This window comes from Tachypleus tridentatus, chromosome 13 (genome assembly GCF_004210375.1).
Source record: "Tachypleus tridentatus isolate NWPU-2018 chromosome 13, ASM421037v1, whole genome shotgun sequence".
In the NCBI taxonomy this organism is placed as follows: Eukaryota; Metazoa; Arthropoda; class Merostomata; order Xiphosura; family Limulidae; genus Tachypleus; species Tachypleus tridentatus.
This window is the reverse complement of record NC_134837.1, coordinates 210343684-210603614: the sequence shown is the minus strand read 5'-3', so window position 1 is coordinate 210603614 and position 259931 is coordinate 210343684. Positions and strand designations below refer to the sequence as shown.

General features: G+C 34.4%; 6 protein-coding genes and 1 long non-coding RNA gene across 15 annotated transcripts; 3 read left to right on the top strand and 4 right to left on the bottom strand.

Annotated features, from left to right (window-relative positions):
• The first annotated feature begins 42035 nt into the window (after window positions 1–42035).
• LOC143238441 (uncharacterized) lies at window positions 42036–97177 on the top strand. The gene is made up of 3 exons (XR_013020582.1): window positions 42036–42459; window positions 89219–89316; window positions 96650–97177. It is a non-coding gene; the product is annotated as an uncharacterized LOC143238441 (long non-coding RNA).
• An 11446-nt stretch (window positions 97178–108623) lies between these two features.
• Window positions 108624–138129, bottom strand: LOC143240075 (NACHT domain- and WD repeat-containing protein 1-like). 2 transcript variants are annotated; one of them, XM_076481922.1, is made up of 14 exons: window positions 137985–138129; window positions 123415–123607; window positions 120607–120820; window positions 120004–120172; window positions 119471–119670; window positions 118562–118877; window positions 117974–118351; window positions 117348–117688; window positions 116683–116886; window positions 114890–116445; window positions 113708–113903; window positions 112360–112544; window positions 111545–111669; window positions 108624–111151 (listed from the first exon to the last, which is right to left on the bottom strand). In XM_076481922.1, exons 2-14 carry the CDS (start codon window positions 123474–123476, stop codon window positions 110937–110939), a joined length of 4161 nt encoding a protein of 1386 aa, XP_076338037.1. In that variant the 5' UTR covers window positions 123477–123607; window positions 137985–138129; the 3' UTR covers window positions 108624–110936. The 2 variants fall into 2 exon arrangements, with proteins under 2 accessions (XP_076338037.1, XP_076338038.1); XM_076481923.1 differs by lacking the exon at window positions 137985–138129 and adding an exon at window positions 126065–126188.
• A 12153-nt stretch (window positions 138130–150282) lies between these two features.
• Window positions 150283–159903, bottom strand: LOC143238917 (deubiquitinase OTUD6B-like). Its single transcript, XM_076479564.1, has 10 exons — window positions 159718–159903; window positions 158124–158275; window positions 157334–157444; window positions 156446–156583; window positions 156019–156038; window positions 155781–155826; window positions 153736–153844; window positions 153232–153293; window positions 150960–151066; window positions 150283–150518 (listed from the first exon to the last, which is right to left on the bottom strand). Exons 1-10 carry the CDS (start codon window positions 159794–159796, stop codon window positions 150434–150436), a joined length of 909 nt encoding a protein of 302 aa, XP_076335679.1. The 5' UTR covers window positions 159797–159903; the 3' UTR covers window positions 150283–150433.
• Window positions 159904–168734: 8831 nt separating this feature from the next.
• On the bottom strand, window positions 168735–177034 carry LOC143237800 (uncharacterized). 7 transcript variants are annotated; one of them, XM_076477404.1, is made up of 5 exons: window positions 176651–177031; window positions 175574–175664; window positions 175227–175366; window positions 169877–170265; window positions 168742–169528 (listed from the first exon to the last, which is right to left on the bottom strand). In XM_076477404.1, exons 3-5 carry the CDS (start codon window positions 175227–175229, stop codon window positions 169333–169335), a joined length of 588 nt encoding a protein of 195 aa, XP_076333519.1. In that variant the 5' UTR covers window positions 175230–175366; window positions 175574–175664; window positions 176651–177031; the 3' UTR covers window positions 168742–169332. The 7 variants fall into 7 exon arrangements, with proteins under 7 accessions (XP_076333515.1, XP_076333519.1, XP_076333520.1 ...); XM_076477405.1 differs by having other exon boundaries at window positions 176754–176771; XM_076477406.1 differs by having other exon boundaries at window positions 168744–169528; window positions 169877–170250; window positions 176651–177030.
• Window positions 177035–179388: 2354 nt separating this feature from the next.
• LOC143238916 (dynein axonemal assembly factor 4-like) lies at window positions 179389–195932 on the top strand. The gene is given in 11 exon segments (XM_076479563.1): window positions 179389–179538; window positions 184468–184618; window positions 185146–185279; window positions 186102–186244; window positions 187476–187605; window positions 188770–188870; window positions 190207–190287; window positions 192666–192738; window positions 194117–194180; window positions 194183–194221; window positions 194470–195932. Coding segments are annotated over 11 exon segments (1167 nt in total). The 3' UTR covers window positions 194571–195932.
• Window positions 195933–208693: 12761 nt separating this feature from the next.
• On the bottom strand, window positions 208694–226131 carry LOC143238915 (uncharacterized). Of its 2 annotated transcripts, none has more exons than XM_076479561.1 (6): window positions 226026–226131; window positions 218425–218484; window positions 217025–217108; window positions 214423–215181; window positions 212413–212697; window positions 208694–211079 (listed from the first exon to the last, which is right to left on the bottom strand). In XM_076479561.1, the coding sequence occupies exons 1-6, from the start codon at window positions 226087–226089 to the stop codon at window positions 210832–210834; spliced, it is 1500 nt and encodes a 499-aa protein (XP_076335676.1). In that variant the 5' UTR covers window positions 226090–226131; the 3' UTR covers window positions 208694–210831. The 2 variants fall into 2 exon arrangements, with proteins under 2 accessions (XP_076335676.1, XP_076335677.1); XM_076479562.1 differs by having other exon boundaries at window positions 208731–211079; window positions 214423–215166.
• Window positions 226132–236929: 10798 nt separating this feature from the next.
• LOC143240529 (ubiquitin-conjugating enzyme E2 variant 2-like) lies at window positions 236930–244346 on the top strand. The gene is made up of 4 exons (XM_076483108.1): window positions 236930–237180; window positions 239245–239393; window positions 242297–242422; window positions 243219–244346. The coding sequence occupies exons 1-4, from the start codon at window positions 237156–237158 to the stop codon at window positions 243357–243359; spliced, it is 441 nt and encodes a 146-aa protein (XP_076339223.1). The 5' UTR covers window positions 236930–237155; the 3' UTR covers window positions 243360–244346.
• Window positions 244347–259931: the final 15585 nt, after the last annotated feature.

Here is a 259931-nt window from a genome sequence, read left to right as displayed (position 1 = left end):
ACAATATAAGATTTTATTAACCTGCAAGTTTCCCATTCGTTGACAGAATTTCTCGTCAAGTGAAATTTAAACACCAACTTTATCAAAAAGGAAACAACGTAAATAATATATATCGGTCGTATGAGAAAATCATAACATCGTGCAAACTTGTTGTTAATACAGAATTCCCCTAATGAGAGCGGTAAGTCTTCAGATTTACAACGCTAAAATAACAGGGTTCGATTCCCCTCGGTAGACACAGCAGATAGCCCAATGTGGCTTTGCTATACGAAAAGGACCCGGCATGGCCAGATGGTTAAGGCACTCGACTCGACTGAAAACAAACCAAACTATGCAAAAAATATACACACGTTAATACAAGATGTTAGTTATTGTTACCAACTGTTTCCTAGATACAAGCGCCCTAACCACCTGGCCGTGCTGGGCCTCACTCTAAGATTAGACTCTCGAATAATACCTGTAGTACTTTCCAAAGCTCTGTCTTTGGCATATATCATTCTGTGTTCCTTGATGGTCGATGGTGACTGAGTTGTCCCAGAGAGCTGGTGTTCCTAAAGTCTAAAGTTTAAAGGTCTTTCTGTCTCCTCCCCTGACACCTTCTTTACCACCCTTGCAGTTCACTCCATATACAACCTGTTTCTTTTCTCATATAGTTACAGGAATTTCTAATTAAAAAAGAAGAGCAGTCCGGCGTTAACACTTGCCACAAATTCCACAAGTATTTGAGAACTCTGGTACATATTATGGTAGATTAGTCGTAGACATCTTGTTTAGGTTTGGGTTTTTGTGTAGACATGTTTTGTTGGCTGCTTTGATAGGAACTCGTTTGTTTTTGTTTGACATTACAAGGGTGATCTTTTTTTTGGGGATGGGGAATGCTTAACGAAGACGTTTGAATTTGGTATTGAGAAAAAAACTTGAAACCAGAAGCTTCAAATGTAGTTATTAAGTATACTACAGCCTTTGTCCAATAAATAACTCATAATGAAAACATACAAATACATAGTAACATGATTTGGTATGTAATGTATGATCTCTTTGCTCAGTTTGTAGCACGAAGCCTAGTCAACACGCTGTCATACAGCGTATTTATGAAAACGCGTGGAATACTAATTTCTAACACCTGTAAAATGTCTCACCACTGTACCACACCTTGTCCGTCGTACTTAGCCCAAATAATTGAATCTTTGTATTCCGACTGTTGATCTACGATTGCCACAATTTAATAAATCGATTGGAGTGTAATAATAGAGGGCGCTAAAGTATTACAGTTACTCGATTCCAAGTAAAACCATTGTCAGATGCACTTAAAAAGTTCATACACTTTGACTATTTCTTTCACATGTTTCAGATGTTAAACTCAAAGTTAACACTAACTAGGCGGCTAATGATAATATTATGCTAGTTTAGCAGATGAAAGAAAAGAATGAAGCTAAAGCTAATGTGAACAACACTGTTTTTTGAACTCAAACAAACGTACGTACCTTCACGAAGTTGAATGATATTGAAACCGTTACGATAACCAAAAAAAAAACACACAGTGACATTACATAAGATATCCTTCTTAACAAAGTAATGTAGGAAAAAGGAAATGATAAGAGGACAAAATAGTTTAAATTATTATTTTCCTTATGTCATATGCATTAGTGCCAAAGGCTTGTTTACGTTGGGAGTGCTCAGCACTTTGAAATTATTGAATACTTCCAGTGTTCGTGATAAAAAAAAGACATTTTAGTAAATGAAACATGACTTCAGCGCCACACGTTTATTGAAAGTTGTAATATTTACAAAATTTATTGGATATCTCTTTTATTTTATTGTCTAACTGGTAATACAATGTCCACAAAATCGACATGTAATCCTGCCAATACCATCAGTGTTTTACAGAAAACACGGAGCGATGTTGACCCCTGACTTACTAAGTGTTGTCTATGTATGACCTCTAGGCATGTCAAAGCAAGTGCTCAACATGCCTCAACTGCCAGTTATTTCTCCAAATAGGGTGAGACGCGGCAAAGCAGTTAGTGTGTCGGACCATGAATCAGAGGAACCATGGTGCGCGTCCCTCTTTCTACATTTTTCTAGAAACATTAATTCTCTTTTCCTTCTTTCAACACATCACCATAGATTGTTAATGTACAACTAGAATTTGGCTCCATTGATAAACAACACCCATTACAACCGCTTGATATGGTTGCTTCTCAACAGCAAATATTTCCCTGTAGATAGGTGTCTGTCCAGGTCTCACTAGTCCAGTTTGTTTCTTACTGCCCTTGGGTTGACTTACACACCTATATTTAAAGCCAACCTATTGATGGGATTTCCACTGGATTGATTTCTATATTGCAATCAGTGGACTCAGCAGATAGCCCGATGTGGTTTTGCTATAAGAAAAAACAAACAAAAACATTTTTTTTGACTAGAGTTGTCATTGACAGTTCAGGTTTTACAACTTCTAGCAATGTTTTGTTTATATCACTTTTACTAATACATGCAGTTTGACCTGAAATAACTTTCATTAACCAAACTTGTAAATGCTACATACTTGGCTTGTTTCCTGAGACCTGACCTTCTGCAAAGAAAGCTAAGGGAATGTAAAGTCGTTGTGCTAATGCTACTCACATAGCGAGACATTTACACGCACGTTATACTTCTATCACCTGCTTCTTGTATTTCTCACCAGACGTCTCGAACTGCTTTTCTGGCATCTTGACGTCATTGCATTATTCGTTTGTTTAAGGTGTTAAAATACATATTTATTTTCGTTTATCGAATGTTTCGGGAAAAGTGTACATTAGATGCTGCTATATCCATTTTAACTTACTGGTTCATCATTATCTATTTGGAAACATTTACAGTGTGAACTTACGTAGGTATTTAAAGATTTACAGAAATACGTTTTATTTTCTTCTTTAGTGTTATTTACGCCATATTATCTTCCTTTTCTGTGTATGTGTTTTCTTATAGCACAGCCACATCGGGCTATCTGCTGAGCCCACCGAGGGGAATCGAAACCCTGATTTTAGCGTTGTAAATGCGGAGACTTACCGCTGTACTAGTAGGGGGCCTTCGTTCACTTCTACATTTGTATTCTCATGTTTGCAAGAGGAATAGGTAACGTTCGCTATATTTGTATATACATTTAGTAAGCTTGTATGGCGCCCTCTGATTGGTTGTATCTAAACGATTGTAAATTTTGAACGCGAGAAGTACTCAAGTGGGGCTCAGCATGGCCAAGTGGTTAGTGCGCTCGAGTCGTAGTCTGAGAGTCACGGGCTCGAATCCTCGTCACACCAAACATGCTCGCCCTTTCAGCCGTGGGGACGTTATCATGTTACAGTCAATCCCATTATTCGTTGGTAAAAGCATAGCCCAAGAAATGGTGATGAGTGGTGATGACAAGTTGCCTTTCCTCTAGTCTCACAATAGTAAATTATGGACGACTAACGCAAATAGTTCTCGTGTAGCTTTCCGCAAAATTCAAAACACTTACTGTAGTGCAGTTTTATTCTCGTGCAAGAAAGAGGGTGGAATTCTGTTATTATTTTATTTGTATTTGCTTTTCTATCGTTTTATCTCACAGTTTCCATAATTATTTCAACTACTAAATACTACGTATATATATGTAAATCTCATTTTAAATATAGATAAAACGTATTACATCATGGTTACACATCGACTTGTTGTACATCTATGACTAGTTGGAGTTTAACGTTATTTCTGTTCGATTGAGAAGTTTTGTTTTTTTAGAATTAAGCACAAAGTTGCACAACGGGCTATCTGTGCTCTGCCCACCACGGGTATCAGAACCCGGTTTCTAGCAGTGTGAGTCCGCAGACATACCACTGTGGGAAAAGGACCACATCTGTTTTCTAAATTTTTCGAAAAAATGGGATATCTTGTTTTGGTTAAACTTGGATGTTAAACTTCGTAGACATCCATAAAAATGGAGCGGTGAATCAACAGCTTCAATTGAAAAAATAAATTTGTTTTGTTTTTCGTGCAAAGCTACACGAGGGCTATCTGCGCTACCCTACCCTAATTTAGCAGTGTAAGACTAGAGGGAAGGCAGCTAGTCATCACCACCCAACGCCTACTCTTGGGCTACTCTTTTTACCAACGAATAGTGGGATGGACCGAAACATTATAACGCCCCCACGGCTGAAAGGGCGAGCATGTTTAGTGCGACCGTGATTCGAACCCGCGACCCTCAGATTATGAGTCGAACGTCTTAACCCACCTGGCCATGCCGGGCCTGAAAGAAGATTTTCACAGTTGCCTGAATAGAAGAGAATGCCTAGACACATTTGAGAAATTTTTATACATGCACAATATTATTTACAACTAAGCTTTTTTTTTTACAAGGTACATTTTCTATAGTAAGGAAGCATATTTCTAGAACAGGTATGACATTTCAAGCACTGGTTCTCAAATACACAAGTTTTAATGTTTAAAGCAACATTCAACAATGTAATAAGTAACTCGTGTTGAGTTGCACATACGTAGGTAACTACTATAAACTCTGAAACATAAAACCTTTTTAACTTTCAACCTTGTGTGCTTGAGAACCAGTGATCGAAACGCCGTTCCTGTTCTAAAATCAAATTTTAATTAGTGTAAAAAATGAAACTTGTGATAAAACAATACTATAATCAGTATAAGATAATTCAGTGGGAAACTATGAAGTTTACTGTTCTATAATAACTGTGTAAGTGAGGGAATCTAAAATAACTTAAGTCCCTACAAGAGGGAGCATAAAAAAAACCTACAAGTCCTAAAACATGACGGTAGTTGTTAAATAAGAACCTCACTATATTTTTCAAAATGGGGAACAAACCGGACAGTTCAAGTAAGTATATACACTGTATTTATACATCTATTGTTCTACGAATTCACAAGCAAGGCTTTCAGCAACTTTATAAAAGTCAATAACAGGTAGAAATAATAAATTATGGTTATTATTCTAGGCCTATTAATTATGTGAAAATAGTATGGACAACTGAGAAACATTGCTAAACCTAATTGCATTCTAAGATCTAAACAGATTTTATAACTTGGTGGTTTGATACCACTTTTGCAACCAAACTAAACAAAAGCGAATTTTGGGTTCAGGCGATGACTAGTAACATGTCATCTTGTTTGACCTGTAAATCCGATGATCCGTGGTTCGAAACCCGTTTGCGCAAAATACCTTCCGTACTTTGTAGACGTGAGTATGTTATACATCAAAATTCCTCTATTTGGACAGAGAAGAGCTGGTGAATAGAGGCTGTCGACTTGCGCAGCTCTGTAAAAAATTTAAATGAGACAGACAAACAAAAGAGCGTCTGTTGCAAGAACACCTGATCTAAAACTGTAACTATTTCAGATTCACATACATCAAGGTAGATAGGTTGTCTTGTTTCGTCCATTACAGTAGGATGCAGTTATTAGTAATGTAATGTTCGTTTCCTTGCGCACTTCGAAAACGAATCTCTGATATAATTGAATTTCAAATAATTATTTTTCGTTTGCTTTTAAGGCACCGTATCGAAATCCCGTTTCTAACACTATAATCCCACAGACATGCTGCCAGGACACCGAAGGACCATTACTATTATGTTTGTGTGTCACTTTATTTGAATCGAACTGAAGAACAAAGTGAGTCCTCGTATGAATCCCTTTACTAATCATATTTTAGTAAATATTGGCTACCGTATTGCCCTTAATTAACGCCCCTTCCTGGTATTTTTATAAAGCTTATCTTATGTGACAGCAGTATTAACCCAACCCATTAACCTCTTTTGTTATCGCAATTTTGATTAAAAAATAAACATACACACGCGCTCATTAGCACAGAAATAAACACATCACGTGTGAGAAACAGATCCCGGAACAGCACAAATACCACAATTAGTGACCCGCCTTTGCAGTTTGCAACGCCCCGTAAACGTTAATTAGGGACAATACAGTATTTAATTATAAAGAAGTGAATATCTAAATATGTTGATAAGTTTGTTAAATCAGTTTATTTCGTAATATAATAAAAAAATACAATCTAGATTAATTACAATCTGTTTTGTAATTAATTAAAATAGATAATTATATGTACATTGCTGAATTCACTGTATCAGCTTAACGGTTATGGCCCTCTTTGAAAATAACTACATAGAAAATATTGACCTAGTTTATATAGAGAACTGTGACTGGGTTGGGATTGCTGTTCACCCTCTATAAACTGCAACCCCTCCCCTTACCTCCTCATGCGAACATCCACAGAATGCTTTCTTTTTATCAGCACCTTGAAGATATGTTCTTTTTGCTGCCACAGTTCGCCATCTGTTCCCACAACTTACCCCTCACCCCTACCCCACATAGACGGAGATTGTACGTACGACGAGAGGTTTATTGACCCCACCCCACCCTAGCCTACGAGGAAAGCCATTGATTGGCGTACGGATAGTACCATTAACTCTCTGTAGGGGTGGACGCTGTAAGGTTGGCTTTTTATCGCCGTGTTGTTAGCGTATAAGTTTTTTTTGTTCTTTCATTTTTTTGCCCCTGTGGTAATGCTACGAGAGCTTATAGCAATTAGTTTGTACGCATTCTCCAAAACCGGATAATTACTTCCATACCTAGAACTACACAAGGTAAGCGTAGATTTTTATTATTTGCCCACTGTTTTCTTCCTCGAAAGAAGCTGAAAACACAATGAAGAAGTAATTACATGTTTACAGAAGATAATTGTTACTGTTAACTGGTAGTTATGACTTTTAGATAGCTACGTAGGTAGGAGACTTGTTTCGCTTTTCGTTACTTTAACGTTTAACACTAAACAATCATATCCAGTTCTAACATCTGTTTGGTATTTCATAACCAAAAATCCAAAAGGTTGTTTAATCACTGGTAGTTCGAACATTTTCTGCTTCTTGATTATATACGATGTTGTTTTTTATTATTACTTAAATGTATGTAATATCCTAGCTCTAGAAATAAAATAGCATGATATCGCGAGTTAAAAATAAATTTAAAAAGTACAACATGAAACCAATGACAATTTAATGGGGGGGGGTAGAATTGAACGGTTACAGTTCTTTAAAATATTTAATGTACGATTTCCTTATATGCTGTTATACTATTATTGTGATGAAATAAAAAACACCAGAAAATTCCAGAAATGGTATACACAATCTTGTAATATGTGTTAATAAGTACAAGTTGAGTTATTATATCTTCAATGTGAGACAGAACCACAAGAGGTTAAACCTGGTGTACCATAATGATCAGTGTACTAAACTATGAATCCAAAGTCCCGTTATCGCAAAAAAACGTATGCTCTTCACTTTGGTGAGTGCATTATAAGCGTGACTGTCAAATCCTACTATTCGAGTAGTCCAAGAGATGGAGGTGAGATCTTTTGACTGCTGTCTTCCCTTTTGCCCATCTTTTTAAATTAATGATGAGTAATACAAGTAGTGTTTGGGCAAATATGAGAAACCAAACCAAGCCGTATAATATATTTCCATACTTTTTTATTGGTTTTTAATAGATACCACAAAAATTTAAAACAAAATGACAGGTATATTTTTTCAGGTTTTTCATTTTGTATTATGCATTTTTCCATATGTTTTATAAACAGGCGTTTTTCAGACAACAGTAATAGTTACTTAGTAATGTTATGGGCACATTAATTTGACTGAAAAATACTCCGTAGTTTTGATAAATACAAATAGTATTTTGTTATTTTATTATTATTTTTTGCTAATTGAATATGTTTACCAAAAACACAGTTTAATGGCTTCAGTATTAATATAGGATCATTAAAATGCTCTTTGTGTGAACCCGGTCAACATTAATATAGGATCATTAAAATGCTCTTTGTGTGAACCCGGTCAACATTAATATAGGATCATTAAAATGCTCTTTGTGTGAACCCGGTCAACATTAATATAGGATTATTAAAATGCTCTTTGTGTGAAGCCGGTCAACATTAATATAGGATTATTAAAATGCTCTTTGTGTGAAGCCGGTCAACATTAATATAGGATCATTAAAATGCTCTATGTGTGAACCCGGTCAACATTAATATAGGATCATTAAAATGCTCTTTGTGTGAACCCGGTCAGCATTAATATAGGATCATTAGAATGCTCTTTGTGTGAACCCAGTTGGATCTTTAGTTCTCTGCTGTTGTTTCTATTCCTCATAACTGGTAGTTTTATTCATTTAGGAAATACATTTTGAAATTTAAATTATTATATCCATTTTCATTGTACCTTTTAAAAGTTTTTATGAGTTTCAGAATATGAAAAGCCCCCCCCCACTCCAGTGTCTTTTCAGTTATAATACTAAAAACTGGATTTCGATACCCGTGGTTGGCAACATAAGTAATAATTTGTGTAGCGTTGTTCTTAACTATAAACACATAAACAGTGTGAAAAGTGTTTAAACAGTGGAAACAGCAAGGATAAGGTAGCACATAATATCATAAAATGACGTAATTTATTCTATCTAGTACTTTGGGGCCCGGAATGGCCAAGCGTGTTAAGGCGTGCGACTCGTAATCCGAGGGTCGCGGGTTCGCATCCCCGTTGCGCCAAACATTTTCGCCCTTTCAGCCGTGGGGGCGTTATAATGTGACGGTCAGTCCCACTATTCGTTGGTATAAGAGTAGCCCAAGAGTTGACAGTGGGTGGTGATGACTAGCTGCCTTCCCTCTAGTCTTGCACTGCTAAATTAGGGACGGCTAGCGTAGATAGCCCTCGAGTATCTTTGCGCGAAATTTAAAAAACAATAACAAACAATTACTTTTACAATAAAAAAAATCTGATATTTAGCGTTATAAGCGAACAGTCTTATCTCTCAGCCACCTGGTGAGAACATCAGTAAAAGAGCCATCAACTGTGATTAGTAAGACTGTATTTCATTGGTAAAAGTAAGAATTACTGGTTACTTTTGTGTTTCATAGATTCTCTCTGTTTGTTAAACCGTTAACTGTTTTCGAAATATGAACAAGTTAAAATGGTTTGCACCCAGCGTTTGTTTCACCACTCGCATGAAACTAGGAACCACGTGCTTGAAGAAGAAACAGCTTACGAGTTTAAATCGGTCACAAGTAATAAATTTATTACTATTAATGTAAAATAGTTTTGACTGGAAAGTCTACACGTTAACCTCGTAATCTATTTTGCCATAGGATTAATAATAATAATCTTCAATTTGATAAATTGCTTATTCATAAGCGTGATTAATGGTTAATTAAGTTGACTTTTAGAGGATATAAAAAGAACATCAACTTCAGTGAGAGATAAAAGATACATATACGTACTGTATTGAAGTTACTTAACTAGATAAACTGATAAAGTTGTGTTTTAACGGGTGAAAACTAAACGTTCAAGTTCATATCAAACAAATGAAGGTAGACAGTGGAACTGTGTTAAGATTTGTTAACTAGATAAACTGATAAAGTAGTGTTTTAACGGGTGAAACTGAACGTTCAAGTTCATATCAAACAAATGAAGGTAGACAGTGGAACTGTGTTAAGATTTGTTAACTAGATGAACTGATAAAGTTGTGTTTTAACGAGTGAAAACTAAACGTTCAAGTTCATATCAAACAAATGAAGGTAGACAGTGGAACTGTGTTAAGATTTATTAACTAGATGAACTGATAAAGTTGTGTTTTAACGAGTGAAAACTAAACGTTCAAGTTCATATCAAACAAATGAAGGTAGACAGTGGAACTGTGTTAAGATTTGTTAACTAGATGAACTGATAAAGTTGTGTTTTAACGGGAGAAAACTAAACGTTCAAGTTCATATCAAACAAATGAAGGTGGAACTGTGTTAAGATTTGTTAACTAGATGAACTGATAAAGTTGTGTTTTGTGTTCAAAAGTTAAGATTTGTTAACTTTAAACGTTCAAGTTCAAACAAAGAATGGAACTGATAAAGTTGTGTTTTGAACTGATAAAGTTGTGTTTTAACGGTGAAAACTAAACGTTCAAGTTCATATCAAACAAATGAAGGTGGAACTGTGTTAAGATTTGTTAACTAGATGAACTGATAAAGTTGTGTTTTAACGGGAGAAAACTAAACGTTCAAGTTCATATCAAACAAATGAAGGTGGAACTGTGTTAAGATTTGTTAACTAGGTGAATTGATAAAGTTGTGTTTTAACGGGTGAAAACTAAACGTTCAAGTTCATATCAAACAAATGAAGGTAGACAGTGGAACTGTGTTAAGATTTGTTAATAGGGCGAGCCAATAAAGTTAAGCTTTAACTGGTAAAAAGAAGTTATTCCTATTTTATATTAAATAAATGAAAGTACAGGATGGATCTGTTAATAAAGCTAGTTTAGACAAACTAACAAAAATAAATAAATTTTACTAAACTAAAAACTAATGACTCCATCTTGTGAAGGACAAATGTTTACAGGGTGGCCTTCTTCGTTTTGGACAAAAGATATTACGTATTTATGAGTTTACGCTAATATTATGTATGCGAACATTGTCCTATGCAAGGCTATACTAATGTTTTGTTAGAACTAGTTTGAAATGTCTATCTAATTTATTATACATATTGTAGCAGAATTATAAAGGTTTCCGTAGTATAAATCACTTTGATCTGTGATTCTGCAAATTAACATTGAACTTTCCAGCTAATTTTGATAAACTGTCACAATCATAAGTGTACTACAGATAATCATTGCGCCAAAATTATCAAAATCGCGTAGGTTTTAGCGTTAATAAAGAAAACAGTTGCCAAATTAGAACATGTTAAACTTGCACGGGATACAGCATATGGTAAACATGATTGTTATTTTAAACATGATTTCAAACGATTCAGTTTCATGTATACTTAATTTCTAGCCTCCCAATGGGTCAGCTTTAAGTTTTAAGGCTTGTAACGCCAAATAAATGGGTTTCGATACCCGTTGCGGGCACAACACAGTTGTAGCTTTATACTCAACAATCCAGATAAATGTAATTGCTGAATAGGTGTTGTTTTTGGTTTTAAAAAATAATAATCTAAAACGCTTCAGTAGTTTGTGCTTTTGATTATTTTAGTAGTGTTTGTAGGTTAACATATACTTTTAGTTACGTAAAAAAAAGAGTTGAAATATTAAAATAAACGCCAGGATTAATTTCACTCTGATGCTAGGACTTATTATATGGACCCTTCAGTCCAAGATCAGTGTTATAGGAAGTATCAAAAGAATAATATATTAAAATAAGATAAGAAAATGACAATACTTCAAAGAAACAAGAGGAAGTCTTCAATGACCGCGGCCATAGTTAGATCGTAAATCGATCAAGAGATGGAGTTATGAGTTAAAAGTTTGTACTTAAAAGCAAAAACAACAACGAAACAAAAACTCGGAGCCACTCTATGATCCGTTATGCCGCTCTGAAAATTCAGGTGATGAAAAATAAATAACGTTGTGTGTATTGGGAGTTTTTGAAAGTGCTGGTGTGGAACGATTTCCTAATCCCGTAATGTTGTTTACAGTAGGTTCATCTGTACCTGAAACATTCGACAAATTGCCTCGTGATTGTTACAGAAATTTTTCACCAGGTGAAGTTTTTGGAACTTTAATTTTTCTAACTCTGGTGCTCGATATAAAAAAGAAATGGATTAGGGAGCGTAGAATTACGGTTTATGCAAACGTATTGTCTTTATTATTTATGTTAAATATTGTATTAAACAGAGCGTAAACTCTCGTTGTTTTTTGTTTGTTTGTTTTTTTGAGAGAAAATTCGGAACCACTCTGAGACTAGCAACTAGTGACATGTTTTTTTTTTCTTTTTAGGCTATATTTTAAGAATAACTCAGTTGACTAGTAGTAAAAGTTCAGGAATTCGAGTCGTAAGGACCAAGGTTCAAGATAAGATGCTGTTGTACGGCTGTGGACGTATCACAAAAGTGTCCCTTATTTGGTTCACAAAGTCAAATATAACCACGTGGGTTGATAATTACTGCCGATTGGCTGTAGTTTAAATTGAGGAATGGCTATATCTCAATCCTAATGTTATTCTTAACCTGGTCGTCTAGACACGGAAGGTGACATCAAGTTGGCCCGGCATGGCCAAGCGTGTTAAGGCGTGCGACTCATAATCCGAGGGTCGCAGGTTCTCATACCCGTTGCGCCAAACATGCTCGCCCTTTCAGCCGTGGAAGCGTTATAATGTTCGGTTAATCCCACTATTCGCTGGTAAAAGAGTAGCCCAAGAGTTGGCGATGGATGGTGATAACTAGCTGCCTTCCCTCTAGTCTTACACTGCTAAATTAGGGACGGCTAGCGCAGATAGCCCTCGAGTAGCTTTGTGTGAAATTCAAAAACAAACAAAACAAACAGACATCAAGTGTAAAATTCCTATCCCAAAATAATTTTAATATCTGAGATTTTTGCAGTATCTAAGTATTTAGAAGTAAAATAACTCTTCTTATCACACTTACTTTTACAGTTTTAAATATGTTGTCTAATTTAGCAGTGTCACTTTTTATGAGAAAAAAGAAAATATAGTTTTTACACCCGACGTCATCGCATGCATTTCTTAATTGTTGTCATAGTGATGATATCTGGTGTCATCCAAGTTAAGTAAATTAACATATTTTGCCACAGTGATGATACTAAGATAATACGATTTGTTTACATTGCGTCTGCGTAACTTTTTTCCTTTTATTTTTTTGTCAAGCTGAATTATTGTAGAACAATTGGTTTGGTTTAAATTTCGCGCAAATCTACACGAGTGCTATCTGCGTTAATCGTCCCTAACTTAGCAGTGTAAGACTAGATGGAATGCAGCTAGTCATCACCACCCACCGCCAATTCTTGGGCTACTCTTTTACCAAGGAATAGTAGGATTGACCGTCACATTATAACGACCCTACGGCTGAAAGGGCGAGCATGTTTGGTATGATGAAATTCAAACACAAACGAAACAATAAACACATGGGCATTTTACTATATTGCGTCTAACATACAACATTTTATAAACAATAGATTTATCTCTGCTTTTACACTTTACAGGATAATCACCGACATAGAATAATGTACAAACAGCAGATTTATCTCCGCTTTTACAATTTACAGGATAGCCACCGATAGAACAATGTACAAACAACAGATTTATCTCCGCTTTTACAATTTACAGGATAACCACCGATAGAACAATGTACAAGCAACAGATTTATCTCCGCTTTTACACTTTACAGGATAACCACCGATAGAACATTGTACAAACAACAGATTTATCTCCGCTTTTACACTTTACAGGATAATCACCGACATAGAACATTGTACAAACAACAGATTTATCTCCGCTTTTACACTTTACAGGATAATCACCGACATAGAATAATGTACAAACAACAGATTTATCTCCGCTTTTACACTTTACAGGATAACCACCGATTGAACATTGTACAAACAACAGATTTATCTCTGCTTTTACACTTTACAGGATAATCACCGACATAGAACATTGTACAAACAACAGATTTATCTCTACTTGATTGCAACTAAACTGCTATTGTAAAGTAATACTCCTAATGCTCTTTGAACGGTTTTCGATATTTCTTCAAGTAGTTTTGAAGCATGAACAGAACGTGTCAGTGTTATATTTGAGGATTTTGATTTCAATTTCAAACTTAAACTAGAGCAAAACTTTGAGATATTAACCTTGTCGAACTCAGCGGTTTGTCCTTAGAGTAAAAAATAATTTATTTGTAGTTTCACTAAACTCACGACAGACATAAAAACAACAACAAATATTTCATTTAATAATAAAATATTTTTAATAAACTCATGTTTGCGTCATGAACCTATAAACTTCAACCCTTGTTTCTAAGCTGAGTTTTAAATTAACAATATGAGGTCTGATCAAGAAGTTCTAAGACTTCTGTTACAGGTACCAGTATAGAGGCAGTGAGCTTCCCTGAAGTGTGTACAAAGTACAACTAGTGATTTACCCCATGAACAAGTCATTTCTCCAGACCTTGTACCTGTGTTGTGAAAACTGTTTAAAGACAGGCGTATTTTTTGTCCCTGTCGTAATAAAAATGAAGAGACAAGAAGAACAGTGTGTTTGCATCAAGTTTTGTGTGAAGAATGGTAAAGGAGGAACTTGAAATGTTAAGAACTGTCTTTGATGATGACTGGTTAAGTAAGGCTGTCGTCTATTCAGTGGATAAAACGTTTCCAAGAAGACCCACGTTCTGGGCGACAGTTGACATCATCCACTGATGAAACTGTCGCTAAGGTGAAAGAAAAAATTCGAAGTGACCGACAATTAACTAACCGCGAACTTGTGATGAACTGGACATTTTCTCTGGATCTTGTCAGGTTTCTTCATCATGACAACATGTCTTCACACACTGCTGTGTCTGTTCAAGAATGTTTGGCAGAAAAAAAGCATTCCTTTGATACCCCCCCCCCGTATTCTCCCGATCTTGCCCTGTGTGATGTTTTCCTGTTTCCAGAAATCCAAATTGAGTTAAAAGGAAAGATATTTGATGACATTCCAACAATCCATAATAATGTGAAAGCAGAACTTAGTTACATAACAGTTGAAGACTTCAGCATTGATTCTGAAAATGTCAGGAACGTTGTAACAAGTGTGTATCAGCTGGGGGAGATTACTTTGAAAGTGATAACATATGATACTGATGTATGTACATTATTCTTTGGAATAAAAGTAAAGTCTTAGAACATTTTGATTACACCTTATATATTGAATATATGGATGTTTGCATCGTAACTTTTTAAAGTTAAATGTTTTGTCCAAAACTCGACTCCGGAGAAATAATATACTTATTATTGCGTCATGAATTTTTAAATCTGTATGTTTGGTCCAAAGCTTGATTTTAGCGTAACAATACCAAAGTTGTAGCTTGTAAACGTCACTGAAAAGAAGCTGAGATAGGGCGCTCCCTGGTGGAATTGACGCTGTTTACCTACACTATGGCAATTGCATTGAATATTGTAGGATGCAGAAATAGGGTTTTAGCCGTATTCTTTGTATAACGTTGTTTTCTTTATTCTATTTACTCGAGAAAGTTGATTATTTTTAACTGAACTTGTTAATACCGTCTTCTCCGCCAAAACTGATTCTTACAGATGTTCAGTTTCTCAAAAGGTTTCATGTTCTGTTTTCTAAATGTTATTCTGTAGCTGTTAGAAACAAACACAGTTCGTTACACAGCGTGGAGACAGAGTCACTCTGTGTGTTTCAATATTTCTCCCTGATATTGTAAATGAAAACACTTTTGCCCTAAAAGAAGACGTGACTCTGATGTCGTCGTGGGTGTCTTTGTTGTTCGGTATGAAGTCGTTCTTTGAATAAAAAGATCTTGTGGTAAGTGTTTTCATTTCTCTGCCAGTGTCCCCCTCATTACACCGTCTCAGCACGTTGTTTCACCGTGTACCCCACAAAGACTTTCGGCACCCCGTTCATTTTCCTTTTCTCTTCGGTAGGAACTCATTGTGCCAAACATGCTCGCCCTTTCAGCCGTAGTGGTCAATTCCACTATTCGTTGGTAAAAGAGTAGCCCAAGAGTTGGCGGTGGGTGTTGATGACTAGCTGCCTTCCCTTTAATCTTACACTGCTAAATTAGAGAAGGATAGCGCAGATAGCCCTCGAGTAGCTTTGTGCGAAATTCAAAAACAAAACAAACAGGAACTCCTGAGGCTGGTGCAAAACTGGATGTGACAAATCTTGGATCCAGACTCGGGCAAATCGTACAACTCGAGTCAGTCCAGTAATGTTTACATCAATGTGTTTTATTATCACTCGTTTTGCCCTGATTATCTTTATATCATCCATTTCTTCATTCTTTCAAATGCATAACGTTTTCATGACGCCGTACCCGCTGTTCCACACCTTCAGATATAACGTTTTCATGACGCCGTATCAGATATAACGTTTTCATGACGCCGTACCCGCTGTTCCACACCTTCAGATATAACATTTTCATGACGCCGTACCCGCTGTTCCACACCTTCAGATATAACGTTTTCATGACGCCGTACCCGCTGTTCCACACCTTCAGATATAACGTTTTCATGACGCCGTACCCGCTGTTCCACACCTTCAGATATAACGTTTTCATGACGCCGTACCCGCTGTTCCACACCTTCAGATATAACGTTTTCATGACGCCGTACCCGCTGTTCCACACCTTCAGATATAACATTTTCATGACGCCGTATTCGCTCATTCATATCTTTATGATAGCTTATCCTTCAACGTTTCACTGTACAGTTGCAAACAAGTCTAATCTAGGCTGTACCGAAACGTTATGTAACTGCACAGCTGCAAACAAGTCTAATCTAGGCTGTACAGATTCACGTAAAGCTTCGATCATCACAGTTTAGTTTATTTTTTCAAAACTTTGACTAGTTTCTGAAAGAAAACGAAAAAGTTACTCTCAGACATAGGATAAAACACAAAATCGAATGAGAAATTCTATGATTAGGGTTAATAAGTTGTTTCAAACATCGCACAAAACTGCAAACCTTTAAATAGAAATATCTTGAATGATATACGTATAAATGCATGTATACAGAGAATACAAAAGAAACCGCTAAATGTTACTGTACACAATATATAGGAATTAACTTCCAACCAAAGCTAACCAACTAATAATAAACATTAACATGGCGATTACATACTTAGATAAATAAGTATAGTTATAACATTCTTACTTATAACGATTAGAATTCATTGTTTCATTAGTTAGCTACACTCTCTGTGAACTATGTTTTCAATCGTAAACCTAATAACAGCATACGAAGTTCGGTCAGCTGAGGAGATTTAGGCTAACCCTAAATCCATCTACTAAGCTACTAATGCAAAATAATCGCTGTGATGAAAATTGTTAATACATAAGATAATCATATATATATTAACAAGAATGTCGTGAAAGTTTATTCAAATGAAAAATAATTAAGAGCGTAAAGAAAAAAAAAATGCGTGTAACAGTAGGGTGTCGAATCGACCGCCCTAACCACTTGGCCATGTCAGACCACTTCTGAAGAACCGTATGAGTAATATAAATGTAGAAAGTTTCAAGAGGTAAAACTGAACCAGACCTGATATAACAAAAAAAAATCAGCCTTCAGTAGCACAAAATTAAACTGAATTATTCATCGTTAGGTTTAATCTTTAATTTACTATTTACAAATTCAATGAGGCTCGTGGTTAAGGCGCTCGACTTGTAATCCGAAAGTCCCGGGCTCGAATCCCTATCGCATCAAGCATGCTCGCCCTTTCAGCCGTCGGGGCGTTATAATGTGATGGTCAATCCCACTATTTGTTGGTAAAAGAGTTGGCGGTGGGTGGTGATGACGAGCTGCCTTCCCTCTAGCCTTACACTGCTAAGTTAGGAACGGCTAGCTTTGCGAAATTCAAAAACAAACAAATTTACTCTACTAAATTCGAAACCCCACCAGAAATGTGGAAACTATGAAAGTCAAAATATGCACACACAGAAAATGTCTTACCTGTTCCTCTCTGAAAATACAGAATGTGATTTTATTGTGACACGTTCTTATGCCATCAGTATAAATATCTAAGACATATTTATTTTGTTCAGATTTGTATACGTGTCAGGCCCGCACATAGAATGTTTGAAAGGAAGGTTCTAATTTGTGACGTCAAAAGCCAGCATATATTATACAATCAGTATACAAAGTAAAGTATGCTAGTGTTATGAGGAACTGGGGTTATGTCCCCCAAAAAGTGTGTATAAAAATAAAATGATGTGAGATTAAATCTGGAAACAGTTTTGCATGAAACATTACTTAAACAATTGCAACAAAAACTTCAGTAAATTATTGTTGTATTGTAACACTGCGAATGGAAAGAGACGTAAACTGACATAAATATGTGTTTTATTATAGTACTGTACTATCTACATATTGAGTAGTCAGTTGGCTTGGACTTTGCCTATTAACAGAATTTCCTTTCAAATATAAAAGTGAAGAAAACGTTGTTAAGCTGTCAAACAGAACATTAGTTTAAAGGTTTTCTGTATATTGACATAAGTCTTTCCATTTTTGTCATCTTCAGCTACTCTAGTGTCATTGAACAGTTGAAAATTATCGTTTTCACACACAATAACCCCGCACGTGTGAAAGAACCTTTCCCAGCCTTCAGTGTTCTCAAACTAGTGTGTACTGCACACATTAACTAGTGTTTATGGCAATTTTGTTTATGTAATTATCTACTAATCATGCGTTGTGTATCATGTACGTTTAATTTTTATTCATTAGCGATTGTTATATTGTTGCGTTATGTTACTAGAACTTTCTGAATTTTTCTCGTTGTTTTAAATGAATATTATTCCATCAGAATACTAGTGTTGCGTGGAATGTTCTAGATTTCTTTCGGGGTATAAGTACGCTCCAAGAATTGTTGTTTAGGGGTAGACTGCGTATTGTGAGTTTAGCGATAATAGTATATCCAGTGGTGATTTTTAAAGTGACTGTAATGTAATAACAGAGCAAAGAAAGGCCATTTATCTTGTGGATTATGTTCTAAAGTAATTGAACCAGCCTATGTAGACTTTGATGAAAAAAGCAAAAATTATTTAACACTCGAGATACAACTGTGACATACGTTTAACTTGTTTTCATATATATTTTTTTAAAACAAGTGAATTGTGTTGCTGTTTATTTATTGTTGAAATTTGTCGCCAACAAGTTACAGACACCTACTGTCAATAGAAGCTATTGCACATGACTGTTTCAACCCAAACAAATGTTAATTATTTATCTAAATGTTGACTACGAAGAAAATATTAAATACCACAAATATCTGTGCTATAACTATATAAGCATATTTTTTATATATTATGAATATAGAGGGTTTGATCGAACTCTCCCCTACCTCTACTTTCGTGCATGCATGTTTAGTCTCTGGAAATATTTATATCTGTAATTGTATAAACACCTACTACTTAGTTATTCTCTACAAAGTTTGTTACTTGTTTTCTTTCTATAAATAAAATAAATGGCTATTGTGGAAATATTTTTGTGTACAGTATAAACGCTTGATTGTAATTTTAGGAAAGAAAACTGTGAACATTAGAGAAAAAAAATTAGATGATCGTTGTAAAACGATTCTGACGACTGAAATATACATAATTTCCGAAGGAACATAATTATGATCGAAACTCCTAATATAATGTTATTTATTAAGAAAATGTATATTTAGAAAGTGGAATATCCCTTTTATTTTTTCATGCGTGGTTGGGATTCGCAATAGTGACACACGCGGTCACGTGCATTATGTGTAAGAGGTGTAGTGAACATAGCTTTAGGCTTAAGGGTTTTGTTTATAATATACATGTTGTTTATTTGTTTTGGAATTTTGCTCAAAGCCAGCCGTCCCTAATTTAGCGGTGTAAGACTAGAGGGAAGGCAGCTAGTCATCACCACCTACCGCCAACTCTTGGGCTACTCTTTTACCAACGCATAATGGGATTGACCGTCACATTATAACTCCCCCACGGTTGAAAGGGTGAAAATGTTTTGGTACGACGGGGATTCGAACACGCGAGCCTCAGATTACGAGTCGAACGCCTTAACACATCTGGCCATGCCAGGGCCTTACATGTTGTTAGGATGATGTGTTTTTTAAATGCGTTATAATCACCCAAAATATATATTAATAAGAGTCACTAATACTGTGATAGTTGAAAAACGATGAGAAAAAAACAGAAAATGCTGGATATTTTCCAGACCTCGTACACAGATGATTTATAGTAAATGGCTAGGTCTCGTGAATTCTTCTGTTTTATTAATAAATTGTTTAGATATGTACAAAAAACGTTCAAGTTTTAATTTATTATTAGATGTATCTTAACTATAATTCTTCACAGTGACAATTTTGACGGTATTAAATCACCTCCTTTCCGTGAAATTGTGAGTTTACTCCAGACTGAACTAATGATTATTTAGTGGATATGTAAGGCAGTAGATGGCGCTATCTGATACCTATTGTCAGTGTGGAAAGTCCCAGGGTAAACAAGAGGTCGGTTATTGTAGGCTGTGTTTCTCAGCTGCTTCTGACACTTGTCAGAATACAGAACATTCTCATTGGCTGGGTTTACAGAAGGGTGGGTCCTGCGGCTGTTTCGTATTACTGTTAATCTTCGGGATAGATGAATCAAGGCTTTGATTTGATTACCAATAACGTGGCGTTCTACTCTAATGGCGGAGGCTAGTCTAGTTAAGATGATGTCAACCTCAGACGCTTTCTTGCGTCAGTCTGTAGAGTTGTTCATGTCTGCATAATTCTGGTGATATAGATGACGCCATTGCTCTAGAGGATGTTTAGACCCTCATGTAACTATTATTTATATACCCTCACACACTAAATCCAGCTAACTCTAGTTCAAACATAAAAAATATATTTTCTATTAATTAATCTTAAAAAACGAGGCCTTGTTAAATTGTGACAAAAAATAAGTAAACTGAAATCCATCTATCTATGTATGTGCCTTCGTTTTTATGTATGTTTTTGTAATAGCAAAGGATGTACCAACTGGAAAAAACAACCATAAAATTAAATGTTTCTTAATGTCATTACAGGATTATACAGTGGGCTTCTATTAACACCCTTGGTAAACACATACCCAACAACTTGTCTTTATAAACGTCCAATGGGTTTATACTTGACTGAACACGTACAGCTACAGAGAAAAACTATTTTATAATTCTAATGCGTGTGTATTTGTTTGTTTCTTTTTGAATTTCGCGCAAAGCTACACGAGGGTTATCTGCGCTAGCCGTCCCTAATTTAGTAGTGTAAGACTAGAAGGAAGCCAGCTAGTTATCGACACCCACCACCAAATTTTGGGCTACTCTTTTACCAACGAATAGTAGGATTGACCGTCACGTTATAACACCCTCACGGCTGATAGGGCGAATATGTTTGGTGTAACAGTGATTCGAACCCGCGACCTTCAGATTATGGGTAATTACGTTAAGAATAATCGCAATAAAAAGCTCTGTTTTCGTTTAGTGTAATTTCGGGTTGTGAATCTGGAGGTTCGTGGTTCGTATCCCGCTTCCACACAAAAAAATGCGATCTACACTTTGGGGCTGTAAGAGTGACGGTGAAGTCCCACAGTTTGCTGTCCCAGGATTTGGTAGTGAGCGCTGTCGGCTATCTGCCCTTCTAATCTAAAAGCTCAAAATTTGGTAAGCTATGGGCAGATAACTCTTGCGTAGCTATGCCCGAAAGTATATCATAAACCACCAACATATAGTACTCTAACGTGTGCTTATTCCTTGCTTGTTTTTGTTTGTCCACAGCGCTCAGTCTGGTGCAGAGATACTTAAAATTTAAAGGCGCGTCTAGTCATTACGTATGGCAACAATATTTATGGAAAGTAGTAGCTACTGAACAATAAGTGGACGCTGTCCAGCTGTAGGTCATAGTGTTGACGCCGGTGTTCAGAGTGCTTAAGAGGTTTGGTTCGGTTTGTTATGAATTTCGCGCAAAGCTACACGAGAGCTACCCACGGTAGCCGCCCCTAATTTAGCAGTGTAAGACCACAGGGCTACTTTTTTTACCAACGAATAGTGGGATTGACTGTCACATTATAACGCTCCCGCAGCTGAAAGGGCGAGCATGTTTGGTGTGACGGGGAATCGAACCCGCAATCCTCAAATTACGAGTCAAGTGCCTTAACCACCTGGCCATGCCGGGCCTTCTCAGACAACATCGCAATATTAACTGTAATTTCTAATTACGTAACATAAAAACTTCATTATGATAAATGCACTTTTAAACATCGCTAAAATTACCCTGCTAGCAAACTGCAGACTTCCTGCCCTCAGTGACGCAGCGGCATGTATGCGGACTTACAACGTTAAGTGGGCAAAGTACAGATAGCCCATTGTGAAGGTTTGTGCTTAATAACAAACAAAAATAAATTGCATAAATATAGATAGGTACATACATACATACAAGTGGTTTTATAACTTAACGCTGTAAATCGTTTATTAAGATTTATAACAAAGTTTTCATCGTATCGTTTGTTTTCAGTTTCCTTTCCTTTTCTCTTTCTCTTCACCCAAAATAACTTTGGTTCTACTCAATTTAAGTTTCATTTAATCAAGTGATGTAGTGTATCGGTCGTGGCTTAGAAGATACCATGATCGTATTCCGAATCCTGGAGTTTACGGTTTGCGTCCCCTTCTCGCGAAAATGCACCCTGCGCGTTAGAGCCATAGTACGCAATTAGGATTACAGTCAAGTACTATTATTTGATCAGATAAGAACAGCCCGATATTAGCGGTGGGTGCTATAAAATATCAAAACAAATTACAGATGGTTCTTAGAAGACAGGACTTATGTATCTGTATAATGTTAGTTAAAAGTTATGGACGGTTGTTGGAAGACAGTACTTGTGTATCTATATAATGTTAGTTAAAAGTTATGGACGGTTGTTGGTAGACAGCACTTATGTATCTGTATAATGTTAGTTAAAAGTTAGGGATTGTTGTTGGTGGACAGTACTTATGTATCTGTATAATGTTAGTTAAAAGTTATGAACGGTTTTTGGTAGACAGTACGTATGTATCCGTATAATGTTAGTTAAAAGTTATGGACGGTTTTTCGTAGACAGTACTTAAGTATCTGTATAATGTCAGTTAAAAGTTAGGGATGGTTGTTGGAAGACAGTACTTATATAGCTTTACTGGAACAGTTAGAGACTGTGTAGTTTCTAGCTGCTTTGTTAACCGAGATTAGTATTGTTTCCATTGATTAATTATATTTTCAGTCTGGTTAGTATGGTTCGGAATTGCCAGGTGGTTAGGACACTCGACTCGCAATCTGAGGGTTACGGATTCGAATTCCCGTCACACCAAACATTCACGCTCTTTCAGCCGTGGGAGCGTTATACTGTGAGAGTAACTCCCACTCTTTTTGGTAAAAGAATAGCCTAAGAGTTTGCGGTGGGTGGTGCTGACTAGCTGCCTTCCCTCTAGCCTTACATTGCTAAATTAGGGACGGCTAGCACAGATAGTGCTCATGTAGCTTTGGATATGGACAATCCCATTAGTCCTCTTTCTATCGACACAGTCTGTCCTGTTGATGGTATTAATATTCGGGTGTTTTTTCGGTTCCAGTATTTTTCTATATGCTCTGCAACCTTTTTCAGTTGTTACTGTATCTCATCCCTCTTCTGGTGTTTTAAAAGATATCAAGTAAAACTCAAACAATAAAGTAACCATGTTCAATTTCTTTATCGATAACATATTTGATAATATTATATATATGTACAATAAATTACAAATTAAAATCATTAGATTTTACCAGAAGCAATTTTTGTTTAATATCTAATGTTTTGTTTATTAATGCTGTTCGTTCATTAAGAGGTAACGTCCCCTCCCTCCCCCCACCAGTCGCACAGCGTTATGTCTGCGGACCTACAACACAATAAACCGGATTTTGATACCTGTGATGGGCAGAGCACAGATAGCTCATTGTGTAGCTTTGTGCTTAATTACAAACAATAAAATAATATATTGACAGTTTTTAGCCGCGGCATAACGGATGATAGAAAGCCTCTGAAGTTGTATATTTTTTAATGAACATTTTTACTTCGTAACATCGTCATCTCTTGAACTAGTTGAGATCTAATTACAGTTTTGGACTCAGGAGACCAAACCATTTTAATTGATGTATTTAACCACGTCCAAGGTCGTGGGAGCATTATAACGTGACGGTCAATCCCACTATTTGTTGGTAAAAAGAGCAGCCTAAGAGTTAGCAGTGGGTGGGAATGACCAGCTGCCTTCCCTCTAGTATTTCATTACTAAACTAGCGAGGGCTAGCGCAGATAGTTCTCATGTAGCTTTGAGCAAACTTCAAACCAGCCCTAAGGATAAATAAAATAGAATCTGCTAGACTCGCGTCCCACGCTTGATATTACCGGCGCACAAAAATATAGCTAATTAAAAGGAGAAAAAACAAGTTCTCATAGATTCTTTTATTCTAGCTAAAAGAATTTCATGTAACGTAGCAATTGAGGATTCATGAAATCTTAACCCTTATCATTTTAATCAGAAAATTATTGACGCACTTTTAACAAACGTGTCATAGGACTTTAAAAAACACTGTTTACCTGAGTAATTATTGACCCGTTGACGTGCTTTAAGCACACGAATTAGAAAACTGTAAAACCCAGTGTATATCACAGTAATTAACGAATTTTTGACACTTTTAGCACACGAGTCAAATTATTGTTGATAGGTTCATCAAAAAGCTTAACGTTTGCTTTAACTAATATATAAATGTTATTTTATAGTTTGTGTAGATTGGTGATAACACTAATAGGTACACGTATAGAAATGTTTCTACAATTTAGAGTAAGTTAATAAAGGGTAAATATTTCTCGCTTTTCCATTGAAAGCCCAAAATTACTTGTTGTTTGAAGTATGTAATTCCCTAAATCTGCAGGATACAGCTTTAAATATTGGAGAGATGATATTAAATTAATTGGACTGGATTTAACCAATGAGAAAACTGGTATAAAATTTATTTTTCTGGATTTCACCAATGGGAGAACTGCTATAAGCTATTTTTTCTGAATTTCACCAATGAGAAAACTGCTACAAATTATTCTTTTTGAATTTCACCAATGGGAGAACTGCTACAAAGTTAATATAGAAGATAAATATGTATTAAAAATATAGTGTTCATCATCTTCAAATAAAAAGGATGACCTAACAAATGTGGAACAATTGAAAATTAAATATCTGAGGTATTGATACAAAAATAAAAAAAAAGCCTAACGTATCACTAACAGAAAAAAATCAAATTATTTACGTAATATATGTGACTGATTAACCTCTACTTGAATCTCTATACCATGTTGTCGGAGGTTACTTGTTAATATAATAACAAGCGATATACTGATCAGATGTGACCACTGTGATCTGATAAGAAGGAGCTAATCGAACAAGTGACTTTTCTGATATGATAAGAAGTGTGTGTTGTGCGTTTCTTATAGCAAAGCCACATTGGACTATCTGCTGAGTCTACCGAGGGGAATCGAATCCCTGATTTTAGCGTTGTAAATCCATGGACTAACCACTGTACCAGCGAGGGACGTTAAAAAGTCACTTTTCTGATTTGAAAACAGTAACATAGCTGCTCAGGGGCTACTTTTCCGATCTGGTAACAAGTGATAACCGATCAAAAACCACTTTTCTGATCTGAAAATAGTGACATAGCTGGTTGAAAGTTACTTTTTTAACCTGATAACAAGATCAAACCTAATGAAAGTCACTTTCATTTTGACTTTGAATTGAATCAGAAACATCTGGTGTAGTTTTACCTTCTTATCTCTTCAACACACATAGTCTTACAAAATCTAAAACCAGCCACGTTACATATGTTACAACTGCCACGTTCTGCATCAAGACTGACGTAGTTTTTAGTGTGGACAAACTACCTATTTAATGTGTCTTTAGTTCAGTAGGGTCATCCATGTTTAGGTTTTTATGTGCTCATTGTTCATATTAGAATTTTAGTATGGGGACAAGATAAATGTTTAATAAAATGTATTAGAAAACTGGCCCTGAATGAGAGATTTGATTCAATGTTTTACCTAAGATGTTATTTACTAATGAACATATGTTTAACGAGACCAAGTTTTCAGGACCCGTCTGTCAGTGCATCAGTAGACTGAAAAACGGAAGTTACTTTAGAACAACTTATCGAAAAGTACTTCGTCTCATATTCGAAATGTACATTTCCTTGGCATTCCGCCATCTTAAACGTTGGGTATTTCCAAGAACTCTTGAGTGGAAGCTTATGAAGAATATGTTATAATGTTTCAACCAACCTAAAGCTATCATATCCAGTACCGACGAGGCCTTTGGTTTTACACCAAGGGTCATCAGATTAACTGGGATACAACAGATGTATTAGCAGAGATGCCAACCATTACGATTTGAGCATAATCATTACAATTTTGGTGTATACATTACGACCATACGCTCATACAGACAAATATTACGACTTGTTGCAACTCCCAAATTATTGTATATTATATAGGTCTATACAATAAAGTGATAAATTGTTCCCCCAGGGCTTGAAAGGGGTGAAAAGAAAATTTCTAGTGAGATACAAATAAATTTTGATAATAAATAAAAGACATAGTCCAAATGACTACTTGCGATAATCATGTTTGTGCTTGAAATAATAAAAAATATTTGTATCTCCGACGTCTACCAATAGTTTGTGTGTGGTGCTTTTCCATACTGGTTACGTGGGGGAATCCATAGTACGTCATCAGTGCTTGTCAGCCAATCAACGTTCGCGTAGATGGGTATCTCTGGTTCTCTAAGTGGCATAGAAACACCAATGCGATCGTTCACAAGATGGGAAAAAAAAAGAGGCCTCGTTCACAAGATTGTCTTGTTTCTGGCAAATCTAGAAGGACTAAAACTGTGAAAGGGCTCTCTCTACAATTATTACGCTCAGTCATTTGAAATAGTTGGCATCTCTGTAGTAGTGGTCTAGGACTATTTGTGTTATAAATGTTCATTATTAAAGTCCTTTCGTGATACTACTATACATTTATACTACTTTCGTATGAGATACTTTTATGTCACTATCGTCTTCTCTTAAGTTCCTACAGTGGTTAGAGGGTACCTTTACAGACGTACAATATAAAAATCCAATGTTCGATTCTCGAAATAGATACGGAAGATAGTCCAATGCTGCTTTGCAAATTCCTTTCCTCGAACCTCTCTCAGATAGGGGCCTGGTATGGCCAGGTGGTTAAGGTACTCGGCTCGTAATCTGAGTGTCGCGGGTTCCAATCCCCCTCACACCAAACATACTCTCCCTTTCAGCCGTGGGGACGTTATAATGTTACGGTCGATCCCACTATTCGTTAGTAAAAGAGTAGCCCAAGAGTTGGCGGTGGGTGGTGATGACTAGCTGCCTTTCCTCTAGTCTTACACTGCTAAATTAGGGACGGCTAGCGTAGATAGCCCTCGTGTAGCTTTGCGCGAAATTCAGAACAAACAAAGTTGGTAAAATGACTAATAATGCAGTGAGTTTAAGAACGAGCGAATGAAATATAATAGTAATGAATGTTATGATTAATGGTTGTCCACTATAGACTATCATAATGCAGAACAATAAATCCCGACAGAGTATCAGGGTTAGATAAATATAGCAATACATGATGCTTATTTTCCGCCGAATGTCACAACCGACCTGTTTAGGTTTTGTTTTTGGTTTTTTGTATTCCAAAGACGAAAACTATAATTAATTTTAAAACTGTCTTGGTTGCACTGCGAATGGATACTTGACTGGTGTGTGTTCAATATTATTCCAGTTTCATTCGAAATAATAACCAATGCCTTTTTTTACTTACTAGAAATTAAGCATTGGTTATGCAGTGTTTCGACATATCAGTCGACTTCTTATCAGACATAACAATAAAAACTGTGGGGAAGGCGGGTTAGCTACAGTAAGCCCCAACGAGTTTTAAAGGACAAGTTTCGTTGTAATAACAAGCAAATAATAATGACAACTTTAGCTGATTTGAGGTGAATCTGTGTTTGTCAGCATCGTGTGTTCTTTAAACCAACTAACTCACGCAATATGAAGAGCTTCCGCCTGTGAAAAGTGTAGGATAGAGTTGAGCCATGACCATTTCATGAGCGTGATCATACCACGGAAATATGTGATTTTCTGATATTCATGAGAAAAAATGTTAATTCAATGACATTTATTAATATAAAGTGGGGCTGCTGCTTCCACAAACAATAGCTATTCTATTTGCATCTTTATTTTACACCATAAACAGCATTCATTAATATAGATTGGGACTGCTGTTTCCACAAACAATAGCTATTCTATTTACATCTTTATTTTACACACTACATAGCGTTCATTATCTTAAACTACGATTTTTGTTCAGAATAAACAATAGGTTATTCACATATTTAAAATACATGAAACGCAGCACTCAATAACTTGAAATGGGATTGTAGCTTATAATAAATAAGGGGTTAGTGTATTCAAGTATTTATATTACACAATATTGAGAGATGGAAGTATACAGGGAAATGTATGTCTCACTGTATGCAGCTGTTATTCGGAGGTATAAAGGAAAATATTTCTCATACTGGAGGTTATATAGTTAAGAGAAGAAGCGCACATGAAAATATATCTTACTGAAGGTTACATAGTTGAGAAACGGAAATATACGTGAAAATAGGTCTTACTGGAGGTTATATAGTTCAGAGACAGAAGCATACGTGAAAATGTGTCTTACTGAAGGTTATATAGCTCAGAGACAGAAGTATACGTGAAAATGTGTCTTACTGAAGGTTATATAGCTCAGAGACAGAAGTATACGTGAAAATGTGTCTTACTGGAGGTTATATAGCTCAGAGACAGAAGCACACGTGAAAATGTGTCTTACTGAAGGTTATATAGCTCAGAGACAGAAGTATACGTGAAAATGTGTCTTACTGGAGGTTACATAGCTCAGAGACAGAACTATACGTGTAAATATGTACGCTAATCATCTCTGATGCTCAGTTTCAACTTTCCTTTCAAGTGTGTACGCATTCGAACGAAGTGATTTGTGGCACTCTCAGTTGTCTGAAAATGCAAGCAAACTTTCACATGAATTAATATGTTTTATGAAATCACTTTAACCGTTTTATAATGGATTTTATTGTCATATATCATACACATAGTTATCAAGGTAAACTCGTCTTAACTAGCCTCATTAATTAGTCATTTCTGAGAGCAGTATTATATGATGGGGGGTCCAATACCCACGTGTTCATAATCACTGAATTAAGAAATGCCAGAGCTTCAATCAATACCACGTGTTCATGATCACCGAGTTAAAAAATGCCAGAGTTTCGGTCAATACCCACGTGTTCATAATCACTGAGTTAAGAAATGCCAGAAAATGTGGTTTGAATCTTTTAATAAAACTAAAGACTATTTGTATTAAAATATGTCACGTGAACAATTAAGAAAATATTTTAAATAACTAGTAGTAATATTTTTCGAACTTTTTAATGCGTTATAATTTAACGGGATCCCTTGTTTTATCGTTTATTTTTAAAGAGCTGTCTGCGCAAAATCATTCCTAATTTTGACCTAATAGTCTAGAACAGTGTTTTGCAGCAGGATTTGGCAGATGACCCCGCGCCCGGGCTTTAGCAGTCGCGTCTTCCCTTTATCTCTACAAGGATGAATTTTATATATATATATATATATATATATATATATATTCGCGCAGTTTAATCATAGAATTTAACAAATACGGCACATGCATCGCAAGAACTCAACAAAAGAAAATAAACTAACTCAGCTCGTAAACCCCCTGAAAACCTGCTCGCGACCCCCAAGGGGATTTCGACCCACCGTTTTAGAAACACTGGACTAGAGGAAACACAGCTGGTGAACAGTATCCATCACCAAATCGTACGGTAATGTTGTCCGATCAAAGAGTCGGATTTGATTGAGTGTTAGCTCTGATAGGGCACCCTCGATCCAAAAGTGCGGAGCGCGTTTTGCTGCAAGAGTACTCGAATATTTTATCCCACAATTCACCGTTCAGGCATATTAACTACTGGGCCAACCCCCAATCTTTAACGCAAAGTAAAGAAAGCTAGTGCTTAAATCATAAGAAGTTAGGGGATGCTCGACTCGCAACCTTCGGGTCGCAGGTTTGAATTTCCGTCACCGAATCTGCTCGCTCTTTCACCCATGGGTACTTTTATTATAACTTGACAGTCAATCCCATTATTCGCTGGTAGAATGGTAGCCCAAGTAGGGCGGTGGGTGGTAATGACTATTTGACTTCCTTCTGGTCTTTCACTACTACATGAGAAACGGCTAGCGCAGATGGCACTTATGTAGCTTTGCACGAAATTCAAAATAAAACCAAACTTAATGTGTTAGTTAGGATTTCTGATCGATAGAGTAGTGTTAGGTTGGAGAGACGTCGAGGTTCGGCATGGCCAAGTGGTTAAGGCACTCGACTCGTAATCTAAGAGTCGCAGGTTCGAATCCCGGTCGTACAAAACATACTCGACTTATCAGCCGTATGGGTTATAATGTGACGATCAATCCCACTATTCGTTGGTAAAAGAGTAGCCTAAGAATTTGTGGTGGGTGGTGCTGACTAGCTGCCTTTCCTCTAGCCTTACATTGCTAAATTAGGGACGCTAGTGCAGATAGTACTCACGTAGCTTTTCGCGAAATTCAAAACTGACAAACAAACCAGAGACACTGAAAAAGACTAATTACTTCAGTAAACGTGCGCTCATGTATTCTTGAAAAAAATCGCTCTATACGTATCCATGTATTTATTTTTCTTGTACACGGTTGCTTCGAGTGTGTTGCACAAAGAAGAAACATTTCACACACACATGCTCCATTTAAACTTTGGATTTCTTCTTCACTCTCACACTCTGTGTTCATGTTCGCAGTCCCTTTGTTTTAGTGTGACTCCAAATTACTTGGAATCGAGGTAACGTACGAGCTTTACTTATTTCAAATACGATTTTTTCTCAGGCTAATGATGCTAATCCTAAGGTTGTTAAATCGATATTTTACTCTTTTAGACAATATGAGCCCTCGAATGTCATTTTTATGCAACGTCCAGCACTTACGAACAAAAAATACCATCACCCCTCTCCACTTGACAGGAAGTTGGTATTCTCATGAACAATATCCATGTTCCAGAGGACCTAATCGCAACGTCCTATCTCTCTCTATCTATGTACCGTGTTTCTCGGAAAATAAGACAGGGCTTATATTAATTTTCACTCCAAAATATGACACTAGGGCTTATTTTCGGGGGATGTCTTATTTTGATATATTAAAAAAATGAAGTTATAAAGTAAAACTATTAAACTAACCATTTAAAATAAACTATTATTAAACTATTAAACTAACTGATTAATACTTAAACAAACTAATTAACTAACTATTAAACTAATTAATAAATTAATTTTTTTTATTTCTTTCCTCTTCCTGCCACTCTTAACTAGGGCTTATTTTAAGGGTAGGGCTTATATTAAAACTATCCCCAAAAATCACACTAGGTCTTATTTTATGGGTAGGTCTTATTATCGGAGAAACACGGTACATGAATATTTAATTCACCAGTCAGGCTAAAGGTAGCGAACTTCGCACTCACGTATACTTAAAAACAGCGAACTTCGCACTTTCGTATACTGAAATATAGGTGCTGGTTGTGTAATCTGTGTTTACCTGCTAGAGTAAAAGAAATTAAATGTGTGAAAGCAAGATCCATCATGGTTTCTATACCGAACCGTAATCTCAGCTGAAGGTATAGACGCACTTCGCGATCTGTCAGAATTAACCTTTATCCTTAAGCCTTCCATTTGTGATGTCAATCTAAAATTAACTAAATGTCAGCGAAATCGGAAGCAGAACTTAACTGTAGTTTTCTCTGATGTACATGGTTCTATTTTACTTTCTCACTTCCGAAAAATAAACACAACCATTTCATTTATGTACACGACAACACTCGCTTTATACAAATCTATATTGATAAGGTAGTACTTAATAGTACAAGTTACGAGAGCGTGCGTTATATCGTGTTATCCTAGATCAGGCCACCAGGTCAACATATTTTGTTTTTAGCTGAACCTCGTGTTATGTGGCAGACGTCACTTCTGTTTCTACTAAACACCATCTCTCTGACATTGCTGTCTATGTAGCTGTATAATGTCCAATGCCCAAAGTGATTAATGGCCGCATGTTTACCAGCATGAGCTATAAATATATACGCGACTTACATCTGTTCTATTCTCCTCTCCATTTACTGATATCAGAACTGTGATTCTGAGAACGGAGTATGCAATGTCAATTTTAAAAGTTATTGTAGTTGAGAAAAACCAAAACTGGTAGTTAAGCCTAAACGGAAGACTGTTTCGTTGAAGTGTGTAGAAGTTGATCCTTTTTAGTTAATGTGTAAAGTACTTGAGGTAGCCATTAAACACAAGGGGAAGACATAGGACATCCAGGAGGTTGACATAAGGAAAAAAATGAAGATCCTGAGTCACTCAATGGAGGTCCCTCAGGTTTGGTGACAATCGGTTCAGCAGTCACAAGAGGACATATACACAGACTTTTGTCAAACAGTGGTTTGGATTGCACGTGGATTCGAACACCGACTCCCGAAATCGTACCCTGGAGACCCCTCAGGGTACATGCCAGATTCAGTGACAATCGGTTTAACGGTTCGCCAGTCATAAGGAGGCAGACTTTTGTCATATAATGGTTCACATTGCGGTTACGAATAAAGTCATAAAGTCAATAGGTCTTTACGTAAACTCAATAAATGTTTGTTGTTTGTTTTCCATCACCAGCGGGTTGTTTATATTTCCATCTTTCTTGCAGTAAAACTTCAAAAGTATCCGATAGGATTAATACGTACTTCATTTTATTATTCAGAAGTTATGTTGTCCTGATTCAACTACGTTTTGTTGTCAGTTTCACTTATCACAACTTTCTCCTTTTTTCTTTCCTTAATTTAGTTTAATGAAACGGTGCTTAAGTTTTCAACTATTTTTGTTTTACTTTATTCAGAATAAACAAGTTGTATATATGTTTGAATTAACAGTGTTTCCTTATTCTTTACCCTTACATGGGTAGCAATTCTATAAATATAGACCAAAGCTACACCTGGTGTGAAATACGTGATTTAAAAAATCTTGACCGTGAAAGATGGTTTGTTCGTTCACGTTATTTCACTAAACATTCCACAAAAAGGAGTTTTTCTATTATGTTGATCAGTTTTGTTTGTAACTATGCACAAACCTAGACAATAGGCTGTTTGTACTCTGCCCACCAAGGGTGTGTTTTTTTCTTATAGCAGAGCCACATCGGATTATCTGCTGTGTCCACCGAGGGTAATCTAACCCCTGATTTTAGCGTTGTAAATCCGAAGACTTACCGCTGTCTAAGCAGGGGATCCCACCAAGAGAATCGAAACCCGGTTTCTAGGGATGTAAAGCCGCAGACATGCCGCTGTGCCAAGAGAGGTCACGTTGATCAGACATTTAATGTATAGATTGTTAATTTCTCTCGTACAAACAACTTTTTATCATTGGGAATGCGGGAGACGTTTGAGAAAGTGTACCCCCTTTAAGAGATTTAATGGAGACACATAACGTACCCCTTTATAGCAACGAATGTTAAGACACAAACGAATTTTTGTTTTGAGCTAAATATGGAAACATTCGTTTATATTTTATCTTTTTCTGTGCTAGACCCACACTGGATGTTGTAAAGTATAGTCTATGAACCTCGGTTCGTGAAAGTTGTTATTTTATGTATATATGTATTTGTGTTTCCGTTTTATATTCTGTAAGAGGTCAAGTAAGTAGCGTACTGTTGATTTTTGTTGTGTTGTTTTGGAAGTGAAAGTGGTTTGGTTTGTTTTGAATTTCGCGCAAAGCTACTCGATGACTCTCTGCGCTAGCCATCCTTAATTTAGCAGTGTAAGACTAGAGGGAAGGCAGCTAGTCATCACCACCAACCGCCAACTCTTGGACTACTCTTTTACCAACGAATAGTGGGATTGACCGTAGCGTTATAACGCCCCCACGGCTAACAGGGCAAGCATGTCTGGTGTGACGGGGATTCGAACCCACGACCCTCAGATTACGAGTCGAATGCCTTAACCACCTGACCATGCCGAAGTGAAAGTGGTTATTTTATGTATATATGTATTTGTGTTTGAATTTTATATTCTGTAAGAGGTCAAGTAAGTAGCATTCTGTCGATTTTTGTTGTGTTGTTTTGGAAGTGAAAGTGACAGCCATTTTATTGGATTAACTTATCATTTATCTTTTAATACGGATATTTATACCATTCTGTTTGCGATATTAACCGCTGAAACTATAGGTTTTTAAACCAAAACAAAATTATCCAACTTTGCACCTGTGGTTCGAAAAGTTTTAGTATTATAAAAATCTAATAAAATATCCCTGTCGTATAAGTAAACAAAAATATCTCTTTCCACACATTAGCAGTAACATATCAAATGAGGACATTTATACTTGAACCGTTTTAAGATATTATCATTAGATAGTTTTATGGTCATATCACTTATCCGTGGGTAATGAGAGCGTGGTATATGTATATCACTATTCAGAAACATTGATATGAAACATGAAAACAAGGTATAATTGAAAACAACCATTTTACTGTATACAATTTACCATTTTAACTGTTGGTACAAATCATGGTTGATTATATTTTTGTATTGGTTATAAAGTATTGACCACTCTAAATGTATTTAATGCGTGTTTTTTTTACCGGTGGAACATATGTTGTACAATCTGAGAAATTACCACGATAATTAACAATATTTGATGGCACTGGTCACGAAAGAAGAACGTGCCTTACGCTTTAGTCTTAAGTATTCATTTCTAGACAGTATGCACTCAGAATACTTAGGTTGGTGGTTTCCAAACTGTGTGTGTCGCGCAATCAAGATAATTTGGTCAGGGTGTCGTCGTAAAAAGAATTTGGAAACAACTGACTGAAGTTTAACACATCGCAGATTCTTTAAAGTGGTTTTGAGCAGTTGTAAAAATATAACCAGACGAACTCACTCATTTTTATTTATTCTGTTATTAACAGAACATTTTAATTCATTCGAGAACCGAAAATGAAACCAAACTAACGATAACTGCCCAGTAAGAATTAAGTGTTTTTCTTCATTAGTTTTCTCAGTAGCTTACGTTATAATTTAAAATGAGTTAGTTATGACACTAAAATAATTATAGAAATTGTTGGACCTAACTAACAAAGGTTCATTAAGTAATTGCAGCCATTATAGTAGCCATGGTTACTGAGTAACAAAGATCATTATGGTAACCACGGTTACAATAGGATATAAATGAAAAATATTGGTAATATTAATAATAAAATATTATTTATTTTAAAACTGTAAGGTTTTAGGTGTGAGCCGGATTTTTATAGTTCGTGCCTGTGACTTATTGGCGATAAGTTTCAACAATACCCAAGCAGCACACAGTCCACTTGCTTTAAACTAATACATTAAGACAAGTGAAACGTATAAACAAATGTTCATTTTACAGTTAATTATTATAGTTGTATCCAGAACGTTAAATCGTCTCTTTTCGTCAAAGTCCACACAGTCTGATTCAGTTACTTTAGAAAACATTTGATAAGATGAATGATTCTCGTCTATTTTGTTATTACAGTACAATCTGTGCTTATTTCACGTTATAAGTCATTATTATATTCTCTTTTTAGCTAAACTTACAATCACGCAGTCTAAACCAAGCTATTAATTTGAGGAATTTTGTCTAACTCGAACTACATCTTGTACGAGTAATTATAGCCTTACCGAGGCCAAGAACGTTCTGCACACTACGAGATATTATGACACAATATAATATACAATCAAAAACAAGAAGAAAAGCTTAGAAGGTTTCAGTAACATGACGCAATAATGTAACAAGCGCCATTTTACACCGGTAGAACTACACAGTCTGTGATTCACACACAGTTACGTAAACAAACCTCCTATAAAACTATCACTTCCAAACAGAACTAACTTTTTCACATCCATATAAATTATAAAAAAACTCCCATTAACTTCAAAAGTTGTGTATATTTAACAAAAGCCAATTATTTGTTATCATGATTTAACTTTTGTCTGAATTAACTGTACTCATCATTCGGAACTGTTGAAACAGTAAGTTAGTTTTATTGTTCCCAGAGGGGGTGGTAGTCATAGTTGCTACAAGACTTGCAAACAGGCTGAAGTTTCATTTAGTCTAGTTATGTTTGTTTGTTTTAAATTTTCGTGCAAAGCTACACGAGGGCTATCAGCGTTAGCCGTCCCTGATTTAGCAGTGTGAGACTAAGAGGGAAGGCAGCTAGACATCATCACCCACCGTCAACTCTGGGGCTACTCTTTTACCAACGAATAGTGAGATTGACCGTGACATTATAAATGGAGTCTTCTTGTTCACTTTCCAAAAGTCACATTTTATATTCATGTTAAACTGTGTTCAAACATGTTTTTATCTTGTTCATAAACGTGTTTTCATGTCATTCATGAATGTAGTATTCAAACATGATTTATCATGAGTGTAGTATTTAAATATGGTTTTTCGTGTGATTTTTGAATAGGGTAATTAAATATGTCTGTTTGATATTATTCATCTTTACTAACATATGTTTAGTAGCTACAGGATTTCAATATATATAAAACTGTGCGATCAGTCTTTAAAAAATAATAAAATATAAATTTACCCGAGAAGGGTTTGTTTGCGTGTTGGATTTCACGCAAAGCCACTAAGTGCTGTCTGTGTTAAAAGTCCCTAATTAAGAAATGACAAGTTGAAACATCTGTCAACCGATGGGGAATGTTTAAACTTAATTAGATTGATGTAAGTTTCACATTAATCATGTACTTATAAGTAATAACTTGAACATAGACTTTATCTGAAAATTTTATGATGATAACAAAAGCTTCTTAAACAGTATTTACAGTTTACAGTCCATCTACCAACAATCTAATTAACCATGAGAAAAACATGGCTGTTTGGGAAACGATCCAGTAACTTTCGTATTTTGACTTTGAATCCTTTTTTAATATTTAACATTGTCTAAAGCTTCAACCTGAAAAGATTGTTTGATATTGATTGTCTCAGTAGGCTGGGAGAAATTAAACAACAGCCCTTATAAAATACAAATTAGGGTTAAGTCCAATTTTGATCCCCTTGAAATGTTCCTCATAATTCGTAGCGTTTACATACCAATTTTGGTTGAGATCATCCTGATAGACTTAAAAGTTAGGGTGCAAATAAATATTTTTTACATATATATAAAGTTGGATAGATAAATATTAAATACATAAGTCCTTGGGTCCGGCATGACCAGGTGGTTAAGGCACTCGACTCCTAATCCGAGGGTTGCAGGTTCAAATCCTCGTCGCACCAAACATACTCACCTTTTCATACGTGGGGGTGTTATAAAGTGACGGTCAGTTCCACTATTCTTGGTAAAAGAGTAGCCCAAGAGTTGGCGGTGGGTGGTGATGACTAGCTGTCTTACACTGTTAAATTAGAGACGGACAGCGCAGATAGCCCTCATGTAGCTTTGCGCGAAATTCAAAACAAACAAATACTTCGAAACCAAGTTTACTGACCTCTCAATGTGATGAACGGCACACGGCCTTGGACTATCATTAACTAGCTCTGTGACGTTCCTTATTGGATCAAACTGGCAACGAATTGTATTTATAACGTCAAACAGTTCATGATGATTTTTGAAATTCTTGGGTAGAGGAAAGGAAATATTTATTAGTTGTACTCTTTCGTGCTGTAAATAAAACCTGAAAACAAAAAGACAACTCAGCGCTAAAACTTAACTTTTATTATTTTTATCAAATCTATATATATACTGTAATTTATCTACCGTTGTAGGAAACGCTGTTGTTCTTGTTTAATAGAAAACGCTCGTACTTATTTTTATAATTCATCAGAATGTTTGTGTGATTATATGTATATTGTACATTCTCTGTTAAAACTCTCCCATCGTCGTGTGTGTCCACGAGACTAAATGATTGTCCAAATTCGTCTATTAAAGACCGCAAATAAAAACAGTTGGACGAATCTTCTTTACGTGTATGTAATGCTTGTAGTGAATAGGTGACCACAAAAAATCGCACGGATTTTTATTGTTACCATTTTTTGTGGGTTCATTTTACGATAGCTTTAGGTTACCGAGGTATCCGTGGAGATTTCCACAATTTGTAATAAATTCTAACTTTTTGGTTTGTTTACATTTAAGTACTTCTAAAGATTGACGCAAATATATCAATTTGTTTTTGTTTTATTTTTTACCCGACTGAAACCAAATAACCTCTAGATTACTACTAATTAAGTTCCAGTTCGAGAGCTTAGTTTACGTTCTTTAAACAACCCCACCCCCTTGTGCGCAATAACCGCACCTCTTCAGTTGGTCCCCGGATCGACCACGAATGTGGGCTAGGCTGACCAAAAGTCGAGAAATTCGCTGATTCGCTGTGCCATGTGGTGCACACGTGGGAACTTTGCTTGATTTAGTTAACAAGGAACAGAGAGAGAAGGAGAAGCCCCTATTTCTGTATTACAAAGTCTGGCATTAAGATTTCTGAATGGGCAAGATGTGGTGTATGCAGCTGTCGTTCTCTGAATGGGTGCTTATAGTAGATGGCGGGAAGTGCACGCGCTTCCTTGCAGTCTGTGCTATTGCTCTGTGGCTCGTCGGATCAAAGAAAATGAACATATGTACGTCACCTTGGTTAATTCCACGACTTGTAATAACCCACCCTCACACACTATTATTGAATTTTTATCTGCATATATCTTTCCATTTTGAAAGCGCTTTGTGTCTAAAGATATTGATATTCAATGTGTAATTTTGTTTAAAATGGAGACAATATTCAGAAAATGTGCAAAGTAAATAATAATTTGTGGTTTTATTCCTAATCCTTCAAGGCCTGGCGGTTAACGTTCAACTTGTAGTCTGAGAAGTGCGGGTTCGAATCCTATCATCGACCGTGTTTGTCCGTTTCAACCGTGAGGGCATTATAATTTGGCCAATCCCACTATTCAGTTACTCTATTCAGAATTAGCCGGATGTACTGATGACTTCCCTCTAGTTTATCACTTCTAAATTAGAGACTGCTAGCATAAATTGTCCTCGAATAGCTGTGCGTGAAAGTCATCAAAGTGAACAAGCGGTCTTGACCCTTGCCATTGACACAGCGGAAAACAGGAAAGCTTATAACTCTATAATTTCAGGTTCGATTTTTCTGGTGGGCACAGCGTGTGTAGCACATGTCGCAACTCTGTTATTAAAGAAACAGTTACATGATCAGTGCGCCTACTTCCACAAGTGTATTGTTTCCCCACGAGTTAATATATTAGATATTTCGCTTAGAATTTCAATTGTCATAGCCTAACATTAGTGTATTTTACCCCATTTTTTTTCTCTTGCTTATATCACAGTTGACACAAAACAGCCTTAAGGTATCTTTGCAGTTTAGATTTGTTTGTTTTTGAATTTTGCACAAAGCTACACGAGGGCTATCTGCTCTAGCCGTCCCTAATTTAGCAGTGTAAGACAAGAGGGAAGGCAACTAGCCATCACCACCCGCTGCTAACTCTTGGCCTATTCTTTTACCAACGAATATTGGGATTGAGCGTCACATTATAACGCACCCACGGCTGAAAGGGCGAGCATGTTTGGTGTGACAGGGATTCGAACTTGCGACCCTCAGATTACGAATCGAACGCCTTAACCCACCTGGCCATGCCGAGCGCAGTTTAGGTACTTTATTTCAAAATGTAGATCTAGTGATTTTGTTTTTTCAGAGCGAAAGCAACTGATTGTCGTATCAAAAATTATTTTAGTTTCTAAAAATGTACACACTTAACCTAAACAAATAACCAGCGACTCACACACGTGTTACAGAAGCACTCAAACGTGGCTTTTTTATGCACAAGAGAAAACAGACATGATAACGTGTTCAGTAGAAAGTTGGTGATCTTCTGAGCCTTTGACCTTTGACATTCATTTTTTAATCTGCTTGGGGACACGAACCTGACAACGCAACGTTTATAACGGGTCTGAGTGGTTGTTAGGCCTAGTTTGTAAATCGTCATTTCTCGTTTTAATTCTACGATTGGTAAGAACGTATTCACACACATTATTATTCAATTTTAATTTACGTTTAACTGGATATTTTTGTCACTTATTTACGTTCATTAAACGTTTGTATACACATATTAACCTCAGTTCCTTTTAGTAATAAATGGACACGCTATTCATAAACTGTGTAAAATATAATGTTTACTTATTAATGGCTCTACTCAGTGTCTCAGGTGCAGGCTTAAGGGCTTATATCGCTGTAATGTAGGGTTTGATCGCTGTGTTGAACGAGCAAACATTGGCATTCTTGAGTAAACTGAGCACCAGCTGTCGGTAAGGGGTTAACCTGTAAGTGACTGTCCTTTTGTCCACTGCTTCTATTTGGTATATAGACGTGGATGGACTTTAACCTATAACCTTAAATTAACAATATATATATGTATATTAGAACTAGTTAAGCTGTAGCTATTTAAATGGCGCCCTGCCGTCTTCTACAGCTAGAACGTTTGTGAGGAAAAAACATTCAGCTCTAGAGGGATTTAAAATTATGAATTTCCTTATTACGTACATGCTTTAATGAACTAAGCTATGACTTCTCAAATTCAAGTTTCCATTTCAGCAAAAGACATTTTTGGGAAGGTTCGAATTCTAGAGTTCAGAGTCCATTTATTGTCTTCCCTCTTTTCGTCCCCTTATAGAACTAGAGTCTTAAACCAGAATGCATGAACTAGAACGAAGTCTTATGTGACCTCAATCCTACTATATCTTCGAACTCTTGATATCATGCAGTATTACATATGCGATCAGTAGGGGACGTATAGTGTTACGTTTGTGGTTAAAAGTTCATTTCTGTTAATTCTCGCTTGTGATCACGTCAGCAATCTGTCCATGTCATGAACAACATCAAGTTTAAGTTAAGCTTAGTTATGCACCTAGTGCTGCACACGGCTTCTTCTCGGCGTCCTGTGCGCATGCTTAAACTTTACAACATGAATGACAGTATTATAGAGGGTCGCATCTGTTTATGTACAAACCCTGAGATCTGAAACAGTAGCCCCTCAGTGGCACAGCGGTATGTGTGGAGTCTTTCAACGCTGAAAACCGAGTTTTGATACCCATGGTGGGCAGAGCACAGATGTCTTTGCACTTAATTCAAAATCAGCAATAATAATAACAACTGAAACAGTATTTTAAGGTGACTTTATAGCAGGGACACGCATACCCCCACCCGTTTTAAAAATTATTCTAAAGAAAAACAATTTATTCAATAAAAACCCAAAAAACACACGTATATTTATATATTTTAAAATTTCTAGTTACAAAGTATGGAAAACAGTTATAACAAAAATTACTTGAAGGTCATATAAATCCAACCCTACAAATAGGGGACTCATTTCCTTCAGCTACCCCCCCCTTCCCCAGTGGTAGACCCAACACGTATGCGGACTTATAATGCCAGACATCGAATTCGATACTCGTGATGGGTAGAACATAGATGGTCCATTGTGTAGCTTTGTGCTCAGTTTTAAGCAAACATATCCTTCATGGAATTCTACACGAACGAAAAATATTATTTTGGTGCGATACAGGTAATATAGTAGATGATAATATGACATGATTGGTTTTTTGGTTTGGCTTTGAATTTCGCGCAAAGCTACACAAGGGCTATCTGCGCTAGCCCTCCCTAATTTAGCAGTGTAAAACTAGAGGGAAGGCAACTAGTCATCACCATCCACCGCCAACTCTTGGGTTACTCTTTTACCAACGAATAGTGGAAATGACCGAAAGGGCGAGCAGATTTGGTGCGGCGGGGATTCGAACCCGTGGCCCTCATATTACGAGTCGAACGCCTTAACCCACCTGGCTTGTTGTTTTTTAACTATGTACTGGGTATATGTACGTTCACGAGTGTAATGTATAGATTACACATAATCAGTATTTTTTCTATATATTTATTCTGGTGCAACTTAAACGGAAACATAGGGTACATCTTTTGAAACTGTTTTTAAAATACACAATTAATTTTAGTTGAAATTTAATATTTATTTAAGTATTGTTAGCGCATGGATTGGATTATTTTGTCATGCGGAGGTTAAATTAACCGAAATGAATAAATGAATATTTTGCATTTATATTCTTGCTCTTAAAAATTTGTCACGTTGAAAATATTGAAATATTATGAGAACATATAAAATAAACGTTTTTGCTAGTAAAAATTAATAATTGGAAATAAAAACAAATTGCTGTATTTAAACACAGCGCCAAATTTTAAATACTTTATGCTCCGCCAGGGGGCAGACGGTTTATCTTTTGGGAAGTTGGCTACATGCCAATAGTTGAGTACTGGCTCGATTAGAAACAACGGATGTGAAGGTGTTTCAGTAACTTAATAGGTTGTTTTGGCATGTGTATTTTCGTATATAGTTGATAAACGAAGAAGAGAAGTTAATTTCTGTCCATTGAAAGGATACTTCTGTATGTTTCCTTTGTGAGAGGGTGTACGGAAAAATTAGGGCATGGATAGATGCTTGCTGTATAGCCGCAAGTCGTAGCGCGCAATTCTGAAGCCCAAACCACATGACCAGCTTGCTGTATTTCGGAGTTGTACGCGCTCGATCGTATAAGTAGCCATTACTTTACATTGATGTGGAAGAAAGCTGTTTCTTTTTATTTTCGTTATGTTTTTCTTACAGCAAGACATCGTAACGTTTTCCAGTCATTTATATAGTTGATAATCGCGAAATATAAAGGTAAAATTATATTATTTAATTCAATTTTGTTTATTAATTGTTGTGTTCAGAAAATATAATTTCAGGTTTGTCAAAATATTAGTAGTTCTCTTGAGGCCTAATTATTTAGTGTTAGTAACTGTTTTTGTGATATTTACACACTAAAATCCACAACTTTATTTTATAGTAGTTCAGTAGTTAAATAAGTAATTCATTATTTATGTATAATGTTTGTAAACTTTTGTTCTTTAAATATTACAATTTTAAGGTTTTTATAATAATATATAATTTTTTATAATAATATTAGTCATTGAAGCGTTTCACTTTAGCCTTAGTAAATGTGACGGTTGGTTATGCACATTTATTACTCTGAAAAAGTAAAACTCCAAAACTATAATAATGTTTCAACGATATTCTGCTGTTGATAAACGTGAGTACTTGCAAATAACAATGTGTGAAAATCCAAATTAAAGATTCAAAGAGCGATATGGGAATTCTGTTTTATAGTTTTAAAACAGCATTAAGATGCACCCAAAGGAAAACAGATTACAATATTCTGCTATCTAAAATTAGAAAGAAAAAACCTGATAATAATAAAATTTAAAAGAATGCTCTAGTTAATAACTTGCAAGACCATTGTAAATTTTATATTTCGCAGTTTAAAAAGTTGATTAATAAAACTGGTTAACTTACAGAAGGCACCAGTTGGCTGAGATTTAAGTGGTAAATTTTGACACTTAGGTTAGTAAGTATAATTGGTAGTATTGAGTAATGTAAACATGGATTGGTAAAACACGCGTCATCATGACGGTATTAAATACAAAAAGTTATTCAGAAAATATTCTGACCTAATTATATATAGGTGAGAGAATGTTAAAGAAAGACTTTCGTAAAGTTCCAGCTAAGATTTCTCAAGAATTTATCTTTAGTGAAATGATGTACATTTAGTCACTAATGTAAGAGAAAGACGTGAGATTAAGTTAAAACTAAAAAACGAAAACAACATTAAAAATATTTTTAACATAAAAACCCCTGGCACGTTTCGCTCCCATGATTATTTTCTTCAGAGTAAATTTCTTTCTGTTCTCTTCCCATGAATAATTTTTATGGTTACTGCGTTACAAGATCTGGTACTAAGAACAAAGTAAGACTTCGGTATTGTGTAAAAATACCTCTTGTATCGAGTTTTCCATATTAATAACTGCTACTAACAAACTCTTATTTCCACGTAACAAGCCCTTCTGAAAACACTACTTTGAGTTTGTTTGTTTTTGAATTTCGCACAAAGCTACTCAAGGGCTATCTGTGCTAGCCGTCCCTAATTTAACAGTGTAAGACTAGAGGGAAGGCAGCTAGTCATCACCACCCACCGCCAACTCTTGGGCTACTCTCGTACCAACGAATAGTGGGATTGACCGTAACATTATAACGCTCGCACGGCTGAAAGGGCGAGCATGCTTGGCGCGACTTGGATGCGAACCCGCGACCCTCAGATTACGAGTCGCATGCCTTAACACGCTTGGCCATGCTGGGCCCCACTACTGTGCATCGGAATCGTTGAACCGAGTTATAACAAATTATATGTTAACCTGTAACAGTAATTTCTGATGCACTTTCCGTACATATTAGTCCAAGCTGTTCGTACTGTTAGAATATTGGCAGCCAGTTATTGGTACATTTGTAGGAAAACAAAGTTACGCTACTTTGTTTGTGGTGTACCTAGCTGGGGTATCGAAACCCGGTTATTAGGGATGTACGTCCTCAGACTTTCCACTGTACTACTCAAAGTTATTCCCCGGTTTCAGTGTGTATATGCTCCATACTAAAAAGTATTTCTGTGTGTTATGTTACGTACTGAAAAGCAGAGAAAACTATAATATGTATTTATGTATGGTGACAGTGAGAATATATGCGCAACTACGAGATTTGAAATCAACGCTAAACTGCATGTGGCCTCTTGATGTCTAAACCTAATTAAAATGATACGCAAGTCCTGCGCTCTCTTAAACTCGAGGAACATTTATTTATCATTATGTGAGACTTGAAATTACATTAAGTTATAGAAGATTACTATAATATCTTCATGAATATTTTTTTAATCAAATGATTTTTAAGAGTACCGAAATTATTCACCTGTCCCTCTTTAAGTAATTGTTAGTGTAGCCAGTTGATAGTTAATTATTGACACAACTGTTTTTGTACAAAAACGCAATGCTACACTGAAGGCTATCTGTTGTATTACCTACAACATGTATCGAAAGTTTTTATTTCCAAGTAACTAATTTGATTTGGATATGTACTTCTGTTGACTGTACATACTTGTTGGCCCGTCACCAGCTCTTCTTCCATGGGGAGGGTAGGCAGTGGCCATCTTGTGGGGACCACTTTATGGATTCAAAGGAATGGTGATATAACAAAGACGTTAGACTCGCCGAGCCAAGGTGGCTCTTCTTAGCGGTTAAAGAAAATCTTGCAATGTTGTAAATAGTGTTGACGTTTAAACCGCCATAGTGATTTAGAGGGGAGCTGTCCCACTCCATCACGATACTCTATCATTTTGCCACATCCTTAATTTTTATCTATTAAGTGTATCACTGATTATATTTTAAATTTTTGCCTTTTGGTGAACTGAAAGGAAATTTGCACTAAAAACATTAGGCACAACACCATAATATTATTCATATATGTGATCAAAATGTGGGGTCACAAAAGACTAACCTTTTTACCAGTGGCCTGTTGATCACACTGAGAAACATACATCGAAACATGAGGCGGATTTTGAACACTAACTTAAAAAAAAAAAAAAAGCAACTCAAAGGTATTTCTTATCTTCCCCTCTACGAAACTGGGTGTTCGAGCTATGTGGAATTTGTACCTATTTGGAGTGTTCAGTGAGTTTTACATCGTGTATTTCCTCTCTATAACTGAACTACGACGTAACGAATTGACATTAAAATAGTATCGTAAGAGTATGTTACTAGACGAGAGAATTTGGCTACTTAATCTTCATGGCAAGAAGGTGACTAACCTTTCCACCAGCTACTGTTACTAATATCAGTAACAATCCATACAGGAATTGCAGTAAAAAATCGGTCTAGGATTTGATTTTCACGCACTAAATTACACTAGGTAACGAAATGTTTACTTTTTTCTTGTTCCTGACCAGAAAGTGTTATTGCCCAATTTCTTATTCCTAAAATAAATGGAAAATACTTATTTTTCTCTTCAAACTTTGCTTTTGTGACCTGGGAGCGTATAACGAAAACATGATGGGAGACTATATTTGGGGGCTGATACGTGAAAGTAATTTACATTACAGTCGCAAATTTCGAAAAACTACTCTACTAAACATTTTTGTATAACTTTATAAATACATGTAAATCTTGATTCATATGTTGTTTTATTCAGACCTTATGTAAATGAAAATGTGCAAATTTGCCCATTTTTACATAGAAAATAGGTTAATTTCTAAATTTCATTATCCAGGTCACAAAGCAAAAGTTGAAGGGAATAATGGCTATTTTCTGTACATTTACAACATAAGCAATTAAGAAATAACAAGTGCTATCCAGGAACAAAATTTGTGTTACATAGTGTTGTTATTGTAATATTTACGGAAAATTTCTAACCGTTCCACAAGACGTTTTTAAGCTGGAAGTAAAATTTAAAACAGTAGGAGAGTACTTACTACTATTAGGCCCGGCATGGCCAGGTGGGTTAAGGCGTTCGACTAGTAATTCGAGGGTCGCGGGTTCGAATCCCCGTCGCACGAAACATGCTCGCCCTTTTAGTTGTGGGGGCTTTATAATGTGACAGTGGGTAGTGATGACTAGCTGCCTTACCTCTGGTCTTACACTGCTAAATTAGAGACGGCTAGCGCAGATAGCCCTCGAGTATCTTTACGCGTAAATTAAAAACAACAAAACGAAACAGAGTTACAATCGTGTAATTACGAGACTTTGTGTTTTAGTGAACGTAATCAGTCCAACACCCACAGCATCGAAAGAACAGCGATGTGTAATGTTCGTTTTAGAGCACGTGACTTGTTTAGAAGTCTATTTGTCTCTCTGACAGCTGGAAGAGGACAGATATTAGTTGAAATTATCCAATTTGTGTCTTGCTGACGACGACATGGTTTAAAAGGTATAATTTCTGTTGTTAACTAAGCAGAATTTTTCGGGTTCTTTATATTGTTTTTATCCAAAACCTTTTTGTAATGATTCTGAAGTTTTTAATTGGCTACACTGACCAACAGGTTTACTTTTAGTTTCGCTTACTTTGATCGAAAACTATTATATTTGGTGGCACGTGTTGAAGTGTGTTGTTAAATCTTTGACTTTCAATATTCGTGCGATTTTTGTTTTCGTAAGCGGTATTTTAAATCTTTGGAAGATAATATGGTTTTAAGTCTTTCAGCGAATAATAAATATACCACAGTAGTTAGGAATTATCTAGTTTGTGTTCCTTAAGAAAAGCACGCTTTGCCCTCTATCCAATGTTCTTTCATTAACGCTGTTGCCATGAGGGTTTCATAAATATAGTTTTGTTATTTTATGGCTACTGTTATTATGTACATTATTTGACATTGTTCGATTATTTCGTGGATTTTGGACTAAGTTAAGGCTCATGAGCTGGCCAAACCTGGGGCCGTGGAACTCTGCTATTGAAATGGCGCATTCTAAATTTTGTAAATGTATAGCTAATGATCTATACTCATTACTGGTTTTGTTTTTAGTAGATTTCTGTGAGTAGAGGTTAATGATATACCTGAAGCTTTCTTATAAATGTTATGTTTTAGAATTAACTTTCAGTTTGCTCACATGTTGTTTAACTTTAATAAAGAAAATCCACTTTCATGTCACAGTTGCATTCAGTACGAGTAGAACTCGTAAAATCTCGGAAGTTACATACTTCCTATATTTGATAATGTTTATTTGCTTTTAAGTTTAATGTGGTTGCTATCTGTGATGTTATTCGTCAATGGTATCCATAACCTTTTTTTTTTGCATATAAGTAAGTGGGAGGGATGTGGTAAGAGAAGGTATGGTAACATGTAACAAATACAAATTGACTTAAACCTTGTCAAGTATTGTGTGCAAGTTAAGTAAGCCTTTTTTGTTACAAGTGTTATCATGTCTTCTCTTAACATGCACATTCACAAAAAAATACGGTTTTAACAACTCGTACCTGTCCCAAACTAGGTTTATTGAAACCGTATTTTTACTGTGGATGTGTTTAGGAAGAAGGTGTGATAACTTGTACATAAACTATTGACTTAAACCTAGTAAAGGGTTCCGTGTGTATGGCTGTAGACTACATCGTTCTTGTCATCTGTAGGTGACAATCATCAAATGGCTGTTCTACCATAATAGCGGGTTTGTTTGTTTTATTTTAAATAAAAAATATTTTATAAGTAAAACATTGGTTGATGTATAACCAACTACTTAACTGAATTAAAGACCAGTTAATACTGTCCATATTATCAACCATCATTCTCGGAGGTTGATAATAAGCTGACTTCATCCAGACAATTACTTAATGTATCTTTAATGTCACATTTCGACCTAAACCATATCCAAGTTTTCTGTAAAATGCCCTTTCTGTATAATATTCTAAGAGTATTGATAAATTTACTTTTAATTATTTTAAGCTTCCTCATCACTGGGAGAGTTGGATAATGTTTATTTTTTATTTCTTACAATTAACAGTAGAAAATAAAGTGAGTATTGTTTTCAGATTTGTATGTGAATACAGGAGCTGTTATGTTAAAATACTTTTATCGATGTTTGAAATAAAAACTTGACTTTGCGTAACACCCTATTGTATAATCTTTAGGTGTAATTTAATCTGTAAAATTTGGTTTCTTTATTTCTAGTTGGAATTCGAATATACTTATGTAATTCAATGTTTATTTCTGTAACTAACCCTTATATCTGTGGGGCGTGACTTAGTGGTTGACTTTCCGAACTGTGAAACCAAGGGTCCATGGTTACGTTACAAGATTGATGGTTAAATCTCGCTATTCTGTTTACTAGCTACCTTCCCTCTAGTCCCTCAGTTAAAAATGGGACGGTTGGTGCAGGTATCACTCGTATATTATTATTATAATTAATATTATAATTATAACGATGTGGGTGATTAGTTTTGCTTTTCATCTAATCCATGTAACCAATCAAAACGTGCTGCATGTTCCCAAAGAATCGCCATAGAGCAGAAACGTGAGAGACAAATGTTTTTTTGGGTTTATTTGTTAAACGACTTAATAAGAAAGACTTTAATGTTGAGATTGATTTGTTTTACTTTTTTTTTTCCTTAACTGACTGATAGAGAACTGTTCTACTCCTGTCCATGTATGTCCAAATACTATGGTTAGGACTCCATTGTTTGTATCCTGAAGTTTCATTAGTCCGTCTTTATACAAAATATATTAATTTGAGAATGAGGTAAACATACGAAGGAACAATGAACGAAGTTCATCGCAAACTTAGGACTGAGAAAGAAGGTATTAGGTGTTTTATTTACACCTTATTTTGTGTCGAAGGTGTAAGACACGTGACTGATCAAATCAGATATCGTTAATTTACTTGTCGTAATTTGCGCAAATAGCCATTAGGTAACCAGTTAAGCGTGAAATTCAACACACAAACGTTGTACTCTCCTATTACAACGCTTTATAATCTCTTTGTTTTTACTCGTTTATATCAAGCCATTAAAAGTTTCCACTAATGTAAGTCTATCAGCCGCGATTACCAGGAACATCAAAAATGAAGAAGAAAACGAGATCTTCCTGTGACATATGACCGATTCTACGAAACTAGGAGCAAGGTGTTTTTATACAGTATTATGTAAATCAAGTTCATTTTTTTCAAGTTTTAAACTTAACTGGCTTATTAAAAATGTTCACATTCTTAACTGAATTTCAATTACTGAACTTTCCACAATAGGTTACAGAATATCAAATGTTCTTGTTCAAGTCACTCGCTTTATTTGGCTAAATAATCTACTCTGTATTGCACAGAATTCGAGGTTTAGAAGTTAAGTTACTGAATACGCTGAAAATGTGTTCAGACACTACTGGATATTTGAACGTTAATAGGGGGGGGATAAAACGTAACTTCACATCAAGAGCTTTGTCAGAACAGTTTAGCGAAAACACAAAATGTGTAACTAACAACACATTACAACAACAGGAAATCCCGAGAACAATATGGAACTAGTTTAAAATGCATACGTCCATACGAACGAAGCTGACGCTTGCTGTTATTGAAGACTGCGTTTGCGTTTCTTAAACTTTCGTATATTCGGAAACTTTGTTTGTTGGATTTGTTTCGTGACTATCTATTTAACTTGATCGTGAGTAACCATCTGTACGAACAATCGCTTAACTGTGTGAAGGTGAGGGGGGGGTGAACACAAAAGAATTGCTACTGACGTAACCATAATAACATTTCCGGTTTAATTGCTAAGACTAATTTGCAAGGAACTGTAAACGAAAAGTATATGGGTTTTGTTTTCAGCACTACGCACGTGTTCGATTTTGTGCGAAAGTATTCGAATGACCATATAAACAATGATTGATTGTTACTGATATGACCTTAATGCTGTGGGGATTATATAATGTATTCGTTAATCGGGTGTACTTGTCAGAACTGTAATAGCTAAAGGCTACATTTCGTATAATCTTGGGTACTTTTGTTATCAGTTTGTAGTATTAAATAATGACTGTCTTCGCCGTTTATTTATTAAATATTTTAAACATTTTTTGTTTTTAGTATTTGCTTTGAAATGTTTTAATACTAAGCTGTCGTTATAAGTAACTATGCTAAAATGTGTCCTGAGGTTTTTGCTGGCCAACTTCATCCGCCACCCAAAGAAGTGAGTAGAGGAACTAGTGTCTTTCGAGGGTTCGTCTTGTCCTCCACCACCCAAGGTGACGAGGTTACGTTTTCACCCCTCTCTGTGTGTGTCAGTAAGATTTCTCGAAAGCGGCCAAATGTGTTTAGACAAAAATGATGCACATTTCGACTATGACCCAACATGAGGGCTAATTTTGGGATGGACAAGGTAACGGGAAGGCAACGGAAATCCAAATATGTTACCATGGAAACCGATTTGTCATTCTGTTTTTACACTATCTCTAAAATTATCGGATATTGGTGAAACGTAGCGGACATATATAGAATGTTAATTGTCATTGTCCTAATAATGGTCCGTGATCATTGATAAAGATAGACATAGGAACGCGTTTTTTTTGTTTTTTTTGAAGGCCGAATATGAACAACGTAGCCCCCTGTAGTTTTATTGATATAAACACTTAAAAAAAAAAAAAAGTTGCAGCTACAAGTTACTAGTGCACGTGTCAAATTCTAGTAGCGATCTCGTTCATCTCTGTGTGCATAATCACTAAAGTTTGCAGAAATTAGAAATAGCGAAAATCGCGCCGATTTCCACATCTAACATGTGAAAGTGGTTCTTCCAAGAACACCTGGATAGAAATAGACTACGGTCTCGTACATACCGTGTACGAAAGTGTAACCACGTGTATTAAGGAGGGTATAACTCACGCACGTGTCAAACGTGATGATTTTACGAGGAAACGTAGCTGATTTGTAATAAAGGACTCTAATTACTTCCCTCTCGTGTGGAATATACTTGGATCTTTGAAATATATCAAAACATTGAGTTGTCTGCATAGACCAGACACTCTAGCTGTATTCAGTGTACCGTTTATTTTGAACATGGTATTGTAAAACCTGAATGTGTCAAATTTATTCTTTGATTTCTTGTGTCGGTAGGAGTTACCTAGCCCCTCCCTCTCATTATGTTGAGATTGCTCCATATAAATGGTACTCATATTGCACTTATTGGTGGAGTATTAAATTTGAGCCCTTCCAAAGCGTGTCGCGTGTGTTACGTCACCGCCAAACTAAAGGTCGTATAATCTAAAGTTAACTTCTCTTTCTGATTTTCGATTACCAAAACATTCCAGCAGCACAACACCCCCTGGTTACAGTACTCGAAGGGCCTGATGGCTGGGTCATTCGACTCGCAATCTGTGGGTCGCATGTTCGAATCCCGTTACCGAACATGTTCGTACACTTAAGCCGTTTGGGCATTATAATGCGACGGTCATTCATTATTTGTTGGTAAAAGAAATGTCCAGTAATTGGCGATGATGACAAGCTGTCTTCTCTCTAGTATATCACTACTAAATTGAACAACTAGTGCCAATAGATCTGGAATAGCTTTGCGCGAAATTCAGTAAGCAAACAGTCGTAAAATGTTTAGGTTTAGTTCATCGGGTTTCAGGGGGTCCGTGAAGCAGCGCCACAATTTTTTTTTCTTAAATTATTTTATGTGCATTTTTATGGGAAGGGAGTCCATAACTTTCTAATTAGATTCTCAAAGTGTCCATGAACCAAAAAAGGTTAAGAAACACTGATCTAAACAAACAATCATTATAGTATTTGGGTGTAATGTACTCTGTTCCTCAGAACTAAGGTTGATAAAAAGCAGTTTGTGAAGTAGATGAAACTTGTAACGACTTGTAATTTAGTAATGTAAAACAGTTATTTTGTTTTTCTATGTTTCAGTGATAACACACTAACTTTCTCATTCGGCTAATAGTTGACCTGTTGTACCAGAAATTAATGTTTGAAATCTTTTAAACGACTTCAAATCCTTGTTGAAAGAAAAGATGGTGTTTTGGAAGGGGGTGGGGAGATCTGCCTCGTCTCAAATTTCTGAGTTTACCTTTATTAATTCTCGTAGTTCCTATAGGATGGCCTCTATTCTGAACTCGTCACAAAATAAAATGCCAAGGTAATTCCATAGCGAATTCAGTTCTCGTGTAGAACATAATGCATAGATTCTAGCTAATAGAAGAATTAGGGATCTTTTGAAGCTCTAACTTTTATTAACTGGAATAGTATTTTCGTGTATGTACATAAAATACTATTGATTATACCTACCATTCATAAAACATTCAATAATGGACTGCTAGTAGCTGAGACTTAGTATTACTGTGTGATATTCATGCCAGTGGTTTCTTCACCAGATATTGTTGTATAATGTAACATTGTAAACCGCTCTTCACATTATGTCTTGTTGTAAAGAATCAGTGTAAACAGGACGAGTTAGTCAGGAATGGTTTGCTCCTAGGTCGGGTTTTCAAACTTTATGATAATGTTTGAACTCTTGTCACTGGGTGATTAGTGATGGGAATGGAAATTATTCTCGTAAAAAACAAGTTGGCTCATAAAATGTAAACAAAGATTTGAACTTTGTTTCGTTGAGAAATAAATGCTGACTTAGTTTTATTATTACTATGCCTACTAAGAGGTGAATTAAGATCATTCGTGAAGATTCTACCATTCATAATTTGATTTTCCTTGGACATGCCAAGTTTTCCGCATTTGACAAGTGTAACCCTCACTTTAGCACCATATTCTGCTACAGGGTAAAATTTAGAACCCAATTTGACTTTTGTTTTCCATAATTATTATATATTGCACTTGTTTCATAAATGTCATCCCAGATACGAGAGAAAAGCATTATTATTTTTTTTTTTTTTTTCGTGAGGAAGAACCCTGTGACAGTGCTGGAAGGGGGGTGATCCACCCCATGACCTCTCCAAGTCCGATTTCTGGGTCGAATGGACTCCCAACAACTCACGTTAATACCTCGATACTACTGTATGTCAATAATGAAGTTAAACATTGTTCAGTGTCTTTCATGTTCTACTTTCCGAAATGTTTGACTTACCCAAACTAGTAGTGTAGCTACTTTTATTTATTACGTTTTGTTACCATGGCGACTATAAACAATCGCGTGCAATTGGCACGTTTTGTTGTCAAGGTTACCAACATCATTTCTGCTGCTACCTTCCGCGGAAGTAAAGGTGTAACCCAGTTTTAAATAGTGCTAAATAAGCCTTAGGTTTGTAATATACACGCTTGATACAACAAGCTTATAACTCCCTCTGGAGGCTTAGTTTCGTTAGCGTAAACCTAACAACAACAACAAAAAACCTCGTAAATTATGAAAAACGTGTTTCACATATTATTCACATTACACATTTCTCTAAAAATAAGATTAGCGTGGTAACATTGCATTGAGACTTTTCAGTAATTGTAAAGATTGGTAAGTGTTTAGGTAACGGCAGTTATAATCTTAGATTACAGAATGTTTATATGGTTTAATACAAATTATAATTTGATGGTACTTTTGTAATGGATCGATTGGGCATCAAATGTAATATTTACCGAATAATGATTTTATAATCTCATGTTTTTTGAAGTGATACTGTTACGTCTTTGTTATAACACCCCTTATTGTATTGTACCACGAGGGGCCACTTTTGTTTTGTAATGTATTATTTTAATTATTTTCCCGATACTTTTGTAAATATTATAGCTGCTACAGCTGTTTGTAACTTTTCGAATTAGTGTTTGTCGCACATGCAAATTATGCCAGTAATACATTAGAACCATATTCCCCAAATAATTAATCGAGGTCATGCGTAATTAGAGAAGTGTCGTATTTGATTGAAAACACTGTTCCTGTCAGTAGTACGTTAGGAATTAATGCTGTCGATCTCGGTGAGTGTATTATAACTGTAGCGCAAGTCTACAGCCATATAATGGGTATCTATAGAAGTTCTGATATACAAGGGAATACCTTAGAGAACAATTATAAGCCCTTCTAATCTGAGGACAATAGTTATTGAAACTGATAACTATTCCTGTATCTATACCTAGCGCCAGGGTCGCATTCCATCTCCTATCTTAGGGAGTGGTCCCAGGGCTCGGGCAAGGCACTTTCGGGAACATTGTAGATTGATGAAGGGGAGGGGAGACACAAACGAACTTAGTTAATGAACAAAAACTGCGGGCGACTTCCATTACTGAAGTACAGTGGAGTACGTATGGGGTTCGAAGTAAGCAAAGAGGGTTCTCGTCATGACTAGAAGTGAATGGATTTCTTAAAATAAATCGTTCGAGAATAGACGTCTAAAAATAATTTTACAATCAGAGACCAGTGTAGTTTAACATAGACTGTACATCAGTCATAGCTGTGTGAATAACAACAGCAGCTATCGAGTAACCATAGTACAAATGCAGACCTGTGATTGTGTATGTGTTACAGTATCTATTATTGTCACTCTCAGTTAACCAGCGTATTTAATGTTTACCTGTATAACTATATATCCAAAATAACTCGTGTAACTCGACCCGAATCGAGTTTCGTGTTAGAACTGCGCGAAAGTATTGCTTGTTTTTTTTTATTTCGCGCAAAGCTACACGAGGGCTATCTGTGCTAGCCGTCCCTAATTTAGCAGTGTAAGGCTAGAGGGAAGGCAGCTGGTCATCACCTCCCACTGCCAACACTTGGGCTACTCCTTTACCAACAAATAATGGAATTAATCGTCACATTATAATGCCACCACGGCTGAAAAGGCGAGCGTGTTTGGTGCGCTGAAGTAACCTAAATACATTGTGAAGATCCGAGGTTGTGTTCCTGTGAAGGTACTTTATAATTGAAAGGGTAGTTTGGGCTTAACTTCATGCATGGAGAACAAAAAACATGTCGCAATCATAATTCGTATGAAAAATAAACAGATGATTAAAAACCGACTTATTTTGCACTTTAGTGCGTCATGCCCTTATTCTTTCGAATATTTTGACCCTTGTAGAGTGAGCAACTCGTTTCAGTTTTTTTTTAATTTTTGGTGGGTTAAACGAAAGCTCATGGTCTTTTTCAAGAGGAAATCCAAGGCTCGATTCTCCGCGTTGAACAGTGTAACTACTCCATCGTACGGTCTTGCGTTAAAAAATTATATTGGCGATAAGCTTGTGCCCTTCCACGCCAAAAATCAAGGGTTCGATTCCTCGTTGAGCAGGTAGATCATTGAATAATTTTTACTAAAAACCAAAACGACAAAAGAAATTAGACTATAGAGTTAATTGAAGTCTGGCAAATCGTAAACCTATCACACTTATTGGAAGATCTCTTTATTGAAGGTTCGGACCTCTGACATTTCCCATGATGCCTCATGACCAATGGTTTCTTAAATATTGCATCGTCCCCTTTTAGGTATACTGTAATAAATAATTACTATCAACGTCCGACCCAATAAAGCTGTGCACCTAGTCAACCTGGCTATCAGTACAGCTAAATAAATTATTTATTGTATTGTATTGTTTCGTCAGTTCGATTCTCTCGCTGTTTACGATGTTTTCGGCAGTAATCCCAATAATATCAGGTCATTCCTTCAGTAATTTCCGATTTTATGTTCAGAAAAAGAGGATTTCAAACCTTTGTAATGTCATTTAATCAGCAATGTAAGTTCCATTATTATTAATTATTTCCTGCCAACAATTCACAAGCTTCTGAATGCCATTTCTATAAAATTCTTGTGGGTTTGGATGAAAAGAATGTAGATGGTAGTTTTGACATCTTCATGTGTTCCAAGCTCTCTTCCATCAAGACAGTTCTACAAACTTTGAAATAGATGATAATCAGATGGCGCAAGGTCTGGAGAATAAGGAGGATGTGGAAGTTTTCTCAGTCTAGCTCTTCAGTCTTTGTAGATGTGATCCTCGCTGTATGGGGGCCATACATTATCGTGATGTACTACAACACTTTTACGACTGATTAAAGCAGGCCTCTTTTCTTTCAGTGCAACATCCAAGCGCTCTAACTATTGACAATAGAAGTCTGATGTAATTGTTACATTGAGTGACAGCAACAATATCCCACCAAATGCTTAACAAGTCCTTCCTTGGGTGGAAGTCCATTTTTGGCTGTGCTTTAGCCAGTTTACCTGCACTGAACCATTGTCTGCAGTACTTAACATTTTTATAAAATATCCACCTTTTCATCTCCAGTCACTAGTCTAACCAAAAAAGGTGAGTTACGTTCATGAGAGTACAGAGAAGTGCAAATGTCCAATCTTGGTCTAAGGCTGGCTTTTGTCAAATCATGGGGGATCCATTCTCCAAGTTGTAGATGACAGTGAACTGTTAAATGGGTTGAATTAAGATTCTGTGCTAGTTCTTCAACTGTTACAGCACAATCTTCATCAAGTGCTGCCAGCAGCAAGTCATCATTGAACTCAACATGACGACCTGAACGTGGTGTATCACATAAGCTGTTGTCACCCGATCTGAACTTCTGAAACCATCTTCGACATTTTCTTTCTAGAGAGACTTCGCAGCATAAACACCTTAAATGTTTCATGTAGTTTCTGCTGCATTGTTGCCTTTTTAAAACTCATAAAGCATTATATGTCTAATGTGTTCCTCTGACACATCCATCTTTATAAAGGTTTATTTGATATATGTTCTGAAAAAGTGGAGTTGGGTTAGTTTATTTTATTTATCTGAACATTTTTATACATGTCCCACTACATATTTTAGTCATTAAAACCTTCTACAAAGACAGAAATGTTGATGGACTTTCTGTATTAAATTTTCGGAGACAACTTGTGGGATGACCTGATATGTCACAGGTTTCGGCCAACTTGGTAGATTTAGGTTAATTCTAATTACGTACATTGAGCTGACAATGCAAAGCAATCTGTATAATGAAGCTATAGCATTAATAAACTACACAGAAAAGATACGACATTCGATATACTAGGCCCGGAATGGACAAGTGATTAGTGCAATCGGCTCGTAATCTGGGGGAGGGTCGCAGCGTTGTATCTTCATCCCTTCAAACATGCCCACTCTCTTAACCCTGGGGGCGTTATAATGTGACGGTTTATATTTTGTGGGAAACAAAAATTTGTTTCTAAAGAAGACTGATAAGTGTTCTGTAAAATCACGTATCTCCCCCCCCTCAAAAAAAGCTATAACTTTATGCTTAAAAAGGTCGTTTGCCAAATTATTATTAACAATGTTTCTATTCTCAAATATATTTATTTCATAATGGATTCTCGTCTAAAGTTGATTGCTTAAAGTGAATGTCTACATTCCTTCTTATACATTCGTTAAGCCTACGTAGTGGAAGGGCAAACCTTGTTTTTATCATTTAACTATAACAAATACTTTGTGCATGTATTTATATGTAACATTTAGTTGCTTTTTGCGTTTTCTATCGGGAAATTCTATTCTAAGTCAACCGAAGAAGCAGTGACGGTGACAACTTTACTTTTCAGGAAAAGTTAACTGTGTGTGTGTATCACTTAGTGTGGTCTGTTTACTTCGTACGACTAAATAATGCACTAGAGATAAACTTAGTTTTCGACAAATAGGACGTCTGTTTTGCACCATTAGATGTGCGTCGTCTCTGGCTTAATTTAAAATTCATTAGCAAATAAGCATTCAAATTATAAAAGAATTGAATGTTTTACTAATGTCAAAAAATGTTGAAATATGTAAGTACTTGATTGTTTAGTTGTTTTTTTTAGACCAATAATAGAAGTTTTAAAGAACCTGTTACAGATAGGATGTAACTACTAGCATAGGTTATCACTAATAATCTAAGAATTTTCCCTTTTTTTACTAATGTGGCCACACTGTCTGAGGACTTGTAACGCTAAAAATTAGACTTTGATACCAGAGATGGACAGTGTACTGATGTCCCATTGTATAACTCCGTGGTAAATACCACAGGTAAGCGGGTTTATACGTAAAACCATGCTTTTTGTTATGCAGACACGTTTTCCTCGGGTCTCTTTTTTTTTTTATCATTTTTTTTTAATTTTGCACGAAAAGTTGCTGATAACCAGCGGGAATTCTCAAAGCCCGCGGCACTTTATTTTGAGCAGGATTAGAGTAAATTAATCTGAGACCATGAGTGTGGTCAGACACATCAATCGAAAGGGTTTGATTTTCCGAGGCAAAAACTTTAATTAGTTTTCAAATCGGTCAAGAATTGACGAAACTGAAGCTAAGTCTACTTGAAGGAGGAAACAAAACCCCAAAAAACCCCAGCCACTCCATAAGCCGCTTATCCTAAAATTAAAAACAAAATTATTTACCAGCAACTTTCGGATAGTTCATTAAAACTTAGAAATCATGATATAATTAACAAAACGGGCAACGTTGAAGATATATTTTCATGAGCATTGACAAGGGCCACTAAAATGTGTTCGTATTGTAAATACATTTTCATAATGAATTAACTTGGGCCACTAGAAACCGTTGTGTGGTCCTTTTGAATATCCTTGTTGATCCATTTAATGCAGTTACTGAGGGTACGATACAATGTATTCGAACGTGTAATGTGTATCATGAAGAGGGAATGGAACATAAAAGTACAAGTACAGTTTTTTGCCAGCTGAGACCAAGGGGCTCTAACACCATGGAATGAACGTTTCCGTTCATCTCCATGTCGTTGCTTTATGACGTGTGTTCATCTGTTCCAGTTATTTATACAATGGTTTCTGTTGTTGTAAAGATGGCTGGCATTTCAGCGTCATTCGTTGGAATAAAAACTGATTCGTAAGTGGGGGGACTATTGTAAGCTTTATTGATAACTTATTGAAAAGGTCACGTAGTCGCTATGTTTTTGTTTTAAATATTTCGCAGAAATTTTAACCTCCGACCCCATCGTTCTAATGTAATATTCAAGGAAATTTTTTTATCCCTAACAGCATCGCTGTAAGGTGTGCTGTTGAAGTTTTGACCATCATAGTAATGTGATATATTACTAGGATGTTAGGCTTACGTACCTTCTTTCTGACATTGAATTTTAGTCCACTCTGTTTAATAAATACTTTTTTCTTAAGGGAGGAACGCGTACGCATGCGCACATTCATTGAATGAAATATCTGGCCACAGCAGATTCCTATTTCTTTATTCTTAGTCTAGGGGTTAACTCTTCCAGACTGAATTAAAGGGTTCATGGTCCATAACTTCTGCTACTAAAAAGTTGCTCTGCTCTTTGTAACGGCGGGTGAGCTGTAACATATAAAAGATAAACAAGAGTTTGTGGTGTGTACTGTAATGTAGCTGTTTTCTGACTAGTCTATCAATTCAAACTTGTCGTAACTCTGCTCTAAACCTTATGTTATTACATAAATTGAACTACTATAACTCCGGCTTATTAATTCGTTTATATTTTCATTTCATCCATGGTTAGGGCGCTTGACCAATCTGAACATCGCAGGCTCGATTCTCTGTCCCTCCAAACATGCTCACCCTGTCTGCTGTAGGGGCTGTCATTAACTGTCTTCTCTCTAGTCTGTCACTTAAGTGAAAGACAGCTAATGTAGGTAGATCTTGTGTGTGTGTGTATATGCTTATCGAAAAGAAATTAGTATTTCCAGACTGGGTATATATAAATGCTGTAAAATATGTTCTGTGAATGAGCAAAATAAAGTAGGGCAAAGAAATTTACAGTAAAAAAGCGTTAAAGTGTGTATGGAGGTTTGCTTCAGCGTGCTACAAAACCAAGTTAATTTAGCCTTATCCAAGGAGAACGTACACGCGCTGTTTCTGTTACCACTGTTTGTCGCTGTATTGCATCCACGTTTTGGGTTTACGAAGAACGTAACTATTGGTTCATGTGGTTGCACATCTCGAATCAAGATTGAACGAACACCTTTTATGTTTGGGCTGCCTCTACCTTTTTCGAAGCTTTCTTTGTAGAAAGAAAGAAAACAACAGGGATTTTCTACCCGGGGAGCAGGAATGCTTGACGTTGTTGATATGGGCCAATGGGAGCTCTTCGGAGAGTTCCGCGTGCACCTGTGCTATATAACTTCTCTCCATGTGCATACTTTAGTGCGAAAGGAAGGTGTTTTTTTTTTTCCATTCGTTTATCAAATCATACTCTTCCATACTCGTGTCTGAGTCCCCCCCCCCACAGTATCTCAGCTTTAACTCAGAAGGCTAGAAACGCTAAAAACCGGGTTAAGCACATTATGCTTTGTGCTTAACTACAAACAATATGCTAAGATTTACAACTTTTGTCGATAAGTTGTTTCTTTTATAATTTCCTCCCTGGATTCTGATTGAGTTTTGTAAGGCTAGAGGAACAGCACCATTAATTCAATTGATGGAAATACTCTAAGTTACTATCAGATCCCGATTGACGTAAGTATCGTAAGTTGCTCCAACAATGTATCCTGAGCTGACGGAAATCTTGTTGGTTACTAGTACGTGGTTTTATCCCAGGTCATGTAAACATCATATATATTAGTACTAGTACGTCTGTTGTATGTCTGTGTAACTAATTTGCAGAGTGTTGATGGATCTTTACATAAATTGATATGAAGTCCATGAGAGAGAGAGAGAGAGGGTAAATGCAGATGTTCATTTTTGCAGGTTTTATAGGCTTTTTTTAAATTACAACTTTGCCCCCTGGTGATAGATATTCGCCAAATTCTGCATGAATGTTTGTCGAGTCCATTCGAAGATGTATGCAAACTTGCGATTTCGCATATTCTCTTTGCAGTTTCTGTGGGCGTTTTGTAAAATTTACGTGTGGGGGAAACAATTTGTCCTAAGATAGCTTTCACTGAACATTAATTTACATAACTTCCGTCCAGGGAACTGGTACTCCAAATAGTGTGTGTCAAAATTATTTTGAAATTTGGTGTCCTTATAATTTTTATTTTGAAATAAATTCATTATTGTTTTATAGTTCTGATTTTAACTGTCCTAGTCAATTAATGTATATCGTAACATTAGATATACTGGTATACGTACGCACCAGGTGTGTTTCGTCTTTCACAGGTTCTTTCCACTTTTTTTTTTTTTTTTTGTAATTTATTTCTCAACAATGTCACTAGGTGGAAGCACGTGTAATACTTGGATTTTATTTTACTGCAATGTTGTGTTTAGGCTATCGATAATTTTGACATTGTATATTTTTTTCAGTAAAATTAAACGTATTTTTAGATGTATGAACAGTTTTATGGTTTGTTGTTATGAAATATAAAGTTTCGGTTTCTATCATTGTAATTAACAAAGTTTTTATTTTGAGCTGAGTATAGAATAATTTCTTTTAAACTTCTGATCACTTAAAAAAACAAGATCATTCGCCACCTGTTTAGTTTCTTCAAACCACGTGTGTACTATCTAATTCGAAAAACTGTAGTATAGTCACATGCGTACTGAGTAACTTAAGGCATTTTACTAGTTTAATAACAACACACCAAATGTGGTCATTAAGCCCCTATTTTTTGTGTTGATCTCGGGGGTTTATAAATCTAAAATTAGAGTTTTGATTCCTGTGGTGGGCTAACCTTTCAACTTGTTGCATGTAGATATTGTATGTGGCGCGTATATATTTTATTTTCAGTAAACAAAAGCGGTTTATAATTTACTTGGGTACAGGGAGACTGCAAGTTTCTCAGCTGGATTTAGAAATAACTGAAGGTAAACACAATTTCCTGTTTACCAAATTACTGCCAATACAGACAAATTTAATTATGTATAAACAACAACAACAAAAACAACTTGATGCACAGTTTTAGTGAGCATGCGCAGCAGGGTTTTAACTTGATGTAATCCAACGCTGACGGTTTCTGTTTCTGAGGTACTTTATAGATGATACTGTGTATGTTACAAGACTGATGACGAAGATCTTGTGTGAATGTCTGTAGATAGGTGTTAGCACGAATAATCTGATTTACTGTTTCTCTTCATGTATTCAACTTTCACCTCTACCCTCGTTCACGAGTCACAAGTTCTTGGTTTTGAACAGTGGTTCCCAACCTGTGGTCTGCGAACTATTTTTTTATTTTAAAATTAAGTAATACATGGAAGGGCACAGAATAATAACACGTCAAAAGCCTACTGTTCTATAACTGTTACAATTTCTCTGGCTCTCTACGTTTATTGGGTAGCCGGAATCTATTTAAAAACACCCAAAAAACGTGGATGCCTAGGGAAAAGTAAAAAATAAAATGATTCCTTGGTGGTGAAAAGGTGGGGAACCACTCACTGCATTAGACCATTAGCTTCATGCCTATAATATCTGGTCACTTACTATGTTAAAAACAAAACATTTTACGATCTGTCTCCTTATTGAATATTAATATGAAGAGATTGTTTTAATGTTTGTCGTTATGCGCCAACATGCACAATGGGCTAGCTGGACTATCTGTACTATGCCTACCTCGAGTATCGAAGCCGAATTATTAGCGTTTTTGAGCTGAGTCCAAGGGAGGGATGAAAGTGTGTACTTATCTGGTTATTATTATTTTCTTTTGTAATTAGTCGTTCGGACGTTTATATTAATCGTATTCTTGGTAACAATGCTGAGTAAAGTGTTTTGTAACAAGTTGAATCTGCAATAGTTACCCTGGAGGCTGGTTTCTTAAACACATTAAATGGGCATTTACCACGAATGAAACGACTAAACAACCTAGCTTTAACAAAACAAACTGTATTGAAACTTGTGTATTGAATATAAAGAAGCCATTTGTAATTATTAACCCCAATAATTAGTGTCTCCTAACATTTTTTCGCTCGTATGTTTACTAATCTAGATGTTTGGTGGTTCTGTGAACTTGGCTACTAGAAGTAAATACAGTGTCTTCCTGATTGCACTCTTGGTTTGTAGAACTTGGTTGCCAAATCTCAAGACATTGTGTTGATTCATGAACCTGGCAGGTGGCAGCACTGCCTGTGTAGGGATGCCTCGGATTGTTCATCAAAAACATTTTATCTCCATAACAGGTCGTCATAACTTTACGATACTATACATTGTTACCTCTGATTAGATTGTTTAGGCAGAGTATTCACGATGAAACTTTGTAGAATGGACGGCAACTGCCTGTTGTGGAGACAAGTGTAGAGGACGACGTTTCGAAAGTGTTCCGCCTTTCGTCTTCGTGACTCTACACTTGTCTCCACAACAGGCAGTTGCCGTCCATTCTACAAAGTTTTTTCAAGTGTTACCTTTTTTATAACAATATATATGTAACTACTGAGTCACAAGTTCTGGTAATGTGTGAAAATATTATAGTAAATAATGTTAACTTGCTGTTCTTTTTATATTACATGATAACTGAATAACTAAAACAATGGTGTTAAACAGTTTCATTGAGGTGACATTTTCAAAAAGAGTATCCATTTTTATAAGTATTATTAATAACTAGTAATTTAAAAAAATAATTCTAGTGTAAACAATGTCAGCTTTCTTGCATACATTTGGTGTTTCTTTAAAATAAAATTACGAGGTGAAACGGAAATTACCACTCTGTAATAGATAATAAATATTACAGTTGGAACTTCGTTGTATGTAGAAGTGTATATAACTGTACTATGTATATTGAAACACTGCATTAAAAATATGCAAACAAGTAAAGAAAATTTCTGTAAAGGGAGTAAATGTATGGATGGCTAATTTCAAACAAGATGGTAAAGATAACACTTGTATCATTCCTACATAACACAGGCTCACAATGTAGTAGAATTTTAAGATAAACTCTGTTGTGACTCGGTAGTTATATGTTAATTCTTGTCTCTACTGTAGGGATGACGATACAACTGCCATCTGTGCTTTTTCAAGGATTGATATTAACCATCTCTACATTTACTTGTGAAATGTTTGTACATTGTTGTATAGAAATTCGCTGTCAGAGGTCGAGACCTTTCAGCCTCCCGAATACATTGTTGATTTGTTGAACCTTTTAGTGTGGGTAGTTGGTTAGAATCGTGGACACTTTGAGCAGTATGTTATAAAACCGCGGGACATTGAAGTGGAAGTTGTGAATCATATATTTTATCCAGTTTGTTGATATGGGAAGTAATTTATTTTGGTAATGATTTTTATCTACTTAAAATCTTCAAATGTGATTGGTCAAAAAATTTGGACTGTTGTAAAAGTACTTTTAAGTAGGGAGAACTAGGGAAATCCTTTAAAGGGATTTTTTTTGTTGTTTTACGTTTTTATCCAAACTAATGCAATGGTTGATTTTTAAGGTGCCACAATTTGTTTAATTTGTGTTTTTTAAAGCTGCTAGCTCAACAACATTGATTACTCTACTTCTACCGTTGCCTGAAATTAACAGGAGAAAACGGATCGTAAATTTTAATCATTAAGAACCATAGTAACGTGTGATACAGTTTTATCTGAAGCTATCCATCCATCAGCTCACGCTTGGAACGACCATTGGTCACTTCAGACAACAGTAGTGGGTGGAGAAACGGTTGACAGGCTTGAGGCTCGTGGGCCTGTCTGTTGCTACTAGGGAGTGGCAAGCACAATTATGGAGAAGTTTGTAACGTGAACACAGCTAGTAGATCTATCCGCCCAGTATTAGATTAGATCATAATATATATCACACTATTTAACGTCATCCTATTGATCCGCAGGAAGGAAATTATTCTGAATGTAACTTAGCTCAATATTAACAAGCAGTCAGCGTAATGGATCACAATTCATCTTATGTCATCGGGGTAGCTGATAACCACCCGTGCGCGCGCGTTACATCACATCTGAGGTAAACTGCATGGAAGAAACGACGTTGAGACTTCGTTGGCTTCCTCTCCGATGGTGTCATTATTTCAACATTTGATTGGGAGGGGGGGGGGGGGCATTTAAACATTCTAGTGGGGGCATTTTAACTTTCTAGTGTACCCATGCTTAACTCTCCCACACTTTCTATCGGTTACTATGGGAAGGATTATCTACGACCTAAGCGTACCGATATCGTTCCATATTAGGTGCGATACTTTTGTTTTATTACTTCCCACCATTTACACCACCTATTTTTAAGCGTCCTCGTGAGCATCTGTCGGTTTGCATTTATTGAGATCAACTTTCCGCTTTTTGAGGTGTTATAAAAGAACTATTCAAGATTCCTTGGCTTGAAGAATATAGGAGTCTTGTTCGATGAAACTCGCATTTCATCAAGGGGGTGGGAGGTGGATTGGCCCGGTACTACTGTATTAGATTTCGTAGCTGGCGAGGTATCTCCGAATTCGCGGTATACCCCTCCCCAAAAAAAAAAATCGTGCCTTTTTTTTTTAAGCTGCGGGTGCGTTATAGGAGAGACAATCTCTTAGCGTGAATTGTCGGTGGTAGTCCAAAATTAGGGCTTTAGTTCCGGATTCTATAGCTGACGAGCTATGTTAGAATCTGCGCAATATTCCCCCGTCCCCTCCAAAAACACTGCACTTTTCAAAAGCTGTGGTTACGTTTCACGAGTAACAGTCAATCTCTTAGCATGAGCTTTTGATGGTAATTCAAAACTTAAAGGCAGAGGTAGATAGCTGTAATAGCTTTGCCATTAAGTACAGATTACAAATCCTTTCTCGTGGCGTCACATCATGCTTGATCGAGGCATCTTGATCTATCGTGAAATCCAAATATTTCATGTGTGGAGCTCGTATCAACCAATACTGGAATATTTCATGGATTTACTGCATTTTGAAAATAACCTTGTGATAATTAAAGGTGAGTGTTGTTTCAATAGCCTTGAACTTCTGATTGTTTGATGTTTAAAAAAAAAATCGTGATTTGTTGAAATAGTATCAGAACTTACTGTTTGTGTGCGTTTAAGTACGATTGTGTGAAATGTATTGTACAAGCCATCCTGACCACCTGGTTGAGCTCGTGTATGGCTGAAAGGATAGCGCAGCAAGATCGTTTAACTGTATCTCCTCCTCCCCAGGTGGCACAGCGGACTTAAACCCTAGAAATCGGATTTCGATACCCAAAACTCAGTGTTATTGTAATGAAGCTAGGTGTAGTTCCTGACACATTAACAATGCGGTAAAGAAGGATTCAGGCTTAAAGGCTTACGAGTCGTCGACTGTTTAAAGTTTCAGTAAAAACTACACCAATGGTTGTTCCTTCGAGAAAGACTTACTAAAGTCTCGATCGCATACGTGTAAATAAACGCGTGTAGCTTTATTGGTTGTGCCTGTGATTAGTGTAAATATGGTCTTGGATGTCTCGTCCTTGTACAATGGGGGGCCTGAAGAAAGTGCAGCAACGTTTGAGGTTTAACGTTGATGTCTCGTTCCCTTTGCAGATGTTTGTTGCAGTGAGAATTGCAGTATTGGGCAATAGCGTATAATGATGACTGAGATGCCCAAGATTAACAAACCCTGAAACATTCTTCTTCTAAAACATAATTAATCATTGGTTATTGTCTTTTCATCTACTTCTTGCTCTGAATGCTTTTCTTTGCATGTTTTATTTTCTCTTCTTCCTTCAAGTATCTTCATATCCTCAAAGTAACATCCCTGGAAGTTAATATGAGGGAAATCTTCGACTGATATATGCTGTACACGTAATTTAACCCTAGACAAAACGGCATGCTCACGTTGCTATAACTGTTGAGATCTAGGACTGCTGTTTTCTTTTTGCCCATTATTAGTACCATTCTCTGGTTTCACGTGTCAAATGAATATCTCCCTCTTCCCACGAACGATCTTAAACCTAACTCTTGTAACCACTAGAGAAGAGGGAATCAACTGCATTTGTTGCAGAAACAGTTTTTAAAAGGTTTCTTCAAATCCTACACACTTGTATTCAGGGTTACTTTTTATAAAGTAAAAGCGTGTTAAACGATTATCTTCTATGCAATTTTTTTTCATTTGTGATCAATAAATACAAACACACGGTCCATTTGTTTTATACTGTTGGTTTGGTTATCACAGTTCTATCCAGAACTTTAAATAATTCGCTTTTGTTCAAAGTACACACAAGTTGGTCCATTTACTTTAGAACTCTGCTGACAAGACAAGTTATTTCTTCCCTATTCTGTTATCACAATACAATCTGTAATAATTTCACTTTAAAATCTACCGCTACACGCTCTTTACGGCTAACTTTACAATCACGCAGTCTAGTAACATGACGCGATATTACAACAATCACCAGTTCACAACAACTGAAGTACACAAGAAATGATTTGTAAACAGTGGTGTAAACAAATATGCAATAAATAATCGTTTCTAAAAATAACTTTAACACTCTCGCTATACTTTAAACGTAAAGAGCCATGTATATCTAAGAGCCAACACTAGTATTTGATAGATACTTCAATAAGTGAAAATTCATAAAATTTCCCGTACATTTGAACGAGAAGAAAAGATTGTCTGGAAAAAAGTGACTTACCCAAAAACTTGTCAAAGTTTTACGTAACCAACATATTTGGGTCATTTGTAATCTTTCTATTTACTGGGCAAGCTTTTCCAAAAAACTAAATATACTTGTGTTAAGCTAATTTATTATTTGTTAATCTGTTAAACAAAATTTATTAATGGTGTTTTATGTTGAATATCTATTATTCACTGATCTTTTAATATTTTTGTTAATTTATTCTGATAATATTCTTTTAATATTCCTATGTATTTTTATCCTAATTTGTTCAGTCTTTAATATCTTCCATCAACATTTGATTCTTTATTCTTGTTGTGCTATATTTATTAATTTCTTCCGCCAACGTTGTTTTTATCTTGTACTCGATTGGCTAGAATTCGTGTGTTCAGGATTGATAAGCTAGAGGTCAATGGTCAACTAGCAACCATCTTCGGTGCATCAGCTGAACCTTTTCGTGTACAAACTGTCATCTATCATCTTGTGATTCGAAAATGTAGGCTTAACGTATGCAGACCTTGTTAAGCATTTCCAAATATAGTCATCAGGTGATTAAAAAATTGAGTGGAAATCTTTAAACTATCCTTCATTGGTTCGTCCATCTATCCCGGTTATCCGCGTTTAGGTTTGAAGTGTTGAATTATTTAAAGCTAATTACGTTAGAAAAAACACTATTTAAATAAGGTTATTTGACACTGATACAAGTTATTTTCTCATTTATCTTCTGTTGTAAACTGTTATTAGAATTCAGAACGTACTAGTTATTAAATAATTCCAAACGTGTATATTCTACAATATAAAGAAGTTGTTGTTTCATGCAGAATAGATGTAACGAAACCTAAATAACATTACCCATCAAAAACAATAGTCGTATCACCGTATCGAATCTACGAGTTACTTCCTGTTTTTGTTTCATATCGTGAAAAATCCATTATTGTATTGTTCAATCAGTCTAAACAAATTAAAGTGGGAAAATCGTAGTTGTGCCTCCCCTTTTTTATTAATGGTGTAAACTACTGTTAAGCAATCGAAGTAACATTCGTGGTTATTTTTTAAATAAACACCAAAGACGAACTCAGAAGCCTGTATAACAATAGATATAAAGACGCGTCACGAACTCGTAAATCACGTATGTCGAATTGTTCGTAATGTTGAAAAGGAAAAAAAAAACTGGAAAACAGCTTAATATTCGGCCTGTGTTAGTGGGCTAATCTTATACTGGAAAAGAATGCGCTGTCAAAATGAATCGTAAGCTATGTACGTCTGAAATACACGTAAAACACGTGTGCGTATTAAAGTATTTCTTTCAATTCATACATATTGCATAACATTTGGTGTATTTGTAGTTAGTCGTCGATTTCCCACCCACTCACCCCTTTTGTGTGTAAATGTGTAATTTGTGTTATAAAACCAACTACTGCGGCTAATGGAGTTATAAATAAATCGAAATGTAAACAAAAACTATTTTTATGGTTATAGCATGAAAGTATTACAATTAGGTGTCAGCCACTATAGATTTGGTAAACGCAAACGAACGTGGCAGGGGTTTAGTTTAGATTTGGTAAAATCTACGGTTTCGTTTATAAATAAGCATTTATTAACCATGATCAAACGCGACCTGTCGTAGATGAGGAACGCCAGTTTCTCATAACAGCGAGATTTGAGTCTGAGCTCTTCCAAGACCACAACTTAAGTCTTGAAATGGTTGCATTTGGTTTTGGTTAACTTAAAGCCCGTATACCAGCCACGCTTTCATTAAAAAACGTTTATAGACAAATTAAGGTTTGTAATGAAGGCGAGAAACCTGTGTTTCTGAAACATTATGGCCTTAACTTAATGCGATTGGATAATATTTTATACATCGTGACGTCATTACTAAAATATCCGCGAATGAAAACGCGAGATGAAATATTGCGGAATTAAACATAACTGTACCACGTGACCTTGTTAAGTATCCCCTGATTTTGTGTGTAGGATGTTTACTCCTGGTGGAAAATAAAAACACCTAGGACCAGCTGGAGTAGAATTAACTTCTTAAACACCTTGTTGCTTGGTTACCTTGTCTGGAATGTTAATTATTTAATACAAGTACGATTTCTCAACCATGTGGGTAAGCAAGCTTGCCCTAATACGGTAAAGAACAAAGGATGCGCACAACCAGCACCGCGTTTCGAGACTGCTTCCGGTGAAAAAAACAATAACAAACGAACAAATACTCGAATATTCATCGAATAACAGACTTTTTTTAGTATTTTAAACTGGTTGTCTCTCTGCATCGTCAACATTGACGTCCTTTTTTTTTTTTTTGCTAACATTGCAGTCTAATCGCTAACGGATCGAGTTTTCGATTTTCGCTGATACGAAAACTTTGCTCTAGATTAGGCGGCCCGGCATAGCCAGGTGGATAAGGCACTTGACTCGTCATTGGAAGGATGCGGTTTCAAGTCCCCATCACACCAAACATACTCGCACTTTCAGTCGAGGGAGCGTTATAATGTTACGGTCAATCCCACTATTTGTTGGTAAAATAGTAGCCCAAGAGTTAGCGGTGGGTGATGATGACTAGCTGCCTTTTCTCTAGTCTTACATTACTTCCAATCAGTCGGTTCAAACGTGACCTAGCAGTTAATGTGGCCGTACTTAATCCGAGGATTCATGGTTCGAGTCCCGTTTGGTGTAGCGTGTGCGCTTTGAAAGTGAGCATCAGTTTCTCGTATTCGTTCGGGTAAGGGTAGTTACATAGTTAGCTGTTGATTGTCTAATCTCCCCCCAGTCTTATTAGTTGAGTACGGAGATAAACACGTATATAATAACGTAACCGTTGTGTAACTTTGCTCGAAAACATTAAATTTCAATCATTGGGTCTATGTGCATGCCATCCTTCTAATGGGGTATATGTCGTAATGAATATACGAGAAAGCAATATTCATATTAGCTCATTTTGTATACATTTCTGGTAAGCTTTGTTGATATCAACCTCACTGCAGAGCCCCAAGGTAGCCGCGCCCCCTTCTTTCGTCAACTCTAGAGATATGTTAAACTATTGGTGAACGATTTACTTTGCGGTATTGTTTCATTTTGTTTTAAACTTGTACACAGTGTGTGTGGAGAGACGTTTCTTGAAATGGGCATTACATGTCTGAAGTTGAAATGGTTTTGTTAAAAAACGCAACAAAAAACATGTATTTTACTTTACGAGAGTCGAGTTTTTGAAACTTCATTTTGTAAAGCAATAAATCGAAACGTCCAATATAAAAGCACCAAATTTTTATTGGCAGATTTATATGAATCTCTAGTTTGTCCATTCTTATTTTGGATACTTCTGAAAGGAGTTTTCTCGCGCAACGTGTAGATTTCCTGTGGCGCCCCCTGTATCTCCACTCGCAACAATGTTTAACTTAGGGGCCGTGAGAAGATTTAGGGGGAAAAAATTATTTCAAAAATAATATACTAGAATGAACAACGCCATTGTAAGCAATACAGTGGGCACACTTATATTCAACTAAGTTTTTTTGTTTTTTTTTTGGGGGGGGAGGGTTGGCGATCGAAAATGTTTGAGAATTACTGGTGTACGAGACCAGAATGTCTTCATTAGGTACACTTAGAATCAACATTCATCTTGTCTAACCTAATCTGCACGTTAAGTGGCTCTCCCCCTTTTTTTTCTTTTTGACCCAAACCGTAACCTGCCTAAAACCGTTGTTGTAATCATGTTGTTTTTAAAACGCTTCTTTTATACTTGTGTATAAATCTGGTAATGAATTTTATATATATGTACTTGCCCAGGTGTATGTATAGCCTGAAGAATTTTTTTTCCTTGAGTTTTGCCATCGGTTCTTAAAAGCTTGTGTTTAGTTAAAACGGTTATAAGCACACACAAAGCGTTGTGAAGGGACCAATCGGAAACTTGTAGGTGTAGAGATACTTTCTGTGGGTTGCCCATTTTTAAAAATTGAGTATTGCTGTAGAGAGTGGCACGAAAGGGAAAAACATGGGTATAATGAATAGAAGGTGAAACCCCGTCGTCACACCCAACCAACCCTCTGGTAACTTACGATCAGTCAGAGTTTGAATTCCTTAAAATGTTAATTATGTCAAGTAATCCCAACTAGATGTCCCCTGAATCCCCGGTTGGTGTCTTAAAATCGGAAAAACATGAGCAACTATCATACCGAACGCCGAAAATTCCTGCGCCTATAGGCCTGACAGGCCTCGAATCTTTTAAGCAAATAGCGACGTCTCTGATTCTCCCAAACGAACGACTCAACTTTTAAACAGTATCTATTTACTATATAACAACCTTTTATATCCAATTGACGGGAAAACCCTTATTTATAATGTGGAAAAAATGATACTTTAAAATCAAGAATAGAAAGAAGAAAGTTAATAATTCGAGGTGTAAGGAAGCTTGGAGTCAACAAATTTTACTTCTGGTGTGGTGAGGGTGTTTTTGTAGGTTTGTGTTCACTTGTCACTTTTTCGCTACAGATGCTAAATTAAAGTATTGTTCTAAAACTTTTTGCTTATGATCAAATGTTAATTTACTTAGCATCTCGAGCGGCCCTCTTGAAGTGTGTTCTCTCGAGTCCCAATAAATCTCAGTTATTTAGTTCAGGAACAGCTTGTAAACACTGTCTAGTCGCGACTCAGTAAATAGCTTTAGTGGAGGAAAACATCTGGTTTACCTCCATACAAGTTTATTTCTGTATTTTTTTTTTTAAATCAAAATCTGTTCTCGACCCATGGGGTGGTAAACTCTGCTCTAGATGAAGTTAAATATATCGACACACCAGACTTGAATGCATTAATTTTCTTATATTGTAGTATATAAGTTTTAAAATGTTTTTAAATTTTTAAAATAACTGAAAAATGCGTAACATTTTAGATGGGTTTGACAAACGTTAAGTTTTAAGTCCATTCTTATGTTTTGGTTTGTCGGTCAGCGTTTAATGTTTCGTAACGCAATCCGAGGTATTTTTAAATACCCTTTATAACCAGGTTAAGTTGTGAGATGTTAGTCAAACATAATTAAGTTGAAATATCTGCTATGCTGATACGGAAAAGTTTTGGGATTTTATTTAAAAGGTGAAATTGTAATTTGTTACTTAACAACAATCATTGAGTTAAGTTGTGCGCGCTGTGCAAGTTTTCGTTTTCAAGGTCACTGGGTGTGACGTTCCTATGTGTTGAGAATGTATTTTTTCTGAAGGTATGTTAGATGATTTATCTGATTATTCAAGGGGTATAAATCAAGTTTATTAAATACTGCTGTCAGTCTATACTGTATCTACCTACACCAACTCTCGACCGTAAAAGATGGCCCCTAGGAACTGTCACTTTATCATTGTTGTTTAAAGTGGACGTAGTTAAAAGTTTCACAGGTTCTTTGGAAAAAGCTGTTAACATATTTGACTTGCGTACAATTCGTAACAAAATATATGTGGACTTCACAGGAGTAATCTGTATATACAAATTAACGAGCGCCACCTATGTGTTGACCTTTTGTAACGGGCGCAAGATATGGACAATATTTTCTAATCGTCCACTGTCCTTTTGTACATTCCATCTCTCTATTCTTGGGCCCGGCATGGCCAGGTGGTTAAGGCACTCGATTCGTAATCTTAAGGTCGCGGGTTCGAATCCCCGTTACACCAAACATGCTTATCCTTTCAGCCGTAAGTGCGTTATAATGCGACAGTCAGTCCCACTATTCGTTGGTAAAAGAGTAGCCAAGAGTTGGCGGTGGGTGGTGATGACTAGCTGTCTTTCCTCTAGGCTTACACTGCTAAATTAGAGACTGCTAGCGCAGATAGCCCTCGTGTAGCTTTACGCGAAATTCAAATCAAAACCAAACTGTTCCTGTCAGGTAATAACATCCGATGTTTACAAGCAAACTCGCAAAGTATGGCAAATTTAATACTTTGTTGCGGTCTAGCATTTATCACTACTGTATGTATGCATGTACTTTGAAACTTTGTTTAGGTCAGGGGTTCCCAACCGGTGGGTCCCGACCCCCCAAGGGGTCGCGTAGTCTTGTTAGAAGTAGCTTGGGATAACATTAATTTTATTTCATCAATTACATTTTCAAGTCACGAGTGCCAAAAGGTTGGGAACCCCTGGTTTAGGTAAAACTTTGACCGTGCGAGGATGCTATTATTTATCAGTTGTGGCGTTCACATCTACGTATGATTATATACAGACATTCGATTTGTGTACATAAACAATGAAGTTTTATGTTTTTAAACGTAAATTACACGTCACCGTGTATGGCTCTCTACTTCTCGCAACCGTTATGTTCAAGATTCTCGAACAGAATTCGCGAAACGTGAAATTACATCTGATTATGAACTTAGTTTGTCACAGGAATTTGACCATAATCCGAAAGTGATGTTGATTGATCTCATAGTGCTAATCAGACACTAATAACTGGCTATAGTTCAAAGCACAATGTCATCCCAGAAGTTAAGCTTTTTTCTTTCTTTTAAATAGGAGAATGAGGTGTTGACAGACACCTGTCAAACAGGTGTTATACACAGGTGATATACTGCGGTGTTATTCTCGATGCATACGAGAGCGTAAATAGCAGGAACCTAATATTCTACTTTGTATACGCGAGTCAATAACCTTGAAGTTAATCACGTGCCATTTCGCTGCCAGTAAATACACAGTTATATACGTTATAATACAAACGTACGTTTTGATACTTAAGCACACAACACTAACTTCTACACTGAGTGTTGTCATTTATCTCCCATAATCTCTAACTATTATTTCAAATTAACCTTAATACAAGGACTGGAGTATGGTTAAAGCAAAAATTAGTTATTCATTTAATGTATAATATAAGATATATATGACCTGTAAATGACTTAAAATTGATAAAAGTTGTAGATCGTAGAATTGATGACGTATTGCTCAGACCACTACTATATCTATCGTAGTCCAACCAGCCAGATGAGCATTGGCATTGTACGAAAGGCCTCATCGGCACTAGACGTAGATGTATCGTGGACGTATAATAACACGTTCTTCTTTGCCTTTCACTTATGGGTACTTAGGATTGAAAATAAGATAAATTCATACGACTTTGTGGGTACGATAAATTCATCCAGAAATGAAGACCCGTGCGATGAAAAATGTGGTGAGTTAAGTACATAGATGATTACATGTATTACAAATTTGCCATAACCTTAGTGCGTTTTCATATTATGTGTGGTACGGAGAGTAAAGTTCAATCAACTATAGAGTCAAAATTTATCTTTAATTTGGCAAATACAGCACAGGAAATGAGAATCACGTTCCGCACGTCCTTTCCAGTGGTTTTGGTTTATGTGTTGATGTACGATAGTTCTTAGAAAATTGAGTATGACGTAGTGCTTGACAAACCGCATATTTAATTTAAAACTTTCGTGTCTTATTCAACCTTCTATTGATTGATTTTGAAGTCTGAGCTAAACATACGTACATACCAATACACGCGCCAGTTTGGATGAACTCTCATAGTGTCTGATACAGATTCGTCGTCTGTATCAAATCAATATCGGAAACACTGGTAGATACGAAATTATTATTTCGGAGAAGATCAACAGATAACGAGTAAAAACCTAACACTAGGGGGCCCCCCAATAACAAGAAACCCACAAACCTTTCAGTACTCGTAATTTTAATGTTTATACAATTGTTGTTTTTGGTCAATGTGCTTTGTTTTCAGTATATCGTCATTTTGATATTTTTAGATACATTCGTAACAGAATATATTTAACTTTTTAGAGGACATCGACGATTGTGAATACTATTTCTTGTATTAACCGTAACCATTGAATTGCAAACTGAAACTAAGGTTTCATGATAACTATGTCCACATCGAAAGAAGTGGGATTTCGCTACCAGCTCAGAATCGAGGGACAAGTATCCCGAGTTCTCCATCAACCCTCTTTCCCTCTGGTTCCACCGTTGTAAGTCCATGTACCAGAGCTACAAAACCTAGCACCGGACCTGAATAACAATTAAAACTAATACGACAATTTTATTGAGATCCGACAGCCAAACTTCCCAGGAAAAATTAAAAATTAATATTTTCCAGAAACACCTAAAAACATCTTTTAAACAATTTTTAATGAATTTTCTCACAAAACCATCAACATTTTCACTTTTTTTTAGCCATAAGAGGAGTTATAACATGACGGTTAACCCCACTATTCGTCGATAATAGTAGTCCAATAAATAGCGGTGGACGGTGATAAATACCTGCTTTTCCCTCTAGTTTTCGCGCTGCTAAATTACGATTAACACAGCTAGCCCTGATGCAGCTTTTGCTCAAAATTAAAAATAAAATATTTTCAATAATTTTGTTTCTTTCTATCAACCGATTTCTTATTTCAGTAATATTTTTGATCTTCCAAAAATACCTTTCTTTTTACTTGAAGCAAACCGCCATTTGCTTATAGTTTATTACTATTCATCTCAGTTTTATTGTCTGTAATTTTTCACTGCGAATGTTGAACTTTGAAATTCTGCGTCAATTTGTTTCGTTCCGTGGAACTTGTTCCAATCTCATTTTAGTGTTATCTCTACGAAGGTTGCTTGAACTTCAAGGGTTGATCGTATTTACTTTAATAAAGTTAATTATGTTTTAGAGCCACTACTCGGTACGTACCTTTTGATTTACCCAATAATTTGTTTTGCTGCTCGGTCACAAACATGAGTGTTAGCTTGAAATACCTCAGGTTTATGACACTGGTTTGTCTTGGACCAAGGCTAGAAATTTAAGGATTTTTATGGTACTTGCCAGCAGAGCGTGAGATTTCGGATTAATAAGTCGTTTTCTGCAAGTATACACGCTCAGATTGTATAAGGGCTATGGTGTAAAAAATGCTTATGGGTTTATCGCATACATTTGCCACCTTATAAATTGTTACGCAGTGAAAAGGACTATGTACATTTTAGGTTTAACTTGTATCGAGGAAAAACTTATGGAGGGGTTGATGTTAAAGTAAATTTACGTGGCTCCAGCTGGTACTCTTAGAACGATGTGTAACAATAGAACGGAAGTAAAATAAATAAGCATGCCACCTAGAGTAGTCAATATTCCAGCTGCATTGTACAACTTGTAGTTTACACAGCGTGGTTTCTGTCATGATTTTGTTAAACACCAGTCCCTGATTTCCCCTTCCCTCGACCTAAATTCAAATCTTCCTTTATTAGTTATTCACGGTTGTTTGTTATTAAAACTATACCACGTTCTTGTGCGATGTTGTATTAGGCATCGAACCCCGCATTTTAGTGTTTGAAGTCCTCTGCTTAGTTCGTAGTTCAATGACATTTAGAACTCGGATGTTACTTGATAGAATGTTTTTTAAATGTTGCAGAATTGTGTAATACGTTTATTTAATTCATTAAACTGTAATATATTTAATTAATTAAACATGTTTTAATGCTACTTTGTTGTGTAGTATTAATGACAATCGAAGAGTACTTAAGACGAACACTGTGTTGAAACAAACCTATATATCGCGATCTTAATACATTAGTTACGTACAAATGTAACTGTCAGTGCTGGACTGATGATATTAGAAGGTGACTTGCCATTCACTCTGGTTCGATTGTTTCATTTGACATCGCCTGCCATGACCAGGTAGGTTAAGAAGTTCGACTCGTAATTTGGGGGTCGCGGGTTCAAATCTTCGTCGCACCAAACATGCTCGCCCTTTCAACCGCGGAGACGTTATGTGATGGTCAATCCCACTATTCGTTGGTAAGAGTAACCCCAAGAGTTGGTGATGGGTGGTGATGACTAGCTGCCTTCCCTCTAGTCTCACAATAGTAAATTAGGGACGGCTAGTGCAGATAGCCCTCGTGTAGCTTTGCGCGAAATTCAAAAACAAACATTTGACATCTTTATTCCCATTCTGGTCAGAGCGCAGCCGACTGACCATCATGACAGACGATCCTTAAGTATCGTTTGTTACCGGAAAATAGAGCTAAGTACTTGGGTCATGAGCGCATTATAAGAATGATCCAGTCACACTATTCGTTGAAGGTAATTCAATAACACTATGTAACGAAATGTTTACTTTTTCTTGATATTTCCCTATTGTTTATCCCTAAAATAAATGGAAAATACCTATTTTTTTCTCTTCAAACTTTGCTTTTGTGACCTGGGAGCATATAACGAAAACATGATGGGAGACTTTATTTTGCGGCTGATACGTGAAAGTCATTTACGTTACATTCGCAAATCTCGAAAAACTACTCACTTCTAAACATTTTTAATCATTTTTTTATAACATCGGTATAAATACATGTAAATCGTAATTCATATGTTGTTTTATTCAGACCTTATGTAAATGAAAATGTGCAAATTTGCCCGTTTTTACATTTGAAATTTAGAAATTAACCTACTTATCCAGGTCACAAAAGCAAAATATGAAGGAATTGATGGACATTTCTGTACTTTTACAACATAAGCAATTAAGAAATAACACATACTGCCCAGGAACAAAATCTGTGTTTACAGTGTTATTGACGATGAGAACTATTCTAGTCCATTGGGTGTTTCTCAAAATCAGGCGCGTGAGAAAGGTAAATCGAAAACAAAAATTGTTAGATGTATTTGTATGTGGGTTCCCGGAAGTGTTCTGTTTCCAGATGAAATAAAACCAAAGTTAAGAACAGGAATGCCGTTAGCAGAAGTTCCTCGACAGGGAAACCTCCAGAGTAGGGAATGTCGATTATTTGGAGTAGGTAGATGTTGAGAAATACAAACGACCCCTACACACCATGTATTGTTCTCCATATTTTGTGTGCTTAACCAATAGGGTTAGCTGATAAACGTTCACACATACAGGTACATTAATTTCCCCGTTAAGTGACTAAACGGTCTGACACGTTCTTGATGCACGAGCAGGAACGCTGGTTAAATTGAATTTCTTAATGAAATATCTTTTATCGAAAGACAGAGGATAAATTAATATTTTCGTGACTCTTTCCTACTCTTGCTCTCAACTTTCATCGTTGGAAGACGGGAAATTATCTGGGTGATTAGCGCTTCGCATTCTTTTCAGCGCACGAACACGCGCGCACTGAGAACTTTCGTGTTCTGTTATGAGAGACATTCGTGGAGTTTAAAATGTTGTTATTAAAGCAACTCTTAAAGCAGGAATGTTCAACATAGAAGTTAAAGTTAGGTGTGTTTGTTAAACATAGGAATGAAAACATGGGAAGTGTGAATCTTACTGTATTTGAGTATTTTAACTTCAACATTCTCTCGAAATAACTTAAATCAAAAATCATACTATAATGGAACTCTTGCTTATATGATACTGGAAAAACGTTTTTATCACGCGATGTGCAACCTCAACTTTGCGTAATTTTTATCCTATATGCATTTGTATTTGCAATAGAGGTCACAATTTTACCGTTTCTCCTCCATTTCCCGTCAGAGAACTTATGACGTCATAAATACATCAAAGACGGATAATATGCGCTGGCGCCATCTATATAACTATTATAGTACTGTATATTGCATGTCTATGTAAATACTTTGCCCCCTGTTGATAAATCTTCACTAAATTTGGCATGAAGCTTTGTTGGGTCCATGAGAAGATACGTGCAAAGCTGCGGTTTCACTTTTTATTTTGCTGTTTTTATGGACGTTTTGTTTTTTCTTTAAATTATATGTAAGGAAACAAGTTTTATTTCCTAAGATAACCTTTCATTAATCATGAATTTACAAATCTTGTGTCCAAGGTAAGGTACCCCAGCCAATTTTGTTAATTTGATTAGACGTGTAGGAAAAAATTTTACTGTGTTTGAAAATAACTCCAGTCACATCAGGTGCGACTGTGAAGAATTTCGTGTTCTGAGCTTTCGTAAAATAACTCCTGTCGTATCATACGTGTTAGATTGACCTACATGTCCCGAACTTTCCCAAACGGGCACTACTCTAGGTCTACAAAAGGTGATAGTTATATACGTGATTAATGTCAGTGATAATACTTTCAGAAATAATTTAGCTAACTTCCATTTTTAAAGCCCTGCGTGGAATTATTATTAGAATTACATCTTCTCTGATAATTGTTCTGCATTGCATACTTTATGACAATTTAGTCAGGGCTGAAGTCCACATGGTGGAGCAGCATGCAGTATTACCCAAAGTTCCAGACATAATGTCGCCTGAACACACTTAGAACTTTCAGGTATGTGAACATTTAAGTGACAGTCAGTCAGTCTCATTACTGGGTTCAAAGAGCCGGATATAGCTCTTATAAGGATGGGTGTTGCAGGCTTACTATCTCGCCACTGGTCAATAAACGCCAAGCAAGCAACCAACTAACCAGTTCTCCAAAATTAAGGTTATTGTCATTGCCCGAAATGTAGGAATTTTTGACCTGGCTGCTCAGCCCGCCTTTATTCAGGTTGAATATTCCAACTTAAATACACAGCCACTGTTTTACAAACTTAACACTGTACAGTAGATTTGATAGCTTTAGATAAGGTTTATTTCAAACTTGTACTTAGCTCTTGTTCTCCGACATATCAACAACACCAAGATTGTAAGAACATACGCACGCGCGCGATCCCACTCTTTGCATCCCAGGTGTTCAAAATTACATTCGTTAAGAAAAAGAGTACCAGTAAGTGTAACTTGGTGTTTTTATTATCGAAAACAATAAGAACTGAATCAGTGATGTATTTTATTGATGAATGTATATATATAAAAATAAAATAATCCTAGGGTACAAGGTACACCGTTGAATTGCAACATGTATCCTAGGTTTTGGAGGTGACTACGGAAGTAGGGCCCACTGATAGACTGTGTGGGTCCTACTTCCGCAGTCACCTCCAAAACCTAGGATACATTTTGTAATTCAACGTTGTAGCTTGCACCCTATGATCCTTTTTAAATGAGCAGCGTATTTTTAAAACAATGTTTTGGTTTATGGTTTAATTTTTTGTGGTTATAATGTAATATAATCAGAGGTTGGGATTTGCTGTTTTTAATGCAGTCCTTCCTCATGATTTTCTTTATTCATTTAACTTCATTTAGATATAATTAATTACACATACATACATATATGCACGCGTGCACCTCTAAACTTGTTTGTCAAATAAATATGTTGATTTTCAGTTTCGTTTCAAGTTTGTTTGGATTTTGTGCATAGCTACTCTAACCAAACCTAACTCAGTCGTGGTAGACTATAGGGAAGGAAGATAGTCAGCGCTAACTCCAGGAGTGATTTTGTTGTTTTTACATGTGAATAGCTGTATTGACTGTAACGTTATAACTCCCCCACGATTGAAAGTGTCAAAGCATGTTTGGTGACGGGATTCAAATTCGCAGCCTACAGATTGCGAATCGAGCGCCTCAATCAGTAAGCCATGTCAGGCCTCGTTTTAAGCACATAACTTGCTCCGATAGAAATTGTCATATAAATCACTTTCCTGTTTAAACATAACTTTGAGTGTATTGTCTGTCATCCATCGAAAGAACAATATTGTGAAATGAAGTAACAACGAAAAGTGACTGTGGCGAAAATGTAGTTCTACAAATACATGTATATCCTAAGTTCTCCTATTTAGACTTCACATACACGTTTAAATTATTTAAGATAAATTAGGCTTACCGACTTAACATAGGCCATTATCAAATAACTCGTTGAACTCCACACTACTCTGACTGAGGTACCACAGTTTTATTTAACATATCTGTACTCGAAGTAGCTTTTTGTTAGTGCTCCGTGTTCGAACGAAGAGACATCTGGTGGGTGATTAATGTCATTGAAAAAAGACCTGCGATATTTAGTGTTTGTTGCTGAGATGAGTGGCAAATGTTGCTACATAGTTAAAAATCTACTTCCCTATTTTAAATTAAACTTTTGTTTTGTTTCTAATTGACACAAGTTTTATCACAATGTAACTTACCTTTCGTGTCTGTATCGGCACATTCAACATCGGTTTCCACTCACTGACATTTGGAAGATATGGAAGAGATACGTCACGGTTTAGGGAGAAAAACAACAAAATAACACGTTCCTTTTGTTCCAAGACATTCTTGTAGACGTTCGCTATGTTTTAGTTTTCCAGTGCCTCTCCTCAATGCCATTTGCAAGAAGTTTTTCTTGAATGAACATCTTAACTTTTACTTATCGTCCATATGTAGTAAAAGAAAGATTCGCCCTCTATTGCAACCACTAAAAAGTTGTTTTTCGTTCTAAATTGTAGGACTGTAATGGTTCTGAGCTATTTTACTGTTTTTAAACTGATACAGTTATGTGTATACATATACGAGGTCTGTTCAAAAAATACGCGGACTGTTTGAATTGCGCGGCTCCAGTTGGTTCCATGGGGATCCGCTTGGTGTCGCTAGGTTCGCACAGATCAGCTGATTACGACGCCATTTCCCGATTGCAGATATTTTCATTTGTGTATTAGCTACGCGGTTTTAAGTGAAGTGCGATTTTTTCGTTTGGCGGATTTCAGAATGAATGACCTGAAGGAGCAACGACTTGCTGTGAAATTTTGTGTTAAACTTGAAAAATCTGCGACTGAAACTTTTGCTATGATTAACACGGCTTACGGTGATGTTGCTATGAAGCGTACGGCATGTTTCAAGTGGCATGAACGTTTTAAGGATGGTCGACAGTCCATTGAAGATGATGAGCGTCCTGGACGTCCTTCCACGTCAACTGACGACCCACACGTCGACAAAATCAACACCCTGGTGCGGGCAAATCGACGTCTGACTGTTAGGGAGCTTGCTGAAGAGTGTGGGATATCAGTTGGATCTTGTTACGAGATTTTGACCGAAAAATTGAAGATGCACCGCGTTGCTGCGAAATTTGTGCCTCAGAACTCGTGCTTTTTTGGCCAAACACTCGATCACTGTTCTTCCCCACCCCCCCTACTCACCTGACCTTGCTCCTTGAGATGTTTTCTTGTTCCCCAAACTCAAAATACCCTTGAAAGGAAGAAGATTTGAGACGATTCCCGAGATTAAGGCAAATGCGACGAAGGAGCTGGAGGACATTACAAAAGAAGCGTACCAGGACTGTTTCAACAAGTGGAAACACCGTTGGGATAAGTGTGTGCGTTGGGGAGGAGAGTACTTTGAAGGGGTCCCAGGCCTGTAACTTCTAAATAAAGTACATTTTGTTTTATGACGTCAGTCCGCGTATTTTTTGAACAGCCCTCGTATTGAATAAAACAAAGTCGTTGTATTTTTAAATAATCGTAAAGCTACCCCCAAAGGTACGAACACTTTAATTAATGGGAGGGGGAACACGGCCACCGTCAGAGGGAGAAATAGTTATCTCTTCTTCAAGGACAAAGATATGTACAGGGGGGGGGCTCATAAACGCGGCGTGTTTGACGTTTCTTTTGCTGTTTTTTAATAATTCGCAGTTATTTCAGTTTTTAAGTTAGTTTTACGTTTCACTGATTAAGAAATAGTTGTATAAATTATGACATTAGTAAATATGTGGAATTGCATGCGGTGAGTTATACCACCAGTGTAAATATAGAATATATTATGATACTCTAAATAAAGTATAATATAAATAAAAATACAGTGAGTAATTACGATACAAATTAAACTTTTACTTACATCTTAAATATTCATAGACGATAATAAAAAATATATTGGTGTATCTGTTGCGTGACTCGAATAGGTTCCTTGGTAGCTTCAGAAACCTGGGACGTTGAGAGACTGGCACATCCCTCTTCGCCCTCTCGAAGAGGTTTAAGTACTGTTGCAGTTGTAAGTAAGGTATTTTTAATTGTCGTAAATCTAGTATTGATCGTTCTTACCTTTCAAGTTGTCTGTATATTTAGATGCAAGATACTGTGAATTGGCACACACTTTATATGTTTATTTGACATTAATTACTTACGTCTCTCAAAGTAAAGAATCTATAACAAACAGACACTTAAACAAGTAATAAAGTAACGGACATCTCTTGTTTATTGTTAAAATCTGGTATCTAGTGATCTGAAACTTGAATTATTAGTTATTCAGGTTACTTTATAAGTGGCTGTAAAAAAACTCATCTCATTTGGTCATTTTCAAGCACATCGCAGAGATTAAACCAAACCTCTGTAACGTATCCACGAATCGTCTCTAAATTCGGAGAAAAATATGTGAACATTTTCCTCATGAGAAGCAATTAGACAAAAGGAGGAAGTCGATTACTGTTGATCCTTAGCAATTGCCTACAAGCGTCTCAGTGTCATTAGAAGATTGAACTGTTTCCAAACTGGTGGCGTGGTTCTTAGAATTCTTCAACAGAGATTGTCATTCATAACACAGACGCCATGTTAGTCTACTGATGATGAGAACTGTATATCACAAGACCACATCGGCTGTATAATGAGATGCATTTCGTTTGCAAAGTCGCCATAAGAACACCTAGTGGAGTAAGAAGGTGCAGAAGGACGTTAGTATCCCTTTAACAGATTAATGCCACTTCACCCTACATCTGTAGAAAATCTTGAATTGCATTCATCCTTCTCAGCTAGAGAACATTACGCAAATTGCAGAGGTAAATGTGTAATGTTAATCGCTGTAACCATTGGTTTACTTACTGCCTTCTATATCTTGCGTAATCGTATTGTTAATAACAATAAGGATCAAATACTTTTGACATTTCATGTAACTAGACGCTAATGCAACTGCCCCTCACTTTTGCTTAATATATTTTTAACTAAATGACGAATGAGAGAATTAATTATCTTTTAGGCTTACGTTGTATCTGTGCCATCATTTTATTTAGGCCCGTCATGGCAAGATAGGGGTAAGGCGTTCGACTCGTAATCCGATGGTCGCGGGTTCGAATCCCTGTCACACCAAACATGCTCTCCCTTTCAGCCGTGGGGGTGTTATAATTTAACGGTCAATCCAACTATTCGTTGGTAAGAGTAGCTCAAGAGTTGGCGGTGGGTGGTGATGACTAGTTGCCTTCCTTCTAGTCTTACACTGCAAAATTGGGGTGAGTATAAGGATATAGTTTGCTCTTTTTAAAAACAAAAACTAACGGGGTACGTTTAATGTTTACAAGGATCTTTCTTATTGACCTACTTGTCACGTGGCTCGGAAAAAAACTGTTAAACATTTCAGTCGTTTTTTGGTTTCGTTTGATTTGAACTGAAACTGTTTGTTTTCGTTATGGCATCACCTGCAGGCAAGTTTTATTCTAGTCGAAGTGAGGACTGGTTAGCCGAGGTTTTCTTACACGAATATTAAAATGTTTCTCCATAACCCTGGAAACGTTCCGTACTTGTTTATGTACATAGCAATATAGCCACAAAGATATGTCACAAATATGCATTTTAACATGTATACAAACTGTACAAATAAGGCGAGTCATCTAATTGATCCAATGTAACGGAAAATTCGGATCATCGAAGAAAATTACTACAATAACGAAAGCTGTGACCCGGCCATAGCGATCATATATGCTAGATGGTTTTGAACTAAGACTATTCAATACACCGTGTGTAAGTATTGAGAAGTCGCATTGATACAGAACAAAAAAAAACACACTAGACATGCTACCTCCTGTTAGTTTTCATTACAAATATTACATTTTTCAAAAAACTAATTGCAGAAAGTTTCTTCACGGTACGTTAGTTTAGTGTGCATTAGTGTGATTTATTTTCGGTTCTTTGGTGTTTTCGCATTTATTTATTTATTCATTTTATTCAGTTTTAACGCCTGCATTCCTAATTATCTTTATATTTACTCAACTTGATATGGAACGAAGCGCCCTTAAGCAACGGCCGCCCTGTTTCAGTCTTTCCTTTTATTGGCTAATCGCTGTATTCAAGGCTGATTCATCAGCCAATCACAACGCACTCGGCCTTTGTTAGACTTTTCTACGCTGGAAGTCCAAGGCTTTTGAGACCAAGATCCCAGCATGTATATCTTGGCATATTTGAGCTTTATTATTCAGTGAATAGAAATGTCAGCTGCGAGACTCCTGACTTTCACTAGTGAAGACCCCATAACTCCTAAAATATGACGTATAATTAGAATTTTGCAAATATTTTTTTAACCCTAACAAGTACATAAAAAACGTGTTATTCAACTACAGATGTTTTTTTCGTATCGTTTAAAACTCGAATAAAAAGTTGTCACGATAATTTGTTTATTTATGATAATTAGATTAATTAAAAGTACTTGGACAAAAGAAATCTCAATTTTTATTCTAAAATGAGAAGTTTTTAGATGGTTTAGTTAAGTGGATGTTTGTTGCTATAGGCAAATGTTTGTCCAAAAATTAACTAGGCTGAGTAAACACAGTCCGTGAATTGCAACTGTTATATCAGTCTTATCTCTCTCTCTCTACATTAAAATTATTACATTTTATATAATTCGTTTTGTATTGGCAAATGTGCAATATGGCAGACTCGTGATTGAAATTCGGGATGAAATATTGCTCAGAAAAACTTGCTTTGATACACTGCCAATGGTATTTGCCTAAATATTTATCCCTATTGCTACATAGGGTAAAACTATGCTGTACAAGGACATTGAGGCATGAATCATTAGTTATCTTTTTTTTTTTTTTATCTTTTGTTTGCATTTGAAAATTGGTGTTTAGAAATTAAGTAATAAATGTGAACCTAGTGTAAAATACATCATATGTAATAGAATATCTCCATAGTTTAAAAAAAGTCGCCATAAACAATTCTTTCTACGTATCTCAATCATAACAGTTGATTATTTGGCTGCTAGGGTATTTATGAAAATGTTTCGTAGGCTTGTAAAAAAACAACAAAAAACTGTTTCAAAATGCATTGCTGATTATTTATTCTTATTAATTTTGGCCTACCTTATTGCCCTTAAGTAATGCCCCTTTCTAATTATCGCTTCTCCCTCTCCTGGTATTTCTTTCATAAAGCTGACCTTGTATGATAGCAGTAGTAATCCAACACGTGATTCACTTTCCTTGTCGTAATGTTTTTTGAAAAAGGTAAACACGTACACATTTATTAGCATTGAAATAAATAAATCTCGTGTGAAAAATATAGTGCTTGTGCAATTACAGATTATAATAACTGCTCCCTTACAGTGTGCAACGCTCTAGGGAGCGTTAATTTGGTACAACATGGTATTTTATTACAGGAATTTGTTTTCAACTGACTGAAAATATCCTGAGGTTATAGATAGCTTATTATTTGGTATGTACGACGTACTAGGTTTCTGAGCCACACTGAACATGGCTTGTCCTTTTAACACAACCTGGACGTTAAAGCACAGACCCATGTTTAAAAGTATTATTGATATTAGACCTTTTCATGCGTCGGTTCACGTGTGTTTCCTACTGCTGGGAACGGTTAAGTATTTCCACTACGAAGATCCGTAATACACGCGAGCATCGCACGTGTGTTGAGCAGGGCACGAGCTGAGCTCGCGCCGGGCACGCGGCATAAACACAAAATTCCCTTCTGTTTGGCTACGTTTTGAACTCGTATTTACCTTGGGAAAGAAACAGCTGCATAGAATATCTAATAAAGGTGTGAGTGGGTTGACTCGAGTCACTGTTATTGTAAAGGTTAAAAAAAAAAAAAAAAAAACTGATACTCTAAAAACAGCCTTGAAGTGTGGAACATGCCTTTACCACGTATAGTTCCATACAATAAATCATTCTAATACTTACTATTTTATAATGCTTAGTTAGTTGTAAAAACGTAAAATGTGTTATATTGTTTAAACAACTTTTTGATACGATACTGTCTAACGTTATAGTAGAACGTCTAGATCTCAGAGTACACTGTAGGAAACAACAATCCAGTTGGGTGAGCATTTATAATTTATGTATTTTAGTAAATTAAGTTAACCGCTATGAAAAAAATTGACAAGTAAAAAAATCCAACCGAAATAAGCAAAATTACTTCTAAAATTGGGTGAATTAAAATGAACAAAACAGCTTTTAAGACAAGCCCTGGGTAACTTGTATTTATGCTGTTTTAACAACGTCGGGTACAATTTCAGTTTCATTTTTAAAATATATCAAGCATAATTATAGTAACTACACAATTGTTTCTTAATAATAACAATAACACTTGAGCTTTATGTTCCGTAATTTTTCGTCAAATATATTATAAAGCTAGTAGCACACCAAACACAACTTGCATTTAAATGATTTGGTCCAAAGCATAATTTGTCTTACTCAAAGCTACTTCAATAGTTTTGAAACATTTTTAACCTTAGAAGATTTCCTCATTTACTGTGTCAAAGAAAATACCTCGGTGTTTTTTAGGATGACTGTATTTTTTATACACGTGTATAAAGAAGATTCTTGGTCTTTTTAAATGACTGTAAAATATCTGAAGTCAGAGGTGACATGGTAGAGTTGAAGTTATTAAATATTTTTTGTGTTATAATATGTAAATCCTTATTTTATTAATACTTAAAACAGATTAATAAAGGCCCAACACTTTTCCTGCCTTTTATAACCTCTGAAGGTAATGAAGTTGTTAATTGTAATAAATGAAAGTGCTCTGAACTAGATTTTGTTTTGCTTGAAAATATTAACACTTTTTTAAAGAGCTTTTGTATTATTGTGTGTGTGAAATAATTTTGTAGGCATTGCATAGTAAAATAATTTGATCTCAAGACAGCTTTTGTAATGAAGTAATTCTGTACTTGTTACACAAAGGGAATGCTTTACACACACTTCAGATGAATATCATGGGAAGATGCAAACCTCTGAACATATAAGAACAGTGTGTGTGTATGTACTTACCCTGTTCTAAAAGTATTTATTATGAAAGAAACTTGAATTTATGTATCAATTGAAACAAAATGAAAGTATGAAGGAAATCAAATGATGTTTAATACATAAGTTGGTACTATTGTTTGCAGTTAGAAAATGTAACCATTTAAAAGACATTTACATTACAATGTCTCCATATTCAGTTAAAAATGTAAGTAAAGTTTCCATGAAATTGATATTTGTGGATTAAGGAAATTGACACGCACGGACTCACTCACTCACTCTGCAGTGAGTGAACTAAAATAAAAACTGCATAGTAGTTAACCAAACAAAGAAAGTTTGATTTCAAAAACCATTTTAGTTCTTGACTACGTGTGCATGGGGTCAGTTCATTGGACTAATCCCTGTATTGTAGAAGGAATTTTCAGTATAATTTCCAGTTTTACAAAGTGTATGTACATAAAATCTAGAAAACTCTTAGCAAAATGTGCAGGTCTGTTTGTTGTACATTAAAGGAAAAATAAAAATTGGTTTCAATAGTACTTGTACATTAGTTATGTCTGTGATTAGCCAATGTCAAACTTATTCTAACTCTTAAGAAGTTGAAATGCAAGTTGATGTTCATGTGAAGAATGAAGTTATTTTGCATATATTTAAGAAATGAAATGCATATTAAAAATCATAACTTTTTGCAGTTTATAGTGATTGAAACTGTTGGTTAATATTTGCATGTGACTGTACAAGATAAAGTAAGTTGAAGAATGGTATGTTGATAGTTATTGCTGTCTGGACTGGGTGGTAGCTAATGTGGGCTTAACATATTTGAAGTACTTTAATAGATATTGAAAATACCCATCCATGTTTTAAGTGCATATCAAAAAAAAAAATTAACTACTTGGAACTACCTGGAATTTAAATATGTATCAGATAAAACATTTTAGTAAGTTGGGTATGGTTTATGTAGGAAGTCATTGTTTTTACAACTATACTCATTAACAGCAAAAAGATTTTTGTGCCAGGTTTATACTGGTTAATCTGTCTTTCAGGGGCAGTATTCTATTGTATTACTCATGGAAGTGTGGTACTGATAAATTGCAATCTACATTGGTCTGAGGTTTATAAGACGTAACCAATTTCAAGATAGGTGAGACGTGTTTGATTTATTCTGGAACTCTTTAGAAAGACGAAGTTTTTGGGAGAAATTTATTTTTGCTTATTATGTATGTGGGGTATTAAATTAAGTTTTATTTTCTGTGTTCAAATTTGCAAATATTTATTCCAAGTAAAAATTATTTAACATTTTTAGTCAATTTTTTTATTATTTAGAAACTGTTTTAAAACTTTTTATTTTAACATTATTCTATCACTAACATAGAAATTACCTTTTTAGCAATCTGTAAATTGTCTCTTATTCTAGAGTAAGATACTAATCTGAGGTAGCAATTATAATAAAGTTTAGTACATATAATAACTTAATCTAACTGCATGTTAGTAAAGCCACAAATGTTACAGTACATGTTTTCTGTTATATTTTCCAGGAAGAACTCAAATGTACTTTCTGATGTTGTATTGAAAGAACATGCAGAATGGATAATTTTAGCTGTAACTTTTTAACTTGCAAGTATGTGGAAAATATATCCTTTTACATCTACTATAAATATGGGGAAAAATTGTTAATGATAAAATATTACCCTCAATGGTAGATACTTCTCAATAAGTCTGTTATAGATTGAAATCTAGTGGGTTTTCTGCTCTGTGACTAAGTTGGCCACCTGCAAAATCTTGCACAAGCTACTGAGATAATTTTATTTAGAATCAACAAAAATTGAATTTCATTTTAAGTTTAAGGTTTGCAAATCAACACTCTTCTAATGTTTCATGAATTTGCCTTGTAAGACGCTTGTAAATACATAATGCATTTTATCTGTTTGTGTGTTTGACCAACATTTATGACCAAGTATTTGACCCTGTTTGTGTTTGCTTAGAGACAAACCAATCTCCAAAAGTAATATTCATTGAATATAAATGAACTACAAAGTTACATTGGATGTTTCAAAGGAATGGAATGTTTTGGGTGTCCTTTAACATGTAGCCAGATAAACAAAAAAAAAATAATAAAAAAATACAATTCTGGATGCATCACACTGGGAAAACTGCAAAAGCTTTCAGTTTTTCAATCAAACAGCTGCAATTTTGTTGAGGATAAATAATTGCAGAAGCTTTGGAACCTGACATCCATCTTCCAATTGTGTAAACCCAAATTTAAGCTACCACCTCTGTCTCTTTAAACAGTTTTGTTTTACTCTTACTTTAGTTTCTTGGCCCATTATTAGAGCTTGTCTCTCATGTATTTCACAAAAAACAAAACTGAGATGTGGTTAAGATAATTATCTACCATATCATTTTTATATCCTGGCTTCACTTTACCCTGTAGACCTGTTATTGTAACTTACTTTTTCTCCGTGAAAGACGTGGGTAGTGAGATGTGGTTAAGATAATCATCTCACTACCTTGTCTTTGACGGAGAGGGCGTTACATATATCATGGAAGATGATACTAATGGTTTTGTTTAATTTTAAGATAGTGAATGTTCTAGAGTCACATAACTAAATCAATGAGTGTTTGGTTACAGTAATCAGTCAAGTAGCACCATTTTTTGGAACTGATTGTTCAGTGTTTAGGTAATTATACATTGGATTTGACTTGTCAGCAATTGGATTATCTCATTATGGAAATAACTATTATGTAGTATAACTGTGGATGTGAATAGCCTGTTCTGCAGCCATCAAAGAAGCTGTGAAATGTGTCCTGGTTTTTATCATATCACAGCCATCTTTGATGAGCTGTATGACAGCCAGGCCTTAGGAAATCCCATTTCTCTGAACCAACATGAAGACATGAAAATTTGAAAGAATCAGCTATTTAAATAAATGAACAGGATTAATGAACCTTCATTTCAAGATGTTTATCTGGCAAGTCTTGAAGATACTTAGAATTAGAGATGGAAGAAATAATGTTCAGAACATTTGAACAAAATACTTGAAGTTCATTAAACCATTGATGAACAACTGAAATGGTTCGAAAATAGTTTATGAACATTAATATTTTGGTCATAAAGAAACTAAAGTTGAGTCAGTAAAATAAGAACATTTTTTTTAACTTAATCACAGGTGAATTATGAAAATTTCAAAATAATTCAACAATACAAAATTCTCTGGACTAGTGGGTATGGGTTCAAGTAATTCTAAGATGTTGATAAACTGGACAGAAAAGGAATAAAGAATGCTGACTTGTAGTTTGGAATATCTTTAACATATTTATTAAATTTGCACTTAAGAAACAAACTTGGGTCCACTGAAGAAATCACGCTATATTGAAACATTTAGCAGTTTTTTTAACCATTTAGTGTTAAATTGTTTTAACCACTTGTGTTTTAAACTTTGATTCAGTCCAGTGTACCAGGTTTTACTGTTATCTACACAACTTTTTTAGCCATTTTAAACTTATATACCTGGCTAAAGCAAGATGTTTTACTTTTTGTTTGGTATGTTAGGTCAATATTTGTTTGGAGATTACTTCATTTTTTTAATGACATCAGACCTTTCTCTTAGCAGCTAATGGAATGTACACTGATATAGGCTTAGCACTAGTAAATATTAGAATAACTTTTCAAAAAGTGAAAATAGTTTCTGTTCTTTACAATTGTGAGAAACAAAGTAGTTTAACATAGCATTTAAAAAAACAACACTCCAAACTAGTGTAAACTACCTAAGATAACTCAAGTTTAAACTACTTGTAATTTTGAATGTCACATAAACATGAGGGAGCATTTAAAGGTTATATTAATGTTACCTCATTAAATTTCACAAGAAAACTTGTTACTGCATAAAGTGTTGGTATTAGAGTAAAGAAAATACGAGAAATATAAAGTGTTTAGAAATCAGACTAGAATAATATGAAATGAATAACACCATGTTTAGAAATCAGACTAGGATAATATGAAATGAATAACACCATGTTTAGAAATCAGACTAGGATAATATGAAATGAATAACACCATGTTGAATGGTGCACAGTACAAGATTGGGACTATATTTTTACCCCAGCTATGCACATAGGGTAAAAAGGGAAGTATATCTTTAATGACAGATTTTTCTTTGATGCATCACCAAAAGTTATATAATAAAGAGCTACTTGCTTTCTGATCATAGTCTTAAATTGTCCCACAAGATTTTATTGCACGTGTTATATGAAGCACGTTAACAATAAATATAACATTTGTTAAAAATCTTTTCATAGAAAATTTTCAATTTATCCCTAAAAAGTTACCTTTAAAACTGCATAAAATAAATGTATGCCATGCGATCTTCAGGTGCTACTGTGAGATGTGTTTTAGCTGATAAATAAATTTTACAAGTTCATTTTGGAACAAATATAAAACAATTAACTAGCAAGTTGTAAACGTGTTAATATTTCAGGCAAATAAACTTCTCTAATTCTTTGCAGAAATCTGATAACATGACAAAAGTTGTAATTTAAGTTTTCAGGTTGTGATGTATGTTGAATTCTTTTTTTTCTTCTATTTATGTTGTAAAAATGTTTTCATTTTTAAAAAAATTGGAGAATTTTTGTATCTCTTTGTATATCACATTTCAGGAAATTTTTAAACCCATAATTTTAGTCTAAACAATATGTATATAAACATATATTTCCATTTATTATATAGACTTTCACACTAAGTAATTGATTTTACAGCAAAACTTGTTTCTGTATCTGTTTTTCTTACTGTAATAGCATGCATTACAGCAAATATAATGGGTATTTTTATGATCACCTTTCATCCCATAATATGATGTATATATTTTTTTACATCAGATGATGTTTTAAAATTTTTTCTTGATCATTCATTATACCTTTTTTTATATATAAAAAATATTCAGTAAATTTTAGTAGTTTAATTATTTACAACAGTAATCCAAAACTGACCAAAAATATCAGACTAATTTTTGTAAAGTACACAACACTTTCTATTCCTCAGCTGCCGATTAGAAGAACCCAGACAAAAATATTTTACCCAACCACTAATTTTTTTTTTTTTTATTATTATCTAACTTTAACTGGAGAGACGAGCTGCATTAGAAAAAGCTTCTTGTCTCACTTGGCCGCCAATGTGGCTGTGATATGTTGCGAGTTTGTCATATCACAGCCATCTTGACGTGTCTCGAGAGGATAACCTTACGTCGCAGAGGAACATTGCTTCATAATGCAACACTAATATTTTTCTCCTTTTTTATTTCCTACAATATTAATTTTTTTTGTACTTGTATCAAATTGTGTAAATAAAATTTACATTTTTTGACCAAGATAACAAAACATAAATATAAAAATTTTTTTTTTAAAGAACCTTTAAAAAAAATTAAGTTACACAAGCTCCCTTAAAGTAGTTGCATACAGCTGTAAGTCTGGTTTATATTCAGTAACAATGTATATGAAATAGTCCTGTACAGCATTTTTTACTCTGACATAAATAGGCTGTTGTTACTTATGGCTGAGGTCACTTAACAAATGGGACCTGGGGTCATTATTGCCAATTTTCCTTTCCTACTAATACTGCTAATCATAATTTCTTCTTAGTTGTGGTTGCCTAGGGACTGAAATATATCTTTACTATCATAGTTTCTTTATGCCAGTAGTAAAGTTCATTTTATTAGACTTAATTCTGTAAGCTCTACACCTCAGTTAAAGCCCTGTTTGGCAATTTTACCCTTAATGTTTTATTTTGGGTCTGGGCTTATAGGTGATGTGATTCAAGAGGAAGAGAGAGAGAGAGAGCTAGTGTAGGAAAACCAATGTGTTCTTACTTTAACAACTTTGAGTGCAAAAAGAAACAAAAAAACTTAACATTTTATTCTTGTAAGAAAAAACATTGCATTTGTGTATTTTTATCAACTGTTGAACGAACATGCTTGATTAATATACAATGTTTACAAGATTGTAAATGTTTTTGCTATTGTGTGGTTTTTTATAGCTGTTTCATGTATTGTCACTCCTCCCCCATACAAATGAAATTTGGTTGCATTACAGATTTATTTTATTTGAAATAAATAACATTTGTTTCCTTGTTTAATTTGTAAAAGCTACTTTCATAATGACTTGGAAGTTGATTGGGGGGGAAAAATTGTTTCATAACAGGACTTTCTGGTAGTCATTCAATTTGGGGACCCATAGAAAATCCTGTTCTAGAACCCATAGCAGAACTTGAAATATAATTCAATTTTTGTAATTGGTATTCTTGGCTACCCCCCCCCTTCACCAGTGCAGTTTTATCCTTTTGAAAGAAAATCAAGAACTAATACTACCTCTGCATGTAGGTAACCAAGGAGCCTAAGATATGGAATTTGGACTCTGGTTTGACTTGAAAGTACTTGAAAATTTGTTTTGTTCCTCTAGTTTTAGTGCAGCTACAAATTTTTCCCCATAACTAGACCTTGAATGAAAAAATAACTCTAGGTTATTCTCTAGTTACTTCAAAAAACTTCAGAAGGAAAAAAATTGCTTCGAGTTCCTTACAATCTGACAGATGATGAATAAACAACAATAAAGCATACTTAGAGGCCCAGACAAACCTGAAAGTAAAGAATTGGATTTTCGTCACTCACAAAGTGGTTGTTGTATGTTTCTGCTGCTCTTCATATCACAGCCAGCTTTGATGAGTGAAGAAGATGTTGATTTCAACGTGGTGAATGAGAAGTGATCCGACGAAGTATACAGGACTTGTGACTGGAACACACACCATTAAAACAAACCCACAATTAGTTAAGAGTTACCTAAACTTTCTGTAACTGATACAGTATGCTTTTATTATTGGTGCCTCACATAATTACAAATGCCTTAAACATTTTTGGTTCCATATTAGTTTGGTAGTTTGAAAATGTAACAAGGAATGGTGCAAATAATGACTTGATGAATTTGAAGTTTTAAGAAATGTGAGAATATTTTTGTGTTTTTATTAATGAAAGTGCTTGTTTCTTTTTAAATCTAAAACAAGTTAGATGCTTTCTAAATATGTTTCAGTGGAGATTATTTTTAATTTTTACCTTTCACTAAAATAGTGATTAAACAAAACTGTAGCCCTTATCTCTGTGCAAAGGGCAGTTAAAATCGTATATGTGAATACATTAAACTGCTACAAGCTGTTTATGATTGGATCTTGGATTGTTACCCTGACTTAAGGAAGTGTTTGCTTAACTTGTGCCCACAGCCTTATTCCATAGATCCTGAGCTTGTACACCCCACCTCCTTAGACATTCTCCAACTAATATCAATAAACTGTATTTCAAAATGGTGTAAAGATTACGTGTTTCCATCAATTAATATCTGTGGTAATTAATAATTTCAGACGAGCCTCGTTAACTCATCGAAATATTAACTAATTTAGTTCTTTCCGTTTACAAAAGTTGTGACACTTTATACTTTCAGTGCATTTCTCATTTTTTCTCCGATTTATGTTTTATTAGCTATTTCGTGTACCAATGAAGAAATGTAATCCAAAATTAGTGAATATTACTCGCATTTTACCTTCCTATTTTGGGATTTTTTGCAGTAAAAATGTATAATATGAATTACTTCGAACAGATCAGGCAGTGCGCAAAGTTCCACCGTAACACCATCAAAAATAATCCACTTAAGCCTACAGCTTTTCTTTGGAGACTACGTATTGCTGTATGAAACTGGTGCGCATGTTCATTTGGTGCAGTGTAGTTTCTAAGGTGCTGTTTCCCATAGCAACAGCTGATGAAGTCTAAGATAAATGACATCGTGTGTCATTTGATCTGGATCGAGCTTTAGCAAGAAGAAACTGATAAAAGCTATGCGTGTTTGCCAGTGTACACCGGTAACATGTAACCCAGCCTAAGAACTTCGTTAAACATTGAACTCTTGCGGAAACCATAAATCGTTCATCTTCTCCATACTTATATCCTCAATAACAATGTATACTAGAGCCATCACTCATGTTTACAGGTTTGCATTTACATATAGCAAATTTTTTATTTGACAGTTTCTTTGTGGCCCGGCATGGCCTAGCGCGTAAAGCGTGCGAGTTTCTCGCGCCCGCGTCGCGCTAAACATGCCCTCCCAGCCGTGGGGTGTATATGTGACGGTCAATCCCACTATTCGTTGGTAAAAGAGTGAGTTCGTGGTGGGTGATGATTTCCCTCTAGTCTTACACTGCTAAATTAGGGACGGCTAGCCCAGATAGCCCTCGAGTAGCTTTGTGCGAAATTTCCAAACAAACCAAACCAAACCAGGTTTCTTCGATGTCATAAGTTTTGTTTGATTGTTTCTATTTATTTTTTCCTTTTGATATAATATTAGATCAGACAATAAGATACTTTTTTCGTTTTTTTCTTCAATAATTTACTGAATTTATTTTCTTAAAGGCTCAGTACTTTTCTAAAAACATTTTAAATTTTTAGATATTTATGAAGTATTGAGTGGATCTGACACGCCCCATCCAGATAACGAATTTTGTTATGTGAGTTGTAGAGAACCAGCCTCAAGGCGAAAAGAGTCTGGCTACATACGATTTCTTTTCGTGTGGTTTCGGAGATAAATAGGCTAAAGATGAGAAAAGAAACTGGAAACACCATTTCTGTTTTTGTTTCCAAGAAAATCAGGCTTAGTTCAGATGGTTAAATATCAATTGACATTGTTAGTTTTGTTTATTTTTTAAGCTCAAAGCTGTAACATGGATATGTGTGCTGTCTACAGCGCGCTTATCGAAGCTCAATTAAACATTTTTCTTTTTTTGTTAAGCGCTGTAGACTTACCGTTGAGCCCGCAGCGTGGAACAGTATTTTGCGATTTCTGTCGTTGTTTCAAAGAGAATACATCATACGATACGATAAAATTTGTATTTTTACGATATGTGGGAAACTTTCAGTAAACATTGTCATTTGTACATGGACAATAATTTCTAATAAAGTATTGTTGTTAAAAATTGATTCAATAAAGGAAAGAGTCTTAATTTATTTTATCAAAAACATTACATGCAAATTGACAACAAAACAAATTGACAAATATTAACTTTAAACATGAGAATTAAAAAAAAACAAAAAACTATAATCAAATAAATGACAACCAGCAAGAGAAATAAAATGGATGTGGGAAGTATCTAAATAAGACAATGTTAGTAATATAAATAATAAATTACAAACAAGATTGTCAAACTTTGTAACAAACCGTTAGTATAACTTCTGTTTTCAGCTACGTATCATATCGACTACTGTGGTGAGAGATATGCACACTTATTAAACACCTGTGTCAAGGTAATTTCTGTTTTTGCCTGAAATAAACTGTCGACCAGAAAGAATTCACGAATATTTGGTGCACGTGGAAGTAGCGCGACTGGTCACAAATTAACTTGAATCCTAGTTTTTAATGTAATATTACAATGATAATAAGTCTTTTTTACAATATTGACAAATAAAGTTAATGAATGTTACGTGAAAGCCACATCATCGTGACAAAAAAAAATTGATATGAACAGTGTATCATAGATCGATAACTCGGTTAAAATCGTAGCTCGGAATATAATTATTTTGGGAAGAGAATTACCAAACTACGCCAATGTTTCCCCTCTGCTTTACTGTTAATAATAATTTGTTTACAGATGTATACGTGCAGGGTTCACGAAAATGTTTAAGATTAAATAAAACCAAAAGCACGAAAAACAAATTATTTCTTGATTTTTAAGTTCGTGTGTCAAGATGTGTTGTGTATCCTACAGAGTATCTAATTCTTCTCGTGATACATGACATGCGCATGTTTTACTGACTTCACAACAGCATAAAGTGCAACGTTAATAGTCCGTTATGTAACGTCGTTTTATTTTACTGAGTGACAGACAGCACACTAGTGTATTGTGTTAATGGTTAAAACAGGTGACCCTGACCCCTTCAGGCGGCCTGTGGCTCCTGTTGGGGGAAACAAATCAAACTTGTAACAAGATAATCTTAGGTTTTTATAATTTCTAGGCCTTATTTTTTAAAACCAAAAATCTGCCTTTAAATGGGTTGAGTTATAATGAGGTTAAAATTAAAGGTTTACAACAATAGGATAGGCTAAAAACCTAGCGTGAAAGATGCGTGTTTGTAGTTATATTTACATCTACATTACATAAAATTATTCTACATTCGCGCTTCTCTAACCCGAGTTTTACTTTGACTTTTTTCCTCTTTTTTTCAGACTGTGAGCAACAGTAACGCTTGAATGATAATAAATAAATGATTTGTAATAGACTTACATGATATTTGTAGTAATTATAATTCACCTGCGTAACCTGATTCACACCCTAACAGTCGTCATCCGTGAACGTTACTAATTAAACAGTACTTACGTTATTAGTGTAGGTTCAAGAACTTTTATACTTTCAGAAAGTAAGTTCAATAAGTAAGCCTTTCTCTTCTTTCCAAGTCGGGTCCCACAGGGTATTATGGGCGCCAGCTTATGAAATCTGTTTTTCTCGGGGTCCTCCAGTTTACCCCCCCCCATGTGTTTGCTTATTAACTTAAGAAATTGGCTTCAGACATCAAAAATCGTGTGCGGTTTATTTTTCTTTTTCAGTACTTTTTTTTTTTCCCTACTAAACCTAACTTAAAACCACCATGAGAAGGACGAAGATAAAGTTCTGACCGCCCCTGGTTATAACTTTGAAACAAAATACTTACACGTTCTTCACTCTGCGATAAGTCTACGGATTTATAACGCTAAAATCAGAGGTTCAATTACCCTCGGTGGACTCTGCAGACAGCCTGATTTAGCTTTGCTTTTCGAAAACACACACTGCTACAGTAATGCTTGTCGCATCCAACCGGCCTGGTAGAGTGCGAAACCCCAGCCCTGTTAGCGCTACATGTGGCAGACGTAGTGTGGTTGACCTTCTCCTGTGGACAAGGTACCGTGAGCGTTTTGTCAGTGACATTTTTATGTAATTTTATGAAAGTATTTAGTAACTGTTCCCGATAACAGTTACTATAGAAATAGAACGTGTTATGAAGCGTTAAGATTTCTAAAACAATAATCGGATTTCCCTTCGCATGTGCTGCCATCTTTAGAGCATATAATACAGTTGATATTAACTTCAGACTTTTAAAGTTAGCAGTCTACTGGTTAGGGTGTTCGACTCGCTGTTTTCGAGTCATAGGTTTGAATATGTACTTCGCCGAACATTCTTGCTTTTACAGCCTTGAGGTATGGGAGAAGGCGATTGTTAAAACGTCATGATAAATTCTACTATTTACTATTAGAAGTCTAAGCGTGGGCGATTGATAGCGTTCGCTACCTGTCTTCCTTCTAGTCTGGCACCTGTAAATCAAGAAGGGCTACTACAGATTACCCTAGAGTAGCTTGGCGCGAAATTCGACCAAGTAAGAAAGATGATCATAGTTAAAAATGTATGCCTATTAAAGAGTGCAGCTAAATCAACATAATGTTCACGCTTTATTAACTAAATTAATTTTAAAATAATTACAAGTAATAAAATGTGTTGGGGAAAGCACTCATTTACTTTTCGAATTGAAATTACGATATAAAAAAAGAAAACTAATTCTTTGTGTTTGATCTATACTTAGACATTTGTAATCACACGAGTTTTTCGATAAGATATACTTATCAAACAAAATATTTTTTAGAGAAATAATGTTATTTAGAGAAAATTGTTTTTATGGTCAAATTACTTTGGTCAGGGTCGAAACTTAGTGACAGCAGAAAATAGCCTAAGAGAAAGTAGCATCCTCCAACCTACCATCCACGCCAATTGACTGGCGACACAATTATAACGAACTCGCAGCTCAAACGAAAGGACGAATATTCTGTGATACCGTCCCTATTTCGACATTTCTTGTCAGCCACGCAATCCGGAGTTTTTTAAGTGCCAAATGGTGCGCCTCCAAAGTCGATATGTTTTTTGCGAAAGCGCTCCAAAAAGTTTGATTTTTTGGGATTAACACTTATCGACCCAGTTTAAATTAATTTATTCTTAATTTATGTTGTTTATGTAATAATGTTAGATGCGTTATTTTCCGTATTATATAACAAGAGTTTATTATGATCCGAAGTTATGTACTTAGACCAAAATTAAAAATCTAATTAAACTGTACCGATGGCCAACACAAGATATGTTTATACTTTTTTAAAGATTTAAACGCACTGTCTCATCATTTGGTTATTTAGCTGTTAACGATGTTGTCGGCCGTAATTCCAGTAATCACTGACGTCTGGGCAGCTTGATATTCCATCTCAACTGGTGCTCCTCTGTACCTGACTACCCCCACGGGCACATTGACATGGCTGCGAACTTATACCGCTAGAAACCGGGTTTTGATACCCGTGGTTTATAGAATAGGCAGCCGTCTGAGAAGCTTCGTGCTTAATAACAACAAAAAAACAGTTTTGTTGTTTGGGGGTGAGTCTGACCGCCTACCGTAGTATTAAAATCATATTTTTGAAATTTATCACACGTGCGTAAATTTTGCCCACCTCACCACTTCGGACAAAGGTTTTATACCCTACCTTTGGTCCTAACTGTGTATGTTAAATGAACAAGGAAAATAATATTTATAATAATAAACAATAAAAGACAATAGAAAGAAGTATTAACATTCGATATATTAAATAGTAGAATAAATATATTAAACGATAAATGAAATACGTTGCTGTGGTAAATTTAACCTGATATAAAACTAGTGGGGACCGCGTATACCAACATACCACTGTAAACCCCAAGAACTAATCTGTAAACATAGGATAACGTTCGTCATATTTTTCACTAATTCAGACAAACTGCGCATGTGCATTCTCTAACGGCTTCTACTTTTCTGTTGGCAACCGATTGGTTATAAAGGACATCTAAACGACGTGTTTTGGGCTTCTTAAATAATAATTCATTTCATCATGAGCGCTCGTACTCTAGTAAAAAAAAAAAAAAAAAATTGTGATGTAAGCGACGGAAGTCGGTGCAACGTTTTTTTTTCACACCTTTTGAAATTTCTCGTTCGATACCAGCGCTAATCAAGTGGCGTTAGACTAAGACAAGACATTCCATGAAACGCGATTTGTGCAGTATAATATTTTAAAAGTTACTGTTTGAACACCACAAGCCGGTGAGCGTGTTACGTTTAAAATTATCATAAAAGGTAACAGTCACTAACCCTCAAGGAAGCCGTAATTGAGGGGTGATTGGTAGATGTGAAATGCTACTTTTATATACTTCTGACTTAGAGACGGCAATGGACAGATTGAGACACACTACTCATTTGACTTGTTTTTATAACTTATCCTAAACATTCTACAAATATTTTATGTTGTCGGTTTATATAAGCCGCCGTAATTTCTTGTTTTCATTTCACTCATTTTAATAAACTAGTTGGTTACAGTTGATGTTGAGGCGTCCACATTTTCCAATAAATATAAATGAATCTAATAAATTGCAATGAGTTACGCTCAACGCACTTTGAAAGTAGTTTTCGTTGGTGATTGGTAAGCCTTTTACCTCGTGATTACCCACATCTCATTTTTTCTTTTCCCTTAACAATTACGTTTCTCGAATATAATACTGTCAAGCGCGAACCTTATGAATGAAAATTTCTACAGTTAGCGAGTATTTCGATACACTAGCAATGAAACAGTTCCGTAGCCACTCCTACTTCAGGCGCGACCGGGAGGTCGAGTGGAAACGACCTCGAAAAGAAATATCACCTGCACGTGCTAAGAAAAACCTGCTGGGAAAAATTGTCGGAAGAAAAACATTTTCATTTACGAACATGCATTATTTCTGGAATGTAGTCTGTTTAAGATGAATGTTTAATTTAATAATAAAACAACACAATGAGCGAAGACAACATTTGCTGATAGAATAACGCAACAAACTATTGAAATTTTGCAAGATTGAAGTCTGTGGATTTGTTTCCGCTTTACATTGTCAAAAATACAAGCTTCGCCCGTGGTTTCATCTCGTTTCTCACAAGCTACGTGCACAAACCGTAAGGTTATTTTTAAATATAGACCTGGACGTAAACGTTTACTTGCAAACAAGTATAATGCTTGTGATGGTTTATTACTAACGGTCCTTTGTTAATGTAATAACAGTACTAGACTCTCCAAGCGATCACAATTGTATGTGTTGTAGTTTATCAAAAAATAAATTTACCTATAATGATGGAACAGACCAATCCGATATCTAATGCAATTTATTACAGCTAATGTTGAAGTAATACTGTGTGTTTATTGTGAATGTGACGAGATAATCAGTTATCACTGCTGACAATAACAGAACAGTGTATAGTATTGTAGATATCACAACATGTACTTAACCCCTAGCCACCCACGGGATGTTGCAATCAGGCCCGTCTGTGTCTGGCCATCCACGCATCTCAAAAAATAGTAGAACGATGTAGACGAGAACTATATGGAAGAAAGGAAGTTAGTATACGACGGTCCTTCCCACATTTAGCCTAGAGTGTAGATCAATTTTGAGCATTTTCTCGTGGTTTTAGGTTATTAATTCTGTGAAATGCGATAGGAGTGGTACCAAATTTCCTGGGAACAGTAGGGAGTGATGGATTATTCTGGATCTAGGAAGGATTTAAACGGACGCAGTAGTTTAGAAAAGAAACAAGGGTTAGGGTATAGAATGTCTCTTGGTAACAACACAACGGTGTAACGTATATGGATTTCACACAATACACTATTCTCACTGTTAGTTATAACAGTGTTTTATGTTTGGAAACCCGTTTGATTTTATGTTCATGTTTAAACACATTCCCCGATTCAACCCTGACGCACGAAATATTGTTCCTTCTTATGATATATTGTACCGAACGAACGACTCCAGTAAAGTAGGGAGATTTACAACGGAAACAGAATTATTCAGTCTGGTTCAGTTGCGCCGTATAGTTACAGGACGCCATTGTTGCTAAGGTACTGATAACGACAAGATATTTCCGTTACTGGGGTTGCTGAGTTTTACGAATATCGACGTTGCTATGGTTGCTAAATAACGTGCCTGAATAATTGATGCGTTAACGGAGATATATAACGAAAGTAATTTGATACGTTAACGGCCTTTTAAACGACATAACTATTGCACGGTGGTAAGAAAAGGAAAATTATTTGCAAACGAAATTATCGGAGATTGAACAGGGCCGTGCCTATTTCAAGAAATTAATATAGTTTTGAAAAGTACGTGAATACATCGTTTTAAGTCAGTACACTAATAAAGACTAAATATTGTTTTGTCAACCGAATTATTAAAAGGTCAATTGAGAGACTTATAAACTGATACTTTTGTATATTAGGTTTAAATTGATTACCGGGGGTTGGTGGCGTAGCGGGTCAGACTCCAGTTATTGGGCTAGTGTTACAAACAAAACAAAAGGGGGCTTTATTGCGTGATTAAAGCACCGGTCAAATATGACGATTTCATGAGCGTAGTCGAAGAGTTGGCGGTGGCTCTTTCAAACTAGCTTTTATCAGCTTGAAAATCAAAGATGGCTAGTATACGTACCGCTCCTGTAGTGAATATTCTCAGTAATTAACAGTGTTGTTGAACAGACTGGTTCGACCATAAGCTCCAGGAGAGTGTAATGCTAAGATCCGATTTCTATACCCGCCACGAGAAGGCAGATAATCCATCTTGTAGCACTGTCTTCGTCTTATGCAATATATTTAATGTAGATACCAGCAGCGGTTTTCGTAAATATCTCACCTTCCTGATGTTCATAATGATTCTGAGCCCAACAACAGTTTTGGCTAATTGCACGTGACTAGCGGCTCCACCTTCCAGAGCCAGATATTGCTGGAAGCTTTGTTTCTATGGTTACCCAATTCAATGCTTGTGTTGCAGCAAGGGATTTGGGTTCAGGTAGGGAATTTAACGGGAAGGAAATATTCGCGTCGATTTCCCGCCCGTCCTCTCCAAGAGCTGTCCTGGGGGAGGGGGATATAAATATACATATAGGCGACGTTTCTGAACTAAGACTAAGCGTTCGAATGTGGACTTTCCATTCTCAGCACTTTCCCAACCCAAGTAAAGTTTCCAACTTGTATTTTCGGCCGGCCAAGGTAAACTAATGCTGACGTCAGACTTGTCATTACTTATTTAAAACACGTTTTACTTAGTTTTGGTTTGTTTTGTTTAAACAGTAATTTCGTTCGAATTAAAAATACTTTTTTTTTGTAAAACATTACTTACATGTAAATATAGATATCGTGAGAAGTTTACAATGGATCTCGGAATTATCCAATGTTATTCCCATAAACAAGAATGTTTTTTCGAGCGCTCTTAAGAAAAAGGCAGATTTAGTAAGTATCTGATTTAATTACAAATTGTACATGTTCCTTGATAAGACGCTTATAAAATATCATGTGATGTTGGTGTTTAGTATCTGGAAATATTGAGCAAAATGAACAGAACAATTTAGTGTCCAGAGAAGTTAAAGTTTACAATTTATATTCCAAGTAGTGACAGAGGATGGAACATTGTATTTCAACTTATTCCCCAAAACAAGCGATTTTCTTAATTCTCAATATCAGGAGAAATTTAAACATGGTGATAGTTGGATTTTTAGAAAAAGTTAACCCTTAGGCCATCACTGCTGTGTTCGAACCCAGAATGTAGGGTTAAGTTCTAAATTATGCTATCAGTGGACTTTACGAAAAATTTCTGCTTATATTTTAAATGTAACAAAGTATGGAATAATTTCTGTCAGTAAAAAACTGTGGTGGATCTGAGATAGTCCTCATTTAAATTATTAAAAGTACTAGTGTGCACCCCCGCTCGACCTTATGGTTAGAATTGGTGCTTTCCCTCCAATCATCTCTGGAACAGAAAGTTATACAAAAAAAAAAAAAAAGTATAAATTTCAACTTTACATTTTATGAAACCCACCGGCCGCTTAGCAATAAGTTTGAAAACGTACAACGTCGATATCCTCAAGTTTATTCCCCACAATAGAAAGAGCGAAGATAGACCAACGTGTAGCCTTTCACTAAAGCAACATGACACGAGTTTTTACTAGAAGCGTCTTACCAGTTAAGCTGGAAATGAAACTTACGATATGAAACTAAAAACTTACTTAGGTATGAAAGGTTCACACACTACCACATTTTTCACTTCAGGATTGTCAGAAGCGTCCGTGAAGTACACCAATATGTTTGTCACAGAAGATGGATGGCGATTATATTTCCATTCGTGTGTTTGGCAGCAAGAGTTCTCGGTTAAATGGACTTTAAATGTATACAAACTTTTTCTTTTAAGTAAAATCGAACTTAAAAGCGACTAGTTTTTGGATGGTCAAGGTCACGTAAATCCAGAAACAATTCCCATTTGTTAAGTTAGGGACTTATCGGAGGTATTTTTACTGCTAGAAAGCAAGCTTCAATACCCCTTGTGGGCCCCTTTGTATAGTTTTGTGCTTAATAACAAACATCTGAGTGGCCCTCTAGTTTATCCTGTAGAAACTTGTACACAAATTCTTTCACATTCTTACAGAATTTTCAATAGAAAATAATTTGAGCAGCGTAGTCAATACCTTAATAAGAACCAAAGTGAAAGAAAACAGATGTGTAAATCCCAAATTAACTAAACTCACGGCAGTTACTATACGTTTCAAATATGATTAATAGATGACGCCACTTTACAGATACAACCCCGAAAATGGTAGTTAGATATTAACTCAGTTTTAATTATCAATCATTATACTGTTTGTGATAAAAGTGAGCGACAGAGAATTTTACCCAATAAACGTTCAATTGAACCTGATGTAGTTTCGTTCGATAAAACTTTGTATTGAGTTTAGCCATTTTGTCTACACCCATTATTAATGTTAAAAATCACATTTCCTACCAACGTTATACACACGGAAGCAACCAGTATCTCGAGTAACATAGGCATGGCCAAGCGCGTAAAGCGTGCGACTCGTAACTTAACATGCTCGCCCTCCCAGCCGTGGGGGCGTATAATGTGACGATCAATCCCACTATTCATTATTCGCTATGACTAGCTGCCTTCCCTCTAGTCTTACACTGCTAAATTAGGGACGGCTAGCACAGATAGCCCTCGAGCAGCTTTGTGCGAAATTCCAAAACAAACAAACAAAATCTCGAGTAACATAATTAGTTCATGAACTTGGTTTGTTGAATATTACTTTTACATCTGGGGTCGGACCGTGGCCAACAGTAATTAAGGGGCTTAAGTTCCATATCGAATCGGATGGAGGTAGAAACATAACTGTTACTGTACCTTTTGCACTGTAGTCGCGTTATCAAAGTGACAATCCTATAATTGGTTTAGAAGAAGGGCTTATAGAATTATGGATATTTTACCAGAATTCTAGGGTTTTATTCTATTTGTAAATTACGGGCGTAACTTCGAGTGCAACATATTGAGATTTATTTACCACATCGTTTATTAAAAAGCAGTTTCTTTATGGATAACACGGAAGTAATTTCGGGATATATATATATATATATATATATATATTGTAATCTGCAAAATTTGACAAGTGTTAAAAACTGTTGACGATGCTTCAGTGTTACGAGTCCGGATGACAACAGACGACACTGAAGCCTAATTAAAGTTTTATCTCTTGCTTCTGTCGAAGATCGCCCTTTCAGCCGTGGAGACGTTATAATTTTACAGTCAATCCCACTATACGTTTGTAGAAGAGTTGGCGGCGAGTGGTAATAACTAATTGCCTTCCTCCACTCTTACACACTGCTAAGTTGAGAACGCTTAGCACAGATAGCCTTCGTGTAGCTTTGCGCGAAATATAAAAACAAACAATAGTGGCCAAGAAATGCAAAACGAAAACAAAACCTACGATACAAGCGTCTAGAGAGCTCTGGGAAAACATTAGCGTTAATCACATTTGATCGCGGCGTTTAAAGCAAGAGATGCATGTGGTTTGTTACACTTTTCATATGTGCGTACTCTGTTTTGGGGGGAGGGTAAAGATGTCTCCAGCTAACTTCTCATTGTTAACTGAGATTTTACCGTTGTTAAAGGTAGTTAAACGAGATAAAGCAGTTATTTAATCCACCTTAAAACCATAGTATTGGTATTCGGAACGAGAAGGTTAATTTCAATAGACATTTATAGCGGAGACAAAATATATCTAGAACTAAACTTAGACTTTACAATACTGATAAGTGGTTTAGTTAGACAGGTACCCCGTTGTAAAAAATTCGTTGTTAGGGTGAAGTTAAATGTGCTGTTGTATATCCGATACCATTATAGAAACGGTATTGACATGTCATAATTAATGTTAAAGCTACCCTTAACATTCTTGTTTATCATCACTAAACAAATATTTAACTTCGATTTTAAATCTAATACTCAAAAAGAACACAGTTACTGAAGTAAATGTCGCATATAACAAATTCTCCCCGCATCGCCAGGTGGTTAGGGCACTCGACTCGTAATCTGAGTGTTGTAGGTTCGAATGCTGTTACAAACATGTTTGTCCTTTCAGCCAGAGGGAGTTATAATGTGAGGGCCTGTCTCACTATTTATTGGTGAAAGAGTAACCCAAGAATTAACAGCATGTGGTAGTGATGACTAACTGCCTTTGCTCTAGTCTTATACTGCTAAATTAGGGACAGCTAGTACAGAGTCCTTGTCTGGTAATGTTATCAACAAAACTTATGTTCCACATGAAGTACATTAGAGAATCAAACTGTACATGCAAATAGAATCTAAGAACTTTATGAATTGGTGAAATTAAGTGGGTGGGGGAGATTACACTTTTGTCATCACAGATGGCAGTCTTCCTGGTGCTGAAAGTTAAAGTAATGGCAGAAGTTGAGTTAGGTAGGCATTTTGTGAAGAAAGGTGGTACAGTAGCATTCCTGCTTGGTTTTGAAAAATCCAATTTTATTTTTAGTTTTTCTACAAAATGTGTAGGTTTAGGTAGCAATAGCTAGTGCATACAAGTTACTAGGTGTCAAAAGTAGAAAAGGACACAAGCCATTTTTCCTTTAAAATGAAAGCAGTCTAGTGCTACTGTTGATAAATAAGACTAAAGGATATAATAAAACAGCTTACATCTTTCAATGCATACAATATTTCAATTATTGGTGCAATCATTTTCAAATATTGAAGGTTAACAGTATAGGAGAGACTAGAAGGGGCTTAACTGTGTTAATTGTACGAGCTGCTGCAGTAAGCAGGTGTGAGCAACAGAAGCATCAGTGAAAGAAAATGTATGGACAAGGAAGGGGGTAATTTGTAAGCAAGTTGACCACAACATTTGTGCACAGTGGAGTCATTAGAAAAAGATGTTCAAACATTAGGAGGATGAAGTGGTAATCCAGAGGATCAATATAGATTGTTTAAAAGGAAAACAGATGAGATATTTATTTTATTTTTAATTGTACACATACTTCCACAAGGAAAACACTACTTTCACATTGTTTATTATTGAAGTTTCCATGAATTACACAAAGGCTGTTGAACAATGACTGACTATATTCTAAAACAAAAATAATTTAGTTAAGAGAAAACTTAGATAACAATGACTTTTTAAAACTACATATCTATATGTGGAATGTTTGGTCAAAATACCCATACTACAATAACTTAGCTTGTTGAAAATAAATATTTGTTTATTAAAACTAAACACTAACAGGCACAAATAGCCTCCTGTTAGAGTGATTACAAATAGTATTAACTAGAAATTCAATAAGTTGGACAGCGTTAAGTTAAATTTAGCATAACAAAAATTTACCTCTTACAAAAGTAAAATTAAGCACATGAATGCTAGTTTTTTTGTTCTTTAATATTGTAAGAGATGTAGTGAATGAATTTAAGATATTCAAGTTACTTGTTACACTAACATTTAAATTTTAGGGATTGTTGATTTAAACTATATAACAACACACAAGTATGATTATTTATTAAACTACCTTATGAACTATGCAGACTTAACTTTACAAAACACCAACAACTCAATGTGTTAGAAATTTCAGTAAATAAGTATAGATAAATTTATAGTAAGTGTTTACAACCATCTGACAAATATCTATGGTAATTATAAAAGCCTAAAACCTGTTCACATTCTTAATAAGTTTTTTTTTTTTTTTTGTTTTTTTGTTATAAAATATTTAATAAACATTTTGTATAAAGAATTAGTTACTTTGAATAAAAACTCTTACAAGCTTCTAACACTACTAATAAAAAAGTTGTTCAGAAACTAGCAATATTACAATTCTATAAAAGAGATCACTTTCTTTCAACTAATTCAAGAGGAAATTGATGAACAAGTTACTTGTATTTGTTGAAACAAAGTCTATTAAAGCAGCAGTTTTAGCCTACAATGTTTGATTTTTACACTGCCACACTGTACAGTTAGTTGATTACTATCAAAACATTTTATACAAAACATACATTAGAGAAAGTACTAGTTATTATACATGATGGCTCAAATACGAGTCAGTTATTACACAACTTTCCAATTAGGAAAATAGTTTTTGTTTAGTCTGTTTTTCAGCTCACATCATAGCAAAAAGCTGGATATTTATAACACTTTACCCTTAAGTTATGTTTGTAATCAAATTTGTTTTAATGATTAAACTAGTACTATGTTATTTCTAAAAGAAAGTTAAATGTTCCAAAAATATTCAGACATTTTACACAATCTCTTAAGTTTTTAGCTAATGACTACTACTAAGTATTAGTTGTAAACAGCCCCTCCACCCTCAATTAGAAACTTAAGAAGTTATGTAAAAGAACCAGAGAACAAATAGTTAATTATAAAAATAAAGAAAGAAAGACATTTTAAAGTGCACATTTTTGTTATTGAAAGCTAAGAGAAGAGAAATTCCAGATAAAGAAAGTTAGGAATACTTTAATACACTAAACCCTCTGGTTGAGGGCTATAAAACTAGTAGAAGTCTTCAACTGTAATGGAAATAGTTTCTTTTAGTATGTTATAACATTTTCAGATATATTTTATCATTAGTAAAAACATCCTGGTACTCAAGACCAAGTTTTATAAACTGACCACAATTGGAATGAATTATGGGTAAGGATGTCCATTTTAGTAATTAAGTAAAAAGAAAGTTTTGTAGCCTTTTTCTTTTTATGGTAATAACTGCTTTTCTGAATTTGTTTATCAAGTCTCACCCTGTTTTTGGGGTGTGAGGATGGAGAGAGGCAAGGAAGAGAAGATTACATTTGTAGTTATTCATGAAGGCTGTTTATTCACAATGTTTAATATTCTGATCACCTGGTTTAAAAATCTGGCAATAGCAAAAATCAAGTTAGAAAAAAAGCAAAAGGATTCTGTTGTTAATGGGAAAAATATAGTTATTAAAACATTTCATCATGATCAAAAATTCTTAAAACAAGGTAAGTAAATTACAACTCAAAAATTTAAAAGGGCAATGTAAAAAATACTAGAAAAAAAAATCAGGCAAGTTAAACAAACATTTCGAATATTATCCAATATATTTGGTTTAATTTTAGTAGTAGTTTCTAATCACTTAAGTGCCACACACGCATCACTTCTTAGTTAACTCCCAGTAGTAAGAACAGACTTCCAATATGTGACAATGATCCCAAGATAGCCAACTGCAGGTAGAGCTACAATTTCTTTTCAATTAAGTCTTCCAGTAGAAAGGGTTTACCACCACTAGGGTGCACAAGTAAGACAAAATTTGCATTAAATTGTTATTAAATATTTATGTATAAGGTCTTTTACCTACTCATTTTTCACTCACATCAAATATCTTGCCTTTGTTTTTTGGGTCTCCAAATTCTAAGACCTCTTTCTTTTTGTCTTCAATTGTACAACAATGGCACAGAAGAAGAGTTACTAGTTTACCTTTACCTTTTAGACCCATCACTACTGCCACACCATCAGGAGAGAACTCGCAACACGATATTCCAAGATCGGACGTAAATACTGCAAGGCACTGACCTGTAAAGAAGGCAAAGTGAAATACTTATTATGGAACTATGTACTAGTTAAAATAAAAACAGTTACCTACAGATAGTTAAAAGTACAGTTGAAGTTTGTGATGAACATATAGTACACTTAACTTTGCCACGAATGATGTTCTTTGAAGCTTGTGGAAGTTCATGCTAATATTTAAGTTACTTTATTTATCTAAGAGACTAAAATGATATAAATCATGACAAAAGATGTCAGTCTACATTCATACCTCTCTAACCTGACTCAATCCCACAATTTATCCTTATACTATTTTGCTTTTAGTCAGATACGACAAAAATATGATGACTGGAGGTAAAAGTAGTTTAAAAGATTAATATTGATTATATATACATCATAAATTACAAAAGAAATAATTACTTTTTGCTACATCCCAAACTCTGATACTTTTATCTCTTCCACTAGAGTCAAATGAGAGACATAGTGTTCCAGTGTCATCCATTTTAAGGGTATCAGCAGGTGCACTGTGACCTCTCAATGTAGACCTAACAAGATATTTTGAAGATGAATATTTTAAAAACACACCTTCAGTTATGTTCTGTAGTTTAAGTACATAAAACTATGTAAGTGTTGATAATGAAAAAAGTAAATGGGAAAACAAGCTAACCCAGAAATATCTTATCCAAATTAATGCAAAAGAAAAATGTTTGACCAAGCTAAGATGGTCTCAACTTGAGATTTACTTTGTAAAATATCCTATATTGGAAAGTCATTCTGGCTTTGAAATAATTCCCTTTTAAGAGTAACTTACTAAGCAAATTTTATAAAAAGTTAGTAATAAGGAAAATGAAACTGCCAAACACTTTAAAATAGGTCAGTGAGAGTACAGTAATGTTCTAATATTGTATACAGTTCTAAGCAATAGCAGTCCTGTACATTCACTCACAAGGTCTTTCCACCAAAATTAAAGACTTAATTGTTGCTAATTAAAGCACAGTTATGTATTATAATTACAGATGGCTAAGAGTCAATTACAGATATGTTAATATAGATTTGTAAGGATATAAAAGTAGCAGCATTGAATGTAACAATGCCCCCCCTCCATATGTTAAAGTGGGGTGTAGTGGAATAATGAATGCTTTGTAGCTACCAATGTAATGTCCAACATACTAGCCAGATATACCCCCCCCCTTAATGTCCACAAGCATCATTTAACAACCCCTCGTGCAAGTTACCTGCGTCCTCCACTGGCCAAATCCCATACCACGATCCAGGTGTTTTCTAGGCCATTAACAACACATCCTCCTGGTGAAGATATTGTAATACTACAGGTGTGATGTTCAGGCTTCAATTTCTTAAATAAAGTTCCACTTTCAAGATCGTACACCACAATGAAGCTTGGACCACTATCATTCAACTCCTACATTAGAGAGAGATTCAGTACAAGATCACAAGCATTGTACACTAAACATGTCACTTCAAAAGGAATTAAAATAGATTTAAGAAATGTTAATAATTTCATACTCCTCTTAATCTACAATTATTTATTAGTTTATCCATGGGTTGAAATACTGAAACTTAAAAAAAAAACAAAAAAAAACGGGGGTAGTGTTACCCCAATAAGTCAGAAGCATGGAAAATATGGGGAGGCTATTGTTGGCCAAAAGTTGTTAACCAAAGTTACATGTAGTACATACCACTGACATCAAAGTCCAGTTTTTAATATAAGCAGACTTACTGTCTTAGCTAAGCTATTTCAGGTTAGTTTCCCTACTACAATATAGTGAAGCAACAGTAACAAATTCAGTACAATGAAAAAAAAAAAAGTTAACTCAATACTGGTGTGGTTTTGCAAATCCTAGCATGATGTTAATTTTAAAACTTGTACATTAAAACATCTAATAGAGAATGTTGTAGAAGTAAGATGGTTTATAAAACTGCATTTCAAAAGATTTAGTACTATTAAGTGTCCATACCGATTATTTCCAAGTGTTGTATAGTACAATTTCTTGGTCAATATAGTTTAGTATTTTATCTACCTTAATGGTCCATCTGAAATTCCTTAATGTTCACTATTAACTTCAGCTTCACTAATAATAGTTAAACAAGTTCCACACATCCTCAACAGCTGCAATTAGGAGGTTGGAAAGTAAATTGAAGACTCATGTTAAAACAAGAGTATGTAGCAACCCACAACCTCTTGCAAGATGAAAGTGCAGCCAGTATTATAAAATCTTGAAAACTGTTAGTTGCAACATGAGGTTCATTTTTTATAATAAAGGGACATTTGTATTGTTAGCATGTTCAACAACATCACATAACAGCCTATCCTCTGTGTGTGTGTGTGTGTGTGTGTGTGTGTGTGTGTGTGTGTGTGTGTGTGTGTGTGTGTGTGTGTGTGTCATTGCAATTCCCAATGAGAGTTTCTCTTCAAAACAGTTATTTCTAATTTATTATCTGTTTAACCCAGCCAGCCTAAGAAGATCTGGTGTGAAACAAATTACTGTACAAACAAACATTCAAGTACACAAGTGGCCCACTATACATTAATAATAGAAGTTGTGTAAGAAGTCAGCAACTCACCCTGCAAACACATGCCACGTAACGTCCATCACTGGTGATGGCCAACAAACGGGTAAAAAACTCATGGCGTGGTATCCGTAGATCATGTAATAGCTTTCTGTTTGTTAAATCCCACACCAAAAGTGGAAATGGTTGAGTTTCATCTCCACATACACAAAGGTTTCCATTGGAACTCACTAATAAGCTGTTTAAGAACCTTAAAACAAAAGTAATTTTGTTAACATCTTTAGACAAGCCTGCAGTTCTAGTAACAAAAAAAAAAAAAAAAAAACTAGTTAATTTGTGGACAGTATTCTTTTGTTAACTCATCTTCTTGTTATACATAAGTGTAAGACCAAGAGAAACAAATCCAATATCTTGATCAAGTGGGTCCACAAGAAATTAAGTTTACCATTTCATCTACTCTTGTAAAAAGGGGTTGTAAAACCAGCCAGTCTACTAAAAATGCATAAAAGATAAGCTGCTACTTATTTCTCATCTTTAAAATATAAAAAAAAATTAAATTCAAACTTTTTTCATCCAGATAGCAGAACAAAACAATTACACTTAGACCAAGTTGTGCAAGATTCTTTAAAAGTTAACTTATGTAGCTTAAAATGTTAAATTTACTTCACTTAATATTGTATTTTAAGTTACTTTGGACAGTTTCTACTGATAAGATAATTTCACCCAACAAATAAAGGTTGTAGGCCAATAGTTTTACACTAAGTGCATTAAGTTTAAAGTTAGTCAAGTAGAAAAATGCCATATGGAATACAGAGAAGCTAAGTTGTCCCAGATTTTCAGGTCAGTTTTATAATTTGTCAACCATTTGTGAAGAGGATGCTTATGTATGCATTTTTGTAGGTATAAAAAAAGGTAAAACTTAATTCTACATCATACACAAAAACATTTAGTTACTCCCTTCCAATGTTCATCAGTCCAGCTCACACTATGGACAAAATAATCATTACATCAGTACTGGAAGATGTAGGGAGAAGCAAGTAACTTGTTAAAATGTTAAGTTTAGCTTTATCTAAAACAATAAGAGAATCAGTAAAAAGAACTTAACTAGCAAGATGGTACAAAAAGAAACAATACTATCAGAAAGAGATAGTTTACTTTATAAAAACATTACTTTCATCAAGTCAAACTTTTAATGTTAGTACAATATCATACTATCAATAATTAGTACAACATTACCTGTCCTCACCAACTTTAAAGGTGGTATCCAAGTCTCCAGTTTCCAAGTTCATCATATTAACATACATTCGGTTCCTTGATAGTGTTACAGCATATTTTGCACTATGGAGGCCAAAGTATGGCATCTTTTGGTTCATTAGACCTTTTAACTTTACCACAAGTTTCCCCTCATTTAGATCATAAACTTTGAGTTCTCGATTACACAGAACTAAAGCACGACTTGAATCAAGCATCTTGATATTCTTAGGCTGTGTTAAACCTTTGATTGTTCTGACAGGAGTGTCTTCATAAATATTCCAGATGATTATTTCTCCAGTCTTGGTGGAAAACGAGATCACACGAGTTTGGTCATTCTTCAACCAATGAAAACCACTAAAAGAACTTTCAATATTTACATCACTTATTTCTTGTATATAATGTTCTTCAGATAGATTTGGTTCATAAAGACAAGGCATCAGAGGAAGGAGACTAGGAACTGGGGGGTAAGAAGCAGTATGAAATAAAGTTCCAACACAAGGAAATTTTGAAGCATCACTTGAAGTCATAAATCGAAATAATCTGCCATAAACTTGGGACAAAAACTGCATTCCATCATACCTAAGAGCATAACTGGAAAGTTGAATGACTTTTTGTAGGAGAAGTACATCAGAATCAGATGGAACTCTAGACTGATAGATAGCAATGTCTTCTAGGACCTGGTAAGGATCAGATGCTTGCAACTTGCTGTGCAACCATTTTGTATTGAAAAAAAAGTTCTCTTTAACCCAGCTGTCTTCTAGATGTTGCAAATAGTGGAAAGGCAACTCATCCAGTTTTCTACGATTTGGATAAGAGTTATAAAAGAGAGGCTGATCTAATAACAAGTTACTCACATTCTCCAAAGGCATTTCCTTACTGGAGTCAACTTCTTCCTGAACCTTTTGAAATATTCCTTGGAAGTAATTAGATAATGCAACACTAATGGAGGTGGTGGTCACACCCATACGATGGTAGTATTCTTCACACAAGCACCTGTATGAATTTTTGCAAGAAATTAAACACTTACTACCCACTATGGATGTATTTAAAAACAAAAATAGTTTTCTTTTAATTTGATACCAAAGTAAAGTAGGAAAATATCTAGGAGTTGAAGCACCCAGGGTATGTAACAAGGGTTCTAACAAAGGTTTTTCACATGTTATAATGTCCAATACTTCAGGATCAGAAAGTCCATGTTTTGCCATTACTAACAATCCAATTATAAAACCTATAGTGGCCCCACTTAAGTACTTTTCCAATTCAGTTACAGAATCCATAAACAGATCTTCAGGCATCCATTTGATTACCAAGTCATCAGTACCTTGACTACTTGTCCACTCTGAACTTTGGCAAGCCAGGAGCTCAGCAGATATGGGCAAGTTACACTTGTCTAAGCACTGTTGAAGGAACTGGTGCTGAATCTCCGTTATCTTTCTATCTTTTCTCTGCAATATCTCTTCCACAAGAGAGATGTTCTCTTCTTGCGAAAATCCAGGAAGAAACATGAAGATTTTTTCTGTCTGTCTCAACATGTTATTCTGAAAAGAACATCATTTTCTATAAATATATTTTAAAGAAATATGCAAAATGTCAGGGAAGGGGAAGAAACTATTCCATAAGCTACATATAAAAAATTTACAAACACTTAAGATTAAAAACATAACGGAGTTCATTTTCACAAGAAGCACAATATTATGAAAAAAAAATATTTCTTCAAGCAAATCTATGCTTATAATTCACTTGTACCTTAAATATTGATATATCAAATCACTTACTTTTAGCTCCTTATATTCTAAAGTTTCATCCTGGACACTAATTATCAACTTCACATGTTTTGGTAATTCAACTGGCAGCCACTTTAGGTCTCTACTGCTAAATGAAGCTACCTGGTCTAACCCATCTATGAAGATTATCAAAGGATGTTGTGAAGTTACTTTGTCCATAATAATCTCTAAAACCTCTTGTGGTTCCCAGGCACTCTGTTCAAATTTGAAGATTGTAGTTTGTTTTTGTTAATTTGAATACATTATACATTTAATTATTTGAAAAATTAAAAATGTTTCAAAATAAAAAGTTAAATTTTTCAAAAGTCTTCAAAATTACCCATCAACCCAAAGAAAAGCACTATATAGAAATAATAGAGCTTGTAATAAAAGTACAAGACATTTAAAACTAATTTTTTTCTTCTATTTTAGAAGTTTGTTTTTGGGTGGGTTGGGGTCACTTGCATCAATATTAAAAGATTTATCCTCATATCATTTGCAGAGAAAAATATTCATAAAATTTCAGAATTTTAAAACACCTATAGAATACTTGTTTGTTAAGTTAACAATTTTCACCACTACAAGGAAATAGTAATATATCAGTATCAAATCTAAGTAGCTGCACTAAATCTTAGACGTAAATTACCAAATAAGCAAGTCAAGAGCTGTTAACTTACCTTACATGCTAAGGATGGATGTTCACAAAAGAGAGCACATCCTTGTTCACATATGCTTCGCAATATTTGCTCAAGAGTTTTTGATTCTGAAGTTGTACCTACAAAACGTATAATAACAGGAGCAACTGGTAACCAGTCTGAGCACAGTTGTGAAGCCTGAGCTATTAAGGCAGTTTTACCACATCCACGGGGTCCATGGATAATGATAGGGTGAGAAGTATCTGAAGTAACATACTCCTGTAATTTTGTCAACAACTCTTGCCGGCCAGTAAACGAAGTGAGAATGGTTTTACAACTTGCTGCCTGCTGTACAAGTTCAGTATACAGTTGATTTTCTATACCTATTGAAGAATGAAAGAGAAATTGTGCAAATTGAAGCTTCCATAGTGTTCTCTAATGAAATTCACATAAAAACAAGAAAATATTGTATCTTTTCATAATTTTGTATGATAAATATTGAAAGTGTTGTATTGAACAAGCGAGTCCAAAAGATAATGTTAAAGAATAAGGGTGCTAAATAAAATTCACATTGTTACGTCAACATGAAATGCAAGTTGTGTCACTAATATTAACCGAGATGAGAGTATGATTAAAGTATGAATCAGTAGTTGAAGGAACAAACATACCTCTGTACGAGTGACGAGACTCTTCCTTCAAGTCTTCATCACATACTCTAAGAATCATTATGCTAAGCTCTGTCTTCACAATTTTGCACAACTCATTCAAGTATTCTTCGTGTTCTGGTACCACATCTGGATTGATGGTACCATCGTGCCATTTAACACGAAATATCAACTTCAGTGATGCTGGAAGAAGTTCATTCAGACGTCGTTTCAGAGAGTTCAGCTTTAAAGCTGCAGTTTCTTTAAGGCTAACACTGTGATGATTTTTGTCATCTTCTTTGGAATCCTCCGTCTTGGAGTGGTGGGTATATCTTCGCTGAACCCATAAACAGTACTTGTTTATAGAGTCAAAAATGGTTGTTCTTAATTCATCTTCCAGAACTATGATAAAATAGCAAAATGAGAAAAAAAAAAATACATTTTGAATTTATTGAAAAATAAGATACTTTAAAACACTAATGTCCAGACATTCAAAGTAGTTTTGTTATGTTTAATGTTAGATTCACACACATACAAAAAATGAAGTTCAATTTCAAGTTAAGAATTATTTTTTTATAATCTTACTGTCCAATTCATACAACAATATCAAACCTGTTGATAAATATTTGGATTTTTCCTTTTCTCCTAAAGTCATGTTTAAGCTTTCTAACATCTCTCTTGTTTCTCTTCTCCATTGATCAATAGCCTCTAATTTAGCATCCAACGATTCTTTAAGTATACCAGGCAAATGTTTGCTGACTAGTCTAAGGATGTAAGATGGTGGATTTGCATTTTCATCAAGAAAATACCATTTTTCAAAGAGTTCTTTCTTCTCCAAAGAGTCCAATTTCCCAACAACTGATCTGAAATCAGTGGCTGTAATTTCTTTTGGTAACAAAGGGCTATCTAGTACATCATCAAGGAAGACCTGTGGAGAGGGAGAAAAGAAATTGAGATGAAAACATTAAATATTTGTATTAAGTATTGGTGTAGACTTTGAAAGGAATAAATTAAGAGAATAAAAGTTTCTACAAATCAAAATATAAAAGTAGAGAATTACAACTGACATGTCTGCTTCAATTAAGGCTGCATTTTATACAACGTATTCAGAATTAAATGACCCATCTCCTAACAAATTAAAGGTTACACACACACACACACACACAGAAGAGTTATTAATAAATAAGACTCAAATTTAAAGCTTAAGATATTCAGGCAAAGTGTACTTGCTAAACAACCCCTCTACCCACTATTAAGAGTTTTTTTCCTCTTAAACGAATACATTTTGGTTTTCAAAGTACAGGTTTGTGTACAGTGATTTATTCCAAGTTTTTGCATTTTTATAGCAAAAATGCTATATACCTTACACTTCATAATATACTACAGTGTAATAGCACACTTAGGAAGTCAATATCAAGTAAAAGTTTCCTTTATTCTCAGAACAATAAAATATGGTACTTTAACAAGTAATCCAAAACATCCAAGGTGCATTCATTCCAAATAATTTAAAATACATTATACCAGTGTAATTAAGTGTCCTCTTCCTTTTATGTCCCTAATGGTATCAAGACAAAGTTCTTTGAAACTGTGATCATCCAGACAATCACCAGTAAAACTCCAGTGCAAGTCGACAACATTGAGTTCATATCCTTTTTCAGCACATTTTAACCTCAAATTGGGATAAACTTTTTCCATAAAGGCAGATCTTTCTACCTGAGCATCTGTGCAAGAGATAGGGAAAAAAGCATTAAGAATTGTGACATACATAAATAATGACACCTCCATTCAAAGTCAGTAACAGTGGTGGTTTAGCTTATATAAAGAAATCCAGAAAAACAATCACACAGTCACACCTCTTTTCCCATATCCAAATCACTTTAAAATTATTTAGGACTTCTTGAAAATTCAAATGTTGCAGATTATAGGGCTTAAGTTTCACTTGCTGATCTGATCACCCTATAACAAGTAATATGGAAGTATTGTTTGCAAGTAAACTAAATGGTAGAAGTAAGAGTTTAGTACAACATAAGGAATTTAAAAATTACAGAACTTACCCCAGAAGTCAGCAATAACATACAGAAAAATCTGTTTAACAGGACATGGAGGAAGAGGTTCTTCAAATCTTCCTAACAACAGAGATTGTACTACTGCTGGAAACTGCTGCAAGTGAGAGAAGGCAATGGTATCATGCCCTGTCCGGGACGTTTCTACTGTTGTCGAGACCTAATGGAATTTTATAATTCCACCTTTTATTAGTTCATACAATATATAGTAAAACTTAAGATAGACTAAAATTTCTTAACTGCCGATAACAGCCGAGCTAATATTTATATACTTCAGGCAAACAGATTAGTATACCATCAACTACCATAATTCAAGATACACATCCATTGAGAACAGCAGGGTCTCAAACTAAAGGCTTATCCATATTACTTTATGCCATGGGATTAAAAAATTAGATAAATATGCCACAACAAATTTAATTAGAATACAGCATTTTGCTTTAAGTCAAAATATCCTTTATGTCCTAAAAAAAAAAAAAAAAATTTTATGCAAGAATTTTATGTACATTAGACCCAATACAAACAAATTCACCTGTACAAGTGTAGATTGCTAAAAGCCTATAGTACAATAAAAAGAGCATTCATTGAACTTACTGCAATTGAAGTTGATGGGGACTTTGGAGTCCCTGTGTCTTGAGAAGACATTTCAAATATTCCAAGTTGAGGTTGACTTTTATCATAACCAGAAGGAAGAGTGGTTGTTTCACTGGTAGCAAACCCAGAATCCTTGCCTCTTGTAGTTGTTGGTGAACTTCTTCCATAAGGCAGACTTTCTACTGAACTTCGATGCTCATTATCGAGTGGTGAACTGGGAAATAGAATTTGTTTTTATTGGATCATTGAAAGTTTGATATGGTAGTAAAGAATGCAAGTCACTCCAACAAAGGTTCTAATGTCCAGAGTACATGGCTCAGTAACACTTACATTAACGAAAATTATAAACTTTGGCAGTAATAAATATACCTCATAAAACAACCTTTTCATATTATATGTATTTAAATTAAAAAGTAACGTTACATTTAGTTTTGTATAAAATCTGAAACATAGCAAATGTATGCTAGCCATTCTTAAGTGATAGACCATCAGAAAGATGGCTAGTTAAACCCCATTCATTCATTATGAACTCTTTGGCTACGTCTGTCAGACAATAGTGGGTGTGACCTTTACACTATAAAGTTCCCACAGCTGAAAAGTCCATAGTGTCAATTTATGGATAGGATTTAAACTTTCGACCTTCATATTTGAAGTCCTATGCCTTAACCACCACGCAATAACATTTTTTGAACCACATGATGTAGGAACAATTGTGAAAATATAATTTTAAGTAGTGCTTCAACTTGTAACAATGGCAGAAGGGCTAAGGAGGTGCACAATAAGGGCTATACTATAGCTGTTATGCTTGCCTCTAACGTCAAAAAGTTATTTTAATTAATGAGATTGGAGTTGGACCCAAGAAACAGTAATTCTATACAAGTGGTGCAAAGGTTTAAACTATTAACCATTTCAAGTTACTGAACGATACACTTCAGTCACCAAATAGAAGTCTGTTATTTTTTCCTTAACTACTCCAAGTTTCATTAAAATAAAATTTACAGTTAGTTGTATTGCGTTTTCCCAAAAATAGACAAAGTGAGCACGTACTTTTGGAAATTTTCTTCGCTAAAACAAAACATATCTGAAATGTGTTCACACGAGTAAACAAACCAGTTTTGTTTTCTACCGTTGAAAGTATTAAGATTTCAGTGTGGACACGGGAAACGGAAGGCTAAAAGATGTAAAAGAATATATTTATCGACGCTTCCGTTAGTAGACGTTCTGGCGTATTGGATAGAAATTTTTCTTACGCCTGAAAGTAAAAAGGTAGTATATTCTAAATAAGTGATCCATATTTTAAGTCTGGAGTCTTTATCACATTAACCTTTGGTTTTATTAAAGGATAATTTTACTATTTGTAACAACTTGAACGTTTTATTTGTTTTAGGAAACTGATGGACTCAAAACCAAAGCTAAATTTAACCTCGTAGTTAGTTGGAAGCAGTAAAGACTTGCTTGGTGTAAACACAACTGCCATTAGTTTTGAGAGTTCTTAATTTTCAGGGCGAGAAGACAGGTTAAATTATTTTATAAAACTAATGTGTTAGATGTTTTTCTTATCGCCGACAAAGTCTACATGAAACTTCCTCTTTTGTGGAAAAACTGGTGAAAATGTGAAGCATTAATTACGGGTAACAATATAGGTTTCCAGAATAATTTTAAGTATCTCAAACTGTAATGAACATTAACAACAAGAATACTACTGTGTGTAATAACTTAGACGTTAGGTCCATATGTAATGAATTGCTTGTGCGTTTAATTTTTCAGGATATCTGCCTCCGATTAAGCGAAAATATCAGCTAAATATCGAAGCACATTGTACTTTTGCATATGACCGTTTCCTAAGTTACATATTTTGGTAATAGAGCCCCGATAAATTATTAAGGACAATGTAGGAAGTGCGAATTATATTGAGAATTAAGTTAGGATAGTGTAAGCATTGAAGTATAGCTATTGGAATATTGCAGTAGGCTTGACGCTATGACTGAGGCGAGCAAACAAGGAATTAAAAAAAAAAAACTGAATAATAATAATAAAAAAAAGGTATGCAAGAACGATTCCAGGTAATAAAAACTAATAAAACACACTTCCAAGCATCGCGTTATCTGTTACAAAAAAGTGCTCGTTAAGAGCTTTTAACAATGATTAAAAGTGTAAAATCTTTCGTGGACAAAAGTTGAACAACTATTAACTCCGATATAGGAAAAGTTACTGGTTGTTGAATTAAAGATTTTAATAGAAATATTTAACTGATATGCGACATAAAAACCAAAATAAACCCCACTTTTTAAAAATTTTAATATCTTATTGCTTCTTGAAAACTAATTAATCTTATACGACAGAAAGAAAGTATTTAATCAGGTACAAGACGTATAAATATTTACTTCACCTGGATCCCGCAACACCCAAGATGTATTTATATTTTTACTACTTAACTCAGACGCTAAATTATCTGTATAGCGGATACAATTTCACCCCAGAAACAAGTCCACTGCATTTAAGGAAATCAGTAATAGACGATAAGAAAATTTAGGCTAAAAAGCTTAGTTCTTAAAGTTGTCGCAAAGTGGCTGGAGGCAGTTTTATTTCAACGGTATATTATTATTCATATATACACCAGCAGCAGTTTTCTTACTGTCTGTGTTGAGTGAAAGAAAGGGGGTGGTGGCATGAAACTTTTCCTGCAGAACTAAGTTAACAACGGAGTAATGCTTATATTCAGGTGAAATGTTAAAATACACAATTTCATAATCATCCATCTTCTCCAGATGGACGAAATGTCCCCTAAAGATTTACCAGGTTACACACCTTCCTTTCGTTTCACTCCTCCTTCCTTTCTTCTTTTGTCCTGTGGAACAACTGTTCCCCATGTTGCTAAGATAACCAGCAAAGGTTTCGCACAAAAACTTAATACCTACAATTTCTTCACCCCTTTTTCAAGTCTGTTTAATCTAGCACGTAATGGCATTCCTCAAACTTCAGCTTCTGTAGTTTAAAACACCTGCAAGAGATTAAAAAAGTTTAGTAAACATTTTTCCACGTATAAAAAAAAACAAAATAGAGGCCAGATCCAAACGAGATAAAACATTAATGACTACAGATGTTCTATTAAAGCCTAAAATCAAACTCCTTGCCAATAGTTTCAATTACCTCTAATTATAGTAATGATGCGATTCTCTCTCTCTCTCACACACACACACACACACACACAAAGATTTCAAAAGTAAAATGTTGATATATAAAAGCCTATTGGATTAATACTTTAAATACAGCTCCACCTTGTAGATTAGAGGTAAACTAAGAGTTTGAACAGTTAATTAGCTCCTATAAAAAAAAAAAAAAAAAGGGGGTTTTCTAGTACAATACAAGTTTCATTTTCAATTGGGTTCATTAAAAATAGACATTTTCCTAATTTTATATCTAGCTTGAGATAATTCTTTGCAATCCATCTTAAGTTGTAGTTTCATGTCGAATTGGAAAGTTGAGTTACATCTGCAACTATATTGTGAGTTAATACTAAGAGTCATAATGGTAAATCACAACATCTCCGTTATTCCCAGTTTGTATAATTATGGTAGTTACCAAGTACAAAAAGTGTGCTTAGTCCACCACTGGTATCGAAATCCGGTTTTTAGCAGTACAAGTCCGAAAACATACCACGAGGCAACTGTGTTGGGAAGAGGATTTGCTACCTCCTTTATGAAGGGTTCACCCTTCGAGAGGGCTTAAAGTTAAAAGGTTTTTGTATTATATTAAAAAAAACAAAAACTTTACTAACATAGAAGATAATTTGGTGCTTTGCGAAACATTCTGCAATAGGTATGAAATAGTTGTATTAATATCACTTGGATAATCACCGTATAACATTGGAGACAGAAACATGCAATGTAATTACTAAATTAGTATGACTAATAAATATTTAAACTTTTATAGAAGGTATGTTGTTCCCCTCTCTCTTTATTACGATATAAACTGTGCGTGTAATTATTCAGGGTTACTTCCATTTATCTCTAATGGGAGAAAACAAACGTCAGAAATGTTTTTTTCAAATATAATCAAAATTTATTAAACAGGCAATGAATATGATATGGGCAAATAACAAGGTCCTTAATAAGGCGCGAGACATCCGATACAGAGTAATAAAAAAAAAGTTGATGGAAAGCCAACGATGTTAAGCGAATCACTGATGAATGTACTTCAAGGAAGCGAAGTCACAACGCTCGAGTGACAAGAATCTGATATCCAACGAGATGTCGGGAAATGAAGCTGATTCATTAATTACAAACAAGAGACGTTGACCGAAAATTTAAGAAAAAAATAGGAGGACCGACAATGTTTAAACAGAAGACATCGGATCTTCTTCACACCGAAGTTTAGATTCGATTTAAGATGTGGCAAGATATTTACAAAAAAATAAAAATAAAAGACGCAAAAAATCACAGGAGCTACAAAAGTTAGGATCGAATGGGAAAAGTACATTAAAAAACATTTTGGCAGTATTCAGAGTTTAACTGATAGCTTTGTGTACCTCTCGTCATTTGTACTGCTTTGGGGGAAGTTTTTACCTATAGGCGATATACACAACCACTTCGAGAACATTGCCTAATGTTCAAAGATAATGGCTTTCATAAAGTTTAATTTTCAAAGTAAAAATTGTGTTCAGAGATAATTTTTATAATTCTGACAATTATATTTTGCACAATTAGTTTAAATTTGAGAGGGTGGGGGGAAAGAATGTAGTATGAAAGTTTGAGTTTCCTCAAGTCATTTAAGGGAAGGCTTTCAGGAGATTAAAGTTCGGTGAAATTCTCAAGTCTCTCGGTAGGCCTGAGCATGTCAAAAATAAATGGGTTAAAGTTCATACATTCAATATATAAAACTTATAGAAAAAAAATGATGATTTTATGTATTGGTAATAAAAGAAAGATTGTAGGAACAAATGCCTGAGGTTCAAAGAGGCCTAGTGATTTGGATATTACTTATTGTACCTGATCTTGTATCTAATTGTTCATGGAGAACTTAGACGGTCTTTTATAACTTATCGCTACATAAAAGTTGAATTTGTTAGGTTTTCAAGAAGTCAAAAGTTAAGTAATGCATTTCAAATCTTAGAAATGCAAACAAAATACAAGCTCTCTCTCCTTATCACTGACAAGTCAGGAGACAACGATTGAGAATATTTGAACCTTAAAACAAACTGGGTTGTTCGATGCTGTTAGTAGACAAGTTAGTTTCGATTTACACGAGATACCTAATCAGCCCTTTTCTAACTCATACTACATTAATAGTGAGCACATGGTGTTGTTCAGATACAAAGAAATACATTTTCAAACTGCTGTTTTAATACGAAAAAAACATTGGACTTATATAGACAACTAGATGGAAACAAGGTCACCAGAATTTGGCAAAGCAATTTATTAACGGTTTAGTGTAGAATCGACTTGCTTTAAAACCTTACGTATAATGGGAACCTTATTCTCTCCACACGTGACTTAGGGTCGCGATCTTGACCCCAGTATAAACCAGTAACGGACGGAGCTTCGCTACTGTTTGTCCTAGGCCGGCGAAACGCCACATCTCCTAGATAGATATACAGTAAAAACTACGATAGTTTTCTTTTGCGAAGAAAAAGGTGACACGCACTTCAGATATTCACGAAATTATGTCAGTAAACTAACCAACTAAAACAAGTTAAACTTTAAAAAAGGCATTGTACTTTATAAAGAGTACATTAGTTGTTTTTAAGACTACAACTTATAAGTAACAGAAGTTTATGATAATTACAAGTTGCAATCACTCTGATAACCTAAAGATAACTTAAGCTGATCGAAATGTTTTTCCGTATTTTAAAATAAAGTTAACACTAATAACAGCTGTCTTTAGAATAGAACTTTCCAGAAGCAATACAAAAAAAAAAAAAATAAACAAATGAGAAAGCTGTGTTGGAACAAGTATAAACCAAGAGTTACTGAAAATTTAAAAAACACGTTATAGTTATCATTCAATATTCTTAATAAGGTTACTTAACATGCAAAGTTTAATCACAATCCTCTTTCAGATTGAATATTTATTATTATTAGATATTGTTTTAGATGCATACAAGCTTAATATTAACTTTTATTAAATAATCAATTTTAACGAAGTGATCCAAAACTTACTCTTGGCCTATGTCGTTTAAAGTATTGTACAACTAAGAGCACTAAATATCCTACCTCGCCATTTAATCAAATACCTATTTGACTATAATACTTTATCGGTTGAAGAAAAGCAGCAGACGACAAACAGTGTTTAAAAACTTTTTCCACTCCTAAACTTGGTGTTGCAAGATTTATTGCTAGAGAACGAAATAAGCCTTACAAAGATAACGATGACTATTAGAGTATTTTACTTGCCTACCGCCACAACATTACACCTTGTTTGGGCTTCGAGTTCTGCAGGATTCATATGTACGCATGCGCAACAATATCCACGATAGGCCCATCGATCGTACCGCTGACAGCACCATCGCGTCCTTCCCTACCTATAATTTTTGTCACTGACGGAAACAAACAGGGGTGGGAGAGTACGCACGTGAAAATGATAATAGGTATCCAATACTAATTTAGAAAAAACTTAATACGAGCAATTTTTTTTCGTAAAGTTAGTAAATTTAATACAGTTACCGTCGTTGCATATTAGAAGTGCAAAAGAAAAGTTATATTTGAAGAAATACTTACACCATCACCCCTAATGTCTACAAAAGTTGCAGCTTTGACAATATTCCTTTTATCTTAAGCTGAATATTGACAAACCAGTTTATCAAACAATCTTAACTACAGTATTATACCAAGATATATATTAATGACAGTTACCTAGAAAAAACAAAACTTTTCATATTAACCTTCGATAATGTGAAAAAAAAAAAAGATTACTAGATAACGAATACACGAGTGATTATGTTCATATAGGATAGACAGGCGAATCTTAATCCACGTCAACAAATACTTCGAAGTTAACAGCGAGTTAAGTCCAATCAAGTGATAGGTGAATTGGTTGTACGACGAATCTACCTAACAATCTGATGGGTATAGTTAGTTTTTAAACACGCTGTTATTATGATATAGGGCAACTTTACCTTGACCGAGATGTTTTAAGACACCAATAGAACTTTGTAAGAAACAAGACAAGAACATCAATATTAATAGAAAGTTCATGTCAAACAAATTTCAAAAGCAAATAAGCTTGTATAACTAATAGAATCTTTATAACTACTCTTCCCCGTCCTCTCATAGGAGTCAGGGGGAAATTTTCCAGACGGGACTAAGTAATAAATTTAGAGTATGGGTTTCTCCCAGACAAAAAAAAAAAAAAGTTAGAATTGCCCAAATCACCATATCCATTGTTCTAAATATTACCCGTGTGAAAGCAGACATCTTGTCAGAAATGCCATAAGTGTTGTAAGTAGGGGAGACAACCGCCTCAGCCTCGTATGCAGCTAAATCTTTTGCCGGTCACGGTTTGTTATAAACACTCGTGGGGCACGTGTGCTTTGTAGTTTTAACACTGGAGTTGCATTTTTTTTAGGTTATAAATAGTTAGACATTTAGATTTTCTGGGTAATTTTTTTTAATGTAACACGACGAGAATAGAACTCGTTAATATGAACGTTAAATTAAAAACACCCACATACAGCCCATTTGTTACATTGACTCAATTAATGACATTTTATTAATAATCACAGTACAATACCAGAGGCTTAACAGAGGCACTAGAAAAAGATATGAAACTTGTGTCAGATTAAATCAAATTTAAAAGACTAACCACATACTTTAATACAACCTTGATATTTCAAAAATTAAGATCTTCAGTTTGAAACTAAAATGCACAAACTATTTAAAAAATCAATAAATGAATTTTAAGACAAAACGTTTAAATCTACTGCTTTAAAAAGGAAGTTTATTTAACAAGCTGGAAACTGCTTTGTAACACAAGAGAACCGAATTCAGGTTTACGCAAGTCTTGAATTGAAAAATAAAAAAGATACAGAAATTCATAGAACATTTTTAAAGCTACCTTTTAAAACATTTATACAACTAATTACAACTTATTCAGCTAATGTTTGATTATTGTTTAGCGAAAGGCTACTCAGTAGACAAGTTACAACCATAGATATGGAAACAGGTTTGTAATGTTAAGACCTCACTTCGTCGAACCACGGGAGAGGAGATTCGTTTCTCCTAAATCTGAAGTAGCGAGAAGAATTTGGCTAAATTACAACCAAGATAAAAATGGTGCATCTTTGCAGAACTAGTGAAGTATGACCTTGAATATAACAAACATGTAAACTGGGATTCCGATCGCTAGCGTTTGTTGTATGCCAGCCGGCATATAGGTTTGGACTGAGCTAAGCGTGTCATTCGTATACTATCTCCCTTTAATTATCTATTCACTTACTGATTTCAGGAAGTAGCCCTTAAAAGTATAACAGGCCTAATACTAGTGTTTTGAAACGTACCGTTTAAGAATCTTTTAAAAAAGATAAACTAAGTTAACGTTATGTATTGCAGCAAATGAATTTTTTTCTAAATAGATTTTTAAAACACCAAAATTAGTTCAATTTTGATCGAATAAAGACATTTAAACTTATAAAATACTTAGGTGGTTGGTTAATGAGAGTCATGTTTTAGTAAACTTTAAATCCTTTGAAAAAGGGAAAAAGTAATTTTAGATTTGTTATGGGAGCGTAGTTAATTCTAAGAAAATTAAAAACTTAAATACAATCATTCCACATTTTAAATCAAGATCTGGGTTATTAGAATTACGATGGACGATTAATACGAAAATATTGGTTTCTTGTAAGTTACTGTGATGCGAGAATAAACATGGAAAAGTTAAACGTTTACGAAGTATTTCAACCTGTAGGTGGAAGCGTGGATAAATGAGCTTTTAAAAATTTAGTCAGTTAAACAAGCTTCATTTTTACTTAAAAATGTTTTGATTATTTTAATAATCGTAATAAATAGAATACTTATTCATGTTTTCCGACAAAACTTGGCCTCAATTGTTCTTAGAAGTTCGCTTATCACTGCTGTGTATTACATCTCTAGAAGTAGAAAGATAAATGTAAAAAAAAAAAAAAAACCAAAAAACTTTACAATATTAAAGATTAAACGCGTTTCGAACAATATTTTACGTACGCCTGTAAAAGAGCTTTCTCCACACTAAAGGTTTGATATGCAGTGAAGAGGATTGTAGATGTTTTTGTTGAGTTTTTCCCGCTCATCCGCCAATTATCACGCAACACGTTTTCGAGTGTCAGTAGTTTACGTTTCTTGAGATTGTGTTGGGTTAAGCACGACCCAGTTAAACACGAGTTTAAAATCAATCATTTGAAGTTTTTCTCCTAACGGAGGATTGTTTTGCCCGAACTTCCCCCATCCCACCATTCCAGATATGAAACGAGAGTTTAACTAGTGAGAACTCCGGGACCCAACTAGATTTGTTTTGTCAAACACCTTTGACGTCATAATGACGCAAGCATTCTAAAACTCACGTGGTTGCGAACAACTGCACCACGCGGTGCTGCACACACACACACCGTCACAAGTAGCGGGAATTCCCGTTCAACCACAAGGTAAGGGTTTAGGGGTCTTAAAAGGAACACCGATATTAACAAGATGAAAAGTTTATGGCAAGAGTTTGAAGAACTTCAGTTCTGTGTATCACACAGTACGGCAATAAAAAGGTACTAACGTCAAATCCCAAGTTTGTACTACTGTGACAACGTTCCGAATCTATTAATTTTCAGTAAAATACTGTAATAGGCATTTGTATAACTCTTGTTGGGATGGGGAGATAAAATAGGGTGCACTTGGAACGAGATTTCAAACGTGTTATCTAATTTCTCTAGTTATTAATTTCACGTACTTCAGTGTAATAGCGTACTAGTATACAGGCGTTACAAATACGAAATAACTTCATAACGTTTTGCAGTCCATTCTACTTGTTTCTCCCCTTTATTTCATAATAATAATAATAATAATGAAGGTTTGATTACTGAAACAAAACAGCTTTCACCGAATAAAAGATTGTGTGTGTGTGGGGGGAGGAAGGTCAGATATAGACAACTTTCCTGTTAAATGGATTCACCTCTTAAAAGACTTGCGTTAAACTGTTCATTGACACACACACACACACACACACACACACACACACACACACACTACTGTCGAATTTGTTTACCCAACTATACTTCAATTTTGGATTGATTGGGGGTGGGGGAATGTCTAATATGATTTAAGTTTAACTTTAATAAAACATGTTCTTTAAACATAATTCGCGATTGTTAGTTTGTTATTTAGTTTTGCTAGTTGTGTCGTTTTTAACGAAGTACTAGATACGAGAGAAGTTAAAAAGTAAGCTTAACGTTAGTTTGTGAAGTATGAAACTCAGAGTAAGTTCTTAAATGGAGTGGAATTTATATCAGTAAAACTTTATAATAGTTCAGCAATTTACCCTAACAGCCATACAAGTTAAACATTTGAAGTGTTAATTATATTGTACAGTTTTTAATATTTTAAATTTAAGAGTTGAATTATTGTTAGATGGGTTATGACATCCCATAATGTGAAGTGCCTAGTGAGTTATAACAGTAGCTCTAATCACACTCAAGGTTTATAGAAGAAATAAAGTAAAGTAGTTAGAGAGTCTATCGTGAGTGTTATCGGCGAATTAGTTTCAAGAGTTAATTGCTGTAGATAAATAGAAACTTCAAGTTAACAGCCATTCAACTTTGAGAGTTCGATACTCAGGAAACGTTTCACTTAAGACACACCTTTGAACCCAGTATTACACTTAAAGCGTAAAAGCAGATAAACAAAACAAGTTAATCGGTCTCGAAATTGCACAATATTTGAGAAACTTTATTCACTGCAAGTTTTGTCATTGAAAAAAAAAAAAATCCTCCAAGTGAAATATTTCATCCACATTTAAAAAAACCTGCGTTCGTTTGATAATTTCTATACCGTTTCAGTAAATAACCGTATATTTTATCTTTAGTTAGAAAAAATAAGTATTAATTTGTATACCACAGATGAAGTATTAAAAAAAAATCGCCCTCTCGATAATTATGTTTGTTTTTTATGTCACAAATGTACACTAGGGTTATCCGAGGTAGGTGTCCCGAGCTTAGCAGTGAAAGACAAGACGGAAAGCAGCTAGTCATCACCACTACCCACCGCTAATTCTTGGGCTATTTTACCAACGAAGTGGGATTAATCATCACATAACACTCCTACGGCTGAAAGGGTGAGCAAGTTTGATGGAACGGGGGATTCAAACCCGTGACTCCTTTTAATCGCTGTAGCCAGTTAATAAAGCATTGTTTTTTCTTAGTTTGTCAAATTATTTTGTAGTTAGCTTTAAAGTAAAAAGTAATTCATATTTGAGAGACAAGGTACTTAAGTCCTTTCAGGAACAACTTTTATATAAATATTTACGTAGCGAGAAAAGAAAAGCATGTTAGCGGATTTTGCCACCTGTGTCGTTTTTATAAATGCTTTCACTTTGTAGAGTTATGTGATGTTGGCTCCATCAAAACATTTCAGCTAGAGAGAAGATACGAGGTACGACGCAAGATGAGTAAATAAATCGTTCAATACTCATTTGTTCCTCTTGTTCCTTTCATAGAAAGACTTAGTTTTTAAATTTGTTGCAGGCTAGCATTCTTCAGTATTCAAGAACATTATCATCTTAAACCAATGGCAATGCTAGATTTGTTTTTGAATTTCGCGCAAAGCTACACGAGGGTTATCTGCGCTAGCCGTCCCTAATTTAGCAGTGTAAGACTAGAGAGAAGGCAGCTAGTCATCACCATTCTTTTACCAACGAATAATGGGATTGACCGTCACATAACACCCCCCCCCCATGGCTGAAAGGGCGAGCATGTTTGGTGTGATGGGTATTCGAACCTGCGACCATCGGATTACAAGTCGAGCGTTCTAACAACCTGGCCGTGTTGGGCCTCTTGTGGGAAAAATGCAATAAGAAACTTTTTATTATTGAAATATGCAACAGTGCAATTTCGATTATTTTCAATTGATTAAGATAAGCTGGATAGTGCCATAGGAAAATTACGTTAACTTTATTTTTCGTAAATATTTAGAATTATACTTTTTTAATCCGTTTACGTTACAGGTTACGTTCAACAGAGACCCTCAGAAATACTGTAATCGAAGAAAAACTAATTTCAGGTATTAGTGTCAAGTATCAGTGTCAAGAGCTAGAGGCGCAAGTAACCCTCCTTATATGGAATAATTTTGTTTAAATCCATGGAACTTGTTTATAAACAAGGCGTTAAGCAACCATAAAGTAACGTCACTATACGACAACTAGTAGATAAATGTTGTATAATTCAAATGTTAGAGGGCGCATGACGTTAAGATTGAGAAAATCAAAAGAGCAGTCTCAAAAACAAGGTGGACCGTTTATAACTACAAGTAAATCACACACACACACACACACACAAATCGGTATGTGAATTAAAGTTAATTAAACAAGATATTACCAGTATAAAATCAATCAGTTATCAATTAAACGTTTACTGAAAACGTTATGTACTAGGCCTACAGTAATTTCAGAGTTTGTTGAAAAGCCTACGAAATTCGGCCTGTAACTGAAATTTTACATTAACGTGACAGAACGCCTTACGATATGTATATAGGAAGCCAAGAAAATGACGTAATGAAGTCGTTTGTCAACAAGATGTTAATTTCCAGTCAAGTTGAATTTAGTACTACAGTCGGATCTCTCAACTAGAGATAACCTCCTGAAGAGAAGGGGTCAAAATCTCAGAACATGCTTTAAATAAGCACTAGAGTACCTAGTAACGGCGCTACGAGACCGATAGGTTAATTATGTTAAGTATTCTCTTCCTAAACGTCAGAATTAAATGGCGTAAATAAATTTGCACTAGTGCTAACGTTTGCTGTATTAAAGTCGGCCCTCAGAGCCCTGGTATTAGGTTATTACACACTTGACGATCTGAAACTATTAGGGATCCCCCTGAATAATCCATAGGGATGATAAAATTTAAAAGAAAAATACTTCTTGGTGAATTGCTGGAATTTCGAAAATACTTAGAATTTGTATGTCTCAGTAAAATATATATATATATATAATCCAGAACCCAAAAGCTTTTAAATCCTGTTGCCTACATTCGCTTAGTCAAATGAGCATCTATCTCTACCTGCTGGAGATAGCAGACTGTTTGGTTTAAAAATTACTCATCTAGTTTTCATAAGATTTAACACCTAATTATTTTAAAAGCGATAGTTAAGTTTCATTACGCAACTACAAGTCGCACGTTGCGCGTGTAGTTTAATCATTCTACTAGGCTTTTGTAATGTTGATGTCATCTTGTATCAAGCTACGTTTTTCTCAATGCTTAATATTGTTACTAGAGGTCTAGACATTTTTTTTTTTTTTTTTATCGAGCAGATAGAGAACTTAAGTAACTGAAAGTAAAAAAAAAGTTAGACTGCGTAGTTGTCTGTTCAGCCGTAATGGGCGACATATAAATCCAGTTTTACAGTTTCTATTCAAATAGGAATAGAGACTAATAATTCGCCTTGTCAGTTGGGATCTAAAAAGCAAATTATTGAACCCAGTGTGTGCGTGTGTGGACTTTTGACGACGACCAAGAAATATTAAAAGTTCTGGATACACTCTGGTAACTTGAATGAATCTATCACTGACGACATTGCGATAAAAAAAAAAAGGAAAATAATTCGTTTTGTCAATTGTATTCTAAAGTAAGTAGTGCAGCGCAGTGTAGATTTGATAAAAATTAAGGTGCTGGATACATGTGCAATAACAAATACAAAAATTTGTTTTACGCAAGTTTGAGTTTACTATATTATTTTGTAAACTTCGTTGTGTGGTATCAGTTTCTTGAAGTTATTGCCGACCGATCAGACACCTGCTGAAAGTAATCCTGTCGAATATACAAATCCCAACACCTACCGAATTTTAAGTTGCCTTGTACTCCTCTAATGCAACACAACTGAAAGATAAAAAGGAGAAGAAAATTAAAAGTTGTCTCGTTAAACGAGTGATATTTAAACGAACGATACTCCTCGAGGAGGAGGACTCCTGCACAACTTCACTTTGAAAATGGAAGACAGATTCTTGACATCATCATTGTTCTAGTTTAGGAGAGTTATAGTAATTAACATAATTAAAACGAGAGTAATTAGAAGGGGAACTGGTCATTTATTAATAAAATGTCCTAACAGCTTATAAGCGAAAAAAAAAGCATTGTTAATTGATTAATGCTTTTGTTATTGATGGTCAAGAGTTTGTTACAAAGTTATTTGGATTATAAACAATATTTAGTGCATTCTTTATCACTTGCAAGGTTAATATTAAAATATCTTAATACAATAAATGGTCGTTTCTCACTTAGCAAGATTAAAAAAAAAAAAAAAAAACTTACTACATGTCTTTAGAATTATACTCAAGGGGTCCCTTACAGAGCCTAAATGAGAGTAATTTCTCAGTGCTACAAATGCATTATGACCATTCAAAGTAATGAACATTTAGTCTTACACAATACAATACTTTTTTGTTTTGCCAGTTAATATTGAATAGTAAACCTTGAATATTAAACAATAAAAACCCACTATCCTTAAGAGGAGTTCCTACTAATTATAAAGTAAAATTCCATTAATGTTACCCTCCTTCTCAAACATCTTGCATTTATTAGGTATACTGAGGAGTAAAGTCGGTTTTGTTACCCTAAATTCGAAAGTTTCCAATTATGTACTTTCGCTTGTTCTGAAGAGATTTTGATTTACAAAGCAACAGAATCAATCGTTTTCATACATTGTGTTTATTTATCTGTAATTATAAAGACTGGCCACATTTCTAACAAGAGACCCACGTTGGACACCGCATATTCTAGGAGTCTCAAGTGTAATAAGGGAACCCAAACCTTTGGTGTGCATGTGAGGGTTATAAAAGATACTTCAATGTCTACAAATATCAGCCGTTTCTGATTACTCGAATTACGTTCGTTCACAGGGGCCAATTGGAGCTGGATAATGAACTCTTGAGGCTTGATTTTGAATGGTAAGTAGTAAGTACAACAAATAGTTTGACTGGAAATGAAACAAATCTCCATACCATTTTTTTTACCCCATTTAAATTACGGTAAATCTCTTAACGGTTTGACTTTAAGCTTCTAAATAAGATAAAGATCCCCCACTCAAAGTCACTAATTAAAATTCTTTTAAAATATTCCCCCACCCCACATATAACAGCAAGTAGAAAGATTACAAAAAACCTTCCGTAGCCATAGCACGGATGTGCTAAGGTTTTCAAAAGATAATTTTATTTCCATATTGATTTGAGAGTATACAGGTATGCATTTTAATTTCGAGGCTACAATTGAAAAGTTTCCAAATGTTAAATATACCGAGACCCCCCCCATTCCTCATACATGATACCCTAGAGACAGTCCATTTCATTTAGATGGTACTAAAGAGCATTAATGAGTGTATTACTTATTAATATGAGGTATTATAGGACGGGAGGGGAGGTCTGGTGGCTTATTTTTACCTCCTAAAAACATTCAACTAGAAAACGTCGAAGACATCTGGTGTACGTACAGTGATTTAAGAAAAAAAATCAATTCTTCAGTTTAACGGTAATCTCCAAGTCATACGAACGAATTTAAAACATCTGGAAGTATCGGAAACGTTTAAAAAAGCTTTGAAAAAACTTTTGCGTGCGCCAACTTAGGTCCGAGCAGTAGCCAGACTAACAATTTGACGGACTGTGTTTAAGAACTTTAACTTGTACTTTAGAAGTTATTTGTAGGTAAATAGATGCTTATAATAAATATGCATGAATCAGTACAACAATAAGTTACATGTGCAAGTGTGTCTACTTGTACTTGCTTATAGGTTTGGTCAGTAGAAGCTAACTGTCATGGTGTACAAGTTTTGCGAACCATGAAAAAATACTTACAAATGATTAATATTTAATAAACTGTAATAAAGTTAGCACAAATTCCAATACGACAGCACCTAGTTTTCAACACTTACCTCTCCCCAGATTTCCCAAACACTGTCGTACTCAAACACGTTCTCCATTCAAGAGCTCCAACTCTTGTTTTTCAAATACCAGATAGTCGTTTTTTAAAGAGCAAGAATTAAAAAAAATTAAGGAGTTACTTTATCGCCTTTCGACTACCAAAATAATAGATGGGAAACTGGTATTTACAAGTCCACTGCGTACGGATGTAGAGAGAACGAAAGAAGCCCACAAAGAGAACAAAAATCTACAAGTTTAACGTTAACCAAGTGACAATTCTTACGAACTAAAAAAACAACAAAAACTTGCTTTCTGAGCAAGTATGCGTTAAACTTTAACGAGACATTTTCTTACTGTAAGATTATAGCAATCAGTGAAAATTGTGACTTATGCTAAAACAAGTTAAAATAGGATTGTCTATGTAGTTTTACATTTTAAAAGCAAATACACTTACACTTTTAAGTTACAGCAAGTGTTTCGGCAATTGTTTTTTTAAAAGCTCCGAATATGTTTGTTAGGTACTTTTCTAAAATTTTATTAAGGTTTTAAAGATTCTGTTAACGAGTATAAAAGATAAATCACCAATTAAAACTTCACACGGCGAAGTGAGGGCTCAGTATAAACACGAACTGATATTGGGAAGTTTTCAAGAACTTGTCCGAGTGGCCAGAGATTAGGTCGTGCGTGGACAGACAACAATAAAAGTCGAGTGACGATTAGTGATGAATTTAAGGTTGTGGGGAACTTGCATCCCATGCAATTTTCCCATAGAATAAGACTATCAATACCCCATTATGACCATTGACTCTGGGGTTGAGCTCACTCTAATCCCGTCCTAAATACATTATTGAGGAAGATCACGACTGTTTCAGCGAATTCATATACGGAGTCTACCACTACAATAACTCAATAATTTTAAGACAATAACTCATTCCTTATAACCAAATTTAGTCATTAGTGGTCGAGTTCAGGAGATTTAAAGAATAACACAAAAACAAAGATACTCGAATCCTACCTTAATTTGTTTTTTTAACGGTAGCGTAAGACGAAACTTGTGCAGAAGTGACTTACCCCTCTCGCACGTTGCAGTTTCATAGTTATAAATTATTTGTTGTTCGAGCTGTTAAGATTACCATAATAAAACACCACAAGTAGTCAGATTATTACGATACTTCTAAATCCTATAATTTCTAGCGAAGATAATAAGAGTGTTCGATCACAAATGTTAAAACTTAAACACGTGTCAAACGTAGCATTGCCTCAAACACACGCGTGTATCACAACAGTTTTTACAAACCTCTCACCTGTTTCTTAATATCGTAAACCTCTTCTACTCGAAAATAAGTTCTCTCTCCACCTTTCCTATCACGAAACTAACCAGGATAGCACATTGCTTCGGTCTTGGATATCTGGCAACTAATATAAGCCAAAGAAAAATATGTATGACGTCACCAAAGCTGCCCTATTTCTTCTCTTATATTTCCATTAGGCTTGCCCTTTGCCTTAACGTAGAGTACAAAAGTAATGACGTCAAACTAAACCGTCAATCCTGTTGTAGCATGGCACGTGCCTCAATAGTAAAACAATGCGCACTGAACTGCGCGTGAAGTTTTTGGATCGAATGACTGAAAAATAAAACAAAAAAAGCAACTTGAAGATATCATTTTACAAACTTTTTCAGGAGGAGTAGTTCCCCATACCCCATCAAATGAGAGTGGTATAAATTTATCTCCCCCTAATGATATTTACTGAAAGTGTATGGGTCTTACGAAGCTACATTTTCATAATGATATTTACTGATTCACAATCGTAGAGCATTTTATATTGATAGTTTGTTGGTATGTATACCACATAAATGATCAGAAAGCATATGTACTTAGCAAAATGTGTATGATAGTAGAAATAATTTTATAATATACATAATGTAAACCAGTACTGTCAACGTTACGATAGAATAATGGCACATACACGTTAAATTTCCTAATAAATCGGTGGACATATAACGCTAATAGTCGGGTTTCGATAACAGAGGCGAGCATAGGTCGCCCCCAGTGTAGTTCTGCGCTTAATAACACACACGTTCCACGGTATGACAACGGTAAGTTTATGGATTTGCAACGCTAATACAATTCGTGGTTCGATTCCCCGCTGTGGGCAAGGCAATTAGCCCAATGTATTTTTATTCGAAAGCAAAACAACAAAAAAGCGCGAACTTTTGTTTTAATCGGAACATGTCTGTTAGGTACGAGAACTTAACATATGAAAGTATCAGACCTGGAAGATCAGTACAGTAACATATAGTTTTTGAAAAATATGTTTAGATCGGAGGCATAACTTGAAACGTTTCATCACTCGTATAAAAAAAAATCAAAATATATCACTTTTTTTTTTAATTTCGCGCAAAGCTACACGAGAACTATCTGTGCTAGCCGTTCCTAATTTTCCAGTGTAAGACTAGAGGGAAGGCAGCTAGTTATCACCACCCACCGCCAACTCTTGGGCTACTCTTTTACCAACGAATAGTGGGATTGGCCGTCACTATATTAATGCCCCCACAGCTGAAAGGAGGAACATGTTTGGTGGAAAGAGGATTACGAGTCGAGTGCCGTAACCACCTGGCTCTGCCGGGCCACTATTAGAATGAATGGGAAGGTCAAATATACGTTCAGAAACATAACGTTTGTGTGTTAACTTTAGCTTAAATGTTAATTAAACTTCTCAAACTGCCAACTGGTTTCTTTCTATTTCAGGTCCACGTGTTATACAATACTGAGTAATTTTACATTTTAGCTTTTAAACAATATCAACTTCTGGGTTATCAAAATGTAAAAACGAAGGCGTAGCAGGTAGATAGGCGTAGGATGCGATGTTTTGTTTTTTTAAGGATAAGTGGAAGAAAACGTATAGAATAGCGGTTCCAAAATGTGGAATGCTCCCAGGAGGGTACAAATGATGCTTTTTGGGTCGCGCGATGGAATGGGGTGGAGTCTTTAATGAAATAATGCAAAATTAGACGTTTTAATTTATTTTCTGTTGATGAAACTAGTAAATAATTACTGCAACACATACAGTATTTTAATGTATATCCATGTATTACATTCACCACACAACTCAGTCTTTCAATCATTTAAAAAAAGAGAGAGGGCCTACAGGAAACCACATATTTATTAAAGGAAGCGTGTAAGACTAAAGTTGGGGAAAAGTTAGTACAGTAGAGAAGGCGTGACGAGAAATGGATAATTCTTTACGGTGTGGGTTGTCTTTGTACAAGGTTGCCTAGCAGCTGAAGGAATAGCATTCTGGGAGTTCTAGCTTTCAATAAAATTTTATGGTAAACGATTTTAGGAGTGATAGCTGCTATCCCTCGCCACCGCTTGGCGTCGCTACAGTTGCTACAATACTTCAGCGGCAATTAATGAAATTAAACTGCACTATTGATAACTTATTCGTTTACATTAATGTGAGTTTGTGACTCATTTGTTATTACAGGGGTGTAAGAAGGCACGTGCCACAATAATTTCTAAACAACAGGCTACGTAAAATGTATAATTGGACATTATTATCACTGTAATAGTATTTTAAAACCAACGAAATATTTTCGACATTTAACTGGTCTAAACATTTATAACAATGTGCATTGCATTTCATCCAACTGAAACAATATCATAATAGTAATTTGAATATGAAAACAAAGTACTATCGAGTGTGTAATGGTTTATGAATAATGTATTTGTTTCTTTTTTGTCATTTCAAAAACTAAAACAACAACACACACTCGGATGTTATGTGTAAAATGTACCTTAATGTTATTTGTGTTTTTCTTATAGCAAAGCCACATAGGGTATCTGCTCAGCCCACCGAGGGGAATCGAACCCCTGATTTTAGCGTTGTAAATCCGGAGACATACCGCTGTACTAGCGGGGAGCCTAATGTTATTTAGTTTTACAAGATCGAGATAATAGCATTCTATTAAAATAATTATATATGTATCTTAAGTGCTTGAATTTATTTATATATCATAATAATCGCTCAAATCTATTGTTTTCACCAACAGGCAAAAGTGTAACCTAAGTATTTTGTTTGTTTTTTTTGCCTGGCATGGCCAAGCGCGCAAGGCGTGCGATTCGTAATCCGAGGTTCGCGGGTTCGCGCTAAACATGCTCGCCCTCCCAGCCGTGGGGGTGTATAATGTGACGGTCAATCCCATGAAGGCGTTATAACGTTATGATTAATCACACTATTCGTTGGTAAAAGAGTAGCCCAAGAGTTGGCGGTGGGTGGTGATGACTAGCTGCCTTCCCTCTAGTCTTACACTGCTAAATTAGGGACGGCTAGCACAGATAGCCCTCGAGTAGCTTTGTGCGAAATTCCAAAAAACAAAAAAACAAACAATTTTGTTTTTTTCGTTGAGGCCACCTGGTGGTTAGGATGCTTTACTCGCAATCTGAAGGTTACAGGTTCAAATCCCCTCCTCATCAAATATGTAGCCGTGGGGGCGTTATAATGTTTCAGCCAAGTCCAATATTCGTTGGTAAAAGAGTAGTTCACGATTGACGGTAGGTGGTGATGACTAGCTGCCTTCGCTCTTGTCTTCCACTATCAAATTAGAAACAGTTAGCGCAGATATCCCTCGTGTACCTTTGCGCAAAATTCGAAACAAACTAACTCTTTGGTTTTATTTAAATACGGTACTATGGTTATAGTCAACAATACCTTGACAACATAAGTGAATAATGTTATGAATTATTGGTGCCAACACCTTCAGTATAGAAAGTATTCACATTCTCTCTAATCTATGAATGTAGAGGAGCTATATACAAATGTACATTTAAGCAGCATCTTTACACGAAAATTCTACAATTTTCAAGTTAATTTAAAGGCAAGTCGATTGTTTGTTTGTTTGTTTTTTAATTTTGCGCAAAGCTATACGAGGACTATCTGCGCTAGCCTTCCTTAATTTAACAATGTAAATCTAGAGGGAAGAAACCTAGTCATCACCACCTCACCTCCAACGAATAGTGGGATTGACCTTTACTTATAATTCCTCCACGACTCAAAGGGGAGCATGTTTGGTGTGACAGGGATTCGAACCCGCGACCCTCAGAGTAGGAATTGAGTGCCTTAATCACCTGGCCACAAGTCGATATACTAAGTGCTTATTCCAGTCATACGCAAAATTTAAATTTGCTTCTTCACTATACAGATTTTTTAAAGTCAACTTTTACAGACACAAATAACATCACTCTAATTTGCAAGAACACAAAAAACACGAGTATCACCAAAACAGTAGTTGTATTTTTTGTGTTTTTTTTCGAAATTGTTACTACGCTTGTAATATTTTTCTTTCGTTGGCGGTTCTTTATATTGTTTTGTGAAACAGCCTCCATTTTAATAACATTTTATAACATTTTTACAGGCACGAAAATGTAAAATTTGTAGGCTGTGTTTACAAATGACATTTACTGCACTGCACTAGCGTAAAGAACTTGCTTGGCCCAGGATGACCAGGTGGTTAAAGTACACGATTGGTAATCTGAGGGTTGCGGATTCGAATCCCCGTCATACCAAATATGCCCTCCCTTTCAGCCTTGGGGCGTTATAGTGTGACGATCAATCCCACTATTCGTTGGTAAAAGAGTAGCCTAAGAGTTGGTGGTGGGTGGTGATGACTAGCTGCCTTTCTTCTAACCTTACACTGCTAAATTAGGGACGGCTAGCGCAGATAGCCCTCGTGTAGGTTTGCGTGAAATTCAAAAATAAACAGTTAACTTACTTTCAGCACTTCACAGCTGAAACAAAAACACACCTGCCTTATTTATTCTACCAGCTAGAAAAACTTTACTATGTCCTCAACTACCTTATTTATAATCTACCTTCGAATTTTCTAGAAATGTTGACTTAAGATATTTTAAAAATTTGTAGGTTTTCCAGGATTACATCATTTATATTTTCTATTTTAACGTCATCATTATGACATGCAGCTTCCTCTAGCAAACAAACAAGTTGCAATATGAAAAAATATAGTTTATAACAACAGTTGGATTCTGGGCACCAATCCTTCGTAATAATTTATGGATGTACCGTGTGTGACATGATTGGTGCTGAGCGATTTTACCTGAAACATTTCAACTTAGCACGTGACCATATTTCGTCACAATTTACGAACGTGTTTAAAAAATTAAAAATGAAGTGATCTAATAGTTATAAAAAATTGTTATATTCAAGATCCGCTTACTTGATGTTCAATCTTTAAAGAGTATCTTAATGAAACATTACAAAATAATATATTTATATCAAACATTTAAAATCGCTTTTGTTGTAATGACATAGTTGCAAGTATATGTTATTCAATAAGAAATCTAGTTTGTAACTATTTTTTTCTCTCGATCCGGGTATTCCGGGGTAATTGTACGTACTCACGTCTCTTTGTTTTGACTCTGATTATAAGAATTTATGAGCAACACTTGAGAAGAATATATAATAATATATCCCATGGCTATTATATCCAGTGCCGTCAGAGCACGAGCATTAAGCGACAGGCCCTCTACGGATGATATTAGCAATTTGTACTGTTGTGACGTCAGTAAAACGTGCGCATGTCATGAATCACGAGAAGAATTATGCATCCTTTAGGCTACAACACAGCATGACGTATGAACTTGTAAACCAAGAAATAAACAACATTCTTAATTTTGGTTTTGTTTACTCTTGAAACAGAGCACTTTCGGAGACCCTGCGAAAGTGCATTTAGTTTATTCTCCACACTAAACTGTTTATTATTATTATTTCTTTTTGTTTGAATTAATCTGCTCATTACTGAGAAGAGCTACGGAACCAGCAAACAACTCGTCTTGATCTCTGGAGTGGGTCTGATGTCATCGAAAAAGGCTCAGAACAGTAATTATAACAACTTCTGAGTGAAAGTGTCACACAATATAAGCATGGCAGACCTTCTAAGTGAAAGTGTCACACTATATAGGCATAGTAACTTTTATGAAAGCAGAGGCATCAGAATAGGTAGTACTGTAGAACCCACAATTTCACATGCTTGACACATACAGCAACTGTAAATTATATTATTAAATTAATTTTCTGAGAGGCATGGCTCCCAAACCTCCACTAGATTGGGCTGTTTTTAGCAATTCCTTACACTTTCAATCTCTCATTGTAAAAAAACAAACTGTTTATCTATCCCAGCAACCCTTATCCCTGCATACACTGTTGAAAGGTGTTTTCTGTTTTAGGTACAGACTTACTGAAACGCCACACCATATAAACATGGTAACTTTCATGAAGGTGTTTGTTGTTTAGAGGAGACTCACGAAAGTGTCACGTGATACAAGCATGTTTTGTTAACAGCTCAATTATCTTGTACAGCGATTTTAAGTTATTATTATTTTGTTAGTTGTATGTAATTGGAGTCCAGTTCTTCCTAGACATATAAAAAAAGGAAATAATACTAACTAGGAGAAATCTGTCATTGACAATAACACGTTGAAATACATTACAAATAAACACAGAGGGTAATTACTTCTGTTATAATTTGCATAGTTTGTAACTGCATCAAAGTTGTTTATTTCATTGAAATAACTTACGTGTTTCGCACACACACACATACATGTATATATACTCTTTGCACGTTCCAAGCGTGTTAGAACCAGTGGTTAAAAATATTTTAGTGCAATGCAATGGTTTCAAATAACAAGAGGTGCAATGTTTTCAATTAAACTGATAATCTGAAGGTCGCAGGTTCGAATCCCCGTCACACCAAACATGCTCGCTCTTGCAGCTGTGGGGGCGTTATGATGTAACGGTCAATCCCACTATTCGTTAGTAAAAGAGTAGCCCAAAAGTAGGCGGTGAATGGTGATGACTAGCTTGTTGCCTTCCCTCTGGTCTTACACTGCTAGGTTAAGGACGGCTAGTGCTGATAGCCCTAGTGTAGCTTTGTGAGAGATTCAAACCAATCAATTAAACTGTCTTCCTACAACTGGTGTTTCAAGAAACGATCATGCCTATAACTTATGCTAAACTCTAGTCTTAACATAAATTGCGCTTTGAAACGAACCTTACTTAATACATTTCTTGGATTGGTTAATTTTATATACGCAAGATAATTTATAGTTCGACTCCTGTGGCTCAACAGAAAGCTTGGGGACTTATAAAGCTAAAATTAGGGGTTCGATCCAGCACACTGTGCCACTTTATGATTCACAAGAAAACAAACAGTTTCTACAAGATTATATTAGTGTAACAGTTACACTACTTATTTTTATCTCAAGCTGAATTTTAAAAACATTAGAACTAGAATATGATATTTGTTAATTTATTAGTTGAAGTAGTTGTTTGGAATTTAGCTACACAATGAGTTGTCGGTGCTGTGCACCAGGGGTATCGAAATTTGGTTTTTAAAGATGCGAGTCCACAGATGCATCGCTGTGCCACTGGGGACAGCTGAAGCAGGAAAAAACAACAAAATCGAGGACTGAAATTTAGCCTAATTTTGATTATTTTTGTGGTGTATAAACTGAAAAAGTGACACTTACAAATGTCCTTTATTCACTGACGAAGTATAGGCTATAAAACTATAATGAAGTGTTCGTCTTATATAAAAAATAACAGTGGAAGTGTTGTTTATTTATGTGAAAAAAAAAGAATAAACATAGCAAGTACCTTAAGCAAAAACAAAACCCTTGTAAGTATATTCACATATACTGGTGACTGACTGTGTGGCACAGCATTATATCTACCGACTTTCAACGCTAGAAACCGAGTTTTGCTAACCTTGGTGGGAAGAGCACAGATAACCCATTATGTAGCTTTGACCTTAACTTTAAACCAATACATTTATATCAAACTTTTATACGGAATTATTTATTTATAAAAAAAATGAAATTAATGAGAACCGTCAGGTTGGTTTGTTTTTAGCAATAGCTCCATTAAAAAACTATCTACCTACTGTTCACCACAGGGAATCGAACCTCTAATTTTTAGCCTTGTATTTTTGTAAACTTATTGCTGACCTGGTGGGGTCCCTTATGACGTAATACAATATATTTGTTCTGTACTGCTTACCTCTACGTATTCTGGTAGGGCGTGTTTGAATATTATTTTGGGTTATATTTTACAAAAAAAGGGCGGAATATTTACCCCAAAAAATCGCCTGGAGGAGTCTCATCTTTTAACCACTCGCACCACTTATTATACACGTCATGACGTCAATAAAACGTGCTCATGCCATGAATCACGAGAAGAATTATGCACTCTGTAAGCTACAATACAGCATGACATATGAACTTGATAAGCAAGAAACAAAAGTATTTATTACTTTTAATTTAGTTTCTATTTATTCGTGAAACAGAACGCTTTCCTGAATTCTACGGACGAACATCAATTACGTACGTATTTATGTCCTGGTTGTTACTATTTTACGCAAAGTTCTTACAAGTCCATAGCGCAGAATGTACACGGTCTGTTGAACGAAGATATTTTTTGTTTAAAGGCCTATCGGTTTCATGTGGGTTTACAACTAAACGTTTCTGAGATTATTGTATATAACTTGTGTGTTTTGACTTTTCAACCCTAAAATATCTCCTTCTGTAGTAGGAAAACTTTTAGAAGATAAGTTGAACTTGTCATTTCAAGTTGTACAAGAAAAACTGACTGTGGTTTGAACATGTAGATTAATTCCAATTTAATTTTTTTTTATAATTTGGTCTACATTGATTCAAAGTTAAATAGACTGAAAAAAAGTGACTGCTTTAGTCTCCCGGTGGGGAAGCGATAAGTCTTTGGATTTATAACTCTAAAATCAGGGATTCGATTCCCTTTGTTGGACATGTTTTTTTTTTTATAACAAAGCCACATCGGACTATCTGCTGAACCCACCGAGAGGAATCGAACCCCTGATTTTAGCGTTGTAAATCCGGAGACATACCGCTGTACTAGCGGGGGGTCGCTGGACACAGTAGATAGAATGATGTGGCTGTGCTACAAGAAATAACAACACACACACTGAGAACTTTATTATTGTTACCATCTTTAATATTTTGCTCGAAATGATAATTATATAGATGGCGCTAAACGCTGCTACAGACAAGTTAGTTATAGTAAACCGTTATTAGCGCCTACCATCAGTTAAATATATGATCGCACCATAATCACTTCTCTTCTATTTTTAATATACAGCTGATTCCGATGTAATTCAGCAGGAAAAACAAACAAACTTATTACAGGTTGAGTACGTTATATAAAATCAGATTTGGAACACCACCAAAAACTGCATCATTAAATTGCATGTCGAAAATCTCCGGTCATGCTCTGTCTTATAATCGTGCATCTTAGCGACAGCCCTACAACGAAGTTTCTATTGCAAAAGGCCCTGAAAGAAGGCTTCCATGTCCAAAGCACACCACGCTTCCCTCAAAATTTCATTAGTTCAATTACACAGAAACCTATAGACGTTGGGTTTACAGACTTCATCGGTATGTCTTCCTATGAAATAGCATGAATATTATATTCTGTTTCATACTCTAGTAGTTGAATTGCAGGAATGACTGAAAGACATAACAAGGTGAACCGTAGCCGGTTAACCTCGTGTCTTAATAGAGTTCCCTACTGACTGCGTTGCATATTTGACTAGGGCTTATGGATGGCTTCTGTCGCTGCAGTCTCTTTTCTTACTGGAGTATGACCTTTTGCAGGTCTCTTTCTGGATGGTCTAGACACAAACTAATCCATATATATATTTTAAATTTAACACAAGGTGTAACTCTATCCTGGAAATTGTAAATCTCCAATCTGAACATGACTTTATATCTCCATAACTGCAGGCACCAAGCAAAACGTGTATTTGTGGTAAGACAAAGAAACAATGGCAGGAAATTGTGCATAACATTTATTATTTACTTAGGGAGGTTGCGACCGATCTAAGGATTCTCCCGAACCCATTTTTAGAATCAGAACGGTAAATTTATTTATTTATAAAGATACATATTACATTCAGCCTTCTCCACAACGGAGAGAGGTCAGTCATGGAGATGTGAAAAGAAATACTGGTGAAGGTCAGTTCATGATATATATTAACCTCCTTATAAATTGTTGCAATGATAAAGTCTCGATATATCAAGGTGGGTTAAGGCGTTCCAGTCGTAATCCGAGAGTCGCGGGTTCGAATCCCCATGGCACCAAACACGCCCGCCATTTCAGCCGTGAAGGGCGTTATAATGTGACGGTCAATCCCACTACTCGTTGATAAAAGAGTAGTTCAAGAGTTGGTAGTGGGTGCTAATAACTAGCTGTCTTCCCTCTAGTTTTACACTGCTAAAATAGGAACGGCTAGCGTGGATAGCCCTTGAGTAACTTTGCGCAAAATTCAAAAACAAGCCATGATAAATTTTGAACAGTTTTATTTTGGCATAAGAAATCCCAGCATTATTCGAGAAATTGCCTTTATTACTAGGTTCGATCTCTTTCTCTGTCTTTCTTTTGTTTGTATGTTTCAATCGATGAAGAAATACTTAAGTGGTCATGGTTCACAGCATTTAACGATCAACTTAAGATCCTTGACCCAGCATGGCCAAGTGGTTAAGGCGCTCGAATAGTAATTTGAGGGTCGCGAGTTCGAATCCCTATCACATCAAATGTTCACCCTTTCAGCCGTGGGAACGTTATAACTTTACGGTCAATCCCACTATTCATTGGTAAAAGTTACCTGAGAGTTGGCGGTGAGTGGTGATGGCTAACTGTTAAATTAAGGGGGGCTAGCGCAGATGGCACTTGTGTAGCTCAGCGTGAAATTCAAAAACAAATAGACAAAGCCAACATTTCATTGGTGTAAGAAACTCGTTACATGAACCCTTCGATGTGGTCGGATACATTGTTTTAAGCGGTGTAGAACTTGGCGTCGCCGATGTCCAGCGTTCATTCGCAAAAGGCATCTTCAAAAGAACTTGTTAAGATGAGAATACCGTTTATTCGTTAAAGGTTTCTTAATCACACGTAGATATTGCAAATGCAATGTGTATAACATAAAAACGCGTTAGCATACGCATTACCATTTCACGATTTTGTTTTTTCTTCATGTATGCTAGAAATCAACTAGATTGTTTGTTTTCTTATAGCAAAGCCACATCGGGCTATCTGCTGAGCCCACCGAGGGGAATAGAACCCCTGATTTTAGCGTTGTAAACCCGAAGACATACCATGAATTAGCGGGGTGCAGGTTCGAACCGCGATGCCACCGAACTAGCCGTGTCAACTAGATATATCCTACAAAAATAGGTAATCCTTTTAACCCCTACTTTTTACACTGATGGTGTGAATTTCGAGCAAAACTATCTGCGATAGGCGTCCCTAATTTAGGATCAAAAGATTAGAGGGAAAGAAGCTAATCCTCATCACCCACCGCCAACTCTTTTACCTACGAATAGTGGGATTGACTATAACGCTCCCACTGCTGAAAGGACGAACATGTTTGGTGGGACGGAGATTCGAACCCGCGAGCCTCATAATCACGTGGCCATGTCGAACTACACTAATGCTCTAAGTAATTATTTAATTAAGTAATGACTTACTCCGGGGCTTTGAAACCAAACAAGAACTACTTTTTTGAAACCCAATGTTAGCTCAGAGTAATTTACGACAATAAAATTTGAGTGGAAATAACCAGACTCTTTAAAATTATATGTACGTCTTGTTTTCATAAAACATATTTTCGGTACTGACGTTTCTACAGACCTCAGGACTATTTTACTTTCCATAATACACGTTTCCTAGTTGAATGTTTCTCGATTTCTTTAAATGTTTACAGGAAAATAAATGTAAGAGGAGGTGTTACTCAAGTCCAACTAATATTGTATTCCGATAAAAACGCATCCCTTTTTATATACCAATAAGTTAATGATTTGTTTGAAGACAAGTATTGAAGTTTTGCGCACGCCACAAGTGTATATAGATGACATGTGCGGAGAAAAAATTGATTTTCTAAATACGATCCCGATATTTTCCGTCAGATCACATTGTTAGATGAGTAATATCAGTATGTTTAGATATGTTATTAGTTAATATTCACTGTGTTTACTTAACAATAATTATTGTATTATCGTTAAGGTTTTAAGTACTTAAGCCTAAAATTTTAGTAATCTGAACTTAATGGTTTGGTTTGAATTTCGAGCAAAGCTACACGAGGGCTAACTGCGCTAGCCGTCCCTAATTTAGCAGTGTAAGACTAGAGGAAAGGCAGCTAGTCATCATCACCAACCGCCAACTCTTGGGCTACTCTTTTACAAACGAATAGTGGGATTGACCGAAACACTATAACGCCCCATGACTGAAAGGGCGAGCATGTTTGGTGTGATGGGAATTCGAACTTAAAGGGTTTTACTTGCGAAACCCTGGTAGTGAAGGTTTTTATGAAACGTACAACTGTCTGTATATTCTTCGGCTCCTGTAATTAATTTAAAAAAAATTAAATGGTACTTTTGTAGAATTAAAAAAATGAAATGGTTATAATACTAGTGTTAAAATAAGAGAGAAAGCAGAAACTACACTGTTACCAGTTCACTCAACTGTTTCAAATGAAAACACTAGGAAGTCAAAACGTGACATTACTGACAACTTTAAATCACAGGTTCTGTTGCAGCTGTACAATACAATGAACAAATATTTTAAATTGTCGTTATGAACAAACACGCATTTCCTGACAGGATCAGATCAGCTTTATAATTACTTGTTTTCTTAATAGGGTTAGCAATTATTCATCATTCTCTTCTTCCACCATAGTTGCAGGAATGACAGAATTGTAGTGTTCTCCAAGCTGATAAACATAACGGTGGTAACTGTTGACAGCAAATAAAAAGAAAGAAACCATAAAACTAATAAATTGATTTTACATTTTAAAATATATATTTTTCATGTGAAACTACATATTTTATCATTATCAAAGCAAATATATTAGGGTTAATAAACGTTTCACTCCCACAACTCTACAATATGATAATGCAATACAAAAAACTTCCTACTTGTATATTTAATGTCAGTTATCTGTATTCATAATGTTTTAACATCACCATAATTTTCACAATTGGCTTTCTGTGCTGTGCCCATCACAGGTATTGAAACTAGAAGTTTAGCATTATAAGCCCATTGATTTACTGCTGAGCCACTAAAGAATGCTATACTAAAATAAACATTCATTAATTTTGTAATTTTTCATCATTAAATAACTTCTTTTTAAAAGAAAGACTATAAACTTCACCAGTATTGAACATTCTACATACCTAAGTATTAATGGAGGTCTAATGTACTCTTCTCCAATAATAATACTGGGTCCGTCAGCTTGAATCACCTCAATCGGCGTTTGAAAAACGTGCGAGATAATCCGAAGCTGAAAGTAACAAAAATTATAAATTCTAATATGAACCTCATTTGTGGTTTGGTTGAGACTAAAATTTTTATTAAACATAACAGAATAAAAGTTCTGCTAAAAGTGTCCTCGTCAATGTCATCTTCTTGAGTACTCTAAGAAGTGTTTATAGTAAATCTATATTCTAATATTAGAAATCAAAGTTGTTTTAACACACATTTCCTTGAGATCAGTCTGACTCACAGGGAAACAGGAACCAATTTCCTTCATAAATCTGTTTATTCTTCAATATGTTCTCTGCAGGTGGGCACAAGCCACACACACGAGTCTCTGGCTCATAAGTACTCAGTGCTGATGAAGACTGATAAATGAGTTGGGCAGTGAGTGCGAGAGCACGTGTGCTAACTTTAAATCAGAGGAAAAATAAAATATGAACAATATATATGTAAAAACGGCTCATTTGGTTTGAGAAAATGTTTTTACATAGAGGAATAAACAACGTTTCGACCTTCTTTGGTCACCATCAGGTTCACAAAGAAAGGAAGAAGTTACTGACTGGAAGCTGACCACATGTTTGAAAGGGGTTGTGTAACTGAGTGTCAGAATGTAAAGGGCGTGCTTAGATGTTTGAATATATAATTTTATATTATTATTATATTTATTAATATAGGTATAAAGGTTTTCTTTTGTATTGGTTTATTTTGGGTTTAAGTTGTTGTATAAGTAAGGCTTCTTTAATTTTGCGTTTGTTTATGTTTGTTTCTTTATTTAGTATTTGAGTGTTTTCTATGGTTATGTTGTGTTTATTTGACTTGCAGTGTTCGAAAACGTGTGAAGGTGACTTTTTATGTTCTTTGAATCTGGTTTCCATTTTTCTACTTGTTTCTCCAATATAGAAGTCGTAGCAGTTATCACATTGTATTTTATAAATAATGTTGGTGTGGTGTTTGTCAGTGTAGTTTTTACATAGTATAGACCTCAGTTTTGTATCTGGTTTTTGAATAAATTTGGTATTAACTGGAATGTCATATTTTGTTACTAGTTTTTGCCAAATGTTGGTTATTTTTCTGTTGATGTCGGGAGTATATGGTATGCAGCAGTATATGGTTTCGTGATATTTTAATTCGTGGAATATATTTACTTTTGTTAGTTGATTTTGCTGTTTGTCTAGGTGTGTGCGTATAATGTTTTCTACAGTTTGTGGAGGAAACTTATTGATGTTGATGAAGTATTGTTTTATTTTGTCTAATTCATCGTTAATTTTATCTGGTGAGCACAGTTTTATGGCTGTGTTTATTTGGTTTCTTAGTAAGTTGAATTTTTGTTTTGTTTCACGTGCTGAGTCTCAAGGAATGTAAAGTCCAGTATGGGTGATTATTCGGTGGATTTCTGTTTTAAATTGTGTGTCGGTTCTTGTAATTTTGAGGTTAAGAAATGATTTTTGATTGCTTTCTTCCTGTTCACATGTGAAGTTAATGTTGGGATGTATAGAGTTAATGTGATTAAAAAAATTAAGTATGTGTTCTGTAGATTTGAATCCCGCAACCGTGTCATCTACATATCTGTACCAGTATAGTGGTGGATGTAACGCTGTGTTAATTGCTTGTGTTTCAACTTGTGTCATAAAAATATTGCCTGGAACTGGTGATACTGGATTGCCCATGCTTAGGGCATTTGTTTGTATATAGTTGTGGTTGTTGAACATAATTAATAATAATAAAATAAATGATATAAAATTATATATTAAAACATTTAAGCACGCCCTCTACATTCCAGCACTCAATTACACAACCCCTTTCAAACACGTGATCAGCTTCCGGTCAGATACATCTTCCTTTCTTTGCGAACCTGACGATGACTGAAGAAGGTCGAAACTTTCTTCGCTCCTCATTGTAAAATATTTTCTCAACCCAAACGAGCCGTTTTTACATACATATTTTTCTCTACAAGTGGGTTTTCTCAACGTCACTAAAAATATGAACAACCAACTACAAATGAACAGGGACAAAGAAAAATTGTTCGTTTGTTCTGAATACAGTAGTTATTATTTACGTGTTTTAAAACATTTTGTAATTGCATTTGTGTCACTTAACTATAATAAAAATAAATGAAAGTTCTGTTAACAATATACATTCATGTTCACACATTTTAACAACAACACAATGTAACTTTGGAATCAGACCGACCTCAACCTGTCCACCCCATGCAGAAGTGGTAGCTATTTCACTGCAATATTCTTCAAGTTCATCTGTTTAGGAAGAAGGAAAGTTATTAGCTTTCCTCATTAAAATCACATTGAATCTGTTGAAATTATGTGTGCTGAAACAAATATTTAATACATACCAAACACAGTGGAGACAATACTTTTGTAAACTACAATTAGCACATGACAACACTCAATATACATCATTACTTATTGTTACAGGAGAGTGAAAAATCCCTCAGATATGACTGAAAAACTTCATATATGCATGTATAGCCTAAAAGAAAAAATGCAATATTGAATAATTTCTTTCTAAACAATTAAAAAAAAAACATTATTTCAATCAGTTTAAAGAGTAAAATTAAGACAACACCACCACCCCCTCACACACGTGTAAACACCAAGAAAATTCACTGTCGAAACAAGGAGACAGCTATATTGTAACAAATAACTTAACTTACTGTGATGTCCTCCTGCTATACATTACCTTCTGTCATAATATCTCCTGTTCTTGAACTTGTTAAAAAAGGTAAAAAATCTGTACTATGTTCTCTAAGGTAGCTTGCTGTTTGTTCTCTTAAGATCGGTACAGATGTCTAAGATATCAGATAAGAAAATAAAGACTTTAGACTTTTACAAGTTCCTGTCAGAGGTTTCAGTTGGATATGCATTTTAAACAAATACAAAACTGCAGAGAACCAACTGTGTGTGTCCATAATTTAAATGTAGACAAACTGTTTGATTATTTCAATTCTTTTTTATTTTATGTATGATTAACTAATGATATGGCAGCTTTACAACACAAACAAGCAAATATTAGAGAGAGTGAATATTTTTAAAATACAGCTTACTTTCCCATGTGAGATCACTTCAATTTATCCTATAGTTTATTGTTTTTCTTACAAATATTTTCGATTTTCATGGTCACTATTTTCAACAGAAATTGGTAAATTTATAATATATATGGTCATCCCTTAAGTAATGTCCGATTTTAGGTTCAGAAAAAGAGAAAGGATTTCAAACCCTTTTACTGTTATTTAATCAACAATGTAAGCTCCATTACTATTAATTACTTCCTGCCAATTCAAAAGCTTCTGAATGCCACTTCTATAAAATTCTTGGGGTTTGAACGAAAAGAAGGTAGAGAGGGTAGTTTTGACATCTTCATGTGTTCCAAGCTCTTTTCCATCAAGACAGTTCTACAAACTTTGAAATAGATGACAATCAGATGGGGCAAGGTCTGGAGAATAAGGAGGATGTGGAAGTTTTCCCAGTCTAACTCTTCACAATCTTTGCAGATGTGATCCTTGCTGTATGGGGCCATGCATTATGGTGATGTAACACAACACCTTTATGACTGATCAAAGCAGGCCTCTTTTCTTTCAGTGCAACATTCAAGCACTCCAACTGTTGACAATAGAAGTCTGATGTAATTGTTACACTGAGTGGCAGCAATTCAAACTGGATCCCACCAAATGCTTAACAAGACTTTCCTAGGGTGGAGATTATTTTGGGTTGTGCTTTAGCCAGTTTATCTGCATTGAATCATTATCCACAGTACTTAACATTTTTATAAAATATCCACTTTTCATCTCCAGTTGCTAGCCTGTCCAAAAAAGGTGAGTTACATTCACAAGAGTGCAAATGTCCACTCTTGGTCTAAGGCTGGCTTTTGTCAAATCATGGGGGATCCATTCTCCAAGTTGTAAATGACAGTGAACTGTTAAATGGGTTGAATTAAGATTCTGTGTTAGTTCTTCAACTGTTACAGCACAAACTTCATCAAGTGCTGCCAGCAGCAAGTCATCATTGAACTTAACAGGACGACCTGAACGTGGTGCATCACTTGAAGTGTAGTCACCTGATCTGAACTTCTGAAACCACCGTCAACATTTTCTTTCTTGAAAGACTCTGCACTATAAACACCTAAATGTTTTGTGTAGTTTGTGCTGCACTATTGCCTTTTTTAAACTCATAAAGCATTGTATGCCTAATGTGTTTCTCAGACACATCCATCTTCATAAGGGTTTATTTGACTAATGATCTAAAAAAGTGGAGTTGGGTTAGTTTATTTTGTCTGAACATTTTTATACATGTCCTACTACATATTTTAGTCATTAAAACCTTCTTCAAAGACAGAAATGATGATGCACATTCTGTATTAAATTTTCAGACATTACTTATGGAATGACCTAATATGTGTGTATGTATCGAAAAAGAATATCGTTTTTTTTTAGCATCCGTTATCTGACTTGCCTTGTTAGTTCAGTTACTTGAAGTATTAAAAAATAGAAATAGACATTTAACAATTATCTTGTTTCTTAGGTTGATCTTAGCAAACTGATCACGAAGGCTTAACGACCAAGAGATGGGTTAATATTAATTATAATTTTAGTCACCCATATTCCATGGAGGTTTTAAGATTTAAATTCTAGTTAAATGTTTCTCAGAAACTCTCAATAGTTAACGTGCTTGAATTTTAAATTGACAAATAACAAATCAAAAAGACATCATTTTACTATAATTTCTCACCTCAATATTGTTCAACTCTAACTGATGTTCTATGGCTTTATAGAGACTGAAAGTAAAGAAATATTAAACTTGTAAGAAGAATTTATTAAATGTACTTTAGTGCTACTTTGAAAGTCTGATGAAAAGTTTTTATAACGAGCAGTTCCCACAATTAAGTTCATAGCCTAAATAAAGGAATTGCACATGTAAAAACAAGAAACACAACTATTTCTTAAACAAACCAGTAAACATAACTTACCAATTACCATCAGAAGGAATCTGAAAATATAGAATTATAGAGAGCTCAGTAAATATATGTGCAATTACTTGAGAGCCTTTAATACAACAAGTATTCTTTGAAAAATATTTTTACGTGTCATTACCTTTAAATTAACATCTTTTATTCTGAAAGTAAGTAAAATACATTTTTAGTATATCTCATTGCTGAGAATGTAAATAATATATCAGAAAAACATACAACAAATTATATATTAAATATATGTATTTGTGACATGGATGGTAGTGTGTGTGTGTGTGTGTGTGTGTGTGTGTATTGGACAGCTTTAATAATACCCATAAATATTATAAACTATTTAACATGCCATTAGTCATTATTTATGCATTTCTGGGATTCTCTTACCATTTAATTAGCTTTAAAAGTAACTTTGAAAAGAAATTATTCACACCTCATATATAGCCAGTTTTCGATGAGATAACATCTCCTTCAACTTCTCCGCCTCCACGTTTCGAATTCCAGTCAAGTTTTCTATTTCTTGTTCTTCAATTCTCTGCTTTCTTAATCTTTCTTCATTAGCTTTTTTCTCCTGAAAAACATTAGAATGAAATTATATTACAGACTAAATAGTGATATACGATTACAAAGCCATAACTTATCAACAGGCACAACTTAGAAACAAAAATTGCTTAAATGGAAATGTATCATAATATATATACTTCCTTCATAATGTTTTAAGTGCATAAAAAATTAACCATTTTAAAAAATAATGCAACAACTCCTTACAATTCTGCATACTTCTTGCTTTTAAATTGCAGCGTAAGATGAAATATATTAAAGGTTAATAACAAAAGCACAAAAAATTAAAATTATATCCCATAAAGTACCCTAAAATATCAAATGAATAAATATCCATCAGTCTATCAAATCGACAAATCTGATTTGAATTTTTATCTTTAATGATCATAACCCAAACTAAATATTGATTGAAAATTATAATCTTCAAAGGCTGTAGAAATATACTTTTTATCATAATAACAACACAACTACACTGTTGGATTGTAGAATTCTATACTGATAATACTGAAATCTCTTCAGATGGTATTATAAATGCATTTTGAAAAAAAGTAAACAGATGTTTAGACTTATTGCTGGGAACATCTGCTGTATTAACAACATAAAATACTTAACAACAATAGGAAATCATATCACTTGAATGTTTTTCTTCCAGTGGAACATGATATAGTTTTTTTGTTGTTTTTTTTCTTACTAAAATAATTTAGTTTCAGCAAAGACAACAGTAAGACCCTTTGACCCAATTCTTTGTTTGCAAACTAACCCTTCGTTTTTGGCTTTTCGTTGTCTTCTGTTGCTTCTCTGAGGTAAGATGGTTTACTTGTGAATTGCTGGAAACAGTTAAGTCACCCATGTGCTTAGTCATTTTATCAACCTGAGAAAAACAACAATAATAATCAGACGTTAGATAAACTATATAAAATATTGAGGCACTACATGCAGAAATAAAATGATGCCAAGTAATATAAAAAAATAATTAAAATCCAAATCATTAGAACACTTCAAAGATGTAAAAACAATAACAACAACAAAGTTATTTTTTTATTGGTCCTAAACATTAGGTAACATTCTAAACATAACAACAGTTTTGCACAAATAATATATAATATAAGAACAATGAACCCTTTGGTCAAACACAGGCTGAGTTACAAAAATAAAACTATGTTAGCTAAAGATGACTCCTGCCCCACTAAAATTTATATTTATGTATCCTAGAACCACTGTTAATTATTAAAAAAAACTTTAAAAGTTAGCATCATAAATTCTGTGAAAAATCTTAAAATCAGATCTTTTCTAATATCTCTTTTCAAGAGAGAGAAAATTTCAAATACCTTAAACTATCCTTGTATGACAACTCTTCAAGTTATCATCCTACTAACTCTCCTTTGAACCCTTTTGAACAATTTAATGTTTATTCTAGGGCAGGGGTAAATTAAAAATGCTTCAAATATGGCCTAAATAGTGACTTATGTAATTATTTTATAACCACCAATGGTTATGATTGATAACAGTATAATTCTTATCAGCTATTTCTTCAAACTACATAAATTTACCTTTTCTTCACACACTGATGATTCTAATCCTTTTAATTCACTTTCATGTTTTTTTGCTATTTCTTCTTCAAGAGCAGCTATCTGTGTTGCTATCTCTTTCTTTTTCTTTTTGTCACCTTTAGGCACAGAATGCTTCAAATCTTGTATACGAGCTAATTAAAAAAAAACAAACTATATAATAATGAACTAAGACTTAAATGAAGTTAGTTTACTATTTTGTTCTTCATTCCATAATCTATTTTTGTTTACTGTCAAGAATTAAAGAGGTAAAAAATAAATGATATACCACTTAATTTAAACCATCATTACAGTAGTATTTTTAATTACACTACACCTCAGAAAAAGAATCCCAACTGTATGAAAGGTCACTTAATTTATCTAGCCAAAATCATAATTGGGAACTCTTCTCAGAATTACAAAACAAATAACCCTGTTTGGAAAAAAAATGAAAAAATTCAATGTGACATATCAGATGAGTCAACCTTTTCAAAATTTAGAAAAACAAAAAGTTAAACAGATTACTTATATATGATCCTTACCTATTTTAAATTTATTTATTTATTATTTATTTGTATACAAAACTACACACACATATGGGCCCAACATCAGTAGTTAGGCAAAACAAGCAACTGAATAGGTTGTAAAACTAAATAAAAAAACTGTTACATTAAATTTAATTTTGGCAGAAACAACTATCTTGTAGTGTGACTTACTGACCAGGAAACTAATAAACTTAAAATATAAAATAAGTTTTTAATAAACTGAAGAAACTAGACCTTAATCTTAAAGAAGTACTCTCAACAACTCTGCAGGTAAGAAACAAGTTGGGGAAAATAATGTTTTTCTAAGCCTAAACAGTTAAAAGTAATATGTAGATAGGTTTATTGTAAAGGTTTTCTACAAACTGACTTCCTTTTCCATGTGTATACAAATATATATTTACTTCTTTATCAACGACAGTGGTGCAGAAGTTTCATCATGGGCAGAATTTTAAAATCTTACTAGCAGAAGGTGGTAAAATTCTTAGCTCAAAAACGTAATTTCACAGATTTTGTTCATTTCAGTCATTTTAAGTTTATAATTAAGGTTCAAATAGCAACACCTCAGAATACCTGAGCCTTCTAATCGCAATAATTCACCAATAGGGTTTGCTATCTTATTATTATGACAATCTACAATTTCAACACAGCTGTATGGATATTTTTCGGAAGTACAGTTAGCAGTGAATTAGAATATTTATCAACTTAAGAACTATTATCGGTTTTCTTTGTGAAAATAACATTTTAGGTAAGCAATAATAAAGCGTATTCAATCATTTCAATATGAATGTACTACCAAGCCATTAGTCATATTTCTTGTGCAGACAAGTTGGAAGTATGTACCTGGAATTATATATAAATAAATCACTAAACAATAACAAACCCTCTTGCACTGTTAATGTTACAGTTTCAACAAGAACATTATTAACAGTAACGGTAACTGTGATAACGCCTTGAATTATATATTAATACTATGACATTACTGAAAGCAGTTTATTTATTTTAAATTTCAAAATGAATTCATTCAAATGAAACTAAAGTATAAAATTATATACCTTGGAGAACTTTTTTCTCTTGTTTATGTACCTGTAACAATCGATCTTTCGCCGTTATAACGTTATCTTCTTCGGACATTTTCGGTATTATCACTGCCGTGTACGTACACACTACTGTTGGTGTCGCTTCCCTTTCATCACACGACTAAATTCACACCTAAGCCTAACACACTAATCAAATTATTACGAGTGGCGACAAATGTTAAATAACCGAACACAACCTCATAATTCTTTTCATACATTTAACCTGAATTTTGTTACTGTTTGGTTACAAATAAGCATTTACTTTATTGTATAAACCTCATAATAAATTAATTTAGTGAAAAAAATTGAAACATTCAATACAATTTTTTCTGAATAATCTTCATGACTCTAGCATGCTCCAAACATTTAAATATTACATATCTTTTGAAACTACAATGGTTAACTTTGTAATGACTCAAGTACCCGGCATGGCTAAGCGTGTTAAGGCGTGCGACTCGTAATCTGAGGGTCGCGGGTTCGCATCCCCGTCGCGCCTAACATGCTCTCCCTTTCAGTCGTGCGGGCGTTATAATGTGACGGTCAATCTCACTATTCGTTGGTAAAAAAAGTAGCCCAAGAGTTGGCAGTGGGTGGTGATGACTAGCTGCCTTCCCTCTAGTCTTACACTGCTAAATTAGGGACGGCTAGCACAGATAGCCCTCGAATAGCTTTGTGCAAAATTTAAAAAACAAAACAAACAATGACTCAAAATCAACTTAGCTGCTACAAACTTTGAAAACTAACAATAATCAATACTGTATTACTTTAGTATTAAAGGACGTATCAGAGATGCATGGCTGATATATATGTATATATTCAGGAAAAATATAACGTAAGTAGTATTAAATGTTAATACTCTATGGCTATTTCGCATTCCGGTCGCGCCAAAATGCTCGCCCTTTCAGCCGTGGATGCGTTATAATGTTCGGTCAATCCCACTATTCGGTGGCAAAAAGAGTAGCCCAAGAGTTGGCAGTGGGTGGTGATGACTAGTTGCCTTCCCTCTAATCTTACACTGCTAAAGTAGGGACGGCTAGCGCAGATAGTCCTCGTGTAGCTTTGTGCAAAATTCAAAACAAACCACAGAAGAAATCAACTTAATAACACTCCACAAATAAACCTTGATAAAAACAGTTTTTAACGTTATATATTAAGTTTTGTTGTCATGCCACGGCCCAAAACACATAGAAAATTATCAACAGAGCTGAGAGTTTGCATAAAAACTTTACGTGATGTTGGTTGGACTCTCCGACACATTGCTGAAGACTTTAAATGTCCCCCAAACACTGTCAAGATCGTGATACCGAGACAGATAAATTTGAAAATAAGAAAGGGAGAGGTAAAACATCTAAACTCAATGATAAGCATAAGATAGACAAATACGTACCAAATGACAAAAACGTTTCCAGATATACAGTATCAAAAAGACAAAACGAAAATGGAATTTTTGGTCGTATAACAGTCAAAAGCTACAACTTCGATCTGTAAGTACTTTTAAGAAACTGAAATTTGCTAAAAAAAGTACAAAAACTGGACTTTTGAAGAAATTAAAATGGTGTTATGATCGGTAGAGTTCAAATTTGAAATAGTTGGTTCAAAGCGTAGGTTGTATGTTCGGCAGAAAGAAAGTGGAAGATGCTTAGCACAATGCATGGCATCTCCCACGAAGCATGAGGAGGCAGTGTAGTGGTTTGGGGGTGTTTTTCTGTTGAGGCGACATGAGATGTTTGCAAAACAAATGGAATAATGGGTCAACACAAGTACCATCAGACACTGATCAAACACTGAAGTGGTTTGGTATTAGTAGTAAAGGGTTCTACTACCATGAAATCCATGATCCCAAACACTCATCCAACCTATGCAGAAATTACTTAGCCAATAAAAAATCTGCTGGAGTCATTCGAATAATGCAATGCTACCCCCATTCCCACACACACAGAGCCCCAATCTTAACGTGGTTGATCAGATGTTGAATTCTTGATAAATCAAAAGTTACTTCCAAACAAACTTTGTGAGAATGTATCAGAGACTTATGTAGTAAAATCCCAAAGAATACTTTGATTAAATATGTTACAACAATGTCTGAAAGACTGTCTGCAATTATTAAAACAAAAGGGAGACGCAAAAACAAATTTAACTGTTTTCTAAACTCAAGCAGTTCCACTAAATTTCTATTGTACTAAATGTGAATATTATGAAAATCTGATATTTCCTCCCATTGTTCTTTCGAAGTAGCCTGAAATCTAATTGCTGACTTTGTTTTAACCCTTCTGCACAGTACTATATATATGTTTGAAGGGGGATTTTAATTGGTAAGAACAAAAGCCAATATGTTAATACAGGAGGGGTCTGAAGTTATTCGATTATTTCAAGTAAAAGAAAGTCAAATGCTTAATCAGAATAATAGCGTTATCTAGAAAACGTTAAATACCATACACAGCTGCGCTATAATAATATAAGGACATTTATTTTTATTTTACACCACAAAAATAGGTGGTTTGGGAGGCCTCCCTCTAGGAACGCACATGATATGAATGTGTTTAAATTTGTTTTAAGTGCATTTAAGAATGTTAGTATAGAGCAAAATAAAGAGGGTTAACGTAAAGATATTAATTTTCATCTAATGAATGTTAACGCTTTCGCGAAATTAAAATTTTCATTCTTTCGTGTGTTTTTTGTTGCTACGCACAAAAATATACAATGGACTATCTGCACTCTCCCACCGTAGGTATCAGAATCATAACTTTAACATTGTAAGCTCTCAAACTTACTGCATTAGAGGCTGTTCAGCTGATAAAATATCTAATTAGAAAAATTATTACATAATTCTAGGCTCAGTAATGATTTACACTATTCAGTGAAATATTATTTGTATATTTACTTTCTAAAAATGGAAGAGGTTCTTTAATTTTTCTAGATATATTAGTAAGAATGCTCAGAATTATTAAAGAAACTATGAGGTCTGTTCAAAAATGGCCTGGCATGGCCTAGCGCGTTAAGGCGTGCGCTTCGTAATCTGAGGGTCGCGGGTTTGCGCCCGAGTCGCGCCAAACATGCTCGCCCTCCCAGCCGTGGGGGCGTTATAATGTGACGGTCAATCCCACTTTTCGTTGGTAAAAGAGTAGCCCAAAAGTTGGCGGTGATGACTAGCTGCCTTCCCTCTAGTCTTACACTGCTAAATTAGGGACGGCTAGCACAGATAGCCCTCGAGTAGCTTTGTGCGAAATTCCAAAACAAACAAACAATTTTAGCAACATCACTGTAAGCCGTGTTAAGCATAGCAAAAGTTTCAGTCGCAGATTTTCCTAGTTTAACACAAAATTTCACAGCAAGTCGTTGCTCCTTCAGGTCATTCATCGTGAAATCCGCCAAACGAAAAAAATCGCACTTCACTTAAAACCACGTAGCTAATACACAAATGAAGATATCTGCAATCGGGAAATGGCGTCGTAATCAGCTGATCTGTGCGAACCTAGCGGATTCCCCTGGAACCAACTGGAGCTGCGCAATTCAAACAGTACGCGTATTTTTTGAACAGACCTCGTATTTATAAGTGTAATTTCTGAATAATTTAATCTAGTTAAGGTTACTATGTGTATATTTCCATTGGTAATACTACTATAATTATTTTACCTTAATTTGTTTTGTGTTTGCAATAGACATCGATCAGCTAGCTTGTCAACTTTATTTATTTACGATCACTTTTCATGCTGTTACTAAATGACAGTATATGTATCCGTGATTGGTTTGTTTGTTTTGAATTTCGCGCAAAGCTACTCGAGGGCTATCTGCGTTAGCCGTCCCTAATTTAGCAGTGTAAGATTAGAGGGAAGGCAGCTAGTCATCACCACCCACCGCCAACTCTTTTACCAACGAATAGTGGCATTGACTGTCACATTATAACGCCCCCACGGCTGAAAGGGCGAGCATGTTTGGTGCGACGGGGATTCGAACCCGTGACACTCAGATTACGAGTCGAACGCCTCAACACGCTTGGCCATACCGGGCCTTAATTCAAAGTAATTGGAGAATTAGAAAGGGCATGCTCACTTTCTTTTTTGAACGTTTAATTTTTCTTAGATAAGTAGAAAGACAACTTATGAAATTAGCATTGTAACGTGATCTATCATTTCTGTCGTTTGGCTAGTTCTTTGAGATTACTTGATGAAAATAATAAGAAATCCACTCGTCTATTGGCGTAATGACAACCAATTTTTTCCTTAACATTTGATCGAGACGACTATCACTTGTATATAATTGTAGAACTAAGCGCACAAATAACGTTCTCACTTTCAATTCATTTACTTGCTAATAGCACTACGAATAAAGTTAGTTGTACAATTTCACGGTTAATCGTAGTAATCGATCGAGTAACTTTATAAACTTTCGAAATATAGCGCCCTTATCGTGTTAGCAGATCTTTCTTGTAAACAAATTAAAACATTTCACATACTGTTGACACACTCCGTTTCGGGAGATATACTACGTTATCATTTTTGAAATGGTATTTCAGTAATAGAAATATCATATAAGGAACATTGTAGCATACGATTCTTCGGTTTCTATACTTCACATACTGAAAAGTATCATCATTATATCAGTTTAATATGTTCTAATAAATAAAAGAACTTCAAAGCTGCTCATAAAGGATACTAAGACATTTAAGACATCTAAAATTATAGTAGACTAAATCACTTTCTACTACTGAGGCCCCTCTATATTTCCAGTATTTAATTAATGTTGAAGACAGTCGTTTGTTTACGGCAGGTAAGCAAGTGCTAAGTAAAAAATTTTAATAAGGATTTTGAATAAGTTTTTTTTAAAGGATGTACGTTTCAAATACTTATGTAAAGCTACAAATAGGCTATCTGCTCTAGTCATTCCTAATAGGAAGACACAGTTAAAATGCTCACCATCAACTCTTACCATATTCTAATTGAATAGAGGGATTTGGCCATCACTCTTAAATTGCTCACACAACCCTTAAGTATGGCTGTAAACTTGTTAACATGCTGAACCGAGGTTATACTCGGCTCATGGAGTGAAAAAGTGTAACCAATTTCTACGCGTTTTTTTGCCAACTTCTTTACCCCCAACCACCCAGTTAAGGCTGCTGTTGGTGGATTCGGTCAGTTTATTAGAAACGAACCACTGTACATTGCCATTGAAAAGATTGCAAAATAACTAATTTATTTGGCAAGTTGACTGTTAAATATGATTGGTAAATGACTTCTGTACGAGATTTACATCTCTATTTACTTGATCAGAAGCAGTGAATATATTTCAAGCTACTTAACTATGTTAAAAAAAAGTGTATGTTTTCTTATAGCAAAGTTACACTGGGTTATCTGCTGTGTCCACCAAGGAGAATCAAACCCCTTATTTTAGCATTGTAAATCCGTAGACATATCACTGTTCTATTAGGGAGCATATTCAAAAGATGCTGAAACCTAATCTCTGTGACATATGGGCTTATACATTTTCCTTCTGCTTTAGTTATACAGAAATTTTTTAAATATTTTAATTATTTAGTTTTCATGCTGTAGTGGAGGCAATATATGAACCAGAAATTACCTGGGATTATGTTATTTCTCTTTTCTCTATAGCAGGTAATGTATATTCTACCTGATAAAGAATATTGTTTTAATATTATAGCATCTGGGTTAAAATATCCTTTGCTTGCTAGGTTGACGTTGATCAAATATAACAGCCAATCAATGCTGTGAGAAAGGGCAAAGGTGACTTTGCCAACTGTAAAAGAGAGGAAGTTTATTTGTTGAATTCAGGTGTGGTTTCTATAGCTAGTTCTACTAGGAGATCATCAGTACCACTACTTGTTTGTAACCATAAAGGCTTTGTTCATTTATTAACATCTACAAGACATTATTTTATATTCAACTATTTAATACTTGTAGGGAAACTGGTTTTACCTGAAAATATTAAACTATATATAAACCAAAATGTTCGATACTGGTTGTTATGAAAATACTACAGTAATAAAAACAGAACTTTGACCATTAATAATTAAATACTACCAGTTTTTTAATGAAGCATACACTGTACAGAAATCACAATGAAAATAAAATAAACATTTCAAAGCTAGTTATTCTGTATTATATTTATTTTATACAAAAACTAGTCTTTCTTGATGCCCATTTATGATTCTATTAATAATATATATTTCTATCCAAGCCTTTATACCAGCAAATTCCTGCATACAGTATTTCCTAAAAAACATAGATACAACATAAATGAACTTGCTTGGTGATTCAGAAAAAAGGTTTTCCCTAATCTATATCACTATCAAATGATACAAGTTTTACTTTTTATTAGCATCTGAAATGAATACAACAACTTATACAATCAACTTTGTGTTTACATCAGGTGCAGAAATTAATATTTTCATGAAATATAAGCAAATAAAATGTTACCTAAATGGTAACATTGAAAAAATTCACAGGATACAAAGTGTCTGATCAATAAAATTTCACTAACAACTGAAGATGATATAAGACAATAACGAAGAAATAAAATCTAAATGAAAACTTTTCATTTAGACATGTCAGTTTATTCTTTATCATCTTTTACTTAAATTTTTCTTCTCACGTCTTGCACTTATTTGAGAATTTCAGTCGACATACTTTAGAGAAACACAAAGAAAAACATAATACTTAGTCAAAATAAGCTATACAAAATTGGTTAAGGACAAAATGATTAAAAGTTATGCCTAACTTCTATAATTTTTTTTTTGAGATAGTAATAAAAATGCAATAGACAAGTTACAAATATGGCATAGACATAAAACTTAAGTATAAACTTCCCTATTTGTTTTATGGTATACTAACTGACTTTGTGTTTTTAAAATAATCCAGGTTTCACTGTTATTGAAATAAGATGATGGATATTCATACTTGTCCTACAGGCTTAAACTTGTAGAAGAAACTTCCTTCTTACACTAAAAAAATGTTTCTTTTGAAGTATAGAATCTCATAAGGTGGTAATTAAGCCTATTTTTGAAAAAAACAAATCTCGTTTTTTTTTACTGCTGAATTGAAGATACTTAGATATTTCTGCAATCAATAGATATATATTTCTTTAATATAGGTGTGATTCTTTCCAATTAAAACAACTGTCTAAAACTTTCTTCTATAAAGTTAATATTTTTTATGCTTTTGAATTTATCAGAATTAAGTGGCTCCTTATGAACAACATTTCACTGATTTGACCCAATTACAAAATCATTGACACTAATTTCTGTTGAAATTTTAATAACTTAAACAAAAACTTAGAAAATTCAGAGTTAATTAAGTCTCAGGTCTATTAACATCCCACAAAATTAAAATATTATACTACACATTAAGATATTTTATTTATAAGTTCACAGTAGTTGAAATATTTAAAGAAATTTTACATGTAACTTTCTTAGATGCATATAAAAACAGTAAAGTTAATAAATATTTCACGTTTGGGTTTCAAACCTTTAAGATAAATAAATCTCTAAAAAGAACATTTAGACCCTTTTGCATTTACCCAAAGGTGGTCTTAAAGCATTGGTTTTAATGTACTGTTCACTGAAAGTGATAATTCATCACTGGTTTACCTTTGTTTTGTCAAAGATAACATTTTTTTTTTAAATTTCTTAAAGTATATTAAAAAAACAACACAGGGTCATTCCATGTCAAATCATCCAGATTTTGGAAAATTTTCCAGGTGACCCCCTCAGAATACCTTGAAAACATTCACATGTGCTCATCTACCCATATAATGAAAAATTGCCAAAGATTAGATCAATATCTCTAATAGTTTCTGATTTACAGCCCTGTAATTTTTTTTTTTTTAATTTGGCAAATTCATTTTTGGGCAACTTTGGCTGCTTGAAGCTGCAAGATTAATGGTAGTAGAAGGCTGAAATTTGCTACACTGACTGAATTAATCTCACAGAATTCAAAAATGGTCTCAAACCAAGTTTAACTTTCTTAGGATTTGCATAGTGAGGCTGTAAAATCACCTGAAAACCCAAAATCGTAAAAAACATTGGTTTATGTAATACGCCATAGCTCTAAGACTTAATATGATACAAAGCTGAATTTTGTTTTCAAATTTCTTTTAACATATCAGTTGATAAATCAGCAATTGTTGTAATTAAAAGTCTATTAGATCTCCTGTAAAAAAAAGTAGTTGCATGCAACTTTTTATGATTTAGCTAAAATAGCCTACTTCAGGCCACAGTTTGACCATGTCACCAGTTATTCAGCCTTTTCAGCTTTTTGCCATATATTCTTACATCTCTTAATATGATCTACAAAAAAAATCAGGATGGTGTTCAACCTACTTTTTGAGTTATAATTTTTAAAGTATTCTCTGACCATATGTTTTTTATTTTATTTTATTTAAAAAAATAAATTTTAAAAATATTTTATTTTATTTAAAAATAAATTTTAAAAATATTTTATTTTATTTAAAAAATAAATTTTAAAAATATTTTATTTTATTTAAAAAAAAAAAAAAACGTATGGTCAGAAAATACTTTAAAAAATTATAACTCAAAAAGTAGGTTGAATACCATCCTGATTTTTTTGTAGATCATATTAAGAGATGTAAGAATATATGGCAAAACGCTGAAAAGGCTGAATGAATAACTGGTGACATGGTCAAACTGTGGCCTGAAGTAGGGCTATTTTTAGCTAAATCATAAAAAGTTGCATGCAACTACTTTTTTTTTACAGGAGATCTAACAGACGTTTAATTACAACAATTGCTGATTTATCAACTGATATGTTATAGGAATTTAGAAAACAAAATTCAGCTTTGTATCATATTAAGTCTTAGAGGTATGGCATATTACATAAGCCAATGTTTTTTACAATTTTGGGTTTTCAGGTGATTTTACTGCCTCACTATGCAAATCCTAAGAGAGATAAACTTGGTTTAAGATTTTTGAATTCTGTGAGATTAATTCAGTTAGTGTAGCAAATTTTAGCCTTCTACCACCATTACTCTTGCAGCTTTCAGCAGCCAAAGTTGCCCGAAAATGAATTTGCCAAAAAAAAAACTAAGTTTTCTAGGGCTGTAAATCACAAACTATTAGAAATATTGATCTAATCTTTGGCAATTTTTCATTACATGGGTAGATGAGCACATGTGAATTTTTAAGGCATTCTGTGGGGGTCACCTGCAGCCCCCTGGATGATTTGACATGGAATGACCCCATAATAACAATCTGAAGAACCACTTAGTCTAATTTTTTATTATTCTAATGAGCATTATTTAGCAAAACATTTTATTGCTTACAATATTAACAAAAGATAATAAAAACCTGAAAACCAGTTCAGTTCACTTTTGTTATTCTAATGTACATTATTTATAGAATTAGATTTAAGATTTAGGCACTTTTAACACAAGGCTGGCAGAAGTGGTAGGGTTAACAAGAAATCTCCTCACTGCAAAACATATTTCATTTGATTGTATTGAAGACATAGCAGATGTGTCTTTCCAAATAAAATAAAACTATAAACTGAAGATAAAAACGTACCTTGTACAAACAAGTATAGAAAGTTATATTAAACTGGTAAAACTGTAATTGCTAAATGTTCAACCTTGTACATAGCATTGATACACCAAATATCCCAATCCCAAGAGTAGAACTGCGCCTATAGAAAATTTCTTTAATAACAATTTTTGGCTTTCCCACGCCTCTGAATCTCGTAGTTTCTGACGCATTTTTTTGACAGTTTCTGTTGTTTTCTTTATGCGTTCCTTGCGTTTTCTTTCTCTTATTTCTGCATAACTAGATAGGTATACCAGGTTAAAATAGATTAATACATGTACTTACTTTTAGGGGTAACTCCTTAGAGAACCAACACACTTTAAACTACATACATAATTAAAACACAAGAAGCAACAGGAAAAATTTTGAAGGTACATTTCAATCCCAAAAAGAAGTATCTAAAAATTAAAATTTAAGTAACAGTGTCTCATTATACACAAATTAGTTTATGTAACTGTATAATTACACATATACACTTTGTTCGACAAGTTTATAATATTTAACCATAAGATCATTGCAATTATATAAAAAAATAAATTTTCATGGAATTGAAAAATAGAAAAATGCAAGATTTGGAAAGTTACTAACGTCATGTTCTTCTCAGTAGCTGATGACAGGTTTTCAATAAACACAGTATTGTTTGTTATAGCTTGATCGTCTCCAACAAGCTCAATTACTTTTGGTTCTTTATTAGCCGTGTCCAAAGATGTTACGCTACCGCCTGCTTTCTCAGATACGTACGATAACTTCCTTTCTTCCAATGTGTTAGATGATGGCTTATTTTGCGGAAACAGTAATGGGGATTCTGGCTCATCACAATCATTCTGAGGAAACCCTTGGTTTATTTTACTTTTTGAAATCTCTTCCACAACTTTCTTTTCAAGAAATTCAGTTTTTCTTCTTACTCCTTCTGGCTTGTTACTATTAATGACATCAATCTGCTCATCTTCCTGCTCTTTATCCTGATGAAAATGATACTGAAAGGTTATGGAAGACATTTCTTTGATAACAACTGAATGTAAAACAAAAGGGTTAAGTTCCAGTTCCAATGACTGTCTTAATTATTGACCACTTAATTATTTTTCCCTACAGTAATTTTAACGAGGTTTTCTAATTTTATTTTCAGACTTTATTAGACTGTAGTTGCAGCTATTTGACATTTCTCTACATGGTTATATGGTACAAAAAGATTCATGTTATTGTTAATAATGTTTAAAAAATTCAAATTTCAAGAAATGTAACTGTTTAGATATATGCAAGTATTTTAAATCCTGGGAAAATGTGCATTCATTCAAATATCAAATCTAAAACCATTTCTTTAATTTGAATGAAGCATTTGTTGCAGATTGAAATATACATATAATATTGTAAACTATTTGTGTATTATTTTTGTCTTCCCAAAAATAATTGATAGCTGAGAAACTTGGAAAAAAAATATAAAAAATGTTATTTCTAAGTTTTTTATTTAACTTTTACTAATCAAAGGGTACTAAGCTGTGGAATGTTGTTCAGGTTTTTAGTAAATAGGTGAATGAAAGAAATGTAGCCTTTAGCAGAAGAAATGTCCCGTCAAAATACCACAAATCTCAGTTTATAGTAAACAAAGTGAAAATAAACATAGGATTGCACCTCCAAGTTTGACATAAACAAAGAAATAGAATTGTTTCAGTGAAAATACTCAGGAAATAGTATTCCTAATTGACTAAATAATTCACCAATAAGTACTTTAGAAGCACTATTAAAGAACAAATTTGTTCAAATGTAACTTGAAATATCAATAACTCCTCAAGGTGTATTAAATTACTGTTTTGGTAATTTTATAAATTTTTTCTGTTTAAATGTAACTTTTTTTTTGTAAATAAATTTTGATATACATTAAATATTTATGTTAAATAAATGTTCCTTATTTCTAGTGTCAGTTTAGGCTTAAAACAGACTTCATAGTCTATTAGAGGCGAAACTCAATAAAAACTCCATATTTCTTATAATCATGTTTTCACTTTTTATGCACATTTTCAGTGAAAAAAACAAACCTTATGTCTTGTTTTGTCTCAATGCCTTTAAAAGTTAACCAAGTTCTTACAAAAAAAGACTGTGGTTGTATTGATTACCTCAGAGTGCAAGTTACCACAGTTTAAAAATAAATTCTAAGAATTTCTTTATAAAAGTAATATCCTAAACTTGCTTAACAAAAGAGTTCCCCATACACTGAGCCTCAAAGAAATACACATAATTTGTTCATATAATCAGGTTTGTCTTATACATCAGCAAATATAGTTGTTTCATTTATCACAGTGATATCCTATGTTGTCCATATTAACAACTAGAAGTGTCCTGTGGTCATTGTCAGTGGACTCTAATAAACAAATAAGATGAAATCATCATTCACAAATGTCCTGTAATAAGAGTAAGTGGACTGTTACTGAAAGAGAGAAATAAAAACTCAACTAATGTGTTGTCTATATTATCAATCAGAAGTGATAGTGGTTGTTGGAAGTTGACCCTAAGAATAAAACAAATGAAATCCATAACCAGATAATTATTGTAGCCTTATGTTCTTAATATTTTAATGACAAAGAATACCACTCATAACAACAAATACATTAGTTCAGTAGAAATACTGTTTAAAATTACTTGGTCATGTGTGCTAAATTGTATCAAGATAGAAAGACTTTCTTTAATGATTTTTAAAATAATCCATCTGATCACATTCACCTTTAACAGGGGTCATCAACTACTTACATGGTAAGATTAGATCCATTTTTAATTTCTGGTTCTCAATGGTTGATGAAAATACACAGAAGAAACTTAATATTACGTGTTTATCAGTTACCGCAAAAAAATATTTTAAAAAGAATATCTTATATAGTCTCTTGAGCTATGAAAACACAGTGTAAATAGGATTTTGGGTTGTATTGAAAGAAATATTACACACAAGTTTAAAGACATTATCAGTTTATTTTAGTTTACTGGTTAGGCCTCATTTGGAGTGATGTGATAAGTCTTGAGCTCCTTATCTTAAGAAGGACACTGATGTATTGAAAGGGTTACCAGAAAGAAACTCAGAACTGAAAGGTTGTCCAACAAGAATATGTTAAGACAGTTAATATTTTTCTCTCTTGAAAAAAGAACTGTTACAGGGGGCCTGATTCATGTGTTAAAGATTATTATGAAAGATGACAGTGTCATTGCATCATCTTTCTTCTTACTTAATGGTGAAAATGGTAGGACTAGGAACACAGATGTATACTGTAGTATTAAGAGTCATCTTTAGTTTAAAGTTTTTTTCTTCTATCAGGCTAGCTGACCTTTTGAGTCAGTTCCTTTTTAGATGAGGTGGGTGCAGTAACCTTAAGGGAAGGCATAATAAATATTTGAACAATCAAACCTGGATTTGAGTTCTGTTTTTATTAACTGGGTGGGACAGTTTTCATGGACCAACAGGGCTCTTGTTCTCCTTAATTGTTATGTTACAATGACAAGAAAAAATTAGCATTAACCACAAAAGCTTATTAGCTACAAAAAACTAGAATTTGAAAAAGACCGAGATAAGGCAAGATTAACCCTTTCAGAATGGTATTGGTCCTTGGGACTGACCTTCTAACCATTCTGTGCTTGATATAGTTTTCATGCTGTTACTTTTAAATTAGTTAGTGCATATTCATGAAATTTGGCCAATTATGAGTAAACATTATATTACTGTCACATACAAAATGTAAGATTTTTTATTACCTTTTAATGTTTGTTAAGCAATTTTTTTCTCATACTTTTTCTTTTTGCATGTTGCCTATCCAATGTGCAAAGTATCACGTTGCCTATCCAATGTGCAAAGTAAGTTTCACTTGAAGATTAAAAATACTTTTTATGCATTATAAAATTTTCAAATCTCACATGTAAAACCATTATAATGTCCACATAGTTATCAAATGTTTCTAAGAAAAAATATATATCTTATCTGTTATTTTCACTAAAAAATCTTTGTAAAGATTCAGTCAATTTGACCAATCTTGTAACCATGATGAAAAATTAGGAAATATAAATTATGCCTTTTTTGTTGTGTAATGACTACAGATTATAACAAAAACATAAATGTTTAGACTAGATAACTTAAATCTTATAATATTACACACACACACACACACATATATATATAAACACTTTTATAATATTGACTTTTCAGCCATACCTGGCTGACAATACAAAACTTATAATTAGGTGGCACATGTTACTATATCCAATAATATAAAACTGAATTTAGTCTTTACAAAGTGACCTATATTGGCTGTGTTATTGGACTTTTATTTTGTAAAATGCAGTTACATTTCAGTTATTATTCATTTTATATAGATATACATTATTACTGTTTACAAACAATTTCTTAAACATATTTTTCTTAAAAGCACAGAACAGCATTATAGAAGTAAAGGAAACAACTGTCTCTTCTAGGTACGACCTTTGTCCTTGATTGATTGCTTGTCGAAGTTTGCTAAGCCTAAAGTAATTGTGCATATGGAGGATGTGAAATAATGTTTTGAGGTATTATATGTACAGTTGAATAACCAAAAAAAATCATACATTATTTTATTGATAACACAGAATTCCATTATAATTTATCAAATTTGGTAACTAAGCTATATTTGTGTCTAAAAAAAATATGAAATTTCAGACATCACAAAAATTTGTCTCAAAAGAAGGGTAAAATACTGTTATATTTGCAAATGGCTGAGAAGAATCACCAATGAGACATTCTGAGCATTTGACTGTTTATTTACATGTTACATGTAGAAGTGAGTGTACAGAACTGATAATTTTCAAAAATGGAAAGAGGTGACCAAGATCATTATGTTTGATTCACTAAATTTAGTGATAGCTCAGCAAATAGAACATATATTTTTTAATGTTCTAGTTTGTCCATATTGGTACTTTGAGTTTCTAATCCATACAAAAGTATCAACTTTGTGTTTTGACATCAGAAACATCTAATTTGAACCAGTGCTGCATTCAACAAACCAAGTTATACAACATGCATTTTGTTTTAAATATCTACTCTTACATTCAAAAATTAAATAATGTATAATACAAAATTTTGATTTATATTCTACATTTGATACCAAACTTATGAACATAAATTTGATTATTCAATATAATTTTGAATGCAAGTCAACAAACGTAACGACATGGTCTTTGATCCATGACACATCTGGAAAGGGTTAAAGTAAACTGTGATAACTGAGAACAAATAATAAATTCAAATAGATTTTTAAAAAATCAATATTCATCCAGTCATTGTAGGATGATGTTAAAAAAATGTTTTAAAAATTATATGTAGTTTATTACCAAAAAAAAAAAAAAACAAAAGAACTTTATATCAATTAGCAATGGACTCAAAAACAATAGCCAACTGAAACTACAACGTATAAGAAACTTAAATACTGACTTTGTTCTTGTAGACAGTAAAACTGCAAGAAACTGTATGACAATTATCATTTATAGTTGGCTAGAACCACAATCTGAAACCATGCACAATTTCACAGGGGTCTACTGCTGTATCAAAGTACCACTGAGCCAACAACTAGAGGTATTCTTTAGATTCAAATTATACAGTCTGATTACCTTACCTTACTCCCAAATAAATATTAAAACTTTCAAATCAGTGGAAGTCATAGTGCAGGGAGAGTTTAAATAGATTAGAAAGACCAAACCCATCTCTTTAGTGAAGTCTGTTCCCCCTCCTCATGTCACTAAACCTCAGGTAGTATTCGAGTAATGCATTGAAAATCATAAGTTATAAATAACTAATAGTTTATTTTACTAAGATTATTGTTAGAGCATTATATCTCTTTAATAAATAACAAATTATTATTTAATGTTTAACAATTTATTTTACAGTTACAGTAAACTATAGGTAGAACAGAATAAAAGGGAAAACACAATTAACCATGGATGTACTTGAACAAGAGAAGTAAGAAATGTTTATAATGATGGCAGAAAACTTCGTTCATCAAATAAGTTGGTTAATTTTTCAAAACCAGTTGCCAAGCGTGTGTGAAGGTGGCTAAAATCTTCCACTTCTGTAAACTAATGAAATAATAATAATTTTAACTTCAGTGAGTAAGCAATATCCTCTTGGATCACACTGGCTCCCATTCATTAACTAGCTGCCATTTGTATATTTTTTCAACAAATTGTAACATCTTAGTTTAAACTATTTCTCTGCACACAGATTTAAAACATTTTCATAACTGACAGTTAATTACAAGATACAACTGTTGTTATACAACCCACCTGTGTTAAAATATAGGCATGTCTGGCAGCAGGTACGTCCTTGAGTCTGGCATTAATATAGTCTTCACTTTCCTTAGTCACTCTGATACAGCTGTGATAATTTAAAACAAACATTCTTTTATTATTTTACCTTCTGCCACCAAACTAGCTATTTCCTTAAATTAACCTATTTACATGCTACAGTGTAAAAAGTACCCATTCTATTTTTATAAACTTTTTTCTACAAACTTAATAGTTGATTATTTATTCTTATAATTTTCCTTTACAAACTAACTATTCAAATATGAATAACTTAGTGATAATCTACAAGCCACTCAACCAACATTTTTCAGTATTTAGATAAAAAGAAAATAATAGTCGTTTACAACAATCTACACTTAGTATGTTTAATTTGTGAATGGATGAAATAATCACCCATTTGAATATGTTGTAACTTCAGAACTGTTTTATAACAGAGGTTTTGTCCAGAATTTTTCATTAACACATGAATATATAATTCTAACATTAAATACTAGTAATCCTAATTCAAATGTGAAACTGATCTGTCTCACAATACCAAGTGAATTTTACTTGAAATTTTATAAAATTCTCTCTATGTGTTACTAATAGTGTTTTAAACTATATTTTTAAAGTTGTAATTTGTTTAACTGGAAGATAAAATGCCTTGAAAATCGTAAGTTCACATCAAGTGTTTCTTAGACATTCAAAGATAGATATATAAATTTGAGTTTGTTATGAAGTTCAGTTGTTGCTATGTTTTGTTAAGATGGAGTGAGATAGGTCCATGTGTTTCATGAAGTGTTTGCCATCTCATCTGTCGCACAGTTTTGTGCGATTTTATTTCTCTTAGTCTTATATAACGATATCTATATATAAATTTATAAGTTAACGGCACTCATAATGAAGGCCTATAACAATTTACACTGTAGTTTGTAGTAGTAGTGGCAAAGCACTGGAAAAGTGATACTAATGGTTACACTGATAGGTCCTCATTCGGCGTACTATTACTAGGATTAGTAAGGTAATTAAAGTTATATACAAACACAACATCAGAAAACAACCGATACATTGTCTCACCTGGATGGGTTCTGCCCAAGCATTCTTGTAATCAATTTCAGAAAAATTCTGTCTGTTGTATCAATATATATTACTTATCTGTTATCGTATAGTGAGTTTTTACCATGACAACAAAAGGTGACATTGCTTTAACTGCAGCATTCACGAAAAATTCCGGTGTTTCAAACTGACGTCAGTGTTAGTTATCTCCACCTGCAAAGTCCCTTACAATTCCGTACCCATTTATATTCTCGTCCCTAAGACGTGTCCGACAACGGTCACTTTCAAACTCTCTCTTTCTTAACCTGAAGATGATCTAGGAAGGTCGAAACGTTGTTCTCTCCTCATCAATAAAAGTGTTAATACACATACCAGCCGTTGTGAGATACGTTTTTATTTCAAAGTGGGTTTCTCGTCATCAAGAACAACAAAAACCGAGGAATCAGAAATCATGACAAAAAAGAAGTAGTAAAAACTGTGAAGTTTGTTCCTGTAAGGTTTCATTTGTGTTACTTTTAGTAAAATGCTATACAGTACTGGCAATGGAACCTAACACTAATGGTTGTAAGTCTCCGCTCAGTGTATTATTAGTATTACTACCAATTAAAATACTAATATTATTAGTAAGGTGTTTAAGGTTATATATAAACCAAACATTTTCTAACTAATTTTTTTTTCGAGAGAGAAAGAGAGCAAGAAAAACAGTTTTAAAAACTGTATTTGCCACTGCAAAGCTACACGAGGGCTATTTGCGCTAGCTGTCCCTAATTTAGCAGTGTATGACTGGAGGGAAGGCAGTTAGTCATCACCACCCACCGCCAATTGTTGGGCTACTCTTTTACCAACAAATAGTAGGATTGACCGTCAAATTATAACACCCTCATAACTGAAAGGGCGAGCATGTTTGGTGTAACGGGGATTCGAACTCGCGACCCTCGAATCACAAGTCGAGTGCCTTAACCACCTGGCCATGCCAGGCTTTGGGAATTGTATTTCCGACAGTGTACAGAGCAGTGTTAGCATTTAACCTATACTGGAGTACTTTCAGGATTGTTTGATCGATGAATAATACAATATGTTAAAATAAATAACTTTAAAGAAGTTATTAGACATAATCAAAACGTTTTCTCTAATTTTCTAAGACTAAAGTCTACGTACAATGATCGTTAATTCTTTATATCATTCATATTGAGAATTATATTACTGATATTTCAGAAGGGTAGTATTAGATTATTAGTAAAGCTCAGTTTCAAGTACTAGTTACACTTATGTCTAGTAGAAGCTATATTCAGATTATGTTGTATTTTTTACTGTCAAAACTATTTCCTTGTTTTGATGGATTTTTATTAAGTGCAAAACTACACAATGAGATACCTGTGCTATTGGTCCTGGCATGGCCTAGCGCGTTAAGGCGTGCGCTTCGTAATCTGAGGGTCGCGGGTTCGCGCCCGAGTCGCGCCAAACATGCTCGCCTTTACAGCCATGGTGGCGTTATAATGTGACGGTCAATTCCACTATTCGTTGGTAAAAGAGTAGCCCAAGAGTTGGCGGTGGGTGGTGATGACTAGCTGCCTTCCCTCTAGTCTTACACTGCTAAATTAGGAACGACTAGCGCAGATAGCCCTCGAGTAGCTTTGTGCGAAATTCAAAAATATAACATAACCTGTGCAATTTCCACCATGGGTTCAAATTCTGTTTTTTTAGCACCGCTAAGTCACTGACAGGAGGAGGATTTTATTTTTTATTTGACAGTTTATGAACTAACTCCAATACTATGCTAATGAATTTCAACCTAAGAGTTGAAAATTCCAAATTAAGTTACCTTGAAATATCTTTAACAGTAGATTTTTGATGGCTAATACAAATTAAAATGGAGACTATTAACGTTCTCTGACATTGAAATTAGGTTTTATTTCAATCTGTCTGAAAGCTTGTGACTTTCTAATAAGTAATCTAAATAATTTCAAAAATTACAATAAAAAACGTAGCACTGCCTATATATTCTCGACAGGCACATTTCCCAATTTTGCTAAAAGTGTCTCGACAGCTTCCACCGTTCAATTTTATGTTTATGATTTTATTGTACGATCGTCTCTTACTTCTTTTCTTTTTTCCACATTATCTGTTAACCAATTAACATGTAAAACTAAACAGAAATCTATATACGGGTGCATAAGGCTTTAAAAATTTCTCTCAGCGGCTTCATTAGGCAATGGTACACGGAATTTGTGTCCTGAATCTCCAGTCGATGTCTTGAAAAATCAGAATATAAATCTATGATTCATATGACACTGAAATGCCCAAAATGTATGCGCCAACGGCCCGATCTTCGAATCCTGTAAGCACCTAGCGACTAATTTGACTAAAAACACTTATTAATTCTTGTTTCTTTGTTTGTTTAGAATTAAACACAAAGCTACACAGTGGGCTATTTATGCTCTGCTCAGGGATCCCTGTTTCTAGCAGCATGAGTTCACAAATATGCCGTTATGCCACTGGGGGGAGATTTATTATTATTATTATTTTTGTTATTCTTAACCTTTTGTAGTGATCACCAGAATATTTTATAAAGCACTGATTTAAAAAAGTTTTTATTGTGTAATAACTTAGAATTCCGTGAATTTTGGGTTATTTATGTACCTGTAACATTGAGAGCTCTTAAGAGTAATATTTACTAATACATTCATTTAATAGTTTGGTTAGTAATAATACATTTATTCCTTTTAGTATTCCAAATATCACTAGAGGGCACTAATTACATGTACATTTTCGTGGTAAACATGCCGATAATAATTACAGATAAAGAGATTCAGTGGACAGAAACAACTTCATCGGTTGCAATTTTAGTTCCACTTAGGGGAGTGAATAAAAAAAACGTACATGTGTTTTCATCTAGCAGATATTTGAAAGTAAGGATCATTTTATGCGTAAATACATGATTAAGAACAACATATTATTGTGGTATACCATAACTTTAATGTTGCTACGTGCAGTGTTGTGGTTCCAGTAAAACAAAGTTCCAAGCATGGCACGAACGAGGTTTTTTGGGTTATCAGTATATACCAGGAACATACACTTCGCTTTCTCAACACGGCCTGACATGATGTTTAAATTCTTTACCTGAGCATAATTATTTATTGACATAGAGTCTGTTAGCGTTAGGGGAATTATCACTTGGAAGAAGAACTTTGTGTAAATTAAAATTTAATAGTATTAGAAAATTATGCAATAACAAGTATTTGAAAAAAAACAAACTTAAATGTTCATGAATTAATTTGATATTTGAAGTATAAATTCATTATATCCATTAAGTTCCCAACATCATAGAATTGTTTTATAGAACTATTTTGAGTGTTGCTAATATATTTATCTCTATGCTACCATACAGTGTTGATACACCATGAAAAAGCAGGCATTTTTGCTATGGCAGAAGAGTGGTTTGTTTTGAATTTTGTGCAAAGCTACACAAGGGCTATCTGGACTAGCTGTCCTTAATTTAGTAGTAAAAGACTAGAAGGAAGAGAGCTAATCATTAGTGGTAACTTTTGGGCTACACTCTTACCAACAAACAGTGGGATTGACAGTCACATTGAAACACCCACATGGTTGAAAGGGGTGAGAATGTTTCATGCAACAAAAAGAAATGAACGTAATTTAGTGGAACACATTAGTACTAAAGTGAGGTTATTAGTAACTTAATATGAATGTTTTGTCAGTATATGTAAGCAACAACAAAACTTTTAAAAAACATTTTGTTTTGTGGGACTTCATTATGTTGCAATAGTTAAACGTATCTGGCCAAAGTATTGTAAGTAGAACATTAACCATTTTTCATTATTGTGATTTTGGGCATCAGTTTGTTTCCATTCACAAAGCACCTTTCTTGGATATGTTTACAGATATGTATATGTAAAAATATATATGTATACATAGGTATAAGTAAGTTTGCATGTTATGATAGGAAATTGATGAACAAGCTATGTTTAAATATTCATGCAAGTTTTAAAAATGAATTGGTTTGTATCAACTTGTTACTTTGTCAAAATGCATGTGCACATCACAATTTCCCTTCTTAATAATTTTGCACATTATTATGTAACATAAGGTAGTCATAAAGGGTTGAATGCATAATATTAAAATAATTTTGAATAGCAAACCAGTCAGCTCTACAGGCATTCAGAGTTGACAGTCATGGTGGAATGGAATGTATCAGAATTATATTTTCACATTCTTTGGTACTAATAATTAGTGTTATGTCACTGAAAATTGATTGTGTTTGGGAAAGGTACATAACAGCTTTTTCCAATGCAAAATAGTCATACACTCAAACTATAGAGATATGCTCAGTTGGGGAATTAGAAATTCCAAGATGGAAATATCCATTGTATGTTATAACATTGAAAATCCAAGAAATATGTCTGAACTTGGGAACCCAGGATCATCTATGTAGGCACTTATGACAAATCATATTAAAAATGTAAGAAAGTCAGTGTTTTATATCAGGTGAAAATATACAAATATAAAGGTCAGTAGTAAAAAGCCATTGACCTCAGAAAAAAATCTTCATCTGGAAAAGAAACACATACAAAAGTTGCTTTCACAGCATATTGGTTAAGCCATCACGTACCTCAAGCAGCTGGAGAATGAAATGGGTATCCATGTTATTACATATAAAGACATCCCTGTGAAGGTGCTGAATGCAGCATTTATGGATTTCTGTGGGATTTGACTTTTGAAACACATACTGAAACAGTGTTGTAGCCTTACACTAGGTGGTTCATGAAAAGATTACAGGGAAACAGGGTGTGCCTTGAACATGAAAGCCTTATGATAAAGCATTTTGCAATGTAAACTGTGTTGTAGAGCTGTTTTTAAGATAAAGTAAGATAATATGGACCATAATAACATGGTGAGGCTTCAAAATAATTTCAACCATGATGTGTTCAACCTCAAACTGGCTACAATTGTGATACTAGTTTCAATGTTAACCTGCAAATATATATAAGGAATTAGCATTTGTGATTCAACAGGAGGATTTGTGTGGACCCTTTAAAGGTTTAGGGCTAGAAATCAACATGGTACCAGCCCTATGGAAGAGTGCTCCATCAAATCAGAAGCAGGAATGAATTACTTAAAAGGATCTAACTCAAATGCAACATGAAGGATATGCTTAGAACTGGCAACACCTGTGGTACAGTTTTCAAAGAAAGGGTTCATTATTTGCAGAAGGTGCATTCCACTTAAGTAAGTTAAATAGTTAGATATTTAGGGCAACCCAAAGGATATTCTTTAAATATAGAATCAGTTAAGCTTACCTAGTAGTGAGAGAGTTTGGAAGATTGGAATTTAATAAGTTGATAGGATAGCTAATTCAACAAGGCATTTCATAAAAGGAGATTTAGTAATTGATAAATTGGACAGATTTTAGAGAAGACCTGCTGGAATTATCTTGGGAAGGAAGGTTATCTTACAGGGACAGGTTAAGATCTCTCAACTAATGTACTTCTGAGAAAAAAAGTGGTAAGATTGTCTGGAGGAATGATAAGATAAAGGCCTCTGATTTCTTTGTGCTGTATTCTGAAGATAACAGAACAAAAGCACAGAAGTTTCAGATTTGGATAAGACAGCAAGGTTTTAGTTATGAAAGTGTTATTTTTTTTAACATTGATTAACTTATGGAATGAGTTGCTATATTGACAGTAATGGAGGCCAGTAACTTATGGTAATTTAAGAGGGAATCTGATAATTTGCTATAAATTAAAGGATGGTTTTAAATTTTTACATTTCTGAAGAATGAGTGTGTGTGTGTAAGGATCAAATAATTGTGTGTTTGTATGTTAATTTTTGCTTTTTAGTATCATTGTGTTTCCAAAAAATGTGTTTTATAACAGTGAAATGAAACAAAACTGAATATATTCTGTCACAAAAGGGGCTTACAGGTGTTTTATACAAAACCACTGTATATAAAGTATTGTAAATAACTACAGAAACATAAGTTATACAGGAATCACAAACAATAAGTTGAAGTAAATAGAGTATAGATGGTGAATATATTAATAATACACAACATTATCACAAATAATACAAAATTACATCAAACAGGTTCTGTAGTGCACTTGTGTGGGAGCACTTTGCTTTATACAAAGCATTATATCTTGTTTTCTAGAAGCTTTCAGTTGATCAGTGTATGACTATAAAATATTATTCCAAATGTCCTCAAATTTTGTAAGACTTTATAATCATCAAGAAGGTTCATGTTCAAATTTAATTTGCAGATCAAGCCATTATTTTGAATGTTTTGTTGAATTTTGTAATGTCAAGAAATAATTTAACTACATTTATTGTGTGTTTGCATGGCCATTCACAGAATTTATTCCAGGTGGAGACAAGCCATTGAACAATTCAGGCAATTTCCTTGAAGTTTGAATGTGACCTGGTGGCTGATTAGGGCTTATTTATGTACACCTAATTTTGTCATATATATTTAACTAGTATTATTTTCTAATGCATTTTTAATACTTTATTCAGTTTTCTTTTTAAATTGCCTGAGTGCTGGGAGTGGGGTGGGAAATGCCCATATATGCTTAGGATCTTTCACTTATTGTAAAATGTATCTCTACCTGATATAGAATGGCTTGATGGATTAGAATTAGCATGTACCAGTCAACAGTCAGGGTGCCATTAATTTTGTCAAGATTGCTAATTCTGTTAGCTAATATGCAGTTCCAGACTTGTATCAAACCACCAAAGTGCTTCATTTGAGTTGTTCTTTTCTCTCTGCTGTCAAACAAACTGTTGTTATTTGTTGACAAACAGTTTGGATTTGGATTATCTGTAAAGAGCATGTCTCCAGCTTTGGTCATTCTACCGTTTGTGGTCTGACGCACATTTCAACATTTTGATATAACTCTTTTTTCAGTGGTTGGTTTTAAGCAGCTTCGTATAGTGAGACCACTTTGTACTAATGTGTATCTTGTTTTTTAGGTACCATTCAACTCTTTTTACAACAAGGATATTGACAACATCTGCACTCAACCATTATCTGTTTTGTACAAAACCTCTGGGATATTTAACATCACTTTTGAAGAGTTTTGGTTTCCAACATTGACCACTTTTATACACCTTCTTCAGCCTTGCATATAGCTCTTACTGTAAAATGGAATAAAATGTTTCTGATGGAGTATCCTTGACCAGCTAAAACTTTTTTTCTACAATTTTGTCATGTGGTACTTCACTCCTGAGAGTCATGATTGGACTTACATTGCTACTACACTACTACTAATGGACATAGTAAGATTACTTGCACATTTATAGGCTTCATACTAAAATAACACTTTCTGATTCATTGGACAATAACCAATGATAGTGTAAATTCTTAGCACATGACTCCACATTATGATGCAGCTCATTTTACACATTATAATGTTGTAATTCCTACACTATTTGTCTAGTATACCCTATTTTCTTCACCGTTTCTGTAAAAAAAAGAACAACAATATTTTCAATAATATAGTCATGTATCTATTACTTACACCACCTCCTACTCTTAACAGATTGTTTTGAGTTAACCAAAGGAAATGTTTACCACTGTAAACTTTTAATGTATCTGATCAGTTTTCAGTAAGATCTATTGCTGTTGCAGTATGCAATAAATATTTAGAACTGTTTTTTAATATAAATTACTAATGTGGTTTGTTGTTAGTATATAAGCCATAAGAGGCTTGCAAGGAATGTTGAAAAGGCTTTTCTTTAATATTTAGGAGTCAAGAAAAATTTGTCTTATTGCACTATTTTCCACTAGGATAATAGTAATCTAACTCTGATTGCATTAATCGTAGGTGAACTATCCACCTTTTCTGTATGAATTATTTCTGAAAGCTTCAGTGGATCCAGGAAACAGTTCAGCTCAAATTGGAGATGGACGAGTGACGTTTAGGCTTGAAAAGAAAGACCATGCAATATGGGAAGAGCTGTCACATCCAGAGGCAGGTAAGCATGGTATATAATTGAAACTAATGTTGCTTGATTTAGTATTTTGTATAAGAATTACCACTTGCAACTTTGAGTGAATTTTTAGAAATAACTTTAAAAAATTGAATTCTTTTAATTCACCAGATTCAAATACATTCTTATCTATATATATGAAAATTTACAAGCTTGTCATAATGGGTTATAAACTTTTTTTAAAGAGTATTTCTACTGAAAATTTACATCATATACATTTATTTTACAAAACAAAACTGCAATTAATTTATAATGTTCATTTGGTAATTTTGAGTATTCCCAAACTATGTAAGTTTATCAAATAATTATCATGTTAGTAATTCCCTATCCTTCTTAAATATAGCTCTTGAACATTCCCCAATGCCTTGAAAGATTTCCATGAAAGGCAACATAACTTCTCCAATGAACATTAACTTTGTTATTTTTTTATATGTATTACAATAAAATCAGAGTGTAATGTGTTTTAGTTTACCTACATCAGGAAACTCAAAAATGTAATGAATTTCCCATAGAGAATGAAGAATTTAGACAGCAGGAAAGACAAGAAGCTGTACAAGAACATCAGCAACAATCGTTAGAAGATGCTAAACAGAAGTGCATTGAGAAAAGAGAGAGAGAAAATTTTTCTCTGCAACAGCAAATGGTGGTCGGTCATATTTTATGTGTGATTAAACTTGATAAGACATCATCTAAAACTTTCTCTTGAATATGTTCAAGTATTACAAAAAAGTGTACTTGAACTTTAAAGATAATTTATTTTTTTACTTTAATTACATTTGTTCTACATCTAAATAAGTTAACCTTTTTTATTTTTTTAAGTTCTCTAAAAACAGGCAAATTAAGTCTTTTAAAATCAAATATATTTATTTTTTGTTTGTAAGTTAAGATTGTTGGTTTTCACTTTGATGGGTTTATGTAAGAATTGTAGAAAATAAGTGAAGTTGTAATTCCAACCCTGACATTTAGTTACATGTATGTTACAAAGTACGTTACAGGCTGTCACATTTAGTGAGATATCACATAATGTTTAGGGACAACAAGGGACCTGTTGGTCCATCTTGGCTGTTCAATCCTCTAAGCCAAACCAAAACTATTAAGTAAAAAAACAACTAAAACCAGCCCTTACCATTCATACATCTATCAAGCTTTCTTTTAAACTCATTCAAATTTACTGCCTCCACAACATTCAAAGGCAACACATTCCATAAGCTCATAACTTAATTTTAAAAAAATTGTATTGTTTTAGCTGAAGATGGCTTCTACTTTGCCTAAGTCTAAATTTGTGTTTCCTGGTTCTATTAATTAAAAATCTAGTAATTAAAATTTGGATTTATTTCATAAACTTGCATTTACTCGTTTTGTAATGTTACTGAACAACAGAATTAAAAATTTGATACAAGAGATTGATTTAAGTACTTTATTACTTCTAGTCATTCATAAAATTTGAAGAATGATTTCTTATAACTAGTTAGATGAACTGGAGAGGAAACGTGTAGAAGAGCTTAAAGAAAAGGAACGTCTTCACATGACAAAAACTGTCGAGCTAATGAAAAGTGAAGTTCAAAATTATTCTTCCTCCTCTGTGATTCAGAAGTTCAACAAAAGTAAAAGGTAGAGTAAATTAAGATTGAAACATTGTCATGAGAACATTTACAAGCAGTGATTTGTGCAAATGCTCAACTCAGGTATTTTATAGCAGTATGGTGTGGTATTCTCAGGTGCATTGAGTTTTCCTTAAAATAAATCTGTTTGTTGAAACTTTAAAATAACAGGAGGTTTCAGTATAAAATGCATGATGACTTTAATATGATTTCTCTGACCCCATGATTGAGAAACTAGACTTATTTTATAACAAAGTGGGTCAGTCATTACTTAATACTCAAAGACTGTCAAAGGTAAACAAGGGTGTTTTGTGGTAACTTTACTGGAGAGCTTTTTATGGGTCTAGATCTGAATAAAACCAGCTGTAAATCTGTTCCAAACTGAATGGTCATAGCATTATATATGAAGCATTAATGTTATCCTTTTCAGGGTGAAAGTGCTTTTAGTCATTCCCATCACAAATTAATGAAGGTTGTATCCTCCAAGTAACAGTTAATATGCCAGTGTGAAAGGTCACTGTCTATTTCTACATAGTATGCTCCTCTGTACAGGAATATTTTCCATAAGAAAGTGCATGCAACAGTAGTTGAATAATCCAGATCAGTAGGTAACTAGGGTGAAAGCAACAAAGTGGTTTCCAATAACTAACATCATGTATTAAGGCTATATGGATAATATCTGCAGAAGGTATCTAAAACTATGTTAAATAAGAGGGTGGGTGGGTGGTTGGGAGAAAACACATTGTGCTTGTATACCACTGCTATGATGATTTACTTATACATCTCATCATAAATTCTGGAAGCACTGTCAATTATGATATATTATGAGTACATATATGACTGTACTCTGTGCCTAGATCTTGAGCGCACCAAGAAATGTGATCCATAAGTACTATATTGTCATTATGAGCTTTGGAAATTGGTTATAGCTATAAGTTAAAGTAATGATGATGTCATTTCTGGCTCTTCAGAACAATGATGCCATAATTTATTCTTTATATTTTGGTATTTTAAAACTTGTTTTTACATGTGTCTGCCTTAAATTTTGCCAGTTTCTCTGTAAAATTGATAGAGCAGTGATAGCCACAAATTAATTGACAAATGGAATAATAGTTTGTTGTACAGTTATAACCAAACTGTGTTTACATTAATCTGAGTAGCATTTCACCTAAAAAACTTGTGGATGTCAGTGTAAAGTTGAATGATGGTTGTTACGAAATAATTTGGTCCTCTCTTTAAAGCACAAACCAAAATAAGACCGAGAGTTCCAAACTTCCTCCTCCTCGTAATGCTGGCCACATTAAGGTGACGTTTACACAACGAGAATTTCCATCTGCAGCTCGAGAGTCTAAGCATGCTGAAGAACAAGAAGTAAGTCATGAGTTTTGTAACTGAAACGACTCAAGATAATTTTCTAAAACTTATTTTACTGAGTAACATTAGAGTCGTGTAGCAGGATGGTGCATGTGGTACAACTAAAACGAAAACAGTGTTTTTCAAGAAGATAAAAAATGAATTAGATGAATAACAAAGTTTTGCAATAGAGAGTCAAAATACTAACACTTTAACCAATTTAACTGAGTTAAGTGTAATAAAATGAAAAAAATAACTTACTAAATGTACTCCGAGCTGAGTCTAATATAACTCATTTTGCTTTAATTATCCTCCACACACATGGTCAATGACAGAGTAGGAAAGCAACAAATAAAGTTATAATCAAAAAGACAAACAGAGTCAATAAAACCTGAAAAGTACTTTTGGTATTACTTTTAATGAATCAATTGAGATATCATTTAAATAGTAATATGGCTGAGTCTTTGCATGTGTGGACATATTGGAAAGCCTCAGTACAGATGTTGATGTATTACTTTATCATCTATGGAAGAATATTTTTATTACCATAATTAGTATAAAAGTATGGGTGGAAATGGTGTAGAAGTAAATGATCCAGGCATGTGATAAGCTTAGTTCATACTCACTGTTGAATGTAATGTTTTCTTTGTTTTCCTTTGATGAAAGTCTCTTCAGATTTGCTGACAACATTTTATTGTAGAAGTTAAGTTCTGAAAAAAGCAACAAAGGTGTTGAGTTCACATCTTGTTAGACTGTATAGTAAAATACAGAATAAGGACTTGTGTATGTTTGCATGCATGCATTTCATTTAAGATTTTGATACCATGATAAGAGTATCAAGTGTCACAGGTTAAATCCTGTTTTCATGTTTGAGACCAGTATAGGTTACAATGTTTATCGAAAAATGAAGATATAAAAATAATTCTTTTATGACAATTAACACTTCATTATGATGAGGTTCCACTTGCACCTGGGATTTATTTCTCTAAAGTGACAAAAACCTTAAAGAATACTAATTGACATTTTTAGATGTCATCAACTGGGGACATTTTAATGAGAATTGAAACCAGTTAGTTCAAGTTATACGACAACTTATTGTGAGCAGTAAATATAAAAACTTTGTTGTTATTTATATGAGTGGGACATTTCACTTATTGTTTTTTTTTTAATTAATTAAAATAGTGGTTACAGAAACAGGCTGCTGCTCGTCAGGCGATAGAGATTGAATGTGCAGACTTGTCACCAGAGGAGAGAAACCCACAGTGGCTTAAGGAGAAAGGAGAGTGAGTGTAGAAAGATGCAAATTTAGTACATTATGTTCCTGTTTAGCAACTACTGGGAAATCTGCCTAGGTTTTTTTAAGTTAGGTGTTATGAAACTGTAAATTGTATTTGTATTTAACTAAAATTATAATGTATAATCCATATCTGTTTTTTGAGACCTCAAACTGAAAGCTTCAGAAACTTTTTTTTCTACATAATTATTGATTTAAATTTCTGGGTCTACTGTTATTTACATGCATTATTCAGAGAATGACCAAACTTGTTTTACCTTTGAAAATGTTACTAATAGTCCCTAAATAATATGTCTACTGTTTAAAACACAATTATTTAATTACAAACACGGTCTGTTAGAAAATTAATGATGAAATAAAAACCTTGTAAACTGTGTATTGTATTACTGTAGAGTTCTGAATAATTATACAGGCTTTTGTTAGATATAATACTTTTTCAGGACTGTATAGTTTTTAAATTTTGGCTAACAAAGCAGGGAAATCTTACTTGAGAGAAATCTTGGCCACTTTGCCTCCCTGGCAAATCTGCAAGTGACTATTGCTCACATTAGTCACTGCAAGCAAAGAAAGTGCAGGCTAGGCCGTCTAATTATGGCACTCTGTGACTTGTGAAGAGCCTTTTAAAGCAGTGTATTGGCTTTGGCCTGTTTCAAACTCAAAGTAGAAGCATTTCCATTGAATGTAAGGGAAATTGGCAGGTTATCAATCTGTAACTAGCTAGTTTTCTCAGATAGTTGATAAAATTAATGTTATAACATGTTTATAATTATTATTAGTGAAGATTCAACTTTAGTCAGAAATGCTCCAAATAAAGTTATTTAAGGATAAGTGTCACTTCCGTTTCCTTTACTTTATACAAATAAATGTGATCGTATCATTACTGCCACAACCAGTACCACAAACAGAAGAATATAAAATAAAGCAAGGGTTAATGAGAAGTAATATTTTTAAGTAACTGCATTACATTAAAATGTTATCTTACTCTATAATGGAATTAATTCCCTAAGTGCCAATAAGTTTCATTTAAGAGGATTTCAGGTATAGAGAGGTATATATAGACAGGTATGTTTATGAGATACTAACTAAATATGTTTAAAAATAATTTACTAGAAAAATGTGAAACATTGATATATTTTTAATATTACTTTCCAAATAATCAACTGTATCTTCTTTGTTCGTACAAGCAAACAAATCATTTATTATACCATGTGTTATTATTATTATTCAGGACCCTACTATTATATGGAACTCCATAATATTTACTTAGTTTTTCTTAAATTATTTATAAAAATTCATACAGACTGTTCATATCTTTGTTTTTGTAGCAACTTTTATTCCAATGGTGATTTCCATGGAGCAATTAATGCTTACAGTTTAGCTCTAAAGATGTGTCCAAACTTACCAAGGTAAGTGCTATTTTATATTAAATTCTGTTATTAATTCTATTAACAAAGAACTTGAAGAAAGAGGTACAATTCTCAGGTATAGTTTCACCGTTATCTGTAGACTAGATAAAGTATTACCATAGTAATGTTAGGCATTGTGTTTTTCTAAATGCAGTATATTGTTTAAAGTTTGTATTTGAAGATAACAAATCTGATCTATTTCTCAAAAGTTTATTTCTCATTCATTAACATTGAAAAAAAAGTGTGAATTTTTGTTTGTCTGAAGTTTCTCAAAATCCTTATTACCTCTGAAGAAACATTTACCAAAAATCTGTGATGCTGACACTAAAAATTTTGACTCACTTGTTTGATAGCACATGTTTTTATATCATACTTTATCTAATGTCACTACACTGCAGGGATATTCATAATTTTACTTACCATATATCCAGATGTAAACCATATTGATAGTGACATTTTAGTAACAGTTAACTCAGTTACACAGTGAATCTCATATTTAGTAGCACTACATCATGTTACAAAAAATTAGAGGATGGTGCAGGGTCGTATAACACGTTTGAGGTTATAGTTGTGACAACTGAGCTAATTTTGTCATGAAAAAATTTTATACCTAATCTAATAATAATAACAAAAAGTGGCTGAATTTTTATTCTTAATGTAAATTTGATGCAGATTTCATGATACAAGAAATGAAATGTAAATGTATTTTGGGGTGATTTTTTTTTAAACTAGAGACACTTATCAGTGATATTTTTTTCCCAGAGACAAGATTTCTCATCTTGAAGCTGTCCCTAAAATTTGGGATTTATTGTCATCCAAACCTTATCATGGCCAGTTTTAGGCTATTAAAATGTAGGATATTATAATACCTATGTTCTTAACATATAAATGTTTGTGGTTGTATTACACTATTTTGCAAAAGTCTCCTGAAGTTTACAGAAACTTAACCAGGGGAAATACCAACATATAAGGTGCAATGGAAAGTTTAAAATTAAGAAATAGAAAAATGTACGTAGCTTTTAATTTTTGTTTACATATCTTTAGAGATTCTCTTTTGGTTATATTCATAATTTCAGGACTTTTCCTTTTCACATAGACTTATTTTTTAATGTTTTATTTTTCCTTCCTGTCCTTTACTATTCACTATTTTTCTTGACATAAGTAAATGGTGCCCTTTGGATACATTACAGTATCTTTAGCAGAAATGTGCAAGCCTTTGGCAAGGTTATCTTACACTCACATGAAATCTTAAGCTTTGAGAACTTGGAAATTCTTTGAGATAAATTAAAAAACTATTTAAACTTTTCGTTTTTGCATTTTAAACCATAAATAATATATATTTAACTAAGATATATAAGTAAAATCTAAAACAGTTTAACTGTTCTGTCTAACTATAAAGTACTTAGCTACAAATAAAAACTATAATGCTAACATGGATAAAACAGTCAACAATACTGGCAGGTACATCTACTCAGTGAGGAAAACCGAGCACCAATTTCAAAATAACTGTTGTCGGATTATTGTGTAAAATGGATTCTTTCTAACAACTATATGCAGATATTATGTAACTACATATAACTCATTAAGCTCAAGATATAGTACAGAAGGTGGGTGTGGTACCTATCATGGGTTGAAAAAACGTATATCTCGTTTCAACAGAACTCAGCCAAAAACTTTGAAACATATGTGTTAATTGAGCAAATAAATGTACTTATTGTCTAGACATAATTCTCCAGGACTGGGGTTATCTAATTCAAGATTGCAAGTGTGAAAGTTGATATTTTTTATAACTTATAGGTCCCATGACAATAAAACTGAAGATTAATTATTTGTTTAAAGGTTTCTCTTAAACTAATGGAACTGAAACTTAGATAACATAAAACTGAATTATAAGGTACATTATAATGTTCATTCCATTGAAATACAGTGGGAATGAAGTTGTTTAGTTATATTTGAATGTAACTTACTGACGTGCATAGAAAGGGATTTAAAGAGGGTATCTGTTATGCAAGGGATAATAAGAAGTAATATTTTTAAGTAACTGTATTATATTAAAATGTTATCTATGTCTGTAATGGAATTAATTCTCTAAGTTCCAATCAACTTCATTAAAGGAAGTTTCAGGCATAGAGAGGTATATTTATGAGATACTAACTAAATATATGTAAAAATAATTTACTAGAGAAATGTGAAACATTTATATATTTTTAATATTACTTTCCAAATAATAAAATATTTCTTCATTCATAGAAGCAAACAAATCGTTTATTAACTTCAGACTATTTCTCTAAGCTACAGTTACATTTCATACATGTGTATATCTATACACACACACACACATTTTTCTTTTTAACACGTTTGTCACTATCATTTACCAGTTTGTATTCAAATCGGGCAGCTTGTCACCTTCAGCTAAGAAATCTTCATAAAGCTATAGAAGATAGTTCAAAGGTAAGATTTCTTTTTTTTGGTCTAATGGTCGCTACACATCAGATTTGAGCATGAATAAAATTTTAATTACTAAAACTAGTCAGAAAAAATAACTCCAAAGATTAATATCTACTATATTAAGATAATTGCAGTTTCTTTCTGTTTGCTTGTCACTTTATTCTAGTTTCTTGGCTAACCATAAATTATCAAAATGTAATTTATGAGAAATAAATTAACATATTTCATAATTTGGACAATCACATTTCATTCAGTCTCTTTCAATAAAGTTATACTATAAACATCAGTTGAAACAATAAAGTTATACTATAAACATCAGTTGAAACAATAAAGTTATACTATAAACATCAGTTGAAACAATAAAGTTATACTATAAACATCAGTTGAAACAATAAAGTTATACTATAAACATCAGTTGAAACAATAAAGTTATACTATAAACATCAGTTGAAACAATAAAGTTATACTATAAACATCAGTTGAAACAATAAAGTTATACTATAAACATTAGTTGAAACAATAAAGTTATACTATAAACATTAGTTGAAACAATAAAGTTATACTATAAACATTAGTTGAAACAATAAAGTTATGCTATAAACATCAGTTGAAACAATAAAGTTATACTATAAACATTAGTTGAAACAATAAAGTTATACTATAAACATTAGTTGAAACAATAAAGTTATACTATAAACATCAGTTGAAACAATAAAGTTATACTATAAACATTAGTTGAAACAATAGTTATACTATAAACATCAGTTGAAACAATAAAGTTATACTATAAACATCAGTCTCTTCCAATAAAGTTATACTATAAACATTAGTTGAAACAATAAAGTTATACTATAAACATTAGTTGAAACGTGTATGTAAAAATAATGGAAGTTTTTATCCACACAAGTAAATTATTGCATAAAATAAAAAATATTGGTAATTAATTTTAATTTTAAAGAATCAGCAGCTGAAACTGTAATGAGAGTATTTTTTAACCCTGAAAAACTATATGAGTAATTTCATTTTAATGAGAAGTTGTATAACAATTACCTGCAAAATCACAAAACAATAAATAAAACACAAATTAAAACCTATAGGTTCCTATTGCATCTAAAGGAGTAGTTAAATTCCTAATTATGAAGCAAAATTGCATTAATTTATGGTAGCTAATAATTTTAGAAATAATTGTAAATTTTCAATGAGATGTTTCTTTAATTCACATATGTCACCTTAACTGGAATATTTATATCTGTATTTAACTGTTACCTAGTATGTATCTGATATACACATTTACAATTTCATACTTGTGTCATTTGTGTGCACTGTCTATCACATAACAACTAGGTTATTGCAGTTAGTCATTAATCAGTTATTTTTGCAGGCTTTAGATCTGTTGACCCCTCCTGTAGAAGATAATGCATTAGCTCGGCTCCACTGCCATGTCCGACGGGGACTGCCTTCTGTAACTTGGAATTATACGTTGAAGGTACCATAAACATTATGATTTTTTCAAGAGAATGTACTATTTTAAAACCTCATAAAAATTTCTGTGACCTATCATTATGTTTCAACAAATGTGACAGTATTTTAAGACTAATCACAACAATATTAGATTGTGAATAACGTGTTTTTTTTTTGTTGTTGTTATAGAAAATACACTGCTAATAACATAAATTTAAGCTGTACATATTGCCCAATTATAAAAAGAGGTGTGTTTTATATGTTATAACTTAGCACTTCAAGATTATGAAGCAGCTAATAGAATTAGCCCAACTAACGAGGAACTTCGTTTAGACACAGAAAAAATTAGACACCAGGTGCAGGGTTTGATTTGATGATAAAGGTATGTGCGAGACGAAAGTAAAGGTCTACAATGAATTGTTATTATTTTAAGGAACAGATAAAAGATACCAGTAGTAAAACTTTTCGTTATAGGTGACAATCTCCACATAAGAGCTTAATCTCAAATTTGACATATTTTAAAATACAGACATTCAAATCATATAGTTCTCAAGAAATAAAATTTTAGGAATTTATGAGAAATAAGTCAACATATTTTGCAACTTAAGTAATCATATTTCTTCCACAAATATTGTAAATAATTTAAAGTACCAATTTCAGGAAACATAATTTAGTGTTAATTTTTCTTTTGCAGTGTTTTCTGAAAGTAATTATAAGCATTTTATTATTAGGAAATGTTTATTTAAAAATGCATTTTAAGCTTTTTTTAACCGTAAAAAAAGTTATTTAGAACTAACTGACAAAATTATTTTTATGTTGACCTCATTACTCATAATGATTAAAAGATACTATGTTTTAATTTTTATTTAGAGTTTGGTGTCTATAAATGTTTATGTATTAATACACAAAAGCACTAATTTGAGGTGGTATTGGACATAAGAAAAAAGGCAATTTCAGTGCATAACAAATTATTTTCTTTACCAACAATTTAACAGAAAAATGCACTAACATACCCGATTTTTGTAAAATAATAAAAGTGATTGAAATTGCTTAGTTAAAGAATACAAGATCAACCTTATTACCATATATGATTAGCAAATTCTTAATTATCTTCAAAATTTGTTAAGATAGGGATATTTTTGGTGTTTAATTAGTGTAATAAGTAACTAGATGAAATACTACATGGAAGTGCTTATTGACCTTACCCAAACTTTATTAATAAGATTATAGTAAGAATACCAGTTTAAACAAATATGTAAAAGATAATTAAAGTTTTTAGGCTTACAAGTAACATTGCATAAAATAATTAATATTGGTAATTAATTTCAAAGAATTGAAGGCAAAAAATCATTTTCTAGTCATTAAAAACTATGTGCGTGTAATCTCGTTTTAACAAAATTAATACACTTGCTTTTCTATCTTCCATCTTAGATAACCAATATTTTGATATTGTTACTTTGTTTGAAGTGTTTATTATATTATATTAAGTAATTCCTAAATATGGCATACTGCTTTCTCTACTAAGTCATTTTATGGAGAGCAAAAATGTTCAACATTTAATAATTAAAATTATGACTTTATCAGTTATAAAGGTAACATCTGTATATTTGGGATGACAATATATAACAGCATAATTTATTTTCACTTTTATTCTGTTGAAGCACTGTATATGTTATCTGTGTATCAGCTTTAAAGAAAAGTACAATATTGAATAAATAGTTCTGTTTGTTGGTCAATCATTAGATGAGACAATTTTCTAACAAAACATTTGTATAACACTGGCATAACTCTGTAAGTATGAAATCAGTCAAGTTTGAGCAAGTCTGTATTCAGGTAAATATGTATACATCTCTAAATTTCTAGTGTATCTTCAAGAATTTGGACAAGTGTTTAGTAAACGTTAGTTTGTCATTTACAAAACACAGATTTAAATAAATATTTATATTAAAGATTTGTATGTGAATTTCTGTAACTTTACTGCTAGTCTGAGTGTAAAGTGAGTTTTGTGCTGCATATAATAAAATATGATAACAAGAAACTTAATTTAAAGTAGTAAAATTTGAAGTAATACCATTTTTACACCTGCACTGACCACAGTAATAAGGACAAAGTTTCAAATTACTCATTGTAATCTTTCAACTATTATGCTTTCTTTTATGGATTTACTACTGTACCCTGTATTCACTGGAGTAGTAATCTTCTTATCAAAAGCAATAAATCACAGCAGGGGCCATTAGTTGTTATACAAACACAAATCTTACGTTTTTTTCTTTTTCACCGTATTTGACGACAAACTATATAATTACCAAAACATGGGTTAAATGTTTTTTACCTAAATTGTTAGTGATAGTGGTAAACTTTAGTAACTCTCCATATATCTTAAGATTTCATCCTGCATATTAAAATGTTATAAAACACATGTAAATGTCTATGTTATTGCCTGCAATATTTTAAACATCTAGTACACCTTAAGGTATAGAACACACTGAATTATATTTACCTTGTTAAAAACAAGCATATTAAATGTGCTAACCCTTAAAAGGCAGCCATCATCAACTGATAGTTACTTACAACGTTCCTGATGTTTAAGGGTTAATAATTATGACATTCTTTAGACATTGTAAACCAGCTTAAAGCTGTGATTTATGAATATTATGTAATTATACATTATTCACTGTTCATGAACTTTGCTCTTCACATAAGTAAAGGAATTGTGTGCATTATGATTTGTTTTTATAGGTAGTGGCCATATCTTTAATTATGGAACCCAAGCACAAGTTTTATTTGTAATATGTAACCCTAAACAACCACAGGTAGAAGGCTACAAACTTTGAAGAATGGTTTTAGTACACTGATCAAAATTATGTCACTGCTATAATAACTAGTTTAAAGATGCAGAGATACATATTCACATTAAAACTAATGGCACTCTGTTTGAAATTATAAGTTATTAAACATGACAAATATGCATCTTCTAATTTAGAGTAAAAACTAGTTTTTAGGCCCTGATGTGTTTCTGCATTGTTAGGCTTATGCAATAATGTTTCCTGGATGGCATACATCTGTTATGTTAAAAATAACTCATAAGAAATAAGAGTAAGCAGGATTTGAATCCATAACTCATTTATATCAATTAGCTTGTTATTGTGGGCAAGTATTATTCACTAACCAAGTAGCTTGTTTGTATACTTTAAAAGTTAATTAAAATAAGTAGCAAAATCTATATTATTAAGAGTTGGAAGTATCTTGAATCATTCAAGTTGTGGTGCATGTATTTTCTCATTAATAAAGAAACACAAAATACCAATCTTTCCTTTTTATTTCCAATACAAAACACCATGCTGTCGTCAAGGTTACATAATTCTTTGTGACGACAGACTTTACAAAAATGTGCTACATAAAATGCACACTTAATTAACTAAACAAAACCTTACATAGTCATTGTCAATAACAACTATAAAAAACATTAGAAAGAAAATTTGTTTGTGGGCTGTTGAATAATTTTGTATTTTCTTAAAGTCCTTCAAAAACAACCACAATTGCATAATGAGAAACAAAAAATGCAACATTTATATTAGGCCTAATTCCACCTTCAGAATAAAAAAATTTGCTCCCATTTCTTTATTATACAAATATATCTATACATAGATGCATTCAGGATATCTCAAAAGTAGTATCACACTCCATGTACAATATTTAACACTCCACCTAGTGGCTGATTTATAAAACATTATGTGAAAAGTATCATGCCATCTAATCTTTCAACTTTGTTGCAGGTACATTTGAACATATGGCAAAAAAAAAAAAAAGAAAAATAAAGGCAAAAGCTAATTCAAGGACATTACTTAATTGATGCATGTGAAAAGATGATATCACATGGACCACCATGATGATCATTGCTGATGACGAAAAGAAAAAAAAAATCAAATTTGTAGTACTTTAACATTTTCTTAAATAAGAAGTTTTGAAATGAGAAAAATTATACTACCCTGTACAGCCGTTTCAGTAGTTTATACAGCCAAATTACACAAAACAGGGTGGGTTGTATGTGCTTTTTCCTTACAAACTTTCAGTCTTCATGTATCCATCCACCCCTACTTTACTCTTCTCACTGCTCAGTAGCCACTTCCCAGACACACACGTTTTGTATTCTTAAATGGCAGCTTCAAAGAAGTTTGGAATTTTTGTCATTCTTCCAAAATAAGTATTTTAAAATAGTTGGCATTTATCTGACTGACCAGACTGTCCGAGTTAGGGCTTTTTGCGTAGTAACACTTTAGGTCATGAAAGTAGATTAATGGAAACTAAATACTTCATACTTTGTAACTGGAATAAAAAAATGGCTAACTTATTTCAAGTATAAGTCAGGTTATTATTTTCAAATACCCTAGACTTTGACTAACGTTTTGGATTGATAAAGGAGCACCAGTTAAAATTAGACACACTCAAATACGTGTTCAAATATCACTGCTGGGCTGATGTTGAAAATTCTGTGGTCAATATGGGACAGAAATTTAACATTCCTCCAGAAATATTTATCCATATCATGTTGTTAAAAAAAGTTTTAAGTTATTTTAGTCTTAGCTGAATTTATAAAACAGAGAAACCAGAATAAAACTTTTGTTGATAATTAAGCCTTTTATGAATCATTGTATAAAACACTAGAATGCCTTTAGCACAGCTGGATTCTGTTCAGCTACCACAGGGTTTATGTTAGCTTCATAACAATAATAAAAGAATTATCTTATGTTATCTTTGCCCTTGGGGGTGGAAGATTTTCAGTAAATAACAGCAGAAGTAAGCAGTACTCTTTTTCATTTATTTAATTTCTATTTAAAGTGATTTACTTTAATGAATATTTTTTTGCAGATAAACACAAAGTACAAATAGTGTTCTCCATAATAAGTATGCTTAATCTGATTATTTATATTTCTAAAACGTAAGTACATCATGTACTTCACAAAACATAATATACACATTATTAGTTTAAATGGAGAGGAGAGGTTATTCCTTTAAACATAATTACCTTTTATAAATTAAAAACAGAAAATTCTACTCAGTGTTTAACCTTTATGTTTTCAGACAACCTAAAACTTCATGTTAAATAAACACTCACAGTGCATATCTAGAAAATCAAACCATGGATTATAAATTTTAATTCCATGTAATATTAACAGTTTTTTTTCCCTTATTTCTCTGATGTACTGTTGACTGGAGTTTAGAAGATGTAATTAAAAGAAATAACTTTAGACACCTCCAGGGAACATTTATTCTTAGTAACCTGTTTACAAAAGTTCAAAATGTATCAGAGGTCTAACCTTAGAGTTATAAGGATATTTCATTCAATTATATATATCTGGATTAATTTTTAATAAAGTAACTTCTCAAATGCCTAATACATGGATGCTCTAATATGCAAATATAACAAGCATGTGTAAACCTTAAACTTTTCTACAATTATTCTATTAAAAATGGTGGTAGGAAACCAGATCTATGGCCACAATTACTATAAAACTGGTGGCTATTCAAGTATCCTACCATATTGTTTTGTAAGCATAGGCTAACCACACACACACACACACATATATATATATTTATACATAAATAATGCATATATTTCTAAGGAGTTTCATGTTGAACAGCTAAGGTTATGCTATTTAAAACTCTACAGGTTTCCTCAGAGTATAAAAAATCCCAGTATTAGTATATACCTAATGTTTGGTATGTACTTTAAATGTTTTATAATCACGATATTTATGTAAGAGGATAAAAGAAGTCAAAATCAAATGCAACATTTATTGTTACACACAAAACATTCTTACTGAGGTCATCAGTGGCTCCATTTAAAAAATACATATACATTCCTGATGATGAAATGTAGGTTGTTTTTTTTTTTTAAATAAAGGCATCAATAACCCAAACAATGTTTCATTTCTCTACCAATAAATGTTCTATTTCATTTTAATTTTTAAACAATGCTGGTCATTCCTTATTTCAGGTTATTTCTTTCCTCTAAGTATACTTGACTACTTAATTATTATTTAAAGCCCAAAAGTATACAAAGAAAATCACTGACTTACATGTAGCAAACAGTTATTACTTTAGGCAAGACACATCACACATTTTATAATTTTGCCCATATTTTAATACATAAAAAAGGGCACAATGCTCCCAAGGTTATTTTGATCAGTGTAAAATGATTAATGAAATTAACAAACTTTCATGTGTATAATACAAGTTAGTAAACATGTTTTATACATATAGTTATAAATGTAAAGACACAAACAGAACAGATTCTCTTGTATCTTGTGTGTTTTGTTACTGCTTTGTAATACTATTTTTGTTGCAAGTACAAAAAAGAAAGCAGAACTTTCACTATTTGTATTAAGACTGGAAAAGGTTGATCAATGATCTTATAAAGTAATCAATTTAAATGTTAGTAAGTTTTCATTTTTCTTCATATGCAAAACTTTACTCATGTTTCATTTTAGAATCAATATTACAGTAAACTACAAAAAACATTAAATTACAACACTCAGAGCAGCATATAAAAATGTTTTCTTGTACACTATTTGCTCATAGGTTCCAGAAGCATATATTAACATTTTTCACTTAGTAATGTACTTATAATATTATACTGTTTAAGGACTGATAGTACAGACATACATCCAGGTTTCAACAATGGTAACAAAATATTTGTCAACATAACCTTTAAGTTAAACTTCTACACATTTAATTACTAGGAGAGTTAGTTTTCACAGCCAGGTTTTGTGATAATAATAATCTTAACACAACTCTGTATGCTTCAAGTTAAGTCTCATTCAGTTAAATTACTTTTTCAGGTTTTAAACACAGTCAAGGTTACAACTAGAATTGTAAGAAAATTACAAAGACATTCTTTTATCATTTTTATGGGAAATCTAAATTTGATTTTTTTTAAAGTAATGGACTGTCTCAAACTAACAAAACTTATAACTAGCAAAAGAGTGAAGACAAAAAGTATTGGTTCTTTAAACAACTAAAGTTGAACCTTGTCTGAAAATAAATCAATTAGTCAAGTATAATTTTTCCCTTCCTTCTTAATACCAATGATAAAGATAAAATGCAAGAAATGCAAATAATATTAATAATTTCCATACAAAACAGACTGGAAATAACATGAACACATCAAGATATTGGCGTAAAGTACAACGTTGAAGTGCATAAAGCTGTAATTAATATTTTTTAAATAAATGTGTCCGTAAGATTATTTTGTACAACTATGATAAAAAACAACAACTGTAAACCATATATTTAAATTTAAAGAAAATAAAAGAGTCAAATTTGCACAAGTAATATTTTAATATTAGGACAAAAACTTTATAGATGGCACAGCTAACTGTGACCTATTTGCTATCACTGGGACATACAAAACACATCAACAGGTCATCCAGATTAACCACCATGAGGTACTCAAAAATTATTATTAAATTAATAAATATATCAAAATAAAAGACAAACCTTTTTTGGGAGGGGGGCTGAAAAGGTTGATGTTTGGTTGGCTGTAAAATCATGTTTATCTTTATCACTAAAAAAGGTTGATGTGTAGCTAGCTGTAAGAATCGTGTTACCTTTATCACTAAAAAGCTTTGGTGTAACAAAATATATATTAAATGTTTATGTAACAAAAAAGCAGAGAAATGGTTTTAGTAAAAGGGGGATCACATTAGCCAAACAGAGTATGAATTAACACTATAAACAATAATTGTGTTTTGAAGGTTTATATTTGTAATTGTACCAGCTATGTTTAAATACATATATATATATATATATATATAAAAGATAAAAGTTTACCAAATGTTGTTCAGTTAAGAATTTAACTTCTACATGTAGTTATATTAACACAGTAATATGTATTTGTCAATCCTGGCCCTGCTGTCCAAGCTCAATAAACTGATGTATGTTAATAAGATTTATACAAATTCCTCATGGGTTGTATATGTAAGAAATAAACTAAAAAAAAAACAAAATCCCAGAATTTAATGCATATCAGTTTTTGAAATCAGAACTATATACATATATATGCATGAACCTATATATATTAGCTCAAGTAATTTGAAAACAAACAAAAGTCAAATATGTACACGTCAAAGTTTAAAACACGAAAACAATATTTCTCAGAAAGAACAGCTGTCAATGAATAAAGCTGTTAAATAATTCACACACTTAGTTGGTTTGAAATTACACATCCATTATAACCTCAAGTAAACATCTTGGAAGAGGTTATAGTAGCCTTAATGCATGCTTGAGGAGTTTGTAATTGCAAAATAAACATCATTTATGCTTTGAGATTTATTTTACCTGGTCTATGATACATGAAAACATTATTTCTCTGGCCAATAGTCACCATTAATGCGTGTGAACACAAAAAAACCTTCCAGCTAGAAATTCTGTTTCTTTTTTTGTTTACATATGTTGAACATTATGGCTACTCGACTACAATGCTCCTACATAGGTTTTCTTTGAAATACCACTGAGGCAGAGAAATTATTACATCCATTAATATACAAGATGAACAAGTTGTACACCCATGCACACAGAGTAAGAATCTGACTGTAAACTGATTACTTGTTCACAACAATGGGCACATATTAATGTCCAAGTTATCACAGTCAATCCTCAAGCATTCAAAGAAACAATTATAATGCATTAAATGTACAAGTACTTAAAACAAAACCACACAGGGCTTGCTAAATCTGGTGCCTGGTAATTTTGAGTAAATTTGTCATGAAAAATAAGGGTGCACTTTTTGATATATATTGAAAACAATTAGTGTTGCATTTGAACCTCAGGTTATAATTTACTTATACTGAGAATGTCTAGCTATTGTTGTTTGGTGCTGTCTTTTATATACCTTTTTTTTTCACATGCCACAAGTCTTGAGCTCCTAGTACCCTTGATAAACGTGGTTCAACTGTATCTCGCATATAAATCACCTTACGATGACCCTTTATCAGTACGAATTGGACACACCCTTCTTACATACACAACTCCCTCTATTTAATTCTACTGAACTATTACTTAAGTTTCTGCAGGAAATGGAAGCACTGAGTTTAACTGGAGGGGAAGTGTGAGAGGAGGCAAATACCTGCTGGAAATACATTTTTAGAATAAGAAACATTTTACTTCCAACATGGTACATTACCTCCTCTCACATAAATAGGTAGAGTTCAACACTGAACTTGTGAAGGGACTGGTGCAAGGGAAAGAAAGGAGGACACCTTAAAAGGGGAAATCCTGTAGAGGATCATACATAGGAGACCACATCACTTCTGTACCAGGTGTACTCTATGCCCAGTGTGTAAAAAGATGTAACACAGATATGGGCAGAAAAAGGAAGAAACACATACAAAAGTGAGACAGAACAATGGTTAGATAGGGATCCGAACCACCTGATATCTGAATTTTGATGCCAAGTGGCTAGGGCATGTCAACTGCACCCCAAACCCAACCACTGGAAACCTATATTTCCTATGGTGGTAGGATGAGGATCACACTGCCAACAAGTCACCAATAATCCAAAAGCCAGCCACTGGGAACCGACATCCACGTGAGGGTAGGAAAGATCATACCCTCCTTCACCTCATGTTCTGCAGACTGGAGGTAAATACTGTACTCACCAATCTATGAACAGGACACATTACAGCAAAGTGATAAAATGTATGACTGATTTGGGAACCTGCTATCTGGATAACTGGAATACTAAAGATGTTCCTGTATTGTAACATATCTCACTCAAAACCAATCAGGCAGGAACCACTCCTGAGCATGGGAAAAGTTTAAGTAATAGAACAAGAGAAAAAAAACTTTAACAACCTGCATAATCACATATTAGGATGAATTAATCCAACCATACATGGGAACACACACCTTTTAATACATTAAATTCATTTGTGAAGACTCATGTTGATTGATCAAGCTCTTAATCTAAAAACCAGCCAATGGGAACCAACATGCATGTGAGGGTAGGAAACAGATCCCAATCAAAGAGTTGAACTGCAATTTTGACAACTCACTCCAAAGCCACATCTTCTCAGATAGACATGTTCAGAGATGAAGCATCAGGTTAGAGGATATCTCTTCATTTACACCAGCAGATCATAACTGCCCTACTCTCAACTGGGAACCCAATATCTGGATGACTGGAATACTAAAGATGTTCCTGTATTGTTTGTATCAGATATCACTATCAAACTCATAAGGATGCCTCCATGGTCCACTACCCCAGCAGCTTGGATCTGGAAAGTGGTAAGGAGTTCTACTCTCCACTACAAGAAAAAGAAGAAGAAAAAAAAGTGTAGAGTCCAGAGTAACATCAACACTGTAGACAGTGCAACAGGAAACCACAAACAAATAAAAAGACTTATTTTGAAAAGCAGACCATTTCTTATTCGTTCAATCTAAGGAATGGCAGAGATGGCCAGCTATCCCTTTCTGCTTTGCTCATGTAGTCCTTTGGTTAGCATGGTCCAGAAAGGACACAGGAATGAAGCAAATATATCATGAGAAAAACCTACAAGCAATCTTGTGGAACACTTTGTCTCAAAAGTGTATGTTTAGTGGCCATGTAAATTATAATAGTTAAGTGATCATTGCCTTAAAGTGCAGATTTGACTTGTTGACATATATCTGGATAAACACTACTGACCACAGAGTGGGATCTGTAAAGAAAGGAAAGAGACATGCTCCTGAAAAATTACATATATATATATATGTATAGAAAGGTAACTAACCCAGTCACAGTCTCACTGAAGAATGATGGGTGGTTACAGATAGAAGACAGTACCCTGACATGGAAGAAACAGCTACCTGAAGCAGATAATGAAAGATAAACATACGAGGTACAGTCCATGCTCAATGGAAGAAGTACTTCTAACATACAATGAGGGTGAGATGCAGGTAAAAGGGAAGGTGCCTGATTGGAGAAAAGATACCAACAATTGATTACAGTAAGAAAAAAGATGGTAAAGAAGGAAGAAGTCACAAACAGAGGAGTGGTGCCAGGGAATAAAACAGCAGGAAAAAGAATCAATGGAAAGAAGCCTTGAAAACAGTGAAATAACCCAGAACCCAGAGCAGGTACAAGACGTAGAAGGCCATCCAGACATCACCAGGAATAAAGATAGGAAATGGAAATAAAGAAAAACTAAGAAATTGCCACGCAAGCTTTCAAAGTAGAGGTATGGAAAAATAAATCCAAAACAACAAAAAAAAAGATCAAGCTAAAGCAGCTATGATAACCAGGTCTGTGTCAGGACAGGAAGGAGCTATTAAAAAGGCCCAACACAGAGTGGCAAGGATGAACAAATTCACCTGGGGAAGGTGACAAATGGAAGGAATAAAAAGGGTATAAACAGGTCCCTTTCCTGTTTGAATGCATCAACATCAAAGACATGTGGATGAAGAACTGGAGACAAAGACATATAGATCCAAAACAAGGTTGATGGGCAAGGCATTATATTGTTATCCAACCCTAAGACAGTGTCATGAGGGATAAAAAACAGTAATGTGGGCTTAAGAATACAAAACATCATCAGGCATCCTAAGTTCTAGAGAAATAGCCCAGTATGTGATAAAAGACAATACGGTAAAAACCAAGTGATTGAAGCAGGACAGATCCATCACAGAATTCCAATATGTATCAAAAATACATGACTAGTGGAGGAATTCTTAGGTGTAGGTCAGGTCAGGTAAAATATGGGAAGGTGTCAAACGTGGAACATGAATAAAGAACATAATGGCTAGAGAAACAAATGAGCAACCAAAAAATGAAAATAAAATCAAATGTAGCTACACAGATACCCCTTGTAATGTCAAAGTTACAGGAATTACCCAACCCCCTCAAAAAATGGATTCATAGAAGAAAAGGATTGTCTGCAAGTCTTGATTGTAAATGAAAGGGGCAAAAACTTGGTATAAGACAGTATCAAGTCCCAGAAAATCTTGAAAGCAAAGAAGCCACACATGTAGTGAAAGAGACAAAGATGGAAATCAATCCAACATGGAGGTAAGGAGGAAGAAGATATCCAATGAAAAGTCCCAAGAAATAGGTGGAATGCCTCTGAAAGGGGGTACATGGTGGCCAAAACTGGTAGAGGAAGACAAAGGCTGGAAAATTTGGCAAGGAAGAAAAGGATATGATTAACAGATTCTGCCCCCCATAAAGGCAACAGAAAAACAAGAAAACAATCTGCCTGATGGTTAACTAAGGCAAAATGAACCAATGTTTTCTCCAAAGAAAGACGAAGGCCTACTATGAATCATTATGTCTGGAAAAGGAGGGGAAAAACAACAGCTGTAAAGAGTGTATAAAAATAACAGAGGTAGGCTTAGCAGTCTCCACAGTAGAGGCCTTCATAATAAGGTGAAGGAATATTGTCAAAATAGAAGTCACCCTTAACAAATTTGGCAGTTTAAGGAGGAAAGCAAGCCATAATGACAGAAGATTAGGTGGACTCCAAACTCACTGGTCCTTACAAACAAACGTTTACAAAGTATAAAATATAATTAATTACAAAAATGAAAAAGTCATTATACTTAAAACAAGGGGGAAGGGGAATTGATAATAAAACCTTAGTGGTAAATGTTGAAGAAACAATATATTTAACCTAATTTATAATTCACAAGCAAAATCAATTGACAGGTAAGCATAAAATTACAAAGACATGTTCAGCCCGATCTAACAATGAAGTAAAGACAATATCACTAAATTTTAATTTAAAAAAAAACACACTAACCTTACAAAAAGTAGTGAAAATGTAATTAAACATACGTTATTGAAACCAAGTAATTGCAAATAATATTAATCCACACAATATTCAAAAAAGTTATAACAGTATAAAAGCCCCTGAATTCTAAGCCCAATAAATGAGGGTGTGTTGGTGGATGGTTATCATATGATGATGTACATGTAAGACACAGTTGAACCACAGTGACTGTGGGGTATGTGGGAGCTCAAGTCTTGTAGGTTAAATGGGTGTGCGTTTTCTTATAGCAAAGCCACGTGGAACTATCTGCTGTGATTACTGAGGGAAATGAAATACCACATTTTAGCATTGTAAATCTGAAGACTTACCACTGGCACACTGGGGACAAGGCTTGTGGCATGCAAAAAAAAGAAAACATTGGAGTATAGCACTGAACAAGAAGAGATAATGTAACAGACCTTTAGACTTTTTAATGTTTGACTACCAAACAATAAATATATATATTAGCAATCAGGCTCTTAGACACAGATGATACAGCACTGAAATTCAGCAATGGGTCTTGAATAATTTTGATATCACACAGAAAAGACTGCATGATTGGTTTACCTTAAAAATAATTATTGGCTGATATCAACAGCAATTACTTGAACAAAACTGAAAACTGGGACACAGGTTTTCTTGGGGCAATGTGGAGATGACTCTATGTTCCTCCCCGAGTTAAGTTTCTCTCATGGCTCCTATTTGGCAACCCCCTGCATATGAATTTTAAAATATTGTAAGTCTGAATAGTGACAGAGATACCAACCATTATAATTTGAACGTAATCATTATGATTTTCGTGTATACATTACAACTATACGCTCATACAGACAAATATTGCGACTTGTTACAACTCCTAAATTATTATATATTATATAGGCCTATACAATAAAGTGATAAATTGTTCCCCCAGGGCTTGAAAGGGGTGAAAAGAAAATTTCTAATGAGATACAAATAAATTTTGATAATAAATAAAAGACAGTCCAAATATCTACTTGCGATAATCATGTTTATGCTTGAAATAATAAAAACTATTTGTATCTCCGACGTCTACTAATAGTTGAGTGCAGTGCTTCTCCAAATTGGGTATGTGGGGGAATCCATAGTTACATCATCAGTGCTTGTCAGCCAATTAGTGCTCGCGTAGATGGGTATTTCTCGTTTTCTTAGTGGCATAGAAACACCAATGCGATCGTTCACAAGATGGAAAAAAAGAGGCCTCGTTCACCACATTGTCTTGTTTCTGGCAAATCTGAAAAGACAAACTGTGAAAGGGCTCTATCTACAATTATTACGCTCAGTCATTTGAAATAGTTGGCATCTCTGTAGTGATAAAGTCTTGGAAAATTAGTAAGTAAGATGAATAATACACAATACTCAAGTAAAGAATGTAAATTTTATAAAAACTAATTGGTTAATTTTCTGAAAACACTGTTGAAACATTTAAAATTTTTTCCTACCCCATAAAACATGTCCAATGGATACATGTGTACATATATTTATAAACAACATAATACTTTCTTATTTTTAAAAAAGAACTAGAACTTATTTGAACTTTGTTTCTTTTTACAAAACATGTTTCTCTCCATCTTGTTTAAAAAACTTTAAAATATGGGATATCATGTGCCCATTTTGATTTAAAAAAGACATCTAACAAATAAAAAGAAACATTCAGTGGCAGCAAAATTTTGAAACACGAACATATCTTGCACAGGGCTCACGCTGTCACTCGCCATATTCGCCAATGGCTATTTTTTTTTTTTTTTTTTTTTTTTGGCAAAGAAAAATTGTAATTGGCAAATATACCGGTGAAACACTGTTTGTTTACAAAATGCTAGACTGGTTCACTACATCAACGTTTTTTTAATGCAAGTATGCAGTAAGCAGATAAAAATCAATAACCCATCTGCATTCATACAAGGTCATGGTCAGGATCAACAAGCGTGAAAAATTGTCCAATCAACAGCGACCTAACGGCTTGACACGAATAACTCATTTATATGTGGTTGATTAGCAGCGCTATAATTAAAGGACGACCATGAAGATTGTGATGGCTTTCACGTGTAATTACATTATCTAATGGCGCATGGCTTGGCCGGTAAGTTTAATTAAAAGCGGTTACTGGATTAATACCATAATAAACACGTACTTGTAAAAAACTAAATGTTAATTAGTAGAAAGATTATCTATAAATTGAGCCAATATGCAGCAAATTCATCAGATTTCAGAATGGCTTCTTCGCAGGCCAAATACCCCTTAGACAGTGATAGTTGTCTAATGCCTCCATCAAAAAAATCCAAATCTGAAACTGACAGTTCACGATCATTCCAAGAAAAATGGTTGAATGAATTTAACTGGCTCAAATATGAAGCCTCTACAAAGCAAATGTTTTGCACATTGTGCATTAAAGTACAGAACTCAAACACTTTCATAACTGGTTGTGCAGTGATGAAAAAAGACAACCTAACCAAGCATCAGAAAACAAAAGGTATTTATTGACTGAGTAAACATTGAGACTTATTTGGATAGTTAAACTTATAAAATTACAGATACGGGTTGGATACAGATCAAACCTATCTGGCTAAAACACTGGCTAAAATTGGCTACCAAAAAAATCATTTGGCTAATAGCCTGGCTACAGAAAAATTTAGTTCATGGTAAGCCCTGCTTGCATGTACTGATTGCAAGTTGTCACTAAAAAGCTATTAGTACAGATGACTTTGGCCAGAATATTGATCTTAAAACTAAAGTAAAGTCAGCATTTTTGAGATAACTGGTGCTTAATTTTGGAACTTTCTAGTATGATGTTTATATCTCCTCATAAGCTTGCAACAACTCAATATCCAAAATGGACATCAGGAGTTTAACTGAATAACAACATTTGCATTTTAAGATAAATGGTATGTACAGGTCAGATAAGAGTGAGAAACAAAACACAAGGAATCAGTTATAAGAACACATTTTTAAGTTTACTAGGTTGATACTTATGAAATAAGTAGCTTATAGAAAAACTGTATGTTAGAGAAAGCTACCAGTATACATTGCTGTGAACATTCCTAGAAATGTGAACTACTATAATATTGGAGCTCCCTCAGCACATCTTTATACACAAGCACATGTCTTATTTTGTAATATAAACTCTGAATTACACTGAAATATTAAAAAGTATAATCTTTCTTAATGAAAATAAGTGTAACCAGTATTTAAATTCATAACACCATAAACTCAATGATGACTAAAAGACAAGAAAAAGAATTCCGATCATTTTGATGTGAATCTAATGAATCAAAACATGTGTCTTTAAAACACTTGAATATCTATTGGCTATACCCAAATAATCACCATTTCACAACTACAGCTATGTGCTTGTAATTAAAATGAAACTATTACCACTAAAATATGTATTACACAATGGGAAAAGCCACAATAAAAATCTACATTAAAACAGCAACAATCATAAAAGAAAAACAATTAGCTCTGATATAACAAGTAAATATAAAACAATTTAAAACCGTCATAAAAGAAAACATCGACTGTATATACACATTACAGTCTGAGCTGTAGATCTCTTGACCATTTCCAGACTTTTGTTACTTACATTGTTGCTTCTATATTTCCTTTTCAAACCTATATATTCTTGCTGATACTCCACTAAAACAATATATAACATCACTGAGGAAAATCTTTTAATTCTAACAATACAGGTATTAATATCATACTGTTATTTGTAGTTTCTAAAAACAGCATAAAGTCCCAGATCTACTGGACTGAACAACAGAGAAAAGATAGAGAAAAGGGCTGCAAGCCTGCCTGAACTTGAGTCATCAGTGCAAGTGGAGGCTAGAGTTGCTCAGTGAACTCCTGGTGGAGGACCTTGCCATTCTGGCTTGAAGGGAGAAGCTCTAAAAGGGTTGGGGGTGGGTTGGAGGCTAAGCTCCACAGGGTTGTTACTAGTGCTAGCATTAGGTTGAGAAAGCTTAGTTTCAGTGCTGCTTGTACTTGGGGTGCTTGTAGGCATAGTGATACTGGTACTGATGGGAACAATCAAATTGTTGGTTGGTCCCATGGCTCGTTGCTGTCTTCCAGTGCTTGTTGGAGCTGAAAGAAGCAAACACTTCAGCAAGCAAAACTTTAAGACTCCATCTTTCTAATGAAAAAATTAATCTTCAATTTTTGTTGTCCCTGCAATTAAGAATTCTAAAAAAAATTTTCTAATTTTTTATTATGTATGAACTGCTTGAGAACAGTATTGTAGTGGCACAGTTTTATAAACAAAATCCAATATATTGTTTCTTTTCCCATTTCTATACTTTTCTTCTAATTTATCTTAATATCTGCCCCTTTTTATCACTTTCTGTGACCCAAAATTCTTCTGAAACAACTTGAAAGTATATTTACACCTGTATGTTGTATAAAACCCTAGAACTCGAGCTGTTACTAGTCATGTATTACTCAAATGCAAAACAGATTTTATAACTCACATCTGAACTTAATCTATCAACAACAAAAGAATGTTTACCATCAATTACAGGTCACAGCAAATGCTTTACAATAACCAAAAATATTTAAGTGAATTAAATTACGTATACAAATTTTTTTTTTTACAGCATATAAAATAAAATGTAGACCCAAACAATTTTAATTTTCAGTAAAATAAGCAAGAATTAAACAATAAACACTATAAATAAGTACTTACTTAATAAAACCTGATATCCCACGGTCATATTCTTTGTCTATTTGATAACTATCATAAATTAATATAAACTACACATTCACTTCATTTGTTTTGAACATTGCACAAAACTACACAATGGCTATCTTTGCTGGCCATCCCTAATCTGGCAGTGTAAGACTAGAGAGAAGAAAGCTAGTCATCACCACCCACTACCACATCTTGGGCTATTATTTTACAAACGGATAGTGGGATTGGCTGTCAGATTAAAATGCCTCCATGGCTGAAAGGATGAATATGTTTAGTATGATGGGGAACCAAACCCACAACTCTCAGATTATGAGTTGAAAGTCCTAACCACCTGACCATGCCAGGCTTGTGTTCACTTCATTAAGGCCCTTACACTTCCATGTCTTGATCCACTGAATGTCACACTGAGGTCATTATAAATTAATAGGACCCAATAACAAACATGCTGAGAGTCATAGAAAATTTTTTCAATTCAAAAACATGTAGATTACATGGTCTCCAGACAACATCTTATGTCATATGTAATGAAAATCAAAATTACAATATGTGGAGCTCTGTTACTATAGTGATGTGTTCACGTGCATGTGTGTGCATGTATATATTAGTGATAAGTTTTCCAACCTGCAAGTTAATCATGTTATCATCTTCACCCATACATTTACGACAGTTATAGCAATGGAAAAAAAAAAATCCTTCTATGATTGATAATGGATCAACAATGATTCTCACCTGTGTGAATACGCCTGTGCCGAGACAGCTTGTCTTTTCTGTAGAAACCTCGCCCACAAAAGTCACAGGGATAGGGGCGTTCTCCTGTGTGGATCATGGAGTGGCGGGTCAAGTGATTCTTCTGGGAGAAGCTCTTTCCACAGACATCACAGTGAAAAGGCTTATCACCAGTATGGGTCCTCATGTGGTCCAACAACTTGCATCGATAGCTGAAGCCACTCCCACAGATCTCACAAGAACAGTTTTTTTCTGCCTGTGCGGAAGGGGCATGAATTCCGAGACTCTCTGTCAAAATAAAAAAAAAACACATCCGTACATGACAAAGGAAAAAAATTTTTTTTATTTTATACAGAATGTATATTAATATGGGAACTGTAGGTTTTGATTCTAAAAGCCTCTTAACAGTATTTACTCACCACGTAATACCAGATTACACAACTTTAGTTTACTCTCATTATTTTGCAACAAGCTATCTCACATTATTAACCATCTAAAAGAAATGTTAGTTATGAAAAAAAAGTTATTTCCTTACATTTTATGTTTAATTGTAGTTCTGAAAGGAGCAACTGCTGTTTTACACTTAAGTATATGAACAAGTTAATGCATGACATAATTATTACTAAAATTTCTCTTGCATTCAGATTTAAAGTTAAGCAATTAATTAATCACTTTCCTTTGAGCATTGATTACTTCAACTGACATCAAGTAAAATAATCAAGGACGTAAAATGATAGTATTATGATTTCTCCTTATTTTCAATTATTTTAAGGTTGTTATGTGTAACTGATTAGTGTCATGATTCATGAAGATTAACTAATTGAATCTGGTGTTTATGATTATTACATCAATCTAAATCTCATGCGAGATTAATCAATTAGTTGAATGTAATTGGAATTGATTAACATTGAATAACAAATCTGACATTTAAAAACATTAATCAAACTACTAATCATCTGGTTCTGTTATTATTGCTTTCTTTAATAAATTACAAGTCAGTTTTATTCATTTCAAAGTAGCTTGTGACTGCCCAAGTCAAACTGCTGTTTGTTTATTTTTGCAGTGATATTTAATCACAAAGTGTATGAGCATACCAGTACAAGCTGGCACTAACATTACAGATGATCTGAACACAGAGGTTTGTCACTCCTTTTACATTGCACCATTATATATTCAATCTCTAAGCCAAGTTAATTGCTTATTTTATTAAGTTAAAAACAATTTTTCTGAAAAGATAGCAAAATGGTTTTTATCTGAAAAAAAAAACTAACAGATATATAAATAACTTCTGTAGCAAGACTATCAGCACATAATGTTATGATTTAGAAACTGAAAATATGTGTATGTTATAATGCAGTGTACAAAGAACAAGTCAAAGTATAAAACTCTATGTTCTTGTTATCTATAATGATTAACAATAGCCAACTATACTAATACAATATGCTCTAGAAGTTTAAGGTTTCTGGTTATTATAAGTCTTAAAATATTTTGCCTTCAGGAAATATGTAATTTTTACACCACTACACTTGGAAGAATATAATAATTATGATGACCAAAAAGAAATCCCTCAACAGGTAAATTCTACACCTTCCAATTAAATCAAACAATAGATGACCAAAGTTCATCAAACAAAACAAGTCTGTATCACAATGGAGTAGCAGTGATAACTGGATATTACAACAACTGGTGTTCCAAGCTTGCCCATTTTATATTCTTACATGCCTTATATAACTTTATAACTAATAAGCACAGCAATATGCTGAAACTTAACATTTATTGTAACTGCCTGCAGAGTTGTTTTTTTTAATGAATTTCTGATGAGGATTATTGTCATCCATTTATGAAGAAATAACATTTAAAACATTCACATTTTTTGAAAAGCTTTTAGTATATTGACACTTTTGCAAAGTTGTCACATAAAAATAGCTTTGCACCATTAGACATTCTTACGAGTTAACTTACATAGGTATAATAATGCCTTTCTACAAGTCAAACAACTGTAAAACTTCTCACCTGTGTGAATACGTCTGTGCCGAGACAACTTGTCTTTTCGGTAGAAACCTCGCCCACAAAAGTCACATGGATAAGGACGTTCTCCTGTGTGGATCATGGAGTGACGGGTCAAGTGGTTCTTCTGGGAGAAGCTCTTTCCACAGACATCACAGTGGAATGGCTTATCACCAGTGTGGGTCCTCATGTGGTCCAACAACTTGCAGCGATAGCTGAAGCCACTCCCACAAATGTCACAAGAACAAGACTTTTCTCCATGAGCTGCACGGACGTGAACTCGAACCCTCTCTGCTGACACAAATAACTTACCGCAGACTTCACATGGAACCGTTCTTTCACCCTTTGTGTGGTGGGACAAGTGGGCTTGCAGCTCTGAAGCCGTCTTGAACGGTACCTTACATGCCGGGCAGGGCCAAGGCTTCTCCTTCGTATCTTCTTGCTTCTCTGCAGCAGCTACTATTGCAGCTGCCTGGGCTGCAGCTGCAGAAACTATTTTAGTTGGATCAACTCCTGGGAAAGCAGCAGTTGTAGCAACTCCAGTAGAAGAAAGCAGCATGTTTCGACTACTTGTGGCATAGTCGTTATTAGCCAAAAGGGTGTGCGTTTTAACACCTAAACTACGGTTCCCGGCAATAGAAATTTTCGGCTTCTGGGCTTCTTCTTGAGGTTGTAGTTGTGGAGGTGGAGGGGTTGCTGTTGTCCCAGTGTTTGGATAAAATTTTGCCAGATGGGAACGAGGATCAAAATCTAAACAATAAGAACCTATGCAGCATAAAAGTGCAAAACATACAATAGTTACAAACATCTACCACAGTTTGACACACGATGAATTACCTTCAATTCATATTGTTTTTAGGTTCCCCCCAAAATCGTGTTAAACACCATATGGGTGGTTTTATTTGCATCATTATTTTTACGATCGTTTCTTTACATACAATTGTGCACATAAACAATCAGCAACACTAAAAAAAATCCAAATACACACTGCATTGATAACTACACTGAAGACATTTCTTCCACATTTAATTACTGTATACAATTTTACTGACTGTTTTCAAATGTTTTTCCTTTACTCTCACTGGTTTTTGAGTGAAGAAAGTTAGATATAATTGTGGCCAATACTTATTGTGCTGTTTTAACAAAACTGCTCATTTTTGTATCAACGGTGATTATTTTTTGCAACATAAACTGATAAGAAAAATTAGATATGATCTATCTCTTAAAATATGAAGATATGTTACAAATACAGATTAGTTAGTGTTAAATTCATTTGGTGCATTTATAAATTAGAACATTCTGCCCACTACCTTCAAAATGACAAATGTCTCAGTCATGAATTGCAGTTACACTAAGTACATTTTTAAGAGGTATTTAACTAAATAATGAACTTCTCTCCAATGTGTTAATTAACTGTTTCATAAATCAGTTATTATCACTGCATGTGACACTACTGTGTGAAAGATAAATCAATGCTACTACTGCATTTAATGCTGAGTGAAGCAAAAATATTACTTCATGTTAGTGTTGTTCACAAAATAGAATAATAGACACAGAAAAGCAGTCTTAAAATATGTTAATTGGGAAATTTTCTTCAAAGATCATTATAACCTTCAACTTTCATAAACATGCACAAAATGGAAGGTTAAGTACAGAAATGTGGCACCATAGGCAATATTTTAAGTAGCTGTGAATATGATAATCCAATAACAAGTTCCACCATTATTTGTGCTAATATTTATACTATAATTCTCTTAAATATTGTTCATATAATTACGTTAACAAAACAACTTATCAAAGTTGCAACAAAACTTGCCTGTTTTGATTATAAACAAATATCTAGGCTGGATTAAAAATACCTGTACTAGTTTTAAAAAAAAATTGGTTAGGGACATCTATAGTTTTAGATGTAACTAAATTTAATCAAGGTAATACACAAAATTGAATGAAAGTAGCACCGATAAGCATAATGTACAATAAATTATAATAAATATTAATGCATACAAGAATTGGTGGGAAATAGAACAGTCACTTTAATGAAGAAAATAGCAGAACACTTACATGTTAATGCAGAAGATAAAACACCCACGTTAATGTAGAAGATAATAAAACACTTTCACATTAATTTGTTTATAAGTCTTATTTTATTGACAAAAATTCTCAACTTATAATTTACACTCATTAATTTCTGCATATACATTATTAAACAATTAAACATTTTTACTAAAACTAGATTATTTTTTAATTTTTACAAGTTTATTAAATTTTTTTTTTACTGGAAGCCAATTCTATTTATTTAAAGCAGTTAAAGATAATTCAAGGATTACAATGAACATTTACAAGTTTTCAATCAATAAATGAAATAAAGCTACAATTACAAAGAAACACACACCTGGACTTAAACTGACTCAAATTGTGTACAATATTGTGTTACAAACTGCCTAAAAATTAATAAAAGTTACACAAGATCTCAAAGTAGAGCTTTTTTAAATATGCAAAAATCATTTTTACATTCCCTAAAATAAAACAAACACAAGATGCAGAACACTTCAGACAATGCTGTTTAAATCACATATATAAAGTGTCTATGCAACTAAAAGGTACTGACCTTGTCTGATGTAGGGGTGACTATCTTTGTATTCTGTGAGGGTCGAGGGAATTACACTACTCATCAGTAATTGTTCTGTGCGTGCTTGAAAAAACATAATACAGAGTATACCACTACTTCAAACTAGTTCTCAATTTATATCTTCATCAAAAACATCAGGTCAGTAAAATAATTCCCCATAATATGTTGCATATAGCTTTCACTATCTAGTTAATATTTGCATCAGTAACCTCCAAGTTCACTGTAAAATTATTGTAACCTTACACTCAAAGTTTCTTTTGTTGTTTCTTTGAAGATATAGTGGCAGATGTTATCAGCAGAAATGTGCTACAACATATTACAGTCATACATATAAACAATGAATAAACGATATTTTGAAAGTGTATGCACTTAAACCTTTCAAACTGGGAATACACGTTTCAGGGTGTAAAATGTTTTACTAGATAAAATATGACAATCAGTAGTACAATACTAAAAACTTCTAAACTTAGATTTATTGTTCCTCAAATAATACTTGTATATAAAGCATTACAAGTGAATGTCATGAACTATCAGACTCAGAAAGATCTAGTGTTGTGTCAAAAGCCTTGCCAGTAAAAAATGATGTGATATAATTTACTGTTGGTTTTATTGTAATATCATCCACACACATTACTATTAAATATCGTGTTCTACCATCCGAGATATTCAATATCCTTAGACCTACTGTTTCAAAATTGACCGATATGAGTAGCTTTTCAATTTAGGCTTCAACATTATAAACCACTCAAGGTTGAGCTCTGGTACTCAAGGAAATGTTTCATCACAGAATCAAACACCATATTAGGTAAAATGCTGTTACAAATATTCTTTCTGGAAACTTCCCATGAGAAAAATAGGGTACAATTTAAATTATCATCCATTGAACTATATTTTCCCACATACATAAAAGTTTGAGTAAATTTGAGTGACTTCCATGTTTTTGCATTTTTATGGACTGAGATTTAAATGAAGAGCCCTAATTTCAGCTTTAAGACAGTCACATCACTCTATTTTTGAGTAGAATCAAATCTGACCATACAAGCACATGTTTATAACCCATTAAATGTTTACAATATACATTACAAAGTTGTTTCTTAAAATGTCAAATTCTCTCATAGCTGGGACACAAACTAATTCAACATTTTTAGTTTTAGTGCCTTAAAAAAAAAATTAAACTTTCACATTATTATAATGATAATTTTTCTAGTCTTACACCAGAATTACAATATGAATATGATAATATATTGTATTTTGAAAGATACTGATAAATCAAAATGGAACAAATACCTGTAGAAATTTATTTGCAAACAAAAAAAGTTTTAAAGAGTATTGTTTATTATCAAAATACTTAGTTCAAAATGAAATGTAATTTGAATTACCACATATTTCAATTCCTGTGTTCTGTGTTCCTCTTGCTCTCATCGCATTGGCAACAACACCTAACATCAAATATAACAAAAATCAAACAAATGAAAGCTTCTCTTTGAAGTACCTCCACTATCAAGTTCAAGGTTTAGCATTATACATGTCCATGGGTGATTAAATACATGTACATTATTTTCCAAACAATTCATTTAAATAAAAGTTGTTTAATGATGAGAGTACTTCATTTAAGCTTAATACAAAAACTTCACACATCAAGAATTTTAACTGATGTGTCAAACTAAATTCAGTCAAATAATTTAATATGAATATGGACAACAAGGGAACATTTGCTCCAACAATGCTGTTTTGCATGCCTCATCCCTAAGAGAAAAAAAACAAACCCACTCTTTATTTTTCAAGAAATTATTGGTTCCTCCTATTACAACTCTTGTTGAGTGCTGGCCTTTGATGTTACTAACAGCACCTCATGCCATAAGCCAATCATCTATCTTTTCCATATCTTAAGTGTGATTCTTCTGGTACTATTGTTTTTAGAATAAGCACAAAACAATCATAGGTCTTTTATCACATTTATCATATGTATAATAATGCAAAGTCCAGTAAAATCATGTTTTATATTTCTCTTCTCAACAGAAAATAAGTTCTTAAGCTATCCCCATAAGACCTTTCATTCCCAGAAACATTCTAGTGGTCCACCTCTGAATTCTTTCCATTAATTCAATTTTAGACAAGGGGCTCTAAACTGTACACAGTATTCCAAGCAAGTCCCAACTAGTGATCTGTAGAGAGATAATAGACTCTCTTGAACCGTAATCAATGTGTTTAAACATGCTAAAATGCTATTACCTTTAATACTAGCAACATAGCACTACCTTGAGTGCCTTATACATTATTACAAGATCCCCTTTCTTCATTCACTGTACCATGCAAGTGTCAACTGGTATTGTATGATTGATTCATATGAATGGTAACCTAAATGCATTACCCTGCATTTAGAATAGTTAAAGATAATTTGCCAAAAATTATTTGAACAATTAACCAACTGATCTAAGTCATTCTGTATTTAGTCAGCATCACTGATACAACTAGAAATACTGAGGAGTTTAAAGCCATAAGTACTCATAATTAGCTGTTATTAGCTGTAATTAGCTGTTATTAGTACATCATTAATGTAAATAAAAAGCTATGCCAAATACAGTGAGCCCTGAGGCACTATTACAAACAAGGATTCCATTTGACTAAACTTCATTAATATAGCCCTGAGGCACTATTACAAACAAGAATTCCATTTGACTAAACTTCATTAATATAGCCCTGAGGCACTATTACAAACAAGAATTCCATTTGACTAAACTTCATTAATATAGCCCTGAGGCACTATTACAAACAAGAATTCCATTTGACTAAACTTCATTAATATAGCCCTGAGGCACTATTACAAACAAGGATTCCATTTGACTAAACTTCATTAATATAGCCCTGAGGCACTATTACAAACAAGGATTCCATTTGACTAAACTTCATTAATAAGCCCTGAGGCACTATTACAAACAGACTAAACTTCATTAATGAGCCCTGAGGCACTATTACAAACAAGGATTCCATTTGACTAAACTTCATTAATATAGCCCTGAGGCACTATTACAAACAAGGATTCCATTTGACTAAACTTCATTAATAATAACTATTACAAACAGTGAGCCCTGAGGCACTATTACAAACAAGGATTCCATTTGACTAAACTTCATTAATATAGCCCTGAGGCACTATTACAAACAAGGATTCCATTTGACTAAACTTCATTAATAATAACTTACAGTGAGCCCTGAGGCACTATTACAAACAAGGATTCCATTTGACTAAACTTCATTAATATAGCCCTGAGGCACTATTACAAACAAGGATTCCATTTGACTAAACTTCATTAATAATAACTTACAGTGAGCCCTGAGGCACTATTACAAACAAGGATTCCATTTGACTAAACTTCATTAATATAGCCCTGAGGCACTATTACAAACAAGGATTCCATTTGACTAAACTTCATTAATATAGCCCTGAGGCACTATTACAAACAAGGATTCCATTTGACTAAACTTCATTAATATAGCCCTGAGGCACTATTACAAACAAGGATTCCATTTGACTAAACTTCATTAATATAGCCCTGAGGCACTATTACAAACAAGGATTCCATTTGACTAAACTTCATTAATGAGGCACTATTACAAACAGATTCCATTTGAGCCCTGAGGCACTATTACAAACAAGGATTCCATTTGACTAAACTTCATTAATATAGCCCTGAGGCACTATTATTCCATTTGCCCTGAGGCACTATTACAAACAAGGATTCCATTTGACTAAACTTCATTAATATAGCCCTGAGGCACTATTACAAACAAGAATTCCATTTGACTAAACTTCATTAATATAGCCCTGAGGCACTATTACAAACAAGGATTCCATTTGACTAAACTTCATTAATATAGCCCTGAGGCACTATTACAAACAAGCACTATTACAAACAAGATTCCATTTGACTAAACTTCATTAATATAGCCCTGAGGCACTATTACAAACAAGGATTCCATTTGACTAAACTTCATTAATATAGCCCTGAGGCACTATTACAAACAAGGATTCCATTTGACTAAACTTCATTAATATAGCCCTGAGGCACTATTACAAACAAGAATTCCATTTGACTAAACTTCATTAATATAGCCCTGAGGCACTATTACAAACAAGAATTCCATTTGACTAAACTTCATTAATATAGCCCTGAGGCACTATTACAAACAAGAATTCCATTTGACTAAACTTCATTAATATAGCCCTGAGGCACTATTACAAACAAGAATTCCATTTGACTAAACTTCATTAATATAGCCCTGAGGCACTATTACAAACAAGAATTCCATTTGACTAAACTTCATTAATATAGCCCTGAGGCACTATTACAAACAAGAATTCCATTTGACTAAACTTCATTAATATAGCCCTGAGGCACTATTACAAACAAGAATTCCATTTGACTAAACTTCATTAATATAGCCCTGAGGCACTATTACAAACAAGAATTCCATTTGACTAAACTTCATTAATATAGCCCTGAGGCACTATTACAAACAAGAATTCCATTTGACTAAACTTCATTAATATAGCCCTGAGGCACTATTACAAACAAGAATTCCATTTGACTAAACTTCATTAATATAGCCCTGAGGCACTATTACAAACAAGAATTCCATTTGACTAAACTTCATTAATATAGCCCTGAGGCACTATTACAAACAAGAATTCCATTTGACTAAACTTCATTAATATAGCCCTGAGGCACTATTACAAACAAGAATTCCATTTGACTAAACTTCATTAATATAGCCCTGAGGCACTATTACAAACAAGAATTCCATTTGACTAAACTTCATTAATATAGCCCTGAGGCACTATTACAAACAAGAATTCCATTTGACTAAACTTCATTAATATAGCCCTGAGGCACTATTACAAACAAGAATTCCATTTGACTAAACTTCATTAATATAGCCCTGAGGCACTATTACAAACAAGAATTCCATTTGACTAAACTTCATTAATATAGCCCTGAGGCACTATTACAAACAAGAATTCCATTTGACTAAACTTCATTAATATAGCCCTGAGGCACTATTACAAACAAGAATTCCATTTGACTAAACTTCATTAATATAGCCCTGAGGCACTATTACAAACAAGAATTCCATTTGACTAAACTTCATTAATATAGCCCTGAGGCACTATTACAAACAAGAATTCCATTTGACTAAACTTCATTAATATAGCCCTGAGGCACTATTACAAACAAGAATTCCATTTGACTAAACTTCATTAATATAGCCCTGAGGCACTATTACAAACAAGAATTCCATTTGACTAAACTTCATTAATATAGCCCTGAGGCACTATTACAAACAAGAATTCCATTTGACTAAACTTCATTAATATAGCCCTGAGGCACTATTACAAACAAGAATTCCATTTGACTAAACTTCATTAATAATAACTTTTTGCTAATCTTTTATGCAGCACCTTATCAAAATAATTTCAAAAATCTCAGTGCATCAGATTCAATGCCATCATCCAGCTAACGCAACGTCCTTTAGTAGAGAAAAAAAAAGTTAGAAGAGGATATTTTCTTGTAGTGAATTCATACCAATTTTCTTCTAGCATTTCACTAGACTAATTTGTAAATATTTTGAGACTATTTAGAATTTTCTTCAATTACAGAAATAAGACAAACTGGTCTGTAATTTCTAATGCAATTTTTATATTTTAAAGGCAGAAGTAACATAATTCTCCAATTCTCACAAACCTACCCACTGTCTAAAAGAGACAGTTCAATATGTGATTTTTTACCTCCTTTACAGTGCTGTAAATACTTAATACCATTGTCTTTTCCTGAAATTTTAACTAGTTTTAATCATTTTTTTTTTTGCTATAACCACAAATTTAATATCTACATGGTTTACATCAATCCAAATATTTGCCATTGAATTCTCAGAGTGAGGAGTAATTTTTAAAACAGGACAGAGAGAGGGAGAATTTTTTTTTTTTTTAATTTAAAACTCTGCTATTTCAATCTTAAACTAAACTTCTGCCATCAGCATTCTTTAAGAGCCCCCATACCCCAATAAGGTTTTATGTGGTGAAAACTGTCTGTGAACTAACTTACAACTTTGGTGGAATGGCATATATATGTTCAAATTGCAATATCAGTGAAGATATATTCAGAATAAATAGTAAAGTTTCACTGTAATTGTCCATAATTAACTGTATTGCACAGAATGATACTGCTAAAAATAATAAACTTAATATTTAGGGAAATTGTATTACCACCTTAAAGTTCACTTTTCTCGAGTAAAGTATAATAAGCACCCAATGATAACAGAAGTTTAATTTTGGTACGTGATTATCTATATATTTTTAATTAACGTAAAATTAGCATCCGATTCTGTACACTTCGAACCGCTTGTAGGTTTTTAAGAATCATCCATATAATCACAAATATTTTTATCTTATGGAAAACAAGATACAGCATACTTTCTAACTACTAAAAATATACTGAAATGAATTTTGAAGTCTCAGCATCAGAATTTAACCCTAGCTTCACTACACTTTTTTTTTAAGAAAACTATAAAAAATTATTATGATATTATCTTTCACTTTTTAGATCTTGTAGTTTTTCTTTTCTCCTGGTATATGACATTTTACTCTTGTCTTCCACATAAAATACTTAGTTTTTATTTATTTAGCAATTTCTAAGGAAGTACTTATTCTTTATTAATATTATGTTAATTGCTATTTAAATTATGTCTGTTACATGGAAAGCCAACATGGTTTTAAAAAAGAGAAATCATGTCTTAGTAACTTAGCTATTTTTCATAATGTTACTCATCTGAGTGTCAGGTGTGTTGAACTGGTATACTTAAGAGTTTTAAACTTCATTAGATACCACAAAATAATTGTACTATCAGACTGTACACTAGCTTGGCTAAAGCAAAAAGGACTTATTAATGAAACCCAATTATAATGAAAATTTCTTTCTCATAATATGCAATGGGAATCAATATTGGAAAGTTGACAAATATTTAGCAAATTATCTTTATATTAAATGCAAGATAATGCATTTGTATTACCTTAACTTGGATCACAAATTTAACACAGTTAAGAAACACTCAATAACAACTGAAAACAAGGATCTCTGCAAAACTGTATAAAAGTCACTTAACCTTTGATTAAGGCAGTTCTCTTTGTGATGATGAGAAACCCACTTTAAATAAAAATGTATCTCAGGACAATTGGTATGCATATTAATGCTTTTACAAATAAAGCAGAGAACAATGTTTCAACTTAGGTTATCATCAGGTTAACAGAGTTTGTTCTCTGCTTTATTAGTAAAAGTGTTAGTACCTGAACAAACCATCCTGAGATACAAGTTCCCTATTACTAATATTACAGGTGATAAATTATGTAGATATATTTATAGAAATGTTGATTAGTAGTGAAACAAGACAATTTTCTCTTTATACATATCACTTTGTATGTAGCTTTACAGCACAAGTCAACAAGAATGCATATTAAGTGTGAATAAATGCAAACAAAAATTTACAGTTTTAATCAAAATTATTGAAAATATTTAACTAAGAGGTTAAGCTTACATCATAATACATGTAATTTCTGTAAAATGTTGGGGAGGGGGGCAAATGCTCTCTCTTACCCTTTCCTGCAGGTTCCTATGCTGATTAATTAGAAATGGTTCATAAGAATGCTCATAGGTCATGAATTTAAGCTTTAGAGAAAAAAATATTAGGCCTCAGTTCAGATAGTTTTTTCTAACAGAGCAACTAATGGAATTAATTGCCATCAATAGTAATGTAGAGTCAAGCATTTACTTGTGTTAAGAAGGGAATCACGATTTTTTTTATAGACAGTTTTGATGAGTTAAACTTTATAATTTTTCCAAAGGTGGGTAAACCTGTACAATCTTGAAGAGTTAATTGGTCCCTTGTTGTCCACATGTCAAGCATTGGGACAGAATAAAATTTATTTTCTCTGGAGAAAAGAATGGTAAGATGCAATATTATTGAAATTTGAGATTATCTGTGGGTGGATAGTATAATGGTCTCCGATTTCTTTACACTGTGTTCTGAACTTCTGAAGATTACAGAACAATAGAGTACATGTTTACACTTTGTAAAGCATATGCTAGAACACACTTAAGAATTTATAACTTTAAAAAATGGTGATTAGATTAATGAAACAAACTCCTCTGGCAGTGCTAAAAGTCAACATTTTATGAAAGTTTTAACTTACAGAGGAAATCAATATTATTTTCATAAAAAAATAAATGACAAATTTAAATTTTAACTTTTTTTTTAAGGTCCAGCCTTGAAGTGTTAAAGGAAGAATGGTATGTTGTTGTCCATATTTAAGTTACAAGGTAAGTTTACAAATATTTATATATATGATCAAATATATAAAAATAATTCATGGATACTACTACTTCATTTTGTTTTGACCACTTAATTAACAAAGTACCTTTGATGCATTTCATCTTTTATCATTATATTTTCCAAAATCCAACACCAAACACTCTTTACTTTTACATTACACTTAAACATGACGTTTTTTTTATACTCGAACTGTGATTAATAAATAGGTTTGTATGTTCCGCACTCGAGTTAAAAGGCAGATAGTAGTAGATTCTATATATACTAGTATAAAACTAAACGTATCAAATTACAAGTGTACTGTAGTTTTACAAGTTTTTGCTGTTGTATTTTACAAATACACTTAACTTGTACATAGTCCAGCACATGGTGTAAATAGTAGTTTCCATACACAATTGTAAAATTTAAAGAAACTTTCACAACTTTGACTTTTTTTTTAGGCTGAAAACTTAAAAGTAGGCTTGTCACGACATAACATTTTTTTCAAAACAATTCTAACTTAAATTGTAATACTTAAGATGTTTAAACATTAGTTAAATTTAACAGTGATGAAAGTAAATGAAAAAGGAGCTTTAAATTTTTCAAGGTAACATTCCTACCCGGAAAAGCCGCTGGAAAAACGAATGTCGGCGTACACACAACCTGTTCAGGAGTGGAAGCCATTTTGCCTCTCTTATTGTGCTGCCACCTAAAATAACATGAAAAGCTCTAGGCTACATTGAAAAGGGTGTTTCCCGTATACATGGACCATTTGCAAAATTATGTGTTGAAATATCATGCTGCCCTTTAACTAAATCACTTCAACTTACTTTTTGGAAATGAAATTATATAGGAACTTATCGTCACTTTTTAAGGTAATTATATATTGTTGTTTTATAAATTTCAGCTTCCTTTGGCTGAAACGGATTGAGTCTTCTATTTTCAGTTAAAAAATGTAAAAAAACTCTTGTGTTATGATGTGAACGCTTTTTCTAAACTAGCAAAGCACAATAACTTAACCAACAAGGTATCCACATACAATTTCCAAAAACAAACAAACAAAACAATAAAACGTTTACCGATAGAAACATAATTGAAGTTCAAATACAATACAATAACTAAAATCGACAAGTGTTTACACTGGAGGTGTGGAAATAGCAAGGAGGATAAAGTATGAAAATATACATTTATTTATTCTCTCTCACACTTTTAGTGTAAGCCTCTCTGTAGAATGAAAGAAAATATAATTAAAATATAAATTAAAAATAAATTTACAATGTTAAATTAACACTATTAAAGCAGGCACGGTATAGTCAGGTGGGTTAAGGCGTTCAACTCGTAATCTGAGGGTCGCGAGTTGGAATGCCTGTCGCATCAAATATGTTCGCCCTTTCAGCCGTAGGTGCGTTATAATGTACGATCGATCCCACTATTCGTTGATAAAAAGTAGCCTTCCCTCTAGTCTCACACTGCTAAATTAGGGACGGCTAGCGCAGATAACCCTTGAATAACTTTGCGTGAAATTCAAAAACAAACAAACTATTAAAGTAAACCTGAATTAAAGAACATCATACAAAACAAGCTTTAAGCCGCCCAATCTGAAGTAAAAATTAACAGGTGGAAAAATTATAAAAAAATTATCTACAAAATCAGCCTAAAATAGGACGCCTAGTTTTCAAAAATAAAAAAGAGGCTGCTCATGCATGCACCTTGTATATAAACCCTGGAACTCCTCACGTTTGAATGCAAGGACCGAGATCCCTAACTGTTATACAATTCGCTCATAGATAAAAAAGTGTGTATTTCAGGAAGTGAAGTCACAGTCATTTTTTTTCTGCCAATGAAGACACTTAGTAACCATTTAATGTATCTTAGTCCCATCTACAGATAAAGCAAAGATAAGTTAAATCTGTACTTGTGAGATTCTCTGCGTTCAAATTGAATTTAAATAAAACATAATTTTTAGAAAATTTTACAAATTAACTATGAGAACCAAACATGTGGTACTATTGTATTTGTTTGTTTGTTTTTGAATTTCGCGCAAAACTACACGAGGGGTATCTGCACTAGCCGTCTCTAATTTAGCATTGTAAAGCATGAGGAAAAGTAATTAGTCATCACCACCTACCGCCAAATCTTGGGCTACTCTCTTAGCAACGAAAAGTTGGATTGGCTGTACATTATAACACCCCGACGGCTAAAAGGGCGCGCATGTTTGATGTGATGGGGATACGAACCCGCTGCTCTCAGGTTACTAGACTAACGCCCTAACCACCTGTCCATACCAGGCCTTAAGTGATCACTAAGAAATTTCAAATATATGTGTTAACTGTGTATTTCGGTTAAATGTTTGAACCTATGTATAATGGAAAACAAACATCTTAAAATGTATAAATCAACTGAATGCATTGTCAAATGACCAACACATCTGAAATGGATGCCAAGAAAGTTTCTAAAATGGAGTTATATATGTTGATAGCAATTAGCACTTTGAATTATGTATGATAGTATAGATACCGATAATTTTCAATTGAAATACCACCAAAATACAATTCATAAAATAACTGCCATTCTATAACAACATCAAAAAACCTATCCTAATATAAAATGATATCAGAAAATGTTACTTTTTTATTTTTCTGGTCGAAGTCCTAACCTCATTTACTTACTGTGATACACTATGTTTCAGCATTAACACATTTACGCTTATATTTACCACGCACATATGCAAAAGGAATAGGGTCTTACGTGCCCACTAATAAGGTAAACTGACACACACGAAATGATCAAAATAATATCACATACTTTGAGTTTTTGCCAAAAACTGTAACTTATAAAAGACGCGAATAGTTTCTCACACGATCATCAATCTTATAGGTAAATTTCATGAAAATACCTGGTAAATCATCATACACAAAAATGATCTTGCCGGGAACATAACTTTCACCAGCGGCATGCCTGATAACCTTACTTGGAATGACCTCTTGGTAATCTTATTTGAAATGACCTCCTGGTAACTTTACTTGGAATGACCTCTTGGTAACCTTACTTGGAATGACCTCTTGTAAATCTTCTTCTATCCTTTGCTTTGTTTCTTCTCACCTTTTTGAAGCTTAAACTTGTAAAATTATTTTATCGACTTTAGTGATACTTCACTTCATGTAATTTAAGGGTTAAGTGCAAGTCTATATTCTAGCCTTTCATTGTTGAGATACACAGAAAAACTTCCTATATATACCTATATATACATATTATAGGCAAGATTTCAATAACTTACTCCTTCATCTGACCTCAGATACTTAATAAAACACAGCAAATTTCTATCGTTCTTTTCTAAAACAAAACGCTTCAGTCTGTAGCTACTATTTATTTCGAAGTTTCCATTAAAGTCGCAGGTAAAGCAATCTTCACTGATTTTGACAAGTCAATCGCTTTAAAAACACCTTAAAACTAGACACAACTGTTCAGTAACAGAGTGCCGACGTAATGTGGCATATCAACAACAAACGATTTAACACATTGTTTCCCACACGACCCACCGGTGAGTCGTGCTCTGTTTTCTTTTTAAATGTCCACTTATTGCCTAGGACACAACGGCTACATATACAGACGAGACTAAGACATCAGGACAACATTTGTTTTCTGGACTCTGGAAAGTATGAGCATAAAAGACTTGGGAGTCAACGCGTTAGATAATGAAAACTATACGATATCTGTTCTTTATGAGATATTAAAAACACATAACTATTGAGAGTACTTACAAGTAAATAAGCTAATGTGTGGTCAGCAAAAAACTGAAAAGCTATATTTAACCGGAATCATGTGTTAGATCTGTCTTAACGCGACAACTAGTGTAATTTTATACATTACATCATACGTTTTCGAAATTAAAATGAACAATTAAATGTAATTATTATTGCTAATTTATGAGTTTGCGCGCTCGTTTTGAATTTTCACCTTACAACACCATATTGTCTCACACAGGTATGGGCCCGGCATGGCCAGGTGGGTTAAGGCGTGCGACTCGTAATCGGAGAGTCGCGGGTTCGCATCACCGTCCCGCCAAACATGCTCGCCCTTTCAACCGTGGGGACATTATAATGTGACGGTCAATCCCATTATTCGTTGATAAAAGAGTAGCCCAAGAGTTGGCGGTGGGTGGTGATGACTAGCTGCCTTCCCTCTAGTCTTACACTGCTAAATTAGGGACGGCTAGCACAGATAGCCCTCGAGTAGCTTTGTGCGAAATTCAAAAACAAACAAACAAACAATTCTTACGTTGAATTTTATATCATCTACAACAGTGGTGTACAAAGTCCGGCCCGCGACGAGTCGCCGAGTGGCCCGCGATATCGAACGGGAAAGTCAAACATAGAGAGTTCGCGCCTGCGCAAAGATTAAGCGCTATAGAAGAATATGCATTAGATTAGATACTTGATGGTTCCATATTGTAAAATAAAGAAAATTTAATAACCAAATCTTGTTAATGCATAGGCATTTAAACATTGGCACAAAATTTCCGTAATTAGGAAATCTCACGCGTTCCAATTGTTCTTCGAGATTTACTTACGAACCCTATTTTGATATTATTTCGTAACAAAAATGGCAGCTTGTTTGTTTGTTTGTTTGTTTTTTGGAATTTCGCACAAAGCTACTCGAGGGCTATCTGTGCTAGCCGTCCCTAATTTAGCAGTGTAAGACTAGAGGGAAGGCAGCTAGTCATCACCACCCACCGCCAACTCTTGGGCTACTCTTTTACCAACGAATAGTGGGATTGACCGTAACAGTATACACCCCCACGGCTGGGAGGGCGAGCATGTTTAGCGCGACGCGGGCGCGAACCCGCGACCCTCAGATTACGAGTTGCACGCCTTACGCGCTTGGCCATGCCAGGCCACAAAATGGCAGCTAAAGAAAAGTTGACGACGAAAACCGGCAGTTTCATGATGATTGGACTGCAAAATATTGTTTTGTTCAACAACATAAGAACGTGATTGGTCTGCTGTGTCATTCGACAGTAGCAGTGGCGAAGGTATCCAATATGAAGTGTCATTATGAGTCGAAGCATAAAGATTTCCACAACGTTGTCGGTGATGAACAAACAGCTCGAATTGAATCTCAGCAGCGGTCGCTGAATCATCAGCAGAACGTTTTTTCAAAGCAGTCAGTTGATTTAGGTGCAGCATGTGAGGTCAGTTACGATATTTCGTTGATGATATCGAAATCTGGCCGACAGTTCACTGATGGTGATTTTGTCAAGTAATGTTTGATTACTGCATCGGAAAAGTTGTGTCCGGAAGCAGTTCGCAAGCTGCAGACGGTGGCTTTGAATCGTATAACAGTTCAACGAAGAATTTCACACCTGTAAGCAGACGTGACAAGGCAGCTTACAAATAAAGCAGCCAACTTTGTCTACTTCTCTTTGGCAGCAGACGAGTCGACTGATATCAATTCAACAGCACAGCTAGTAGTTTTTGTTCGTGGTATGTCGTCATCGTTTGATATCACAGAGGAACTAATCGGCATGGGTTCCATGAAGGGTCAGTCAGACAACTGGGTCTGCTCTATTCGCGGAGACAGTACGACTGTGTAGTAGTGTTTCATTGGATTTCACGAAACAAATCAGTGTTTTTAACCTTTTTGGGAAAATGCACCCATTCAGTTTACAGAATATGTGCGTACATCCCTTATCTTGACCGGAGAAAGTAGCGGGCTGGTAGCACTGTTGATGAAGCATCGAGGAAAGCAGAACAGACACTTGGTGAAGTTGCATTGTATTATTCACCAACAGAACCTGTGCAGTAAAGAACTTGGTTTTCAGGCACTGATGGCATTAGTGATGAAAACCATTAATTTCATCAAATCACGAGGGCTAAATCACCGTCAGTTTCGAAGTCTTCTTGAAGAAATTGATTCAGACTCTGGTGACCTTGTGTATCACTGTGAAGTACGCTGGCTGAGTCGAGGGAAGATGCTCAGAAGATTCTGGGAGTTGATTGACGAGGTGATAGAATTCCTCAAAGGCAAGAACAAAGACACAGAAGTGATTTCCATGACTGATCCAGCAAGACAAGCTGATTTGACCTTTCTAATCGACATGACACAACACTTGAATGATCTGAATTTGAAGTTGCAAGGCAAAAATCAGCTTGTCTGTTAGCTTGCAAATCACGTCTCAGCTTTCAGGACAAAGTTGCAGTTGTTCTGGCAGCAAGCAGCATCAGGCAACTTCGTGCACTTCCCACTTTTGAGTCACAGCTTCAGAAGAATCAGGACATTGACACACAAGTTTATGTTGGGAAGCTAGATACCTTGATTCAATCCTTCAACTCACGGTTTCATGACTTTGACCAATGCAGATTGTTGATGAAACATTTTGCTGATCCGTTTAGTGTGTCAGTGAATGACTTTTCAGCAGAATATCAGCTCGAACTTACTGATCTCCAGGCATCTGATGAACTGCATGCTATTTACAGAGAGAACAGTTTGCTTGACTTCTACAAAACGTTGCCTGATACATTTGCTAATCTGAAAGAGAATGCTCTTGTCCACATCAACGTGTTTGGCAGCACGTACCGCTGCTAGCAGGCTTTCTCGCATATGAACCTAAACAAAAACAACACTCGCAATCAGCTGACTGATGATCATCTGGAAGCAGTCTTGCGTCTTTCAAGTCAAACATCAAGCTGGACATTTTTAAGCTTGTAGATGACATGCAGCATCATCCATCGCACTGACTTTGTGACAGTTGACGTATCATAACATTTCTTAGAATAATGTGTAAACTCTTTGATGTAATTGTTATTTGTGTGTTCTTAAACGTGATGTCCATCTTATGTGAAACAACTGTGGGACGATTTTAATCTTCAATTTTTTGTGGCCTCCAACGGTTACGAAAAGTCTGTTTGTGGCTTCTGACTCAAAAAGTTGTGCACCACTGGTCTACAACCAATAGAAAGGCAACGTTTTCATTTATCAAATGATGTATTATATAACATTATGTTCTGAACAGATAGCTGCCAATTTTTGTTACAAAAGAAGCTTTCTTAGTACGGGAACTTTAACGACTAGCTTGGGAGAATTTGCGGTGGCTACTATCGCATAGTTACGGTTGAAAAGTATAGAAAGTTTACTGTTAATTTGTTATCAAGTGATCTCAGGAGTTCGAGGGAGAAACCTTATTTGCAACGAAAATGTTGACATGTTTAGCATTTCCAGAAATAACATTTCGCACCCCTAAGCGGTATTTGTACATCACAGGTTAATACACACTGGTTTAAATGCATGTTCACAAAGTTATGAGCATGTTTGTTTTGAACTTACTGTTCATTCTTGTTTTAAACCTAAGTAAGACGATGAAGCCAATAGAAATTGTATTTAATGTAATATTAATTTTTTGAGGAAGCTACGTGCAGGTTGAGTATTCTTTGTATGAAATTATGTACCGGTTGCATTAAAATGTTTGACTTAACGAAAAAACAAGTGAGATGATTTCTGAATGGTAAAACCAATATGCAATCTGAACTGCTCGACAAAGGCCTTTTTAACTGTGATATGAGATTTGTAGCGTTTAATTGAGAAATTTGCGAAGAAAGTTCAGGACAGACAAACGCAAACGTATTACTTACAAAGATGTTTTTGTTTTTTTGTTTAGAATTAAACACAAAGCAACACAACGGGTGTGCTTTTCTCACCATGGGTATCGAAACCCGGTTTTTAGCGGTGTGAGTCCGCAGACATACCGCTGTGCTACTGGGGCGCTTATATAAATGGTGTGTAGTTACCAACGGTTACTTTAGGATTTTTGATGGTTCTTTTGTCATCCAACATTACCTTGCTTAACGGTCCAGCATAGCCAGGTTGTTAAGGCGCTCGATTCGTACTCCGAGGGTCCTGAGTTCGAATCCTCGTCACACTAAAGATACTCGCCCTTTTAGCCGTGGGAGCTTATAATGTTACGGTCAATCTCACTATTTGTTGATAAAAGAGTATCCCAAGAGTTGGCGGTGGATGGTGGTGATTAAATGCCTTCTCTCTAGCCTTACACTGCCAAATTAGGGACCGCTAGTGCAGATAGACCTCATGTAGTTCTGCGCAAATTTTAAAACAAACCAAACCTTGCTCAATAACGCAGCAAGGTATTACGTTGGTACGATAGAGAAATATTTATTGATTGTTATTTGTGGTTATGTATTACATTTTAAACTATGTATTATTTTGTTTGTTTTTTATTCGATGCCATAAAGAAATGATCAAATTTATATGTGTAAAAACGGCATATTATTAGCATTACTACCAATTAAAATACTAATATTATTAGTAAGGTAATTAAGGTTATATATAAACCAAACATTTTCTAACTTTTTTTTTCGCGAGAGAGAGAGAGCAAGAAAAACAGTTTTAAAAACTGCATTTGCCATTGCAAAACTACACGAGAGCTATCTGCGCTAGCTGTCCCTAATTTAGCAGTGTAAGACTAGAGGGAAGGCAGCTAGTCATCACCATCCACCGCCACTCTTTTACCAACAAATAGTGAGATTGACCGTGACATTATAACGCCCTCACAGCTGAAAGGGCGAGCATGTTTGGTGTAACAGGGATTTTAACTCGCGTCCCTCGGATTACAAGTCGAGTGCCTTAATCACTTGGCCATGTCGGGCCTTGGGGATTATAGTTCCAACAGTGTACAGAGCACTGTCAGCACTTAACCTATACTGGAGTACTTTCATTATTCTTTGATGGATGAATAATAAAAATTATGTTAAAATAAATAACTTTAAAGAAGTTATTAGACATTTTCGAAACGTTTTCCCGAATTTTTTAAGACTAGCGTTTACGTACGATGATCGTTAATTCTTCATATCATTCATATTTGGAATTATATTACTGATATTTCCGAGTTCGAATCCCGGTGCACCAAACATGCTCACCCTTTCAGCCGTGAGGGCGTTATAATGTTACGGTCAATCCCACTATTCGTTGGTAAAAGAGTAGCCCAAGAGTTGGCAGTGGGTGGTGATGACTAGTTGCCTTCCCTCTAATCTTACACTACTAAATTATGGACGGCTAGCACAGATAGCCCTCGAGTAGCTTTGTGCGAAATTCAAAACAAACAAACAAACAGAGAAAGCTCTATATAGAGGAGCGAACAAATTGTCTGGTTCACAAAGAAAGAAAGAGGTAACTGATCGATAGCTGACCACATGTTTTAAGGTTGTTGTGTAATTGAGTGTAGGAATGTAGAGAGCGTGCTTAGATGTTGGATATATTTGTTAATATTGGCATAAATGTGTTCCTTTGTATTGGTTTATTTTGGGCTTGAGTTATTGTATAAGTAAGGCTTCTTTAATTTTGCGTTTGTTTATGTTTATTTCTTTGTTTAGTATTTGGGTGTTTTCTATGGTTATGTTATGTTTGTTTGATCTGCAGTGTTCGAAAAACGTGTGAAGGTGACATTTTGTGTTCTGTGAATCTGGTTTCCATTTTTCTACTTGTTTCTACTGGTTTTTGAATAAATTTGGTGTTAACTGGAATGTCATATTTTGTTGCTACTTTTTGCAAAATGTTGGATATTTTTATGCTGATGTCGAGAATATATGGCATGCAGCCGTATATGGTTTCGTGATTTTTTTAAATCGTGGGATATATTTACTTTTGTTAGTTGATTTTACTTTTTGTCTAGGTGTGTGCGTATAATGTTTTTTTTGCGATTTGTGAAGGAAAGTTATTTTGTTGATGAAGTATTGTTTTATTTTGTCTAATTCGTCGTTAATTTTATCTGGTGAGCATAGTTTTATGGCTGTGTTTATTTGATTTCTTAGTAAGTTGAATTTTTGTTTTGTTTCACGTGCTGAGTCTCAAGGAATGTATAGTCCAGTATGGCTTTCCAACACTGCAAATCAAATATATTTTTCTCTACAAGTGGGTTTTCTCGTCACCACGAAATGATCAAATTATCATGTTTCTTTTGAAGCCAAAATCATCCCAAGATAAATCTAGAATCGTGCTGTATAAGTTTCAAACAGAGAAAAAAAAAATCTTATATAAGCGTGTATTTATTAGAACATTTGTAAGATATGTGAATAATTAAACATACCAACAAATATTTAGTAAGGGAATGCCCAAGCTTTCAGATATTGATGTGATATTCTCATTTATTTACCTTTGAAATAGTATCCATAAATAACTAGCGGTACAATTAGAAAATCTATTATGACTTTAATGTAAAGGAATTTTGATCAAGAGAGAAATTGACATAATCAATGTCCTCTCTCTTTGTTTTTTTTTGGGGAGGAGTGATATATTTAGACAATCGACCCTGTTAGATCATTAGGCCGCTTTTCATTGCTACGAGTTAGTTATCTGGGTTTTTGACCTGTATACTGCCAGGGTTATTAAGGCCGTCAACATTTTGAGATTCCTCACTGTTACTGAGGGTGTGCACGACACTTGATTGGCTGTTGTGTGGCAACACAGTTTAGAGGGTACACTGGATATAATATTAAGAAAGTGAAAAGTAGTCTTTATTTATAAAATAAGCTAAAGAGATGACGTTGTAGTGAGCGGAAGACAAGAGCTTTTACCTGTGATGGAATAACTCTCATCAGAGTCTCTATTGATCCTATTAAGTTATTTTTTATTTTTTAAAGCTGATGTTAGAATGACAAAGCATAAAATTATATACAAGATTTTAGATTGTCATCCATTTAAAATGAACTTGTGCTACCCTTGTAACATTTACCGGCAATACTGAAAGTCATGTGTGTTGTGACCAGTCACTGAATTGTATCGGCTTCAGAGAATACCACCCCTCATTAGTAGCCTTATACGTGGGCAAATCGAAAAAGAACAAGGTTAGGTCTATTTGTATTGATGGACTATATATTAGATACGTTTTTGTTTTATTGTTGTTGACTTCTAGTTACCACGTTGAACCAATATTAATATAGGTTTTAAAGAATGTGCAGCAGAGAAGCTATTAAGTCATTAATCTATAGCAAGAGGTTAACAAACGTTTTTTTCTCGGCTTCTCTTTGAAATTATTTCAGGCTGTGACCCCCACGCCCAACTCACACACGAAATCATAGCAAATTCTTGCATATTCTAACATATCCGTTATCGAAATATTTTTTATAGCCTCACAATCCCTTCTTTAGGTCGAGTTCCCACTTTGAGAAATGCTACTCTGAAGTATTCAGCAAACAAACTGTTTAACAGATATGAAGCGAATACAGTTAACCAATCACTGAGTTATATCCTGAGTTACAGATGAGGGAAAAACTTTTCCAAACCGGTATAATTCGGTGACAAGACCGCACCCTAAAGTATGAATCATCTACCAATCCTGTAATAATTCATATAGTATTTATAATGTCGTAAAGCACGAATATTTATGAATTGACACGTGCTTAATAAATTAAACGAGATTTTTTGAAAAACTGTTGATAACATAAACTTTACTTTTTCATAGACTGGTATTTTGATTCGTATTTCAATTAATTATTTGTTCTTCTTAAAATTGATAGAGATGTTTCATTCCACTAGGTAGCGGGCTGATCTCATTATTTTAGCTTTATTCAGTTCTCTTTGTGCATAAATTTTTACATTAGTACGCAACATCATAGTTGGTATTGACCGTGTAACTGTTATGAGCTTCAATTTTTATTGTATAATTACAAATTCATAAAAAATACCATAGACCAATTAGGCGCAACATTCCATCCGCATAGGGCCTACCACGACTATACAAGATGGCGAGCTCCACCGGTGGATCAGGTATTTTAATAAAATGATTATGTTTCGTAATTGATATGTATAACAAGTTTATAAGGTTTAAAAATAACATAGCGTTATAGACTAAGATGAATTACTGGATTATAATATATTTAATTGTAGTTCGTTGTAATTATTACTTATACTGCGATTAGTATAGCGGTAATACTCGTGAGGTTATTCTTCAAGTTCCATGTGCATCACGATATAAGTGCAACGTTTAACTTGTAATACTTTTTAGCATTACATATTTATTTGGATTGGTTGCAGTCGTGATACATACCAAAATCCATTGAGGTTTGTTATTTAAAATTATTTGTCTGACTTTGATTTTGTAAAGTACTTCCGCAGTTCATTTGTAGCTTTTTCACAGCAAAACAATGATATTCTTTTCTCAAGCTTAAAAAGTCAAAAGCAAGTAATTTAACAACTATTCATTAAATTTTCTTTCTCTGAAGATTGAAAATGGTGAAATTTTCTGTTTGTTGTTTTTAAAATTATGTAGTAGTGGTTTCATACTGGCATGGTATTTTCAGATTACTGATTTCTGCATAATTAGAAGGATCAAACAGGAAATTTATGGGCAATTTGTGACTGAAAATTGTGAAGTTTTAAACAGTGAGAAATAACTTGATTGGAATATGTGATGTTAAGTGTAAAATATACTTTTATTCTAACTTATTGTATGAGAAAAGTTCAGAGATTGTAACTTCGTTTGATAACATTTTTATCCCAGGTATTATCTTTGTAGGTCTCTCCTGAACCTTTTGCAACAATTTCTAAGTTAATGAGCCAAAGACTAAATACAATACCCCAAATGTGGTCTAATTAATAACATTATAATGTTTTGCATCTTTAGACTAATTTTTAATATTTCTGAAGGTATAACCTAAAATCCTATTTATTACACCACAAGTAACAGTACACTGCTTGGATGGTTTAAGAAACTGATCAACCATTAAATCAGAATCCCTTTCTTTCAAGCTACTTTTAAGGTTATTCCCATTCAAATTATACTTATAATTCAGATTTTTACAACCCACATGCATTGCCTTGTATTTATTGTAATTAAAAGCCATCACCAAATAATCAAAATCCTTTTGCAATAATAGCATTCTCCTTACTGCCAGTAACATCCAAAACTTTAATCTCATCAGTAAATTTTTTTCTTCATCGATGTCATTGATATATATTAAAAAAGATCAAAGGTCCTTACACTGACTCCTGATGTACACCACTTGTAACGTTATTCCAGTTTGACTGAACTCAGTTTATAACAACTTTCTGCTTTCTTCATTATAGCCAGTCTTCTTCTCAATGAACCTAACTACTTTCCACATCTTCAGAGATGATAGTTTAAATAAGCCTTTTATGTGGGATGTTGTTAAATGCTTCCTGAAAATCCAGATATACCACATCTGTTCCCTTACCCTCATCTCTGTAAGTAGTAACCTCTTCAAAGAATGTCAAGAGACTTGTCAGACAAGTTTTTTTCCTAATTTAGAAAAGGACAGTCTGACAGTACACAAGCTTAAAATAAGAGAAAACAAAACTCTTTGTGAAATACAGAAAATGAAAATTAGTAACTGTACAGTTATGAAAGTGACAACTCAATCGTATAAGATCCATTCGATGGTAAACATAAATTAAAAATAAAATGTATCACAAATTTGTAAAAACAAAGACAAACTGTAATTTAATAATAATAAATAAAGAATTAATGCAAAGGAAATATCAAGTTCATAACATAGAAATGAAACCACAAGAACAACCATGAATTATTATTACTGACTTATGTGCACATGCAGAGATGTATTGGAAATTTATTGGTGAATGCAATGATTTTACATTTCAAATTGGAGTAATGAAACTTAATAGACTTCATGTTTTAGAAATGTGAAACACTAACAAATCTGCCAAATTTTTCAAGATTTATACATGTGTTTAACTTTAGTCCTGTTTTATGTGTGAAATTTGTTTTATTCTTTAGTACATTAGAAGAGATAATTTAAGAAATTTACGTAAGATATTTTGTAAAATTAAATTTTCCACATTTTTCTATCATAGGAATTATAGTTCCCCGTAACTTCCGTTTACTTGAAGAATTGGAACAAGGTCAGAAGGGTGTTGGTGATGGTACTATTAGCTGGGGATTAGAAGATGATAGCGATATGACTCTTACACGTTGGACAGGCATGATTATAGGTCCTCCTAGAGTAAGTGGTTTACTTTTGTTTGATGGCTGTAGGTCCTCCTAGAGTAAGTGGTTTACTTTTGTTTGATGGCTGTAGGTCCTCCGAGAGTAAGTGGTTTACTTTTGTTTGATGGCTGTAGGTCCTCCTAGAGTAAGTGGTTTACTTTGGTATGATGGCTGTAGGTCCTCCTAGAGTAAGTGGTTTACTTTGGTATGATGGCTGTAGGTCCTCCTGGAGTAAGTGGTTTACTTTGGTATGATGGCTGTAGGTCCTCCTGGAGTAAGTGGTTTACTTTGGTATGATGGCTGTAGGTCCTCCTAGAGTAAGTGGTTTACTTTGGTATGATGGCTGTAGGTCCTCCTAGAGTAAGTGGTTTACTTTATGATGGCTGTAGGTCCTCCTGGAGTAAGTGGTTTACTTTGGTATGATGGCTGTAGGTCCTCCTGGAGTAAGTGGTTTACTTTGGTATGATGGCTGTAGGTCCTCCTGGAGTAAGTGGTTTACTTTGGTATGATGGCTGTAGGTCCTCCTGGAGTAAGTGGTTTACTTTGGTATGATGGCTGTAGGTCCTCCTGGAGTAAGTGGTTTACTTTGGTATGATGGCTGTAGGTCCTCTTAGAGTAAGTGTACTGTACAAAAAATCTATTTTTACAATTTTAATTGGTACTTCATTGTGTGTTAGCTTGGTTGAACCTAATTTGGGCATTAAAATAATGAAAATTTTCCATTGCTCATAATTTTATTATACTTCATAATTTAATTTTCAATATTTAATTAATTATTTTACTTGGAATTTGAATAACTTTTACAAACATTGCAACTACTAAACCATGCAGGGAATGATTCACTTTTTGAGTTTGTTTATTTTGTGGAACTTGAAAATGCATGTATCTAGACAGGTATAATATAATTTGTTAACTGTTTATATTTCTTAACTCCCTGTTTCTGAACAGTTAGTTGCAAGTTTGAACTTGTTAACATTTATGGTATTGAAAGAATTTGTAAGTCTGGATTTGGAAATTGTTATATTCTAATAATATTGGGTTGGCTGTTTTTATAATGATTTTGTGTTGTTGTTGCAGCATCATAGAAGCTAATTTAAAAATTGTTTATCCTTCACACTTCTGTTTTGTTTATTTAATGCAACCATTTCATGTTAATGTGAAGTCTTCACAATATCATGTTTCAATGCATGAAGTCAACATAATATTAAGGCTTGAACATAGTCATGTGAAAGTCTGAGTATTTTTGTAACATTTTTGGATATATAGATATTTAATCTCAATTTTAACAATACTTAGAGATTATAGGAATATAACTAAACAATTAAAACTGAAGAAAAGACTTTTCAAGATCTTCTGTAAATGTAAAGCTACAAAAATGCATATTCTAACTCAGGAAAAAGTTAGGACACCCTACCCCCTAACAGCTAGTGTTACCCCCTTTGGCTGAAATAACTGCAGTGAGATGCTTCTTGTAGCCATCTACCAGTCTCTGACATTGGTCTGAAGAAAGTTTGCTCTGCTCCTCAATGCAGAATTCTGTCAGCTGTGAGATGTTTGAGGGGTTTCTTGGATGTACAGCCTGTTTCAAGTCACCCCACAGCATCTCAATGGGATTAAGATCTGGGCTTTGACTCAGGCATTCCAGGACTCTCCATTTCTTAGTTTTCAGCCAGTCCTTGGTGGATTTACTGGTATGTTTTGGGTCATTGTCGTGTTGCAGGGTCCAGTTCCGCTTCAGCTTTAATTTTCTTACAGATGGACTTGCATATTCCTCAAGCACCCTCTGATACACAGTAGAATTCATGGTGGATTCTATGATTGTAAGCTGTCCAGGTCCTGCTGCAGCAAAGCAGCCCCAAACCATGACACTTCCACCTCCATGCTTCACAGTTGGTATGAGGTTCTTTTCCTGGAATGCTGTACTTGGTTTGTGGTGTTTAGATAATTCAATTTTGGACCCATCTGTCCAAAGAACATTATTCCAGAAGTCCTGGTCTTTGTCTACATTCCCTCTGGCAAACTTCAGTCTGGCCTTGATGTTTCTCTTAGGGAGCAAAGGTTTCCTCCTTGCACACCTCCCATGCAAGTTACACTTGTGCAGTCTCTTTCTGATTGTAGAGGCATGCACTTTCGCATCAACAGTAGCCAGAGCCTGCTGTAGGTCCCGTGATGACATTTTAGGGTTTTTGGAGACCTCTTTTAGCATCTTGCAGTCTGCTCTCCGAATGAACTTGCTTGGGCAACCAGACCTGGGCATGTTGGCAGTTGTTTTGAAAGCCCTCCACTTGTTGACTATTTTCTGGACAGTGGAATGGCTGATTTCAAATTCTTTTGCGATCTTTTTAAATCTCTTACCAGACTCATAAGCTGCTACAATTTTCTTTCTGAAGGCCTCAGACAGCTCTTTTGCTTTCACCATGGTGCTCACTCTCACTTCAACAACCAAGAGCACACCAAACTAAATGTCTGTGGTTTAAATAGAGCAAGCCTCATTCACAATGCTGAGTAACAATCTTCTAATCATGTGTACCTGGTGTGATAAACCTATGTGTGAGTCTGGCCATTTTAAGTGGATATGAATGTGGGGGTGTCCTAACTTTTCCTCAGTTAGAATATGCATTTTTGTAGAATTAGATTTTACAGAAGATTTTGAAAAGTCTTTTCTTCAGTTTTAATTGTTTAGTTATATTACTTTAATCTCTCAGTATTGTTACAATTGAGATTAAATATCCATTTATCCAAAATTATTACAAAAATACACACTTTCATAAGGTGTCCTAATTTTTTCACATGACTGTACCTTATTAATTGTAGTTAGTAAAATTTATTTACTTAGAAATGAATAAACCAGCAGTTTTAGTTAGAGCAAATGGTTAATAGAACTATGCTCAAACTGAAAGTTTAAATATTGTTTTTCAGACACCATATGAAAATAGAATTTACAGTTTAAGAATAGAATGTGGCCAACAGTATCCTGAAGAACCTCCATCTTGTAGGTTTCTTACAAAATTAAAAATGAATGGAATTAGTGAGAGTACTGGTTTGGTAAGCGTATTAAAATTTTTCTAATACATAATTTAAAGCACTTGAATGAAGAAGTTGTGTACAAGTTTTTGTTTTTCTGTCATAAACCTAATTTTTCAAATGCTGTATTAGTAAATGGATATGCCTACCCAATTGTTTGTATTTGTACTTATTATGACAATAATGATTATGCAGTTCACACAAATTTTCAATGTCAAATATCCAGTGAGATTCAGCAAGTCTTTTAGATGTTGTAGTTAAAAAAATTTGACTAAATATTTTATTTCCATGTGTAGGATTGGTTTGGAGAATTCTGTTGTACTGTAATATTATTGATATTTTTTGTTATAACAATTATTTAAACATTTTTTATAATATTATCACCATCATTCTTAAAATAATTCTGAATTTCTCTGACTATTCTAGACACTTCAAGAATATCTTTTCAGGTGTTTGATCAAAAAGATTTTAAATATGTTAATGGAAAAAGTGTTTTTTTTAAAGTTACTAATGTTTTTCAAGAAAGTTTTACTTAAGGGTGCTAAAATATTTGTTATTGGTTGTAATACTAAATTGTATTGGAATACAGGACTATTTACTCAAACCTCAAATGTGTCATTCTTTCTTTCTTTCCTAATATGCATGAAAATTTCCATATTGTTATGTAGGATTATTTTCAAATAATAGGCTCTGTGTGATGTTAGCTTTTCCTCAACTTGTATATGTGCGTATATATGTATCATACATTTGATAGAAACTCAAATTATTTTAGTTGAAGCTACACATATTTATATATTTTTTTATTCTTTTCTGACAGGTCGAGAAAAAATCTATTACAGTCCTCAGTCGTTGGCAAAGAACATATTCAATTAAGACGGTCCTTCAAGAGCTTCGTAGAGCTATGACACTGAAAGAAAATCAGAGACTTAGTCAGCCACCAGAAGGCTCTACATTTTAGCAAAACAAATAAGAGGATATGCAGTTATGATTAGGAGATCGTTGATACATGCAAGCACTTCATAGTTCCTGTGCTACTTTGGACAAAGGGATGTACGATCACGGGCAACAGCTGATTATAAAGTCCCCATTTTCTGTCTGCCTGAATTGTGGACCAGCTTGCTTCTCCATTAATTGGTGGATTTGTTATATTCTGAGTTACACATTAAAATAACCCTTATTTTGTCTTCAAACTATAATTTTACCCTTGGGTTTGATGTCAGTAAGTGGGGCATGGAAATAAATAGGTTAAAGCATCCTTTTGGACAAAGTTTTGTGAAGTAAGAAGTTAACACTTATTTTTTTTATTTTGTTTTCTTGATTAGAATACTAAAATGATTTTCTGGTTATCAGTTGAATCTCGAAATGTCATTAACAAGAAGAAAGAAATGGTGGTGTTTTATAATATTCAGTTATTTCTTGATTAAATAAAAACAGAATTTCTGACTTTATTTTTATAATTTTGTTTGAGAAAATTATACTTAAAAGTATTCAGACTATTATTTGATTAGTGTGTCCATTTTGTTGTTACAGCTGCGTAGAATCTATGTATAATTGTTAATATTGAAATTCGAGATTTGTTTTTTTTTGTTCCTAATCAATAATGAAAAAAATTCAACTTGGTTTAACCATTATTTCCTAAAAACTGTCATTGTAAACATCTGTTTTCCTTTTCTGGTGAAAATTAATGTTTTAATATTGGTTGTTTCTCTGACTTTAATTTTTTTGCCTGTTTTGAGTGAAAATAAATAAGGCATGCTGTACACTGAGTATTATCTTTTGATAAAAATTTAGTTATGTATTTATTTGTAGTTTGAACCTTTTTCTGTCATTTTAAGAATCTGTTTCAGTTGTGAGTATTAGACAGTTGACTTCAGTTAAGAGCTTTTAACACATGTATATGAGATGGCAGTCAAATGCTAATAAAATTATTTCACTCCTTGAAAAATCTTTCATTGTGTGTACAGATGTTGTAACTTTTTTAAATACCTTTAAAATTAAATACAGGGAACACAGTAATGTCATGTTTTTTACAGATTACATTTCAGCATGTTTTAATGACTTGGTACCTGAATAAAAGAAGGATACTGAACAATGGTTTATTGTCTTATAATAGGAACTTTATGCTTACTATTATATTGGTTTGATTTAGTAACGTGAGAAGTGCAGACAGATATCTCTCTACAACTGCATGCAAGATTGTAATAAAAATTGGTTTTGAATGCTGTTGTGAATCTTACGCAAAATGTTTAATTGTTTTATAACTATTAGATTGTAATCCATATACGTTTTGTTTTGCAGATTGTTTGAAATGTGTTTTGTTCTCCTATAACCCTTCAGGCCAGACAATTAAGACACTCTGCTCGTAATCTGAGGGTTGTGGGGTCGAATTCTCATCACATCAAACCTGCTTGTCTTTTCACACTTGGGGGTCATTGTAATGTTATGGCCAACACCACTATTCATTGGTAAAAGAGTAGCTCAGGAGTTTGCAGTGGGTGGTGGTGGCTAGTTGCCTTCCCTCTAGTCTTACACTGCTAAATTAGGATGGCTAATGCAGATGGCTTTCATGTAGCTTTGCACGAAATTCAAAAACCAAACCAAATCTATAACCCTTCATTAAACATAAAATCAGTTGACTGTTATATTTTTAGTGTACTTGACTGTAAGGTTTCTATATTTATTTTGTAGATGTAGAGAACATCTTTCTTATTACATTGCTTCATGTTTAATTAAGCTTTCTATGTTATGATGTTGAAATAACAAATACAAACAGACTTAGTTGGCTACCAGTAGGCTGTTTTTGAGTACTGTTAAGTAGATTATTGGTCATGCAAGTAGTTTGTTGTTCCTATGCTGCTTAGATTATAAGGATGTACTCACACAGGCAACACCTGTTCTGGTTATGGTAGTACAATGATCCCCATATTTACTGGCACTGGAAGTTCAAACTTTGTTTTAGTAATTGCCATGTAGTGCATAGGAATTTTCTGATTGTAGAGAAACAAACTACTGCTTGGTAATTTTGTCTTTGTAAATAATATAGCTTAAAAGAAATGGTTAAAAATATTTCATATAAAGAAATTGAGATACAAAGAAGTAATGGTAAGGCACTAATTTCAAACAGAAGTCTGTGTTGTTTGTAATTGCCACTTGTTGTTTCACTGACACAACATTGTTATTGACTAATTAGTAAAGTAAGTGGTTTAACATGTGATAGGTTTGCCACTCATGTCTATTAAGTGCATAGGCTTCAGACTTGTGCATTTTTTTTCTATTAACAACTCTAAATAAAACATGATTGAAATTTTATTGATAAACAGTTTCACAAATAAGTGATGTCTATCTGGTAAACATATGTTTATGGCAGCAATGAATGGTAGTAAACGTGTATTTGTTGTTCATATTTAAGTGAACCTATACCAGTCTTTTAAAATAATGAATTATGGATTCATTAGCATCTAGGATTGTGGAACCAACTCTAGATGCATGCTTTAAAGATCACGAAATAGTGTAAGTTCAAGCTCTGATAAATAGCTTGTTAAATTACATATCTACACCTAAATGTATATTAAATTGTCCACTCATAAAGTCTCCCCTCACTGTGGATTCCTATACGTGGAAGATTCAGGGAAGATTTTGCTCTTTCAGTTTACCTCCTCTGGAATCCAAACATCCACCCACATGTTTGCCATGTGTGGTGACCTGTGAAGAGGAGGAGATGACCCTGGTCTAACCCTAACATACCACTTTGGCCTTGAATTCCTGCAGATGGGAGGACTTGGGGTGGCCCCCTAGGGTCAGTTGGCTGGCCCACTTGTACTATGGTCAACCAAGTACCAGTTGTGGATGTTCTCAGCAGGTGTTGTCAACATTGTATATGATGCTGGTATTTGGGTATACTACTCACAAAACCCTGGCAATGCTGCAGTGTCCTTGTTTGTCATTGTAGTACGTCATTTCGTAGAGCTCCATGGTGTATGGGGTCAGTGGGTGCCAAAACATTCTCTTTTAGTATGGATTCCCCAAATAAAAGCTTGAATAAAATAGTGGAAAGAAACAGTCCATAGGTAAACGACCATGTCTTGAAGACTGAGCAGTAATCTTTATTTGTAACACCTGTATCTCATTTTTTAATATTACATTCTCTTTCAGACAAACCTTCAGGGTATCTCCCTTTTATATTCAGAAGGGCCTAGAGGGACTTGCTAGCTCTCCAAAGTTAGTCAAAAATGTTGGCTGTGGTGCAATATTGGTGGAAGCATTAAGAGGAGTTATTGTTGAGAGGGATTTGAAGAACATCCCTGAATCGGAGATTCTCACTGGTTTCTCCACCCAAGGAGCTTCTGCAGTGAGGTGTATCTCCATTTGGAAAGATGGAATTATGGTGCTGAACACTGTCCTCATTTTAACATTTACATCACTGTGTCCACCTGCCACCATCAAGGAAGGTTATCTTAATTGCAAGGTACAGCCATATATCCCAAACCCTCTCGGATGTTTCCAGTGTCAGCAGTTTGGTCACTCGAAAGCATCATGTTGTGATTCCTTGACATTATGCTCATTGCGGTAGCAAGGCACGATGCCTATGAGTGTGAAACAGACCCTTATTGCATAAAGTGCAATGGCTCTCATCCATCCAACTTTTGTTCTTGCTTAAAGTGATTGAAATAAAAAGAGGTGCAATGTTTGAAGAGATTCAAAACCTTACTAACCCTGATGCTCGAAAGTTGCTGTCCACCACTTCACCTCAAACGTATGCTGCTGCACTTTGTTCCACTACTATAGTGGGAGTGCAGATGTATCTCTCTGTGACTCCAAAAAAATCATTCTCAAACCATATAAAAATCTTTTGACCTCCATGGTTAAAGCAGTTGATACATCAATGTCAACAACCATTTCTGTTTCTAACATTCATTCCAGCAAACCCCAAAATCCACTTCCTTTAGTTCCAACGACAGAGACCTGCTCAGTCAACAGACCTCCCTCAAATAAAGAAAAAAAGAAGTGGTCAGAAACATAAAGGCTCTCCACCCAATTCGCCTACACACAAATAAAAATGGCCACTTTGATACAATGGAACTATCGGGGTTTACGTTCTAATCTGGATGACATTAAAGCACTGATTGCTTCCTACCATCTTGTATGTCTTTCCTTACAGGAAACATTTTTAAAACCTGCCGATACAGTCACCTTTCGGCATTTTTCTTTATATGTGTGTGTGTTTTCTTATAGCAAAGCTACATTAGACTATTTTTGAGGGGAATCGAACCTCTGATTTTAGCACTAAATCTGTAGACTTACTGCTGTGTGCTAGCGGGGACAGTTTTCTTTGTACAGAAATGACAGGTTTTGTGATGGAGGGGTGGCACTGTTGGTTGATCAACATGTTCCCACCCTGTCTTTGCCACTCGACACACTCCTGGAGGCCGTAACCATCCGTGCTTCCTTAGGTCGTACCATAACTGTTTGTTTTCTCTACCAGTCTTCTGAAAAGACTGATGATCAATCAGACCTTGATGCTCTTGTTGAATAGCTGCCATATCTCTTTTCAATCCTGAGGGACTTTAATGGACATAATCCCTTCTGGGGAGGTACTGATATTGATTGGAGGAATCGCTCCATAAAGCGTATGCTCTCAGATCAGAACCTTTCTCTTTTCAATACTGGTTCTTCTACTTATTTGCATGCACCTAGTCAGTCCTTTACTGCTGTTGATATCTTAGCTCCCCTTCACTATTCTCACACTTTTCATAGAGGATTGACAATCATTCACGAGACACAGTGATCATTTTTCTGTAATTTTGAGGGAGACTGGCCATGGTCGATGCCACCCGAGCCGCTTGACCCTGTTGAAGCTGGATCAAGCCAACTGGCCCTCTTTCACTGCTCTTGCAAAACTTGATCTTGCCATCGTCTGTAAGCCATCAATAGATGACTGCATGGCAACAGTAACTAACTGCATTATACAGGCAGCTGTTCAATTTATTTCTTAAACGTGTTCCACGATATTCTCGTTCGTGATGGAATTCTGCATGCCACATGGCATGGAAGGCTGAAAAATGGGCTGGGATACTTTTCGAAGGTATCCCACACTCTCGAATTGCATTGCTTTACAGCAGGCTCATGCACATGCTGGGTGGGTAAGAAGTCAAAGCCAGAAGGAATATTGTATTAAGTTCACAACTAGCATTTCTCCTATCACCAGTTCCAAATTCGTATAGGACAAAGTTCAAAAGGTCAGTGGGCAATATAATTCTGTCCTCCTCTCGATCTTGCTCTTTGATGGCCAGGAAGTAGCTGATACCTAGAGCACCACTGATACTTTGGGTGAAATCGTTTGCCGGGTATCTAGTACTTCAGCATCATCCTCCACCTTCTTAGCTGTCAAGACTCGAGTAGAGCAATCACCTCTTTCTTTTGAGCTGATTGTCTCTACGACTATAATAGCCCCTTCCACTGGTGGAACTCAAACTGACTCTTCATTGATTTGGCAGTACATTGGTTGGACCTGATGATATACACTACAAGATGCTTCATCGTCAATCTCCTGCTTCTTTTGCTATTTTTCTGATTGTTTTTAACTGGATCTGGCAGGAGAATGTTTTTCTGATGCCTGGCACCAGGATACTGTCTTACCTTTCTCTAAGTCTGGAAAGGATCCCAAGATTCCTTCAAACTACTGTCCAATTGCTTTGACGAGCTGTCTCTGTGAGGCCTTAGAGAGGATGGTTAATGCTCGTCTTGTTTGGTTCTTCAAGTCAAATATTCTCCTCTCGCCCACCCAGTGTGGGTTCCGATGACAGTGCTCCACCATGGACCACCTGATTTGACTTGGGATATGTCAGTGAGAGAAGCCTTTCTCAAACAAAATTTTGTATCAATATTCTTTGATCTTGAGAAAGCTGATGATACGACATGGAGATATGACATTTTACGAAACCTCCACCGAAATTGGTTATGTGGTTGCTTGCCCATTTTTTACTAAAATTTTTTTGATAGGCAATTTCAAGTTCGTGTAGGTTCGACATTTTCCCGTTCTTTTCTGCAGGAACTTGGAGTCTCTCAGAGTTGTGTTTTGAGTGTCACACTTTTCAGTATAAAGATTAATGCCATCATTGAACAACTTGCTGTTACTGTTGCAAACGGGCTCTATGTTGACGACTTTCACATCTCATGTCAGTCGTCGAACAAGATATGTATTGAGCGGCAGCTATAAACATACTCTCAATCGTTTACTAAAGCAGTCCACAGGAAACAGTTTTAATTTCTGTTTCTCTAAAACCGTTTACATGCACTTTTGCTGCCAAATGGGGTATTCACCCCAATCCTGAACTCAGTGAAGTTGTGCTATCCATGGCCCCAAGAACTTTCACTACCTTTCACTCGTAGCTGCTTGTTGTGTGGTACAAAGGTACAAGAGCACTGAACATTCTTCGTGTCCTCTCTTTCACCACTTGGGGAATGGAGCAATGTTCTATGCAAAAGATATATCATGCTCTTATTTGATCAAAACTAGGCTATAAATCACACTGCATAACAAAGTTTTTGCTTCTTAAACACTGTTGGATGCTTCTCAAGGGCGTAGATTTTTTACACCCGATGGAGGGATAATTTTTGCAGCCACTTATGTGGACTGTTCAATTTGCAAATTGGTAATCTCTTATTACGTGAACCTGAAAGCTGTAAACATACAGTCACAGAGTAATCTTGTTGCCACGATACTTCAAGGTTTACATGTAGATTTGTATAAGTGAGATGTTGTGAACAGTTTTCAAAATATTAATAGAATAAAGACAAATGTGTCACAAATTAACTGCCACATGAACTTATTCCTGCACACTGCACAGTATAAAAGATGGCCATTATACTTGACAAGGTTAATAATAACATTCATTGCATAAATTACGTTTTCAAATATTAATAAAATTAGTAATTACCCTTAATAAGTTTATATATACTGAAAAAACTGTTCATGTTGTTTGATAAAAATAATTAAAATGTCTTTGCGAACTCTTGAAAATTACACATCAATACAATGTAGCACATAATTATTCATACTTTTCATTGAAGTAAGATTTATTTAGTCCTCTAGTCTACATGTTACCAAACGTAGACCTCCTTTGTGATGATCTGTTTACGAATTATTTCATAAGCTCTTCTATATTTATCTTGTCGGCCTCATCTTTGTGAGTGTGACAAACTGCCACATGGTTGAGACGGCACTGAGACATAGTTAACTTTAACCACATCTTCAACCGTTCACATTCGCAGCTGGATACTGGACATACAAGCAAAATTTTCATGAGAAGAAACACTTCACCAAACATCTGCTGGGTTGTTTCATGCATTTTACAGTAAACATCCTTCGCACCTTTCAGAGATACTGCTTCTCTTATTCCTTTGAACATGGGCAACTGAAACTCGAGCCGTTGTGCAGAGATTTCTGGAGAAAAGTTTATAATCGAGTTGTCAATCTTGCCAGATGTGATCATGTTCTCAAGTGCCAGATATTGCCTCAAGTCAGTGTTGTCTGCATTGAATCTAGTGGTCAGATGTTCTATGACTGTGTCCACAAATTCAAAATATTGGCTTCTGTAGTAATCTCTAGCTGTTGCAGAATGGTGTGCTGAGCCATCACCTGTGATCCTTCTGGGGGGGTCTGCGAATGCGTGGTAGTTCAATAGGCACCAGATCTAGGGAAGTTACCTTTTTCTCAGCTTCATCAAATATCTTGTTGTAATTTTCCTCTGTTCGCAATACCTGCAATTGCTCAACTTTCATTGCAGATGCTTCAATCATGCCAGATACTGTTGTTGATTTTGCTTGGAATGCACGGTTTAGTTCCTCTAATGCAGCCAATGGATGCTGAGCCATCAACAATCCTAAAACTGTCTTTTCTTTGTCAAATCTGTCCAGCAGATTTTGTGCTTTCACTGCTACATCTGATTTTTCATTTGCTAATTCAGACAAAGAATCAACAATGTCACTGTAGTGATCATTAGCACATGTAATTGCAGATAGGCGGCACAACCAGCGTGTTGGACACAGTGGGTGGATGTATTTAACTGGACCATTGTGGCTGTCTGACAATACAATATTTTCAAAGATTGTCTTGTATTTGCCTGACCTCTGAAACAAGACACCACGTTCATATACTAGCTGGATAGAATCTCGAACACATTCACAAGCTTCAACTGCATGTTGCATTAATAAATTAGCTTTGTGTGCTCCGCAGTGAAAAAACAAAGCTGACGGTTGCTTTTCTTTTATTTTTGCCTGACATCCACTGTACGCACTACTCATGTTAGCGGCTCCATCATAAGTTTGTGCTCTTAATCCTGACAGTGGAAATACTGTTTGTACTGGAAACACTGTACAAACCAAGAAATGTCTCATGGACGTCTTGGTTCTCATCTACGTATCGTACACATATCGCTTCCTGTTTAGCACCTGTAACATCTTGAGTGCCATCAACCATTAATGCAAAGATTTTACTTTGCTGCACTTCGTGTGCTATGTTCCTTAGTATTTGATGGCTGAACATCTCCATTATTTCATTCTGAGCCTGAGGTGATGTGAATGTGGTTTTCTTTGACAAGTAGGCCGTCAACTCAGGATCTTCCTCTTCCAAGAGCTTCATTAACTGCAGGAAGTTCCCCTCCGTATCAGTATGTCCACATAATGCTAAACCTTGGCGCAGTAAGAAACCTAAACTTCTGAATATTTTGGCTAGACTTCTTTTGCATTCTTCCAGCTGCTTCTTTTTCCATCATGTAGCTGGACAGTCACTGGAGTTGCATCAAGTGAACCTTCTGGAGATATGGCGAATCTGTGCTGAGAGGAGGATTGGTGTTCGTTGAATTCTGTTTTGCCTTTTTCCAGTTGCAAAAACCGGTGGATATGAAGGTATACTCCACTGGCCTCTCCAATTTCCCTGTAAAAAGGCCTCTATTTTCCGCTTTGGCACAATGAAAGCATATGATTTTTGAGTCTGATTGTTGAAGTGCAGCCATGGGAATTCATCAAACAACTTGCCCTAGAAGTTGATATTTTGAGATTTTGCTTTCTGTCGTGGTATTAGTTGTGCGTCTGGATGATATGGCTTTCCACACTGTATTTAAGGAGTGTCAGATTTTTCATTACTGCACAAACTTGTTTCACAACTATCTGGTGGTTCATGATGTGCAATAGTTGCACAAGCATTTTTTAGACTCGTCCTCTTATGAACATGGTATTTCCTCTGTATGGCAAGTTTCTATTCCTTTGCTTGAGGTTGTTGGATTATTTGCATATGCATTGTCACTTGTAGTACTAGTAACTGGCTTGCAGAACTGTCTAATATCGGAAAGTTTCAGACGCTTGTTTGTCATAGTTGGAATCTGTTTCCCAGGTGACTCAACAAGCTAAACTACAGTCTTTATTGAAAACTCTAACGTACAAGGAACGAAGACAGAACAAAATGGAAGTAGGACTGAACTGTACAATGCATTTAAGTCGAACGCGCGAACCTCACAGTGACTACCGAGCCGACTGACCGCCTGGGCATCGCTGGGACAATAATGTGTGCTAGTTACAACACAAGTAATTGCAAGTTTCTCGAAAAATACTTAAACAATCACAAATATATTATATTCCTGTTAAAGCTCATCAAAGGCAAACACGTTGTGATATAATGTGTATAAGCATGTCTATTAAATAAAAACACCTAAACAAAAACTAGCAATACAATTCGAGTAGAGGCTTCAGGCCGTTGAAGTCGCTCCTTTTGTGTTCTAATTATACAAGAAAATACAATATTTTTACTATCTATGATAAGAGAATATATTGTCCTTTTACCATAAAGCACCAGCACTCTATTAGAGGGTGGTGATAATCTGAAATTTCATGGATTAATGAGGGCCACAAACACAGGTCTAATGAGCCCTGTTGTAAAATCGTGGCTCAGACTGAAGGGAGCGGAGGGGGGGGTGATGTAGGGCGCGTCTGGATCCTAGTGGCCCGAACCTGTAGTTAACTGTACACTAAACGTACACTATGGTCAGCGACTTCGGCAGCTAAGGAGAGTAAGGCGTTCGACAATAAAACCGGCTAGACATGCATAAGAACAAATGGTGTAGGAAAACCGCACAATATACACATAAAATTGATGCAGCTACAAGCTACAAATGGCCTGCCAGATCTAGATCACAAGAGTTTACGCTTGGGAGTCATATTTTCGAATTTCATGCTATGTTTAATCTGTTATGATGAAAATTTTACTTAATCTTACACTACGTACAAAACGTATGTAGATTCTGTGATAGTGCTTGCCAGCCTTGCCTGTATACTTAAGCCTATTGACTGATACGAACTATCGCTTAGATCGAAAAGCTTAGAAGCACGCCTATATTAAAGATGTACATTTCGGCTACTGAAAAAGCCTACATCTAGGCCTAATTATGTAATTCGATTGGTAAGAACACGAGAATCACAAGAACAAACACACGATTTGTAGGCCTGTGATGTAATAAAACAATTCAACAGACCAAACTGTAGGGGGGGATAATTGTATGCACCATACCCCCACCTGAAATGAAGGAGGGATGTATCCAACCCATCCCCCTAGGATCTATGCCCCTGGTGCTCCTAATAGATTTTTGGCTGCTGATCACGAAAATCACATCCAAATTTGTCCACCACGTACCGTTTCATCGAAATCTTCAGTTTTGTCATGTTTTTTCTTATATTTGTGTCCAAAAATTTTCGTTTCTGTAAAAGACCTATGAACAATGTTTTATGCAGTCTGGCCATGTCTGGACAGGCCGGAGCCAGCTTGACATTGTCTCAGCAGGCTATAAAAGTGGCTTGCATACACAGATGCTGCTCACTGGATTAATATACATGTTTCAGAATATAGCATTGCTTCAGTAGCACTGTAACAAGTAAGGTAGATGTTATAGACGTTTTACAGGACGATTAGTGTCGGTCAATATTTCTCATCAATGTCGTAACAGCCGCGATACATTCTGCTATATTTGTGGCGAGTATACCCTTGTCTGAGAGCTTGGCTCAGAGGCACTCGAAAGACAATGCCGTTTGCTGGCCCGATGATATGGCGAGAACAGAAAGACCATCTGACGGACTGTTACTTCTGTTTGACTAATGTGCCTGGTTTCTCTGCTAAAAACAATAAGTCAAATAAATACCCTAATCTGCCTTCAACAATGAGACCCGTGCCACATGACGACAGTCTTCCAATTCAAAAAACACCAGAGAAATGGACCTTAGACGAACCAAATGAAAAAACTGCAATGCAAAGAACTGGCAGCGACATTGATCCGGATTTTGAACCGTGCTCCTCAGGCGATCTACATCTTATAACACAGTCAGAATTAAACGATCTGGTCAGAGATTTGGGTCTGTCAAAAGTAAAAGTCTAATTGCTGGGTTCGAGACTGCAGGAATGGTGTTTACTGTCACCAGGTACGAAAATTTCTCTTTTTTGAAACCGCCAAAATGATATAACCAAATTCTTTGCACAAGTTGACAGTCTCTGTTTGTGTTGACATCGAAGGATTGTTCCTTGTTTTGGGTTGTGACCATGACCCGCAAGAGTGGCGTCGCTTTATTGATTCATCAATGTTAAGCCTCAAAGCTGTTCTGTTACACAGTGACAACGTTCACCCTTCAATACCTCTTGGCTATGCAGCACACATGAAATAAACCTACGAGAACATGGAAATGTTGCTGAAGCACATCCAGTACAGCAAGTACAACTGGAATATCTGTGGAGATCTGAAAGTTGTTGCTCTGTTACTGGGACTGCAGCTCGGCTATACAAAGTACTCTTGTTTCATCTGTGAATGGGATAATCGTGCCAAAGAGTCACATTATTCTAGACAGAGCTGGCCACTCCGTAAAACGTTAATTCCAGGATAGAAAAGTGTGGCACATGAACTGTTTGTTGACCTGGCAAAGATTTTTTGCCTCCTCTTCACATAAGATTGGGACTTATGAAGAATTTCGTAAAAGCAATGAACAAAGAAGACAAAGATTTTCATTATTTAAGACAGATGTTCCCAAGAATAACTGAGGCCAAGATCAAAGAGGGAATTTTTGTTGGCCTTTAGATCAAACATGTTATGAGTGACAAGCGGTTAGAAGATCTATTAGTTGGGCCGCAAAAGATTGCCTGGAAAACCTTCAAAGACGTTGTTGACAATTTTCTTTGCAATTACAGAGCCCCACATTACATTCAGCTGGTAGACAAACTTCTCAAAGCATACAAAACAATGAAGTGCAACATGTCACTCAAGATTCATGCCCTCCACTCACACTTGGACTTCTTCCCCGCAAATGTCGTTGCTGTCAGTGACGAACATGGTGAAAGGCTTCACCAGGACATTGCTACAAAAGAAAAACGATATCAGGGCAACAGGAATCCGTCAATGCTTGCTGACTACTGTTAGACACTGCAACGTGGTGCACCGGACATTGAATACAAGCGAAAATCAGGAGCAATACACTTTTAATTATGTTGAACTTAATAGCGTATTAGAAACATAAACGCAATTAAATACGTTATTGCCGATAAACAGTTAACTATCTATTTCTCAGAGTTCCTGCATGATGAAGCAAAACCAAAACTATATTTGTGCATACCCACCAGGTACCTGTCATAATCAGCAACAACTTTTCAGGAACCAAAATTTTTCAAAAAAGTTGTTGTGCAGTGTCATTGGTCTATGGCTCTATCGGGACCTCAGCCTTAAAGATGCTGGACCCCATTCATCACCATGGACTTTGGCTCTGCATCTGTGCTTTCCTCACTTCCCCAGTCCAAAGCTTGTACACAGAATCTCATGAACCTCTTCTACACCTTCCCCGTTTGCATCTGTCTTTACTGTATGCTTCAAATCTTCGATCCTTACCACAGCATCCAACCAGGGGTTGTGTTTTCGTTCCTCAGTGGACCATACTTTTTCAGAACAGATGATCTGCCATTGTTCCTTTTGGCTTTTGTATCCAGGTGGAGATGGGTGAATTGGGTCTGTCCTTGGATAATATTGCTGTATTTACTGGTCAGCTCATCCTCACCATAGTTTATTAAAATCCCCAAATGTGACCTTTCTTTAAGTCATCTGAGAAAAGCAGATACTTCTGATTGCGAGTACCGTCTTTTATTTGCTGAACATCTTTCGAACCATCCGTATAAATGGTTTGCTGTAATTCGGTAGTTGCGCACAGAATCTCCTCTACAGTTTCTGTGTTTAATGCTGAACTGTATGTCATTTCTCTTGTCCTGGATCACATAGAAGCTAAGCAGTACTCGAATTTTACTATTTATACTGACTCAATTAGTTCTCTACTGGCCCTGGAATTGCTTCAAGTTCGTTATCACCCTGTTCTCACCGATATTAAAAACCAACTAGCCCATTTCTCTTTAACATCTACTTTTATCCAGTTTTTCTAGATACCAGGTCACGTTGGTATTCACGGGAACGAGCTGGCTGACACCGCAGCTAAATCTTTCTGTTCTGGCCCTGTCTGTTTGTTTGTTTTGGAATTTCGCACAAAGCTACTCGAGGGCTATCTGTGCTAGCCGTCCCTAATTTAGCAGTGTAAGACTAGAGGGAAGGCAGCTAGTTATCATCACCCATTGCAAACTCTTAAGCTACTCTTTTATTAACGAATAGTGGGATTGACCGTCACATTATAACGCCCCCACGGCTGGGAGGGCGAGCATGTTTGGCGCGACTCGGGCGCGAACCCGCGACCCTCAGATTACAAAGCGCACGCCTTAACGCGCTAGGCCATGTCACTGCTGTTCTTGTTCCATACATGGAGTATGGTCCTGTATTCAAGGCTCGGCTCTGTGCCAGTCGGTAGTCGACTTGGAGTGAGCATTGCAACGTGAAAATAAGCTTTTCCAAATAAAACCCTTTATTGAACTTTGGCCGTCTTGCTTACACAAGGATCGGAAAGAGGAAGTTGTCCTAACTAGATTACACATTAATCACAGTTTTTTAACTCATCGTTTTATCTTATCTGGAACCAATGCACTAATGTGTTGTTTGTGTGACACTTAGGTCACAATAAGCCACATTTTACTGTCTTGCTGTCGTTATGACTCTCAACGATGGCACCATTTTAAACATGTTCTGTCCCAAGATTTATCTATAACGTTGGACAGTGTCACTGGCGATGGTAACACTGCCCACCTTAAAATGTTTTTTTTGGTTATAATAAAAGCCATTAACCTTTTTAACGTTATTTAAATGTTTAATTTATAAACTAGACTTTTTTAATATGATTCCCTTTTAAGAATTAAAGTACAACTAGTTCGATATTAAATTAGAAAATGGCCGTAACGTCAAATAACTCGAAACCAGGACTGGAAAGGTCAACTTCAAGTGACTAACGCTGATGTTTGAACTTACCAGTTAGTCATCCTGGCGAGTTCTGATCTTTAAAACTATGCTACAGAAGGTCCTTTACAACTTGTATTACTGTAGTTTCTCTCTTACTATTGTAAACTAGATATAAAAACTGGGTTTAACCTATTTATGTTTTTATTCAAAATTCAAACTTTGTTTTGTTTTATCTTGATTCCTTTTTACGAATTTTAATAATTTTATTTTGACTTTTTACCGAATGTTTGGCGCGTATAGCCTAGTTGCTTTGCGCCATGAAACGCCAAACAGACCGACCAACTCACCATTGGTTACATTCTTGGGTGTAATGGTAATTTTCCAACAGTTACAACAGGTTCCTTTTTAACATCCTTTGGAGGGAGATTTCATTCTATACAGGCTTTAGTCTACAGTCCATCATAATTTATACTTTTGAAACATATTTTTCTCTTAATTTATTTCCTCCATTCTGTGTAATTAGTTTCTAACTAACGCTTTTACTTCTTATAGATTACCAACGGAAGAAGTTAATGTTTTAATAATACCTTATATGACAATCCCGTAACTTCTAGATGGTGCTTCAGTTGTACATTTGTGGCTTTAATGGATTCAAGTCCCTTGTCAAGTGAGGAGCTCCCTTTAAAGATGCATTCTTACTCTGTTTCAGCCTAATTATGTCTCTGTTATAATATCTATAAGGTGGTTACATGCCAATTAATCCATCATTTTACTTGGAGCACCCAAGTAAACTAATTGGGCAAACCTTTTCAAATCTTCTGCAAGTTCAGTGAAAGCCTTATCTGTCCTCTATATCTTGTTCCATAATGTTTGTCTGGATGGTTTTATTTGCCACGTTGTTCTGAACCTGCGATTACAAATGCGTGTGATAATTATTATGTCTTTCAACTGGGAAGTAGATTAATGTCATCAAAGCTGGCTCTTTAAATTGATAACAAGATGAATAATTTGTTTTTTTCACTACTCCAACCATTCACTCTAAAAATGATGTCGAATATACATCTTATAGTACCTTTTCATCGTAGCCCATTTGTCTCAATTCTATAGTGTTGTTGAACTGGCTACCCAAGGCCTATAACTTGTTTTAAAAAGGTCATGGCTTGAGTAGTGAAGAACAGCCTGCACTTACAGTCGGTACAACAGTAGTGTAACAGGTATAAACCAAATATATTCTCTTATTCCATATTTAATAATAAATAGTGGTTTGGGTTCGAATTCTTGAGATGATGCAGAAAGAAAAGAGACTAGTTTGATCTTCACATTTACTAATTTTCCTCAATTTTTATTCTGATATTGAAATTATTTTGTTCTTCCTTGATCTTTCTGTTATGTTATAATTTATTTTTATATTATAGAAGTCCTCTTTTAATTCTTTAGTTTTATTATTACATTCGTTCTGCATAGTATATTTTTCATTTTGTATTTCAGTTTTAACTTAATAGATTTATTTTCATACTTTTTCAATACTCTTGTCAATCTTCAAAATTTCACCATTCTTATCGTCAATCACACATATCTTTCTATCTAATTCTTATTTAAATATAACCTCGTGTTATGTATCATTTTTATGTTTGTTCTCTTAAATTTCCGCCTATTACTTATTGATCTTCTGTTATTTTTTGTATAAATTTCTTCCTGGTCTTTAAAAATTTTTATCTTTTTTCTTGATTTTCTTTTAATTTTCTGTAAATTTTTCGTCGTATTTTAATTTCCTAAGTCTTCATTTACAGTCTTTTCCCGTCTCATTTTTCTTAATTTCCCTTTAATTTTCTGTCTTTTTTCCTCTTGACCTTCTTGTTTTATCATCTCTAATGAGGTCTGATTTCACTTCTTGCCTGAGTTGTCATCTTGAAATTTTTGTTTTACGATGCTACTTTATTTTCATCAAAATAATTCTACTTCTAACTCAAGTGTTGTCACGTTTTCTCGTATTGAGTGTGTTATTTCGGATTCTTTGTGAAATAAATTATGCAACATCTAGCTCATGTTACATTAACGATTTAGATTATTTCTTCTGTAGCGATTTTACGGGCTGTGTTAATTCTAACAAAAGCTGTAGGTCTAAGTTTACAAACAACATTGCCAGATGAATTCTGAGCTTAATATTACACATCTCTAAC

Coding starts and splice junctions, on each gene's coding strand:
- LOC143238917 (XM_076479564.1), bottom strand. CDS start 159,796: ATGTCCGAAGAAGATAACGTTATAACGGCGAAAGATCGATTGTTACAG. Junction 156,039..156,445: donor GAAAACTGGCTATATATGAG/GTGTGAATAATT, acceptor CTATATTTTCAG/ATTCCTTCTGATGGTAATTG. Junction 153,294..153,735: donor AGGAGATATTATGACAGAAG/GTAATGTATAGC, acceptor CTTCCTAAACAG/ATGAACTTGAAGAATATTGC.
- LOC143237800 (XM_076477400.1), bottom strand. CDS start 176,791: ATGCTGCAGTTAAAGCAATGTCACCTTTTGTTGTCATG. Junction 170,266..175,573: donor ATGCCTATATTTTAACACAG/GTGGGTTGTATA, acceptor ATAACCTTTCAG/TATCATTTTCATCAGGATAA. Junction 169,529..169,876: donor GCTACTGAGAAGAACATGAC/GTTAGTAACTTT, acceptor ATACCTATCTAG/TTATGCAGAAATAAGAGAAA.
- LOC143240529 (XM_076483108.1), top strand. CDS start 237,156: ATGGCGAGCTCCACCGGTGGATCAG. Junction 237,181..239,244: donor GAGCTCCACCGGTGGATCAG/GTATTTTAATAA, acceptor TTTCTATCATAG/GAATTATAGTTCCCCGTAAC. Junction 239,394..242,296: donor TGATTATAGGTCCTCCTAGA/GTAAGTGGTTTA, acceptor ATTGTTTTTCAG/ACACCATATGAAAATAGAAT.
- LOC143240075 (XM_076481922.1), bottom strand. CDS start 123,476: ATGGGGAACAGTTGTTCCACAGGACAAAAGAAGAAAGGAAGGAGGAGT. Junction 120,173..120,606: donor CCCCATCAACTTCAATTGCA/GTAAGTTCAATG, acceptor AAATTCCATTAG/GTCTCGACAACAGTAGAAAC. Junction 118,352..118,561: donor ATCCAAATATTTATCAACAG/GTTTGATATTGT, acceptor ATTTTATCATAG/TTCTGGAAGATGAATTAAGA.
- LOC143238915 (XM_076479561.1), bottom strand. CDS start 226,089: ATGGCTTCCACTCCTGAACAGGTTGTGTGTACGCCGACATTCGTTTTT. Junction 218,485..226,025: donor TTTTCCAGCGGCTTTTCCGG/GTAGGAATGTTA, acceptor ATTTGATGTTAG/GTGTTGTTGCCAATGCGATG. Junction 215,182..217,024: donor TCACCCCTACATCAGACAAG/GTCAGTACCTTT, acceptor TATGCTGCATAG/GTTCTTATTGTTTAGATTTT.